This window comes from Esox lucius, chromosome 18 (genome assembly GCF_011004845.1).
Source record: "Esox lucius isolate fEsoLuc1 chromosome 18, fEsoLuc1.pri, whole genome shotgun sequence".
In the NCBI taxonomy this organism is placed as follows: Eukaryota; Metazoa; Chordata; class Actinopteri; order Esociformes; family Esocidae; genus Esox; species Esox lucius.
In genome coordinates this window covers 13,949,895-14,236,266 of record NC_047586.1, presented here as the reverse complement: position 1 = coordinate 14,236,266, position 286,372 = coordinate 13,949,895, and the positions used below count along the sequence as shown (strand labels likewise).

The 286,372-nt window shown below is 42.7% G+C and overlaps 10 protein-coding genes and 1 long non-coding RNA gene across 33 annotated transcripts; 4 read left to right on the top strand and 7 right to left on the bottom strand.

Moving 5' to 3' along the window:
- The first annotated feature begins 60,587 nt into the window (after positions 1–60,587).
- vegfab (vascular endothelial growth factor Ab) lies at positions 60,588–77,623 on the top strand. 5 transcript variants are annotated; one of them, XR_004574732.1, is made up of 8 exons: positions 60,780–60,962; positions 62,682–62,724; positions 63,614–63,810; positions 69,632–69,708; positions 71,704–71,736; positions 73,489–73,562; positions 76,635–76,778; positions 77,059–77,623. XR_004574732.1 is itself a non-coding variant. In XM_010882354.4 (7 exons), exons 1-7 carry the CDS (start codon positions 60,897–60,899, stop codon positions 77,078–77,080), a joined length of 582 nt encoding a protein of 193 aa, XP_010880656.1. In that variant the 5' UTR covers positions 60,588–60,896; the 3' UTR covers positions 77,081–77,623. The 5 variants fall into 5 exon arrangements, 4 of the variants coding, with proteins under 4 accessions (XP_010880656.1, XP_034143667.1, XP_034143670.1 ...); XM_010882354.4 differs by lacking the exon at positions 73,489–73,562 and having other exon boundaries at positions 60,588–60,962; XM_034287776.1 differs by lacking the exons at positions 60,780–60,962; positions 73,489–73,562 and adding an exon at positions 62,078–62,261.
- Positions 77,624–108,400: 30,777 nt separating this feature from the next.
- naga (N-acetylgalactosaminidase, alpha) lies at positions 108,401–115,964 on the bottom strand. Of its 2 annotated transcripts, none has more exons than XM_034287894.1 (9): positions 115,830–115,964; positions 114,395–114,551; positions 114,123–114,263; positions 111,974–112,185; positions 110,804–110,898; positions 110,506–110,667; positions 110,162–110,359; positions 109,026–109,166; positions 108,401–108,942 (listed from the first exon to the last, which is right to left on the bottom strand). In XM_034287894.1, the coding sequence occupies exons 2-9, from the start codon at positions 114,547–114,549 to the stop codon at positions 108,748–108,750; spliced, it is 1,299 nt and encodes a 432-aa protein (XP_034143785.1). In that variant the 5' UTR covers positions 114,550–114,551; positions 115,830–115,964; the 3' UTR covers positions 108,401–108,747. The 2 variants fall into 2 exon arrangements, with proteins under 2 accessions (XP_034143785.1, XP_034143784.1); XM_034287893.1 differs by having other exon boundaries at positions 115,834–115,963.
- Positions 115,965–116,650: 686 nt separating this feature from the next.
- On the top strand, positions 116,651–135,207 carry LOC105017622 (adenylate cyclase type 3-like). Of its 2 annotated transcripts, none has more exons than XM_034287891.1 (21): positions 116,651–116,727; positions 117,853–121,117; positions 121,636–121,785; positions 123,003–123,142; positions 123,282–123,393; positions 123,601–123,728; positions 123,814–123,972; positions 124,083–124,248; positions 124,348–124,449; positions 125,252–125,361; positions 125,810–125,971; positions 126,106–126,193; positions 126,282–126,398; positions 127,448–127,719; positions 127,840–127,921; positions 128,114–128,272; positions 128,383–128,529; positions 128,609–128,725; positions 128,834–128,960; positions 129,038–129,162; positions 134,581–135,207. In XM_034287891.1, the coding sequence occupies exons 2-21, from the start codon at positions 120,443–120,445 to the stop codon at positions 134,671–134,673; spliced, it is 3,231 nt and encodes a 1,076-aa protein (XP_034143782.1). In that variant the 5' UTR covers positions 116,651–116,727; positions 117,853–120,442; the 3' UTR covers positions 134,674–135,207. The 2 variants fall into 2 exon arrangements, with proteins under 2 accessions (XP_034143782.1, XP_010880642.2); XM_010882340.4 differs by lacking the exon at positions 134,581–135,207 and adding an exon at positions 129,414–130,040.
- LOC109616880 lies at positions 131,394–133,439 on the bottom strand. The gene is made up of 3 exons (XR_002198164.2): positions 133,356–133,439; positions 133,168–133,242; positions 131,394–132,916 (listed from the first exon to the last, which is right to left on the bottom strand). It is a non-coding gene; the product is annotated as an uncharacterized LOC109616880 (long non-coding RNA).
- Positions 135,208–139,017: 3,810 nt separating the features above from the next.
- Positions 139,018–149,613, top strand: wdr26b (WD repeat domain 26b). Of its 3 annotated transcripts, XM_034287892.1 has the most exons (15): positions 139,018–139,765; positions 142,014–142,113; positions 143,020–143,076; positions 144,808–144,944; positions 145,037–145,134; positions 146,021–146,177; positions 146,450–146,452; positions 147,274–147,412; positions 147,584–147,724; positions 147,886–148,005; positions 148,349–148,494; positions 148,776–148,854; positions 148,987–149,116; positions 149,260–149,454; positions 149,536–149,613. In XM_034287892.1, the coding sequence occupies exons 1-15, from the start codon at positions 139,464–139,466 to the stop codon at positions 149,559–149,561; spliced, it is 1,830 nt and encodes a 609-aa protein (XP_034143783.1). In that variant the 5' UTR covers positions 139,018–139,463; the 3' UTR covers positions 149,562–149,613. The 3 variants fall into 3 exon arrangements, with proteins under 3 accessions (XP_034143783.1, XP_010880641.1, XP_010880640.1); XM_010882339.5 differs by lacking the exon at positions 146,450–146,452; XM_010882338.5 differs by lacking the exon at positions 146,450–146,452 and having other exon boundaries at positions 146,021–146,195.
- A 4,542-nt stretch (positions 149,614–154,155) lies between these two features.
- On the top strand, positions 154,156–167,457 carry si:ch211-57i17.1 (FEZ domain-containing protein). 2 transcript variants are annotated; one of them, XM_020056385.3, is made up of 9 exons: positions 154,156–154,586; positions 160,074–160,182; positions 160,315–160,431; positions 160,556–160,697; positions 160,939–161,204; positions 161,902–161,982; positions 163,587–163,662; positions 163,783–163,848; positions 165,048–167,457. In XM_020056385.3, exons 1-9 carry the CDS (start codon positions 154,165–154,167, stop codon positions 165,062–165,064), a joined length of 1,296 nt encoding a protein of 431 aa, XP_019911944.2. In that variant the 5' UTR covers positions 154,156–154,164; the 3' UTR covers positions 165,065–167,457. The 2 variants fall into 2 exon arrangements, with proteins under 2 accessions (XP_019911944.2, XP_010880634.3); XM_010882332.5 differs by lacking the exon at positions 161,902–161,982 and having other exon boundaries at positions 154,159–154,586.
- Positions 167,458–167,558: 101 nt separating this feature from the next.
- si:ch211-57i17.5 (usherin) lies at positions 167,559–174,383 on the bottom strand. Of its 5 annotated transcripts, none has more exons than XM_010882337.5 (8): positions 174,160–174,261; positions 173,165–173,269; positions 171,628–171,924; positions 169,628–169,872; positions 168,671–168,927; positions 168,489–168,560; positions 168,191–168,409; positions 167,559–168,051 (listed from the first exon to the last, which is right to left on the bottom strand). In XM_010882337.5, the coding sequence occupies exons 5-8, from the start codon at positions 168,830–168,832 to the stop codon at positions 167,962–167,964; spliced, it is 543 nt and encodes a 180-aa protein (XP_010880639.1). In that variant the 5' UTR covers positions 168,833–168,927; positions 169,628–169,872; positions 171,628–171,924; positions 173,165–173,269; positions 174,160–174,261; the 3' UTR covers positions 167,559–167,961. The 5 variants fall into 5 exon arrangements, with proteins under 5 accessions (XP_010880639.1, XP_010880636.1, XP_010880637.1 ...); XM_010882334.5 differs by lacking the exon at positions 171,628–171,924 and adding an exon at positions 169,239–169,343; XM_010882335.5 differs by lacking the exons at positions 171,628–171,924; positions 174,160–174,261 and adding an exon at positions 174,281–174,383.
- A 634-nt stretch (positions 174,384–175,017) lies between these two features.
- On the bottom strand, positions 175,018–212,214 carry LOC105017617 (estrogen-related receptor gamma-like). 4 transcript variants are annotated; one of them, XM_020056443.3, is made up of 9 exons: positions 193,534–193,729; positions 193,370–193,423; positions 190,279–190,530; positions 189,920–190,077; positions 189,208–189,324; positions 183,858–183,968; positions 183,576–183,758; positions 176,812–177,081; positions 175,018–176,647 (listed from the first exon to the last, which is right to left on the bottom strand). In XM_020056443.3, the coding sequence occupies exons 2-9, from the start codon at positions 193,384–193,386 to the stop codon at positions 176,403–176,405; spliced, it is 1,353 nt and encodes a 450-aa protein (XP_019912002.1). In that variant the 5' UTR covers positions 193,387–193,423; positions 193,534–193,729; the 3' UTR covers positions 175,018–176,402. The 4 variants fall into 4 exon arrangements, with proteins under 4 accessions (XP_019912002.1, XP_012994126.1, XP_010880633.1 ...); XM_013138672.3 differs by lacking the exons at positions 193,370–193,423; positions 193,534–193,729 and adding an exon at positions 212,029–212,214; XM_010882331.3 differs by lacking the exons at positions 193,370–193,423; positions 193,534–193,729 and adding an exon at positions 197,748–198,079.
- A 570-nt stretch (positions 212,215–212,784) lies between these two features.
- On the bottom strand, positions 212,785–221,259 carry gpatch2 (G patch domain containing 2). 2 transcript variants are annotated; one of them, XM_010882329.5, is made up of 10 exons: positions 221,002–221,259; positions 219,512–219,755; positions 217,315–217,847; positions 217,007–217,071; positions 216,588–216,764; positions 216,266–216,353; positions 216,084–216,123; positions 215,694–215,758; positions 215,496–215,584; positions 212,785–214,486 (listed from the first exon to the last, which is right to left on the bottom strand). In XM_010882329.5, the coding sequence occupies exons 1-10, from the start codon at positions 221,049–221,051 to the stop codon at positions 214,317–214,319; spliced, it is 1,521 nt and encodes a 506-aa protein (XP_010880631.1). In that variant the 5' UTR covers positions 221,052–221,259; the 3' UTR covers positions 212,785–214,316. The 2 variants fall into 2 exon arrangements, with proteins under 2 accessions (XP_010880631.1, XP_019911548.1); XM_020055989.3 differs by having other exon boundaries at positions 217,318–217,847; positions 221,002–221,258.
- A 1,567-nt stretch (positions 221,260–222,826) lies between these two features.
- si:ch73-212j7.1 (centrosomal protein of 170 kDa protein B) lies at positions 222,827–246,034 on the bottom strand. Of its 4 annotated transcripts, XM_020055995.3 has the most exons (20): positions 245,402–246,034; positions 243,032–243,169; positions 239,782–239,871; positions 235,893–235,971; positions 235,695–235,753; positions 235,401–235,518; positions 233,847–233,954; positions 233,228–233,752; positions 231,855–233,104; positions 230,898–231,086; positions 230,537–230,660; positions 228,652–230,442; positions 226,542–226,791; positions 226,268–226,439; positions 226,009–226,047; positions 225,224–225,361; positions 224,888–224,976; positions 224,672–224,765; positions 224,534–224,585; positions 222,827–224,363 (listed from the first exon to the last, which is right to left on the bottom strand). In XM_020055995.3, exons 2-20 carry the CDS (start codon positions 243,134–243,136, stop codon positions 224,104–224,106), a joined length of 5,532 nt encoding a protein of 1,843 aa, XP_019911554.2. In that variant the 5' UTR covers positions 243,137–243,169; positions 245,402–246,034; the 3' UTR covers positions 222,827–224,103. The 4 variants fall into 4 exon arrangements, with proteins under 4 accessions (XP_019911554.2, XP_012993940.2, XP_034143854.1 ...); XM_013138486.3 differs by lacking the exon at positions 226,009–226,047 and having other exon boundaries at positions 245,402–246,033; XM_034287963.1 differs by lacking the exon at positions 230,898–231,086 and having other exon boundaries at positions 245,402–246,033.
- Positions 246,035–251,566: 5,532 nt separating this feature from the next.
- Positions 251,567–283,455, bottom strand: LOC105017614 (RAC-alpha serine/threonine-protein kinase). Of its 3 annotated transcripts, none has more exons than XM_010882326.5 (14): positions 283,299–283,455; positions 261,555–261,736; positions 256,594–256,722; positions 256,260–256,374; positions 256,036–256,162; positions 255,522–255,653; positions 255,369–255,434; positions 254,941–255,009; positions 254,423–254,548; positions 254,215–254,343; positions 253,868–254,082; positions 252,602–252,689; positions 252,420–252,522; positions 251,567–252,036 (listed from the first exon to the last, which is right to left on the bottom strand). In XM_010882326.5, exons 2-14 carry the CDS (start codon positions 261,598–261,600, stop codon positions 251,957–251,959), a joined length of 1,425 nt encoding a protein of 474 aa, XP_010880628.1. In that variant the 5' UTR covers positions 261,601–261,736; positions 283,299–283,455; the 3' UTR covers positions 251,567–251,956. The 3 variants fall into 3 exon arrangements, with proteins under 3 accessions (XP_010880628.1, XP_010880629.1, XP_019911905.1); XM_010882327.5 differs by having other exon boundaries at positions 256,260–256,371; XM_020056346.2 differs by lacking the exon at positions 283,299–283,455 and adding an exon at positions 274,212–274,295.
- Positions 283,456–286,372: the final 2,917 nt, after the last annotated feature.

The following is a 286,372-nucleotide window of genomic DNA, read 5'->3' as shown; positions in this document are numbered from 1 at the left end:
CTGTAACCCAGAAAAGTCTCCAAGAAAACAGTGATTGGCCCATGTGTTTGTCTTTCAAATCTTTGCAAGTCATCAGCGTTCATGACCCTATCTCATACGTGAAGCAGAAGAAATGTTTGGGTTTGCCATTCTCTAAATTGATGGGCACAGTCTGGTATGCAATTAAAACATAGCTGTCACTAAGAGGCTTTCCTGGGTGAGTAACTTATAAGGGCTGTTGCATCCCAGGAAGTCAACTGGACACAATTAGCCTATTTGGAGAAAAGGGGCTTTGTAGAAAAACTGAAAAAAAAGCTTCTTTCTGCAAAATGAAATGAGAAATAAGCCAAGCAGAGCCCAGATTTCACAGAGCAACAGATTCCCCTGAGACTCACTGTTGTCAGTCAGCCCCACGGCCAGACTGAAAGAGAGAGATGTGAATGAATGATGACATTCCCCATTTCCTCAGTTCATTCATCATTCTTCTTTTGATGTGATGTCAGGTGGAGCCTTGCCTTGCCAGTGATGTGAAACTTTATCCAGCCCTTCTATACCACTGCCCGCCAAATGGAAAGGCCCAGAGCGTACGTGCTAACTGGCAGCGCCACCAGGGGAAAAAATCTATGCTCTTTGGACAGGCTGTTATCCTCTCATTCCCTCTCTGCTTGGCTGTTCAAGAGCACTAGCTTCCGTCCTTGCGTACTCCGTGGGCACCTTTATCTCTGACAGGCAAGCACAAAAAAACACCACCCACAGCGTGATTAGCGTGCCACCGGGTCCATTAATGTAAATCTCATGCAGGACACTGTCTGTGACACTGACTGATATGGGTTTTTAGGACATTTCATTTTAATGTTTTGAAACATTTTAAATCTCCCTGAAAGTATTTCTCCTTTGGGGTGCATTTCTGTTTCCTCTGGAGCCTCTGCAATACCTCTGGTAGTCAGTAGTAGTCTCAGGTTGAGTTTGTTCATTTGACCTTCAGGAGACCTTCAGGAGACCTTCAGGTCCAGAAAGAAAGAAATCTTTTGAAAAGGGATTTCTTATTTTTTTGCATGTAATACAAAGATAAAATGCACCAATCTTGGCTGTACTGAAGTGTTTGTCTATACATTTTCTTTCCCAAATGTGTCTTGGTATTATTATTTATTTTTTGGTGAAGCCTCTGCTGATACTTTATTTTGTTTTACTAGGAGGTCTGGCCAGGAAGACAAAAAATAATAAAGTTTTACCAAATTACATTGACCTGGCAAAGGACTGACACTACATGGTTTCCACCATGGTTTCAGGGACCAAAGAACAGGAACAATGATTTAATTAAGTGCAATGGGGCTCTAGTGTGATGTCAGGGTATTTCATGCTGTGCAAATCTGTAAAGCACTGCCCAGTTACATTCCCACCGTTGCTTTGTTCATTTGCTATTCACTTCTTCCTTGGCGTTGCCGAGGTGTTTCAGAGCAGCATTCTCACACAGGCCAGATGATGTTCAGTCAATTGAATCTTACCACAGTTCTCCTCAGTGATGAAAGCTGCCCACAGGTGGTCATGTAACCTCTGTGCTGACCAGCGCCATTAAACACCCAGAAACTGGTACTTTAATCTCTTTTAACCCTGCGGGGCAGTGATTGGCTAAATACCCTGGTGAAGAGGGGCTCTGGGTCATAATGGATATCATGATTTTCAGATAACAAAAGCAGCATGACATCATTATTATTGAAGTTTCACATTGCCTGTTGTGTTTTTAAGTGGATTTGAAGTTATCTGTGCATTTGAATGTCAGAATAAATACCCCTCTTTCACCATTGCATGTTGAAGCTGATGTCACCACAGCTCCACATAATACTTCCATTAAACATCATCCTGTTATTAAACAGCCTAATGCGGAGTTGAAGATGGCTGTAGTAGATATTTGCCAAATAAGGGCAATTTGAGATGAAACTCAACTGAAACTGTTGACCCTAGCGCTGATAATGCGTTGTAGCTAATTATTGCGTGACATATGTTTCCAAATCCCCAATTCACTGAGTTTGATTAATCCGCGGCAACGTGGTTGTAATGTTTCACAAAAAGGCAGGAAACATGCGCAGGAAGAATGGAGGACTTCTAATAAAACCAAACACAAAACCATAACAAGACAAGAAAACAAAACAAGAAAACGTTACACTGAACCAACCAAACAAAGACTGGCAAGATTCACTAAGAAAGGAAGAACACAAATAGGGAGAGTGATCGGTGACCTGCCATGCCAGGACGTGACAATGACGGTGTTTTACAACTTGCATTTGAATGTTTCAAAAAAGAAAAATCTTGGTTTAGCTGAATTAACTCCCCAGTTTGGATCCCCGGCTGAGTCAACTAAATCAATCAATCACATTTATTTATAAAGCCCTTTTCACATCAGCAGTTGTCACAAAGGGCTTTTACAAAACACCCGGCCTGAAACGAGCAAGCAGCTACAGTGTTGAAACACAGGGGCTAGGGAAAACTCCCTAAGAGGGGCCAAAATGCAGGAAGATACCTAGAGAGGAACCAGGCTTGGCGGGGTGACCAGTCCACTTCTGGCTGTGCTGTGAGAACATTTTAATAGTTAGTTGTAATAATGAATAAATATATTTGGGCTGTGTCCAGTGTCTATAACACCTAATCCAGGTCAGAAGCATGACCAGATGGACAACCGAGAGGGGGTGGGGGTGGTCAGCAGAGTGGCAGCTGGAATCGTCAGCTATCGTCTTGATCTGCGCCACAACCAGGATGACTTTGGAGAGGGACAGCAACAAGTCTTTAGAGCCTGGTAGGGACAGTGATTTTGAGTCCCAACAAAAATCCATAAAAATTGAACCTGTAAGTGAATTTGCACCCAGCATTAAGTTGATGGATTGGTGTAAGGCAAGTGTCTGACTAGCATCATGTCCAGAGGGTGTACATGAAGTGGCCTCACAAGTACAACTACAGAGACAGGAGACAAGCTATGGATTCAGCCCTGCAGGGAGAAGTGGTTTATTTCACATCCTCTCAAAGGATACCATCAGACTACCTTTATCCCTGGTGTGATTTTCAACCATGGCTGGCAGAACTGCAGAAGGACTGTCTTTGCGATAATATAAGACATGCCTACAAGCCTGGTACTTGACAAAAACCTCCAGGGGACCTTGAAACAACATCCCATGAATATCCACAAAAAACATCCACGGGAAAATTTGAGAACAAGCTCTGGGGCACAGTTACACAGTGCACTATCAAGAATATCCCCTAAATGTTTTTAGGGATGTCGCTGAAACTAATCCAGAGCTAAAATCCACTTTAAAATCCATCCCACAGTGACCAAATAGGAACCAGACAAAATCTTTACAGGACAATGACTAAAGAATTCTATGTCTTTGGCTATGTGGGTTATTGTTCCTAGTATTTCATTTTATTTAGACATCATCTCTGAGTTCTCAGCCGGGACCATTCAAGCAACGTGATCTTTGTCCCGAACTCTATTCCTCTCCCACTCCAGACTCTTTCTACACCACCGTGTCCAATGTGTTTTCCATGAACAAGGACAAAAAAACAGACTTTGACTATTCTTTTTTCTTACCTTAGGAAGGTGTTGAGTGGGAAGCTGTACAGTGGTTTGTGTACTATTCAGTCAAGAGCTTCATGTCTTGAAGCATCTGACTAATTAGGAGACATTTATTCTGACAAAGACAGAAAAAGAGAAAGGAGCAGACCTGCCCTCCTCTACACAATCAGTGGGAAAAAAATTGACCTGGAACACCAACAAGCCAGGAATGGTCTTTCCTAAGAACTTGTCTTGTGAAAAACAACTAACCCACTTTCTCCTTCCCCACCCCACAGCCCACAGTGACCTCGGTGTTGTTAGAATCACAAATTCACCCTTTTAACCTTTTGTCATAGTTTCCCCAAAAAAGAATTATATATTGATTTAATCTGGGACAAAAGGATTTGGGGGATCATTTGTGTTATAATTATTTATTGCTAATCCTCAAACTTGGTGCTATGTTAAAACCTACAATCAATTGGATATACACTAAGTCTATCTTTGTCTTCGCCATTTTTGGCCAAACCTAACAACACATTCATTGGTAGTTTTTAGAATGAATCTCAAAGTAATCTGTGTTAAGAACCGACAATTATTGACTTCCATGTCTTCTCTTTATAGTGCTTTACAACGTGGTAGAAACTCTCCTCGCACTGGACTCGCTCAGACTATCATAGGCTCTTGATTGCTGTTAGGAAATGTTATTTCATAGTATTACTGTGTGACATGTGAGTAGACTGGAGTTTGCAAAGATAAAGGCTACACTGATCCTCCGTATAAGCTGGTCACCACTATTCAAAACATAGAGTAGGTTGGTTACCTGCGGCATACACACAGAGGAGGTTAGTTACCAGTGTTAAAACACACAGTGGAGGATGGTTACCAGTGTCAAAACACACAGATGAGGTTGTTTACCAGTGGAAAACACAGAGAGGTTGTTGGTTGCCAGTGGAAAACACAAAAAGGCGGTGGTTACCAGCAGCAAACATCAATCAATCAATCAAAAGTATTTATGAAGCCCTTTTTACATCAGCAGCTGTCACAAAGTGCTTTTACAAAACATCCGGCCTTAAATCCCAAGGAGCAAACAACAGTAGTGTTGAATTTCAGTGGCAAGGAAAAATTCCCTAAGAAGGGCCGAAATTTAGGAAGAAACCTAGAGAGGACCCAGGCTCAGAGGGGTGACCAGTCCTGGTAGTGCTGGTGAACATATAAAGAGTACAAATTGTAATAATTAATAAATGCATGTGGGCTGAGTCCAGGGTCTATTTAAACTTAGTCCAGGTAGGAAGCATGACCAGATGGACAAGGAAAGGGACAACATGGGGGAGAGGGAGGTGTCAGCACAGTGGCAGCTGAAATCGTCAGGTATCTTCTTGATCTGCAACACAACCAGGAGGACTTTGGACAGGGACAGCAACAGTCTTTCAAGCTAGGTACTCCTCAGGTGTGGGCCAGGACATGGCCTCCTAAGTTTAAAACGTCAGGAGACAGGGAAAATTATAAAATGCATTCCTTATATCTACAAGGATTTATAATGGAGAAGGAGAACTGACCATACTCCCCCAGAACAATAATATAGCAGCGTAACACCTTGGGGCTGAGACAGGGGGGTCTGGTGATATTGTGGCCCTATCTGTGGGAGGCCCCGGACAGAGGAGTTTGGTTACCAGTGTCAAAAACACAGCAGAGATTTGTTACCAGTGTCAAAGCACACAGAGGATGATGGAAACCAGTGGAAAACACACAAAGGATGTTGGTGACCTTTGGAAAACACACAGAGGAGGTTGGTTACCAGTGTCAAAACACACAGAGGAGGATAGATACCAGTGTCAAAACACAGTGGAGGTTGGTTACCAGTGGAAACATACAAAGGCAGTTGGTTACCAGTGGAAAATATACAGTGGAGGTTGGTTACCAGTGGAAAACATACAGTGGGGGTTGGCTACCAGTGGAAAACATACAGTGGAGGTTGGTTACCAGTGGAAAACATACAGTGGAGGTTGGTTACCAGTGGAAAACATACAGTGGAGGTTGGTTACCAGCGTCAAAACACAGTGGAGGTTGGTTAACAGTGTCAAAACACAGTGGGGGTTGGTTACCAGTGGAAAACATACAGTGGAGGTTGGTTACCAGTGTCAAAAACATAACAGATGTTGTTCCAACCAAGAATCATTCCAAAGGTAGTCTGTAAGTATTTTATTAGCGCTTAGAGCCATAAAGTGTTCAGCAGCATGGTGAAAAGTTTGAAGTTGCTTTGAGCCTCAGCTCATTATTGTAACGTTAACAGTATGATCACATCATCACATAATTACATTTATGAGACAGCATGCCGTGCGGTAACGGGGAATACTCACATATTCTCAAGTCTTGACAAGCCTCAGGTGGCTGAACCAAATCTTATAATGTGAACGCCATTATGTTACCCAGACCAAAGTAAAATCTACAGGAAAGACTCTCTATTGTAAGAGGCTGAGTGATGTTAAGATTTTCAGAGTTGAAAAGCAAGCATATAGGCTGAAAACACAGTGAAGGCTCCTGCAAAAAATCCAGGGACAGGCACCAGTGACAGCAGAAGGCCTATATTATAGACAATATTTGCAGTAATTCGATCATAAAACAGTTGAAAATTTTGATTGATCCAATCATTGCCATGCAGAAGCCATTTGGACAATTATTATTATTCAAAAATGACCGAGAGGATACCCTATTTAGAAATGAGATGCATGAACAGTGGGGAGGACAAGTATTTGATACACTGCCGAGTTTGCAGGTTTTCCCACTTACAAAGCATGTAGAAGTCTGTAATTTTTATCATAGATACTCTTCAACTGTGAGTGACAGAATCTAAAACAAAAATCCAGAAAATCCATTGTATGATTTTTAAGTAATTAATTTGCATTTAATTGCATGACACAAGTATTTGATACATCAGAAAAGCAGAACTTTCAAACTTTGCACACACTGCAGCAGGGATTTTGGCCCACTCCTCTATACAGACCTTCTCCAGATCCTTCAGGTTTCGGGGCTGTCGCTGGGCAATACAGACTTTCAGCTCCCTCCAAAGATTTTCTATTGGGTTCGGTTCTGGAGACTGGCTAGGCCACTCCAGGACCTTGAGATGCTTGTTACGGAGCCACTTCTTAGTTGCCCTGGCTGTGTGTTTCGGGTCGTTGTCATGTGAGAAGACCCAGCCATGACCCATCTTCAATGCTCTTACTGAGGGAAGGAGGTTGTTGGCCAAGATCTTGCAATACATGGCCCCATCCATCCTCCCCTCAATATAGTGCAGTCGTCCTGTCCCCTTTGCAGAAAAGCATCCCCAAAGAATGATGTTTCCACCTCCATGCTTCACGGTTGGGATGGTGTTCTTGGGGTTGTACTCATCCTTCTTCTTCCTCCAAACACGGCGAGTGGAGTTTAGACCAAAAAGCTCTATTTTTCCATGACGGCGTAGTGTGTTACTAATGGTTTTCTTTGAGACCGTGGTCCCAGCTCTCTTCAGGTCATTGACCAGGTCCTACCGTGAGGTTCTGGCCTGATCCCTCACCTTCCTCATGATCATTGATACCCCACGAGGTGAGATCTTGCATGGAGCCCCAGACCGAGGGAGATTGACCGTCATCTTGAACCTCTTCCATTTTCTAATAATTGCGCCAGCAGTTGTTGCCTTCTTACTAAGCTGCTTGCCTATTGTCCTGTAGCCCATCCCAGCCTTGTGCAGGTCTACAATTTTATCCCTGATGTCCTTACACAGCTCTCTGATCTCTGATCTTGGCCATTGTGGAGAGGTTTGAGTCTGTTTGATTGAGTGTGTGGACAGGTGTCTTTTATACAGGTAACGAGTTCAAACAGGTGCAGTTAATACAGGTAATGAGTGGAGAACAGGAGGGCTTCTTAAAGAAAAACAGGTCTGTGAGTGCCGGAATTCTTACTGGTTGGTAAGTGATCAAATACTTGCAATAAAATGCAAATTAATTATTTAAAAATCATACAATGTGATTTTCTGGATTTTTGTTTTAGATTCCGTCACTAACAGTTGAAGTGTACCTATGATACATGCTTTGTAAGTAGGAAAACCTGCAAAATCGGCAGTGTATCAAATACTTGTTCTCCCCACTTGTTCTCCCCACTGTATCATGTTAAACTACAAACTCGATTCCAAAAAAGTTGTGACACTGTACAAATTGTGAGTAAAAAAGGAATGGAATAATTTACAAATCTCATAAACATATATTTAATTCACAATAGAATATAGATTACATATCGAATGTTGAAAGTGAGACATTTTGTAATGTCATGCCAAATATTGGCTCATTTTGGATTTCATGAGAGCTACACATTCCAAAAAAGTTGGGACAGGTAGCAATAAGAGGCCGGAAAAGTTAAATGTACAGATAAGGAACAGCTGGATGACCAATTTGCAACTTATTATGTCAATTGTCAACAAGACTGGGTATAAAAAGAGCCTCTCAGAGTGGCAGTGTCTCTCAGAAGTCAAGATGGGCAGAGGATCACCAATTCCCCCAATGTTGAAGCAAAAAATTGTGGAGCAATATCAGAAAGGAGTTTCTCAGAGAAAAATTGCAAAGAGTTTGAAGTTATCATCATTTACAGTGCATAATATCATCCAAAGATTCAGAGAATCTGGAACAATCTCTGTGCGTAAGGGTCAAGGCCAGAAAACCATACTGGATGCCCGTGATCTTCGGGCCCTCAGACGGCGCTGCATCACATACAGGAATGATACTGTAATGGAAATCACAATAATGGAAATCACAACAATGGGCTCAGGAATACTTCCAGAAATCATTGTTGGTGAACACAATCCACCGTGCCAATCGCCGTTGCCGGCTAAAACTCTATAGGTCAAAAAAGAAGCCGTATCTAAACAGGTTCCAGAAGCGCAGGTGTTTTCTCTGGGCCAAGGATTATTTAAAATGGACTGTGGCAAATTGGAAAAGTGTTCTGTGGTCAGACAAATCAAAATTTGAAGTTCATTTTGGAAAACTGGGATGCCATGTCATCCGGACTAAAGAGGACAAGGACAACCCAACTTGTTATTAGCGCTCAGTTCAGAAGCCTGCATCTCTGATGGTATGGGGTTGCATGAGTGCATGTGGCATGGGCAGCCTACACATCTGGAAAGGCACCATCAATGCTGACAGTTATATCCAAGTTCTAGAACAACATATGCTCCCATCCAGACGTCATCTCTTTCAGGGAAGACCTTGCATTTTCCAACATGACAATGCCAGACCACATACTGCATCAATTACAATGTCATGGCTGCATAGAAGAAGGATCCGGGTACTGAAATGGCCAGCCTGCAGTCCAGATCTTTCACCCATAGAAAACATTTGGCGCATCATAAAGAGGAAGGTGCTACAAAGAAGACCAAAGACAGTTGAGCAACTAGAAGCCTGTATTAGACAAGAATGGGACAACAGTCCTATTCATAAACTTGAGCAACTTGTTTCCTCAGTCCCCAGACGTTTGCAGTCTGTTATAAAAAGAAGAGGGGATACCACACAGTGGTAAACATGGCCTTGTCCCAACTTTTTTGAGATATGTTGATGCCATGAAATTTAAAATCAACTTTTTTTCCCCTTAAAGTGATACATTTTCTTAGTTTAAACATTTGATATGTCATCTATGTTGTATTCTGAATAAAATACTGAAATTTGAAACTTCCACATAATTGAATTCTGTTTTTATTCACAATTGAACAGTGTCCCAACAGGGGGATGGTGGGGTTTGCATCCCTGTACAATGTCCCGCCAAATCATGGTAATGTGTTGCTTTTGGGTATTTTAAATTTGGTCAGTATCAGCACCAGATGACCATGTCTCCACCCATTCTCACTTTAGATGGGCTAATAGAAAATGACTTCAGAAGTGTACCCCAATATATATTTATTGTTACATTTTCTGCTCTCACTTATATGAAGCACAATTTGTTACACCAAGCCGATCTGTTGAGCTGTCCAGTGGGGCAGAACGAGAGCTTAGCAGAAAATGAGCAAGCACTTCAGCGCTTCAGTGTGCTACCACAACTATAGATTGTGACAGTGAAAAACATCACTTGGAAGAGTTTCAGACACTGTCAGAGAACTCTCAAATGCAGTTTAATTTACAGTAAGTGTAAACATTTCCCCCATTTTCACCAAGTTCCTTAGAGACACAAGTAACAAGAACAATTGAAGACTGAACCACGTTTTGTTGTTACAAGTAATTCTAAATATTGATTTTAATACATTAGACTTGGAAAAGGCTCAGTCCTTAACATCTGGCCAAATATGAACAATTACCCATTCAAGACAAACAGGAGATGCTATCCAAGATAAGTTGGAAAAGAAACAGGTCAACAATATTTTTGTTAATAAATCCCTTGTTGCTCACAAGAAGATAGATCATTTGGAGACATCACCGCTCAGCATTTAAAATGTCAGGAAACAACATTGTGCTCGAAGAGAAGTGTCACAAGGGCCTTTGACACATTAATGTCTGTGACCTCACAGCTGTTGCGGAGATGGGAGCGCCCGTGTGTTTGTGGAAGGAGGGATTACATGGACTGCACCCATAATCATCCACCCACTGAACATCAGTCCTCATATGTGAATACTCCTAACAGTTCCTACTTAACAGTGACGTCCCATCTAAACATTAGGACGGTAAATGTCAACAAGACAGGCTGCAGTGAATGCACTCTTAAATATATGAAGATTGTGTGCCTGACTTTAGGGTAAAGAACTGACGTGAGACACCAAATACATATTCAGAATGCAGTATATAGAAATATTTTTTTATATATATAAACTAGCTATTTACGCTTTAAGTATAAACCTGCTATAAGAAACACCCCATAGAGCCATGGACAGCAGGCAAGACTCATGTTCAACTCATGTTCAGGGTTTGAATAGATGTTGACTGGAAGAAAGATGCTCTTCAGCTGCATCTGGATCCAATCAGATCATGTGAATCGACTCAGAGGGAAAGGCATCCCACATATAAGGAAGACCACTGCACTGCCACAAACATCCTCTTCAATTCCCACTGTCTCCATACAGCGAAGGCCCTGAATATTCATGGGCCAGGATGTGATGTGTTTCAAATCGGATCAGGAGAAACAGGTCCGTAGCCAGTATCGCCAGCAGACCTGTGTCTTACATTCGGTTACACTCCAACAAATTAACTTTTTCCTTACTACTGTAAACTGGTCTAGCAGTATCTGGATCTCGTGCACTCTGTGACCGTGACATTCAAAACACCTACACGTCAATAACATGATCAGATTCACCTGTAAGATTCACCTGTAAGAGGTTTTAGATTCACCTTGTGTTTATACAGAGGTTTTGTCTTAGTCTCAGTTTACTGCAACTAATCTACAACTTATCGTCAGGAAATGTCAGATATATGGTCTCAAAAAGATCTCTGTGAGGACCTGTGTGCTGTGGATGTATTAATTCATGGCAACTTTGAATCTCTGCATCATGCAACCATGCTGAAATATGTTTCTGATTATGGTTCTGTATGTCCATTAAGCAGCAGGAAAAGCCTTGGGAGGTGCGCTAATTTAAAGCAGATATATATTTAGCACCATAGACATATCTCTGTCACCATCCAGAAAATCACGTTAGACTCCTTGGGCCTTATACATCACATTTCATACCCGGAAAACAGACTCCCTCCAGGGAAGTGTTCAGCAAAGAGAGGTATAGATTTTGCATGCTACCGGTAACACGATATGCCCATCCTAATATCCCTCTTCTGTCAAAATGTTAGCTTCTCCAACAATCTAATCTAAGGAAAGCACAGTTCTCAGACTCTCCTGGTAACCCCTGAGGACTGTTATTTACTACACTGTAGTGAGTGTCTTTTTTAGAATACTCTCACTCATTAGTTGTGTCAATCACCAATAAAACAATGGGTTGGCTATAAAACACTGGCGTTTAAATTATTATTACCGTACATTATAAACGATGTCAGAATAATATGGATATTGTCTTTAATACTAAGAATAGAAGTATGCATGGTAATTTGAAGACTGTCATATGTTGTTGAAACAAACTTATGTTTGTTGTTGAAAACAAAATAAAACAACCAAAAATCTGATTCCAACAGTATCATATAGTGAATTTTGTACATTCAATGTTGTCTTCCTTATATTCATTTCACCATGCTATCATTTAAGTTGTTAATGTATCAAGTAAATACTATATTATACCCTGGCAAAAACACTACAGTGATGAATGAATATATTTCATTGTAAAAACCTGACATGCAAAAACATACAGTATAGTAGAAATACTATTGCATAGAAATACAGATCCACTACACTGCTTAGAGCATAGTATAATTTAACTTTGTCATATGAACTCTATTATGTATTGAATGAATGAATGACGGGGGGGGGGGGGGGGGTCACCTCTGTGGTACTGGGAAGAACGGATGAGATGGTGTCAGGTCAGCAGCTGGCCCTTCAGTACACCCCAAGTTATACTGCTAATAGACCTCACTTTGGGAAACTGACGTTAAAGCGTTAATGCTATCGGACAAGTCAGAGTCAACCTCTAACCCAACCAGATATTAATAATCCCTGAACATTTCCCCTGGACCTCTGCCAGAATGCAATCAAACCACACCCTGAGGGTATGTCTTTCACAGTGGAGTGGTTGTACCAATGCTGTAATGAGGACATTTCCCTTCATGTTCTTATGTAGGACAACTCAACTGATGAACTGACCTGTTTACACTTTTTCTAAAGACAATACCAATACCAATACATCCAACTACTGGACAGATTAGGACTGAATGGGGTTACTTAGTCTTACACAGGTTTACAGTTATCTTACCTCAAGATGTGTCAAAATAACTGAAAGAAAACTGAAATATCCTATATTAAGTCCCTACTGACTCATTAAGGCATTATGGGAAGTTTTGCATTCCTACTTTGGGATTTGGAAGGTTGTGTGGACCCCCGGGTCGATACACAGAACAGGGCCTCTTCCTTTCCAGTGGTACCCTATCCAGTGGTTTCAGCAGAACCTCCCTCTAGGTCTGAGATCTTTACATCCTGGCAGGGGATCCTGGTGGACCTGCCCCAGCTGAGCAGACTGCTCTAGACTGGGGCACGGCTGGAAATTCAATTACTTCTACATAGTGGCCCAGTAGTCACTTGTAAAAAAAAAAAAAAAAAAGCATAATATCACTTTTCAGATGGCTGACGATAACACTTGGCATGGATATTTTGTTTAGCATTTTGTTCATTTTGTATTAATTTGTACATGCTTGACATGTAAGGGATACCATGTGCCTGTATACACCTTTTCTTTATGGATATACACTAACATATGCATGTTTCATGAAATTAATGTATACTTGGCTTTCATTTGAGTGAAAATACATTTTCTCCCCAAGACTGCATGCATTAGACATATGTTAAACCTCATGCATTAGACATATGTTATTCTGCATGCATTAGACATATGTTATCCTGCATGCATTAGACATATGTTATCCTGCATGCATTAGACATATGTTAAACCTCATGCATTAGACATGTGGATTTTTTTTGCATGCTTACATATTTTTTTTATTTTGCATGTTGTTAAATTTTTTTTTACTTTCAGTTGTTTTTACAGGGAAATTGGATTTCACATTTTACTGACTCTTCATTAACAACTAGTGCCTTATAAAAACAAAAGATCACTTCAAAGCAACTAAATGATATTACAATGTAATTCTGGATTAAATATCTGCATGTACAGTACCTGCAAATGTATGTTATTTTATACTGTTTTTGTTGTTAATTCAAACATGGATTTGTGAGACAGAGGAGACAAAGTGTGCTGAGACATTATCCACATTGGGATTTAAATGACATATAAGAGGTTTGGAATGTTTGGTAGCATCTTACTACAATGCGCAAATCTGAATAGCAACATATTTGCATTAAGCTTTTCTTTACTTTGGTTCCATTCCAGTTCATGCTAAAAAGCCAGTCTTGCATTGCCCAACGGTCTTCACGCTAACCTCGCTAACCTCAGTTCCTTTCATTAAAATAAATGGGGCTCTGTTGTCTCATCGCTCTTAATAAAAGCTGTTAAGATACATTTTCATGTGACAACCACTTTTCTCTGTAACAAAACAAAACAAAGGAAAAGGTTTTGGGGATCAACTACAAGCACAGCTAAGCTGCCTGTTAAAACAACTGAACTTTAATGTTGTAGTACAAATGTGTCTCAAATTGCAATGACGGAATTGTTTTGAGCATTTCTCAATGACCAGCATTGCCCACAACTATTTAAAAATTCTTTGTTATATCAACTGCGATCTTTGTACATATCCTGGATGGGGAATCACTTTGATAAATGTCTTCGCAAATGAATTGGCACAAGGGAGGAAACTTTGCTGATTACCTCTTAAAACACCTTCTTCCAGGAGCTAACTATGCCTCAAAACAAAATAAAGCACAAAAAAACATGTACTTGAAGGGATCAGTATTTCGAATCAAACAGACAGCTTAACGCATTCATCTCTACCTGCCAACAGGCTGCCCTTGGAGGCGGGGTCTGTTCAGGGAGAACATTGTGTAACATGGTATCTGTTGATGCTCCAGTAGTTCTGTGGCTGATCCTGGACAGCCTGTACCGTGTGGCAGAGTAACTGCAATGCCATAGTGAAGGGTAATGTCATAAGTGATTTCCCAATGTCAGGGCCAGAATACATTAGTGAACTCATTCAACTTAACTGTTATTGAGTCATTCAGGGTCATGCAAACCACATTAAGGCAAAGAAATGTCTCTGGCATGAACGATTTCTACACCCAGACAAGCAGACTACAAAAAGTGATTACGCACTTAAAGGATATGTATATATTTTCATATGTAACCAAGTTTCCATCCACACATTTTTATGTAGTCTTGTATAACATGACACATTTGAAAAATAACGGGTTGTTTATGCAAGAAATTATCTTTTAAAGAATCTTTTTGTCGAGGTGGGAAGGCCTTCACGGGCCAACATTTATTGAGTAACTTGGTCGCATTATGTAAACCTGTAAACTTGTAAACTTGGTCGCATAATGATTATTTTCTGTTGTCTTCTGACTACAGCTTTCAAAAGCCTATTCAGAAAAGCTTGACATTACATAATACATTACATCAATTGCACTCAAGATCCAACAAAAATATGGCTTCTGCTTTTGTTGCTGAACCAACCAAAATATGTAACGCATTGCTTTTTTCCCTGAAACCTGGTTCGTGTCCTAGTTCTCTAGAATGTTTCTCTATGTAAGGTTGAGTATAACCCAAGTTGCCACTGCCAGCCCTACTGTCTGTGACTGCTAAAGACAGGAAACAGCAAGGAAAGAAAAACTTGTCTAGCTGTCTCACACATTTCAAGAGGAGAACCGTTTTTCTCATGTCTCTCGCAACTTGTGCTTTCGAACTTATAAGGGACGTTTTTGTCATTTTGTTATTGATTGTTGTCAATAACTTTACTCAAGTGAAAAGGTTTAGAACCCATTTATATATCTTTGTCTTGTCCATGCCTTCCCTGTTAGAAGTCCCAGTGCAGGTATTGAAGTTGAGAGCGATTACTGTTCAATGAATGCTGCCTGCTCCATCAATGACTTTCAGAAGACACAACAGACACATTAACTACCCCCACAGAGTCAGAGGTCCAAGTATATACAACAACATCAAACAGGAACAGGGCTGATGAATGAGTAATGGTGGTGGACGGAGAGCAGACAGACAAAAGGCTGGCATTCAAGCATTGTTGCTGGAGTGTTTGTTTTGCAATACGATCTCTTCATGTTTTTTTTCTTATTCAGGTTTGTGTGTTTGTGTTGTGGGAAAACAAAGGTTTGAGGAACCGAATCTCATACATCCAACTTCTTCAAGTCCTGAATATATTTAAATCTCAGTCGTTCACTCCCAGAGTATAGCCAGATAGTCTGACATGTGACTAGAGACATTCTTCTTTTTGGCAGGTCACCGAATTCCTCAAAACACTTTTTTCCTCCAATATATTGGAATTTGAAGGCTTGTCTAGACGATTTTCCAGTGCGCTAGGATCTCTGTCTACACTGGTGTGTGTCTCTTCCTAATGCCGCTTCTACTGTAGTCCCTGTGGTTCCATCACCACCCAGAGAGAGGAGACTCCTTTCTCTCAGCTCCAGCTTTCCTGCTCCTCTCTGCAGGGAGAGACCTCCTTCCACTCGTTCACTTAGTCCTCTCTTTTCCCATCACTTTTTCCGTCTCTCTGGTGGTTTCGTCTCTCTGTTCTTTAAGGGTGTGTTCACAGCCGTTGTCCTCCCCACTCCCTCACTGACCCTCACATCTGGAGACGGTTAGGAGGGCAGGGAGGCCGTTCGACTTCCCCAACAGTTAGACGTGTCGAAAAACTAACTTTTCTTAATGAAGTGTTGGCGAAGTCCCACTCTACATCCAGTGTGAAATGTGCTGAATCCATTGACCAGCATAACGTTTTCCTCACATGCTGTCAGCATTCTTTTCACTGGGGCCCTACAGGCTGTATATCACGCATAAACCCAGAAGAAGGATTTCATTGCGTTCTCCCAAGAGCATTCATGGTCGGCGGTGGGTCAATTTGTTAAATCATTTCTGCCGTTAATCCTCTTTGGGGAAGGCTCCGGACGTCGGTTCTGCGAACCGCTCCATGAATGTCCCGGCCAGGGGGGAGAAATGTAGAGGTCACAGTAGGGTACTTGTGACACTGAGAGACGGGATGGGAATCCAGACGAGAGGCTGAGACAGAACCTACGTTGAGGGATTTGCAGACAGCTGCTCTCCCGTAATGAGCTGCAGGTGAGGAATTCGGGGGATAAGTGCCCTTCCAATTTCATTCATTGTTTGGGCTGCCAGGTGATGTCGGTTTGAGTGTGAGGATACTATTCGCAAGATACGTGATTTAGGTAAGTTTGGTAACCTGACAAGGAATGACCACCACGTCTCACCCCACATTTTCCTGTACCTTCAAGCTAAGAATTAAGAGTTACACAACGGTGACAATGGGGGTGAATATTAAGCAGCCAAGTCAGCCAAGTAGGTCAAGAATTAAGGCCTCACCCGGTGATAAAGGTCACGCCGCCCTGGCCATAATACTGTTTCCCTGAATCCTACAACTATTACACAATACAAATTCTGTATTAATTATTACCCAAGTGTCCCCAATATAACCGTAAGAAACAGGTTATGCTGAATTTGCTAGGGGCCAGAGCCTTCAGGGGAGATTGACGGGAGCGAGTGAGGATGACATGCGACGATGATGGAAACAGAATCTACAAATTAGGGCGCAGATAGAATTCCTAGGTGAGTTTCACGGTGGAGGAGAGGAGCCTGTAATCTCAGGTAAGCCGGTAAACCTTCAGTTTGTGGTAGCAGGAAGTAAAAACAAAAAGGCCACCTGAAATAATGTTAGGACTGAGATTATGAGCTCAGGTTTCTGCACACATATGCTTATTAATGGGTTAGAGAACAGAGCAAGCTATTATCTGCAGAGAGCCGTGTAAATTACAGCTTGGAAAACAGTGGCAAGAGTGATAACTTGTGGGAAAGTGCTTGTAGATATACACAGATGCATCATCTGTGGGTGTGCAAAGTGAAGGATTGGCTACCAGCCCTGATGTCAGGGGATAGTTCTGATATGCCGGGCAGAGTGTAATTGGAGCCTAATGTCACAGGAAGGGAGGGCTAAAACTAAGTGGTACATCTGCAACTGTAGTAGTTAAGAATTATCTTTATCCTGAGCTGTAAATGTCCTGAAGCGATCCATTTACAGGCAACTTGTGTTCAGTTGTTTTACAGTAACACTCATATCCTTCTCTTCGTGTTGGGGCTTTGTGAAGTCACGTAAGCCAAAACACTGAAGCCAGTTTTGCAGGGACACTCTCAGGGACTGGCACCCCTACAGAAGTCTTACCAGTATTGAGAAACACACACCCAGCTCTGAGGGCCTCTACTTAGGGTGAGGAATGCACCGATGACAGTTAGATGTTTGTGTGTAGAGAGAAAACAAAGCAAGGCATTTGCGAACACATCCCCCTGTCCACATGTCAAACCACAAGGACCTAGTAGAGCTACGGTTAGTGATCACATACACTTTAAATCAAACCAGGGTTTGCTTCTGGTAGACAAGAGATGGGAAAACTTGACATCTTTCTTCTTCAGATATGCATTGTTTTGGGTTTCAGGACCATTTGTATTTTTGGCTTGCAAATGAGTCAGGTCCAAAACTGTTGCCAACCTTTAATTGATAATGAGTAGAAAACTATACGATATAATGTAAATAAAACAAATACTGAGATTGTATATTATACGAATAAAAACAATGAAATGTATTTTAATACAATTGCTTAAAGACATTTTTGTTTAACATTAAAATCTCAAAAGAATTGTGGCACCCCTGATTTCAATCCACCCCTTCCTGGTAAGACAACGCTGACACTGTTTGTGATATGTTTTATGGGATTGGAGAGCTTTAGATTTAGACCATTTCTCCAGATGACTGATATCCTTTGACAGTGCTCATAGACTGTCCTCTTCAGTTCAAACCACCAGTTTTAAATGAGGTTCAAGTCAGGAGAATGCATAGCAAAAAAACAGTCAAGTAAACAATTCGCTTAAACAGTATAATTCTGTGAGTTAGGTGGACTTTAGAAGAACCAGAAAAGTTTTTTAAAGTGAGAACGTTCATTCGCCCCAAAAAACAACAGACAAGTGCATGTTTAAGCAACAAACTGAACCCCAGAATCAGTGGACATAAAACAACCCCATAAAGACCCACCACAAAATTGGTCAAATGTGCTCAACCCTGCAGTTTGTATCCAACTTGTTCTGGACTTGTGACAGAATTGTGTCTAAACATCCATTATCTGTGTACTTTATGCGTTTGTGTGGCGAATCAGGTGTCTGTGTGTGTCTGTGTGTGTCTGTGTGTGGGAGGGGGTGTGTTTGAAATGTTATTAAATGAGCAGACAAGGTTTGGTTGAAGGGTCTGGAAATGTCGGTGAAATGTCACAATGCCTCAACAGTGCTATTAATGTGACCTGTTATGACGAACACACTTGCACAAATCAGCTACAGTATTCCTGTTACCACAAATGCACGCACGCGCGCACACACACACACACACACACACACATTCATACAACGCCTTCCATTCCAGTGGTTGTGTCCAATGTCAGTGAGAGTGTATTGGTGACAGTCACCTGTGCAGTGTGCTGGCCAGGTGACCTCAACATGGGATAGACAGCTGCCAGGCTCTATGTTGGTTTAATATTAGACTGGCCCACCTAATATGGACATGAGACAGAGCAGGCAATTGTCGCAGCAGAAAGGCCTGTATGTTATTCCATTCTTTATCTACTGAGTGACCTGGCTGCAGTTCAGCAGAAAAGTACTTACTAAAGATTACTCCCTATGAAGCGACAGGCCCACACACACACACACACACATCGACATTTACGCAGACAAACATTTCAACAGATAGACAGCCTTTTGGCTATCCTCGGAAGGAGGTCCTGTCATTGTCATGCAATCTGACGTAAGCCAGCGACATGATTCAAGGAAATAAGGAAGGGCATTCGTTGGTATCTGTGTGTGTGCGTGTGTGTTTCGTCACGTCTGCTCAGGGTGTTTGTGACCATGTATCAGTGTGTGTAAACAGGACTCACAGCCCTGGTCTGCTTTTGGGGGGCATACACCTGTGTTTGGGTGCTTGCGAGCTGTAGGTGGGCCTATAACCCCTGACATCACCAGTCGGAATCAGTGTGTGGTGGGGGAAGATGAAGCTGTGTTTGTTGCTAATCCGTCTTCCAGGAGTGACAGCACCCATACAGATGGAGCCTGCTTTGATCCCACGCAGATGAAGACAAAAAGCACTTAAGCTTCTTAGACTGCCCGTCCTGTAGCTCTTGCCCCTTCGCTACCTTTCTTCATCTTCATGTGTTTGTTGGTCTGTCCGTCTCTGGCCTGTAACCTCCAAATGTCAGGTGTGTAGGAAGTGGTGTGCAAATTCTCAAGTTAGGTCGGCCCTTTCCTCCCGCGTGCGAATGCACTCACACACTCAATTACACACACTCAATGACTCACACTCACTCACACGCACACACACACACACGCACGCACGCACACACGCCCAACTCAAATTCAGGACCAAACTGTAACCCTAACACTTCTTGTCTATAGCGAAGCGCTCTTGGTTCTATTTGGTGTCTCCAGCAGACTAAATCGATGTTAAACCCAAATAACAAAACAGCTGTGTTAAATACAGCGTAAACACACATATCCGTGTTTACAGGCCACGTAGTGTGTGCGTCGGTGTGTGTCCGACTTCCATTACGTCACGCGCGTTGCAAGGCAGAGCGACGCCGGGTCGTACGTCAGTAGGCCGGAACAGCGCTCACGCAGTCTATTGATAGTTGTTCGATGAGCCTGATAAACTGTGTGTGAGTGCTGGCAGGGGGAGGGGAACCGTTGTGTAGGTTTGGACGTAGGTCAGCAGTTCTGGTCGAAAAACGTCTTGGCTCCCGGAGGGTTTTCTTGCGTGTGCAAACAGGGTTTGTTTACATTTTGTGTGTGTCACAGTTTACCCAAAGACAACTCTAACTAGGATGGATGTGATGTCGTGACTAGGGCAGAGGCCTCTCTCACTCTCCCTCTCAGGAGTCATGCTGGGGTGTCTGTCTGTTTCTGGCAGATGCAGAGACCTGTGCAGGTATTATCCATAAGCATAACCTAAACTGACCCTGACCTTAATTTAAATCCCCTAACTTTTATGCCTAAACGTAAACTTATTTTAATCCTAAACCTAATCGGTAATGCCAAAACTAATTCTAAAGTCCACTTGGAGCTTTTTTACCCTAAACCTAACCCCTAAGCTGGAAATAACAGCCAAAGACCTCGCAGGGACCAATTTTATCAGGTTACATTATTTTTGTGGGAACTTACGATTTTCTCATGTACACATAAGCAGAATCACAGACCCAGATACACAGTCAGTTATACACACACTCTTGCCGGAGGTCAATGAGTATAAACTGGAAGACGCCAACATCCCTCCCACCCCATCTCACACTCACACCCCCATCTTATCCTCCCACCCCCATCTTATCCTCCCACCCCATCTCATCCTCCCACCCCATCTCATCCTCCCACCCCATCTCATCCTCCCACCCCATCTCATCCTCCCACCCCCATCTCACCCCCCCTCTCCTTTATGTCTCTCTTTCACTGTATGTCTCAGATATTAATAACTCTAATTTTCTCTATCTCTCTCTCCCTCTCATGCAGTCCCTGTATCCCTCTTTCTCTCTATATATATCTATATATGTTTTGTCTCCCTCTCTCTCTTTATCTCTCTCTCATTCTCTTAATCCCGCTGTCTCTGTATCTCAGTCTCTTTTCGTAATCTGTCTAACAGCACAGAAATCCACCCATACAGTAAAGTAAGAAAGACTACTGAACTGCCTTGCTTCATCTCACATTCTTCTCCTCCTCATTTTTACCGGACTCTCTTTCTCTCAGTCATTCCCATTAAGTTAGAGGCAACCTGAAGTTGATGATAAAAAAGCTGTATAAAGCTGTAATTTTAGTGTTTTGAGTCCTGCTTAGCTGTCTAGTTTTACAATAATGGACTAAGGAGGCAGTCAGGTAACAAAGGTAGATGTCCTATCCCACAGTGCCACATTGTCATTTGGTTTTATTCCAGGCGTTTTTATTAGTTAAACCTGGAATGCCAGCAAGTGTTCACTCAGCACAAATGAGACAAAAGAAATCCCCAAAATACAGAAAATCATCAAACTCACTGTGTCATCACTGTTGTGTTAATCAACTATTAAATGGAACTCTTCAGAGGATTAGAGTTGAAAAACAATGGAAACAGGAAGTTTTATTCTATAGAAATCAACTAAGATATGCAAGCTCAGCAAGGGTGGATAGCATCTAACAGGCAGCCGATAGCACAGCAAGCATAACATTCTTGGCTTTGTTTGTGTCTTGGTTGGGGAAAACTAAAAATCCCATCACAAAAAAATTAAACATTATAGAAAGTGTGGTTCCATCTCTGGGTGATTTTATTGATAAAGAATATGACTGAGCTAAGTGCATGTGATAAATATATACTGAATACTATATAATAGAAACAACATCATGAAAAAAGGAATCTAGGTTAAGGATAATATACAGTGGGGAGAACAAGTATTTGATATACTGCAGATTTTGCAGGTTTTCCCACTTACAAAGCATGGTAGAAGTCTGTCATTTTTATCATAGGTACTCTTCAACTGTGAGTGACGGAAATTACAACAAAAAACCAGAAAATCACATTGTATGATTTCAAGTAATTAATTTGCATTTTATTGCATGACATAAGTATTTGATACATCAGAAAAGCAGAACTTAATATTTGGTACAGAAACCTTTGTTTGCAATTACAGAGATCATACATTTCCTGTAGTTCTTGGCCAGGTTTGCACACACTGCAGCAGGGATTTTGGCCCACTCCTCCATACAGACCTTCTCCAGATCCTTCAGGTTTCGGGGCTGTCGCTGGGCAATACAGACTTTCAGCTCCCTCCAAAGATTTTCTATTGGGTCCAGGTCTGGAGACTGGCTAGGCCACTCCAGGACCTTGAGATGCTTGTTACGGAGCCACTCCTTAGTTGCCCTGGCTGTGTGTTTCGGGTCGTTGTCATGCTGGAAGACCCAGCCACGACCCATCTTCAATGCTCTTACTGAGGGAAGGAAATTGTTGGCCAAGATCAAGATACATGGCCCCATCCATCCTCCCCTCAATACGGTGCAGTCGTCCTGTCCCCTTGGAGTCTTTTTGATTTAGTGTGTGGACAATTGTCTTTTATACATGTAACAAGTTCAAACAAGTGCAGTTAATACAGGTAATGAGTGGAGAACAGGAGGACTTCTTAAAGAAAAACGAACAGGTCTGTGAGAGCCGGAATTCTTGCTGATTGGTAGGTGATCAAATACTTATTTCATGCAATAAAATGCAAATAAATTATTTAAAAATCATACAATGGGATTTTCTGGATTTTTAGATTCTGTCTCTCACAGTTGAAGTGTACCTATGATAAAGATTACAGACCTCTACATGCTTTGTAAGTAGGAAAACCTGCTAAATCGGCAGTGTATGAAATACTTGTTCTCCCGACTGTATCTTTGAAAAATTTATGTTTCTAGTTATTTCCAACGCAGCCGCAGGTTGAAACTGAACAGGTTCAAGGTCATAGGGGACCAATGTTGAGCTGATTAACAAATGTGCATGGCCCAGTGTAGATAAGCTACGTAGGGTTCAGTGTTGTGTGAACACTGGAACATAGATCTTTGCCTGAGTCTATTTCACTGTAGCTACTATAAAGAAATCAGAAAGGGCACATTTTCAGCAAATTTAACCATACAACATTGGTGTTCAGACCGCAAGTACAACCCAGTCCCAGCTGGTTTGAAAAGGGACAGTTTTCAATGGTCCTGAATGGTTCCAGGTATTCCTTCAGGTATTATTTTAAAGAATGTCTGTTTGATAATGGCCACTACCGGTGTTTCCTGGGCAACGGCCACGGATTATGCAAAGTATATTTAGGAGGTAGATTTGGCTGTGATTGTTTATACAAGGCTTTGGGCCTTTCAGATTGCAAGTCAGAATCTTTCTATTTGACCTTTGTTTGTTAGTAATCCTTGCCGTACACTGGGAGTTTTGTACACACCTGTCCCGTGCCTTTGGTTTTGTTTTCCATGCCCGGCTTCAGCTATGCAGTTTTGTTGAAGCAAAGAAACAAAGGAAAGAAAATGAAAACAATCCTTGTTGACAATATATCCACCCAAAGGCAACTCCAGTCTCTGGTCTCTTCATTAAAGGCCCCTGGGATTACATGTGTACAAGAGACTCAACCCGTCACAGAGAATAGGAAGCTCCGTCTCAGAATGACGTCCGTGGGCACCTACGTGCTTGTCAATAGGTGCAGCCGGTACATAAGTGTGTGGGACATGGCCCCTCGAGAAAATTCCAGCGGGGATTTTCACAAAATGTCTACCTTTCTTTTGACTTTTTGAAGCATCCCTCTAAACCACGCTGACGCCTTTTGTGCTGTTTCCACCATAGAAAAGATCTGCTGTTGCGTTCTGTCTGCATTCAGGGCACCACGTCACTCCTCCCCTCATTCCCCTCCTCCACGCCTAACCTACGTACGTACCACTTGTTCAAACTGTCTCAGTCAGTTGCTCTCATTCTCAAATCACCCCTCCCCCACAGCTCCCCCCACTGATGAAACTGCTCGCAGGTTTTGACTTCAACCTCTTTCTCCAGCCGTTGAGCCGAATGGAATCAGTTGTTCAGGTCAGTCAATCTGTAATGGCAACACAACATTTAGAAAATCAAAGTACAATTTAGTGAAGATAGAATTCCCTTTCCGAACATGGTTTTATATGCATCTGTTTGCTGCAGTGACTCAGCTCTATGGTTTATTTGATTGATGTTGGCTTAAGAAAAGCTTAATAATATCATATAGCTGCAGATATGCATATATACTGATTAGGTGATAACCTGAACCAAATCTAATTTAACGAGGAAAAGTATTAAAAACCACTGCTGTGGTCATCACTATCCTCTTGCAATAGGACCAGCTGGATGGCAAAAACAGTGCAAGTAGTACCTCAAAGATAATTAGAATAAAAAAATAATTATTCAGCATAACAAAAGAGTTGAAAAGAAAAGCTTTGAGTGAGGAAAAGAAGGGTTCAATTCTGGCTTTACTGTCAGAGGGATACAGTGAGCATCAGGTTGCTTCCATCATGAAAATTTCAAAGACGGCGGTTCATAAGAACAAGGTCAAACAACAGACATTGGGGACAACAAAGCTACAGACTGGCAGAGGGTGAAAACGACTGTCCACTGACTGACATGACCGTCAACTCATTCGAATGTCACTCAACAACCGTAGGATGACATCAAGTGACCTACAAAAAGAATGGCAAACAGCAGCTGGGGTGAAGTGCACGGCGATGACCAGAGGCATTGCTAGGATCACAATACACAGCCCCCCCCCGCAACACCCCGGGACAGAAAGTAGCCTACAGGGTTTTTATTGTACATGATGAAAATGTCAATGTTCACGGCTTATACATCTATATTGTCATAATGCGCAATCGTAATTATAGATGATTAGATCAGGGGTTATTTTTTTATTATCCATTTTTGGTCTATTTGAGATCCAGGGCTATTCATAAAAGAATACCCCCGGCCTAACGACATCACTGGCGATGTAACAACTGTCGTGGTGTAGCGTTGGAGGAACCAGGCGCAGGCAGAGATCACGTTCGTTGGTTTATTAAAACAACAAACAACAAACCGAACACGAACGGAAAACAATAACTACTCTACTGAATGAAAATAAAGTGCGCAACAATGCGACTTAACAACTAACATACAAACAGTAGCACAAACAACACTCACCAGCATACAGACAGCAACAATGACAGTGACAGCAACAATGATCCACAATGTGGGGAGCAGAGGGGAAACATATATACACATACAAACGAGCTAGATTGGGACCTGGTGTGGAAGATTGGAAACATGTGACAGTCCGGGATGTGTTCGTGAGATATGGGAACTTGTGAAAACATGGCACGGTGGCGCTGCTGCTCACCGCACCATGACAGGCGAGGACGGTTCGAAACAGGCTCCTAGGGGCATGGCTGAAGTAATGCAAAGCTAGATAAAAGCCCTTAATCAATGAGAAGCAAAGAAAAGCCAGGCTGAAGTCTACAATAAACCATAAGGATTGGACCGTACATTTTCAGTTTTGCCCAACACCTGGTCGTCTAATGGTTAGACGGTGACCTGGAGAGGCCTACCAGCCACAGTGTCTCGCACCCACTGTGAAATTTGGTGGAGGATCGGTGATGATCTGGGGATGCTTCAGCAGGGCTGGAATCGGGCAGATTTGTCTTTGTGAAGGACGCAGGAATGTAGTCAAGTACAAGGTTATTCTGGAAGAACACCTGCTTCCTTCTGCTCTGACAATGTTCCCCAACTCTGAGAATTGGTTTCTCCAGCAAGACAATGCTCCATGCCACACAGCCAGGTCAATCAAGGTGTGGATGGAAGACCACCAGATCAAGACCCTGTCATGGCCAGCCCAATCTCCAGACCTGAACCCCATTGAATTTGATCAACAGGAAGATGGATGGTAAGAAGCCATGAAACAAAGCCGAGCTACTTGAATGTTTGTGCCAGGAGTGGCATAAAGTCACCCAACAGCAATGTGACAGACTGGTGGAGAGCATGCCAAGACGCATGAAAGCTGTGATTAAAAATCAGGGTTATTCCACCAAATATTGATTTCTGAACTCTTCCTAAGTTAAAACATTTTGTTGTTGAAAAATGAATATAATTTTTTTTCAATGCTGAAAACAATGCTTTTTTTATGGTTATATTGACCAGTTATTATTTTCTACAAATAAATACTCTAAATGACTAATGTTGCAGCAGTTTATAGAATAAAACAAAACTGTTCATTTTACTCAAACACATACCTATGAGTAGTAAAACCAGAGAAACTGATAATGTTGAATTGGTCTCTTAATTTTTTCCCGAGCTGTATATATATCATGGTGACCGAGATCCAACACAGATGATAAACGTAACGTAACTTAAAGTCTACATCAATGGCTAATGTTACCACAACTTAAAGTCTACATCAATGGCTAATGTTACCACAACTTAAAGTCTACATCAATGGCTAATGTTACCACAACTTAATGTCTACATCAATGGCTAATGTTACCACAACTTAAAGTCTACATCAATGGCTAATGTTACCACAACTTAAAGCTTACATCAATGACGAATGTTACCACAACTTAAAGTCTACATCAATGGCTAATGTTACCACAACTTAAAGTCTACATCAATGACGAATGTTACCACAACTTAAAGTCTACATCAATGACGAATGTTACCACAACTTAATGTCTACATCAATGGCTAATGTTACCACAACTTAAAGTCTACATCAATGACGAATGTTACCACAACTTAAAGTCTACATCAATGACGAATGTTACCACAACTTAATGTCTACATCAATGGCTAATGTTACCACAACTTAAAGTCTACATCAATGACGAACGTTACCACAACTTAAAGTCTACATCAATGGCTAATGTTAGGAGGCAAGAGACTCAGAAGAAACTCAGAAGAGAGTGAGGAAGAATTGACTGACAGAATCTGGTGAGGTGAGTGTGTGACGATGCTAATGTCAGGTGTACAAATTGCAGCCTTATTCAACGCAATCTCAATCTTAAAAAGCATCTCAGATTCCCTTTGATGCATGTAATTTTGACTTTGTGTTATTATGATGACTAAATAACAGAACAGTGTTAGTCAATACAAAATCTTTGTTAAAGTATAAATGAAATATTACTAGGTTATTCTTGCTAAACAATTTTTTTATCCTAAATGTCAGTTGTCACTGGCTTTGTATATATGTAACGTGTTGGGGTACAAGAGGGAAAGGAAAGTTGAGTATCAGAGCAGAGAGCAGCAGCAAGTGGATAGACAGTTCAGATTCAGGCAGGGAATAAGTACAGGTGAGTTTAACAAAACATATTAGTGTTTAAATAGTACTTAAATACTATTTTAATACTATTTAGTGAACTAAAGTACATCTTAAGGGATCGGAAAATAATACACTAACGTGTACTTTTTCACTTGAGTGTCTGTCTGCTAGACGGTCTGTGACAAAGTTTTTCTGTTGTTCAGTCTATATGTCTTTTGGTCTGTCTGATACATATGTCTGTCTGTCTGTTTGTTTGTCTGTCTGTGAGTTTAGATGGATTCATTTGCCTGTTGGTAGATGTGTGTGTTTGTCTGTATGTCTGTCTGTGAGTTTAGATGGATTTATTTGCCTGTTGGTAGATGTGTGTGTTTGTCTGTATGTCTGTCTGTGAGTTTAGATGGATTCATTTGCCTGTTGGTAGATGTGTGTGTTTGTCTGTATGTCTGTCTGTCAGCCTTTAATACGTCAATATTCTGTCTGTGGATGTGGGAGGAAGGAGAGACGGCAATAAAAAGATCTGTCCTGATGCATGGCAATGCATATGCATTTCTGTACTGTAGGCCTCAGCATGTTGACGCTAATCACCAATCCATTGAAGGCAATATACACGTCATCAAACGTGTTACTAATTGTTTGCTAATTGATAGCGGCTGGAGGGTTTTCAGTTAGATCATGCCGTGCGGACAGTTGAGTCATATATTCTGTCTTCTCTGGATTGTAAAAGGCTGGCAACAGTGTGTATTTCACAAGCATGACCCTGCGGAAAAAACACGCAGAGGAGATTCAATAAGTGACTCCCATTTACTCCCATACGCAGAGAGGAAATTCGTACCTCACATCTGGAGATGTGCACACAGACACTCATATAGTTCCCGATAATCTGATGTTGCCAGAGAAATTCATTCAGAAAGCCGGTGTCATGTCATCAGCCTGGTCAATTGTGATTTTGGAAAGCTACCATAGTTCAGAAATGAGCTAAGGCAAAGTGAACTTTTCTCATTTCACTTTTACCTTGTTAAACACAAGTCAAATACACGTTATACACATCCCATATTCTCTCAATTTCTACATTTCTCTAGGTATATTCAGTGCCTTGGAAATGATATCCTACCCCTGATTGGTGCTTTTGAAGAACCTTGGCATTTTCTTTGAATGTTCCTCTTTGTCCTCAGTTTTGTTTTTGTTATTGTACTAACCAATTGTTGGAGCTCCCAGAGATCACCACAGCTCATTCAGGTGTGTCATTGCAAAAGGGGTGTTCTATATTTGATATAATTTAGAACAATTTGCAGATTTTATGTTTCACTTAGACATTATAAACCTTTTTTGGTGTTGAACAGTTGCATAAACTCCTAATTAAATCCAATTTGATTTCATGTTGTAACACAACAAAATGTGGAAAAATCCAAGGGGGGGTGGGGGGGGGGTGAAAACTTTTAAGACCCACTGTATATTCATTCATTCAGCACACTACTGGTGCACTGAAAACATGTGACATGGTTCACTACATGGCCACTTCTCTATTGTGATGCTTTGGCAGAAGGCCCAACCACCAACTTTCTCACAGGCTACCTGTTATTTCAGGGCATCAGCCAAAGACTTGAAGTTAATTGGTACAATACGGCCCTGAACTCACTCTCTAACCTTTCTCTCTCCGCTTCTATGTGTCTGCCTCTCACTGTGTCTAACCAAGCCTCAGTTCTCCTCCATAAAAATATCATGATTTTGTTCATAATCAGTGAAAGCCTCATTAAACAATTCCAGAGTGGCATTTTCAAATTGGCACTGAAGACTGATAGGAAAGAATATTACAGAGAGGACATAGAACGATATGCCTAAACTCATAAAGTAATTTTTTGGGAGGCTAAAGAGTGAAATGGAGGTCCATTTGCATGTTAACACTTGCCTTCATCATTTGCACTGTCCCAAAGCTTAGGGAGGGAAAATCACAGAGGGTTTAGGGGCCAATTAGACACTCCAGGGGTCCCTTCCAGAGAGCCTTCAGGGGCCCCTTCCAGAGAGCCTTCAGGGGCCCCTTCCAGTGACCCCCTCCAGCAACCAAAGTGGAATCTTATTATTTACCACATGCTTTTGAAGCTTGTGTAATTTCACACAAAATAGTTCCTAATTATGCGACGCGTGCATTTTTTTATGTCTTATTTTAAGGCCTGACACGCACAGGGAAAATACACTCTTAAATGAATTGCTGAAGTTTGTTTCCTTTAAAACGTCAGGGATTTTTTTTTATTCAAATGTAATGTTTATTTTGTAATCAACAGTGAAACACGAATAACATCCTTCAATTCATAACTGTGTCCCAGCTCTGATGAGTTAATTGATCCCCTCGCCAATCTCAGGAATTTGCCCTCTGGGTTTTGTCAGCAGCACATGACAGTGGAGAGGATTCTAATCAAGTGCTTTGAATCCCTGAATCAAGTACCGGTTTGGATTCAAGGAAAATGTAAGGTATCCATTAAATATGACATCATCACTGGCCACCCCCAATACAGACCTCCACAGAGTAATCAGTGGGACAAATATAGAGTCTAATGACAAAAGGCATGCCCTTGTCAAGTTGTAAATACATTTTTAGGGCTTGTGACATTTCCCTAATGCATTTTTTGACCAGGTCTGCTGTATTCTACTGTCTGACAGGCTAGACACCATGGAAGTGTCTGGGACATCCTGTCTGACAGAGGCCACATACACAGGGCACCATAGGAAACACCGTCTCTGGGAGTTATGTGGTAATGACACATTTATTACCCATATACATATCACACAGAGTGAGAGAGGGAGGTATACATATGCCAGATCTAGATCTGTGCTGGATCTGAACAGAGTAATGAGTGGCTGTATTTATACACTCCAAACAAAATCCATTTTATTTGTATAGACACTTTGGACGTTAATACACTGGATAAATTCAACACAACACAACGCTGAAATGCAAATACAGGGTCCTGCTGGAAACGTATATAATTCTAGTGAATTCTAGTGATTATACTACAGTCGTTGTTGCTGACTGTACTATTCAGTGTAAAAGCTTCCAAAGAAACAAAGCGTTGTAGAGTAATGCAGCTAGTGTAAGAGACAGAAGGTGACTGAAGACAAAAATTCTAAATGTTGATGGTAAGTGATAGTATTCTAGCAGCTACAGCAGACTTCAAGTCGTGGCACTAGCGCTAGCAGGCAGTTTCATTCAAATGGCACGCAGACACATACAAATGGTATCCACACATACAAATGGTATAATAATAATAATAATAATAATAATAATAATACATGGGATTTATATAGTGCTTTTCAATGACCCAAAGACGCTTTACAAAAACAAGCAAAACAAAGAACACTGAGAAATAAAATATACAACAACAAAGGGGCTATGGGAAGGCTTGTTTAAACAGAAATGGCTTAAGGCGGAGTCGGAAGGTGTTAAGAGAGTCAGAGTCAAGGATGGATTGTGGCAGTGAGTTCCAGAGCCGGGGAGCAACCCTGGAGAATGCCCTATCACCAAAGCTCCGTAGCTTGGATCTGGGGATGATGAGGTGGCCTGCTGTACAAGAGCGGAGTGAGCGTGAAGGTTGATAGTGTTGAAGAAGGTCCGAGAGGTAGGGGGGAGCAAGTTTGTGGAGGGCTTTGTAAGTCAGGAGGAGTATTTTGTATTCAATGCGCTGTTTGACAGGGAGCCAGTGAAGCTCACAGAGGATGGGGGTGATGTGCTGCCAGGACTTTGAATGAGTAAGAAGCCTCGCAGCAGAGTTTTGAACCATTTGGAGCTTTTGGAGGTATGAGGAGTTGATGCCGGACAAGAGGGAGTTACAATAGTCAAGACGGGAGGAGATGAATGCATGAATCAGAGTTTCAGCTGCAGGTGGGGGGAGGGAGGATTTGAGTTATGCAATGTTACGAAGATGAAAGAAAGATGATTTGACAGTCTGTTTAATGTGTTGCTCGAAACAGAGGGTGGAGTCAAGGATGACCCCAAGGTTGCGAGCACAGGGGGAAGGAGAAACTACAGTGTTGTCAATGGTGAGAGAGAATGTGCCAGTTTTACTAAGGGTGGATTTGGTGCCAATGAGAAGAAGTTCTGTTTTTTCACTGTTGAGTTTGAGGAAGTTGTGATGCATCCATATTTTTATTTCAGAGAGACATGATTCAATATGGGCCAGAGGTGGGTTGGTGAGAGATTTGGTGCTGAGATAAATCTGTGTGTCATCAGCGTAGCAGTGGAAATTAAGGTTGAAGTGGCGGAGGATCTGACCAAGGGGGAGGATGTAAATAATGAAGAGTAAGGGACCCAGAACAGAGCCCTGGGGGACCCCCTGCGTGACTGTAGATATTTCAGATTTTTGGTGACTGAGGGAGATGTAATGGGTTCGATTTGTGAGGTAGGTTTGCAGCCAGAAGAGTGCGGTTCCCTCAACACCCAGACCCCTGAGCCTGGTGAGGAGGATCTGGTGGCTCACGGTGTCAAATGCGGCACTCAGATCCAGGAGAATCAGGATGTTGAGGGAACCAGCATCAGCAGAGATGAGGAGGTCATTGACGACTTTGAGTAGTGCAGTCTCTGTGCTGTGGAGTGGGCGGAAACCAGACTGGAGGGGTTCAAACAGGTCATTGTGAAGCAGGTGTTGTTGGAGTTGAGAGGCAACCGTCCTTTCCAGGGTTTTGGCAAGGAAGGGGAGGTTGGATATCGGGCGGAAATTGTTCAGGATGGTGGTATCTAGTCCAGGCTTCTTTAAGATGGGAGTGACAGCAGCAGTTTTATAGATGGACGGGACAATGCCATGGGTGAGGGATAGGTTAATGATGCGTGTGATGTAGGGACAGAGTGCAGGCAGGCAGGCTTTAATGAGAGAGGCTGGAATGGGATCAAGGGAACAGGAAGTTGATTTGGACGAGAGTATAATTTTGGTGATATAGTCAGAGTCAATGGGGGAAAATGTATGAAGGTGAGTGCGAAGGACAGGCGGTGGACAGAGTGAGTAATCAGCGGTTGGAGAAAGGGAACAGGGAAACTGACCTAACAGTGATGCATTGATTTTTTTGATTTTGTCTTTGAAGAATGAAAGGAAAGTGCTGGCAGGGAGAGTATGTGAGGTATGGTTGTTATGGCGAGGCTGAAGTAGCTTGTTGACTGTTGAGAATAAGGTATGTGAGTTCATATTAGAGCTACTGATAATGTTGCAGAAGTAGGAGGACCGAGCAGTACTGAGGGCATCTCTGTATGTAGAGAAGTGATGTTTGTATGCTTCGGTGTGAATAGTGAGCCCCGTTGATCTAGCCAGGTGTTCCAGGCGTCTGCCAACCTGCTTCAGAGAACGGAGCTCAGGAGTAAACCAGGGAGATGAAGTGGTGAATGAAACATGCTTAGCTCTAAGTGGTGCCAGAGTGTTAAGGGAGGAAGAGAGAGCGCTGTTGAACTGATTTGCCAGATCATCAGGGTTGTTGGGAGCATGTTCCAGGGGTAGTGCAGAGCAAATGGCAGTGGAGAGATGGAGAGGGTCAACAGCTTTGATATTACGGAAGGAGATTAGACGCTTATCAGTGTTGTGGGGTATTTTGGAGGAGAAAGAAAAATGTAAAATCTTGTGATCAGACAGGGGGAAAACAGAAGGGGAAATATCTGAGAGGTTAAGGCCGACAGAGCAGACAAGGTCGAGTGTGTGGCCCTTAATGTGAGTGGGGAAATGGACGTGCTGGGTGATATTAAAACAGTCCAATACAGCAATAAAATCAGAGGCAAGTTTGGAGTTTGGTGTGTCAACATGAATATTCAGATCACCGAGCAGGAGTAGGTGGGGTGAGGAAGGATTGCTGCATTGTGTAGGAGTAAAACATCTGACTGTTGTTACTTCATGGAGTTGGACTGTCGGAATGAAGACACCCTTTATACATATTTGGGGATGAGTATAGTTTTAGCATTTCATCAGTGCGGATGGGGTGGAGTTGGGCAAACAGGCGGATAAGGCTTTTATTCTGTGAGTTTTACACTTGAACTCTCATGACTGTTTCACCTCTTACCATATATCTTCTACCTCACTGCTACTACAGTATTTCTATCTTTCATTCCCAATCCGACCTCCTTGAACTCTTGACTGTCTGTCTCTCTCCAGCTTTCATCCTTGTCTCCTCTCTCTTTCTTGTTCTCTTTCTCTGTCTTTTCTTTGCCCATTCTCTCTCTCTTTCCGTCCCTCTTTCCCTCTTACACCTCTTTGAACTCTCTTTGATGATCATGAGGATTATTCCGTCTGTCTGTGCGGATGTGTGGGTGTTTCGTAGATGTGCCTTTTCCCCAGTATATCCAACCTCTCCAACACCACATTCTCTGCATCCTCTAGACATAACCTGAGAATGTGAAAAAGTGCACAAAACATTTGTAATTTTTTTATTTATCAAACATGCGCTTGGAGAAGAACGCCTTCACCGGCCAGCAACCACGGCTGAACTCGCCAGGTGTCGCTACGTCCTGACACGGCAAGGCATCCCTGTCAGTTATCCGCCCCACCAACCCTGGACATTCTTCAGCCAAATCGCATTGCCCCCCAAGATGACCCCAGGCACTGGTCTGTATGCAGTGACCAGGAATCAAACACCTGGCCACAGTGACGCAGCTCCACTGTAAATAGTTTTATTTTGGGGGGGGGGGCTGAATGTCTTAAAGCCTCATCTACCTCTGTGTTTTCCACGTTCCACTACACATCATCAGCCGTATCCATTTCCTATTCATAATTGGTCACTGCAAAAATCGAACTGTCATGATCATAGCAAATATCTACAGGTATTTCAACCCTTATTTTCCCACGTTAACAGAGAACACTTCAATGACCAGGGGAATAATTACAGGGAGAGGAATGAGACAGTGGGAAGCTGGGCATCACCACGAAGGCATTAGGGTCAGATGGTAAATGGAGCAATAACAAAAGGCTAACACCCCCACTTCAACTATATTTAAGCTGACCGCAGAGTAAGAACCCCCTTCAAACATTTCATTCCAAAAGTTAACAAACACAGGGCAATGTGCCTAATCATTTCCCTGGGCCATCTCCTTAGCTCGGAGGAAAGATTGCCTCCTAGTGGTCATGTGACACCACTTCCAGTAGTGTCTGGTCTCCCTTCCAGGGACCAAACAGGACCCAGCAATCAAATGCAGGATGGTATCCTGCTGTCTCTCGTCATCATAATAATCACCATCATCATCATCGTCGTCGTCATCTGGCTGACAGGTAGAGGATGAGTTCCTTTGCCTTTTCTCATCACATGTTCTCATAAAACCATATGGGAACATGTCTGACTAAAAAGATATTCTAAAAATAAGTCATATTATAAGTCCAAAAAGTACAGATTACTTCAACTCTGTGACCGACAGGAAGTCAATGAGTAAGCAGGGGTTCTGTACATGCACACGTCCAGCAGACAGTCTGGAAAGATACTATGTGTATAGGGTCAAAGCGTGGATGAGATTTCTAGCATGACAGGAAGGTTTCCTCATACTGACGAAGAGGCAGGAGAGAAATAAGGAACAAACCGCCTGCAGAGCTTCAGTGGGCTGGACCCCTCTCATTTCTCTGTCCTCAGCCTTAACTCCGCCCCTCCTCCACACAGCCCCATCTATTTCACTTGTTTCTTCCCCAAAAAGGAACAGCCGCTCTCCCGCTCATTGGCTCACGTCGCCTCCTCTCTCATCCCACAGCACGTCTGTAGGCTATAAATTACGAGATGGTCAATATTGACTCTTCTCGCAAATGCAGAAAGAAAGAGAACAAGTGAAAGAGGTCTGTGACCCCTGGGCCTGAATATTTGACAGGTCATGCTTCAGAATTAGGCCTGACCCTAGTACCAACTTTTCCTCATTAAGTATTCCTCAGACAAGAGGAGGGAGGGAGGGACTGAGGGAAAAGAAAGTTAATCAGTGGAGGATATCTGTCTCTTGAGGCCCAGTTGTTTCTCTTTCTCCACTTTTGCATGCACACACAAACATAGCATGTTTTCTCTTTAGTCTTATCTCTGTCCATTTGTGTCCTATGCATGTTTTGGCATGCAGCCTTCCTTACCCCTGTGACAACAATCACTGTCTTTTGTCTGTCGCCAAGGTTCGGTCTTCCTCTACCCTCCTCCTCATAGAGGGGCAAGAAGCATGACAGCCCCCCTCCTCACACGCCCAGACATCCCCACCATCCTCTCTCGCACCAGTAGGACATCTCAGTGGACTACTCCACATCATTCCTTTGTCCTCTCCCTCCGTCTGTAAGCAAGTGTTTGCTTTTCGTCCTTTCTTTTCTTTTCCTCTTCTCACTCTCGCTCTCTTCCCATATTCATTTTATTTGACTGCCTAAGAAGGCACTTCTCTTTGTGTTCTGTTTGAGAATTGTCATGGTAACATCAGAGAACATGAACTTTGACACCGCAGCACATGAACTTGCATTTGTGCTTTAGGGGACAGAGTTACCTATTATATATAAATATATATATTTAAAACTACAAGACAAATTGTTATCAGGCAATCATCTCAGTTTAGAATCAGCTCAGGTCATGCCTGCCTTCTGGTGAATGTCGTTTTTATTCTCTTCTGAAAAATCAAGAAATTGTTCAGGAATGCACTAGGAGTCCCTGGGATCTAATTGGTTAACTCCCAATCACATAGTCAAATGAGACAATTGCAAGGATAACTGCAGCAAAAACTGATATTTTGGATGTATTATTTGCAACATACTACAGTTATACAGCTGTCTGGCTGCATTCTTTCATGTAGTGTTAAAAGGGCTTTGTCCCCTACTGGGTGGACAAAAACATCAGCTCTTGCATGATGACTGCAAGTCTCAACACTCTAACCCTTTTGTCATTTAAAAGTGAACTAAATGTCTCCACCTATCTCCAACTTGAACAACAAGCCTAGGAGTCATTGCCTTGTGCTGTAAACACATCCATGTTTTTTTATGGTTTAACCTCAGTCCTGCTTTGGCAGAAGATGTTGATATGTTCGCCGATTCAAAAGTGTTTGCAAAATCGTCGTGTACACCTTTGAGCTTATGACATTTTTGTGTTCTTGCGCAAGTGCAATTCGCAAACGGCATGTTTTTCATTAATGACCTTGTGTCCAGCAGCTCTGGGCCAATGCGCTGACCATGACCGCAGACAACCTGTTGTGCTGTAGATTGCTGCATTGTGTAGGAGCAATATATCTGACTGATGTTACTTCATGGGGTTGGACTGTCGGAATGAAGACACCCGTTATACATATTTGGGGATAAGTATAGTTTAACATTTCATCAATGCGTTTGTCTGATTCTGTTGTCTCTATATCTGTATCTTTTTCTGAATCTCTTTCTTCTCTCTATCACCTGTTTTGTCAGGGCTTTGCGATTAGCAGTTGTGTAGTTAAGCCTACTTGTTTGTCAAGGAAACTGTGCTCGTGGTGTTTTTTGGTCTCAATTTCTAGTGTTGTATGTGTGAAATAATGCAGTCACTTCAGTGAAAGTCCCTGGCCTAACCACAGCTACTGGAAAAGTTACAAAGCGTTAAAGCCAACCAAAGTTATTGTTATAGTGAGTTAGCATTAGGCTAGTGAATATGGTTTCTGTGGACAGCAGGAGTCTGTGGTTAACTGTTTTCCATACCACTGTGGCCAGAATTGACATTTCACACACATCTGGCAGTCAAAAAAGCCACAGTGTATTGCAGTTCAGCTCAGTAGTTTACTATAGCTTCAAAGAAAGTTTGTGTGTGTGTGTGTGTGTGAATAGGTTGAAGGGTTCACATCTTAACCCTATGGTCTCCTCTCACATGCAGCTTGAGCAGCTTTCAGAAAGAAGAGCAAAAACCCAATTGGCTGTGAGTTGAAAGCACTCACTGAGATGTCTGTGTTCAGGGATCTCAGAAAACGACTTGTCGTTGATTGTGGCATGTGAGGTTGCTTTCTCCGGTTTGCCCTTTTAACCAGAGGAACACGAATAGAGACAAATTCCCAAATGGATTCATCAGTTTCTGAATGAGAAAAGTTTTATCCTGATATAAGACATTTTATTTTTCTTGTTAATTTTACATTTAAATTGATGGAAAGCGTTTGTTAGATGATATATACTTCAAGCGGGATGCCAGGTGGAAAGGTTTTGGACTGTTTATTTCCTTAACTGACTGTTAAGGAAGGAGGTTATTTGGAACTCATTGCACTGGAATCTTAACTGGGATAAGAATGTAGTCCTTCCACCAGGGTCGTTCTCATTGTCATCATCTCTGCCTCGTGTAGAATCTGGGTCATTCCTGGAGTTGAAGCTCCAATTAGCATCTATAGTACAACCTATAACCCCTGACCCCTGAACTCTAGATGTTTGTTTTCCCCAATTAGTTAGTGTCTGACGTTTCACAACTCCAAAAGATATGAGAAAGAGGAGACAGAAGAGAAAGAATGAAATGGGGTCACTGTATATAGGACAATATACTTTACAAAGGGCACTTATTATAATCCACACAGCCATTCTGGTGAATGCGTTGTTAGAGGCTTCCTCTCAGAGTTCTCTGTGGGACATTGTCTGAGTAATTAGGATGGGAAAATGAATCACAACAAATCTAACTGAGACAGTACACACAACCAAATCATGGGTATTTGTGTGCGTGTGAGCATTTGCATGCAACCGCACGTGTGTGTGTGTGGGGGGGGGGGGGGGGGGGGGTTGAGGACCAGGTGGGCTGTGGTGTTCTTGATAAGTTACAGGGGTTTGACGGCACAAACATGGCGCACTATCAACAGTGAGTTGTCCAGATGAGCGATAACAAGTGCCTGGGTTAGTACCTGAGACGCTCCCTTTGTGAGCTAAGGTTCCTTTGGGAGCTAAGGTTCCTTTGCGAGCTAAGGTTCCTTTGGGAGCTAAGGTTCCTTTGCGAGCTAAGGTTCCTTTGGGAGCTAAGGCTCCTTTGCGAGCTAAGGTTCCTTTGCGAGTGAAGGTTCCTTTGCGAGCTAAGGTTCCTTTGTGAGCTATTATTAGTTTGATTTTATCTGATTGAGCATGGGGAAAGAAGTAAACACAGACAAGTTTTGTGTGAATATCCTGTGTGAATGAGGAGGGGATTTTATCAATCGTTCTATATAAAAGGTTGACAAAGACATTGGAGTGGAGTGGGAAGACTAATGGGGAGGAGGTAAAGGATTCAGTAGGGGGCAGAAATCGCCAATGACTTTCCTGGGGTTAGAGGACAAAGCTTGACATATGGAGTGATTGAAAGTGGTTTCCGCAGCAGATAGAGTATTAGAAGATAGTATAAGTACAGAGGTATAAGTGCAGAGTTCAATCTCACTTCGCCGATAACTAAATCAACCTGCCTAACTCATTCTAATAAAGATTGAACAGCCAAATCTCCAAGCGGTCTTGTCTATCCAAGCAATTAGAATTCCTAACCAACTATCAAATCATTTCGTCACTCTATATCTTATACACCAGTCTGTTTTTTATATCTGGACATTGACCTGTTTCAGCCACTATGTGTCAGGTGGTGTTAAATTGCTTAATAAAAAAAAACATTGTTCTGGCCTATTTTTAGACCATCTGGGCACTTCAACACTCTGGACCATCTCCTATTAATTAATTTACCGCACTGGATAATTTCCTACTAATTAATACGTTGTCTGACTTGAGCCTTGATCAGGCGTCTTTCAATGTGAGCTTTTGGATGGTGTCAAGTCTAGGTTCCTCAATATCATCTAAGGTGTGACATAGGGGTAGATACTAGGGCCTGTTCATTTTACTTTTTATACATTATTGGTCGAACACATTTGAACCTATACAATGACAATGGGGGAAAGTGCAGACAATAAGCTTTCATTTGGAAATATGGAATATTTGGAATATACATTTTAGGGCTTATTTTAGGCTACCAAAGGTATTTGGACATGCTTCCCAGATGCTTATTGTTAGGCAGGTGTGTTTGTTTAGATCATTTGCTTCATTTGTCGCATTTACATTTGTCACATATGGTGTCTGACAACATGAGGACCAGTGGAGTATCTGCAGAATACGCTTGATAAGAGACAGAGCCAAACATCAGCAAGTGGAAGAAGCAGAAACACAGGTAAGGAATGGAAAGAAACACAAAAGCAGATAGCTGCTTTATGTTAGTCATCTGGAGATAGAAAGAGAGCCGGGAATAGGAAGTGAGAGGTCAGAAAGGAGGCAGAGAGAAAGATTGTTAAAGATGGACAGCAGACAATGAGAGAGGAACAACTGATGACATTTAAGGGCAGGCAGTGACATGAGAGATAGTATACATTTTCCTCAGAGATGACAACAATGGGCTCTGCCAGTAATTCTCCAATGCACAATGGCAAAACATCGGACATCGACTCACATCAGCCAATGCATCTTGAAGAGACAAGGTTAAAGATGCTACAAGCATTTCCTATCGCAGCCCTCCATCATCCAGCTGACACCACAGCTGAGAGTTTTCTGTCAACGCCAGACATCAACCTCCTCATAACCCCACTGTGACCACTCACCCTGTCCACATAAATAACCCTCCCACAGGGTCAGAGTTCAGCTGTGCTCCCAATCAGACGTCTCCGTGCTTCTTTCCTCGCCTGTTTCTTTCTTTTTTATAGTTCTTTGATTTACTTCTGTAGTATCATGCCCAGAGCTTCCCCCTCTATTTAACAAAAACACTGGCTCCCGTTATTCTCTATTTGTATAAATGTGAACAGTTAGAGTTTATTCAGGGTGTTTCGAGTCAAGTTCAGCAGACTCCCCAGTGAGAAGGCCCAACGACGCTGCACCTCATAAAGCTATACGTCAGCGTTTGGGGAAAGCCTTCCCCTGGGACAGTGTAGGGTTTCACCGCCAAGCTGTGGCCTCAGACCGCAACAAGCTATGCTAACACAGCCAGGGCAAATTAAAAGAGAATGCACACCACAAACTGACACATCACACAAAGACGTGCTAAAATACACATGCACGATTTAAAAACTATATACACACGCAACATGTGCACATATGCGAGGCAGAAAACACACAGTAAAATAATTTTAAGCTTACAAACCCACACACACAAACCTTAGATCACATAAACTAAAAGCTCTAATCCATGCTACAAAACACACACACACACACTATTATTAATTTGGAGTGGGAACACTTTTACCACAACGCACATCAACAAGACACACACACACACCCTGACAAGACACACACATTACACTATTATTAATTTGGAGTGGGAACACTTTTACCACAAAGCATATCGACAAGACACACACACACACACCCTGACAAGACACACACATTACACTATTATTAATTTGGAGTGGGAACACTTTTACCACAAAGCACATCGACAAGACACACACACTCACCCTGACAAGACACACACACACACGCACAAGTACAAATCTGACAGATGTGATGTGAATAGTCAGATTTAAGATATAAGATTAATAGCAATAATGTAAAAGACTGTCCCAACTTCGTGATAGCAATTCATTCATTTGGTTAGTCATTATATTCAAACGTATAATGTATCGATTATTATCGTTATTATAATAAGTGTGATACCACACGTTGGTCTTAATCCCAACTGAGATGCAGGCAAATTGAAATGTTCGGTGTTAGTGAAAAAAGCAAGGTCACTGTTCGGTTATCCTCAAAAGTGTGACGTTTTTTCTGGGGGAGATTAACAAGGGTAAAGGTCACTCACCCGTTCCTTATTTCCACATTTTAACAAAGGTTTTGGGTTTGGCTGAGATCAGCGGAATCAAGTCTGCAATGTCGGCAGTGGAACCACCGATGGTTGCTAGGTAGAATCCAATAAAAAAGAGTCAGTCAATCAGGGCTGGCTGTAGTTCCCTCGTTTCCCTCGTGATTGGCTGAAACATTCCATGTTCTGGTCTGAGAAAGACAAGAATACGGATGGCCGAGCACCCCCACATGACGGCTTGGGTACTGCCACCCGAGTAACTAGATCCACTGTTAGGTACCAGGACAGAGAGGAGCTTTGACTGGGCTGAACAGGAGTTCACCTCCTGCAGGGATTGGATGGCCAGGAGACCAGACGAGGCAGAATGGAGGGCTTGGGAAGCCAGTGGAGTGTACAGAGGAGTAGGGTGACACGGGACGATTTGAACAGACAGGGTGATTTCTTTCTTGAAAATTTGATTAGGGGTGGATGGAACAAGCAGGGAGTCTGGCCAACAGAAAGTTTCAGCTGGTCAGACTGGATATGATGAGTGCTTGGTTTGGACCCGCGCCTCTTTAATGTGTGTGGAATTATTATACAGTACAGATAAACATAAACGTACAGTATGGAGTCACTGCTTCTGTGTTTGCCGAGAGGGACAATTTGTTGACCTGGTTCATTAGAATGTTATTTGCACTGTATGAGGGACATACTGTACCATGGATGGTGGAGATTTTGGAGTATGCAGGACTTCCAAAGAGAAAGAGCAACTCTGTCCTGTCGAGGTTGAACTTGATGTTGTGTGACGACATCCCAGTTGAGACATCTGCCAGTCAGACAGAGACACGTCACCTCCTTGGTGTCAGAATTAGGGAATGAGAAGTGTAGTTCACTGTCATCCACATAGTTATGACAGGAGAGTTCGTGTGAGGGTATAACAGGACCGACTGACCTGGCATGTAGGAGAGGACAGGGCCTTGGCGGGATGCAATCCAGGGGTGTATAGAGCCTGGGATGCCCAAAACTGAGAGATTTGAGGAGTGGATGTGGTGGGCTGCCGTCAACAGCAGCAGATGAATTTAGGACAAATTAGAACATAGGAGACAGTCAGAGTTCCCTGACACAGAGAGCCGTCACAGTCGAGTGAGACGCCTTTGAGAACTGTCTGGTTAGTGTCAAGAAGCACTTCCTGAGAGATATAACGAGAGGGTTATATCCGAGACAGCACGCTTGAGAGTTTTGGAAGAACAGGAAGAAGGGATACCAAGAAAGGTCAGAGTGGTTGGAGGTTAGCTCCTTGAGGAGAGGAATGAGCTGCCATCTTGAAGTCAGAAGCGACAAAGACAGTGGTCAAGGGACAGCTCATTAGAGATGGGAAGAATTGGAGGAGAAAGGAGGTGAGGACGGGTTTGAGTGGGTAGGTTGTTGGGTGGCCGGTCATCAGGAGACAGAGGTGAACAGGAAGAAAGTGTGGTTCTGTAGTGTGATGAGTGGACTCAGGAAGCTGAGTGACTGAGGAGGGGATGACATCCAGCTTTTTTATTGGCAGCGTCTTATGTCAAACCTCAATGGAGTTTTCACCCCTTAGCAGTAATACATGTTCTGCTGAACTTCCCCTTGGAAATATTACCCAGTAATGAAATCTATCTTTCTCATTGTATCTCTGCTGTTTTCCCTCTCTTTCTCCATTTGTCTTTTTCCCTCTCTCACAGGACCACAGTAAACCGACTATGATATACTGATGTCACCAGGCTGAGCAAGTATTCCCCTCAGGGTCAGACTTCTAAACGAGGATAATGGATCACTCCCCTGGTGAAGGGAAATGGGGGTTTCCATGATACGGAAGTGGTTACGGTAGGAGGCGAGCATAAAGTAGAGCGAAAAGAGAAGTCCATATTGTCCAATTTGTGTTCGTCTTGTGTGTTAGCTCATTAACCATAACATGTACAATAATCTATACTGGGTGGTTTGAATTCTGAATGCTGATTGGCTGAAAGCCATGGTATAGTGTATGAAACTGTATACCGCTGCTTCTACTGTTCTAATTGCATTGGTTTATAAGCCATCTTGTTTGTGGAATAATGCCAATATACCATGGCTAAGAGCTGTATACAGGCACTCTGCCATGTGCTCTTATAGGCATGTTGGCCATATACCACACCCACACGCCTTATTTCCAAAATACAAAAGAGTATCTGTTTATACAGTAGGCCAGGGGAAGGACATGTACAAACAAGGAGTAGTTGGCAACTTTTATGTTTTGAAGTGTGTGGATGGAGACATAAAAGTTGGAGCTTCGGCTTCAGTGTGTCCAACAAGCTGCTGGCCCTCAGAGAGAGAGGTGGGGATTCTCCCCTTCGTGAAGTGTATTCATGCCCACTGCAGAGGGAAAGTCTTTTTAAAGAGAAGACGTGCCCATATTGTCCTGAGTGTGTGCCTGTGTGTTTGCACGTATGTTGTGTGTGAATGAGAGACAGAGACGGATACAAGCCTTTATCCTCCATCCATTGATCGCCTACATATCACCAATTAGCTCTTGTTTCTACTTGTCCTTGTTGGTTTGGCATCAAAGGCAACCAAAGTTGGGGAGAGTGATTCATTGTCAATGACATTCAAATAGCAGCTGAATGAGATGGCCCATATTCCAGGAGGATCTCCACAGAGCTAACATAGTCATCAAGGCATGCATTCAGTCACGTTTCACTGGAAACTTGGCTGAGTAAGTCAATGAGGACACATTCAGTCAAAAATTATAGGGCGCTCCACAGTGTCAGAGTTGGTTGCTTGTATCATTAAGGTGTTAAGGTAACATGGCCAACAAAATAGCTGCAATTTCACATTTTCTCCTTCTCATCTCTTTTTCATACACGCATGTTGTATGTGTGTCTGTATCCCAGACGTTGATTGTCTGTTTGCATTTTGTATCTTGGAAAGTGCTCTCAAGCTAAATTATGTAAATATAATCTAGGCCTTTCTTTAAGCAAGCAGTTCTGCCCTCTGACTAAAACTTGTTGTTCAGCCTACTGGTTTGGACCTTTGCCTGTGTGTGTGTGTGTGTGTGTGTCTGTCTACATATAGTACTGGCTTTGGTGAGTTTGTGCTCTATATGAAGTATTGTGGGTGTACAGTATATGTGGATTGGTGTGTGTATATATAGAGTATTAGCTTTGGTATTTGTTGGCTCTGTGCAAATTATGGTATGAGTAGCATTGATCTGTTTTGTTGTGTGTTTTCTCTAGCATGCTTGTTAAGCAAGATATTTTTGTTGTTGGTTGGAGGCCAGTGGGAGGTGCTAATTTTGGATATTTCGATTGCTACATGGAGAAAAGCTTCTTAAGTATCAGCACCTCATAGCAAAGTGGAACAGCCAGGATATCGGTACAGGGTGGTAGTGCTGATATTTGGCGGTCTTGGCCACGTATGACAGTGGAGGGGAGGCCAGGGGTTTACATGACTTGACTCTCCCTGCCTGCAGAATGTTTGCAGGAATTCCATGTTTTATAGTACAGCCGCACCTATTTTAATCAAAGCAGAATAAAGTAAAGAACAAGTAAAAAAAAGAAAAAGAGCCTTATGTGAACCCAATACAGCAATAAATACTAATTATTAATTCAACTGGATCTTCCGGTTGTTGTATGACTAAATATATATTAAAGTTTGTTATTATTTCTCCCGGGAAATGTACAAATAATGTATTTACCTAATAAAAATGCATTTCATAAATGCATTTCATTTTCCGCTGTGTAAAAGTGTCTCAAATTAAAATACAGCATCTGTACATCTAGAGTTGAGTTTTGATATCCTGACCTAGCTGATATGACAGTGTTAATTGAAAACGGTAATTGAGTTGCCATGTAACAAAGCATATATACTTTTATAGTTAATAGCAGATAGTAGAGGTTGTAGCTGAAAAGAAAACAGGTTGATGAAAATATTGATTGATTGTTTGTTTGATTAATAGGATAGCTTTACCATATCAATGTAGAGTTTGTCTTTCTATCTTGAGTAGCTTATAATTGGTAGGTAGTGCATGCTAATTTATTAATTTTAAAATATTGAAGTAAGCCTTTACATTTTCTTTCAAAATTATCAGAATTTTCCTGTTAGTAGCTGAAATAATTGAAGAGCAGCACTGGCTTTCAATCCAATGATGTTGCTGGTACAATAGTTGAAATCACAGATTTCTTTAAATCTTAAAAATGTATTGTTTCATCAATAGATAGACCTGTCAGAACTTTAAAATGCAGCTGCTCCTATTGGATTATTTTGTGATTAGAGTCCTACAGTCGTTTTGTATCAAAAACAGATATTGCAAAGTTATTGGACTTGCAGAACTTAAAATATTGTCATCATATTAACTCCAGTATCACTGCAATGAAAATGTTCATGTTTTTAGGAGCAAACCCTGAGCAAATCACACTCACACGCAAATTAAGAAAAAGGTAAAATATTTGTCAGTTAGGTCGTTCTTGTATTTAATAGGATTCTAGGAATGATATTTAAAAGAAAATATTTTTCATTGAATTTATGAAAAGAACATGGGTATATTTCCCCAATCTAAATCAGCTAATATAGTAGTTTAATAGTTTATATATATATATATATATATATATATATATATATATATATACACTCACCAAATGGATTATTAGGAACACCTGTTCAATTTCTCATTACTGCAATTATCTAATCAACCAATCATATGGTTGATTGGTTGATTAGTCCTGTGGGCATTTTGTGGGCATTTTCGCCCACAGGACTGCTGCATACTGGATGTTTTTCCCTTTTCACACCATTCTTTGTAAACCCTAGAAATGGTTGTGCGTGAAAATCCCAGTAACTGAGCAGATTGTGAAATACTCAGACCGGCCCGTCTGGCACCAACAACCATGCCACCAACAACCATGCCACGCTCAAAATTGCTTCAATCACCTTTCTTTCCCATTCTGACATTCAGTTTGGAGTTCAGGAGATTGTCTTGACCAGGACCACACCCTTAAATGCATTGAAGCAACTGCCATGTGGTCATGGTCATCTTCTTCCGCTTATCCGGGGCCGGGTCGCGGGGGCAGCAGTCTAAGCAGGGATGCCCAGACTTCCCTCTCCCCAGACACTTCCTCCAGCTCTTCCGGGGGGACACCGAGGCGTTCCCAGGCCAGCCGGGAGACATAGTCCCTCCAGCGTGTCCTAGGTCTTCCCCGGGGACTCCTCCCGGTGGGACGGGACCGGAACACCTTCCCAGGAAGGCGTTCCGGAGGCATCCGAAACAGATGCCCAAGCCACCTCAGCTGACCCCTCTCGATGTGGAGGAGCAGCGGCTCTACTCTGAGCTCCTCCCGGGTGACCGAGCTTCTCACCCTATCTCTAAGGGATCGCCCAGCCACCCTGCGGAGAAAGCTCATTTTGGCCGCCTGTATCCGGGATCTTGTCCTTTCGGTCATGACCCAAAGCTCATGACCATAGGTGAGAGTAGGAACGTAGATTGACCGGTAAATCAAGAGCTTCGCCTTGCGGCTCAGCTCTTTCTTCACCACGACAGACCGATACATCAACCGTATTACTGCAGAAGCTGCACTGATCGGTCTGTCAATCTCCCGTTCCTTCCTTCCCTCACTCGTGAACAGGACCCCTAGATACTTAAACTCCTCCACTTGAGGCAGGCACTCTCCACCAACCTGAAGTGGGCAAGCCACCCTTTTCCGACTGAGGACCATGGCCTCGGATTTGGAGGTACTGATTTTTATCCCCACCAACTGCCATGTGATTAGTTGATTAGATAATTGCATTAATGAGAAATTGAACAGGTGTTCCTAATAATCCTTTAGGTGAGTGTATATATATATATATATATATATATATATATATATATATATATATATATATATATAAAATGATACCATTGTGCCACAAGTATTAGTTGCAACATAAATGTTCACATAAATTAATTTTACACATATTATACAATTAATTAATAGTACTGACATATTGCAGAAATGGGCAGGTTAGGGTAAAAGATTTAGACTTGTCATTTGCCCATCTCACTACACCATTCTGCTTCTGACACTGCTCAGACAACAACGAAATATGCCCAGAACCCACGCACTAGCATTGGAGGGAGGTTCTTCAGCCAACAACCCAACATAAGACTTTACCACCCCATGCCTACAGAATGTGGTTTGGCAATGTCTTGCTGAATTAAGCAAGGACTTCCCTGGAAAAGACATTATCTGGATGACAACAAATGTTGCTCCAAAACCTGTGTATACTGTTCAGCATTAATGGTGCCTTCACAGATGTGCAAGTTACCCATGCCATGTGCACTAATGCACCCCCATACCATCACTGATGCTGGCTTTTGAACTGTGTGCTGATAAGTCGGATGGTCCCACTTTCCTCTTTAGTCCAGATAACACAGCATCCATGTTTTCCAAAAATTCTTAAATGTTTTTATTGTTCTGACCCCTGCACAGTTTTCCACTTCGCCTCAGTCCATCTTAAATGAGCTTGAGCCCAGAGAAGGCGGCAGTGGTTCTGGATCTTGTTTATACAGTGGGGAGAACAAGTATTTGATACACTGCCGATTTTGCAGGTTTTCCCACTTACAAAGCATGTAGAAGTCTAGAATTTTTATCATAGGTACTCTTCAACTTTGAGTGACGGAATCTAAAACAAAAATCCAGAAAATCACATTGTATGACTTTTAATAATTTGCATTTTATTGCATGACATACGTATTTGATACATCAGAATAGCATAACTTAATATTTGGTACAGAAACATTTGTTTGCAGTTACAGAGATCATACCTTTGCTGTACTTCTAGAGACTTTCAGCTCCCTCCAAAGATTTTCTATTGGGTTCAGGTCTGGAGACTGGCTAGGCCACTCCAGGACCTTGAGATGCTTGTTACAGAGCCACTCCTTAGTTGCCCTGGCTGTGTGTTTCGGGTCGTTGTCATGCTAGAAGACCCAGACCCATCTTGCATGGAGCCCCAAACCGAGGGAGATTGACCGTCATCTTGAACTTCTTCCATTTTCTAATAATTGCGCCAACAGTTGTTGCCTTCTCACCAAGCTGCTTGCCTATTGTCCTGTAGCCCACCCCAGCCTTGTGCAGGTCTACTATTTTATCCCTGATGTCCTTACACAGCTCTTTGGTATTGGCCATTGTGGAAAGGTTGGAGTCTGTTTGATTGAGTGTGTGGACAGGTGTCTTTTATACAGGTAACGAGTTCAAACAGGTGCAGTTAATACAGGTAATGAGTGGAGAACAGGAGGGCTTCTTAAAGAAAAACTAACAGGTCTGTGAGAGTGATGAGACGAAAATAGAGCTTTATGGTCACAACCATAAGCACTATGTTTGGAGAGGGGTCAACAAGGCCTATGGTGAACAGAATACCATCCACACTGTGAAGCACGGTGGTGGCTCACTGATGTTTTGGGGGGGGGTGAGCTCTAAAGGCATGGGGAATCTTGTGAAAATTGATGGCAAGATGAATGAAGCATGTTATCAGAAAATACTGGCAGACAATTTGCATTCTTCTGCATGAAAGCTGTGCATGGGACGCTCTTGGACTTTCCAGCATGACAATGACCGTAAGCACAGGGCCAAGTTGACCCTCCAGTGGTTACAGCAGAAAAAGATGAAGGTTCTGGAGGGGCCATCAGTCTCCTGATCTTAATATCATTGAGCCACTATGGGGAGATCTCAAACATGCGGTTCATACAAGACGACCTAAGACTAAATATGACCTGGAGGCATTTTGCCAAGATGTATGGGCAGCTATACAACCTGCAAAAATGTGAGGCCTCATAGGCAACTATTACAAAAGACTGCACGCTGTCATTGATGCTAAAGGGGGCAATACACAGTATTAAGAATTAAGGGTATGCAGACTTTGGAACAGGGGTCTGTTCATTTCTTTCTTTGTTGCCATGTTTTATTTTATGATTGTGCCATTCTGTTATAACCTACAGTTGAATATGAGATATAAAAGAATGTGTTTTGCCTTCTCACTAATGTTTTCTTTAATGATGGTACATAAATTGCTAATTCTCCAAGGGCATGCAAGCTTTTGAGCACAACTGTACAAATCATTCATCCTAAGCAGACAGAATTTTCTTTTAGGAAAACCTCTAGTAACATTCTAAATTAATTTATGGTTACAAGGCATTCAAGTCTGAGCTTATTTTGGAGCAGATTTCACTTCCTGGAAGGGCACAGTGGTACACAGCATCTAACTGTGTAAGTGAAGAAGCTGCATCTTCTATATAGACTGTATCACCATAGTCCAAGACAGACATAAAAGTGAACTACTGTATTTATTTTGTGCTATAAAAAATAGACACTATTTCTACAAAGGAATAAATTTTTATCAGTAATATGTATATTTTTGTGTATTCTAGTGAAATATCCCGATATTTGTGAGAGGGTACTTGTTCAATTTGTGATATGATCATGATGGTTATTTGAAGATTCATCAAATCTAAGCTATACACCCTAGAGAATAGCTTCTATTTATATTAACATTCAACACTGATATAAGATTAAAGATCATTACCTTTGTAATGCTTAGATGTCAAACTATACATGAACAAAGGATTGGTTCATAGATGGTGTATTGGTATACAGTACAGATTTTTCAACACAAAAATGTATTTGAACATTTCTCACAGTGTCACCCATGTCATTTATATAAAGCATGAATAGAAGAGGACCCAAAGCCCAGGGGTACAACTTTACAAACTTTAGTGAATTCAGATTTGACCACTTTGGTTACCATAATCTGAGTCCTATCATAAAGATAGGACTCAGAAACCCACAAATGTTTATCAGGACTTAGGCCTAAAGATATCTGTTTGTTAATGGTTTTTAAGGGAATGAAAAGGGAACTGTTTCAAAGGCCTTTGACAGGTCCATAAACATTACAACAGCAATTGCGACACAATTCATCTGATCATCAAAGACCCTGGCAATATCATTAACAACAACTTTGGTTGATCATCAAAAAATTTAGAAAATCTACATGGGACAAGATGTCCCACTGAAATTCAGACCTAAATCTGACCGAAAGATGTTTATAGGAGTCTCTAATAATCCCAGGGTAACATCAGGAATCTACAGGTGTTCCATGTTTTTTGGTTCTGTTTCTGTTATTTGATTGGTTTTGCCTGTGTCTAGTTTAGTCTTCACCTGTATCTCGTTTACCCCTCATTATGTCCCTATTTAAGTTTGTCCTGCCACAGCGTTTCTTGTCAGTTATTGTTTCGTGTGACGTTCCTGTCCGAGTCCTTGTGAATTTAAGTCTGTTTATTACAATAACCTTTTTTTGGAACGCCTCTGTGCCTCTGTCCTGCCACCTCATCCGGAAGACCATTACAACTGGCCTCTCTTGCTACAATCGGTGTTGATGTGCATGAGTCACCTGGCAGATACAGACTATACAAACTTGGCCTACACTGGAGGTAAATGAATTCAAAACACACTACAACAGAATTGCTCAAAAATAAGAAGTGGAGGGTTACAGAATGGCTGAGTCAATGCACAGATCTCAGTCCTATAGAAATGCTGTGGTGGGACTTGAACGCTAGGGCCATGAATGCTAGAAAGCCCTTGAACATGACACAGTTGAAGCAATATTGTAAAGAACAGTTGGCAAGAATAACTCTCCAAGGCAGTTCCAGACTGTGAGTCAATGTAACCAAGTACAATCTGAATTGCAGCCAGTCTCTTGCTTATGCTACTGTACTCTGTGAACCCTTTAAACTACACTGCTAAAAATACCAAGAACTCACTTACTGGAAATACACAAATGAGATGGATAGCAAGAGAGGTAGAGAGGAGGGAGAGGTGGGAGAGTATGTTACTAAGAGATAAAGTTAATATGACGTTAAAGAGAAATATGTAGCAATCTAGACAGGCACATATTTCCTATTTGCCAAGTCAGTTGAAACCTTGCTCCTCTACCTAGTTTTTTGTGGGTGGACATACAAGTGCAATTTAGGGCAACTCCCCTTAACGTTTATCGGGGGTCATGTAGACGTGCGCTGCCCCTTCGTTGCACATGCTCCACAGCTGGCCGGAGGTGGAAGGTCAAACCGATAAGAGTGGATTGGATGATGACATCTGTAAGGACCTAATTCAGCTGCTGTTGTGGTCATCCAATACACAGTTCTCTTGTAAAGCGGTCAGAGACAGAACAAAACTAAAACTGATATTGATTTCCAAAACTGTCGCCCCCTCAAAGTTCACTCCATATAGTACAGACATGGAGAGGCTCCAAAAAGTGACGGACCAGTTTATGGGAAGGAACTATAAAGACAGATGGAATCCTTTCAGGGCTAGCCAATCAGAGAGCAAGCAATCAATGTTTTTTCATAAAGCAAGTTTTTCTTGCAAATACATGTAAATATACACTATGACACATTTACTACCAGTTTGCTACAAGAGGAAACTTGGTTAAAAGGTTAGATCGCATCCTTGTAAAAGCATCATTATCATGGAAACGTCTCACAGGCTTGTCATCTTGATCTTAATGCTTGTCTTAAGTCAGCTGTTGTCTTAAGTCAGCTGTTGTACGTTTCGGGCGTTAGATTTATATTGTCTCATCTTATGTGGTCTTATGTACAGTATCTTGTTTGTTATGTTTAAGATGTGTGGTATTTCTCAAGTGAACAAATGCATATGAAAACTATAGTTTCTTATAACAAGCTTTTTGGAAAGAAACACACATTTTTATGTGTAACATGTTACTGTGTGGTCTTTTTTATTAATACATATAATGCAAAAGTATTCGGAACATTGAATAATTCTCTCATATACAGTCTATGGCCAAAAGAATTTGGACACACCTACTAATTATTGAGTTCAGATGTTTCAGCCACACCCCTTGCTCAGACACAAACTCCACCACATAGCCATGAAATCACCATAGATAAAGAGCTCAGTGACTTTCAACGTGGCACTGTCATCGCATGGCACCTTGGCCACAAGGCAGTTAGTGAAATTCCTCCTCTACTAGATCTGCCCTTGTCAACTGTAAGTGCTATAATTGTGAAGTGGAAGAGTCTAGAAGCAACAACAGCCCAGCCACAAGAATTGTGTTGGACCACGCAAATTCACAGAGCAGGCCAGTTAAGTGCTAAAGCACGTAACGCATAGGGTGATGGTAGTGTGTCCACATACTTTTGGCCATATAGAGTAAATGATTCACTCTGCCACTCTGTCGTTGTCATGCTGGAAGACCCAGCCACGACCCATCTTCAATGCTCTTACTGAGGGAAGGAGGTTGTTGGCCAAGACCTCGCGATACATGGCCCAATCCATCCTCCCCTCCATACGGTGCAGTTGTCGTGTCCCTTTTGCAGGAAAGCATCCCCAAAGAATGATGTTTCCACCTCCATGCTTCACGGTTGGGATGGTGTTCTTGGGGTTGTACTCACCCTTCTTCTTTCTCCAAACACGGCGAGTGGAGTTTAGACCAAAAAGCTTGATTTTTGTCTCATCAGACCACATGACCTTCTCCCATTCCCCCTCTGGATCATCCAGATGGTCATTGGCAAACTTCAGACGGGCCTGGACATGCGCTGGCTTGAGCAGGGTGACCTTGCGTGCGCTGCAGGATTTTAATCCATGACGGCGTAGTGTGTTACTAATGGTTTTCTTTGAGACCGTAGTCCCAGCTCTCTTCAGGTCATTGACCAGGTCCTGCCGTGTAGTTCTGGGCTGATCCCTCACCTTCCTCATGATCATTGATGCCCCACAAGGTAAGATCTTGCATGGAGCCCCAGACTGAGGGAGATTGACCGTCTTCTTGAACTTGTTCCATTTTCGAATAATTGCGCCAACAGTTGTTGCCTTCTCACCATGCTGCTCGCCTATCGTCCTGTAGCCCATCCCAGCCTTGTGCAGGTCTACAATTTTATCCCTGATGTCCTTACACAGCTCTCTGGTCATGGCCATTGTGGACAGGTTGGAGTCTGTTTGATTGAGTGTGTGGACAGGTGTCTTTTATACAGGTAACAAGTTCAAACAGATAAGTGGAGAACATGAGGGCTTCTTAAAGAAAAACGAACAGGTCTGTGAGAGCCGGTTGGTAGGTGATCAAATACTTATGTCATGCAATAAAATGCAAATTAATTACTTAAAAATCATATATTGTGATTTTCTGGATTTTTGTTCAGTTGAAGTGCACCTATGATAAAAATTACAGACCTATATATGCTTTGTAAGTAGGAAAACCTGCAGTGTATCAAATACTTGTTCTCCCCACTGCATACACAAGCACCTCATCTCTCCTGGTGTTGCTTTGTGAATGTTATCAGGGCTGAAGGTGGACTAATTTTAATTTATACAAGATTACAAGAGGGAGTGGTAGATTGAATGAATGAACAAACCGTAAGCACCCCATTACAGCAAAGCTGCATTGCATCAGAAAACTACTCTAAAACACTCCAAACTTAGACAAGTGGTGCTGTTTACCTCAAAGAACATGACCATGTTGTATTCCTCAAAATATGGTTTTAATTTTTGTTACATAATTCTCATTTCAAATAAATGGATATGTCTTGTGTTTACCGGTCAGTTATGTTCACAACTGTATCAATCCACACATTTGTTGGGGAAGAGTAAGTGTATCCACAGTAAACAAAAGTTTGTATTTTTTAGCTAGAACGCATGTTACCTATTTCGTCTTTGATATTCACCTCGGACAGTTAAACTTTATTTGTTTGAGAAAGAAAGGAAAATACAAACCCAATTCCAAAAAATTTGGGACACTGTACAATTGTGAATAAAAACAGAATGCAATGATGTGGAAGTTTCAAATTTCAATATTTTATTCAGAATACAACATAGATGACATATCAAATGTTTAAACTGAGAAAATTTATGACTTTAAGGGGAAAATAAGTTGATTTTAAATTTCATGGCATCAACACATCTCAAAAAAGTTGGGACAAGGCTATGTTTACCACTGTGTGGCATCCCCTCTTCTTTTTTATAACAGACTGCAAACGTCTGGGGACTGAGGAGACAAGTTGCTCAAGTTTATGAATAGGACTGTTGTCCCATTCTTGTCTAATACAGGCTTCTAGTTGCTCAACTGTCTTAGGTCTTCTTTGTCCCACTTTCCTCTTTATGATGCGCCAAATGTTTTCTATGGGTGAAAGATCTGGACTGCAGGCTGGCCTTCTTTTATGCAGCCATGACATTGTAATTGATGCAGTATGTGGTCTGGCATTGTCATGTTGGAAAATGCAAGGTCTTCCCTGAAAGAGACGACATCTGGATGGGAGCATGTGTTGTTCTAGAACTTGGATATAACTGTCAGCATTGATGGTGCCTTTCCAGATGTGTAGGTTGCCCATGCCACATGCACTCATGCAACCCCATACCATCAGAGATGCAGGCTTCTGAACTGAGCGCTAATAACAACTTGGGTTGTCCTTGTCCTCTTTAGTCCGGATGACATGACGTCCCAGTTTTCCAAAATTAACTTCAAAGTTTGATTAGTCTGACCAAAGGACACTTTTCCACTTTGCCACAGTCCATATTAAATGATCCTTGGCCCAGAGAAAACACCTGCGCTTCTGGATCCTGTTCAGATACGGCTTCTTTTTTGACCTATAGAGTTTTAGCCGGCAACAGCGAATGGCACGGTGGATTGTGTTCACCGACAATGTTTTCTGGAAGTATTCCTGAGCCCATGCAGTGCCGTCTGAGGGCCAGAAGATCAGGGGCATCCAGTATGGTTTTCTGGCCTAGACCCTTACACACAGAGATTGTTCCATATTCTCTGAATCTTTGGATGATATTATGCACTGTGGATGATTCAAACTCTTTGCAATTTTTCTCTGAGAAACTCCTTTCTGATATTGCTCCACTATTTTTCGCCGCAGCATTGGGGGAATTGGTGATCCTCTGCCCATCTTGACTTCTGAGAGACACTGCCACTCTGAGAGGCTCTTTTTAAACCCAATCATGTTGACAATTGACATAATAAGTTGCAAATTGGTCCTCCAGCAGTTCTTTATCTGTACATTTAACTTTTCCGGCCTCTTATTGTTACCTGTCCCAACTTTTTTGGAATGTGTAGCTCTAATTAAATCCAAAATGAGCCAATATTTGGCATGACATTACAAAATTTCAACATTCGATATGTTATCTATATTCTATTGTGAATTAAATATAAGTTTATGAGATTTCTAAATTATTCCATTCCTTTTTTACTCACAATTTGTACAGTGTCCCAACTTTTTTGGAATCGGGTTTGTACAGGCATATTAAGTCTGACTCTGAATACGACCAGGAAGAACATTTAATACACAGATGATGAATTGACCGAATAGAAGCTTGGAGAGCAGCTAAAGATGGGCGATTGTGAACAGGTTAATCCCCAACCCTTGCCCAGAAAATCTGGAGGCAGTGTACTTTGTGTATTAAACATACCAATCGGAAGTATTACTTACAATATGTCTTGTCTCCATGGAATTGCATTCGCTTCTTCTAAATGAATGTCACGATCCTCTGTATTAAAAAAAATCTCAAAAAATGGTATGTCTTGTTGGCAAAGTTGCTCCATTGATTCTCCCACAATAGGACTCGGGAGAGGCAGAGGTATTGTCCCAATTGCAGAGCAGGTAGAATTGAATTAACTCAAGATCCTCGAGCAGGCAAATGAGCAGGCAGAAATTGACACTGATTCAAACAAAGGAAATCCAGAAGTTCAATGTTTATTTACCAAATGCACCGAATAACACAGCGGCCCTGTACAATGAAATTCTTGTGACCTGGCACAGGACATCTACGTAGTAAGAATTAAGAAATATATAAAGCAAAAAAATATAGCAATAATATACGTAAGTATAAACTAGCAGCAATTTTTAAAAGCTAGGCGAAGCAAACCATCTTCACATGGCTTGTTGAGGTTAAAGTTCACACTCACCTCAATGACATCACTGCCAATGAATGGGATCTGTATAAGGTGGCTGTAGGAAATAGTTTGCTAGTGCCAGTTTGAATTCAGCCAATTCTGCTGGCTGTTTCATCAGTGTACAGCTGTCAAAAATCGATGCCAATTGCAACAGATAACAGAAAGTGGTTTGCAGTGTTTTGGACTCGTTTTACGCTTGCAATGCAGCTTTGCGATAGCGGTACGAATAACCTCATTACAGACTAGGACAGGGCTTAATAATGGAATGGTCGAAAACATTTCTCTATGTGCCTTCTGGAATATCTCTTCGTAAGTGAACTTTGAGAAAAATATGATTTTTGGACGACCTATCCCTTTAAATGTAGGCGTTAAGGCTAGGTTATTGAGCGCGCGTGTGTCATTGGAAAGGTGGGATGCAATAACAACAACAGGTGTCAGAGTATGTTTTTGATTGTGTTTATGTGGGGAGTTGTTTAGTGTGATGTAGGAGTGGATATCTCATTAAGTTGATTATGTGTTTGTGTATGTCGCACACTGATTCCCATTGTGTCAGCAGAAAACAGGCTACACACACGTCATTTACACACTTACACACACACACACAGTCAGCAGAAACAGAAGATCGGTGACAGCTAATGAACCTGTGTTATTCTTCAATTAAACTTCTGAGCCCAGGAACTCCTCTGCAACAGTTACATGATCACCAGATCCCCTTCTCTTCCTCTCTCAAGGTCTGTGTTTCTCTCTCTTTTCCATCCTTCCTGCCGTTCCTTTTCGTCAACCACTCCATCTCTGTTCCGTTATCTTCCATAGGTGTGACTAACATATCGCCAGCTTGCTAGATGGATACATTTACTTTTCACTTCCTCTACGTCAGTCTGTCAGAGCAGTAGAGGAGGACACCCCCAGTGGCTCCAACACTCACAGTCATACATAGTTGCTCCTTAAACTATTATGGAACTATTGCATAAACGTTTCCAAAACAAAAAAAAGTTCTATGTTCTATCAACGTTTTTCATTTCATTTTACAGTTCCTGTGATCGAATCCCTCAGTGGATACACCAGTGACTGTACCTAGAACAATTCATCTGTGAAACTACTGACATTTCCAGATGAAAACTCTTGTCAGTTCAATCACTCACAGCGATGAGTCCATGTATGTTGAGTGGATGACCAGCTGGTGGCATGGTGCAGTCTAAACAACATGGAACCTAACAGAGAAAACAGGAGAGGAGGCTTTCCCCTTTGAAACTAAAGGGATCTGCAGTTAGTTTGGATGGGAGCATGATTTCCCACAACTTTAGGTGGCATTGCAATACCAAGAACACACACCAGATGAAACAACATATGTGGCGGCTGAAGATAATGAAACATCTGAATCCTTCTGAATCACTCTGCAGAGGTAAACGTGCTCCTCAGCAACCAAACATTTGTTCCACAGAGACTATTAGGACTATGCTCAACCCATCATGAGACCTCAGATTGTAATCTACATACCTGCACTACACTGCACACAAACTACAGTTGTGCTCAAAAGTTTGCATACCCTTGAAGAATTGGTAATATATGTCCCATTTGTAAAGAAAACATGAGTGAGCAGGCAAAACACATGTCTTTTATTTCTTATGGGATTCACGTTCAACTGTAGGTCATAACAAAATGGCACAATCATAAAACAAATTAAAAAAATTACTGACCCCTGTTCATAAGTCTGCATGCCCTTAGTTCATGTATTGCCCCCTTTAGCATCAATGACAGCATGCAGTATTTTGTAATACTTGTCTATGAGGCCTCACATTTTTGCAGGTAGTGTAGCTGCCCATATGTCTTGGCAAAATGCCTCCAGGTCATGTTAAGTCTTTGGTCGTCTTGTATGAACCACATGTTTGAGATCTCCCCATAGTGGCTCAATGATATTAAGATCAGGAGACTGATGGCCCCTCCAGAACCTTCATCTTTTTCTGCTGTAACCACTGGAGGGTCAACTTGGCCCTGTGCTTACGGTCATTGTCATGCTGGAAAGTCCAAGAACGTCCCATGCGCAGCTTTCATGCAGAAGAATGCAAATTGTCTGCCAGTATTTTCTGAGCAGCCTGTATTTCTCCTGAGGTTACCTGTGGGTTTTTCTTTGTATCCTGAACATTTCTTCTGGCAGTTTTGGCTGAAATCTTTTTTGGTCTATCTGACCTTGGCTTGGTATCAAGAGATCCCCAAATTTTCCATTTCTTTATTAGTGATTGAACAGTACTGACTGGCATTTTCAAGGATTTGGATATCTTCTTATATCCTTTTCCATCTCTATAAAGTTCCATTGCCTTGTTACGCAGGTCTTTTGAAGTTCTGTTCTGCTCCCGGTGGCTCAATATCTAGCCTGCTCAGTGCATCCACATGAGAGCTAACAAACTCTTGACTATACACAGACACTAATTTCAATTTAAAAAGCCACAGGTTTGGGAAATTCACCTTTAACTGCCATTTCCACCTGTGTGTGTCACCTTGTGTGTCTGTAACAATGCCAAACATTTAAGGGTATGTAAACTTTTAATCAGGGCCATTTGGGTAATTTATTTTATCATTATGGTTTAAAAAGGAGCCAAACAACTATGTGATAATACATGGCTTCATATTATCACTATCCTTAAATAAAATTGTTTTTGCATGATCAGTCATATTTTCAAAATCAATGCCAAAATTTCACAATTTCTGCCAGGGTGTGCAAACTTATGAGCACAACTGTACATACAGAAATGTGTAAAAGTCTTAAGCACCTGAAATTGAAATGATAGCTATTTATTTGGGTAGTAAGTATTTATTTTGATATATATATATATATATATGGCTTATTTATGCCCCAATAAATGGCTTATGTTCAACTTCCATGTACCTACGACTTTTAATGTGAAAATGTAGAATTGTATTTCTAATAGAATATAACACCCTAAAATCAATCATTCAGAATAAATACCAAACTTTATGGGAAAAGTGTCAGGAACAAGGTATATTTGGTGGAACACGTTGAATGAGGCCCAGGTTCTCAGATCAGGCTTGCAGTACCCCACATGACAAGCAGAGGGGAGAACAGCACTTTTGGAATTTCGGAATAAATGAGCTTTCTGTGGCATCCATGTCAAATAAGGAAGAGAAAAGGAGAGAGATTAATGACAATTTAGTATCCTATATCGCCTGAAAGAGGAAGATCATTACAACGTTGTCACAATTGTCTTATCCTTATGTTGCTTATTCATGATTGTAATTGGAAAAGATAGAGATGTGCTACCCTGTGGGAAGAAATGACACCACCACAATACAATGGGAAATAACACCCCTCCCCGGTCCGCCCGCCTCTTTTTACTACAGCCGTGGTATCGCGCACGTTCGGTTCAGTGCTGAAAGATGTCGAGGGCATGTTAGTCCATTGGTCCATGGTCGATTCTCACCGGCTTGCTAATAACGAGGGCAACGTAAAATCCTTGTAGCTCGCTCTTGCACATTGGACGGGGCTAGGTGTCGTGTTGAACTTATGGAATAGGGGAAGCCAAGGTGGACTGTTCCAACTTTCCATGACACCGTCGGCTGCTGCAAGTTTGCTGGGTGAAAGCGATCACATGCCCATCGCACCGGAACGAGCCAGTACGGCGTTGTTTCCCTGAATTCACGCACACACCTGTACGTGGCAGTTAACACACGCACACTCCCGCGTCCAGAATCATTCATTCGTTCATTTAGAGGTTTGAAAACGCAAATATCATAATTTGTAATCATATTTTTTCTACATTAATCGATGTATATGATATGTTGTATGCTATTTTTAATTAGCCTAATGGTTCACTACATGTAGCCTATGTTGTTCTTATTCCGCGATTGGAAGAAATATAAGCAGTAAGGGTGAAGATATAAGCATAATACAAAAATGTGCGGTCGTCTGCACACCTTTCTAAGATTCTGGTTGAAGAAGTAAAAAGGCCATTCATTCCATTCTCCCCATACACATTAGGAGAACATTCCTGATTATGCTTCTAACATTTAATAGGTACAAACTTCGGTGTTGTCAAACATTCGAAAGATTATCATTCACTTTCTAAAAGCATGATACAATAAAACGTCTATGATTTCCACAATATAATTATAGCCTACATACATTAGGCCTTATTTTTGAATGAATTATTGACCATTTAAGTGGTCAGCCAAATCTTCACACAATAAATCCAGCAATAGCCTGCTACTGGACATTTCAAAGTTATTCTTATTGATTATTGGGGAAAAGAGAGTTTCACTGTTTATAGCCTATACTTTCTATTCTGGACACAAAGAGTGCACACACAAAACAATAAACCATGGCAAAAAAAGACACCTCTGAGTTTGACAGTAGCCTGAGGTTTTCATCCAGTCAGGTTCGATTGTCGCCCTCTTATCCGTCCTGTAGAACTTGTCAAGATTAGTTTAGCACGCCCACACTTTGGTTACCCAATGAACGTCTCCCGGAGCTTGCAATCCTCCTGCACGACCATTCGACAGTGTATTCGCCGCACCAGAGACCGAAACAGGGATAGACTTCTTAGACCTCCGGATATATTTTACGCTGATTTGTTAACAATTGAAATAGCATAGATTGAGCTGTGAACATCAAACCGAGAAACGTGCAGGAAGGAAGCGAAATTAAACGGAAGTTTATTTCATAGTAGTTTTGACGGACCAGGGTGGCATCTGTGAAGGTGTAAGCATAGTTGAAACGACTGTAAATTGCATAGGAGTGAAAGTTTCTGTAATTGCATTTTCTCTTTTCCAATGGACACGCATTTGGAGACAGCTGACACACCAAGTATGGAATTACCTCTGTAATGTGGATTGCAATTTCTTTTGATGAAAATAAAGGTCTACTTCAGAACAATGTGAGAGGATACACGTCCTGGATTCTCATGTTTCTGGATATCTTGAAAATTATTGGCAACAGTTGAAAGAAAGTCGTTATGCTCAAGGGATTTTTGCTCAGGTGTCTCGCCTGCTCCAATCGTGGGACCAAAATGATTTTGACGCTACAGCCCCCCTTCCCCTCTTTATAGAAGTTATAATATTTCTTACGCTTTGTTGTTGTAGTTTTAAACTTTACAAATGCTTAGGGGAAAATCGCCAGACGACCACCTTGGATTTTAAATCTACATCTGCATACGGAATTTCAATCATGAACTTTGTTGACAGTTTTGTAACATTATTTCTCCTGACGCTTCTATATTTGTCAGCTGTCAAGGTAAGTTATGTGTTATAACACACCCATGCTTTTTTAACGGACGTCAATATGTTGATTTGGGGTATATTTGTGAAAAGTGGTCAAGTGTAGGTTGTCCTTGTCGCTCCCTTTGCTAGGTCATTGCTCATGTTTAAACAAGATCAACATGTTTCGTGACGACGAGGATATTTAAATAGAAATAATTCCTCAAACCTGACCCTACACCGAGTTCACGTACCCTCTGACGTGGTGGGTGGCACCGTTTGCCGTTCCCAGAAGGGGTATATGTAGTGGTTTTGAACGAATGTTATGAAGTTTAGAGTCGACTGGTGATTGCGGGCCTGCTCAGAACCCCCTTGGCGATATTATGTTTAAAGGCGCAGCAGCGGCATTTTCAGTTGAGAGAGGTGGCAGCAGGTTCGCTATCCTCGCATTCGATTCTGGCTTCATTTTAGTCGCATTATTAGAACATCCTACCACTACAAATCTAAATTTTAAATTATAATTTCTGCAAACCAAAAATGCCACATCGGACAAATAACATAGGTTATTAATACGTAGAAATGTGGGCCTAGATGTGGATGTATATTGATTTGAAAATCATCTTACAAGATGTTGAAGCCTCTCCATAATCTGTGAGCAAAGGTTTAGGGGGAAACCAAAACACCAACATATAAAGACGCTGACTACTGGAATAGGTTAAACCCCTGAAATTAAATAGGTATTCTGGCCACCTTAGAAGCTGGGGCATTCCATACATTTCCGTTGACTGAATAGGCCCAAGTTACCTTAGGCAGGGTTATTTGTTATAACTTTATATTATGAACAGAATTTTTCAAGTAATATGCCACAAAGGACCATAGCTTCCAGCTTAACAGCTCCCGTCTCGTTCCCAAGCAGCCCATTTCTCCGCACGACCGTAAACACTTGAACTTCCCAAAGACTGGTCAAGCATTTGTTATTAAACGAGATCTTATAACCGAACCCGTATATTTAAAGTCTACACAGTTGGCGCAACTGGTCCTAATTAGTAATGTCATCACATTGTGCAAGGGCGAGTGTTCGCAGCTTGACACCGACCGGGTTAATAAGATCATTTGAAGTGTTCGCTGGACCCTCACACCACCCAAGAGGCGGGGACTGCAGCTGAATGAAAATAAACAGCAATTGTAGTTGTCAAGCAAGGGTGAAAATGGTCACCGGTTGTCAAGTTATACGGTTTCGTTGCTTCGACTAAAACTGTAGTCCTCAAGCCACATGGCAATGAATTTTCTGGCCTCATGCAATCCTGGGCAGCTATTGCGCGCGTGCTTACATGCGGTGAGTGCTTGTGTGAAGGGAAAGTTATGCCAACCAATGTTGAGCGGATGACACCAATCCTACCCGTAGAGAAATTCAGCAAAATGATTGGGCTAGAGGCGAGTCATTGAACAGTTCAGTTGCTGAGCCTAACTCGGATGTAATAACTTCATAGGGTTTACGTTTACGAATAGGCTCGCTAAAACGTATCTCATAGTTAAAGACAATGTACAGTAGCCCTTGGCTATGATACAAAACAAAAATACCGGTTGATCTTTCGCAGCAACCAACGTCATTTCGAATGTCTGCCACGTTGCCTTTTTGGTTAGGCTACAATTTAGTCAATGTGACCAGCACTGCACTGTAATATGACATTCATGATTATGAACGTAAGGGTACAATCTAATCTCCAAATGTGTTCTTTTTCTTTCTCCCGCGCAGAGTGCCCACATACCGAAGGAAGGAGGGAGTGCGCATGAGGGCGGTAGGTGTCTGATAAAGCATATTTGGGGCTTTCATTCGGCTTCCTCGCATGCAAACTGCGAATAAAATAGGGTTTGTGTGGTTCACCTTGAGAGCACGGGGAGCCCCACGCCACCTGGCGAGCGAAAGTGTAAATGCACTTGCTTAAATTACTGCTAACATGTTTCAATCAAAATATTGTTTATTTTCTTTTTTAATCTCAACAAATTCCATTTCATATATTGTTTGAGATTAGTATGGGGAAATGTTGTTAACAGGATTTATATAGAATGGGATTTAGTCTCTGGACCTATTGGCTAGTTTACACAAGCCTTAACATTTGCACAACATTTGAGAAGAGCTGCTCCTATATTGGATTGAAATAGGCCACATTTGTTTGAAATAGGCCACAGCAGGGGGTGTTAAGTGGTCCCATTTCTCTTTTTCTTTCCAAGAGGAAACAGAGTTGATGTCTGTTTGTAGTATTTCAGTGTCTTTCCCAACATGTGCATCCCCTAGGTTACAATGTTTTTAGTGCATCAGTGCAAAAGGTACCAAGCTTTGTGGGGCTGAGAGAGGCAGGGAAAGAGGAAGGCAGTACAGAAGCATACCAGAGCCACAATGACAGTGGAAGCGAGGGAGAACCCTCCATGGGTGAGAAAATACAACCATCTAGTTCTATCGATTACAACTTACAGGTCGTGCATGATACCTGACCATAGATGACCCCAGTGGGAGGTGCTGGTTATTGAAAGACAGTGGATGACGTTGACATCTTTTTCTAATATGCATGTGTGATCTCATCGCTGCAACGTTGTTTGTTTTCCTGTATATGTGTAGGGTATGAACATTGTGTATATGTCTTTGGAATATTAAACGTGTGTGTGTGTGTGTGTTTGTTTTGTCCTCAGTGATCTCCTTCATGGAGGTGTACAATAAGAGTATTTGTCGGCCCAGAGAGCTGCTGGTAGATATCATAAAGGAGTACCCAGCGGAGGTAGAACATCTGTACATCCCATCGTGTGTAGTGCTGATGCGCTGCGCTGGATGCTGCAACGATGAGAGTCAAGAGTGTATGCCGACCTCCACACACAACATCACCATGGAGGTGAGAGACTGTTAGCATTCAAACTCCTACCGTCACACCTTTAACCCATACAAATCCTACTGGTACATAACATGCTGACCGACCCCTGGCCATTCACTGTTTAAGACATAACCTTTTGTATTATTTTGACCGACCCCCCCCCCCATACTTAGGCAAAACTGCGCTTAACCCCATACTTCTTTCCGTCTCTCTGGTAATTCTTCTGTCCATCACTTCCCCCTTTCAACACAGTTACATCACTTTGGAGGTGAGATCCTAGTCCTTAAACCTGAACCTATTAGCCTGTAACACTCCCCATCCTCCCGCACACATAGGTGATAATCAGACCCCCACCCACCCACCCACCCTGTGTCTGGAATACGCTTGTCTCTTCCTGAAATCCATATTCCCATGTACAACACGTGTCTCTAGTTATGTGGGTCTGTGTATCTACTAAGTGAGAGTGGAAACGGTATGCAGCGCCATTTATTCTTCTTTTGGCTGTATACTCCAAAAGTTTAGATTAAAATCAAATTGTTGCAATGAGGTTAAAGTGTAGATTTTCATCACTTTTTTCACCCAGAGCTTTCGGGACAGATACTTATAATGTCAAAATTTTTCTCTAACAGTATTTACCAATTTGTTAGCATGTCTTATGCAATTATTTACCCCATTAGACATTGGCTGATGCCCTGCCAGGCCTTAACTTCAGGCATCTTTAGTTATCGTTGTTTTGTGATAGATGTGCCTTATGTCTCATGATCAGCAGAGTAAAAGCATGTTTATTGGAATATAAATCTAGAGAATGGCTCCATCAGTCAGGAACCTTTCTGGCCTGAAAAAAATCCCTAGTTGCCATGGCAGTGTGTTTTGGGTCATTGTCTTGGGTCGTTGTCTTGCGTCATTGACAAAGCGTGGTCCAATGATTTTGGAGGAATTTTCTAGTACTTTAGCAAACAATGTGTTTCTGTACACTTCAGCATTCCTTCCTTTGCTGGCGTCAGCAGTTAGATCATCAATGATGACACTTGCCTGTTCCAGTTGCAGACACTTATGGCAAATATGACATAAGCCATGTTTCACAGATGAGGTGGTATGCTGTGGATCTTGGGCAGTTAGCCTTTTCTCTTCACACTTTCCACTTGCCACCACTCTGGTACAGTGGGGAGAACAAGTATTTGATACACTGCTGAATTTGCTGCTTTTCCTACTTACAAAGCATGTAGAGGTCTGTAATTTTTATCATAGGTACAACTATGAGAGACGGAATCTAAAACAAAAATCCAGAAAATCATATTGTATGATTTTTAAATAATTAATTTGCATTTTATTGCATGACATAAGTATTTGATCACCTACCAACCAGTAAGAATTCCGGCTCTCACAGACCTGTTTGTTTTTCTTTAAGAAGCCCTCCTGTTCTCCACTCATTACCTGTATTAACTGCACCTGTTTGAACTCGTTACCTGTATAAAAGACACCTGTCCACACACTCAATCAAACAGACTACAACCTCTCCACAATGGCCAAGACCAGAGTAAGGACATCAGGGATAAAATTGTAGACCTGCACAAGGCTGGGATGGGCTACAGGACAATAGGCAAGCAGCTTGGTGAGAAGGCAACAACTGTTGGCGCAATTATTAGAAAATGAAATAAGTTCAAGTTGACAGTCAATCTCCCTCGGTCTGGGGCTCTATGCAAGTAACACACTATGCCGTCATGGATTAAAATCCTGCAGCGCACGCAAGGTCACCCTGCTCAAGCCAGAACATGTCCAGGCCCATCAGAAGTTTGCCAATGACCATCTGGATGATCCAGAGGAGGAATGGGAGAAGGTCATGTGGTCGGATGAAACAAAAATTTTGCTTTTTGGTCTAAACTCCACACGCCGTGTTTGGAGGAAGAAGAAGGATGAGTACAACCCCAAGAACACCATCCCAACCGTGAAGCATGGAGGAGCATGAAGCAAGGTGGAAACATCATTCTTTTGAGGATGTTTTTCTGCAAAGGGGACAGGACGACTGGACCGTATTGAGGGGAAGATGGATGGGGCCATGTATCGTGAGATCTTGGCCAACAACCTCTTTCCCTCAGTAAGAGCACTGAAGATGGGTCTGGGTCTTCCAGCATGACAACGACCCGAAACACACAGCCAGGGCAACTAAGGAGTGGCTCCGTAACAAGCATCTCAAGGTCCTGGAGTGGCCTAGCCAGTCTCAAGACCTGAACCCAATAGAAAATCTTTGGAGGGAGCTGAAAGTCCATATTGCCCAGCAACAGCCCCGAAACCTGAAGGATCTGGAGAATGTCTGTATGGAGGAGCGGGCCAAAATCCCTGCTGCAGTGTGTGCAAACCTGGTCAAGAACTACAGGAAACGTATGATCTCTGTAATTGCAAACAGGTTTCTGTACCAAATATTACGTTCCGCTTTTCTAATGTATCAAAGGCTTATGTTGTGCAATAAAATGCAAATTAATTACTTATTTTGGTTTTAGATTCCGTCACTCACAATTGAAGAGTACCTATGATAAAAATTACAGACTTCTACATTCTTTGTAAGTGGGAAAACCTGCAAATTCGGCAGGTTATCAAATACTTGTTCTCCCCACTGTATATGTATCATTTTGTCATTTCTTCCGTGTTGTCACATGAAAAGATATAATCAAATATTTGCTTAAATGTGATGTGTGTACTCACTTTTGTGAGATACTGTGTATATATATATATGTATGTATAAACATACACACATTTTTATTTATATATATATATATATATATATATATATATATATATATATATACACACAGTGCATATAAAGTGTACACACCCCTGTTAAAATGCCAGGTTTTTGTGATGTAAAGGAATGAGACAAAGATAAATCATGTCAGCACTTTTTCCACTTTTAATGTGACCTATAATGTGAACAATTCAATTGAAAAACTAACTGAAATCTTCGAAGGGGAAAAATGAAAAAGAAAAACCTTATAATAACCTTGTTGCATAAGGGTGCACAACCTCTTGTAACTGGGGATGAGGCTGTGTTCAGAATGAACCAATCACATTCAAACTCATGTTAAATAGAAGTCATTACACACCTGCCATCATTTAAAAAGCCATGGTCCGCAGAGAGCTTCCAAAGCATCAGAAGGGTCTCATTATTGAAAGATGTCAATCAGGAGAAGGGTACAAAAGAATTTCCAAAGCATTAGATATACCATGGAACACAGTGAAGACGGTCATCATCAAGTGGAGAAAATATGGCACAACAGAGATATTACCAAGAACTGGACGTCCCTCCAAAATTGATGAAAATACAAGAAGTAAACTGGTCAGGGAGCCTTCCAAGAGGCCCACAGCAAAGTAAAGGAACTGCAGGAATTTCTGTCAAGTACTGGCTGTATGCTACATCCATCCATCTTCTTCCACTTCATCCGGGGCCGGGTCGCGGGGGCAGCAGTCTAAGCAGAGATGCCCAGACTTCCCTCTCCCCAGATACTTCCTCCAGCTCTTCCGGGGGGACACCGAAGCGTTCCCAGGCCAGCCGGGAGACATAGATGCTACATGTATGCTACATGTGAAAACAATCTCCAGTATTATTCATATGAATGGGCTATGGGGTGGGGTGGCAAGAAGGAAGTTGTTTCTTACAAAGAAAACATCCAAACCCAGCTGAAGTTTGTAAAAACAAACCTTAAGTACCCCAAAAGCACGTGGGAAAATGTCCTCACAATCTGACAGATTTGGAGTGCTTTTGCAAAGAAGAGTGGGCAAATATTGCCACGTCAAGATGTGCCATGCTAATAGACTTCTGCTGTAATGAAATCAAAAAGTGCTTCAACAAAATATTACTAGACACTTATGCAACCAGGTTATTGTGAGTTTATTATTTTTCCCCCACAAAGATTTCAATTTGTTTTTCAATTGAATTGTTCGCGTTATAGATCACATTAAAGGTGGAAAAAGTTCTGACATGATTTATCTTTCTCATTTTTTTACATCATATGTGTATGTTTTATATACAGTATTTCACAAAAGTCAGCACACCCCTCAAATTTGTGCAAATATTTGATTTTATCTTCATGTGACAACACTGAAGAAATGACACTTTGCTACAATGTAAAGTAGTGAGTGTACAGCTTGTATAACAGTGTAAATTTGCTGTCCCCTCAAAATAACTCAACACACAGCCATTAATGTCTAAACCGCTGGCAACAAAAGTGAGTACACCCCTAAGTGTAAATGTCCAAATTGGGCCCAATTAGCCATTTTCCCTCCCCGGTGTCATGTGACTTGTTAATTTTACAAGGTCTCAGGTGTGAATGGGAAGCAGGTGTGTTAAATTTGGTGTTATCGCTCTCACACTCCCTCATACTGGTCACTGGAAGTTCAACATGGCACCTCATGGCAAATAACTCTCTGAGGATCTGAGAAAAAGAATTGTTGCTCTGCATAAAGATGGCCTAGGCTATAAGAAGATTGCCAAGACCCTGGAACTGAGCTGCAGCACGGTGGCCAAAACCATACAGTGGTTTAACAGGACAGGTTCCACTCAGAACAGGCCTTGCCATGGTCAACCAAAGCAGTTGATATCCAGAGGTTGTCTTTGGGATATAGACGTATGAGTACTGCCAGCATTGCTGCAGAGGTTGAATGGGTCAGCCTGTCAGTGCTCAGACCATATGCCGCACACTGCATCAAATTGGTCTGTAAGGCAGTCGTCCCAGAAGGAAGCCTCTTCTAAAGATGATGCACAATAAACCCTGCAAACAGTTTGCTGAAGACAAGCAGACTAAGGACATGGATTACTGGAACCATGTCCTGTGGTCTGATGAGACCAAGAAACTTATTTGGGTCAGACGGTGTCAAGCGTGTGTGGCTGGCAACCATGTGAGGAGTACAAAGTACACTGGGGAGCTACAGTTCATTGTGGGAACCATGAATGTCAACATGTACTGTGACATACTGAAGCAGAGCATGATCCCCTCCATTCGGAGACTGGGCCGCTGGGCAGTATACCAACATGATAACGACCCCAAACACACCTCCAAGACAACCACCGCCTTGCTAAAGAAGCTGAGGGTGAAGATGATGGACTGGCCAAGCATGTCTCCAGACCTAAACCCTATTGAGTATCTGTGGGGCATCCTCAGACGGAAGGTGGACAACAACTCTGTGATGTCGTCATGGAGGAGTGGAAGAGGACTCCAGTGGCAACCTGTGAATCTCTGGTAAACGCCGTGCCCAAGAGGGTTTAAGGCAGTACTGGAAAATAATGGTGGCCACACAAAATATTGACACTTTGGAAACAATTTGGACATGTTCACTTAGGGGTGTACTCACTTTTGTTTCTGGCTATGTTTGGTCCTCCTATATATGGTCCTCATGATTTTGACTGACACTTAGCAGACTCCAAAGGCAAATGCCGAGCCTAGAATCTAGACCAGACATTGGCAAAACATTTTAAACCTGCACAAATTATTTGATGAGACATGCCTGACAAAACTATATACACTTTTTATTTTTTTCCCAATACTTTCAGTGCCCTGAAATAGGGGGAATATATATTGAAATTGTTATTTGTAAATGGTGACACCAACATGTACACAAATTTAATCTGAGAATCTATGCTTTAACCTATAGGTATAGTTTGATTTAAAATTCAATTGTTTTTGGAGTATGTAGCCTAAAGAAGGAAAAAAAATCCTTCACTGTCCCAGTAGTTACAGAGTTACTATATGTTTTTGTACTATATTTTTGCATATATGTGTGAGTGAGAAAGAGACTGTATTTCTAGGCTATCTGCTTCATGGGTCTGACCTCTCTGTTTTTGTTTCCACAGATAAAAAGATATAATCCCAAAAAGATACAAAGTAATATTTTTATGAGTTTCACAGAACACAGTGCATGTGACTGCAGGTAAGAAGTGTTTACAGTTTTTCTTTACTCTAGACAGCTATATTGATTTTATGTTATACATGAGGGTTAGATCTGACTTCCTGGGGCTTCATTTATCAAAAATGCCTGGGGACAAAAATGTGTATCTCTAAATGTTTAAGTTGTTAGGAAAGTGTGAATTTCTCAATGGTAATTTCAAATCATCTGTGAGCACAAACTCCAGTGGTATTGCAAGGAAACGGTGTTGTTTGAAACAGAAGTGCTTGGTAAACGGGAAGTGTAATGTTGGCAATAAGAAATCACATCGTATTGGCCGGAAGCATTTACCGCTGGTTGGGAGATTACATCGCATTGTGTTTCGGTGTTGTTTTCTGCATACTATCATTATGTAACCGTAATCATATTACAGAAATTTCTCTTATTTTTCTGTGATGTCTGGTGTATTCCTGCTACTTTAAGCCTAAAACAAGTTCATAATCCATTGTTCAATTCAGCCAACCATGAGGAACCCGAGATCAAATCATGTATTGTCAGAATATATTCCAAGAAAGACAGTTGCTCTGTCAGTAAAAAATATTGTGAACCACCTTCGACCCTTCCGTATGATTGTATGGGCTCATTTACTGACAGTCTTCTAGAATGTGCGGCCAGCGTTTGGCATTGGAAAAGAAGGCATGTAAGTTTCATTTGAAAAGTCATAGCCGAAGACTGAACTATTCTGCTCACACCAGTACTGACAATAATTTATTTTGCTGTAGCTTCTTTTAGAAACTTGACAGAGCTAAGTTTCAACATTACTAAATCAGAAAACAAATGTGGGTGATTTCTGAAAAGTTGGATGGCATTTATAAGGTTGAAAAGCTTAATCACCTGCATATGACTATAGTCTTATCAAAAGAAAAGGTTTGTGTGTAACACTGATGAATACATTTAGTAAAATGAAATTAATTTGGTGCTCACGCATATCTTTGGATCTTCATGTGAGATTCTCTGAGAAATGTGTGCCAGATTGATATATTAGTCCCCAGTTGCCCTCAATAAACCTAGTAAGCACTGAACTTGCATGGCCCATCCAGGACACCGAACTGCAGACTCCTTTTAAAAACCTGGGTCACTGTTTCCCAGATCCCAAAATAGCCTCTAAATCGGTCAAACAAAAGTCATACTACATGAACTGCATATCACATTTTCTTTAATGCTAACTATTATTATTTAACATTTTGTATTTATAGTGGCCACATTCAGTGTAATTAAATAAAGATTCTGTTAGTTAGGAATCAGAAGATGTGGATACCATTTTATGTCTCTTCTTGCAGTTTGAAGAAAGTCAAAGAAAGTTTCACAAGCCTCTGCTAAAAAGTATTGTCCTAGCAACAGGAAGTCTACAGGAAAGTAGTTCCCAGGGACTTTTAGTAATTGTGGTAGATAGCAACTTTCTTCATACTGCAAGTAAACATTTGTTTTATCTATGAGTTCATCTGACTGTATAAGTAGAAAATGGCTTAGTGGTCCAAATCACACACTATCCCTTTAATTGGTAGTTTATATAAATCGCTGTTTTACCACTGGCACTGTTTTGTAAGTAGACAAGAGTTTTCTCAGAACCTTTGGGAACTATGAAATTAAATGTGAAGTTTCTCAATTCCTGGCTCCATCTACCCTCTGGATTGGCTGTGGGCCGAAGGATTTGTTGCTCCATAATCAGTTATACACTAAGTAGCTGTTGTGAAAGTTAAGAAACAAAATAGACTTGACAATATATTGTTATCAGATATTGTGTGGGTCTGCACCAATGTCTCTCTGTAAAGAAAAAAAAAAAGAATGAAATCAATGAGATGTCCAGAGGAGGGCAATCCATGTTAGAGGTGAGGCCAGTACGGACAATGTTCTCCAGGTCCACCCAAACCAATCCCTGCCCATGTCTTTTCACTGTTGATGATGTGAATCTGTCAACCAAGAAGAAAAATGGTGAGCTGTTTGTGAGGTAACATTATGTTTTCTCTGTCCATCATTCAGCCTAAAGAAAGAAGCAAAAGAACAAAGACAGAAGTAAGTAGAGACTTGACTCCTGCTACAGTATGTGTTGTGACTGTAGTCCCGGGAACAAGGGAGGGAATGTGTTTTGTCCTTCTCTCCATTCTCAGTTCTTTTTGTCCTTTATCTTTATTTTCTTTCTCCCTCTCTCTTGGCCCTTTGCTCCTGTGCTTTTATTCAAAGTGTTCAACAATCTTTAAAATGATCGCTCACTTAGTTTCCCCTATATGCGGTGAACCACCACAGATAATGATTTCAGCTGTTTGTACTAGTTATATATTTTTTGACCATTTCAGGCCATGCAAATGGGCAGAACGTGATCATTATGACAGCTTACAACACAACGCAAATGTTGTAACCATCACTAGGGGAAATCACAGATCTACATTCCATCACAGATCCATCGAGCTTCACATATTTTTACAGGAGTTCACAAAGTATGCAATTCCTTAATCACCACTAATTCCATGAATCTTTTAGCTCTCAGGCGAAGGGAAAAACCCTCAACTGGTTCACTCAGGTGAATAAGTGACACCTGCTGAGGTCAATGTCCTGTGCACCTATCATTTAATGTTGTCCTTTATATAGCTGCTCTTTACATTCCTCTCTGATAAACCTCCCTTTACGCTCTGCTCTGATCTTCACGTGTCTCAGGGTTCACGTCTTTACCTCTGTTTTACAGGCCCCTGTGATGTGTAGATAACGGGCTGTGTGTTTTGAAAGACCACGTTCAGCCATAGTTTAACTGTTTATGGGCCTGGCTTTTTTACTTCTGTTCCACTGAAATTCACCAAAGGAGATACTCAGGGTCATTCTTCTCCTCCCTCTGCATGGTGTCTTCTAGCTTTGCTATGGCCAAGTCCAATGGCATTACAACAGTCATGGTTTTATTTAGGTTTTATATCGGCTGTCTAGCATTATAGGGTAATTTCAGAAACCCCCCAAAGACAACCTTGTTCGAACCACTGAGTTTAAACGCAGATGGCTTTAGTGTTCTCTGCCAGCATGCGTCACAGGTGCTCCAGTGGTCATTCAACTCTTGTTTTTGATGCTACCGTGCTTTACTGTTGGTTTAACTTCAGCCTCTGACCTTGCTGTGATTGAGGGGCCTCCTGTGTAGTTGTAGTTAGTGGTAATGTTAACAAGGATACACAGCCCTCCAAACATCAGTTGGCTGGATCAGCCATCCTATGAAAGCTAACTCCTGATAAAGTTCACTCAAACATTGTTGATAAATGTACATTTCTTTTCAGATTTAAATATAAACTATATACCATGCACCTGTGAAATCTGAGGGAAGTGCATACACTACTTGGAGCTCATGGTGCTGTTATCTTGTCAATCCGCCAAGACTGGGGAAACCGATTTGCTGAGAGATTGGCTGGCCCTAATAGTCCAGTATTCAATTGGGAATGTTAAGAGTAGCTGAAGGAGTGTTTGGAAACAAGAAAACAGCTTCCGCAGCCAAACTTCTTTTTTTAACTTTTTTTAAACTCTTTCTTTCTGGTGAAACAATTTTTCTAGTGCTCTTTTGTGAATACATTTCACAAGACCACCAACGAGAAGTTTCCACCTCTAGATTTGAGATAATTTGATTCTAGTTCAATCCATTCAAGTCTGTTTACTTTAGGTTCCGTGTGAATGAACGATCAACTGATTGTTTGACTGACTGATCTCTGAATTCTACTCAGGTCATACGTGTGTCACTGTCCCTCCTCCTCTCAGATGTCTCTGCGTTGTTGTGCTTCTTTTCTTTTTTTTTTCCAGAAAACTCCGGAAAGGCAAGGGCAAAGGCCAAAAGAGAAAGCGAAAGAAAACAGTGAGAGACAGAATCATGAAGCGTATGTCAGCTCTGCCTTCTCTCCCCACCTGCACCTGAGTGTGGCACTTCTGATCGTAAAGCTTGTCTGGGAGGAGTTAATTTGCCCCTTTTAATTAACCCAGTGGCTGTGGTTCTAGATTTTCTGGAAGTCCATTTTTCTGGGACTGAATGTACAGAGCATTCTACCATGTGCAGGATAATATGCACAATCTCTGCTTCACTTGTTCGGTTATCTCCGAGAAGAGGCTACTCTGGTGAATTTCAGCGATGAATGGAAAACGGTTCATGTTTAGTCTTATTAGATGAAAGCTGAATGAATGTACGCAATGAGTGTGTGCCTCATTTCTGCTTTTTTTTACATTTCTCATAGTCAATCATGAAAGATAATTTTTGTTGATATACGGACTCTGATGAGACAATCATTGGATGTCATTCATATGAACTCCTGATCTCAATTTGTCATTCCCACAGAAGTGTTGCCTTGACAAAGACCGTAATCGTGGTGCATTGTAGGCATTTACAGCTTGAGAAGTGTAAAGCCATGTAAACGCACTGTAACATGAACTTCACTTCAACAAGAACGCTTGCTCTTTTTTGGTAATATAGATCATAGGAAGTGACACACAGGATATTGTAGCGTATATTATTATTTTTTTATCCGGTTATCATTGTTCCCTGTGGTGATTTGGTACGAATGAACCATTCTTTTAAATACTTTAACAAAATCACTTGAAAATGGTAGTATATGGAGGAAAAGTCAAGGGTACAAGACTAAATCAATTAACTAATTTCATATAATATTGTTCTGTAAAATTGATGGGTATTGTCTAAACAGAGAGCGGATAATAGATGAATATATTTTTTTATATATAATTAAAATAAATAATAAAACATCTAACTGGCACACCACATCTGTCAAATATGGTGGAGGTAGTGTTATGTTCAGGGCATGTATGGCTGCCATACACTTGTCTTCATTGATGATGGAACTGCTGACAGCAGCAGCAGGATGAATTTTGAAGTGTACAGAAACCAAATGCCTGTTAACTCCTGATGGCACTACATCGTAAAGAAACTGAGTAATGTGTCACTATCCCAATGCTTTTGGAGTTATGGAATTTACCATGTGTTGTAGAGACGTAATGCATGCTTTAGAATGCCATTCAAATCACCAAGTACTCATCAATGCCAGTGTACATGGTGTAGAATTTGATTCTGTTATGAATAATACTGTAGTCCTGTGGTCCTACAGGCAATGATTCAGTTTCCATCAGACTTGGTTAAATCAGCACCATTCTTCAATGGGCAACTTAATGATTGTAACAGATGTGACTTAAGTAAAATCCTGCACATGCTCAGAATGCTTTATTATAATTTTTTTCTTAATGTAAATATCTTCAAGCATTTATGCTTTTTTGATAGAGACTGGGGACAGAGCAGTGGGCCAGATTTGAACCCACGCTGCTGCTGTATGTGTGCTGTGGAGCCCGTGGCTTAGACCACTCTAGGCCACAGGTACGCTCCTCGTCTTAAGTCGAGAAAATCAAGGTTCCAGAAAAGAACCGCAGCCTTCAATTAATACCCCCTATTCACCGCCGCGCCACTCCACCGACGACCACCCCAACCTCATCAGTTGGCACGAGGCTGCACTAAGCCCCCGGCTTCAATGGAGCAGGTAGAAGCCGTCCCTTAGTAGCACACAGCGTGTTACTGTAGAGCTACGCTCAGGGGCGTCTTGTACCTCAGATCCCCATACCTCACGCAATCCACCCATAACCCAGCCGCCATTACCCCACCGCTTTCCTAACCCTGCCCGGCCCCGGGCCCCCCCCCCCCCCCCCCTCCCCGGAGACAAGGCCACCCCAGGGAAGCCATGGAGGGAATGGGAGACGTAACAGGACTGAGCAAACCAGCATGGCTTTCTGCAGGCAATCTCACTAATCCGATATCTGTTGTGGAAATCATCCAAGGGTTATGTCACTGTTGAGTCTGTCTCGCCTTGCTGTGTCTCGCGCGCTTGTCTTTTTTCCCTTTCTTCTTTTCTGTTTCTTTCCCTCACAACAGGTTTTGAGGTTCCGGCCACCATCGCCGGGCTATCTTTGAGATGTGAGGATACTAGAGATGGCTATCCACTTGTTGTTTCTTTCTGGGTTCTATAAACCAACAGGTTGTGTAGCCTGTTTTGTCACTGGGTTCTCTTTGTTGCATCCATGGGTCTCCATGATACAAAGAACGCAATAATATGTTTGGTGTTGAAAAGAGGTGCTCCTGTTTCTGTAATGGTCTACATGTAAAAGAATAGAGAGCTGTTCAGCTCGTTGTTCTGTGCCTTTTAGTTCTCAGTGGAATGTCTGTCTGTCATCCCTATATTCTGTGAAAATGGGTTTGACCACTATCCACCCCTCTGTGTGGAAACAGAATGGTACTGTCTCTCTGGTCTTGTTCTCTGTCATTTAAACCACATCTGTCATCTGTTGTCTACTAGTTCTACATTGGATCTGTGTCTATAAGAGAAAATAAATACTTTGAATCCTTTAATTCAATAAAATCACATTCTGTATCTCTACGCAAAAAGTTGACCTCTGAGTTTTATTTGATTGTATAAAAATAGATCTTAGGCATGAGTTGAATTGACTGTGTTTTTTGCTGGATGCCTCACGTCCCGGTCAACGCATGCTGCTGCATGTCTAACATAAACAATGCATACTGTACTTGGGAAAGCCAATCATCCTAAAAATCTGCCCCACTCCCTGAGTCAGCACGGCCCGAGTCGCTGGCTAGGCAAGAGAGAGGGCAATGGGTTTGGGCGTAATTTCGCTGCTTTTAAAGTTTGCCTGTTTATTTTGTTTCTTTTGTTTCTTTTTCCCCGCTTTGCGTACAACCCTCCGGTCATGCGCTACAGTTTCTCGTCTTTACCCGCCCACACAAACGGTACAATCGCACTAAGGTCAGTGACACCAAGTGTGAAAATGGAGCCTGTGACCTTAAGGGATACAACCACTGGAAGTATTTCTCAGCTGTCACCATTGAAATAAACGTCCTCCTTAGCACTTTGTTCTCCTCATTTCCACTCCTCTTTGTGTGTCTCTAGTCAGTGCCTACCGTGCTGCGATGGCTGTTCAGAGCGAAGAAGGCGGTTATTCATCCAGGACCCTTTGACATGCCAGTGTTCCTGTAGACACTCTGATGCAGACTGCCGGACACGCCACCTGGAGCTCAACGAGAGGACCTGCAAGTGTGTTTGTGTGTGTGTGTGTGTGTGTGTTTTGTTATTATGTGTGTCCGTGTGTGGTTGTGGATATGTGGGGGGTAGGAGAGGTTTTGTTACATCACTTTTGGCCTCATTACTGTATGCCTACCAAAATGCAAGATGGTGTCGGCATTTCATGACCACATCATTACACAAGATCCTGACCAAAGTGTTTGCTTTAAGTATCAAGACCACAAGATCATGTGTTTCATACTACCATACTTCTCTGTATTTAATGTCTGTCTTTCTTCTTTTTGTCCCTAAGATGTGACCAGCCCAGGAGATGAGAGGCCCAGATTAAAATGAACAACATGAAGGAATATTCACAATATATGTCACACAGCACAGCACTTTCAACCTTTCACTCATCTCTGTGGATAGCATTCCTGTGAACTGACTGAAACAGCAGAGACAACAGGCAGGGAAACAAAGAAAGAATGAACAAACAGAAAAAAATATCAACCCCCAATGCATACTGTATGTGTATATACCAGGACAGATGCAAAGAAAAAGGACAGAATGTGTATTGCTGCTAAAAGAAAACGAACGACAACCCATCACTAGAAAGAAGCAAACGTCTGTGTGGTTTTTCGTTTCGCTGGCGTTTGACCAGACTGTGGTTTTGTTGTTGATTCATTTATGCAAATACTTCACTGGATATAAATGTCTACTGTGGTTATATGTTGAATCAGAAACAACAAAATCTAGCTCTGCGGTACATACTGTATATCCACAGAAAAGAGGAGGAAGAGAAGAGAGAACATTCTTTCCCTGAAATAGATGGAGGGAGGTCCAGTACTGACCCATAGTTTCCCATAACAGGGACCCAATGGCAAAACAGACAATCGGGAGACGTGGAACTGTCTTATTGTGACATCACTTACCCTGAAGGAAGTTCTAGAACTGATGCACAGAACTTCTGGAAAGCTAGAACAGCGTTAGCAATGGAACTGGATTTGGAGAGTGCCATAATACTTCAAAAGGGATTCTGATCATTGATTTTGGTATACGTGGAAACCACTAGAAATAACTGAACATGTAGCTTGATTCCATTGAGAAACTCTGCTGATCGCTTTAGAGTAAAACAAATGCTGAATTTGCTTCTTAAATTATTTGAATTTCTTTTCTCTGAGGTTGTTAAAACGTTGACTATGGTTGAACTCAGTACTGTCGATGGCTAGCTGTTTTTCTGTATTTACTATACATACTTAATATCCCTCATGTTATAGTCCACTATAGATAATTTATAATGTTAGAGTATTTTCAGTATTCAGTCCTCTACCTGTATTTAATTTGATCTATTTATATATGCAGTGTTATGTTCCCTGGGTTTTAACATACAACCCCATCGTCTGCTATGTGATGTTATTGTCATCTTCTCTTTGCCTAGCTAAATACACTGCTCTTGGCTTTTAGAAGAAGAATCTCCTATGTATGTAAACATTCCTGAAATTGATCATTTTTATGGATGCCATCTATTCTTGATTTATCAAGTGTTTTTATAGAGGATGGAGGAGCTATGTGTGTGTCTGGGCTTGTAGCTCATTACTAGTGAAGACCCGAATTCCTTATAAATCCTTATTAGTAAACCAAGGAAAATACTCACAAATACCCTTTGTCTTCACTATTAGAAAAGCTATGTTTTGGCTTATGAGTTAGGTTTAGGGATAGCGATTTTCTAGATTTATGGATGGGTTTAGGGGTTACGGCAAATCTAACCCCTAAACCTAAATCTATCGTTAGTCTCTAAAAGGGCCTCACTGGTAATGTTCTACGAGGTTGCGTGTGTTTGTGTGCGCATGTGTGTGCGCGCATGTGTGTGCGCGCATGTGTGTGTGTGTGTGCGCGTGTGTGTGCGCGTGTGTGTGTGCGTGTGTGTGTGTGTGCGTGGGTGTGTGTGTGTGTGTGTGTGTGTTTGTGTGTGTAATAGAGAGGTAGTGTAGACTTTAATGCTTGTCTTGATCTCCACCACGCAAATAACAATAAACCCTTGCTCGAAGTATGCTCGGCCTACCAAGTCGACACTGACACTTTGTGTTTGTATTACAGCTAGCAGTCTACAATGTGACCGCAGTAGTTCAAGAGTATAAGAGTTCATGATTATATTACTAATTATTTGTTTGTTTTCCAATATTAATGTGTTATTGTCTGTGACATTGTAAAGTAGAAAATAATATTTATTTAAAAATTATGTGGTTTTACATCAAATTGAGGAAAATGTTCAAGTGCTTTGAAAAGGTTGTGTGAATTTTTTGTGTAGTGTAGAGACTAATAGGGAAATACTTGAGGTGACATTTATCCAATGTTTCAGTGTTTTTACCTGTCTTAGGCCATGTCCAGGTGATTTAAAGTGAACTGACTGGTGTCCCAAACTGATCACAAAGCATGAGCTCCTGTAGTTACTATAAAGATACTGCTTTGAAATCATCTCACACATAGGGGCCCTTTGAAGTCACTGCCTGGCATTAAGCTGCGTCATTGCGAGACCAGAGTTCGAATCCTGATCATGAGCTAATCCAGGACTCCTGCGAAGCGCAGTGCGATTGGCCCGTGTTTGGGGATTAAGTAGTCAAATATGGTTGCCTTGCCTCATCATGCTCTAGCAACTCTTTGTGGCAGCTTGGCCACCTGTGAGCTCAATTTAGGTAGAAGTCCTAGAGTACATTGCTCCTGGCATGTAACGTTTCTGCTCTACACTTTCTGGTTGAGCGAGCAGCATGATTAGAAAAAGAACAGCTCGGCATCAAATGTCCCACGTCCATTGGGAGTTCCTCAATAAAGCAGTACCTTAGTCAAAAATTGGATATCCCAAAATTAGAGAACATAAGAACTGGTCTCCAAATATTAGTTAGTGAAGTTTTCAAGACAACACCCAAACTCAGTCACTATACATGCCGTTTCTTGAAATAACATCCTCTGAAACAGCAATGCTACTGTGAATTGTGGAAGTTCACAGTAAGCCTTACCAAGGTTTAAGACATGCATACTATCTTCAACCAAGAGAGTAACCAGGAAGTATCCTGGAGAGCGGAGCGAAAAATCGAATCCCCTTGTAAATGTGGGTTACCGGGAGATTCTTGGGTCTTTGGCCATGTTTGTTTTGAAACAGGTGCCCTCTTAGTGCCAGTGGTAGTCATTTCCTGCTGCATTACCCATTAGCAAAGACCACTAATGCAGTTGTGTGAAAACACTTATTCACCCAGACGATTTATGGTACTCATGAAGTATACCATTAACCCAGCTTATCCCAGGGGGCCCTCACATGGCTAAACACCCCAAAGAATGCTGTAAACGATTTAATATGTGATTTACTCTATCCAGAAGAGGTGCGTGAACTAGACATCTTTTTCACTCCCTTGCTAGCAATGCAAACAGCCCAACAGAAGCTAGCTAGCAGACCCACTGGACTAATTTATTCTCTTAGTTAAACATCAGTGAGACATATTTTTATTGTTCATGTAAAATGGCACAGTTTAATCTGATATATTTTTATGTAACCTAGCTACACAGGTTTTATTCTGAATTCCTTAATGGTGGGGAAAATGTAGCCTTTTTGTTGTTATTTGCAAGTTATTTATATTTAGTAATTAACTCCAGTATTTATTTTGCTTCTATATATACAGATCTGGTTTCTTGCTTCTAGTAACTCTTCAGATAGACAAACATAGGACTTTTCCCACGGACCAACTGTTCCTCAGTGTCTTGCTTAGGGCCAATCGTGGTTATTGCTTATTGACATTTTACTGGGAGAATTCTCCTTGTACCCTAACCAATTTGTTGCTTTGTTTCTCCGTTCATTTTATTACACAGCTATATTTTACAGCAAGGCCCTCAGAGAGCAGAATTACATATTACAGGCTATCCAAGATGTTATGTTATGAGATAAAATAACAATGATCGACATCAAATTTAGATAGTCCACAGATAGTCAGAGTAATACTTTTTTAAAGAGAGTAATAACCAATTGAATTGAAGAAGAAACACATGCACACACTGCTCTGCAGTGATTGGTAAAATGGAATGGTGTTATTGATAGATCACTTTTCCAAACTGTGATAGGGAACTGACTGTCAATTCTGAATTTCTCTGAAATGTGGCCCATTTGGTCCTCTCCCAACTGGACAAGAGGAACAGCTATGTGAACATGCTGTTAATTGACTACAGCTCGGCTTTCAACACCACTAAACTCCTAGACTGCAACTGGGTCCTTGGCTTTTGGACAGGCCACCCCCAGGTCATGAAGGTGGACTAGAACACCTCAGCCATGTTGATCCCCAACACAATGGCCCCCCAGGACTATGCAATTTGTCCCCTCCTTTACTCCCTTTTCACCCACAAATGCGTTGTAATGGATGACTCATACGCTATCGTCAAGTTAGCTGACAACACAACAGTGGTAGGTCTAATGTACAATGATGAGCCAACCTACAGTGAGGTGCTCAGTGTTCTGCTTGAGCTGTGCCAGGAAAATAACATTTCTCTCAACATCAAGGAAACTAAAGAGATGAAGAAGAGGACTTCAATAGGGGCGTAGTGCCCTGCTGAGAGTAGAACAGAAAACAAGCAGCACTCCGGGTCCCTAGGCTCATAGTTCAAACCTTTGCTTTAGGACATCTGTCTCTGAAGAACTAGCCTGGTCCCTCTTTGGCACATGGCCAGATAGGGGTCTGCCTGCACCAAATGCCCTGTTGGGTGGTGGCAGTGCTTAATATGACTTTTGGCCTGTTAATTCCAGAACATATATGCCAGGATCCAGCATCTCCCTGTCAGTTAAATAAAGTTAACGGTTTTCAATGTAAAAACTTGAATAAAAGCAAACAATGTAATTTTTTTATTTGCCTTCTCGTTATTTCATACCCACATAAAAAAAAGCCACAATGTCAAGTACATGTATGGACCAAAATACACTCACCTAAAGGATTTTTAGGAACACCTGTTCAATTTCTCATTAATGCAATTATCTAATCAACCAATAACATGGCAGTTGCTTCAATGCATTTAGGGGTGTGGTCCTGGTCAAGACAATCTCCTGAACTCCAAACTGAATGTCAGAATGGGATAGAAAGGTGATTTAAGCAATTTTGAGCATGGCATGGTTGTTGGTGCCAGACGGGCCGCTCTGAGTATTTCACAATCTGCTCAGTTACTGGGATTTTCACACACAACCATTTCTAGGGTTTACAAAGAATGGTGTGAAAAGGGAAAAACATCCAGTATGCGGCAGTCCTGTGGGTGAAAATGCCTTGTTAATGCTAGAGGTCAGAGGAGAATGGGCTGACATTTGTGAAGCCACAACATGCACAACCTTGAGGCCGATGGGCTACAACAGCAGAAGACCCCACCGAGTACCACTCATCTCCACTACAAATAGGAAAAAGAGGCTGCAATTTGCACAAGCTCACCAAAATTGGACAGTTGAAGACTGGAAGAATGTTGCCTGGTCTGATGAGTCTCCATTTCTGTTGAGACATTCAGATGGTAGAGTCAGCATTTGGCGTAAACAGAATGAGAACATGGATCCATCATGCCTTGTTACCACTGTGCAGGCTGCTGGTGGTGGTGTAATGGTGTGGGGGATGTTTTCTTGGCACACTTTAGGCCCCTTACTGCCAATTGGGCATCGTTTAAATGCCACGGCCTACCTGAGCATTGTTTCTGACCATGACCATCCCTTTATGACCACCATGTACCCATCCTCTGATGGCTACTTCCAGCAGGATAATGCACCATGTCATAAAGCTCGAATCATTTCAAATTGGTTTCTTGAACATGACAACGTGTTCACTGTACTGAAATGGCCCCACAGTCACCAGATCTCAACCCAATACAGCATCTTTGGGATGTGGTGGAACGGGAGCTTCGTGCCCTGGATGTGCATCTCCATCAACTGCAAGATGCGATCCTATCAATATGGGCCAACATTTCTAAAGAATGCTTTCAGCACCTTGTTGAATCAATGCCACGTAGAATTAAGGCAGTTCTGAAGGCGAAAGGGGGTCAAACACAGTATTAGTATGGTGTTCCTAATAATCCTTTAGGTGAGTGTATATCACTTATTGTTTGCTATATACTTTAGTCTGAGATTCCTTCCAATTTCAGCCTTTTAGATGACATCAGAATCATGGGTGTTGCTCAAAACAATGCATCAGCGCTTGAATCATCTGAATATCATCCAGAGTATTAAAGCCAATGACACATTTTCCAAATGGGCTCCGGGCCCAAACCATTAGTTTTTGTGGCCAATCAGATGGAACCAATCGGTTTTTGGGATGAATGAACATTTTCATTTTTGCTGAGAAGAAACTAACATCCAAGAAATGCCTGCCAGTCTGTGGCACATCTCTCATGACTAGTCATAAAGATTGCATTGACATTTCTTCACCGAACTGGAGTCCGCTATATAAAAACAAAATAGCAAATTAAAACAATGAGTTGACAAATAGATCCTGGAAAGGCATCCATAGGAGTTTCCATCAGATATGTAGCTAGCAAACAATAAATCTTCCTAAAATGTACCCAGTGGGAATGCCCACTAAATTTGCTCCAGAAAAGGAAAAAACTAACAAACACATACCAAATTAAGATGGGGAATGAAAACACAATATATTTTACCAAATATAACAGGGGGAACAAAAGATCAGGCTTCTCCAAATGTTGGGTAAAAATTATGCTGGAAAGAGGACTGTATTATTCTCTCAGTTTTTTGATGCCCCTGAATCATACCTGCTTGGCCCGCACAGGTGAAAGTTATTCTGGCTAATAAGGCAACCAGCACAGGTAAAACCTAGTGAGGTTATTGAGTAAAACTAGTGACTATCTAGCAAATCAGTAAATATAACAAATAATGTCTTTCAGAAATGTGTCGATAACATATGCATCTGTAACTTGTCAAAATAATCAGTGTTCACTTAAAGCTCTAGTTACTGAATAGTTAGGGATAGCTCCAGTACTGGAATTGTGTTATTCATCATTGCAGCATTGACTCAGGTTAAAAATAGATCCTCAATATAACTTAGTTAACTCCTCAGATTACACTGCGTTCCTCTCTTCTAAGTGGTAAGGCGAAGACATGTTTACCGACACTTAGCAAATGCTTCAATAATGACATGTATTTCACATAGGACGATAGAGGAGTACAGCACTACAATGGAAGAACATTTGAAAGCATTTTTAAAGTAATTATATATATATAAACTGTGACCATCTATTGCTTTTATCTCACTACTGGTAATCATCTATCACGGCCAGTCTTTGACAAATAAGAATCTGTTTGACCCCAAATTGTCTTTGAAGAAACCCGGTCTCTCCATTTAGACACGAGTAGTGAGGAAGGCTAAACAGCCCTTCTTCCTTCTCAGACAGTCCCTCAGAAATGTTTCCAGGTGCACATCTGAAACCATTTCACAGGCTGCATCACCTGGTACGCTAACTGCACCGTCTGCGACCGTGTGGATGGTCAGAAGGCGATGACATCTGCCAAATAGCTGCCAGCCCTACAAGACACTCACACTGTGTGGTAAAAAAGGCCATGGAAACCATCAAGGATCCCAGCCAACCTGCAGTGGGTCAATGGAACTGGTGGGGCAGTACAGGCGGGCCAGTACAGGCGTGCCAGTACAGGCAGGGCAGTACAGGCGGGGCAGTACTGGTGGGTCAGTACAGGTGGGGCAGTACAGGTGGGGCAGTAGAGCCGGGGCAGTATAGGTGGGGAGGTACTGGTGGGGCAGTACTGGTGGGTCAGTACAGATGGGGCAGTACAGGTGGGGCAGTACAGGTGGGGCAGTACTGGTGGGTCAGTACAGATGGGGCAGTACAGGTGGGCCGTGCTCGATTTCTTGTAGGCGCCCGCCTACTAGCTGCTCAATACATTTTTGTGTAGTGCAGCTATACCATCAAAACTATGTTACCGCTGCGCCTGTTCTGGGAAACCTGGTTTTCAATCAATCTATTGTGAAACAAACACAGACGAAAGCTGAGCCCTGTCAGTACTTGCAGGTAAATCAAGACCTCTAAGTATCTGTGAACGTATTCAGGGAATCAAAGTGCTTTTGAACAAGAGGGCACAGCTCCAGCGGCAGACGGTTGCCGTCACACCGGCATTCATCATCAGGGGCCCAGGTTGTTTCAGGTGGGGGACATCCACCAGTGCCTTGCAGGTGACGTGACGGCGTGGATGTCAGGAGGGAGGGGCGGTAGTAGGATAGGTTTAATCCATTAACGAGCTCCTTCAGTGCTCATTTTGTCGACGCCCATTGTAGAAGTCCAGAAGACGTGCCTCTAGTCAGGTACATCTTTGTTTCCAGTTGATGTCATTACCCTGACCACTCCCACTCATTTCAGGTGTGAAGGTGTGGCCGTGTGTGTGTGCGTGTGTGTGCGTGTAAACTAATATGTGCTCCCACACACGTACACTGTTTAATTTCACTCCAGTGTCACGCACTGTATATTTACTCATGATTCCCTGATATTCTCGGGCCTCTGAAAGAGAACCGTAATGAGTCTTGCCAGAGAGAGAGATGGAAAGGGTGGCCAATGGCGGGGGTAAAAGAAATAATGGGTCCTGTATGACCACGTCTGTAGAGGCATAGACATCCATTTAAGGTCTCAGGGTCCTTTGGTATGTTGGAGGTTTTAGGCGGCCTAGCTGCTCTCACTCACATGGGCAGAGTTAGCCCAGCTTACTCTCATTACCAGCGTATTACCAGAGAGTGTGAGGTTGTGCAGGTGCGTGTGTTTGTGAGAGAGGGCCCTCACTTGTTGTTCACTCTCGGTGCTCAGGAATGAACTATTACCATATGACTGAGTGGGTCACCACAACAATGGACCGTTTAAAAATTAACAATGTGTACAAAAACACAAAATCTACCTCACTAATGCCAACCACCAGCCCTAAAGACTGGCAGTGACATTGGAGGTTTATACAGCAGGACAAGGAAATATGAAGAGAGAGGAAGAAGAGATAAGTAACAGTGAAAGGAGAAGGATATGTAAGGAAAAGGGGAACTCAGTCTGAGGTATCAGGATATAAATTAAATCGGTCTAGCCAATGGCGATTCCTGTTGATTCAAGTTCTACAAAGGAGTTGCAATTGCAAATCAGCAAATAGTTTTGACTGCTAGCAGGGAAATTAAGTTGAACATAATCTTAAATCAGAACTAAAAAGTAATGTAAATTATGAGCTTTTTATTAAGTTCTGGGTTCATACATGTTGAGAGAAGATAAAGAAATGCAACATTGAGGAGCAGAACCGGAAGGAGGAGTGTACCATCTCCTTCCAAAATGTGAATAACACCTGTGAAATAGTAATTTGTCCAATTTGCCAGGGATAAAATACAATCACCAGAACCACTACTGCTCTTATAATAAGCATCCCATTCAGTGCCAACAGATTCTCTTGGTTTACACACACAATCTTTCCACAAGAGATTAGGTTTTGCATAAAAATGTAGTATTTGAGTTTCTATTGTACATATTAATCTAGGTGATACAAACCCAGAATGCTTATTGGCTGAAAGCCTTGATATATTCATGACATGACATGGTGTGCCACTGGTGCTTTTTTATTTTTTTACTGTACTCCAATTGTGCTGGCATCTGGTTTATAATAGCAACAAGGCATCTCTTACCATATTTATATTACCAATATACTAGAGCTAAGTGCAGTATCCAGGCACTGATATACTACTGGCCATAAAAACACTAACAGACTATTGAGGATAATTCTGGGAAATATTAGACTTCCCTAATGGAGGATAAAAGGAAACTTTCATAATGGAAACCTGACCCTCATACTTGTAAGTCCAAAACAATGTGTGTTTGTGTGTCTTTCAGTGTGCAGCTCGGGCCAACGGTTCTGATTATGTTGTGGTTCTTTTGAATTGAATTGTAGAACGATTTAATTAGAGTTCTAAGACCAAGAGAAATATTGCTCCCAGTTCCACGAGACTTAGGGAGAGTTAAGGGACAGTGAGAGTCTTCTTTTTGTGTTGAGGGAGGCTTGAGGGAGTTAAAGGAAGGAGACATGGGAGTTAAACGGCGGGAGAAAGCGGGATATGGGAGGGAGACAAAGGGAGAGACGGGAGACAGAGGGAGACAGAGGGAGTCATCAACTTTGTCCTGGTTTTACTCACTGGTTTATCTTGTCGTAATACTCTCAGTTCAGTATCCAAAATAATCAAGCTTTTCATAGCCATAACACAATCCAACACACTTTAATCAATGACCATTACACAACATTAGTGTTTATGGCAGATTTTTTTCATGAACTAATCGTGTTGTACAATAATCTCCTTGATAGCGGTGTGACCTGCTATTAGCCAAAGGGTTAATTTAGTGTGTGTGTGTATGTGTGTCTTTCCCTTTATATCAAAGTTATATCCACCATAAAATCTGACGTGTCATGATCATTTTGATGTGTCATGTTATGTCTCTGTGGAAGGACAGTGAGTAATGAAAAAGATTGGACCAGTGAAAAATGAAAGCAGGTTAAAGTTGACGTCTCCCTTCCAAATTCCAAAATCTCTTTCTATCTCTCCCTAACTCAAAGCATTACTTATATGTGACTCAGTCCAACTGATTTCACAGTCCAACTGAAAACAACCACACCAGAGAAAAAGTATTTGGCAGAGCAGCACATTGGACAGCGTCATCTGTGACACTTCCCTCAGAGAGCCTAACCAAACCCTCTTACTGACATTCCCGTGACAATCTGTATCAGGGGTATGGTGGCCATCACTGTGTTGGCATCTACAATGACGTCCAATGAGCTGCGTTGGTGGAATCATCTAAATGGTCCAGCATACAGTTCTATTCACCTGCCGGTAATTCCTGGTGGAGGACTGAAGATATATACTTTACAATTAGCTTTGTATAACTGTAGTGTGCGTTAGATGGCTGTGTTGGTCTAGCGCCCACCCTAATTGTCCGCCGGTATGTGGTAGTTGTAGCGGCTCTAGGCAGTGGGCTTATCAGTGGCTAGGTTAATTATCCATGGTGAATTTCTGGTCGTAAAGTGGACACAGAGACGCAGTGTCCAGGAACAGGCCTTTATGGGGGATTAGGAGACTATGGGGTCGGGGTGGCAGCGGAGCAATGTAAGTTGAGATTAGGACATTCCTATTCCTGACCACTTAAATCATTTACATGTGATTACCCCTGCTTGACTGAGCACAGCCAGGGTTAAAGGTACACTTATGTCGAGGTGCAGGGTCAAGTTATGTGGGCAAGTGGGTGTTTGATTTGTGTCCCATTGGAGGGATTGTCCCCAATGCATTATGAGAACTGAGGGTCTGCTTCCCTCAGCGATGCAAAGATGTCCCATACCGACAGATGGCACAACATCTTAACGTACAACAACAATCTTCCTGAGCCTCACAGACATACACTGCACACCTGTATCGTAAAGGGTTTTTTCGACGTAGCCCACCCACAGAAGGATCTGAAACATATCAACAGATGCCACTTCACTCGGCCGCAAAGTGGGTCTTTAGGTCCTTTTCATTTGACTCGTATTAACCGTGACCCACGTCGCATTATGTTTCATGTTGATCACGCTGTATATTGCCTATACATTAGGATAATATAACGTAACACCAAAAGGATTAGCATAATCTGCTTACTGTGCCATATTTATGGGGTTAGTGTTCCTGAGTGGATAGCTATAGCCAAATCCCTTCGGGAAATCTTGCACTCCATCAGTCAGATGTGGCCTGTTAGGTTAAGATCTGTCAGGGAGCCTGCTTCTTCAGGGGGCTCATCGCAACAAGGGTCTTGCTGTGTCACAAAGCTCACGCTTAATATCTGAGAAGGGAAAGCTAATCAATAGCATCAAGTTCATCCAACTGAAACCACATTTTCATGTTCATCAAAGTATGTATATATTCCCATGTGTTCCCACCAGCTACGTATTTCCACTGACTTGTTAGAGATTAAAAGCTAAATGGCATTGTGTGCTACACGTAAAATGTAGTTTTTCACTTACATTATTAGTTAGCAAATACATTTCTAAATGTCACTTTTTTTACTTTTATTTCTCACAAAAACGGTTAATAATCAATCAACTTTGGTCTTGGCACAGGAGCATGAGCCAACAGCTCACATATAAAGTGCATAGAGCCAACCCACTTGTTGTGATGTCAATAGCTACTAGTGGCAGCAATCATCACAGACCATCATTATCTGTTGGAAAGGTCAGGTTCATCAGTATGCACTTTAACCTCCTAACTTATTAAACATCTGACCTAATAAACTGTGCTCTTCCTTAAAATAGTATGGGAGGACCACAGAAATCTTCATGTGACTCCAAGTCAACTCCAACTAGTGGTTATAATATAAATATCTGAGTTTCCAGCACCGTTCCTAACATAATGCATTTTACAGACACAAAAATGGGCCTACTGTACCTTGTTGAATACAAAATTATCTGTCTGTATTTATAATTGTTTCCCACATATCCTGTTTCAATTAGCCTGCTAGTGTCTTTCTGTACATGTCAGCTAATTAATCTGGATAAATGCTTGGATGGAAACCCATCAATGATGACTGGAGGTCACTTTAATGTCTTGGGTCAGCCTATAAATTGAATGACTCGTCTGATATTTACTGGAACTTCTGCCTGCTGTCTGAGTATAGCTCTAGTTTGTTTGACCAGCTTGAGCCCAAGGTCAGAGATAATACCTACTCACAGACACAGTCTAGACTGAACTGAATTAAATATTTATAATATTCAGAGAAGATGAAGCGTTTAATCGCACGCACATAAACTCCAGTTACTTGTCTTAAGTGTCTGGGGGATTTACATAGCACAATGGTTTTAGAAACAAAGACAATAATGAACCTGTGGGCATAATGGAAAACAGCAGTTAGTTGCTTAAGTGTGAATGGAGAAGCATGTCTATAGATTACATCAATATGTGCTTGTAGTCTGTTGCTGGTGTCTGACAACATGAAGACCAAAGAATTGTCAGTGCAAGACAAGCTGGCCATCAAGAAGCAGACAAAATTATTGGAGACATAGCCAAGACATTAGTCTTGTCAAAAATGTTTTTGGTACATTAAAAGATACATGTATTTTCGATGTGGAAGCTAGGTGAATTGCAGCAATAACAGTTTGTATTTAACCCAACACCACCATTTCTCCCACTTCCCCCTTTTGCTTGTTTTTGAAGTTCTAAAAGTTGGAAACCATATTTCATCAATTTCGATGACACATTTTCCTATACTGTTCAGTGCTTGTTTTCTCACCTGAACAGAAATAGGAAACCATGTAGAGTTTTACAAATTAGGAAATTACAGATGGATTTTGCTTGCCTCAGACAGCCATTGTTCGTCGATTTGCTTGAGGAGTGGATGATCATGTCCCTCAGTGATGCCAATGGAAATGGGGGAGGATGTAGTTTTCCCATTTGACATCAGCAGCTTCTGTTGTTGAATATAAAGTTTGCATATTACAACAGCAACTCCAGCTCTCCTGGGTCAGAAGGTGTAAAGGTATTGACTTGCCAAGTCATTTTCCAAATTTAAATCCATCTAAACATTTGCTGAAAATGACACCACAGGCAAAATTACCTCAACACAAACAAAATCTGAAGATTGCTATAGTTCAGAGTGTTACCAGAGAACTTACCTGACGCCGGGTGTGTCAATGAGTTGCAGACTTCTGGCAGTTTTCGCATGCGAAGGATATGTGGCCAATTTGAACCTTATATTTATCTGTCCCAATACTTTTGGTGCCCTGAATTTGGGAGCTGTAGATAGCATGTATTGTCCTTGGTAAATGGCAAAACCAATTTGTACATAAATAACCTAAAAAAAAACTAAGAATACATACTCCATAATAATTGTTTGATTCACATCTTGGCTCCTTAAGGACAAGTTTTATTGTCCCAATAATTACTACCCGTATGCCTTGCCTTTTGGACTGCTTTGATGATGAGCTGTTTTGTGAATTTGTTGTCTTGTGTGGTTTGGTTGTCTGTTCTTGTCAAACTTTACTTGATCTCAGCTCCAGTGAAGGCTTCCATGGGCCAAAGGGAGAGCAGTGAGTTCATGGAGGCCATGTCTTTGATAAAAAAAAAAGACAAGGATACCACCCCTTTTCATCTGGAGGAGGTTTTGTAGATTCATGAGGGGTTTGGAGCATATAATTTCTTTGTGTATGTCGTTGTTTCAGGGGCCCTTATTGAGGTGGTTTACGTTTCTGTTTGCTGGGCTCCTTCGGTGGCATAGTGATCTGTGTTGGTGGTTTGATGTGGTATTTGGTTCTGGGTGTTGGTGAGTTGATAGCTGTTACGTTACCTACCAAAGTAAATAGCAATGGAATCAATGACAACCAAACTAAAACAGTGAGGGATGAAAAATGGGTACTGAAACTCACTCATGAGGTTTCTCCGGAAAACAGAAAACTACAGAAAACATTACTTTCAAAGAAATCCACTAATATAAAATAGGGAGTCAAATCAGAAGTATCATGTTGGCATGAATCTCCCATGACAACTGAAGCACTATGTTCGCAGTTAGAAAATCTCTGGATCTGACAATGTGATAAATACACTGGCTAACAAGTTAACCAGCATAGGTAAAATCTAGTAAGTCTAACTAGCACCTCTCTTAATGACTTCAGTAGTGAATGACTAGATATATAACAAAAAACAATATTAGGTAAAAAAAAAAATTTAAATCTTAGTTCTAAAACTGAAAGATAATACATATTTACTGCATTACTATGCAGTTTAAAACTCTAAAATGCTTTTTGTCGAAAAGTAAAAGCAATCAAAAATGACTATCATTGTAAAGTAGGTGAAAATACATTCCCAATGACCCATAGAATCTGTGAATGTTTATGCAATCTTGATGAATTGCATAAACTCAGTTTTCTTTTAATGAGTAAAGCTTTTCTAAAGGGAACTCACATCCGCCCGACCACAGTGGTAACCACATTTCTAACCGTTCTCTGCTTCCTCTATTGCTTCAGCTCTTCCTCACCTTCATAAATGAGCGCCATTTCACTGTCTGACTCATTAAAAGACGACTCTATGTAAAGCAAAGTTAGGAAAACGTGGTAGCCGATTTTGGACATCTAAAGTCAGGCTCCATTAAAGCTAACTACTTAATTCTAGCTGGTAGCTAGAGCTCTTCCAAACATTACTGCCGGCAACTAAGCTAACATGATTGACATCCATTTATTTGTTGTGAACTCATTCTCCATGTCCAGTTTTGCATGTTTGGATGACGTTGTAGCATTTTAAAATTGCCATTTGCTAGCATTTTGTAATAATATTATTAGCAACATGGGGTACTTTGTTACTTAATTTCAGGTCCCACACATCAGGCAATAACACAGTACACAGAAAGGACAAAAACAAACAGGATGAAAGACTGCAAGGAGTGTTTTCAAAGTATATGATGCAGAACAGAAAGAAATCTGTTTTCAGAGCAGATGCAATCGAGTGCCTCGGCTAGAAAGGAAAACGGGAGCACAGCCTTGCCATTCCAACATAGACGCTATCAAGAAGTGAAAGAGCCTCAATTTTTCTTACTGATGACAATCTATCTGAAATGCATTCCGAAATACGCAACTACCCCACAGAATAGGAATGGTAATCCACAGAAGACGAATCCTTTACCAAAACTGACACATGCAATAGCAGAACCACCTATTCTGGTTTATTTCCATCTAGTTTGAACAACCATATCAACACTTTCTCAGTGCAATGGTTCAGAAGCTGGATTGGCATTGCAGTATTGATATAGGTCATAGATGGAGAAATGTTACCAGTTGCGATGAATGGATATATTCACTGAAAGACTAGCACTGGCTTGTGAATGGTTTATTTCGGGTTTGAACATTTACTCTCATGACATATTTTTCAGGGCTCGACCAGTCTTCTGTTGGCCACAGGAATAGTAAGACTGCCCATGAGAATCTCCATAGGGTTACATAGACTTGACCGCTATACAGAAAAGGTTGGGTTTTGGCCAGTCAAACAACGTTGCTAACACCCTTGTGCTGCAAGATGATGATACAAAGCTACTTTCAAGTGATACACTGCAAATAGTTTTCAAGAGATACGCTTCACACAAAGCACATAAAGTTACACGAACAATTAAGAAGTTCCTTTGCCGGGAAATATTAATCACAAACTAAAAAACACAAAAATACTTCGCATCTGAGAAGCAACCATCCAAAAACCAACATCATGGCCTAAAGGATGTAGAGAGAATATCCCAGTGGATTTCTTCTGTGAACGCCAAGCAGCTGTTGCTTATCAGAACTACCCAATACTTGAAAGAAGTTGTTTAATATAATTCAGCAAAGCATTTTAGGCTTTATCAACAGAGGCAATGGGGAACACAGAGGAGAGAGTATTTGCTGAAAGAGGCCAGATTCAAACCCACACTGCAGCAGGAAACTGTATGTGTACGGGAGGCAGAGGCTTAAACCACACAGGTTAATTTAGCTACAGTGAACGCAGAAGACATTGAAGGATTAAGGTAAAAAAATACTTTGAATTCAACAAACTGGTACAAATATTATATTTTTGTCCGGGAGTGTAACAGCCATTAATCTACAGTGTCCAAAGTCTGTGTCCTTCCAGTAGCACAGATGGTGACTGATTGAAAGCCATGGTGTATAAGACCGTGTAACACACGTATGATATTCAAAGTCCTGTTTACAGTTTGAATTGCACTGGTTACCGTTTGTAATAGCAGTAAGGCCTCCCTTACTCAAACTGCCCAGTTGATCGTGGTGAATATACAGTATAGACATCAATAACAAATGTCACAAATCACCAATAACTGAGACACGGTTCGTAGACACACACAATGGGATATCATTACTGCTGTGCTACAGTGTCTGATATGTAACCAAACTAAAGCGATAGCACAGCCTTTTATCCTGGTATCACGAGCACTGCATGGACTAGTTTTACTTGAGACAAAACAAGGCCAGTGTAACCCAGACACATTTTAAAGGATGGTCCCCTAAACAGCAAGTCAAGGGCTGCGAATGAATCAATGAATCAGAAAACATGTTGTGCTTCTCTAAGTCCACCGTAAGAGCCATCTTAATCCAACTAGACGGGGGGGGGCCAAGAGGGGGGATACAGGTGCATGTAATTTAGCGTATTTCCTTTATTTCACTGTTCCCTATCTGTCCGTCCTTCTCTCTCCCACTCTACAATGTTTTCCTATCGTCCCTTCCCGCTGAATACCATTTTAGCCCCCCCCCCCCCCTGCTGTATTGGTATCTTATTTTAGCAATGTGTTTCTGTAAGCTAAGAGCTTTTGGCTGCCACTGGGCCCCCTACCCCAATCCCCCCCCCCCCCACAGCCTGGTATGCATAATACTATCAAGTTCTAACACAGTGGGTCACAACAACACAGCGTGTTTTATTGAAATTACCATTATTCCGCTACACATACGCCCCCAACTGGTCAGTCTGTGCAAACGACCTGAAGATTAGCTGTAGTGCATAGTGAAAAGTAATTGCTCGTATTTGGCTTGGAAGACCATAAAGAATGCTACCAAACTGATTAGCTCTCCTCGACAACATGTGTGGAAGCTGTGCCGTGCGGATGTGGTGAATGACCAGAAAAGTTAAGGCATCCAGATGTCATACTGAAACAGGTATTGTATGGGAGATACCATATCCATGGAATGCTCTGCCTCTTACTTTCGGTGACTTTCTGTGCTGCTTTACTTGTGGCCCGGTTAAATGTTCAGAGAGGGAGAGAGACTGCCAACCAATTTCTTGGGCAACAATGTTAGCCTGAACCTTTTCAGTTACACTAGCAAATGTTCAGTTTCCGTACACGATATCTGCTCTCATGCTGTGTGTGTATTAATGCACTTTGCCACGCTATGTATAATCAGATGCATTGCCAGGAGCACGAGGAAAGTGCGTGTTTTTTTTTTAAAACATGCACTCCAACATCTGACAGTTTATAGCCCTGGTGCCCGGCTGCATATGCCAAAGAATATCACAGAGTTCTCAGAGGAACACAGTGAGCTGATGAAGGCCAAGGTGAGTGTTAAGGACAGACAGAGAAGATATCATATGCTCACCCTGGTGCACCGACGCATCACAGTTTCAGTGGCATTGGGAACATTGCAACAGGTATACCTTTTGCACTGTCCAACCATCAGGACAAAATGGCCGTGAACACACCTCAATCAGCAAAAAAAGATTGGCATTTTAAATGCGCTCTGTCTTCATCTCACAGGATCTTTCTGTCTGCCCTTAGCTGTCTCCCTCTGTCTTTATTCCCTCCCTTTCTCTCCCCTGCCTTTCTCCATCACGCCCTCATTTTTAACATTCATCATTCCACACATAATTTCACTGTCTAGTCTTACTGAAATACATCTCTTTCTCCATCTTACTCTCTCATTTGTTTCTGTGTCTCGCTGTCTCTTTCTCTCTCTCTCTCTCTATTTCACAGTATTTGTCTTTTTGCCCCTTTTACTTACTCTCCCTATTCTCTCTGTCTCTTTGTTTCTGTCTCTTCTAGTCTGTTTCTCAACAACCTGGCCCTCTATGTAATTGCAAATGTCACTGTAAAAAATTTTCACAATGTTCACCAAAAAAAAATGTTTTCTTTAGTATTACACCATTCTGCCTAGTTGGCAGGGAAAGTGACCGTTTACAAATGAGGGCAGAGAGGAAGGAGAAGCCAAATATAACTTAAGGTTGGCAGCAAAGAGCTAGAGAGGAAAGAGAAAACAGGTTCTTAGAAAGTGGCTATGCTCTGCTAGCATGGTAGTTCAGGAAATGTCCTCACCCATCTGTTCTTTATCATTCTCACATTGTTATCTTCTATTTGAATGTTTTTTCTCCTGTTTCCTTGTATTCAATTTGACGTTACTGAATGTGGAATCTGAAATACTTTACATGGATCTACAAGATACACAAGCTAAAGGTCCCACTGGCTGGCCAAGGGAAGTATCATCTGACCCATCTGCCTACACACACACATACAGTGAATAAAGTAATGTACTCCAGTCATTAGGGCTACTGTAATTGGGTCCTGTTATACAGTGGCAGGGCTGTATTGTTAAGTAATGTATGTGGATGGTGGTTCCACCATGGCCTTGTAGAGTAGCAGTCAATAATATATAATATAATAATATTTAATGGAAGGTTTTATTATATGATTTAGGGGCTAAGGAAATCTAACATGTGGATTTGTTAAACTGTGGCTGAGGAAATGACATGACAATGCTTTGACAAGGCGTCATCACCTTGACCATCACTGTGAACCATCCTCTTTCCAGCCTTCATCCATATAACATACACATTTATTTTTCACTTCATGTCATTTTTGTTTTCCTGATCAGTGAACTAAGAGTATGTTTTAACAAGACAATATACTAGATATTAGGATAGATCCTGGTACAACATAGCAGTGCAGAACAGTTACAGTTTAACCAGATGTCCTATTTTCCAGATGTTAACAATAGTTTGTTGCATTCATTGACTAACTGAAACCTCTACAAAACTATTTTTAAATGTAAAAGATATTCATAAACAGTGTTATAATTTATCCATAACTTTTTTCTGTTGAACAAGATTCATTATAAGGTGTTTTATAATTGTGGTGTTAAAACTGTTTAAATTCACATATTTAATTATACATATACCACATTTTTTATACAGTATTGGGTAAAGTTCATAAGTAGTCTACTCCATAAGCACACAAAGCATTCACTCATTCTTATTCTTTTGTATGACTTCATCGAAAGTGATGACTATAGCTTATAAAACAACCCATTATTACCCAAAGGCTGGCTGTGCTGTAAGTATCCATTACAGCATCACCTGATGCTCCACAAAGAGCTTGAAAAGACACTGACACTCAAAGACATTACAGGCATATGAGATTATGCGCGCACACACACACACACATACATACACACACACACACACACACACACAACTAGACTACACTTCGTATGAGATTATACACACACACCCATATACACACACACACACACACACAGCTCCTCATTTTAAGATTGCTTAAAATAGTTCTAAATCCCATTACAATGACATGCCATGTTATCCAGGTAGTGATGAGTGAAGCTGGCTCATGCTCATATATTTCAGTATAGAGTCAGGCGGTCATGCTATAATATATGGGCACTCTTTTAGTCATTCACTTGCTTTCACTATCCCCTGTCTATCATAAAGTGACCTAATTTACCCTATGGGCATCAAGGCCAAAACAGAAAAGCATGCACATGCTCTGATCAGCTTTCAGGAAACAGTTCAACTCAATCAACACTCATTGCAGATGATGGTGCCAAAGTTGTACTGATGAGACACAGAACGTCCAACCAAACACATACAGAACATGGCTGCCATATTCTCAGAACATGCAATATAAACCTCCAGCTAAGTGCTTCTTTAAATGTCCACTGGAATCTACTGGTTCATGTATCCAAACTTTAAATCAGAAGGTATAGTCTACTGTTATCTATGCTAAAATTGTTGCACTTACAAACAAACCCTTAAACATTTGTGAAAGTATAAAAAATTATCTGCCTGCCCTACAAGGACATGTTCAATGGGGAACCTATGGAGTTACATAAGTAGAGCATCACCGAATCTTAACTTTAACTTTTTACATCAAACTTGAATGACTCCATACCAGAAATACAAAATATCTCTAGCACTGTCCCCTGAATTATCTTTTTGTTCACAGAAAGCAGTTGACTCCTTTTTTCACATAATGTAGAATTTCGGGGTAAGAATTACACTATATTTGTCCCAAATACTAGGGTTGGATGTGCCTTACACTCCGGTTGTGTTACTGTTGAACGATGACACATCCCTATCATTGTCAGCACACAAAGATAGGTGTAGCTAGCTGGTTCAACAGCGGCTAAAATATTTTTTAATGTGAAACCTTCACACACTCTAACTTGGCTCCAATTGTTTTTAACGTGTTGATATCGTATATTTAGAACTGTTAGCTGCTTGTGTTCACAGTGCAAATCAAAGGATATGGTCTAATACAATAGAAAACAAGATATTTGCTGTAGAGAACTTGATGTTATAGATATGTACACAGTGTGTGTGTGTGTGTGTGTGTGTGTGTGTCAGAGAGCGAGAGAAAGAAATTAGATGTGTGTGTGTGTGTCCAGTATGTAAATGTAAATATGTTATATCCAATTGGTCACTCAGGAGGGAGGTGTGAGATGGCATACTTGAGCTGGTGGGATATTTCTTGGGTCCCATCATTCATTATTTAATTTTGCATTCTGTATTTATATACACTTATATACAGTGTGTATGTATACACCGTATGTATGTACAGTACATATGTATATTCATTTCTCTCTTTGGTCTAGAGTAATATTTATAGTTGAATGTAAAGAGGCTGCATATTTTAGCCTAAAGAAGTTATTTGTCCTGAGTATGCTACTGTACCACAATGTAATTATTATTTGTGCAATGACTGAGTATACAATGAAAACTATTTACCCAAAAAAACAGCATACAATAGAAATGTTCTACCCATGTTTTATTTATTTTTTTGGATGTTAATGTTTCTCATTTTGGCATCCAAACTGAAATAAAACATAGCCCAATACATAATAATAAATGTAACGTTGCAACATGTAGCCTGTTAAGCTTTTATAAGCTCAAAAATAAAATGCAAGTGCATGATGGGTATCTCTGTGCTTTTCACATTTCCTGTTGTGTAGCTGTGCTTTTTATTTATTTGAGTTAGTTCTCCTGTTTTTATGTTTTTGTCTTAAGTTACCTGGGGTGGAAAAGTGTTCCATATGGTCATGGATCTATTCAGCACGTGCACCTCCGAGCTTTTATCCCGGAATTAGGGACTGTGAAGTGACCTTGTATGACTTGCACAATACTGATGTGTGTACCAACTGCCTTAAAATACATCTCAGGCCCCTAAACACATTCACACCCCTTACAATGATCAGCAGTGATGCAGTCAATCACTTCTCCACTCTGAGCCAGGAGAGACTGGCATTCACATAATTGACATTTGATCCCTGCATACCTTTAAATGTTATATGTGAGGCTCTGTTATGGACCAACTAAACTTTCAGAGATGCTTGGTGGGTTAGAATTTCAACCTAGTGATCTTGTCAACCTTCGCCCCCCAAAATTAGAACTGTTATAAAATAAAGTCACAATCAAAATTGTATCCATAGCGACCCTTTAATGCAGTGAAGGGAACAATAGCGCCCCGTGTGGCCCCATGGGTGGGATTGTAATATATTTGAATAATTTATAAAAAATTATTAAAATAAGGGTCATACAAGTTCATACAGGGTCATGCATCACCAGCTGCTCAGTTTGTTGACTTGGGGATGCCTATGACTGTGTCTGATGAATAAAAATATCAAAAAATAGATATGTGAATGTGTGCTATAATTAGCTACATTGTTTTAGCCCAGTCAGTGTACTCTATAAAACCTCTTTTTGTAGCAAAATGTTATGGTCAGTTTAATTGAAAGCTACATTGAAGTTTATTACCCCAGTAGACTTATGATACATTTCTTTCAGCCAAAGAGGACTTTTTTGTTAAGGCTAAGCCTGTTGGGGGCTCTTTCTGTGCAGGCATGTTGAAATTCTGTGAAGTTTAAAATTAAATTTCATGGAAATGTTACAAGAACATTCTGTTTTCTGAGGGTTAAGCGAGTATTCCCTCAATGTCTAACAAGCACAAGCACAGGTCAAGATTTCACAACATGATATGCTTGATCCTAGAGCAGTTCTTAGCTAGAGAAGTAAAATCCTGATATAGTACCCAATAACAATGAACACAATGTCTCATTAGGTCTTTAATTAACTGTGTCATATAAATGGTACTGTGATGTGCAAGGACCATTTTCATGGTGGACAAAACATGGTTTACACCTCTGAATTTAAGATGCCATCGGAACGTTAATAACGTTAATAACGTTTATGTGCTAGTGGTTTTGAGGGTTAAGAGGGTTCTATCAATGTCCTGGAGACCATGTTTTCAGAACATTTGGCTAGACACTACTGTTCTGGACCGGTTAGGGATGTTATTTGATCCTCAATACTGGGTCAAGCTATGTCACATTGCCCCCTGCTGGTTAAAGGTTCTGTAACCATTAAAGACAGGTGAAGAACACCTGTGAAATAACACTGATTGGATGTGCAATTTTACTATGGTCATCTTGGTTATCAACAACAAGAAACGTAACCGTCCCTCTTATCAAAGTTGTCATCAAGGTACCTCAAAATACGGAAGAACCTTCACTAGATGTGCCGCCTGCAAGCTAATGGCAATTAATTTGATTCAAATTCAAAACACTATGATAATTAGCTGAGCATGAATCAAAGACTTGTTCCATGACTCATCTGATGCATCCTAGCCGCCCAGCTGTCGCAGACCATTATATTTTGGCTCGTCTACATGCCTGTCCTCTTGAGCTGCCAAGCTACAATGGCTGCCAACCTAAAAGGGGTCGTAGTCCCCAAGCTATGGGAGTTACACATTTCGCTCATGGTCACTTGTTGTCATAAGACTCATACATGTGAAAGCCTTCGTATGTTCTTATCCATGGTATCAACTGTCTTATCTGGGGCTGACAGTCTCTGTAACAGAGCAAGAAAAACATTTCAGTTTTGGATAAGTGTCTCTTTTGACAGAAAGTGTTGGCTCTGTTTGTCACATAATGCCCTGAGTTGACCATTACTCACATACTCGCTTTCAGGCTGAGAATACAAGTCAATAGATTGTCTCTGTGCAGTTGGGCTCCATGGTACATGTGCCAAAGTCAAGGTAGGCTTTATTATACAGGTGAGTGCCACCATCCAGGAGGGGGCAGAGGACATTTCCCAGTGGGAGGAATTCCCCAGCATGCAGTCACGTCCGAGGGACTGTTCTGATTCTGCCATTATAACAGGTGTCTCTGCCCCCCTGAACTGCGCCTTGGGCCATTTCATCAAGGAACAGATAGTGGGAGTCAAGAAACTATTGCCTCCCTCCCTATCTGTCTCTCACAGATATCAACAAATCAGCTTAATCTCAGCAGTATTTCTGAGTAATATGAAGTAGACAGGTGTCAGGTTAACTGATTCCTACATGAGAAAACATGTAAGACTAAAGTTTGGCTTCTACACAGGGTTAATGTTTAGAGGCATTACGCCCACATTGATCCACAGCAGCAAACCAGGAGACTGAAGGTCACCCCCATGTGCTGTTTGATCTTTTCCCTCTGGAACTTCCAGGGAGGAGGTGTTGGCCCAAAGACAGGACACAGTTCTTCCAGCCAGTCGCTGTGACCTACCTGGAGCAAAGTCAACAGGTTTATGTAACAAGACTTGCTCACCTTGGTACCGATAGATTAAGTGACAGAAGGAGTCAGTCGTAGCTAGAAAAAGAGTTGATAAATGTTTTGGGAGGGTGGGATTTCAAATGTGTTTTATTACAGACCACATGCTGAATAAACATTTACAGATATGTACAAAATGAATAGATGCATTTTTTTTATTTTAAGGCACCTATCAAATAGAGACTTTTAGATTGTTTATGTACATGGTCCAATCTGAAGAAGTTATTTCTAGGGAGGTCATAGTTTTCCATCTTTTGAGCAAAGGAGACAAAAGTCCCTATTAGATAGAGATCAAAAGCATTATTCAGGAAACTTGGTGACAGAGGGGTTCCTTGCTATCAGAAGCAGAAACGACATCGGTCTACGGTCTTTGTGTGCCCTAATTTGCTTCCAAATACAGATGACGAGATGATAAGTGACCATGATGATTTTCACAGTTTCATAAATGACTCCCTGACATCAGACTTGTGAATGTGTCACAGGGAATGGTCTTTGTCCACTAATAACCTTGTCTATATTTACTCACTGGACCTGACAGGAGAGCCAAATCATAGGACTCTGTCCTTCAGAATGCATTGAGCACTTTGTAATAATACATCAGCAATTGAATTACCAAGCCACACACACACAAGCTAAACTTCCCAAGTTTTTCTGTTGACGAGAGCTTAATCTGCAAGTACTGTAAGAACTTGGCCAAATATTATCAGATGTCTGTAACAGAGCAACAGAGCAAGAACATTTCAGTTTTGAAGTGTCTTTTCTGACACCGTTTTGGCTGTTTGTTAATTGATGCCCTGAGATGACCAAGACCAGTCTGGTAATAGCTGTAGGTTTTAATACAGTACCCAAGACCAGTCTGGTAGTAGCTGTAGGTTTAAATACAGTACCCAAGACCAGTTTGGTAGTAGCTGTAGGTTTTAATACAGTAACCAAGACCAGTCTGGTAGTAGCTGTAGGTTTTAATACAGTGTGCTTTAATGAGGCTATAATACAGCATGCATTACTGATGCATTACTTAGCCTTAACAACATGATGCCGTCTCTAAAGGAAAATAAATAGCTAGCATGTAATGTAAACACTTTATCATTACACCAGATTTTAGATGCAGTATTACATTAGCCTGAGGTATGCACCAAATGAGCTAGCTAACATTAGCATCGCTAGCCTGTGTAAAGATATTAGCCTTGTTCAAATTCTGACCGTCATGGCTACTCGAACAAGTGACAGAGGTGCAATCCATGAATAGCGGGAAAGCTTTCAGTTAGCACACTCCAGACAGAACTACATCAAAAACATCTTCTGAAATGTAGATGTGTATTGTAAAAGTAAATCCAACAGCCATACAGTGGGAATCTAAGCAGCGGCGCAGGCGACACATACGGGGAGGATGTAGTTTGGTTACATTTGTTGTTCACGTTTACCAATTGAGCCAAAGGTGATTGAGCCATTGATTTCTGGAAGTGTTCTTATAGGCTACGGAAGGCCAAGTCTGAGGCAGGTGTCCGAAATGTCTGGAATTTAGATTACTAGTGGACTGAACTTGAAAACGGCCCACGGCCCTTAAATTATGTGAGCATGAGGGATTCCCTGTTTGACAATGCTGGTGCCTGCTGACTGGAGATTGAAACCAGTTGGAGAGCTTAATTGCCCTCACATATACACAATCTTTGCAGCAGGAATGTTGCAAAGATCTGACTGTAGGAAGCCATCCAGGAGTTGTGGAGTGGAGGGAAAGACTGAAAGAGGGAAGAGCGATAGAGAAAGACAATAATAAAGAGGGAAAGAGACAGGGAGAGACAGAAAGAGGGAGGGGGAGACATCTTGTAAAGAAAAGAAGATGTATTGAAAGAGAGGGAAAGAAAGACAAAAAGGAAAGAAAGGGTAGAGGCATGGAGAGGGAGAGAAAGAATGAGAAAGGGAGACAGAAGGAATTTAAGGGACTGAGAAAAAGCAGAGATCCTGTATCATTGCCCTCTCTGAGTGTATGTGCATGTAGGCTATTCATGTGTGTGTGTGTGTGTGTGTGTGTGCGCGTTTGTGTGTGTGTGTTTGTGTGTCGGCTTCTGACTGGCTTTGACTTTGACCCACACACTCAGCTGACAGCCCACACAGGCAGCTGACAACCTGGCACATCGCCTTAACGCCACAGCAACGTGCAGCTCGTCTCGTACAGGGCCCTGGCAACACAGCGTCATGGAAACGGCTGCGGCTGTTCCACTGAGTCAACAGCAGCCACAGCCGAACAAACTGGAAACTCATTCATAAAAATTCCACAGCAGAAGAATATGCCCATGAGCTTTGGCTACAAGACATCTATATATGGCCATATAGGCTTACACATAGTCACGCCCAGCTACACAAATTATATATGGAAGAAAATATCAGAAGATATCACAGCTATTACAGCTACATCTGACTAAAGCTGTTTTAGATTCCTTAAAAATGCTACAATCTGACCCATTTCCTTTGTATCTGTCTGTCGGTCTGTCTGCCTCTCTCTTTCGTTCTCCCTTTTACAAACACACCCAATCAGATATAATTAGAAACACATTTGTTATGGAGCTGATATAACAATAACCTCATTATAACCAGCAGCACTTTGACTCATGCAGCATACAATCAACTCTAATCACTGGACAGTGGGCAGATTCTGTCCAACCATTAAATGACATAATGAGATCATACAGTATGCCTCTGTGCCCCGTCTCCCATCTCTCCCTCTGAGCCAATGGAATGACAGTGCCACAGAGCAGCAGAACTGTAGGGAGGGCTGATGATATCACCAGAGAGCAGCTGAACACCTCATATGGTTCTCTGTGTGCGCGTGTGCGCGTGTGCGCGTGTGCGCGTGTGCCGGCCTAATGAAATGTGAGACCTCTCGTGCGGGAGCATACCAATGTGTCACGTGGACACGAGGACACACAGACACACACATCGCTACCATATGTTAACACGGTTCTAGAACTAACATTTATTAGAATGTAAATATTTGCACAAGCGAACAGCTTGAGAAAGTCTTCTTTTGAGGATGGTTCAGTATACGTGCGTGTGTGTGTGTGTGTGTGGGGGGGGGGGGGGGGGGGGGGGGTGTGAAGATGTGTGCGTTTGAAAGCAAGAAATCCCCTTTCCTTTACACACACCCCCCCCACCCCACACACACACACACACACACACACACACACACCCCCCCCCCACAAACCCCTAAGTCTGTGGCCACGCGCCAGGTGGTCAAGCCTTCCCGTCAGGTGACTAAGGCAAGAGGCGTAAGGGTGATGGGCAGATTTGGCGGAGGGGTGGGCACAGGGGGGGCGAAAGTGGCAACTGCAGCTCTGCAGCTGTGGGCCTACGTGAGCATCGGCAGGAACACACTACCCCCCCCCTCCCTCCTTCACGCGTTGCCTTGCGCTCACATCTCTTTTTCTCATTCTCTCGTCCCCTCCCTCCCTCCCCTACTGGCTTCTCCTTATACACACTCTTTCACTCTCTTTCTCTGTCGCTCCCTAAGCACTCTGGCTCTTCTGTTCTCGCTCCCACATGGTGGAGACCTTGACAATGAGAAATGTGTCGCATTCATTCAGACGGCGGAAATCTGAGACGAGTGTAACGAGAAGACGGGGAGGAGAAGATCTCCTTCCAGCGCACATACAACGTGGCCTCAGATGACCTGCTCCTTTTGTGTGTCCTTGTGCATTAAGCACGTACCAATGCACCTTATTCTTAATCGGCCCAGTATAATCTGCAACATGCTCAGACAAAATAAGCCATATAGTGTATAACAACACATACTGTGTATTGTACGTATCCAAGGACCTAACGCATAAATAGGGGGCCTCCATCTCTCATTGTAGTTAATAGTAATCAAGTCCACTTATCTGTGTATATACACGTGTGCGTGCATGCAGATAACAGAAAAGCACCTTTCTTCCCCTGGCCTGAGTTTACTTGTGTCACACAACACACACACACACACACAGACACAGACATACACAGACACACACACACACACACACACACACAGACACACCGGCGTGTCTACCATTCGGTCATGTGACTTGACCAAGGGCTGCAATCTGGTCCTTAAGTCCAAGGTCAGACAGAATTCCCAAAGCATGGGAGGAGGAGGAGGAGGAGGAGGAGGAGGAGGAGGACTTAGAGAATGTGGAAATGACATGAGGGAGGATCAGAGGAAGAAGAGGTGTGCAGATGAAGGGCCTGTTTACCTTAATGAAAGGTTCATTTCAATGTGAATTACCTGGAGATACACCCTACAGGTTCACATCTGCAATGGGCAGCATTTGGGCCACCTGATGCAACGGTGTCGCACCAACGCCCCCAAGGGAAAATAAAGGAAGGTGCCAGAACATTCTGGAGGCAGCCAGCAGGGCCAGCCCATCCCCTAAACAGCTGCCTCCCATCAGGAGCTCGTTTGGGCGGGGATTTAAAGGATCCAGAGGAGCAGCTCGGGGCGCCAAGAAATAAAAATAAGACGGAGAAGACACACGGGACACGTCTCCGATGCCGATCCCAGCCACACTGCTCCACCAACGCCAGACACCACAGTCGCGGAAGGCAGCCTGGGGAGGAAGGCCACAAAGGTCGTCTGACCATCAACTGCCAACACCCATTCTTCCCCAACTGCCACTATGAAGCCTCCCCAGATATGACGCAACCATCCTGGGAGGGCAGGTAGCTTGTTCAATGTCATTGTTCCCTTTCCTCCTCTATTCTGGTTAATACAATGCCCTACATGGCCCTGAACACTTGCGATGTGCCCTTTTCCCTGTGTCACACCCATTCACAAGAAGTCCCAATCCTTTGACTTCTGAACGTAGACCTGTAACCTAGACCTGGTATGACGCAGTTTGTTTTCACTTGAGAAGTCAAATGACGCATTCCAGCACCATATATAAACAGACCCCTTGTAACTGGATGTGACACAGGGACCGGACACATCACAAGCCTCGACGAGGAGTATCTCTGGCGGACGGGTCACACGTTTCATTGAAATGCAGATGTCCAGACCTCTTGAGGCAGATCCTGTTCAAAGTCTTATCTCCATGAAACCGTCATAAAAGAAATACAAAGGGGCGTAAAAATAAACAGATAAAGTAAGAGGGAAAATAAGAAAATGTACTGAAAACAGGGCCAAACGGAGGAGGAACGACGTTAAAGATGGATGATGTCTTTCTCTGTGTGTGTGCGTGTGTTAATAAACAGTTGCAGTGCCTCACTCCAGCTGCATTAAAAAAAATAAAAGGTCTCAACAGCTCTGCGCTGTGGTCTACTGCTACCTCTACTGGCTGAGTCCGTCGGTTTCCCAGATTGTGGTGTGAAAGTTTAGACCAACTGGCTTGATATAAGTGTGTATGTGGGTGTAACATGAGGTGTGTTTGACGTATGTGTTCAAGTCCAGCTCAGACTAAACAACAATCTTCAGGGTAATTCTTTCTAAGTCAGGTTCACAAACTTGACAGCTCATCTTTGAAAGCACATAATTTTCTCTACTGAGGACAGTTCAATATTTACTATGGGAGGGAAGTCTAACTTTTAGACGGTCGTGCGACTTCACATTGTGAACCGTGTCATAGAACAGCTGACATCCAATGCAAAAACAAAGGTGTACTTTAGTGTGTATAGGGCTTAGATCATGGTTCACATTATGAGAACAATGCATGTTCTTATAACACAATCTCATTCCATTACTGGCTGGAAGTAGCAAGAAGAGAGCCTCTCTCTCAACAGAAATCACACTTGTTTCCTTCTGTGAAAAATCCTGCCTCTAACGTTTACAAGGCTGAATTAAACAGTAACATAGCTTGTCTCCTGCTCCTCTTCCCTTACCGAATAAGACTAGAATAAATATTAGGTTTGTCCCAGTTGGTTAAAGGTGGGGTGATAATAAGTGAGTGTCTAATGCAAGTATGAGACTACAAGTCAATGCAATCTGATAGATGGATCAGGAAATATATGTTAAAATAGGGAATATCTCAGGCATTCAGCACAATTTTGTAGAAAGAAATATTTGAAACATTAACTGCAAATGTTTTCAGGCCTTTTATACTTGTATTTAGGCAAGTTATACAGGGAGAAAAAAATTATACATATGGCCCCTTTAAAGAGGGGTAAGAATGTAGGTTTGCCATATAACCAATGTTCAGCTAGATAGCTAGATGCTAATATTAGTTGATGAGATAGCTAGCTACTGTATCAGATAGCTAATATTACCATCCATTCAAATTTCCTGACCATCCTTTAAAACATGCTAATAGTTTATTTTGTGCATGCGGAGAATGTGGCTCCGGCATACTCAGACATGCACTCGGCCTGAGTTAATCACCACGAAAATGCTTCAGAAAGTATTAATGGAATTGGAAGGAAACAAACTTTAAGAAAACACAAGCTGTCAAGAGCAAGCTCTATACATGAACTCTTCCAAGACTGATGGATTGCAGACTCCTTTATCCTGAAATTTGGATTGGTTTGATTGGCTCGGCTCTTGCCAGGATTTTTTTATCCGTTTTTTTTAAAGAAAACAAGTCTGCTCTTCACTTGAGCACATTCAGATATGGATTTAAGGAAAACCTATTTAGAAGAAATGTTACACTGAGCCATCTAAATGAGCCTGTTTGGAGTGACGTGTGCCAATGACTGCAAATTCACAGGATTGTGCTGCGTTGTTGTCATTAATCTCACTCTTCATGGGCCTACAAATACCTGAATAAGTTTGAGGTTGCTGCAGTTGTAGCTGCAGAGTAGTATACAGGTAACCTTGTGGGGACCTTATCCTAACCTAAACTTAACCATAATAACCTAACATTTATGTCTAAACTTAACCTAGACCTAACACACACACACAAAAAAAGGTTATCCAATTAGCATAATTGCTAACAGCTAAATAAGGTAGAAGGCAAATAAGCACACACAGAAAGGACATTCCTTTCTGGATTTAGGATTTTGTTGATTTTCTACTTGGTTTAATTCCATTTGTCTGGACGATTTCATAGAGAATGTTTGTCATATCTAGGCCTGAAAAATGAAAAAGCCCTAATGCAGTGTTTTCCCCCTCCAAATAAATGATAATTATGTACATTTAGGTTGTGCTGGACAGCTCTCGCACACCACTCTCTCTGTACGTGGGAGCTAAAAGCTGAAATGCACATTCAATATGACTTAAGACAACTAAAGGAACAAAGTCAAATGCTTTTAATGGTTTTTGAAATAAAAGCACTTTAGAAAATACAAAAATCGATCATTTAAAAAAAAACAGATAATCCTTGAATTACACATTCCCTGATGAGAGCCATTGAAGATCCATAATATTAAAAAGTGCAGTTCAAATAAAAGTCCCTTTCAATCAAAGTGTGTTAAAAATCCTCATTAAAAGAAACCATAGTACAGTGGAAGTGACCAGAATCACCATGGTTACTGCTGATGTGGAACAATCCTGAGCATGTCATCTTTGGGAGATACCGGTGGCACTGGCTCAGTCCATTCGGGAGAGAAGCATTTGCTTCCTTTCTTGAGGTAATCCTTCATGTGGATGTTGGATAAGTGAAATGCAGAGCCAGTATCATCAGTAGGAAACATCAGGTCAAACCCAGTCAGAGGAGGTTACAGTAAGATACCATCGGACTTGCGATGGAGGGCGGGTCCCCTGAGCTTCTCCCCCATGTGGGCAGAATTCTGGTCCGCGTCAGCAGGGGCAGAGATGTACCACATGACAACGCCTGTGGGATTGACGGACACAACAAAGTCTGTGGAGTCCTTCAGAGGGCCCAGTTCTCGCTCAGCAAACACATCGTAGATCTGGGGAGAAATAACCAGGGGAGGAAACAGAGTTAGAGATGGGAAGTCAGAAAAAGGGGATATGAAAGGGCATTTTGACATACCTGGTAGGTGCCGTGGGTGTAGTGGAGTTTGGCCAGGGATGTCAGGTAGCGATAAGGCATGTCAGTACGACGACTGAAGAACACCAGAGCACTGGCCTTGTCAGACAGGGGGCGCCAGAACACCTCAATGCCACTCTTCTCCTGAGATAGAGAAGGGAAGCAGGAACAGAGGAAACAACCTTTTAGGGATAGTTCACCCAAAAAACAAAACGGCACATTGGTGTCCGTACCCTGCATGGACAAGGTTTGGTAGAAATCCAAGGTGTGGTTTGGTTTCCCAGCACAGTTTCCACGTGATTGCATTTTTTGCATGGTGCCACAAATCCCATCAATGTCCAAAGACTTGCATTTGCATTTTTCACACCTTATATCTAAATCAATTGTGAGGCTCAACAAAGAAGATTTGATAATTTTGCCTTTCTTTGCTTCATTAAAACACTAGCTACCGGCTAGCAAACTAAATCATCTGTTGACTACAGTTAGCACATATCAGTTTTACTTACTCAAACATGTTCGGAGGGCAGAAAGTAATGTGATTGGTACAGGCAAACATCCAGTTGAAATGGTGCTCATAAACACTTCAAATTACAACAAGAAGTGTGCAACTCTGTTAACATCCGTGAAAGTGAGAGCAAATTTGCCTGTTATTTTATAATGGATTACGTGCTAAATGACATTCACTTGTCACTTGCTTTGAAATTAAAGCTTGAAATGTTCATGAGCACTGCCTCCTTTCCATTTTCAATTGGATGTTCGCCTGAACCAATCCATGAATTTTTGCCCTCAGAACAAGTTTAAGTAAGTAAAACTGGTATGTGCACACCGACAGATTTAAAGCACCATTTGTCATTACTGGCTGTGTGAAGTATGTTACTTTTAAAGCAACATAAGCAGACTATACTATTTATTGTAGCCTATTACAATTATGTGAAAGTGAAATATATATTTTCATAAATATTAAAGGTAATCCAATAATCTTTCTAAATAAGATGGTTATAGCACAATACATGAAACAATTTGTTTTTCAGTCAAAAACAACAGCTGAATACCTCTACTCTACAGGATGTTGGCATCACCATTTCGGCACAAGGAGAGCAAAGCGTTTTGACTTGGCAGATAGGTAGTGTTGGTCTTACCACGAGCAGTCGTCTACCCTGGACACCCATGGGGTCCTGGTTGATGCCGATAGCCACACGGTTCTGCAGAATGGTGCGTGCCCCGCTACTAATTGTCCTCAGGTCATTGGACATGAAAAGAGGGGCAGCCATAATGGCCCACAGAGCCATCTGAGAACGAGACTGTTCCATGCTCAGCCCAAAGTCCCCAACAACTAGCTACACACACACAGACACAAACACACAATACAAACAGTTAAACCAGAAGCTAAAAAGATACCGTGGCAACTTCTCACTCGGTAGATGAATTTCATGAATTTAATTATGTTATTCACTGTTAAATCCAGAGTTTAAGTAAGACAGACCATGTCTGGATCATTCCACCTGCCGGGTCCGGCTGCAGGCTGTAGGATATCTTGGTTGTTGAAAAACCAATCAGCAATGGTCAGGACACTGCTCCATGAATCCTGTATGTCACCATAGTTACGCCACAGGTTACAGATCTCTCCCAGCTGGGTGTAGTTCACCTGGAAAATAATTTAGATGTGAACAGAAGTTTAATTGAAAAAAATATATATATGGTATGCATGATATATTTATAGATAGATTAGATTTATTTCATGCAAATATCAACACACCTTACAATATAAAGACTGGGATTACCTTGGGAGGGAGGCCCCCCTGGTAGGCCGGCCAACTGCAAGAGTAGGCAATGGGGCGTCCAGTAGCATTCAGAGCCTTTGACATGGCAGGGTAGCCTGAAAGAGAAAACAGTATAAAGCAGCTGAGTTTCAAGTGAACAAAACGCTGTTTTCAAACATCAACATGGGAACCTCACTAGAACCTCATCTCTCTCCTAGTCAACACCTTAAACGCCCGTCCGATGAGAACACCAGAAAGACCATCAGAACCATCAGAACCTGTCTTCCAGCAGGTTCTGAGTAAACGCCAGGAGTATGAAATTGAAGGCTTATCCATCTCCCTCCCAACTGTGCAATCACTTCGTAAACGCCCCTCACTCCACCCTCTCTACCCGCCCCTCACTCCACCCTCTCCTGCCGCCCCTCACTCCACCCTCTCCTGCCGCCCCTCACTCCACCCTCTCTACCCGCCCCTCACCCCACCCTCTCTACCCGCCCCTCACTCCACCCTCTCTACCCGCCCCTCACTCCACCCTCTCTACCCGCCCCTCACCCCACCCTCTCTACCCGCCCCTCACTCCACCCTCTCTACCCTCCCCTCACTCCACCCTCTCTACCCGCCCCTCACCCCACCCTCTCTACCCGCCCCTCACTCCACCCTCTCTACCCTCCCCTCACTCCACCTTCTCTACCCGCCCCTCACTCCACCCTCTCTACCCGCCCCTCACTCCACCCTCTCCTGCCGCCCCTCACTCCACCCTCTCCTGCCGCCCCTCACTCCACCCTCTCTACCCGCCCCTCACCCCACCCTCTCTACCCGCCCCTCACTCCACCCTCTCTACCCGCCCCTCACTCCACCCTCTCTACCCGCCCCTCACCCCACCCTCTCTACCCTCCCCTCACTCCACCCTCTCTACCCGCCCCTCACCCCACCCTCTCTACCCGCCCCTCACCCCACCCTCTCTACCCGCCCCTCACTCCACCCTCTCTACCCGCCCCTCACCCCACCCTCTCTACCCGCCCCTCACTCCACCCTCTCTACCCGCCCCTCACCCCACCCTCTCTACCCGCCCCTCACTCCACCCTCTCTACCCGCCCCTCACTCCACCCTCTCTACCCGCCCCTCACTCCACCCTCTCTACCCGCCCCTCACCCCACCCTCTCCTGCCGCCCCTCACTCCTCCCATCTCACCCTTCTCCTGCTCCTTAGCATTAGAGTAGCAGCCATCGAACTTAAGCATGTCCACCTCCCAGTCAGCAAAGGTCTGAGCGTCTGTGGTGATGTCGTCCAGGGTGGTCCCAGGATAGCCCCCACACGTGTGTGTGCCCATGTCCCCATAGATTCCCAGCTTGAGCCCCCGGTCGTGGATATACTGCGCCAGGTGGGGGATGCCACTTGGGAACCTGAGAGAGGAAGTTAGAGCTCTTACACTGACTGAAAGGTAAAAACACCAAGCCACAATGAAGCCAAAACAACCCGTGTTCAAAATGAACAACAGGCTGTGAATATCAAATGCCTTACAAAGAACTAAATATATCAGTAGAATGTGTTTACAGGTGCTGGTCATAAAATTCGAATATCATCAAAAAGTTGATTTATTTCAGTAATTCCATTCAAAAAGTGAAACTTGTATAATGTATACATTCATTCCACACAGACTGATATATTTCAAGTGTTTATTTCTTTTAATTTTGATGATTATAACCGACAACTAATGAAAAACCCAAATTCAGTATCTCAGAAAATTTGAATATTGTGAAAAGGTTCAATATTGAAGACACCTGGTGCCACACTCTAATCAGCTAATTAACCCAAAGAACCTGCAAAGGCCTTTAAATGGTCTCTCAGTCTAGTACAATAGGCAACACAATCATGGGGAAGACTGCTGACTTGATAGCTGTCCAAAAGACGACCATTGACACCTTGCACAAGGAGGGCAAGACACAAAGGGTCATAGCTAAAGAGGCTGGCTGTTCACAGAGCTCTGTGTCCAGGCACATTAATAGAGAGGCGAAGGGAAGGAAAATAATCCAGTGAAGTCCAGTGTAAAGTTTCCACAGTCAGTGATGGTTTGGGGTGCCATGTCATCTGCTGGTGTTGGTCCAATGTGTTTTCTGAGGTCCAAGGTCAACACAGCCGTCTACCAGGAAGTTTTAGAGCACTTCATGCTTCCTGCTGCTGACCAACTTTATGGAGATGCAGATTTCATTTTCCAACAGAACTTGGCACCTGCACACAATGCCAAAGCTACCAGTACCTGGTTTAAGGACCATAGTATCCCTGTTCTTAATTGGCCAGCAAACTCACCTGAACTTAACCCTATAGAAAATCTATGGGGTATTGTGGCGAGGAAGATGCGATATGCCAGACCCAACAATGCAGAAGAGCTGAAGGCCACTATCAGAGCAACCTGGGCTCTCATAACACCTGAGCAGTGCCACAGACTGATCGACTCCATGCCACGCCACATTGCTGCAGTAATTCAGGCAAAAGGAGCCCCAACTAAGTATTGAGTGCTGTACATGCTCATACTTTTCATGTTCATACTTTTCAGTTGGCCAACATTTCTAAAAATATTTTTTTTGTATTGGTCTTAATTAATATTCAAATTTTCTGAGATACTGAATTTGGGATTTTCATTCATTGTCAGTTATAATCATCACAATTAAAATAAATAAACATTTGAAATATATCAGTCTGTGTGTAATGAATTAATATAATATACAAGTTCCACTTTTTGAATGGAATTACTGAAATAAATCAACTTTTTGATGATATTCTAATTTTATGACCAGCACCTGTATATGACAACCCCAAAATAAGCCACCTGTCAATAAGCAGTATGTCAGCTCAAAGATTAAATAAATGTGACAGATAAGATGGACAGACAAGACAAGGCTGACAAGGACAATCTGATTAAGGAGGCAGCAACAATCAAGTTGTAAAGTAAACCGTTAGTAAAATAAATTATACCTTGTAAACATTAATAGTTAACAGCATGAAGACCATTTTGAATAAGCTTATCTCTTGAATTACAGAGTTATTAGGTCATGGTAAGTGTTTTGGAGACACTGAGATCTGTTCTTCCTTATATTATACACATTTTCAAACATATTAGCTGCATGTGGCTCGCTTGGAGGAAGTGAAAAAGACACCAGGAAAATAATGCCTTCTCATAACAAATGTTGAATGTGTGGTAGAATAGAAATCTGAGGACAGAGGGGGGCATTACTTTCTAAACGGCAGAAATATTTCCATTCAGTGAGTCAAAAGGACAAACCAAATGGACCACAAGGACTCCATGCCAACAACGTGTGCATGTTTGGTTCCAGTGTCCTACCGTTTAGGGTCAGCCTGCAGGCGTCCGTTAGCATCTCTATCCATGGAGGCCCAGCAATCATCTATGTTAATGTAGACATATCCCAGCTCCCTCCAACCGTCCTCCGACAGTCTGTCTGCCATGTCCCGAAACAGAGCCTCACTGTGGACAAGAGAAACAAAACCGCAGTTACTACAGACTACACCGTTAACCAGAACTAAAACAACAGTCTCTTCCTCACAATATTTCCCCTGTTATGCTATGAATTGGAAGAGTGCAGAATGTTGTCACACCTGATGCAATTTTTGGGGTCGTTCTGACAGTCAATGTCACAGCGATAGCGTTCCCATGCCAACCAGCCCATCGGAGGGGTCCTCATGAGACCATTGTCCAGGGTAAAGATGGGCACAGTGATCGCCAGCACACAAAATGCTACAGCAAATCCCATTCCTGAAAAACAGCAATACGTTTCCTGTAGGTCACTAAAACTGGGAAGTAACAATCAGCAAGGGATACACATAGATGGACTGGAAAGTACCGGCTCCTGTAGAGGCATCATGAACATGACCTTGCCGTTATAGCGAGTTCTCATCTGCCAGAATGGAGGTGACATTTTATTTCACATGACAGTGCAGGCAGTCCTATTCATTACTCCTCCAGAATTGTGAACATTCTCCGTAATTAAATAAACACAATTAGCTGTGTAAAAGGACCCCTCCAGAGTCCCACATGACCCAGTGGGTGTGCCAAGGTAAGGAAGAGAAATGGGATGGTCACGAGTGGGCAGTCTAATGTTTAATCCAGAATGTGTTTCTTGATCCACAGGAAGGCACCCTTCTGCTGAGTGCACACGTGTAAACATAACCAGCCTGCTAATCCTCAAGTAAGGCGACGTAATATTTAGGTTGGCTAATAAAAAGCTCCTCCATAATGGATGAAATTAACCACTCCGCCATCCACTTTGTAACCTTCGCGCCCATCAACACTCCTCACTGTGACCTTTACACACTGGTTATTTGGCCTTCCCTTCACACTCGACTCCAGGCTCACCGGTACCAACTCATTTATTAGTCATTTTTAGGTAAATGCCCTCTCTACCTTAGCTCACTTCTTAACTTCTGCTACTCTAATAGTAACCTGTGCTGTGGAAGATATCTCACTCTGGTTCCTCCAAAAGTCTTTCTAGCCTTTGGTGGACTCATTTTAGCCTGTTACAGCCAATGACTGGAATGAGTTCCAAAAGACCCTTCAGCTCAACATGCTCATCTCGTAAAAATGAATCCTACAAACATAATTAATGTTGATATCTGACAACTGTGCCTGTTGATTCCCCAATTCCTATAGGTTCTCAAGTTACATACCTGGTTAAATAACAGCAAGATTAAAAAAAACACCAAATAAATAGAGTAACTTGTCAGGTGACTTTTTATGGTCATAACACATTACCTATGAGCTGTACAAGTCACCTGACCATAACTGAAGCCAATGAACGGTTAGGTTGTGCAAATGCACATTAAAGTACACGCAAAATGGTAAATCAGGATGAACCAGATTACAACATTGGCAAAATAAAAAGAAAACACAGCTAACCAGGTACTATACTGTAGTTTGGAGAGTTAGGAGTTGGTACTATGGAACAAGTTGGTACAAGATAGCCTGCATTTAAGTCTTTTCAATTTTCAATAAACACCAGTTTTGTATCTAAAAAAATAAGAATTAATGAAATACCTACTGGTAATGGAAGTGTAAAACACTGTTCCTTGCGGCGATTCCTAAATGTAAAAATTCAAATTGTCTTCAACTCGGTATCTACACTGCGATCTTAAAACAAACCACTTTCCTTACACTGACTTTTCAGGAAGTTGTCACATGACCCAGCGAATTGTTGTCAGCTGACACAAAAAGGGGTGGCCGGTTGCTTCGTCTCTGTACATCTACCTCATATAGTGAAACGCACTATTGCAGATAATTTGAAACTCTTGGTTTCGACGTAGTCGTATGAGCGTTGTCACTTGATACTTGTTGAACTATAGGCGGTGGTCTGTGTAACGATGTACTTTCTCCCCCCAAAATACGATAGTTCAACCATAAAAACGTGTAATCAAGTGGTAACAAACCGGGCTATGCACATGCGTGGCTCCACACTGGAGACCAGATTTTTTTTTTTATTTCATCAAAATGTTATGTAGCCTATCTTACATGTCTAAAATACTCTGTAATTAAGGTGTCTTACGTGGAAATGTCCACGAAAGAGGGAATTAGTTCAATGTGTTTACCGTTCAGACAAATAATGATATATTAATTTAAATCCAATTTAAGTGACGTACAGAACAGCCTGTATTTTCTTTCGTTTGCATTTCGCATTTATGACCAGGAAGTATCAGCCCTGTTAGAATCAGTTTCAAATGAATGCATCATTCCGTCTTGAATGCAGACAAATGTGGCTCAGATGACATTAGTCAATGGTTGAAACAACACTTTGATTACAAGAAAAACAGGACATTATACTAGTAAGTATTAGTTACAGGGGTTGAAAATGCGGTGTACGTCACGTAATGAGATTCCTAGAGGTGGAGCTAAAGACAGGAAGTCTATAGCATAGCTGTTATGGCAAGGACAGACCAGGGTAAGAAAGTCAGGCGAAAACCTATGTAGTTGAACACTAACTTTGATTTGTACTTTTCTCTGCCTTGTTTGCCGTCTCTGTATATGTATTAGCACATATTTCCTTCTATCCAATAGTTGAGTATGTTGCTTATTTTATTCTAACAACAAACGATGGAGCTAACAGACCTGAATGACAATTCAGATGAGAGCTATTTACTTTCAGTAGAATAGAATATCAATGGCCTGTAAATGGGCTGTTTGTTGACTTTTCTCTTAATTCAGCCACTCTTCGTTTTGAATTTCTGAAAGCGGTAGGTGCGTTGCAGTGTCAGTTTCTGTTTCGCGTGACTGTGTTGTCTTCACTAGGAAGAGATATGCTATATTTCTACTCCACATACGTGTTACTGCATTCCACAGAGGTAGATAAAGTGCCCTGAGAAAGTATTCAACTGCCTTTTTAACATATTTTTAAATAAAGATATTGTCACCAATCAACACAATGTAAACATTTGGTTAATTAATCAAATTAAACTTTTGATGATTGGCCTGAATAAGTATTCAACCTCTTATGCCAAACCTAACATTTACATTTTAGTCATTTAACAGATGCTCTTACGTTGCAGGCTCATGGATCGCAATGTTTTGCTTACTGGTTAAATGCTTAATGATCAGGAGTACACGTTTGCTTCAAGGAATAGTTCACCCATGTTAACCATTGGACTTATTTTTAATCATCCTGTGCATGCAGTTGACTCCATCAAAAACATGTTTTTTGTTATGTTGCATAAAAATTGGTCATCTTGTAATTCAGGTCTGATGGGTTGCAACCCCATGGTTATACAGCCGATGACGCTGTTCTGCAAGCAATTATTTAATTTGTTCATCTCACACATTAAATCAAATAACTTAGCAAACAGCTGTAATTTAAATCAAAACCCAAAGATTATAACGTGTGTGTGGCTCAAGACACATTTCTGCCACTGCACATTTTACTGAGCCACCATTCCTACTGACTACAATGTAATTGTGAACTGGGTGTTAAACACTGTCTGTAGGAAATGTATCTATTCACCTTATAGCTTTTTCAGATAATGTTGACCTTTACACACACCTGGTGGTCAATGTTCTGTCACTCTCTTTCTAGGTATGGTCAGGGGGTTGGCGGTTGTGCTGAGGAGCGCCGTGGCTGGGTTTGCCCTCGGAGTGACGGCCAGGGCTGCAGCTGAACCCGTTCTGCCCCAAAATGGGACACTTATGATAACGGCAGTACGGGCGGCAGGACGGGTTGGCGTGGCTGGGGTGGCAGCTGTGGCCGCGTGCCTGGTGTTCACCACAGCGTTGGTGTCCTTGGGAGTCGGACTTCTTCTGGCCTCCAATGCGATGCAACTGATGAGGAGGGAAGGTGAAGCAAGAGCAAGATGGCCAGAGATTGCCGTAGGGATCACCATGGCGGTAGGAGCCATGGCAACTGGAACACTAGCAAGTGCCCTTCCTGTGCCAGCCCACTTCCTGGTCCAGTGTGTCATGGTCCTGTTGGTGTACCCATACACCCATGTGAATGAGATGACGGCGGTTCTCTCTGTTATCTTCTCGGCTCTTCACCTCAGTGTGGTGTTGGGCTGCATGGGTGTCCTCACAGGACTGTTCACTATGGGCATTGCTGCCTCATCTGCCTGCGCACTACTGAAGGCCCTATCGGAGAGAACCCGCCGGAGAGACAACGGACACAGAAAATGGTCCCAGCGGTTACTGCTGTACATTGTTGTCGTGGCAATAGTGGGGTTCCCTATGGGAGTTGTTACAGGGAGGGCCAGCAGTTCGGGTTCAGAGGTTATGGTTATGCTGGAGTCAGTCCTATGGGTTGGGACGCTGGCTGCAGGGCTGCTGGGAGCTGCCTTGGGAACAGTGGTGGTGGTGAGTTTGGGACCAGAGGGGGCAGCAAGGGTGTCTGTGGCAGCGGCAGTGACGTCATCGGCCCTAAGACTCAGTGTCCCAGCATGCTCTTTGCTGGGGTCGGAGGGCAGCATTGGCGGGTTATTAGGGGGGGCCACAGCTGCAGGAGTGTCACTGGGCGCAGCGAGTGTTGCTTCAGAGTTCAGAACCATTAAGTCTACACTAGTAGTTCTAGGCTCTGTGGCAGTAGGTACCGTGCTGGGCTTGCAGGGTCTAGCACTGGTAAATGACATTCGAGGACCAGCTGAAGTAATAACAGTGGCCCTTGTTGCAGTGGGGGCCTTCCTACTGGGTGCACCACGGAGTCCGTTCCACACGCACATAAAGCTCAGGGGTGAGGTCCTCATAGGGACCAGTCTGATGAGAGGGATTGGCATGGAAACGGTAACCGCGGCAGCTGCCCCTCTCGGAGCGGGGGCCCTGGGAGCTGCAGCACTGGGGACAGCTGCCCTGGGGACACTGGGGACCGTGGGGGTACTGGGAGCTGCACTAGTGGTACTGGGAAAAACTACATGTGGATTATGACACTAAGACAGTGATTTACGGCACACACACACTGTGTGTGTGTGTGTGCGCGCGTGTGTGTGTGTGTGTGTGTGTGTGTGTGCGCGTAGAAGCTAGCCCTATAGCTATCTGTTTTCTCTCCATTCCCCAGCTGCCTACCTGAACCTCCATTCCTTCCTTAAGACACAATAACAACCCAGTATCTAATTTGGTTTCAACTGTGTTAGCAACACTGAATGAAGAATTGTCTGTTGGGGAGAGAGGAAAGCGGGCAGAGATTAGGAAGAACAATGAACATTTGTCTATTTGAGCTTGAAAGAGTTCAATTTAAAGGATCATTTTGACATCAAGAGGAAGGAAATGTATGATGCGTTTGATATTTTTTTGACAGTCTTGATCTAAAGTTAATTGTAAGTATTTATGGAATATGTTGGATATTTGACTTAATCTTGATCTGTTACATTTTAGGAAATTACAGTTCTTACAGCTAAATAAAACTGTTTTAAATTTTTACTTTGATTTGCACTAAGATTGAAATGTTAATAGGTACATTGGTAATATTGCTTATTTAAAATGGATTTGTGCTTTATGATCATGTCAGTATTTTATGATCATGTGAATTTTACAAATCTTTACAAAGTTTTCGCCAATTAGAACACGTTTTAGGTTTTCCATCGAAGCCAAAGGGATGAACAAAATACGTATGATCTTTATAAAAGTAAAACCGAGGATTATTGAATTTTATGACGCTCTACACTGTGAGATTGTGATGTTTCGCCATGGCAACCGTGGAGGACCGTAGCGCACTGATAATGACTCTGTGGTCTGGTACCGGGAAAGAGACATCGTGAAGTATCACATTATCCTTTTACAGAGATTACATAACAATGGACATTTTTTCTTTAAGCGGGGCCGTGTCAAATTTGATGAAGCCCCTGATAGACCTTTAATCATGCTTTACGAAATACAATCCAACAGAATTATGTTTAATTCAAGTAAAACATGTGCTTTTCATTATCTTGCGTTTTATGAATTGCGATTGTCTGGTCTTTGAATGACGAGGGACAGGGTGTGACGTGATTGCGAATCACGGAGACTTATAGCCGACTGTGGGGATGTCATTATTACATTTAATAACAGGCCTTGCCAATAGTGACACCTCAATGGATCACTGAAACAAAATAATCCCTGCCTGCCAGTAAACTCCAGGAAGATCAAGCGCCAATTGGAGAAAAGGATTACGGATTCATTTCACAGTGACAAACTCCGGAGCCAATATGTCTCAAAATCGGGTTTGCACTAACACCACGTATGTAGAAGATCCTGGGGAATGTTCGGCCGACATCCCATCGGAACAAGGCCACGGGGCAGGTCGTACGCACGAGGTGACCGTGCGCAACTCCGGCTGCTGTGTGTGCCTGCCGCGCGTCATGCGTATTACTTTTGCTCCAGAGTCCCTTGAGCGGCTCTACCAGGTATACTTCCGACGGCAGCGACAGGAGACGCTTCGTGTGCTGGTGGCTTTTGCCGCGCTTTTTAACTGTTACGTTATCATCATGTGTGCGGTGGTGTACACGACGGACAAACTTGCAATGCTCGTGGTGGCTGGAGTTGGCCTAGCCGCGGACATTGTACTCTACACACTGTGCTGGCTGCGCAAGCTCCCCGCTGCGCCTCTTGCGCTTAGTTCAGTACCATACATACTCTGGGTGATGATAGCCATTCACGTGCTGTGCTATCTGGGGCTGAACTACCAGCGTTTCCCTGAGGCTAGTGATGCAACGGGATGGCAGGTCTTTTTCAGCTTCTCTTGCTTCCTGACACTGCCAGTGACTCTGGTCCCTCTACTGCTACTCACAGCCCTGTCCTGTGGGATGCATACTCTGGTTCTTGGGGTCACCATCGCACAGACCCAACAGGAAAGCCTGCAGGGAGGTTTACTCCTCAGACAGGTAAGGTCACAGTGGACATGGGCAGAGGTTGGGAGTGAAGTGTACAGGCAAAATGTGTATGTGTGAGCACCAGATGAGCTGTTTCAACTATAGCCCAGAGATTTTAGCGTGGTGGGGGGCATGAGGGGAAATATTTGCGTTAGGAACGCCAAGTCTATTGTCTTGCCTCAGACTGAGTGAGAGGGAGGACAGGGTTGCCCCTGTTCAGGCAGTTTAAAGTCCATGATACATGTGACCTCAAGCATCATACAACACAGTGAACACACACCAAACTCAACTAGTCGTCTTTCATTTGCCACAGTGTGCCAGTTTAGGGCAGGTGGGTGTGCACGGATGTATGGGACACCTGAGGGTAGGCAGCTGAGGGTAGACACCTTTTAAGAAAACCATTGCTCAACTTTCCCACTGTCCTTACTTAAGGTTAGCAACACAATGGACCCTTCACATCCTCAGTTCGTCAGGACTCACATGGTAATATGTTCAACCCCCCCCCAACCCGATCTGTCCCACCCCTCCAGCTCCTGGCTAACTGGGTGCTGTACCTGTGTGCAGTGACCTTGGGCGTGATGTCATATTACATGGCCGACAGGAAGTACCGAACAGCGTTCCTGGAGGCCCGCCAATCACTTGAAGTGAAACTGACCCTGGAGGAACAGAGTACCCAGCAGGTAGGTAGGTGTGTGTGTGTGTTTTAGGTCTTACTAAACTCATGGGGACCAAATGTCCGAATGAGTATAGTAAAACCCGAAAAAATTTGACTTATTGGGACCTTTTGCCGGTCCCCGTGAGGCAAAAGTACATTTCCGGCTCAAGGTTTAGGTTTAGGGTCAAACCTACAATTTATCTTATAGTTAGAATTGGGTTTCTTTCAGGTGTTTTTGGTTAAGTTTAGGGTTAAGGTTAGGCATTACATCTAGGTAAAGCATAAATGTTACTTTATTGAGGTTACGGTTTGGGTTAGGTTAGGTTTAGGCTAAGGGTTAGGTTTAGGGTTAAGATTAGGGCAAGGGAGCATGCAATTTCTATTTTCTGGACCCCATGAGGGTAGCTGTACAAACTTGTGTGTGTGTGTGTGTGTGCGTGCGTACACCCCCACGCGCCCTGATGCCCCATCCTTAACCCAGTGCCCTTTTAGCGCTGGCCTGTCACCTCTAGCTGTCAGCAGAACAGAGTGCTGGAACACCCAGTTGTCCTTTAATTATAGTCTGTTGTCTCTGGACTAATGGGGTCTGATTAGACAGCGGATATGTCGTTGAGGTTGTGTGACTGTTGGGTGCCTCTAATTGGCCATACATTCTGAACTAGGCACAGGTCTGGAACCAGGGTAATGACTCTCTCCATCTCTTGAACCTCTTTTTCTTCTCTGTCTTTGTCATTATTTTTCATATTCCTTGCCTATTTCTATTAGTTCTTTGTCTTTACTGTAACTTTATTATTTTGTAATTTACCTTTATTTTAGCAGGCAAGTCAATGAATTAAGGAATACTCATTTATTTACATGAACGGCCAGGCAGAAGGCAAAAGACTTCCTGAAGGGAATGGTTGTTGGCAGTAAATAAAAGGCAACAGAACACAACATGAACTAGCTTGACTCATTCACACACCTGATGAGCCAGATATCGTTCCCTGCATCCTCTGTTCCCTGTTATGCTTGTCTCTTAATGCCACTGTTTCTAGAGCATAGAGAGAGGGGAGACAATTCCCACCGTGCCAGAGTGTGAAGGCTTCTGGGAGACGGCGCAGCCAGCCAATCAGAACACATCTGGTTGCTTCACATTGCCATGGCAACACATCCCAGCGAGGATTCTCACAGACAGTAGTCTTTCACACAGCACCCACAGTGGACAAACCCACACATACACGCCGTCTGTCTCTGTGTGTGCAGGAAGAGTTGTTGCTGTCCATTCTGCCCAAACACATAGCAGTAGAGATGCTGGCGGGCCTGAAGAAACAAGCCAACCAGAACGGAGTACAGCAGCAGCAGCAGTTTAACACTATGTACATGTATCGCCATGAGAACGTGAGGTCAGACGGTGTTGATGGAAACCAATACGTTCACAAAATACTCCCAGTACCTCATGGCAAAAATCAGTATTCTCAACATGGATATTGAGCTAACCGTTAAAGCTATTATCTCCTCTGTTCTTTTCTCTGTCTCTGACAGTATCCTGTTTGCTGATATTGTGGGCTTTACCCAGCTCTCTTCAGCGTGTAGCGCGCAGGAGCTGGTCAAGCTTCTCAACGAACTGTTTGCCCGTTTCGACAAGTTAGCTGACGTGAGTGTCTCTCTCTGCCTTGCTTTGTCCCTCCTCCTGTTGTTCTCTCTCTCTTTTGCTATTCGACCTAATCATCTGACCACCAAGCTTTCCCCCCTCACGGACACTCCCTTCTCATTTCTTTCACAAAAACACAGTGGCATAACACACAAGGCGCCTCACACATTTCCATCCGTATCGTGCCTAACCCGCCCTCCGTCCATACAGAGACACCACCAGTTACGCATCAAGATCCTGGGAGACTGTTACTACTGCATCTGCGGCTTGCCGGATTACCGCGCGGACCACGCTGCCTGCTCCATCAGGATGGGCTTGGCCATGGTGGACGCCATCTCGTAAGTGAGGGCGAGCTTGAGGGGTAATGAGGAAGTGTGGAACTATAGGAAGCCAAAATGGAAACTGAGCTCCGCCCCTCCTCAGGTATGTGCGGGAAAAGACCAAGACGGAGGTGGACATGCGTGTGGGGGTTCACACGGGCACCGTGCTGGGAGGGGTTCTGGGGCAGAGGAGGTGGCAGTTTGATGTCTGGTCCACTGATGTCACCGTGGCCAACAAGATGGAGTCAGGAGGGATACCTGGGTAAGAGAAATACAGCAACAGAGCTCTTTTCACGAGTGTCACAGTGCCAAGAGGGTAGACTGCGTGTGTGCGTGCGTGCGTGCGTGCGTGCGTGTGTGTTCGTTCCACAGCCGTGTCCACATCTCCCAGAGCACCAAGGAGTGTCTGCACGGAGAGTTTGACCTGGAGCCTGGCAATGGAGGGGAGAGGTGTGAGTACCTCCTGGAGAAAGGCATTGACACCTATCTGGTGCTGGTCAACAAGGAAACCACCCAGGTCAACGTCCTAAACGGGCTGGTGAGTAACAGCCTCTTTTTTTTTTTTTGTCTGGCCTGGTTCTGTGCATTTCATTTTTCATGTTACAGCCTCTGTCTCTCCACTGTCCTTTATTTTCAGAAGGGCGACTCTCCCCAGTTGATTTACACCACAGAGACCAATGGAAGTGTTGGCTCAGTCCGGGCCAAGCCTACAGAGTCCCGACAAGGTGTTAACACGCAGGTGTGTATTCACTCAGAGGCCATGCTCACCACCCAGGTCACGAAAACGGATCTCTCCTAGAGCCAGCGAGCCTTGTGGCCTTGGTTTGCTATATGAGGCAGACAGGCACTGAGGCATTTCATTACTGTGGATGAACTGTGGAGTGCTCAGAATCTCAGAAAGCGGCTGCCGTCCTGGGCTTTTCAGGCGCAACAGTGTTACGAGTTAACAGAGGACGGTGCAGCAAACTATGACAGTCAGCAGCGGCCCTTTGGGAAAACAGGATTGTTGAGAAGAGGCAGTAGCGGGAGAATGGGAACTATTGTGCAAGCTACCAGCTGGGCCACAACCGACCCAATAATGATCGTAGCACCACAGTATAACAGTGGTGTGGAGGAACATCAGAACCCACGACTTACGACTCCTGGTCATGGGTTGGCTTTTGCAAGTGGACTGGCCCACCACTTCCGCTCGTGTCTGATGAAAACCAAACCAAGCCATTCACAGTTCCTGAGGACCCTGATGGTTTGGTCGGGCATGAATGTACCCCCGGCCAATCTGCTGCAACTTTGTGATACTATTGCAGCAGCATGGACTACAGTCCCTGGGAAATGTTTCTGTTGGAAGTCTCCTGGACCCAAAGAATTCAGGCTGTTCTGCTGGAAACCCAGTCTAACCTGGCACTAGATGGACTTAATACACTGGTCACGGCGTGCATATAACGTCTGTCTTCCATTATTTGCTCTCTAAGTTCTACTACCCTTTGCTAATTGTGTGGATTTCACTGTGAGCCTATCCATGACCTCTGACCTGTGTTGCCTAGGTGACAAGCCCTCAGCATCATATAGACGTGAAGGTGGACGCCAGAGAGAGTGAACAGGAGCTGAACAGACTGCTGCACTTGGAGTTGCTGGACAGAGAGAATGAAGAGATGTGAGAGGGGAGACGAGGGGGAGGGAAACGGCACACCTGGGGGGCAAAGCAAACCAGAGGGAAAAGCATATGGCTCATTCCACTTGGTCAATAACATCTTTCATTTCACTTCATTTTAACATGAAGAGCTAAAACATTTGTGTAGAACATGTAATGCCGCAAATGTTTCAGCCACCAGACATCTGAAAATGCCTCATATTTAGCACTGATTTGATTATTAGATGTTCATAGGAATATTGTCAGCGTATTAAAACAAGAGTTCCTCGAGATTGGAGACAGACATTTGAAATGAATCACTGATGACATGATCATCTTCCGAAATTACTTTTCAAAGGCTTTTGAAAATTCACCATTGGTGCGCCATTTCCAGTTGAAATTTGAAAGGCGTGCCAAAGGCAGAACGACCCATGTGATCATCCTGGTACTCTCTCCTGCGTCTCCCCATCAGCGTGGAGGAGCGTCGCACCAACCCCCTGTCCCTGCAGTTTGTGGACAGTGAGTTGGAGGGCCGTTATTCTGCCGAGAAGGAGAGGCAGAGTGGTGTAGCTTTCTGCTGTAGCTGCCTGGTCCTCGTTTTTACTGCAGTCATGGAGATTTTCATAGACCCCATGTAAGTTCACACATACTAACACTATATTCAACACGCTCAGAACTGCACTTTTACATACATATTGTAACATGCCAAATAAAGAATTCCACATACTAAGGACATGACACTAATGGGATGGGTTCCCTGTCTGACAGGCTGGTGGTGAACTATGTGACCCTGGCCATTGGAGAGGTGCTGCTGCTCATTCTCACTGTCTGCTCCATGGCTGCCACCTTCCCTCTGGTGAGTCCTGTCTGATGGGGATGTTGATGAAATCGTTATGGGGATGATGGTGATAATGACAATGGGTGTACATGTGTCTGTCTAAAAGGTGTTCTCTAAGAGGCTTGTATCATTCTCGATGTGGATCGATCGAACCCGCTGGGCACGGAACACCTGGGCGATGGCAGCCATCTTTGTTTTAACCATGGCCGAGATTGCCGATATGGTGAGACTCTTCGAGTGTGTGTGTTTTTGTTGCCATCACACTGCTCAGTGCCTTCTGAGCTGGATGCGTCTGAGTACCTATCCCATAGGGGTCCATTACAGAGACTTGCTGCCTGTCTCACTGCCTAATGCTTCATGCGTAGGGCCCCTCAGGGACTGCCTGTTACACACTTCACCGCCTTTTCCGTCATGCTGGAGACAGAGCCTGTTAGAACTTCTATTTAGGTTTCTGACACGGTGGCACCACTAGATGTCAGGAGACATAAGGAACACTGGGAATTATCACTGTTACAGAGATGGTTAGTCAGTTCGGAGCCACTGGTATTACAATGGTACCCAGGTGATGCTTTAAATGGCTTTAGTTTCCGACACGTTCTGGAAATGATATGTTGTGTGTTTATGGGTTGTACCGTAAGATTCTTATGCATCCTCAGAAACGTTGGGGTTGTAATCTGATTTGTGAGACGAGGGTGGATCCCAAAGGTTCTGGGGTAGGATCTAGATTTTACAAAAAAAAAAAAAAAGTACAATATGGTTGAAATCTCTCAATTAAAAGCCAGTACTCTCAAAAAACCCTACACAAACTGTTTTTCAGGAGTATTTAGAAGGTAAGGTGATCCCAGGAAATCCCAGGAAAGTGTCTATAATGCTGTTTCAAGCTCACGTACAGTAGTTGCTGTCCCAAACTCCAAACAATTGTCACAGCTTAGTTGGATATTCATTTCGGTCAGAGACAGCGTTTCTGTGTTGACAGAGTTTTGTAAACATTTATTTATAAGTTTATTGTTTGGTGGACCTCATTTTCTCTGTAAAAACTCAAAAATTCTATTATTTATGAGATTGCTTTGTGGTTTACTGACAGGCCTGGTTTTCTTGAAAAGAAAATGGTGAAACATTTCAGTTTGAGGCAAAATGTGAGTCAGAGCAAGGAGATCCATTACATTCTTTTTTATGGGGTTTCTGGCAGGGGAGTTAAAGCACGCCATTATGGTAATGTTGCCCGCATTCATCAATGTAACATTTCTTTGACACCAACCCCTCTTGACTTAGCTGAGCTGTGTCCAGTCTCCGGTTCTGCTCCTCAACACCAGCATGGGCCTCACCCTGCAGTCGCTAGGCGATAGGGGCTGTGCCGACAACCCCAAACACTACAGCTACATGGCGGTGCTGTCACTCGTGGCCACCGTCATGCTAGTGCAGATCAGCCACCTGGTCAAGCTGGGTCTCATGCTGCTGGTGGTCGTGACAACGGGCATCGTCAACATCTACTGCTGGAGGGACATCTACGACGTGTATGACATCATACGATTCACCAGCTACAGGTGAAGGACCGTGACGCCTTCTGTTATGGCCGGAATGGGTTTCTGTTGTCTGTATGTCAGTTACAGTGGAAAGTGAACTGTGAAAGCTGTAGATTGGCATTATGTTCTCCTCTGTCTCAGGATTTCTATTGTCCCGTCCAAGTACCTGATGACCGTGATGGTCATTGTTATGATGTTATGCTTCTACTACTTTGCCAGACATGTGAGTCACCTCCTACTGAACCTCCTTGAGGAACATCAGCCCCTAATTAGTGAAGAATAACAAATGATCTCGTGATTAATCCAAACTGAGTCAGCCTCTAATTTCTAAACAATACAAAGTGAGAAATACTTGATGTTGTTACCGAGTCTCTTTTTCACTTCCTTCTCCTCCCGCCTCCTTTCTCTGGCCCAGGTGGAGAGGCAGTCACGGAAGCTCTTCCTGTGGAAGATTGAGGTACATGACCAGAAGGAGCGGGTGTTTGAGATGAGGCGATGGAATGAAGCGCTGGTCACCAACATGCTGCCCGAACACGTTGCCAAACACTTCCTGGGCACTAAGAAGAGAGACGATGTGAGAGTAGAGTAAAAATACAAAGAAAGGACTGCGACTAAAAGAGAAGGTGTGGAAATAAATACAGTGAGTTGTTTCCCTTAACAGTCAGGTTTTTTTGCCCTCTGCAGGAGCTGTACAGCCAGTCGTATGACGAGATAGGAGTGATGTTTGCCTCTATCCCCAACTTCTCAGACTTCTACACTGAGGAGGGTATCAACAATGGAGGAATTGAGTGTCTGAGGATCCTCAATGAGATCATCTCAGACTTCGACAGTGTGAGTAATTTGAACCCAGGGTGTATGCGCGCGTGTGTGTGTTAGTACAGTAACTTCATAACTCCATATCATTGCTCAGTTGTTAGACAGGGATGAGTTCCGCTCCATCACTAAGATCAAGACTATAGGCAGTACCTACATGGCTGCGTCCGGAGTCACGCCTGAGAGCAACACCAACGGATACCGCAACCGCCCGGTAACTAACATTAGACCTTTGCTCCGTTAAACTTAATACTACGATGGTGACTGATGATGATGATGATCACCATGGTGATTACTTTATGGCTATATTCCTCCTCAACAGATAGAGGACCAGTCTTTGTTGGAGTGCTGGCAGCATTTAGCCGACCTGGCAGACTTTGCCATGGCCATGAAGGTCACTCTCACCAAGCTCAACGACCAGTCCTTCAACAACTTCATGCTACGAATCGGTATGTGCGTGCGTCTGTCAGTGTCCTTTTACGACCGCGTGTCTTTCTGCCTGCCCTGACATGTCTCTTCCCCTTAGGCCTGAACAAGGGCTCGGTGTTGGCCGGAGTGATCGGTGCCCGTAAACCTCACTATGACATCTGGGGCAACACAGTCAACGTAGCCAGCAGAATGGAGTCGACGGGGGTGATGGGCAACATCCAGGTAGCATGGATGTTTTACGGTTTTAATTACATTGCTCAAGGTCTCAACAGGGATTAGAACCAGTAACCATTCGTTTAAAGGCCCAGTGCTCTTGACCACCAAGTTATATTCCACACATCTCTTTCTTTACTCTTCTTTTTCCATACCTGTCTTTTCCCGTCTTCAATCTTGATGGACTGTGCTTTTGCCCTGTGTCCTTTAATGTCAAATGTTTACCAGTCATTTGTTACCCTATAATGTGCTGCCCTCAGGTGGTGGAGGAATGCTATGACATCCTGAAGGAGTATGGATTTCGTTTTGTTCGGCGAGGCCCCATCTTTGTGAAAGGAAAGGGGGAACTACTAACCTTTTTCATGAAAGGCAAAGACAAACCCAGTAGCAACGGCATTGGTCCCTCCATAAATACCACCCTGCCTCACCAAGTAGTGGACCATTCCTGACCCCCACCTGCCTAAACACCAGACAGAGCACTGATTTCACATGGATTAATCATTCTTATGTAGATGAATATACTGTCAGCATCCTATGACAGCTTAAACTTGGATATAATAGACAATTAATGCTAACCTTTTCACTCCAATAGCCACTTCTGTATTCTCTGGAAACTGCCTTTTTAGTGAAAAAAGCAGAGAAAGTGGGTCTAAACACATTTGTAATGAACAGCACAGCTTGCTTTTTAAATGAGGAAATCATACCTTTTACATTGATGGATAAATGCTAAAAACAGACCAATTGTATGCATATTCAAATATAGTCAACTTCATAGAACATTTTACTACATGGGGTGTAAGCCTATATTATGGTTATAAGCCAGTGTGTCATGACTGGTTTGTAAAATAAATATAAAATTCATTATATGTTGATTAAAAAAGCATAATTTTTTGTGTTCTGTGTATTTCAAATTACTACAAAAGTAAAGTACATTATTTTCTGAATTCTTGCACAGTGAAATCACAAATGGTCCCAGTAGTTGGCCCAGTAAAGCAATGAGTAACTGGGATAACATCCTGCAGATGTTCTTATTAGTCAAGCAGAGTGGATTTTTTTTTTTCTTCACCCTTTATAATTGCATAACGTGTGCTTAATCCAGCCCAACTACTTTCTTTGTTGCTGCCCAAAGCTTCTCTAGTCGCCAATTGGACACGTCAGTGAGCTGTCTTGGTTGAAATATATTTCTTGTTAAATTACTGCGGGTTGCAGTATTATTTCTACCCTCTAGATGTCAATATCAAAATATTATAAAAGGTATAGATTTTTTTTGCATAAAGATTTACTTTATCTACTTGTTGCAAGTTTTGAGTCAGAAATATAAATATGTAGTGTAAAAGGGTGAAAATGTAAAGTGTCACCCATCCCTTCAGAGATGGCATGGTACACATTCCACAAAGATACTACCTGGGCTGCGGAGTTCTAAACATCAATGTGTGAGTTGTTTTCAAATGCGGTATGAGACCGTACACCACGGTCATGACAACACATCACTGAACTGCTCTAATTGTGTCTGTAACTGGGTTATACGAGCGAAAAGGCATTTCAGGGGTTTGTGATATGTTGCCAATATATCATGCTAAGACTGTGTCCAGGAACTCCATATACCACATGCTCCTGTACCTTATTGCATACATTTACCTCAGCTATCAGTCAATCACCATTCAGGATTCAAACCACCCAATTAATAGGAGACCCATTTATAGCACGGGTATTACAACCAATTATGTTACTGTTCTAATTGCATTAGTAACCAGTTTAGAATAGCAATACAGAACCTCATGGTTTCAGGATAAGGAAGACTAAAACGGATGTACCAAAGCATTTGATGAATTTACTGACTATGCAATGCTTCCAGCCTGCTTTAGGAACATCTGTGTTTGAAAATACCACATCCTGTCTGTGCATTTATTTTGGTTGTGAAAGCACTACAGCGTTTTACGTCTTGTGATTCTGTGTGACCTCCACCCCAGCTCTGACCCAAAGGGATTTACGAAGAAGGCCGAGCCCAGCCATATGTTTGTACGGCCTCGGCAGCAAGCCCACCGTAACCTAGACCCTCGTGCATACTGTTCAGCCTGTAACAAAACCACATTGCAAATACAATATGCAACTTTTTTTGGTAATTTGGACTCACATTCAACAGCAATCACCAAAACAGCATTCAATCATCTTAAAGATATCGCCAGAATCAAGTGCTTGGTGTCCCAAAAAGACCAAGAGAAACTCATGCATGCTTTTATCTCTAGTTGGGTTGATTACTGTAACGGCTTCCCTCTGAGCCCTAAGGCATTTTTGGCCATTTGTCACTACCTTGACATTTCGACTTCTACAGGCATTTCTGTAAGAGGACCATCAAGTGCTGGGGCTCTATGGATTCAGCACAATCTCTCCTACAAGTGTGTGATGTGCTTGCTGACTTACTGACACCAACATGAGTAGTAATGTAACATGAAGAGAAAAATGAAAAATGCATGTTGAAATTCTTGTTTTCTTTATTATATAAAGAAATGCAAACAATTATGAATTAGCTTTTTAACACCAGATATTAAGTTTATAAAGAACTTTACTGTAAACACCAATCTCCCTGGGGGACACGCATTAAGGAAAATATTTATTAGTATAAAAAAATATTTGTGCATGTAGCGTAGTGTTGTAGTGGAGTGACATTTTCAATTGGCACACTAGAGGCTAACCACTATTTGTGCCACAAGTGGAAACAGTTCCTGTCCAGAATTAGACAGATCGGCACATCACATTCAAAGCACTTCCAAGGAGTGAGATTTATTTTTCCATCCTGGGTGCATTTGACACATCTTAGGCATCCAGTTGTTGCCTTGGATCAAGGGTTGCTGAGGGGTATGCCCAGTGTGTCTCGCTGGTGCAGGAACCTGCAACGACAACCCGCACAAAGTTCCTGTGCGACTTGGCGGGAGTCTGTCTGAGTGCAAAGCTCCTTGTACAGGATGTAACTGTGGTACATCCATTGTGGGAGTCTGCTAAAACAAAATGAAGACCCATTTTGTTGGTTTGGCCTTCATGTATTGCTTCATACTTATTTTGGCCCTTGATGCCACCATCCTCTCATCTGCAGAAATGTTTTTGCGTGGATGGTAGAAGGCTTTGCGAGCCGTTGTGATTGATTCCATGAGTGGCTTCAGTCTAGATAAAGTGTCATAGTCTGCTGTCCCCCTTTTCCTGTCATTTAGGAAATCTTGCAATGGGTCGCTCATATGAAGGTTCCAGGATATAACACTGAACCGGCCCCTTGACATTGCTGTTGCAGGAAATGGCACTGTAAAAAAGATTTTTTTGTCTCCAATAGTCTTTCACAGCTGGAACCTTTACAATTGCCATGTAGAGCAGCATTCCCAAAAACTCAAGGGGGTTGATTGGAGACAATCTTTGAAAAAATGTTTAGTCTGCAGCAACATTCCTGGTTGCCATATTATAAGTGTTGTCACACAGTGTCTTTGCTACCTTTTCATCAAAGTACAGCTTGAATACGTTTATGGGACTAGGATCTTCAGTTGAATCCAATTGCACCCCAGGGGTCCTGCTGGGGCAGAATTCTGGTGGTACATGTCCATATCACTGTCTTTCCCTGTTTTCCACCACCTGGCAAGCTCAGTTGTAGGCTCTGGAGCATGGAGTGGTGTTCTTGACCGTGCTGTTGAGTGTGGTCTGTCTCATGCCAACCCGTGTCTCTGGTTGGCATGAGACGGACTGCCTGGGGTGGACAGCCTTCTACACACAGTTAATTTAGCTGGGGGAGGAGAGTTCGCTTCAGTAGTCAGAACTGTTCTAATGTATTTTAGCTGTGTTTATTTCATAAATATATTCTTATTTGAAATAAATACAGCAGAGTAAATGTATACTTTCACTTACAAATTAATTAAACAATCAATACATAATAAGGAAACGCGCTAACTACGTAGCCTTCCTTTTTTCCCTTATCTGACTAATAAAATAAATACCACACTTTACGGATAGCCCATTAATACAACATATAATTACCCCAATACTGAATAGGTACATTTGTTTAAATGTCCTCAGCTGGATCTCTTCCATCTTCGTATAGATCTTCGTCACCTGAGAAAAGACAATCAAATTCGAGTACTTCATTAGTATTATAAAAACGTGCCATTTTGCAAAACTATTAAAATATTTTATCAAAAGTATTGTGTATCAAAAAAGTATCGTACGTTGTGATCTATGATGTATTTGCTGTATTCGAGTAGAGTAAGCTAGCTAGTCGTGAATTTCCCGGGAAAGCCTATTAGCTGTCAGGCATCAGATGACCAATAACTTTGACCGCATGGGGAGGAGGCTGTGAAAGAGAAATAAACATTAGTGATGGGCATTTCGGATCTTTTCAGTGAGCCGGCTCGTTAAGCTCAGCTCACTTGGCTCCCAATTGGCTCTTTAAAAAAATGTTTTGTGTTTTTTCAAGTCAAACAGTTTGCGATAGTTTGACTTTGATTGGTGTTAAAACAATTCTAATTAAATTATTTAATGAAATCATACACTACCTTAACCACAATGTATGTAAAATGCATTGGTTTGTTATGAAAAAGAATGCTATTAAACATTATGCACAAATGGCATATAAATCTAACCATTCAAAATGAATACATTCTGAACAGCATTATTCGAATGATTTTGGACCTGTGAACTGTGCGACCGGGTGTCCCGTAGAAAGGATAGACATTTTTGAGAGGCAACTTGGACATTAGGGAGCACTTATTGAAATTGAAGGTTTTGCACTGTATGGTCTGTATGGTCACTGTATTGTTCTTTCCTCCATGATTTTCGACGGTGTGTAATTGGTTATGGAAGCATTTTGCCCAGCTGCTTGAGGTAAGTGTCCAACAGCCTGGACAAATTATATCCATGATTGTAGGTGTTATGTACGGTAACGAATGAATTCAAACATGTTATTGAAAACTGATACCAGCCTGCATGGTTGGGCCTTAGTACTTTTAAAATACAGCAACTTTGACTATTTTGTGCCAAATTTCTGTTTTCAACACCCCTTGATTACCTACTAGAAATGAACATGTAATTCAATGCATTTGTTTATTTTCTGTGAAGTTTAAACAAATGACTAATGACCTCTGATCTCGGCGTTCCATGACTACAAGATGTCACAGACATCAAAGAGCCCTGGTCAAAAGTAGTGTACTCTAAAGGGAAGCAGTATTTTATAACTTAAATAATTTAAAGACACTTTAACAATGTACCTGTCACACTACTTTAAATTACTTCTCTTCATAAGTTGCATTACATTTCATAAAATAGTGGACTATCTCCATTATCTGAGCCAGTTTGGACCCCTCCACCTCATTCCTCTAGACTAGTTCGCCTGTAATGTGTTAAGCAGCATTCTTTTAGAAGGGGATTATAATGTATTTATTTATTTACTTACAGGGACAATGGCAACATTTAGTTTGGCATATACCAGCCCAACACAGCTCCAGCCACCATCCAGTCAAACTCCTGCAATGGAGGAGATCAGGATGACTTCATGGACTGGACAGAGGACCCCCAGAAAGATAATAACAACATTGGTCTATGTCAGAATAAATACCCCTGTAATCAAGATGATCAACCTATGGATATTGATGTTGTGGACAACAACCAATCAACATTAACTAGCAAGAACACAGTCCGGCCAAGCCAATCATCAGGTACGACCAAGACAACGGTCTGGCTCTTCCCATCAAAACCTGCTACTTGATGGTCATTCTCCCATCAGAACAAAGTGAAATTTTGGCCATCCAACCAGACAGCTGGTATCCAGGCAACCACGAACCAGACACCAATGTCCAACAGCCAAACAGCAACATCCACTAACACAAGTGTTGGAAAAGAAGACTTCACCAGCCCTACATCCCAAAGAGAAGGAGGATGTAGATTTCCTTCCTCTGATACTGTCAAAATACCTAGTTCAACATGGACATTGTTATGTAGATCAGAGCGAAAGAAGCTGTGCAAGTAAATGTATTACTTTTTCTAAAAATTAAATAAACAGTCAACATTTTGGCATGTATCTTTGATTGCAGTTCAGTATTCTTTTGTATTGTCCATATGGTTACACTGCACCCTAAAAAACTGAGATTATCTTTTGTAATGAGAAAAGAGAACATTTGAATACATTTAAATTATTTATAATTTTACACACACATGTTAAAATACCTAATTTATTTTATAATAAAGATACACTAACAGTAGTGGTTAACTCAATACAGGTAGCAGAAAAGACAGGCTGGAGAACATTCACTGACAAAATATTTCTCCTCTGGGGCATGTGTATCGTTCTGTTCCACATAAAGTTAACTATCTTGTGCTCCTGAAAATACTTCTAGCAGTTATGTCTGGATCTGCCTGGGAGTATAGTTGAGTTAAACTTTTGAATTTATAAAGATTAAATATTTGTATTAGTACTCAATCCCTGAGCTGGGTTCCAGAATTATTAGAACTCTTAGTAAGTTCCTTGTTTTCCCAGAAATCCTGGTTGGAGTATTTCACATTTCCTGCTTTTTCCCCACTCCTGACCCCCCCCCCCCCCCCTTGACCTTACATCTACCATCACAAATGCTCAGTGCCTTCTGGATTCATCTTATCACAGAAACTACATATCTTTTCAATATTTCTAGTCTGTTATGCATTATATGGATGGTAGGTGTCACAATCAATTCCCCTTGATTAATGCCTAATGTTTTCAATTCAACCCCAAGCCTGTAATAAAGTACACTTCATATTGTAGATCCTTCAAAGTAGCCACCCTACAACTACAATAGGTACATAATGATTCTGTCTTCTGTATACACTACCTACCTTGTCACCCTCTGCTGAGTAGACAGTCGGAACGAACGTGGGCTTGAGCATTTAGGCCTATATTATTTTATTTCTTTTTTCGTGCTTTGAATTAGTTAACTCTATTTATTTAAATCGTTTGATTATTCGTATCTTAATTGTAAAAATATTTTTATAAATAGATTTGTCTCTTCTTATATGCGAGCCGGCTCCCAACGTTCACCGACAAAAGGCGGCTCTTAGAGCCGACTCGTTTGCGAACTACCATCACAAACAAACCTGTCTTACAGCGTTTTCTTCAGCGGTATGCGTGCTTTATCATGAAAAAAAAACTAAGTTCCTATCATTTACCAATCAACAGCGTGTGTGCAGTCAACTGCAGCTGTTTTAGTCTTTTTGGGGAGTTAAACCTAAGGTCAGAATGCTGCTGCAAGAATGTTAACTAGGACCAAAAGAGCAGAGCACATTACTCCGAAATCTTTGCACTGGCTTCCAGTCAGTTACAGAATAGATAAAAGTGGTGCTTTTAGTCTATAAATCACTGAATGGTTTAGTCCCCGAATACATTTCTGATATGTTTGAAGACTATAAATTGAGCAGGGCTCTTAGATCCATGAACCAAGGTCAGCTAGTAGACCCCAGAGTCCAAACTAAGCATGGTGAAGCTGCATTTAGCAGTTATGCTGCACACAACTGGAATAAACTACCAGAAGATCTTGGACATGCCCCAAATGTATAAATTGTATCAAAACATTTTCCCACGCCTATGACAGAATCACTCTGTTAGCCTTATAGGTTTTATAGCTTCCACTTGGAATCTACTACGATATCTACCACTTATGTTTTTCTTTTGTTTTTATTCTATTTCTATTTTTCTATGTTTTACCAATCGTTAAATGTTTTTCTGTCATTCAAAATCTGATGCTATCAGAGGAATAACCTCTGTGTAAATGTAACAATCTGCTGATTACGTATAATGCAAGTTCTTGTGATGCTGCTGTAATTTAGACATTGGTGCAGGGTATCATCTCACAAAAGGACTGACGAGTTTATCCAAGCGCTGGAGTTCGAGAATTTAGATATTGGGGTGGGGCAATAAACAGTTCTGGGTACTGTAATTCAACGAGGATGAATATAAAATGCATGTTCAGACATGGCATAAATGTCCCCCTGGAGACTGTCGGGTAAGACATTGATGCAGAGATTATCTCACAAAGGGACTGACGGGTTCATCCAAGCGCTGGAGTGCCAGGATTGAGATACCGGGGTGGAGAGTCCCCCTGGAGGGTGGTTAGAGAATTGTAACAAAGTGACAGTTTTTTTTATTCTATTGCATTTTTCTATTTTTCTTTTCATTGTAAAGCACATTGAATTGCTTCTATGTATGAATTGTGCGATATTAATATACATGGTTGCTCCTCTTTCTGTCCCTTCTTGCATTGCAGCCTGCCTCAATGCCTTTGTGTTCCTCATCCCCATTCGTCTCACTACTCACTGTTAAACCTAGTTTAAAAAGTATTTGGTCTATTGTTGTAATAAAATAGGTATGAAATTCTACTTTAGCGGTCTGTCAGAAAAACAACTTGAGCAATCTGTCAGTTGATGACTTGGCACACAACATTAACTTTGAAGAAAATATAATTTAAAAATTCATAGATCTTTCTTCTTATAAATACTATCATTTATTTGTACAGTAAGAAAATGTATCATGGGAAAAAAAATCTTTGTCTTTTTTTACAGAATGTCATATATATTTTGCTGTACTTCCCAAAAAGGCTATAAAACAGCTGCAGCTCATTCAGAATGCTGCTGCAAGAATGTTAATCAGGATTAAGAGAACAGAGCACATCACTCCAGTTCTTAAATCCTTACACTGGCTTCCAGTCAGTTACAGAATAGATTTTAAAGTGTTGCTTTAAGTATATAAATCACTGAATGGTTTAGTCCCCGAAAACATTTCTGAAATGTTTTAAGGTTATAAACCGCGCAAGGCTCTTACCTATGAACTCAAGTCAGCTAGTAGAGCCCAGAGTCCAAACTAAACATGGTGAAGCTGCATTTAGCAGCTTTTACAGCAGAAGATCTTAGACGTGGCCCAAACGTATCAATTCTAAATCCAGGTTAAAAACATATCTTTTCACATGATTGAGCGCTTAAACTTAACCACACTGTTAGCCATACAGCTTTTACAGCATCGTCATAGAATCTTCTATGGAATCTACCAGTTATGTTTTTATTTAGTTTTTATTCTATTTCTATTTTCTTATTCAATATTTTATTATTCCCCCTTCTTTTATTGTTTTTATTCTAGTACTTATTTTTATTCTATTGTATTTTTATATTTTTCTTTTTCTTTGTATAGCACATTGAATTGCTTCTATGTATGAATTGTGCTATATAAATAAACTTGCTTGCTGGGCCAATGCCCTGCAGATTACGTCTGCCTTCAGAGCCCCGGGAGCACATGAGGAGAATTCCCAGAGACTTGGCAGTGCCCAACGAGATGCCCTGCTCCCCAGTCCTGACACTGCCTCCGGGGAAGTAGGGTTTGACTTTTGGTTTTGCCTTCACCTCCACCCTATACACTTCTCTGTCAGTTAATAAATCGCCCTCCAAGGCCGTAAACATACCCTCTGAGTACGTTTCCAGTGTCTCTCCCTGTCACAACGTTTAAGAGGATATGACATAGGCAAGTGACTTGGTGTGTAGAGAGAAGAGGGCCTAGAACTAAGCCCTGGGTGACACCAGTAGCAAAGGCCTGTTGAGTACACACATCCTCTCCAGGATACTCATACCAGCTGGGTTGTGTCATTTAGTGTTTAGCTGTTCAGTAGAGAGACATCTATTATGACTACTCCAGCATAAAAACACTGACATATTTGAACATATCACCACAGTTATTCAATTAATGTCTTCTTTAGCAATTTGTCCCTGGAATGTTATTATACATTGTATGTTGTTTCCATAAAACTATCATTAATATGCAAAATTGGTTCTCGTGCGCCACCTATGGATTTTATATAATTCTACCCGGAAGGAGGGTAGTATAGGAATTTCCGGTTACGTCAGCGTGTCAGGACTCCATTAGGGGGTTGCAGCTGTTTTGAGGGAAACAACAACAAAAACGGAGAGACTGACGGGAGTACGACAGAGTCAGTGCTTTCTCAGCCAGGTAGCGAGGTCTTAATCCTGGGAGCTAGAACCTCCTTTCCCACCCGGGGCTTCGCCGGCTTCTAACCACGGCCGCTCTCGGTGAGGAAACTCTGGCCTCCGCTTCCTCCTCCTCCGACTCGGACACCGGCGGAGCGTCGCCGCCCCCGCGGAAGAAACACCGAGCCTCGGCGGCGGAGGGAGCAGGAGAGCCCGGGGCTTTAGCAGTTGCGACAGGCCTTTCTGGAGTTGCTTTTGGACTTGATACTACTTCTCCACATCACCAAACCACCTCTGCTATTCACTTTAACCGAACTCTTGTTCACAATCTCAGCGGCAATAACATGCAGTCAAACGGGGCAGGACAGGGACAGGATTCGGAGCTTTCTTGCCTGAACAGCGCACAAAACGGGGAGTCATCCTCGGCTGGGGGAACGCACTCCAACGGGCTTCTGGCCAGCACAAACATTGGGAATAGTGTCGGTACCAATAATGGAGCCGGACCGGGCTCCGGGACCTCCGCTGCCTCCACAGCCTCAGGTTCGGGCTTGGAGGTCGGCTCCATGAAAAAGAAGAAACGTCTTTCGCAGGCCGATGAAGATGTCATCCGATTAATAGGGCAACATCTCCACGGGTTAGGGCTAAAGTAAGTTTATCCGAAATGTCATTCGAAGGAAAACTCTTTAAATAACCAAGCATATGAAATATAATGTATTAGTGCTTGTTTTCACGGAACTGTTGGGTGACAGTTGATGAAAACAGAATTCTGCGTTTGACATACAAACATGGGGGAGGGGGTAGTTACTGTAGCGAGCTTGCAGCTAGTTGAAGAAGAAGGGGTCCATCTTGCACAATAGTCAGAGGGGTAGTTAAATAGCACAACTAGCCTTCGTTATGAAGGTTCTTTTAATATTTGTACAGAATTTAATCAAAAGAAAGTTTCCAATGTGGTTGGCTACCATTACCTCACATCAATAACTTTTTTTCAGGGAGTAGCAAGGCTTGTGGAACTGTGTGCATGTTGTGGGTTGTATATATTTTTTTACACGGATGAAAATCGCATTACATCACCTTGTAATCCATCGAAAGATGCTGCAAAATCCATAAGTGACTTGTGGCTATAAATGACCACTGCCTAGCATTTGAGATGCTAATAGATTTGGCTTAACAATATGATTATACTAACTCTGGCATCGTGTAGAATAGTTTTCTGAAATGAAATGCCTCAGAGGGTTGCGCAAAACTGCGTAGGGGAGAACAATAATACCGTCTTTGACAGCGTCAATTGGTTTTCGTTCTCCAGTGTTTCCAATATATTTATATTTCGATGGCTAAGGTGTTGCTGTCACGTTGACATTAGATCATTTTTTGTATTTTTAAAGAGAATGACAAAAAGGAGTTAGTTTGACACAAGCAAAAAAACGGTCGGGGTCATTTTCTTTCCACTCTTTGGAACCTTTGATCGGTGGTCGTCTTCAACATAAACAACCCTTATCTATCATTCAGCCCCTTATCACTTTTATGTTTATCTTTCGAACTGCTTGTTATTCTGATTGTATTGTCCTCTATTTGTCTGCAAATGGCACTCTTTGTACTTCATGTAAGAAATGCAGTTACTGAAATTAAGGACGCATTAAATCGCCATCGTTTGTGCTACCTAAAGTCACAGCTGTAGTTAACTCGTTTTATCATTTTTGGTCGTAATGGTGGCTGGTGAACCAGTCTGAACGGCTTCCCCATTATGGTTACGTTTTAGTGGTGGCTCTTGAATGCATGTCTAACCAGCTGTTTTAGATTAGAAACGTTGGTTGAATCTAATAATAGCGCTTGCTGAACCCGTCGGGACTCCGCAGGAATACTGTGTTTTGAGCTCTAGGTGGTTAAATCGTCCCTTGTCACCGTAATGGACTGTTAATGGGGTGTTCGATAGACCCAGACTGCTACTGCTCGCCGTTGACTGTGCCAGTGGAACAGCCATTAGACGGAGCTACTAAGGCAGCCTGTTTAGGTACAGTATGTTTATATGGGGATATATACATGCGTTGTCTGCTATGCAACTGACGCCCCTACATTTCAAATGTGGAATGGCAAGTGAGAACGTGTCGAACTCAGCAGGGTGACTCTGGAAACACTGCTGCGCCACTCTTCTTTGATACCTGATGATGATGTCATCATGCCGTGGTGTCAGTAAAGCCCCCCTCCCGCTTCCACTCCATTTGATCACAGATACCTTTTCTGCACACATTAGAGGTATACACAACCACTCCCAGTTGACAGGTGTAGTCTAGAATAACTACTGCCAGGTGTGGCTGGGCATTGCCAGAGCACATACAATGTTATAATTATTATTATTATTATTGATTGGTGTTTCATACATTGCTAATTATGTCTGCTGCATGGGTACAGAAGGGAACCATGAGACCAAGTTTTGGATTGTAATTGAAATAAGTGCCCAGAACAAACCGTTTCCCCAACATGGCGATAAAGATGCTGAACGAGCCATGAAGGAAAATAAATTGGCGTTTTTGTATCGTTACAGCCAATTGGATAAAGCGTTACTGTGATACTGTCTAACAATATATCATCGTCATCAAAGTAATATCTCCATATGTAACTCTACACCCCCTATCACTGTGGCTAGATAAGGTTCTGTTATGTCAGTCTCTTTCCCTCCCTCCTTTGTCTGTTTGCTGTATAACTGTATAACATCACATCCATTGCATGTCTTGCTTAAGTTTACTGTAAAAATTGAAGCAAATTGTTAAATCCGCCACTGTTGTCAGTCTGAGTTTAGATTGACATTTGATTACCATTCATGTCTGTCTTTCTGCTCAGCTAATATGTTTGTTGTAAACACTGATGTAATGTTCCCCAAATCTTTCTCTTCTCTGCAGTCAAACAGTGGACCTGCTGATGCAGGAGTCAGGCTGCAGACTGGAACATACTTCAGCTACTAAGTTCCGCAACCACGTAATGGAGGGAGAATGGGACAAGGTCGGTCCCACATCACCATAGTTGGCCAAATGTTTTTCAATGCATGACACAGCCTTGTTAAAAAAATATTGACTGATTTATAGTCATATTTATATGGTACGGGAACATCGTTGAATTGCATCTGGAGGATATAGAGAACTTCAGGTGAAAATGAACAAAGATCATCAGGCAATCATTTTGTACAATGTTTTGCAAAGAAAATAAAATTCTTTGCTGTTCCTTTCCACCCAGTCAGATTGACTGCCTGGCCCAGTCTGCTCTGTTCTAAAGGGTTCTGAAGGAAACCAAACACACATTCTCCTGAGAGTGTTGTCTTTCAGGAATTGGGTCATAATATTTTGGAACATACCATTAGAAGGTTAGAGCCATATTTGTTGGAAGAAAACAAAATCCGCCCTGTTTACAACGACCGTATTTAGTGGCTACCAAAGTACTTTCACCTAACCCCAGTTCTATCAACCAAGCTCACATTTTCTACAGAGTTTCTCTTGTGACCCCATTTTCTGAAATTTGGCCATAGATACACCTGCACCTTTTAATATTAGAAATTATATTAAAAATTGCTATTTAAAAGAAATACATGAAAGATTGGACCATATGAAAGATTCACATACTATTTTTTTAATAATAAAATTTGCTCATTACTGCCATTCCAAGAGCTGTGGTCTACTGCTGGTAAAAATGATTAATCATATTGTTGGAATCCTCTTACAGTACATTACAGAGCACTTCCTGAACCATAACAAAATGAATGGCTTCACCCACCATGATAATGTCAGTTATTGACTTCCTCCACTGAGAAATTGTGGTGTTGCCTTATATTGGTCAACTGTTTTGATTTGTCATTTTTGTGGAGCCAAAGTGCTGAGCCAACTTTATGTCCCCACCCTCTCTCTCTTTGTCCAGGCTGAGAATGATCTCAACGAGCTGAGAGCACTGATGCATTCTCCCAACGCTATTGTGGTAAGCCTGAACCTGACCTGAATGACAGTCGTCCACGTGGTGAAAGGGGACCACAGGTTCTAGAACCGTTCTGTCCCCAACCTGGCTTTTCAGTCAGCTTTAGAAAGCACCGCCGCCCCCCGTGAGGCGGGTCTGTTCTGTGGAATTTCAGAATTTTCCGTAATTACTTGGACAGCCTGAATGGAATGTTTCTAAGAGATGTCTTCATACACGGGTTATATCCTGCATGTAATAATTTGCTTTTCAGATTGCAATTGTATGGAATGTTTATTGTTAGATTAACTCATAGTGTTATCCATTAACTAGTGTTTGACAAATGTTGAATTAATATTGAACATAGATTTTTCTGTTGACTGTTTAATATGACTGTTTAATAATATTTTATATTAGAGAGCTATTAAACTCTGGTCCTGGACAGCCTTTTTTTTAAATTGACAGTACATGCTAGAAATGCCACCCAGGGCCAGAGTTGAATAGCCCTGACATATAATATCTATACACATTTTGGTGGAGCCTTGATATCAACCTCCCTAAGCTCATATTTGTCATTCAGCTGTTTTTTTGAGATAATGAGGGAGTTGCCTCTCTGACGAGTACAGCACATTGAGATGACATCTGAAGAACACAGAGGACTGTAGCCAGTCTTAATAATGCTAGTAGTTATGAACATTTCCATTTAACTAAAGCCCGGTACACAGCAAACGTAAACAGTCTGTTGCATTGTGCCATTCGTTTCAGTGGGGAGTGGGATGCCCTGCGTACTAGCGGTTTAAAACTAACATTTACGTTTTCCTGACTTCATCTTCAGCGCTGCTAGAGTCCAATTAGGACGCCCCAAACATTACATTTTCCCCAAAATGTGGGTTGTGACCATGGCTTTAAGGGATAGAAACTTATTTGTTTTAAAGTCCCATTCTTTTGAATAAGGGCTTGTTAAATAGTAATATTAAACTATACACTTTGGAAGTTAAGCCAACCATATATCACTTTTGTTTTATAAATGTTAATTATTAGGTAGAGAGAATTTGGCAGTATAAATAAATGAAAACATTTCTCCCTAGTTCCCACTCCTACTTGCAACTATGCTTTTGCGCAATCACGATGTCGGATAAGCAAGCGTCAATAAAACATTTAATGACAACATTTTGTTGAAACAAATGCACAAACCGGTTTGCATGGGAAGCTTAAGAACAGCTATCATCAAAAGACTGGCGTTTCATGTTGTTCTACCTACAAACTCTGAGCCATGGGCTTGTTATTGCAAAATCCATTTGAACTTGCGGTGTGCGTAGGCAGTTAATAATCTTGTTGATAAATGTCCAAAAACCAATTGCCATTTTATGCTTGGTGATGTAGCGGGACTGAATGCATGATGTGGTAACCTGGAATGGCTGGCACTTGACCATGGTAATTTATATGCTGTAGTCGGGGTTATTGGAAAAGTTCACGCTGTCGGTCCTACTGGCACACGTCTGTGTTACGGTGTGTTAACCTGTGTCTCGGGTTTCAGCAGAAACACTGCAGGCCCAATATAAGGAAAGACACCCTTCTATTATACAGAATGACTGCACTGCTTAGTACACCTAGACCGCTGAACAGTCTTGTTAACACCCCTCTGTCTTTACCTCCCAAACCCTTTCCCTCTCCACGCACTCCTCCCACCTCGCTTTTCCCCTCGTCTCTCTCCATCTACTCCTCCCGCCTCCCTCCCTCCACTTGCCCTCCCTCCAGCGTATGAAGTTTCTGCTTCTGCAGCAGAAGTACTTGGAGTACCTGGAGGACGGTAAGGTTCTGGAGGCGCTGCAGGTGCTGAGGGGGGAGCTGACGCCGCTCAAGTACAACACGGACCGCATCCACGTGCTCAGCGGGTACGCCCCCCTCGCCTGTCAATCACTTCTCCTGAGGTTGTTCCAGGTCCTCCGCAGCTGTGCAGTAGTCTGACCCGTGTGGTGTTGTGCAGGTATCTGATGTGTAGCCATGCAGAGGACCTCCGGGCCAAGGCAGAGTGGGAGGGCAAAGGCACAAACTCCCGCTGCCGACTCCTGGACAAGTTACAGAGTGAGAACCCCCCCGACCCCAGACAGTGTCAGCCACAGGGGGGTGTTGAGAGGCAGAGGAAACGCGTGTCTGAAACCCAATGTCCTGTAATAGTCTGCCCGTCTTGCTGGGGCTCAGGCCATTTTCTTACGTTGACTTATTCAGACGTGACAGAGTCAGTACCCCCCACCAAGCCATGACATTTTAGGAATTATAGGTTCTTCCTGAAAGTCTGCTTTTTGTTTGGGTAGTTAGTTCTCAAAGATAAGCAGTAGTTCCATTGTCTTTTTTAAATACTTTGTCTCTGGCTTTAGTAACACTGGCATACTATTGCATATACTTTATTCATTACACACACACACACACACACACACAGACATACACACACACACACACACACAGACAGACAATGCCATACATTTAGACGTGACAAATGAAAGGAAAAGCCGTTGTAATGAGGGGTTTATGCACTGCAGCCCCACTATCTAAAACACCAGCCAGTTGAGCAGTCTGTCACTGAATCACCTGCCATCTGTGCCCCAATAATGAACCCTCTTTCAAAGCCACTTAGATCCATTCCTCTTCCCATCTTGATCCAAAATGGAGGTCAACTGGGCCCGCTCAGCATTTTAATACATGGCATGGGGCATGATTGGATGATGATTGCTTAGTTTTATCATGCTGTGCACCTGTATGGAATCTGCATTTTGAACGTTCCTCCACTCATTTATTCCGGGTTTTGCCTTTAATTTGTCACCCATCTGTACATTGGCCAACACAGAGTAGTTAATGTATACAGAGAAACACACGCTGTCGCCAGCCTCATGACCCCTCGTACACACGATAGTAACAGGCCTTGTTTGACTCCTGTCTCCGGCCCCCTCTCTCCAACCCAATCCCCCTCCAGCGTACCTGCCCCCGTCGGTGATGCTGCCCCCCCGCCGGCTGCAGACCCTGCTGAGACAGGCTGTGGAGCTCCAGAGGGACCGCTGCCTCTACCACAACACCAAACTGGACAGCAGCCTGGACTCGGTGTCCCTGCTCCTGGACCACGTCTGCAGCCGGTCAGCAACGCACTCAGGGTGACATTTTCTGCCAAACACAGCTGAAATCCTCTGCTTTACTGTACATCGGTAAAGATGGTGGCAATGACGTGTGCGAACATGTTTAATAGTGAGGGTTTTGTGTCTTGACGTGACTTGGAACACCTAGGTGCAATAATCTGAACTCGTACGGAGGTGTCCTTTTTGTTTATAATGCTTGGTTGTTGTTGTTTTTTTATTGAGGAAGGGGCTGCGGATATGCCTACATACTTCATGGCCTGTATGTTTGACAGATTGTGAGTGAATTATTATTTGTTGTTATTTACAAAATGATACTGGTTGGCCTGATGTTGGAGCAATACCAGGAAGATATTAGACGATACTGTCTCAGAGCTTTTTTTTTTTTTACATCAAGCTACATTTTCAATGTTTTGGAGACTTGGTGCTGACCAAGATGTTGCCAAATTCTGCAGTTATCCCACTGCGATCCTTGGAGATTTGTCCTTTGACACTTGAGCCCCCCTCCTCACTGTGCGTGGGTGAAACTGCTCATGCCCAAGCAGGTGTATCACAGCTCCAGTTGTTTTACATTTTTCAATTGTTTCACTAATAGTTGTGATGGCATGTAGCTATATTTTTAGAGCCATGTCCGGATTTGTGGAAGTCAACAACCTTTGGTCTCATTTTATTTGTGTGTTCTGTGGCATTAGCTGCTGACATTTCCAAGTGAAAGTGAGAGATGCTCATGAACAGGAGAAGAGCAGCGCGCACGTGTTCACTAGCCTGAATGAGCAGAAGGCAGATATACAGAGGGCAGAAAGATGGGACTGGGACTTGGCTTTTTTTACTTCTTAATCACAGATACCGTCTCCTGATTAATTCAGCCACTTTGTTAGCTAATTTGATCAAATGATTCAAACAGTATCGATGGTATTTAAAGCCTTCCATGACTATTTGAAAATATCCTTTGAAACAATATATACCGTCCAAGCCTCCTCATCTTTCTCTTCTGCCGTCTGCTATTTTATTCTCATTCTTCCCTTTCTTATTTTCTTTTCACCTGTTACTGGAACCGTTGACCGTGGCTGCCCTCTTCCCTGGTTGGTGTCCACCACAGGAAGCAGTTTCCGTGCTACACGCAGCAGATCCTCACAGAGCACTGTAACGAGGTGTGGTTCTGTAAGTTCTCCAACGACGGCACCAAGCTGGCCACCGGCTCCAAAGACACTACGGTCATCATCTGGCAGGTGGATCCTGTGAGTACCACAGTGAGACTTTACCCCCCCCCACAACCACCACCATCTGCTGAGTTCATCCTCACCACATTGTAGGCCTTGAATGATAAACAGGAAGCAAAGCCCCCCGTCTGCTGTCTTCCTGTTAGTCCTTGGTGCTCACTCAGACCCTGGTCTGTGTGTGGTGTCTAGGAGAGCCACCAGCTGAAGCTGCTCCGGACCCTGGAGGGCCACGCCTACGGGGTTTCCTACCTGGCCTGGAGCCCCGACGATGCCTACCTGATCGCCTGTGGACCCGACGACTGCTCCGAGCTCTGGCTCTGGAATATCCAGGTATGGCAACCCGGGGTGTTGGCGCTGGCGTTCAGTGCAGACAGACACTTAGAATATAGAAGTGGGACCGTTTCTGGAACACATTGCATGAATAGGAAAACGCAAAGCACCCAGAATGGGCCGTGTTCGGCGTGTGTACTGAGTGCTGTGCCCCCTGTCAGACAGGAGAGCTGCGGACCAAGATGAGCCAGTCCCACGAGGACAGCCTGACCAGCGTGGCCTGGAACCCCGATGGGAAACGCTTTGTCACCGGGGGACAGAGGGGGCAGTTCTACCAGTGTGTAAGTGTTGGCGCCTTGTCCGTCAGTATTCCCACTGTGGAGCTGCTGTGCCGGGATGTCCTGTGAGGATTGGGGTGGGGGCACTTACACTGTACAGCAAGTTAGGTGGACTACTTTTAGATATGCAGCTTCACTTCCTCTTATTGATTAGCTGAGTGTATGGAACCTGCTGACTTGTTACAGAACGGATAGACTTCCTGGATATAAACTGCCTGTGGTTCCGTCAGGGTTTCTTCTTGTTTCTGGTGCCGACACCTTAGACTGGTCAGTCATGGTTTTATTGATTCCCACAGCCTGTGAACCAGTCTTTGGCAGCTATGTGTTTGACTGTGGTTTGCGACAGGACCTGGACGGGAACCTGTTGGACTCGTGGGAAGGGGTGCGTGTGCAATGCCTCTGGTGTCTGGGGGACGGCAGGACAGTGCTGGCATCAGACACACACCAGCGGATCCGGGGTTACAACTTTGAAGACTTAACAGACAGAAACATGTAAGTGCAGTTTTAACTAAAGCACAAAGACAATATCCCTATTAAAATAAATAGGGATTTTTTTCTCAACCTTTTTCAATTTGCTGCATCCATCAGGTCTAACTTATCTGGAATTGAATTTGTCATTATTTCATTATCATAGTTATTGGACAGATGCTCCAACCAATAGGCTGTTAACTAACGCTTTTATTCATTTTTATTAATGAATTAAACACTACTGGATGTGCTCAAGTGTACAGAACACAAATCAGCGACCGATCGTGTGGATATGTCTTTCACAGAGTTCAGGAGGACCATCCTATCATGTCGTTCACTGTATCCAAGAATGGAAGATTAGCTTTGTTAAATGTAGCAACTCAGGTGAGTGTGCATTGGTGGGGGGCGGGGCACGGGGTGGGCTGGGCGGGGCGGGGGGGGGGCGTGAAATCGTGTCTGTCGGTCAGGGAGTAGTTTGGTTGTCTAACTGCTCTCCCTGTTCTCGTCTCCCCACAGGGAGTTCATCTTTGGGACCTGCAGGACCGAGTCTTGGTGAGGAAGTACCAGGGTGTGACCCAGGGCTTCTACACCATCCACTCCTGCTTCGGAGGCCACAATGAAGACTTCATCGCTAGCGGCAGCGAAGGTACGGCCTCAGACCCAACTGCAGCCAATGATTGCCTTTGTCACTACCCAGAGTCCCGGCTGCTGCCAATGAATGCACTCGCTACTTTTTAATTTTTTTTTATATTAACACCATTAACACATCTTTCGCCCTCTTTCCCCCAGACCACAAGGTATATATCTGGCACCGGCGCAGCGAGCTGCCAATCGCCGAGCTCACAGGGCACACTCGCACAGTCAACTGTGTCAGCTGGAACCCTGCCATCCCCGGCCTCATGGCCTCCGCTTCAGACGATGGCACTGTGCGTGTCTGGGGCCCCGCCCCCTTCCTCGACACACAGGAGGCGGACGGAGTCAACGGTAATGACCGTTAGCCTTCTGTTGGTTCAGTGGCTGTGAAAAGGTTTGCATAGGTGCCTCATGTCTCTTATCTCTCCCCAGAGAACTGCAGTAACATGGACAGTTGATGGTGACTTGGGAATGGAAGACTTATTTTTTACAACAACAAAAAAAAAAAAATACAACCAACCGACGACAAATAAACAGGAAAAACGAGAGAACGAAATTCAAGACCTGACAAAACAAAATATAAAGAGGAAAGAAATGTTAAATCAGTTGCGTTTATGACCCCGCAAAACTGTAAAGGTGGGGATGGACACACTTCCAAAACCAGACCCAGTGACCGTGGAAACAGATGTGATCCATGGGTACTCCTGGCCGGCTTCCTCCTCCAGCCCAACTCCCTTTCCAGGGCCCACAGCCACCACGGGATGTTTTCAACCCTCCCACGGACACCCACCTCCATGTTCCCTGGCCCTGTGTCACAACCTGACAGCTGTTACAGACCTGCTATGCTGATTGGACCGTGTCTGTCATCTGTGTCACGTACCAGTGTGTGTCTGTGGTGGGGGGGGGGGGGTGAGGGCGAGTTGAAAGGGGTATAGCAACTCTTCCTTTTTTTTTTTTTTTTTCTCCTCTTCCTCCTTTTGCTCCTTTCTTTGCACTTGAGTTGTTGGACGAAGGCTGAAAATCCAGACAACTAACTGACTGACAAAACCCCCCCGCTACGGCTCTGCTTATTTTTTCAAAAAAACCTTTTTTTTAACAATAGTCTTAGCATTGTTATTATCATTTAACAGGTGAATCCTAGGGTTGAACTAGGAGTAGTGGCTGTGGAGTGATTTAGTGTGAAGAATACTCTCATTTAGAAAAATGCTCCTTTTATCGCTGGTTGAATGTCTAACACGGGCAAACTCGCTCAAATGTCCCCCCTAGTCTCACACTGACTCCACTTATCTTCCACTTGTGAGTTGTAGCTGTCAGTCACACAGCTTGTGGGTAGGGATGGTGGGGCGGTGTCATGTTGACTGTCAGAGGTGAGCGGTCAGTGGTAGCTGGTGTAGTCTGGTGGGGTGTCTGCTGTGTGAAGCCACCCTTGTTGAGGACATACTCTTGGATGAGGAGGTCTGTTTGAGGACTTTGTGCACACTTCTGTCAGTTTGTGTAAGAATTTGCTTTGCTGTGTCTGTGTGTGTGTCTGTCTGTGTGTGTGTGTGTGTGTGTGTGTGTGTGTGTGTGTCTGTCACAAGCAGAAGTTCCTGCACCCCCTTCTCTCCAAGTGAAATTGTTAGTGAGATTTTAAACAGTAGTTATTCGAAAGCCCCATAGCGACCTCCATCTGTGGAACAAAAAATACTTAAGAGCCATTTTCTAAAACTTTTTTTTAACTGGGGCTTTTCTTTTTACATTTTATGTTTTTTTTTTATAATTCTCCTTACCACCACCTAACATTGGAAAAGCACTGAGGTAATGGCATTGGATCCGTTTTGTGTGAAAATAAAAAATAAATTAAACACAGAAGTTAATGACATTTCAAAAGAGATGTGAACTGTTTCGTTGAGACCAGGATCATTTCATATGAAGAGTTAACGATTGTACCATTGGAAACAGGTTTAACGTTCCTGCGTTTAGGAAAAGGACGAGCCACACGTTCACAGCTTTAATGACTTCTACCCCAAACTCAAACCCCCTCTGACTCTCCCCCATACACACATTCATATGTATACCCAAAACACTTCTGCACATTCAGGTTTACCCCACGTTCCACCTACAAATGCTCAGTTTCAATATCATCACCACTTCTCTTAGCCCCCCAGTCTAGTAGCACTGGTTAGGTATAGGCGATGACGTGATCATATTAGAATCTGGCCACCACCCCACTTCTATGTACTCTACCCAGTATCAAGGATACAGAACCAAATGCAATCTATTCACACACCACACAGGCATAGCACCATCTTACAGCCAAACACAGAACCAAACACAAACTCCCTCTTATACATATATGTGCGCACGCACGCACGGACACACACACACACACACAGGTAGGCATCTCCATCTTACAGTCTTTCGGAGTGAGACTGATTTCTGCACAAACACTTTTTTTCTTCAGCCAAGTTCTCCTTATCAGTCGTAACAGCACCATGCAGAGCTTTCTTCCCGATTTAGGGTATATAATAACTGTTTGCCATGGACTGATATAAAGTGTTTAAAATTAAGGCTTTTCTGTCCGTTTTTATGGAATATTTTGTTACTTTCATTTTTTGTTCTCATATCATTTCATTATTTTTTTTTGGGTTGACCTTTCCCTGTATTATCATATTAAAATATAACCAGACAACTGGTGTCCTCATTCTTTTTTTGTTCCTCTGTGTCTTTTGGGTTCCTCTTTTACTACTAGTGAATATGCACAGTAACACCCATGCCAATTTGAGTTGGGGTGAGTTATGCTTTGGGAGTGTTCTCTTGGAAGAATCAGGTTTAAACCATCCACCCCTAGCCTTTAAAAAGACATCTTGTGCAGTGATTGAATACTTGCATGTCTGTGGAATTTAGAAATAATATTTTTTTTGTGCCACTGGTGGTTTTGTTCGCCATTTCTACCCTTAACCAAACCCAAAGACTTGAGCCTCGGTAGGAGCTTTGTTGGTGTCTCTGTGATTTTATGTTCTGAGTTTTAATATTCTGGAACAGCGGTTTTCCCATTCCAGAACCTCTCCTGGACCGCTGATGGACTTACCCCGCATTCCCACCTTATGCCGTGTCTGAAGATTTTAGGCAAATCAAAAGTGAAGAACCCAAAGGCTTTTCTTAAAGTGATAGCCTCCTGGTGACATGCTTTGTATGCAACTTGGTGTCTGCTCTGTTGTTGTGTCTTATAGTTTCTAGGGTTGGTTATGATTTCCTGATGCTGTCTTTCTGGTGGTGTAGGTGCTGGTTTGGGAAAGTAAGGGTTTACTGTAGCAGATTAAAGGAGATTTGGGGGATGGGGATCCATTTGCGTTCAATGTTTTACTTACAAAAGTGATTGTACTGTTTTGTATCGTTGTGTAGGAGAAGTGTCATGTATGCATATTTTCAATAAAGCATTCAGGGTTTTTAAAAAGCTGTGGCCCTCCATGTAAGTATCTCGGGCTGGAGCATCGATCTGGGGTCAGTTTACTCATTATCCAATTCTATCCACAGGCACCCATTATCATGAAGTATTGAGCTACATTTATTTTAGATCACTGAAAACAGTAACAAAACTTAATGGACATTAGAGGAATGTTTGAATATACAAACAAAAATATTTCTATTTAATGTGTTCAAACATGAATATGTGATGAAAATTTGATCAGCATTGCATCAAAGGCATATTATAGTCTATGCGTCAGAGGGTTTTAAATGTTGAATTTAGGGTTAAAAAAACGTGCCAATAAAATGTTACAGTTTTAAATAATACATTTTTATTTGAGATTAATTTGTGTTGATGTCATTTTCGTCATAGTTCATAATAAGAAATATGTAGACCAAGTGTCCATTTTTTGTTCCATATAATGTATCACCGCAGTGGCACTTGGAGGGAATTTAAATTCTTACAATGACATTTGGTATAGTTTTATTTAGTTTATTTATGAAATATAGCCGTTTGCGAACGCATGGCTCTTTTTGGTTGGGAAAGGAATCTCATTGGTTAAAGGAGACATCCTTATGTTTAACCTCTAAGAACGATTATTTGCCAATAAGATGAGAACGTTTTCACTTCAGATGTATATCCGCACTGCAGAATCAAAAGAGGGCATTTTTCCATTAGAGTAAAAATCTAAACATTAGGACAGATACGATGTAACCTTTTTGAACGTGGATTTCATGCTGTAAGTTACATAAATCGAGTTCATGATTTTTGTATTTTCATTGCAGAATTGCAATTTTTTTCATTGTTTTTGTATTATTTTTAAGCGTTTTAAACCAAGAGCCGTTCGTGAGCCAAATGAGCCGGGTCTTTCAGGTGAACGGAGCCAAAAGAGCCGGCTCATGAAAAAATGACTCGGAATACCCATCACTAGCCGGGTGAACCGGGGTGTACCTGTGCTATATTAATCGAATCCGCCTTAAGCGCTCAGCACGCGTGACGTCCACAGTGGCACGGACGTCAGACACATTATGCAGCGTTTTTGATTACTCGAGATTGGGAACTTGGTATTCTCCGTCCTCCGACTTCAGTGGACTTCTACCGAACCAGCTGAGGTTACAGCTGCAAAAGATGTTGCAAGGGTTCCAGCAGGTAGGATGAGCTGGGCAGAACGGGTATATCAAGAGGTTGAAGGCTGTGGTTCCAACCCATTACTAACACAACAAATCTAAAAAGATTAAAACAAATGTGTGTGCAGTCTCTGAGCAGTAAATGCAAAAGTCAGGAAACGAACATACTCTACTGTTCAAGAGGATACAATGTTGCGCCCCATCCAAATAAAAACGTTTTCGCAATTGCATTAAATGCCTGGTTTTGGTATATTCTGAGTCCATATTCTGAATCCATGTCTGTGCGATCTTTGAAGGTTTATGTGTGAAATGGTCGTCGTCACATACATCGTCAAAAACGTAATAAAGAAAAAAACTACTATGCATTACGAATAACGACTCATTTTTATTTACAGATATTTGATACATGGTTTTTCTACTTTCCAACCTTAGGACATCTGACGTCATCATTTGACCAAATTGTTTCCGACTTCCCAGTTGTTTTGAATGCACCACCCTTACCACCTCCATCGGTCTCTGGGTTCTTCATCATTCATTGAAGTATCGCAGAGGATACGGCACCCTCCAGGGTTATTGCAATCGAACCGAGACCCTGCCTCGGTCATGGCTGCGCCGTTAGCCCACTTCGACGAAGACTGGCAGGATTTCAACGAATTCAAGGCGGATTCTGGGTCGCCGAACCGATTGGACCAACTGAACTCGAACGTGGCTGACACAGGCCTGGTGGAGGATTTCTCGGACCTCGACAACAGCTTCTCAGGGGAAATATGCAGCTTCAAGTCAATGGAGGACCTTGTCCACGATTTCGATGAGAAACTGACAGTATGCTTCCGAAATTACAACACCCAAACTGAAAACATAGCCCCTATTAAACCTATAACAGAAGATAATTTCCTCAAGAACGACGAGTGAGTGCATTTTATTTACTACAAGCGATATAACTTTCAGTTTAGCCATGTTAGCTACCTATCAGAGTTAGCTAGTTGACTAATGTTAGCATCTGTAATTTGTGCTTGCAAAGCTAGTCACTGTATTCGTCACGTCAAACTTAAAGTTTATTTGACATGTCTAATGCCTGGGCAATGATCCAAATGAAACTCGTTCTATACAGTGTTTTTGTGGACCAGCCAACTGGCAAGTCTTACTGTCATGCAGGACGCTCTGTACTAGTGTACAATAAAATGCTAACAATTTATCTGAGCTAGCCAGTGCAACTTGTCTTTACATTAAACGAAAATGGAACTGCGTGGGGGATATCCAGTGCAGCACACAATGTTGAATATATGTTCCAGTGCAGCGCAAGACGTTGAATGTTACTCCTAATAACTACCTGGTAATGTAGCTACATACCTGAGTTTTCACGTATTCTACCACCAGCTGCCGCAACAAGATAAGCAGCAGATGAAAAGGAGATATTGGTTCGAAAAACTGATATATCCACGTACTGATATACATTAATATAGGGGAGTATGATTACAACTTTGTTAAATAGTTTTCTGTCACAGAGAGAGAGCCTGCCCTTACTAAATATTGCTTGGAATATCTGTTGGGAAAGTGTCTGACACTACAGGGGAGGGCAAACCTTTTGGCATCCGGATTCTGAAATTAAGTGAAGGGCCACGCTTACTTTTGTAATTTAATCATAAATGAGTTCTGGGTCAGAACATTGCAGTAATTAAAACATTTATGCAGTAAGTCCATTTTAATGTCAAAATAATTTCTACCCAGATTCAGATGTTAAGAGTTATAAGAGTTATGTATAAGTTATTTTTTACTTACCCATCAAAACTGTTTTATTACAAACCGCGGGCTGGATGGAATTTCCTCGTGGGCTGGATTTGTCCAGTGGGCCTTAATTTGCCCGCCCCTGCACTACTAGTTGGGAAAGTGACGGGCCACTGTTACATTTTCATTAGTATACACTATTAAAAATGTATATCCGATGCAAATCTCGCAACAAGTTTTATCTAAATAGCATTATTTTAGCGTAAACAACATATTGTTGCTATGATAGCTATCTGAGTTGTTTGAACTAATGTGGTTAGGATTTGCCAGCTAGTTCCTACCCAATTTCAATTTATAACTTGATATTTGCGACTGAAAATCAGGTTTTCAGTCGCCTGAGTGCGCTGTCACATTCATACAGCTGTGGAAACTCCTTGTTGGAAGAGCAGTATGGAGTGAAAAAAAACTTGGTGCTGCTTGGCCTGTGATGCGGGCTTATTGTGATAGCCAACTCTCCTGAATCCATTTGGGGTTGTTGAGATTTGACAGGATTGTTATTTTTTTTTTTTAAGTAACAGAAATTGACAATATGCTCTGATATAATTCAAAAACACGATTATTCATCAAAAAACCCAAAAGTGAAATATGTGATATCAAAAGTTAACCATGGTTTTGACATTGTAAAGGCCTAAGGGACTATGCATGCTATCAAACACTATTGCAGTGACATTTCAATCTAAACAACACTTACATAATATATAAGTACTCTTTTCTATATACTTTTAAAACAGGAACATATCTTGCTGAGAAAGCTTGCCAATAGTTGGAAAACATGCATGTGTACCTCATGTACATTAGACCTGCACAAAAATGTACTTATTAATTCCAGCATCGTTTGCACTCTGCTCCATTACACTAGATAGATATATATAGATATAGATTACATCAACCGTCATTATGTAAATAATAATACCTGTACAACAATATTTATTTCCAGCACCCTTTATACCCTGCTCATTGCACTATTGTCCCATCAGTCTTACTATGTTATTGTTTTGGTTTGTGTATTTATGTGTACTGTATATTGCAGTCAGTGACTCATGTTGAGTGTCCTTTGTTTAAGTCTTTTTGAGTGAGCACATCCTGAGCCTGTATAATCCAGAGTAAAATTCATTGTATGTGTACACATACCTGGTGAATAAAGCTGATTCTGATGTTTAGTCCCTTGCCCTGTAAAGATTTTAGAAGTTGTTTTGGGTAGCAGGGTTAGATAGTTGGCTTACTTGCATGTGTAGTTAATTCATAATGTAGTTATGTTTATGAACTGAAGTTTGATTTCAATAGAACAACGTGATTATAGTCAACTGCAAAAAGCACTGTGGTTTTAGGTCAAATGTTATTTTAAATGATATGTTGTCCTGTTAACTGTTGCTAGTGTAAATAAGCCCTGAGCTCAAACTCTGACTCATAGGGGTCTTACTTGCCTAATGCTCTTGGAGACTAATGTCTTTGGCTCATTCTGAATCAAATGTTATTGCTGCTTTAATACAAAGGAGTCATTTTACCTCAAAAAGCATATTGACCCCAACCATCAGAGATTGTTCTAATATAATATATAAGTAAACATGTTTTTTTTAATTAGTTCTTGCATCCAAATTGTCCATTTCAGTTTATATGATTCATATAGCCCAATATTCAAAAATGTGACCTAATTGGGACCATACCCCCTCAAAAATCACTTGAAATGAGTAATCCAAACAGGTGATAAAATGCAGCTGACCTCCTTGGCCAGTATTCTGTCAGTTTTCAGATGTACTATGGAGCTATGATTTTGACCATCCTATTTATGAATGCATTCCCTGCGTGTTGTTAGGTTTATGGCCCATTGTACAACCTGTTATTACCAGGTTCTGGTATATGATGCTGTTTGTCAACAAAACATTTTATTTTATCCAGTTAAGAGGTTGCCAGATAGACATCAATCCACTTTTAAGATTTAGGTCCTGAATGAGGAAGGGATGGTCACCTTTTCAGAAGTGACGAATCAAGAGACTAGTTGGCCACTGCGGAAGTTAGGGTATTACCCAGAGGAATAGGGTTGGGTGTTTTCAGCTTCATGAGTCATGAGTTATGAGTTTCTATTGAGCAGATGCACTGAATGAATTGGTAATAACCTTCAAAGAAGTATTGAGCAATTTGACCCCCCCTGCCTTGTTGCTAAATGAACCCCCTTGCCAAAGCATATAGCACTGATGATGTGTTCTAGCATTCAGGGGTGGGATGGGGATGTTTGTGGAAGGCATTTGACAATTTAATTGGATTATTCGTGTTTTACGTAGTAAAAAGACGTTTTAGGAAGATGTTCGGTCCAAACTGGATGTTGGGGACTATATTTATTGAACGTTGTGTCCAGTAGTATAAAAAGGCCAACTTTATTTAAAAGGGTGTATTTTCATTTTCACATAAATGCAGAGCGATAAGTTTACCCTGAATGTGCAACCCCCATTTCTTTTTAATAACCCTTCCACTTGCTACTTCTGGTATTGTTGCAGTGTTATCGACCACATCATCAAACTCGATTTCTCTAGTGTAGGCTGTCATGCTTTTCAGTGTATTGTCCCAGCTCTGGCTATCCCACTCCTTAAAGACGAGCAGTGACATTGGCAGCTCCGTTTAGTCATAATAGCCATTTCCAGAGACACACACACACACACACAGAAAGCACTCATGTATACACAGTACACAGTGATCTAGCCTCTCAGTGACGCTCTCCGGAACAGAGTGACTGGGTGTGTGGGGGAGGGAACCGGAGAACGGGGGGACGTGGGGGGACAGGGAGCTGGAGGGGCTGGTTTGAATTGTAGTCTAAACTGGGCTGGAAATGCAGTTCACCGAGGGCAGCAGCCCTTTCATGAGTGACTGCCCCTGTGGAGGACGTGCCCTGCCTCCTAACAGGCCACACTGTAGTTGGATAATGACCTGGCTCCAGGCAGAGATGCACAGCCAGGATGAGATGGAGACCCCAAGGAAGGACCGTCGTTTTTGTCTTTTATATTCCACATCGTCCTTCCTTGGCATAGGAGGAATCCAGGCACTGTAGTTCTGTCTCCCCACCAGCCACAGAGAGGCTCCACACAGGGCGTTTGTGTATGGGTGTGTGTTGTTGACTGCATGGGAATAACAGTGCCACAACTACAGGGTGACAGTCACAGGTATAGAGAACCTCCTGACTACAGGGTGACAGTCACAGGTATAGAGAACCTCCTGACTACAGGGTGACAGTCACAGGTATAGAGAACCTCCTGACTACAGGGTGACAGTCACAGGTATAGAGCACCTCCTGACTACAGGGTGACAGTCACAGGTATAGAGCACCTCCTGACTACAGGGTGACAGTCACAGGTATAGAGAACCTCCTGACTACAGGGTGACAGTCACAGGTATAGAGCACCTCCTGACTACAGGGTGACAGTCACAGGTATAGAGAACCTCCTGACTACAGGGTGACAGTCACAGGTATAGAGCACCTCCTGACTACAGGGTGACAGTCACAGGTATAGAGCACCTCCTGACTACAGGGTGACAGTCACAGGTATAGAGAACCTCCTGACTACAGGGTGACAGTCACAGGTATAGAGAACCTCCTGACTACAGGGTGACAGTCACAGGTATAGAGAACCTCCTGACTACAGGGTGACAGTCACAGGTATAGAGAACCTCCTGACTACAGGGTGACAGTCACAGGTATAGAGAACCTCATGACTACAAGGTGACAGTCACAGGTATAGAGAACCTCCTGACTACAGGGTGACAGTCACAGGTATAGAGAACCTCCTGACTACAGGGTGACAGTCACAGGTATAGAGAACCTCCTGACTACAGGGTGACAGTCACAGGTATAGAGAACCTCCTGACTACAGGGTGACAGTCACAGGTATAGAGAACCTCCTGACTACAGGGTGACAGTCACAGGTATAGAGAACCTCCTGACTACAGGGTGACAGTCACAGGTATAGAGAACCTCCTGACTACAGGGTGACAGTCACAGGTATAGAGAACCTCCTGACGTCAGTGGCCCATTTACAGAACCTTTTGTTGATGATGATAATAACACTGTTTTGAAGTGCGTGGGTGCGTGGGTGCGTGCGTGCACGTGTCATCTCTCTGATACTGAGCCTTTCTGACACACGGGTTCACACAGTGCCCGCTCTCACATCGCTTGCAGCAGTCCGGGTCAGACACAATCATTGTCCCATGTACTCTATCTGACACACACACTCCCTCCTGTTGTGCCTCCATGATACTGTCCCAAATGGAACAAAGATGTCCAGTAGTCTTCTGTATTTCCTGTACTTTTTGTCATGAAAGGTCTTTGACAGTACATCTGTCGTTGAAAAGGGATTTAGGCTATTGCCATGAGTCCTGCGTTGTTAGCAGGCTGATGGGTGAGATAGGGCAGATACACAAGCGGTGGGTGGGTGGCTGGCGAAGAAGAGACTGAAAACCTACTGCCAACTAATGCTGTGTCACTGGGGAGAAGTTGAACGTGCTCTGAGTGAATTAACATTTTCTGTTTCCTCTCCCTGTTTGTCTGTCCTTTTTGTTTCTGTTGGTTCTTTCTGTTACCTTATTTCTACCTTTGTTGCTCTCCTTTAATTTGTCCCCCACAGGGTGTGGAATGCTCTGACGGATAACTATGGCAACGTGATGCCAGTGGACTGGAAGACATCTCACATTCGCTCCCTTCATCTCCCCACACTGAATCTGCGCGAGCATGGGGTACCACACACACACACACACACACACACACACCTTCTGCCCGGCTTCCCCTCCACAGCCTCTAAGAACACCTGTTGGTTAGCTGAGCCGAGGTGACTCTGTTCTCTGTCTCCCCCTCTCTGTGGCGGACAGAAGCTGGACAACATGCCCCTGGACATGTCCGATGATGAGGAGCTGAGGGAACAGATGGACATGCACTCCATCATCGTGTCCTGTATAAACGACGAGCCGCTCTTCACCGCTGACCAGGTACACACGCACACGCGCCGTGTCTTCCTGTCATGTTTAAAATGCACCGTGCACTCTTGGTCGCAATCGTATCTCACACGCACACACACACACACACACACGCACGCGCGTCTGTGTGTTGCAGGTGATCGAGGAGATTGAGGAGATGATGCAAGACTCTCCGGATCCAGAGGATGACGAGAGCCCGTCCCAGTCAGACCTGTCCATGCTGTCCCAGGACTTCAGTAACCTCAAACGCTCCGGTTCCAACAGCAGCTATGAGGACCGTGAGTTACTGCTGTCATCTGGACACAGCCAGTTGAAGCTACATTACGCTGATCTTGACATTCATACGACAGGACAGCGGAAACGGACGTTCTTACATAATTACCCCGTATCTGTTACGCAACTCAAAGTTCACAGCAAACCGAGATTGAATACGAGCGTTTGGGACTGAGGGCGTGAAGGGCCCCACCACGTGGATGTGCTGTTTTGTTAAGCCCCCGTTTGTTTGTTCCAACCCCTCAGGCCTGCGCCGTCTGTCCGTCTCGGAGCTGAGCGAGGCCCTGGAGGAGGTGGAGACGGCCATCAGGCGCTTCAGCGAGGAGCTGATCCAGGCCCTGGCCCTGAGGGATGAGCTGGACTTTGAAAAGGAGGTGAAGAACAGCTTCATCTCGCTGCTCATCGATGTGCAGAACCGGCAGAAGGAGCACCGCGAGCTGCTCCGCAAGAAGAAGAAGATCCGTCCCACAGGCAGCGCCCAGAGATCCGACAGGACCCACGTCCCTGGGACGGTGAGACACCCAGGAGTTGTTCTCTCCATGTCTTCCCTCAGTCACACAAACTCCCCAGGAGACATGCATGAGCCACGCCCACCTCATCGGTGCTGTATTAACTCTAACATACCCATCTGGCAGGGCCTCTCTCCTCGCGCTTTGTTCTGCCCCGCTGGTCACCATGTGGGGAAACGATATTTCCCTCTTAAATACAGGACGGTTTTGCTACCCAGAGTGCTGTTAAATACCCACTGAGAACAGGGATGTAGGAGGAAACACCGTTTCAGTAAGAATTCACCCTTCTGTTGTTTTTGAGCATTCTGAATGCTTGGACACTCTGCCCTTTTCTCATGTTTCATCTTGTATTTTTTTTTACCAGATTCAATGGAGGGTTGAATTTGGCCCTATGTCCTCTAGAGCTTGTGTATTTCTCTGCTAGTTTTATCTTTTCTTCTTTCTTGAATTCTCTCCCCCTTATTCCCTCTGTCTCTCCCCCTTATTCCCTCTGTCTCTCCCCGTTATTCCCTCTGTCTCCCCGTTATTCCCTCTGTCTCTCCCCGTTATTCCCTCTGTCTGTCCCCGTTATTCCCCCTGTCTGTCCCCGTTATTCCCCCTGTCTGTCCCCGTTATTCCCCCTGTCTGTCCCCGTTATTCCCCCTGTCTCTCCCCGTTATTCCCCCTGTCTCTCCCCGTTATTCCCTCTTCCTCCCTCCAGCTCTTCACTATGGAGGGACTCTCCACTGTCATTCAGAACGGCTTCCGTCAAACTTTTGGCAGCCCAGGAGGGGACAAACAGGTGCCCCTTTCTCTCTGGCTTTTTTTGGGTATTTTTCCTTTTAAGGTTTTTTTTCTCAACAGTGGTTGCCACTGCTGTGTTCCCCACATTTTTCATTATTTGTTTTTATTTATTCATATTTCTTTTTTACTAATACTCCTGTCTGCTTGCTTTTTCTTTACCCATTCCTCTGTCCATCAGATACAATTGAGAAGGGAACAATGATACATTGAAACAATGTCTACATACCCAGCCCTCCTGGCACCTAGAGTAGCAGTCCCAAACTTATACCCCCCCCCCCCCGCTCACTGCAGTGCTACATGCCACTCTGTTAAATATAGAAAGTAAATCATCCTCATCACAGCAAACACTACATTTTGAGATTTGACATACATTTTTGAGATTTGACATACAACAGTGTTTGGTGCTCTATTACCCTGTGTTACAGAATGCTCTGTTGCTCTACCTCGCTCTCTGATAGAAAGTAGCACACTTGGTAACTCATAGGGGGGTTTAAGCACAAAGAGTTTTAGAAAATGTTCTGCTGTTCCCTTTTAAGCAGCTATCCTTCCGTTATCATTTGTTCTTAAGTCTTTTGTTCTGTATGCTTTTCTTGTCTTTTTCAACTAAACATTTTCCCCTAAATCAGCTGTAATTTGACCCACAATCATCCCATATTTACTTTAAAACAAGCATGCTCAACTTATGTCCAAATGTCTCCTGCCAAGCTAAAACTAACCAATGTCCTAACCCCCTCACAGTCACACCAAGTTACTCTCACTCATTAGAAAACAAGAACCACGCAATAATGCAGAGGAAACTCTACCTTTTAACCTCTAAAAGGAATACTTTGGGGTTCCAAAGCTCACTAAAAATGCCTAGCTCCTTCAGTTGTCTATTGTGTCAATGGTATTGTCATACCATTGACCCAATATTTATTATAAATAATAATTTGAAAAGTTTTCAATATAAATAACAAACCCTACTTAACTTCTGAGAATTTTGTATGATGAGGTCGGGCATTAGTAAAAAAAGAAATCTTATAAAAAGATTGGCACCAAAAAATTGGTAACCCTGTTTTCTGTCTGCAGTGTCCATATGTTTGGCAAAATGTTACCTAGTAGCCCAGTCAAGAATCCATCAGTCCAGCATGGGCACCATAACCTTTACAGACTTAAGTACTTTGAATTTGTAGGTTTACACTATTCCTGTAGTTGCCAGGGTTGACCCGTTCAGGTTGATTTTAAGTTTGGTACCTTTCATTGGCTAATCAAGAATTTGTTCCAAGATGTAATCACTACCACCTGGTGAGATTAGCCTAGGTCTTACATGGGAGAGGTATTCTGATTGGAAGACTTTACATAGCTAATGCAACACTTAGCCTACAGCCATTTTTATAATCATTATTTTATCTCATCATTAGCATGCATGTCAACATACCCAGTTCCCCAAATAATAAATGTTGATGGTAAGTTTTCAAATTTTGCAATGGTATGGAAGATGTTTGGCATTGTCCTTTTTCTAGTTTGTCTTGCAAGGTAAAAATGCAGTTCTTCTCGTTCCCCTACATCCTCCGCCATCCCGGTCTTACTCTGTGTGACGCTGATAGGTTTTTCTCTCCTCAGTATCTGACCACAGTTATCCCCTATGAGAAAAGTGCTGGTTCCCCCTCTGTGGAAGATCTTCAGATCCTCACCAAGAGTGAGTACTGCCTACAAACCATCCTTGCCTGTCAATTAGCAATTCATCGTAGTAGTTGGATTGGTCATGCACGAAAAGTCAGGTTATAACCCTAATATTCCGCCGTTCTCCTCTTACCAGTTCTGCAGGCCATGAGGGAAGACAGTGACAAGGTTCCCAGCCTTCTAACGGACTACATCCTCAAAGGTATTCCTTTCACTTTTGCTCCCAACAGACCAAATGTTAGCACTGTGGTTCTCCAACCCCTGCTGGGGACACCCAACTCTTCAATATGTTAGATGTATAGCACACTCGAATCAACTTTTCAACTAATCATCAAGCCCTTAACGGCTGGTTCAAGGCTACAACAAAATAGTGAGACATCTGGGGTCCCCAGGAGAAGTTTGAGAACCACTGTTTACCACACCCTGCTGAAGCCTTATCAAAGGTACTCTATTATTTTGAGGAACAATTACTTCCTGTTTTCCACTATTGCAGATTGACCGTTTCGCTACCCCCTAGTGTCTAAGAGAGATATTGCAGGACGTGGGTGTTAGGTTAAAGACCCAGGCTGTTAGGAAGCACTACTGCAAGGGGTTCTTGAAACAAATGTTCTCACATCTCCTCTGTGGCTTTCATTTAAAAAGTTCAAAGTATAATTGAGGAGAGAGAATGTGCACAAAAATGCCCTTGTATTCCATTTGGCACCCACCTCTCTGCTTAAGTAAACTATGTTTACAGGGAAGCATCCCAAAGTAACTGTGACTGAAACAATATAAGTTAGTCCTCCAATGAATTTTATTGATTAAAAACAAATGTGTGCATGGTTTTCTTTGACCAGTACGAAAGCTAATTCAACGGTGTGTGGATATCAACACTCTTCCAGGGTCGAATACACACACGTGTCTGTGATGAAGGTCGCTGATCAGAAGTGTAGGGCACCATTGCACTAACCTCTTAATAAATCGACATCTCCGCCGTCATCTCTGTATTTCTTGGGGTCACAGAGGAGACAGGATTTCGGATGAAGCTCTTATTCCGTAGAGGCTCTGAATGTGTTCTCTGGTGCTGAAGTCAGACTAGACCTGCAGGTTTGTCTGGGCCTCAGAGAGCACCGTTCACGGACAGTACAGCGCGCGCACACCCCTTCCTGCACACACACTCCTCCTTCCTGCACACACACACACTTCCTCGCTCCACCTTCTCACCTGCTTCTAGCACCGTAGTGCTTTTGACGCGGGAGCGCTGTCCGGTCTGAAAGGGATTCCTTTGCCTTTCTCATGCAACCCTCATCCCGTTTCGGTTGCCGCGCCGCGCCGCGCCGTGCCTACTCCTGCACGCACGCACGCACGCGCTTTAACTTAGTGGATCATGTTTGGTTGACGGATGTGTGCCTGTCTTTTCAGTGCTGTGTCCTACATAGATGCCGGAGGAGCCACCTGTTCTGGAACGTTCTGACAACACTCAGGAACCAACGAGGTCTGGAACATATCAGTGGAAGCAAAGGCACTGTCCTAAAAAGGTGGACTCTTCTCTGGAGTATTTACTCCACTACATATTTTCCCTCAAACTATGAGATGCACATTGTAATGCCTGGTGTTTTACCTTACTTTTTACTTGTAATATGAATTGTTTTAATGTTCTAATGCTATAATCTCGTGTTTTAATATCTTCTGCATGTTAGAATCTTGATTAGCTTATCAGTATTACTCTCCCTTGTCTAAAGTCTCTTCTTGTACTCCTCTCCTCTGTTTGTGATGAGGTGAAAGAGCTGGACAAAAAACACATTCCCTGTCTTATCAGTAAAGATTAGGGTGTGGAGACGAGGATAAGCCCCAGTATACCTGGAAGTAACCAGGGGATGTATTAGAAAGGACCCTACATGAACTGTTGTTGGCCAAATCAGATTTCCGATGTCCAGTTTGTCAGAGCGGGTTAGAGCAGTGAATGATTAGCAGAACATGGTCTTAGTGCAGTTCAGAAGCCTTGTTTTGCCCCTTTTCTTAGAATAAGTTTTTCTGGCTGTTTACCTTTGCATGTGGCTACGTAGGTTTAGGTAGCTACATATGTCATAAGTCATTGTGTTGTGTACTACAATGTGAAATTGCACAGATCAAAAATGGTTTTAAGTGATTTAACTTCTTGAAAAAGGGAAATGATGACAGAAGTTAGTTAGAAAGTTACAGAAAAGAACAAACTTGTACAGCTTTTTTTTTTGGTATGTCCTTTTTAGAGAGATTAGGGACTTATTTGCTACATGTAGAGTGTGGTAACTTATGACATCACCACTGATGTAAACACTAGCTGTCAACCTCTGACACTTCCCTAGTGACATGTATTGACATCACCATGTATACTTGGCTAATATTTGGTCTTTTAGGATGTACAGTAAAGATGCGTAGTTCTCAAAGTTGTGCTCCTGAGCTGAAAAGGATCCCTGTTTTTGTGTACTAATGCACGCATTTTGTATACAGATGTTGACAGGCAAGTTAAACACCAAAATCTACAAAATAACCACAATTTGTGGTTTATGACAATTCATGACATCCAATTGTTGTTGTGCTGATGATCCCGGAGGGCATCTTTAAGTTTTGGGTTATTAGGGTAATGCTCTAACGGATACCGCATTAAAAAAGGACATGTACGGTGATTGTTCAATAGCTGTGAGTTGATCCTGCCGCTTTTGTAAAGGTTGGTGACCCAGTGAGGACATTTAGTCAGTACTAGAACACTACTGCTTCATGAACAATATAGAGGATTAAGGAAGGTTACAGTACAAAGGCAGCCGTTGTCTACATCTACATCCACTAACCTTCAGCCCTGTGGATCAGATTACCTCCTCACTCGGTGCAGCACAATGCTGTCAGCTGATGAGCAGTAACTCCGTTCAGTGCACTGGAACCCCAGTCACACGCTAACGGCTCCAGCCTGTCACTACTCTCAGGTTGAGCGTTGCTTCCACAGCAGTGGTGTCCTAAACCGTGTTAAAATGCAGTCGATGTGCGGTTGGCGGGGATTACGTTGTAGCATTAGCAAGCCTATTACCTTACAGCTTGTGTAGCCTTGTAATAGTTTTTGTCAGTCATTAATCTGATTAGTAGTGTAGTGACATTAGTGATAAGACAGCTGACAAGCGTAGGCTAGTACCTGAAGACTTAGTGGTTGTTGTAGCATTGACTTGTAGTAGCTCTGTAGTAAAGCTGCTGTTTAACTGTTTTAGTAACTGCTCATAGCAGCCTTGCACCTACAGAAAGTAACTAGATATCCCAGGTAGCCTGCCGGACGACCTCTGGACAGACCAATATGTGCTTCAACGGCATCCAGGACCCCCTAGCACAATGCACCCACTATCTACTTCAAGTCAATAAAAAAACTGATAAATGTCACACTAAAGAAATTGTTAGTGTTGGGAAAAATATTGGGATTAGAAAGTTAACTCAAATTAAAATGAATCCCAGTTCAGCCTCCTTAAAAGGTGCAGGGACTGTCCTGGTTGAGTGCCATGATATTGTCACAGAGATTGACTCCAGCTAAAGCCCTCTATTTTAGCAGACATGTCAGCACACATCCACACTTTATCTAGAGATTTATATTTATATAAAACAAGCATTGAAAAAGGCTGCCTTTGTAAATTCCTGAAATTTTGTACATAGAATTTACTCTTTTTAATGGTATATTTTTCCCCCATTTGGGGTTTTTGTTTACTTGGCCTCACGCGGTACATTAATTTATTCAGTAAATGTTTGTTTGGTAACCATATTATCAACTGTAGTGGTACAAACCTTTGTGCTCATTTCAAATAAAATGTTTACACTATTGCTGTGTAGTCTGTGCATATGTAATAAAATCCACGTTTGAAGTAACTATCAAAATAAATTGGTCCACACATTGTCTGTACACATTGTGCATAATCTTAAAATCTGTCTTGCATTTAGTGCAAGTAAAAATACAAGTTTATATAAAATAGAAAACGCTGTACATTAGACCGATGTAGATGAACGCAAACCAAGGAACATTTTCAACATACATGGATGCCTGAACATTTCTACTTAAAACAAGGAAATGTTATTCTCTAAATGAAACCACTCTGCTCCATCAGCTTTCTACCTCCTTAGAAGTATGTTTTTTGTTGACAATCTTCATTTGAGGCATATTTGCCAGGCTTTCTTTTTACTATATAACTCCAGCAATACAGTCTGATGGCTAAGTCTTGATTGGTTTACTCGTCTGACCACCCTCAGTCAGGGTTACCCTCTTTAGTTGACCACTGAGCTCACACAAGCAGAGGCTTGAGTGGGGAAGTTCGAAGGTCGCCGCACGTCACAGGTTAGTGTCGGTAAACATGGTGTGTTCCTTTCGTACCGTGCTGAAGCCTTTGATGGTGTCAACAAACTCCTCGTCGTCCATAAACTGAAATAAATGCAGTGGAGGAAAGGAGGATTTAACAGGCCTGTTTGATAACGCAGATGACTGTACAGGTGATGTGAGACTGGAAGATCTAGAGAACTAATCTGTAGGTCAGTCAGCGATAATGTTTTCGGTATCTCACCATCCCACTGTCGTGGCCTCTAACATGAGACTCCCACACGTCGTCGTCCTCTCTCACCGACTTCCTGTCCATCATCTGGCTCACGCTGCGCCGCAGGGCATTTTGGGAATGGGCAGATCCATGGATAGCGGAGACGTGGAGGCTGGACACGTTAAGGATTCCCGGCTCTCCCTCCAGAGGAGCGTCGGCGCCGGGCCCAAACTTACGGTCCGTGACTCCCTGAGGGCACAGACGGGAGACGTGTTACCCTGGCCCAGCGTGTTCGGGGACATTACTGTAGATGTGCCTGGTCCCCTACCTCCAGGTGCATGGTGAACCCTTTGAGAGTGACGCTGTTGGAGGAGCTTGCCGTGTCAGGCACCGTGTCAAACTGAGAAGGGAGACACATTTGCATCGGAGATACAATTTCGCACAAAGTTGTCCGAGTTAAGTGAATTTGTATGATTTAAATGACTGATTACAGTGAATTGCCCCTCTCACCAGGTAAGGGTCACTGGTCGGGTACACAGCCATCGGGCTCCTCTTCTGCAGGGGGAGGGCCACCAGAGGGGGGCGCTCTCTGGTAAAGGGGGGTCTGTTCAGGGCCTTGTGCAGGATGACCCCCAGGGCAATAGCTAAAAGGACTAGGGCTACCCCAGTCATCAACACGACGAACCACAACTCCCTATAGAAGAGAGACCCGTCCCCCTCGCCACCCTCCGCCCGCTCCCCGGCTGGAGGAGTGGGCTCCAACTGATCTGCATGGGCAGAGGGAGAGGAAAGACAGACGGGGAACAAGTTTACAACAGCCGAGCATGTAGATCTGAGCATAATATCCAACTATGTCTGATTCTTAAGTCCTAATAGATGTCATACTCTGATCTCTATACACCTGGATAAAACCCATCGTCCTTATCTAGCGGATTGTCTGTGTTAATGGTTCCTATCAGTAATGCCTTTGTGTCCTGGGCTTTACGCTGGAGTTCTATGGGGCCAAGTCAACACTTTCTTAGAAAGGTGATCACGCTCAGAGGCAGGAGATAACCAGGTAACTGGAGACGTGGCCTACTTTTCAATCCCACTCTGATGGCACTCCTTAAGCAGCCTGGCCTATCCAACCGTTCACCTCCCACTGACCCACTGAGGTGGTCTTTCTGCGCCGTCTGTTGCTCCCCTGAACCAGAGGTATTTGTGTTACAATCACCGTCTGACATGGCAGGCTGGCAAAACAGGCTCCTGACTTTTTTTTTTTTTTTTTTATGGACCGTGACTAGAGAGGGTTCTTCACTTAGCAAAACACAGCCCGTACAACTCCATTTAACCTGACATGTAAATTAAGACTGCAAAGCAGGAAGAGGGACAAGGAAGTATGGAGTTGACATTTCACTCGGGGAGACCTGTGGTTAAGAGAGGGAAAGAGAATAAAAAGCAGGTTGACTGGCCAGTCCAGAGCCTCACCAGTGCTGGTGTCCGTTGTGTGGTGTGTGGCGGAGGCATGGACCCCCCCCTCTCTGTACAATGCATGTGATCAGGCGGCCACGTACTGACCGACGGTTGGGGACCCCACCTGCTGCCCCATTAATATTATGCCCCGGCAGATGCACGCTCCACAAACACGACGGCGACGGGAGGAAACCTTCGGTCGACGGCTTAGGACGTTCGGTATAAACGGCTGGTCCGCCCTGCTTCTTGCAGGAGGTGTTCTGTGAGGAAGATGGGAGGAAAAGGCAAAAGACGGGACTTCTGAACGCTGTAAAGGTGTCCTCGTCACCCTAGAGATCTCCCATCAACCCCTGCTTTCTCCCGGCAGTGTCATGGCAACAGCCAGGTGTCAGGTATCAGCTTGCATTGGGAGTTACGTTGGCAGCCAGTCAGAGTACCATGCCTCTTACATACATCTAACTACAATGGACCTCGTCCCACCTCACTGGAGTAACAGTTGTAGGACAAAGAGTCTCATTATTATAATTATTATTATTCCAGGTTGGCAGGTGTTGAATTTCAGTATTTGTTTAAGTCACTTTTAAAATGTCTTCCCTGATGTGTGTTGTCTGAGAGAAGGCATAACAACAGTTCCTAGTGAAAAACACATGAATGCCATGGTGCTTTTACTGAACCGTTTCTACCACATGGTGGCGCTAAGGCACAACCTAATGGACTTTCACTAAGTTGCCTGATGAGAAAACTCCTTCCCCCAGATCAGGGCTGCTCAATCCTGGTCCTGGAGATCTTGCATCCGGGACGTTCTCTCTCCAACCACAGTTGTGACAAACCTGACTTAGCTTTTCATCCAGCTCATTATTAGAATCAGGTGTGCAAATTTGGGTTTGGAGAGAAAACCTACAGGATAGTAGCTCTCCATGAACAGGATTGAGGAGCAGTGCTCTAGATAAACACCATGCCCCTAGAAGTTAGTTTCAAGAGATTTCCATTAGTATCTTGTTATGTACAGTATTTTTGTGATGCATTAAAAATAACGTTTGAGTCATCAGGCTCATCAGCTATGTGCTCAGAGTCTGTTTGATAGGTTTCATTATAAACTGTCTGGTTCAAGCCCTGAATGCACATTGGCTGTAAAATACCATGGGTATGAGAAAACATTTGTTTACTTACATTAGTTACCGGTTAATAAAAGCAATAAGACGATTGGGGTTTGTGTTATATGGCGATGAACGGCCCTTAGCTGTGGCATATTGGCTATACTCCACACCAACCACCTTGTACATTAATGCTTAATTATATTTTATCTTGTGTCAACATCAGATTGTTACCGTGGTTACTCTATAGATAATCAGACTGAAAATTCATATTTGAATGTACTTGACTGGTTATCCGTCCTGTTTGTCCCTTGACAGATAGGAAATGGATATTATTATTAAAAGTCCACAGCAAATAGTAGTAACCCAACTTTTCCAATTAATTCTACATGCAGAGAAGCCTAATAAATTCACAATTAATGCTAAAGTAATTGGGGAGACTGGATCCCCTATTACGATCAGGTTGGAACCATACCTTTCTACAATAGTGGTTATATGCTGAAAAAGAATTCCCTTGAGTATCAGAATTGCAACAGTTCTCGCTCTGGGAGAAAAGGTAGAGTAAAAAAATCTTAGCCAACCATTTACATCCACCCCTGATATGGCAGTCATTTTAAAATATGTTTCTTGGAAGATTCTAATATCAGAGGACAGACTTCAAATGGACGAGGAGTCTTAATTGGCTGGTTCAAATCCTTTGTGTTCCAAGATGTAAATGTTAGTCACTCCCTCCTTTCATCTGTAGTTGTTAGGGAGTCTTTCATAGCATGTTTCCAATATAAATGCTTGGTTACCGAAAGATAGAGTACTGGGAAGTAAATGTAAAAAAAAACATCAAGTGGAGATAAAAAATAAAAAAAGTGAGTATATTTGAACCAATAAGGCTGGAGGGAGGGGGATAAGCCCTGCATGTTTACAGACCTGTGTGTTTCTTCAATGGCTCCAACTCCTTTATGGAAGAGATCTTCTGTGGATCTGGCTTTTTCCAATCCAATGTGAAATGTCCAAAGCTGACCACAATTGGAACTGACTCTGCTCTTCCTGGTGTTGAGCTGTCAGGACCTTCTCAGCATTGCACTGGTTTCTGTCATGTTCCTCTTTGGTTCCTGTCATGTTCCTCTTTGGTTCGACCTTAAACAAGTATGTATTTTACAGCTGCCATGACTCTGTTAAGGCCTTCCTGCATCTTGTTGGTCTTTCACTGAAATGCATCTTGGGCTGTGAATCCAAAAAGGGAAGCAACAAAAGCTGTAGCATTTAAACTGTTTAGTGTACTATGAGTTTTGATTTAGCTTCTGTAAGCTATATAGCCCAGTAGCTGGATCTGGAACTGAAATAGCATGCCCCCACTAGAGTGTAGTGGGGGGCATCTTGGTAAGGGTTGTGTGGATGTTTTGAAGGCCATGTTTGTTTTGATACTCTGAGCTTGCTCTCGCATGGATTTCACCTCCACTACCGCTTTGACCCAATATGTTGGTTGTGTAACATTGGTGACAATGTAAGATTGCTCCATGCACTAAATATTTCTTCACTAGGAGGAAGTGAAATATTTCTTGGTAGTTATACCACAGGTGTTGCATCTGGGTCAATGTAAACAGTGCATTCTCCTGGGAACAGCCCTATTCTTGTAAAAACATCAGCAAAGTCCCACATGGCATTCTTTGTCTGCTGGTGTGGTCACTGGTACCTCCGCTTCATGTGTCCAAACATGCTTTCTGACCTAGCACTCGAAGGTTCTTGAGTGTCAGCAATGTCAAATGTTGTGTCACTGTCCTATTTGCAGGTCGGTCCGCATGTTCTTTGCCGTAGCTTGAACTCAGTTGTCAAGCTGTGAAGGAATAACATTTTCTTGTGCACCAGTATACAGGCACAAAATCAGTTCTACGCCTTGTCAATGTCAGTAAAGGCCTGCTCTGTCTCTGATACCTGACACTTCTGTAACTGAATCAATAAAAAGATCCTCAGCATGTGTCTGAGTGACTCCATTTTCCACGGTCTACATTCCATTAAAGAGATTAGTATTTGTTCCAAACCAACTTTTACAGCAGAAAAATGTTGGCTGGGAATTTGTACATTGATGCCCACAAGTGTCAGCGGTCATTTGAAGGTAAGCATGTCCTATCATGTTTCAATATAGGTGATACCAAACAGTACTGTGAATGCAAAGAGGATTCAGTAAAATGTGCAGAGCTCATTCCTGACTCAAATACAAGGGCACTGTGGATAACAAGCAAACGTTCTTCAGCTTTTTGTTTCACCCCAGAAACCTTATGTAGGATTCTTTATGAGCTTCACAACTCATCACGTTTGTGACCTTGTTGGAACTCATCTGCGTGGATTGCCAGAGATAAAATACATAATTTGTGGTGTACTAATAGTCTAAAAGTTATGAAGCATGTACAGTGCTTGAGATGGGAAAGAGCAAAACTCCCAATAATACCCTAATTAGCATTCATACCTCATTGGGATGATTCAGGACAATGTTATTTTGCAAGTGATCTCATTGCAGAGTGGCAGAATCTACCATTTAAATCTTCTCCAGGCACCATCCATCACTGGGTGTCTGAAAGAAAAAGGCAGACACTAACTCACTTAGAGAGAGTGACATGTAGGGATGTCACTCATTCGCTAACTCACTTAGGGAAGGTGACGTATTTGAACCTCCCTTGCCTTTACTAAATTAGAGGCTGCCGATGTGGCAAATTATGTGTTGGCTGTCTGGCTCCCATGTTTTCCGATATCAGCTCGAATGACTGGCAAATGAACTGATGGGTGCTTTTTGTGGAGATGTTAGCTATATTTGGTTTATTCATCCATCCATCTCGAGTATGCTCTGTGCAATTACTCTCAACGCTGACATTCGCGACACTGCCCTTCCTCTATTCCCTCTCACCTATTGAAAGTAGGTTTTATTTTTTTAATAAGATAGTACTCGAAATAGACACTGCGATGACAACTGTCCGTTGTATGAATCGTAGATTTAATGAGTGTTCACTGCATTTGTAATAACCGTAATGATATTATTACAGCCATAGCTAATGTTCCCGAATAGAGTCTGCGCACAATCATAGACACAATCATTGAGCGTGTAATGCAACAGAAAGGTTCTTTTCAAATCAGCTGTAGTTTGAAAGTGAAAACATACACCGGTTAATCACGATTGTAATTGCCCAATTACTTTTTGTAATGAACATCTACAATCATCGAGTGTAGATTTAATTTAGTAAATTGTATTAAGGCATACCGACTGTGATTTCATTTGGAATATAAATTAAGTTATTAGATGAAATTTCGTGTCTGTTTTAAAATACAGGTGTATAGGGGGAAAAAGTAGTGTTTAAAAATCTAATATATATGGCCTTTTAAACCCATGGCTTGGTGTGACAAACTCCACATTCCGTAAAAGTCAAACCATAAAAAAAAAAGGAATTGCAACGCGTTTTGTGTACTCACGGTTTCTTGATTGTAGGTTGAGTTCATTGTAAATGTTCCAGCGGACTGCTTTAAATATATTTAAGCTGTCAAAAAGTGTTTCTCTGGAGCGTATTCAAACCAGCTCCTATACAGTACACACCTGTGCAATCAATGCGGGCCTTTCACCAAGACTGAACTGGGTCCTGTTCCAGGTAGACACGGGTAACGAGCAGGGGCAGTCGTAATTGTTTACATACCATGGTTATTGCTCACAATGCCGTTCATTCAATCTCTTCATTTGGGACCGAATCTATTCTAAATTAGGTTTATATTTCTAGAATAATTTCCTAAATTCTGTCATTTCTTTCCTGGTACAATATTATACACCGTCTGTGATTCATTGTGATGCAAAGGCAATCATCTCGCGGGTCTCCTTTTGTCTCCCCTGTCCAATACACCCTCACACAAATCAGATCCTAAATCTGGCTTTTAATCATCTACACTCTGAAAACGCAGCCACATTAAGAATGTGGACAAGATCAGGACCAAGAAAGCATGTTAGAACAAGGTGTAGATGAGGCTATAGACAATGATTCAATGTGACAGAAGTCAGTTGCTTGACACAAATCACTACTATGGTAGCATGTAGGTATCCATCATTTAGACTAACATCCAACAGAGGGCTTTATCTCTCCCTGTGCCACCTCTCATGTTCGCCTCACTGATCGTCACTTGATTCAATTCTAGCCCTCTTCATTCCTTCGCTGTATCTCTTATCTTCCCTCCTTTCATTTCCCCCGTCTTCATCAGGGATGATGTCCCCTTTCCCCTCACTACAGTGTGAATGGGACGTATGACTCCGTCGTGAAACTGGACCAGGTAGAAAATTTAAGACACTTTAAACTGGAAGCATCTTTATTGCCCTAGAATCCTCCTGAGAACGGTAATAGTGTACATCTCATCTGAACTGGTTACATATCTGTGGGACTTTATTCAGAATGCATACATTTACACTCCCTCCACACAGTATTGCTGGATCACACCTCATGATATACTTTGTCACAAAAATATACAGATTGTTCCAATACAGTGCACAGAGAGCAAATAAAGGACTTCTGAGATAATTGCATGAAAGTTGTCAGCAATGTACAGTAAGTTCAATGCTTTATTTCCACATTCCTAGTTAAGTTTTCCCTTCATTTTAACATTTATGATTTTCAGACATTTCTACTTTCTGAGACAGAAACACACAGACATTTTAAATACCACCACCAGATTTTATAATAGGATTGAAAAGCAGTGCTTTGCACAATTTATAATCTACAACTCAGTGCAGTTTTCCCCAAAGTCTTCCCGTACTGTACATGAAGTTATTATTTTACCCAGATGCTATAGTGTAGTACAGGTATCAGTACAATGAGTGACCTAATGAAGCAAGTACAAAATGGTTTATTTACTCGTTAAAACAAAAATTACTTAAAAATCTTTAGAAAACAGTCTATATTTGATCCTTTATTATTCTCTGTAATGCCACACTGGTAAATAAAAAACAAAATAACAAAACAATCAAGCCAACAATAAATAAATATTGTTCTTATCAATTTCTCCCCAAACCTTCATAATCCGCTAGTTAAATTTACTTCATGTATTTCCCTGAAAACATTTAAATGAAACCAAGCTCACTAACTCCTGCTAGGTTAGGGCCTTTACTGGGCACTGTGCAGTTTTGCGACCGTTTGCTGCATACTTTGACTGCGCATGTCCCACCATTCAAGGTCGACGCAGTCCACATTTCTTTTTAAGTATAAAAAAGAAAAGTTATTAAAGCACTACAATGCAAGATGAACAGGCTTAGAGCTGGTTTCACACACAATCATCCTAGAGGATCTTCAAGTTTTAGGTGTCTTCATTCTGCTAGCACTGTTTAAGTGTATATCAATGACTGCAATCCAAATCCCTCAGGCAGTTACTCCTGTCACTAATGTGATGTCAGTCCTTTCTTGTCTCTCCTCCTCTTCCTTCCTATCCTCCTGAGTTATTAATAGTAAGCAGGGCTGTGATCGTCACGTCAAACTCACAGCCGCCCCAGAATGACATACAGAAGGACAACAATTACTTAATAGAAGAGCTACTGGAACTTAGCGGTAGAGTCGTCTTGGCTCGGTTCAGGTCCAAGAACTGTTCATTCTGTTCTTTCCGGTGTCACTTCCTGCATTAATCCTGACCTTGATGACATCACTACCCGATCCTTCCTCTACACGATCCCAGTCCCACGAGGCCGGTCAGGCCCTGGCCTCCAACAGTTCCAGGAACAGTTTATGCATGGGCACACGGCCGTCCTGCTTGATGCTGCAGAAGTGCTGCACGGCCCTGGCGGCCGTCTGCCGGAGGAGGGGCAGGGTCATGATGAGCTTGCCCGTCCGCCGGGGGTCCTCCGCGTGCTGGGCACTTTCGTAGTCCTGCAGGGCCCCGTGGAGCACGTCCTGGAGCCTCTGGACTGCCTCCACGTCCTCTATCTGCATTGAGTCTTTAGGGAGAGGGGGGAGACAAATGGAATGGGAGCAACATGGATGGGACAGAGGTACAGAGAAGAGAGATGTTGGCACATGTGCAGAGACTGAATGCAAGCAAAGCTGAACGGTCACTGAAAACACATAGTGGAACCTTAACTGCCATTGTGAGGCTCCATACCTGAGTTTGCCAGCGCAATGGCTTTAAGGACAACGAACTCCTCCTTTTCCATCCTCATGGCTTTGTATTTCTTCACCAGCTGCATAATGGCATTGTTCAGGTCCAGAACACCTGCCAGTTTGGATTGCTCCTCATCCATGACATAGTCCTCAGCATAAACCAGCCTGTCCTCTAACGCCAGCGAGCGAAAGACAACGCGTAGGATCAGAATCTCCATCCATCCGCTTTGCAGTAAACTCATCTGGTCTGCCAGTGAAAGTGAGGGGAAACCTGTAGGTAGAGGAACGCAGGAGAAAGGACAGATGTTAGAGCTAGCTGGGTGTTATTAGGCATATAGAAAGAATGGACAATTGTGGAGCCTACATTAAGACTCGGTTTTTAGAGAAAACGTTTAACACAGGAATGCTCTGAACCTGGTTATTCACTAAGCGGTCTTTGCTATAGTCACAGAAATCCGATCACATCGTTGTATGTAGGCACCCCAGATTTGACTTATAGCATAGTTTCACATTACCTTAAGTCAAAAGGCACAGCTTCATTTAATGCGTTCCCGAAAACCAAAATACACGACGGTTTCAAAAACGCTGGCACCCTCAAAATGCTGGACCCTTTGGAGATACGAGACGCCGGTCAACCAATGACTCATTGGAAGAAGAGTCAGTTGGGATATCAGGAAATGGGTAAGGAGCCGTTTGTAAGTGAAAAGCCCATAGATTTTGTATCTATTAAAGGCTCCCTCTTTGACAGACAGACACAGCCCTCTGTGAGCATGATTAGATCCACACACTTTGTAGTCTGCTCACACCCACGCGGGCATAATTAAAAAAACAGATCTTTCCTTTTACAGAATGAGAAGCGGTGAGGAGGGGACGTTGTTTTCCTGGAGACACCATCAGCGATTCTTATAAGGTTAAAGGCACTTTTACAACAGCCACAAGGACGCCTGTGGCTCCTCCTCCTCCGTTATCTCTCTCCGATTGATTGGATCGCCGTCTGTGGACTCTTTCATTTGTCGATAGGGATCAGCATTCCGGTATGGAACGATCGATCAGTAGACGAGTGGGAGGAACATTGTCTGGGTCTGTGTGGATGCTGTTGTCTTTGAGGACTCTGCGCACAGGGGGACACACAAACGTGATCCGAGATGTCCTCCGTTCCCGCAGAGACGAGACACACTTCTACACCACAGTGGTTTTATTATATGAACGGGACTCAATGCCAGATTTGTGAGGGAGATGCATCTTTCGATAGAGAAAACGGGTGACATTTGCGATCGTCCCGTCACCATACGAGGGAATATGGGGACACTCTGTTCCCTCGTAAGGTGACGTGATACTCCCTGCCTCTACTGAGGTCAACAGACAATGTTTCGCGACATTCACAGAGGGTGCCATATTAGTTACGCTTTCCAGGTCAGCGGTCTGGCCAAAACACTGTGGGCGCATGTGTTTCGCCTAACGACGCGGTGAGAGTTTCTCATTACTAGTATAAATCAAAAATCTAAATTTACATATTATGTTAAAGCTATCTAAATTATACTGTGTTCACGATAATTCATATAGCCTGAACAGGCTAAGCCAGCAGAGATAAAAAGGTCAGAGCCTGTCTAGACTACATCAATTGACACAATTTCATCTGGCAACAGATCTTGTTCATCTGAATAAAACTATTGTAGTGTTAAAACAACATTACTTCAAGAAATGCAGCTATTCCGCGGGATGTCATTCTGAAAGCTCTATTGAGGATGTGGGAGTGCTTGGGACAGTGATATGTTAACAGGCTTCAGTTTGAGAGGATTATCTGGGCTTGAAGGTTTCAGCTGAGCCCCCCCCCCCCCCCCAAACACACAGGGACGACTGGGATAAAGTGTGCCGTGTTTTACATTTAACATCACCACATCTAGGGAAATGCTGTACGTATTTGTTATGACACTTTTCCACAGTCGATGGCACAGTGACCCAGTACACAAAACCAGGACGACCATTTAACCCAACCCATAAGCAGTATTCACATGCTGTCACACAAATCTGTTTCACTCCTTTCACTCCTATGCATTTTGCAATTTGCATGATATTATAGACTGTAAATTATTTCTAGAGATATTGATAAAGTGCAGAGAAAATGAACAAACATCAAAAATATTTTAGTAATCCATTCTCCTAAAACACATTTGAGCTTGCCTGTGGTCCTTTTCATTCATGCCAACATCTTGATTGCTTGTTGACTAATTATACTACAAAACTGTTTGTTGAGGGTGTTAGTTTTGATCATGTGCGTATGTTTCCTACATGACACCGTATTGACAACTGCGCTTTATAAAGACAGTTGTGTGGGTTTCAGGTTTCAAGTTCAAGTTTGGGGTAAATGGTCTTTCTTCTGGAATTCAGCAAAATGCTTTTGTTTATAATGTTCATTTAATCAATTTTAGTGTGTTAGCAAATGTGAAAAATTAATAAATGCAATTTTCTGTCCTGCAAACAAATCATACATACAACAAAATGTGTCGTCTTCCAAGGGATTTCTGATGTGGTCATTGAGCAGAAAGGTGTGGCCTCGCAGTCAAGATTTTAGCATCATGAAACCTAACTTTGACAAAATCATTTATTTGAACCAATGTGTTTCATTCCTTTACAGACCTCATCAAATTTAAACCTCTTCCAAAATACTTGGTCACATCTTATGTATGATTTCCTTAAAACCAGGGGTGTCTCAACTTACTATTTGGCTCAACCTACCCCACTCTCCCTAACTTCACAGCCAACTTCCAGCAGCCAATAAAAAGGCCCAGCGTGCGGTGCAGAGGGTCTTAAGCCCGCTCATCTTCTTCCAGCCTAGCCCTCAGACAAAATCAACATCAGTCTCCATGACAGGACCAGACAGCGGAGAGAGCAGAGGGGGGCAGGCTGCCGAATGGCCCAGCCGAACTCACCTCCCCCTGGGCAGTAGCGGAGACAGCCTGGGCCCCTCTGCGAGGACACTGGTTCCGCGGGCCACGGGCCGTAGCCTGCCAGTCACACAGAGCTGATGTGACAACACCATTACGGTGCTACCAGGGGTCTAGAGCTGAGGCTACGTCCTCTCTCGCCGTCTCTGTCCCTGGTCATTTCACCATGATTTCCGCGATCTTTCGTCTCTCACAACATCTCACTGACTCTTGGTCCAATCTCTCATGCATTCCTCTCTCATTCCCTAACGCCTTCCCACTCTCTCATTCTCGGTTTCTGTCATCGCCTCAGGTGGGTCTCTGGTGCCTCACCCAGACAGACAAATGCTCCACTGGCAAAGGGCTACAAATACACACCCCCATCTGACTGACTGTGTTTGACTCTCCCTCTGACAGTAAACACTGGTGACAAGCAGAGAGGAGAGTTCTGAGGGAGCCAGGAGGAGAACGCTTTGTTGCTCTTCCTCCTTTATTTGAGAACAATGAAAAGCGCTGAACACGAAAGTCTCAGACACACACACAAACACGTTTTCCTAACCTCATGTAAATCCATATTTCTGAAACATTAACCTAACCTCAACCTCAATAATCTAACCTTTAAGTCTGAGTGTAACCTAGACCTAGCTCTAATCCGAAACCTAGGCTCAATTGCACATTTTCCCCTAAACCTAAACCCTAAGCCGGAAATCACCTCTTCCTTAGTGGGGACCTGTCAAAAAAAACACTGCGATTTTTCAGGTTTTACCATCTTTGAGGGGACTTCAGGTCCCCACACGTCCCCACATCACACACACACACCTGCTTATGCAGCTTGTTGTGTAAGCATTACTGTACAAGCGTCAACATAAACACAGGTGTTTCCCTAGAGATGTTTTGGGTGCGAACAAGACATTAACTGCTGATGGAGCCAAGAAACGGTAATCTCAGTGAGAGAAAAGAAAAAGCTTGCGCTGAAAAAAAAACCAAGTTGATTCAAACAGCTGCATTCGGGTTTTGAGCTCAAAAACAGAATATTACCATATTTCCGGGTGGAAATGTTATTTAACAACCTTAGTACAGCTGTTTGCCATACAGTTGCGCTACAGTGTTTTTAGTTCACAAAAAAGAAAGAGGTGGAAATAGACGGTATATATGGTAATCCTGGAATTTGGGGATATGGTGATTTGATTTCTGAAAGATTTGGCATGCCCCAACTAATGATATAACTTTTGATGGAAGGCAATTCAAGAGGAAATACAAATATAACATCCAATTAAAAGGGATCTGCTGTTAACAGAGGCAGGAAAGCATCCAGTTAGATACCAGAGCCTGTCGGTAATCGAGGGTAGAATCGTGAGAGGGGCCTGTTTGCCCGGGCTAACACAGATGGCTCACCCCGACGGCCTCTCCAAAGCCGAGACAGAGAGTGCGCAAGACGATACAGTGTTGATACTTTTCTTGGCATGAGTTAACTGTATTGACATACGTTACCACTTCACTCGGATCAGTTGTATCCATGACATGGTTTTGTCTGCTCATGTGCACATACGGAGAACAATGGGATTGTTTGAAACTACAGGTGAATCCACAAGATGACATGATAAGTGTTCCAGAAACAAATTCTTATTTGAATTAACGTGAAATACTGTGTTTTTCGTGTGAGGAGATGTCACAAGGTCAAGCATAATATCCACAGAGTAGTATGCCATCTGAATGCATGGGGAGAGATGGCCTCTTCCTGTGATTCCTACACTAACTAAACCATGGCTTGATCTTGATAGGTGTTACAATCTCTAATACAAAAAAAGAGAAATGCTTGGTCAACCCAACCTTAACCTTCTTTAAAGTCACATACCGGAATGTTGTCAAACAACAGGAAAGGTTGGTTCTAGAATACACCCATCATGAGAGGCACCCAGAAATGGTGAACTGAAAATAAATACCAAAGCTGATTTAGGATAGGGAGTGAAATTGTGGCAAAATCAAACCAGGCAGAACAAACATTTTAGGCTTGTAATTGTCTCAATAATAGGTAGAAACAACAACTGAAGGTGTTGCTATTTTATCTCCTCTCATTCCACTGAAGCACTTAAACTCTCATTGCACACAGCTCTTAAACATCAGATGTTCCCAGCAGATTTGACAGACATAATGACTACTGATGTGAACAGCAAGGTATACATTCAGTACAACACTATGACCTAAACCAGTGTATCCAATCTGCTGTGCTAACATGCAAACGTTTCTCCTAGCTCCAATGCTTCCATCAAGAAGAACACTACTCTAAACACTACATTCATCTGCCCTAAAGTTGAAAATCTATTTGATTGGTTAACTAGGAGGCAAACCAAACCTCAACCCTTTCCTAACCTTAAACTCAACCCTTAGCCTAACTGTTTTAAATGTTTTCAACTGAGTGAGAGTTGGAATATAAACTCTCTCCATTGTGTCAACCGATAACATTTATTTCCGCAGATCTGCATGTTGAGTAAGTAAAACTCCCAAATCCGACACACACATACGCACGCACACACACACACACACACAAGTAAACTGTTTTTGCTGTCTGGACCTGAGACTTAATCCAACACAGGGGTCAACAGTTTTACTCTGAGCTGATAAGAGTCTTATTGACGTATGTGTGATCATACCCCTGTCAGTGTCGCTGTGTGTTTATGATCCGGGTCTAGAAGTTCTCACAAAGATAATCAAACCTGACAAATCAGTCTCCACAAGTGTTTTTTCATCCAGTCCCCGGTAGGAAAAAATGCATTCTTAACTTAAACATACAATTAGGATTAGAATGCAGGTTACATTAATGGTTTAGGCATTACGGCTTCTGATTAATGGTAGGGCTAGGTTAGGTTTAGGCATTATGGGTTATGATTAATGGTAGGGCTAGGTTAGGTTTAGGCATTATGGGTTATTATTAATGGTAGGGCTAGGTTAGGTTTAGGCATTATGGGTTATTATTAATGGTAGGGCTAGGTTAGGTTAAGGCATTATGGGTTATGATTAATGGTAGGGCTAGGTTAGGTTTAGGCATTATGGGTTATGATTAATGGTAGGGCTAGGTTAGGTTTAGGCATTATGGGTTATTATTAATGGTAGGGCTAGGTTAGGTTAAGGCATTATGGGTTATTATTAATGGTAGGGCTAGGTTAGGTTTAGGCATTACGGCTTCTGATTAATGGTAGGGCTAGGTTAGGTTTAGGCATTATGGGTTATTATTAATGGTAGGGCTAGGTTAGGTTAAGGCATTATGGGTTATGATTAATGGTAGGGCTAGGTTAGGTTTAGGCATTATGGGTTATGATTAATGGTAGGGCTAGGTTAGGTTTAGGCATTATGGGTTATGATTAATGGTAGGGCTAGGTCAGGTTTAGGCATTATGGGTTATGATTAATGGTAGGGCTAGGTTATGTTTAGGCATTATGGGTTATGATTAATGGTAGGGCTAGGTTAGGTTTAGGCATTATGGGTTATGATTAATGGTAGGGCTAGGTTAGGTTTAGGCATTATGGGTTATGATTAATGGTAGGGCTAGGTCAGGTTTAGGCATTATGGGTTATGATTAATGGTAGGGCTAGGTTAGGTTTAGGCATTATGGGTTATGATTAATGGTAGGGCTAGGTTAGGTTTAGGCATTATGGGTAATGATTAATGGTAGGGCTAGGTTAGGTTTAGGCATAACAGTTAGGTTATTGAGGTTTAAGATAGTGACCGATTTTAGGTTAGGTTTTTTTGGTCCCCACAATAACAAACAGAAAAACAAATCTGTGTGCACGTGTATAGCCATGTATCTGAGTAAGTATTTGTGTGTCCGAGCGTGTTCTTCTACCTGGGATGTGTTTGGCCCAGCCAATGTTCACCACCAGCTCACGGTCGGCGAGGTCACAGAGTGTGGTCAGGGCTTTGATGTCGCTGTCAGGAACCGTGGGGTCCGGCATGGCAAAGATACTCTCCGGTTCGGCCACCAACAGGAGAGACACCACCTTATTCTCCACCAAACCACCCAGGGGATCTGACAGGAAAGAGAGACAGTACGTTTGGTATCCTCAGTCCGCTAATGAGCATGTCATGACCGAGATGAAGACAAAAAAAGGGTGGTCTGTCGTCTCACATGGTCTCTTGTGCGGCAGGCCGTGTTGAGGGTTGAGGTAGGAGCTGTTCTCAGCGTCTATCCTTCGCTTGTACTTCTGTCTCCCTCCACGAACCCGGTCCAGACGCACACCTGACACACACACATTTAAGTACTTCTAGTTTCACTTGAAAACCTCCAACTCACATGGGAACACAGAATGGCAGTATGCGCGTATAGCACACTAGTCCGTATCTAAATGCGGAGGGTAAAGCACTCCAGTTTTATTTGATTGACCTGTCACCCCTGTGACGTCTTGACATAGGGAGCCCTAGCGCTCTGTTCCATCGGTGTCGTGGGTGTTCAGCATCACAGCATGATTGAAAATGAAAGTGTTGACGCGCTAGTGGAGACCGCATTCCTGATAAATATGTCGGCCAAACGGGACATTACCTTTAAGTTTCTACTGCGTCTTCGGGCAGCAGTATAAATTGAATAGAGGCCTCAGACAGAGGACACATTGCTGGCATAGCAACATCACTGCTGTAACTTAATACGCGACAACGCTCACGCACACAGTGACAACTGTTCATCCTAACAAGCCCAGTGGAAACCTTCTCAGACAGGAGGAGCTACCAGCAAGAGTAGTGGGGCAAGGAGTGACATGTGACGTGGCTGGATTTGGGCTGATGAATCACTGCCGGAGGGGCCCCTTTCACTCACACACACTCACTCACACTCACTCACTCACACTCACACACACTCACACACACTCACTTACTCACTCACACTCACTCACACTCACTCACACTCACTCACTCACTCGCTCACACTCACATCACACTCATATCACACACAGGTACACTGGTTTTACTATATCACTCCTCACAACTATAATAGAACCGTTTTTTGGATTTTAGGCTTGGTGTTATGGTCATGGCTGCAGCTAGGATCTAGAACCCCCACCTCAAGACACACGGAAAAGTAAGATAAGAGGAAGTAAGAACCACAGCCTTGTTTACGGGTGAGGAAGGGTTTTAAGGCTTATGGGTGAGGAAGGATATAAAGGTTAATGGGTGAGGAAGGATATAAAGGTTAATGGGTGAGGAAGGATATAAAGGTTAAGGGGTGAGGAAGGATATAAAGGTTAATGGGTGAGGAAGGATATAAAGGTTAATGGGTGAGGAAGGATATAAAGGTTAATGGGTGAGGAAGGATATAAAGGTTAATGGGTGAGGAAGGATATAAAGGTTAATGGGTGAGGAAGGATATAAAGGTTAATGGGTGAGGAAGAATATAAAGGTTAATGGGTGAGGAAGGATATAAAGGTTAAGGGGTGAGGAAGGATATAAAGGTTAATGGGTGAGGAAGAATATAAAGGTTAATGGGTGAGGAAGGATATAAAGGTTAAGGGGTGAGGAAGGATATAAAGGTTAATGGGTGAGGAAGGATATAAAGGTTAATGGGTGAGGAAGGATATAAAGGTTAAGGGGTGAGGAAGGATATAAAGGTTAATGGGTGAGGAAGGATATAAAGGTTAATGGGTGAGGAAGGATATAAAGGTTAATGGGTGAGGAAGGATATAAAGGTTAATGGGTGAGGAAGGATATAAAGGTTAAGGGGTGAGGAAGGATATAAAGGTTAAGGGGTGAGGAAGGATATAAAGGTTAATGGGTGAGGAAGGATATAAAGGTTAATGGGTGAGGAAGGATATAAAGGTTAATGGGTGAGGAAGGATATAAAGGTTAAGGGGTGAGGAAGGATATAAAGGTTAATGGGTGAGGAAGGATATAAAGGTTAATGGGTGAGGAAGGATATAAAGGCAGAGGAAGCCTGAGAAGAGGTGGTGTTATTAGGGGGTGAACGGGAGGTTAAGCCTGGCCCCCATGACCTTCAGTGATGTCAGTCCTTCCACTGCAGTCTGGATTTGTCCAGCCGTTGGCCGTTGCAGTTTGAGGTCTGGATGCGTGATGAGGGACATGTCTGGGGAGGGATTTCACTGTGTTGACACACACAATGGATTATGTGAAGACAAGAGGGCAATGGAGGTGGTGAGATTTGCTGTGTGTGTGTGTGTGTGTTGGTCTGTGCGTGCATGCGTGTTCGTGTTTGAAAGGATATTTGGAGAGTTACTCATATGCATCTGAGCTAAGTGTAACTCTTCAGAGAGGAATGTGCTGACAACCACGGACAAGAATAGCCCTAGAGGATAACAGTACACACACACACACACACACGTTCTACGCTCTTCATCCCTCCATGTCGGCCTGATCTGAGGGTTCTGATAAGGAGGTGGGCTTTGGATCACTGCCCCACCAACACTGCCCCCCCCCCCATCTGAAGTCCCCCTGAACCTCTTAAAGAGGAATTCCAACAATCCCAAAAAAACACCCAGTGGGACGAACAGCATGCATATCCAATGGAAACTAAGAAAACAGACCCTCCACATATAGTAAAAGTCTAGTAAAAGTCTACCCACCTCTAAAACAGTTTTTACATTTGGCAACCTTGAAATTCAATCTGACAAGGGATCCTACTGATCAACACCGACTCCACACAATGTGTGTCGCAGCAAAGGCACTGACAGAGGAACCATGTAAGGCTGCCCAGGATAATGACCTAATGTCTGAATGCCCTTCCTTATTAGCGCTCCAGCAAGCTTGTTAGTAAGGCACTGGGTCATGACAGGCAGTCAAAATATCTCACTCTTCAAAGAGATAACCTAGGAAATGGTGCTATTATTGTGAATTTAATAAGGCCAAGCCGCACTCACTTAATTCAACGTATTCTATTTCGGCGGTGTACCCCGACGTCTTCTGTGGGATTAGCGCTCAGGTGAGAGCTTCCTGTGGTTTCCGGGTTTAACTACATGCATTGATGTGTTAAAGAACAAAGCTACAGTCAGGATACTTTGGTTGCATTTACATGGACGACCCAATTCAGCACTAGAATTTTATTGGTCTCATGACCAATTGGATCTGCACTAAAAAATATCTGTTGTGATTGTTTAACAACTAATCAGAAGGAGAATATGGGCATCGGGCTGCTGTCTAGGTGAAGGTAGAATTTCTATTTTTTACATACTGCAGTATTCACTATAGTTTTTGGAGCAAAGGTGTTTTACCTTACAAATCACTTGGAGATGAAACACAAAGTGTGCAACTTTCTTTCTTAGTGTCTACATTATACTATCTTATATTTAGCAGCTCTACCAACCTTTTGGGGTGTATCCCAGTATATACATTAGAGTAATAACAATAAAATAATAGGACAGTGGACTAACAAAAACATTGTAATGGTAATTACTGTAGTATTTACTGTAGTACACTGCATTATGTATATACTGTGATAATTACTGTAGTGTTTTGTAAACATTTGCAATCGGAGAGGTAGGTGTCTTCACCTAAAGGAAACTAACAACACAAACACTAAAACAGCAAATTGTCAATAAACTCTGTGTACCGTATCTATTTATGTAGGTAGGTTGGAAACACGGAAGGAAGGCAGGTTCTATGGCATGCTGCTATTGTGAATTACCTAAGGGAAACCCAGTACATCAGCTATCCTTGGCATGAAGGCTTTCAGTCATAGGTGCCACAATGGAGGATATGAAGCAGGGGAATGGGTTTTCCAAACACACATTTATATCACAACATCAACCCAGTGTGTGTTAGCATTTTCTTTTGAAATACTATGAAATCTTCAGTGTCGAGGGATACTGTACTAACATTTGTAGTATTGTACTCTACCGTTCACTACAAAATGCTACAGTAAGCACTACACAATCATGGCTTCTACAGTTTCTAGTATAGTGTTCTACAGTACTTAAAACCTTTCCACAGTTATCTACAGAATCCTATAGAACTATAGTGTGTGGTCTTTTTTCTAATGTGGGGGGGGGGGGCACTGATTCTGTGTTCAGTGATGTTTCACATTCACATCTCTGTTCTAGAAGGAGGGTCCCTAGCTGGGTGTTGTGTTGACATGGACCTCTGTGTCCCTGTTAAAAGTCACACCAGCCTGTCTCTAGCTTTACTGCAGCTTCCAAGACGAAAAGGGGCGTTACGAGACATGATGAGGCGCGTTACGAGAATCGCTAGCAAGGGGTTATGATGTGAGTTACGAGGGGCGGTTCACATTTCATGGAGGTCCAGGAATCCCACAAGGCATCTGGAGGAATTTACGAGAGGGGACGTGTAGTGAAGGGAAGCAGGGCTGGAGGGGCCTTGGCTGGGCCTTGGAGATGCCCTCTCCTATTAAAAGGAGCTAATTAGAAAAGGAGACACACTCTCAAACACACACATGACCAGGTACAACACAACCAGGTAGACACATGACCAGGTAGACACATGACCAGGTAGACACATGACCAGGTACACACATGACCAGGTACACACATGACCAGGTACACACATGACCAGGTACACACATGCTAACACGGGGGGATGATAAACAGCTGCAGGATCCTTGTCACTGCGGTTGACGGGTTATTAAATCTGATGAGCTGAAAAGGGAGGGAGCCGCCGGCAGTTAACTCCATTTACACCCCCCCCCCCCCCCCACCCACTTGATGAACAGCTGTCGATTGCTCTCACGCACCCTTCAATAAGCGGTTCATGTAGCGAAACTTTATTCGCCTTTTTGGGTCACTTCTATATGCGGCCAACAACATGTCACCAGCCACCAGCTCCAGTCCTGACCACAATGGGGCTCGGCCCCAGACACTGGCAAACTCTCAGTGTTTAGGTGCCACACATCTATAATGTAAGATATGTCTGGAAAATCTATTTCCATTGTGTGCGTGTGACTAATGAGTCAGGACACTGTGAAGGAGGAGCACAGTAACCAGTAGGGTCTTATAAGAGAATGACTGACACATACAGACTCTGGCAGGAAGACATTGTCTATCTCCAAGGTAAAGTAAGCACTAGTACCTAATATAGATATTGGGCTTGGTTTGTACTAATAGAACACATGAAAGGAAGAACAGTAGGAGTAAGTAAGGCTTCACTTATACAACAAGGCCATTTGTGATAGTTTTTTCAGTGATTGGTCTTTAAACTTATCAGCTCTCAAGAGCTGATTTGATTCATCAGAAGCTGAGCAATTAGTGGAAACAAAAACAGAACAGAACACACAGTCTAAGGATCTGGAATTGTTTAACAGGATGATATGATACATCTCACAGCAGTCAGTAATACCAGACACAATACTTACAATGGTACACATATTTTTGCTGCACTTTCTCAGACAGACTCTGATTCTGATCATTGTTCTAATTAGTCTTTTGCGCAAAGAACAAAATCCCTTCACGTCAGGTCTCATTCAAAGCTAATCTGATTGGTCAGAAGACCAATATCCGGAGCGTTCAGTAGAGAAGCTCCTTCCTCACCTTCTCTCATCATGCCCACGTTGAGACACTTTGTGAAGCGACAGGCTTGGCAGGACTTCCTCCTCCGCTTGGTGATCTCACACTCACTGGAGGCCGGGCAGCTGTACTCAATGTTCCCTGTGTGGGGAATGGAATGAGAGAATTAGATTGAAAGATGGAAAGAGACAGAGAAAATGCAAGAAGGGAGGAGTGACGAGAGAAATACAGAAAGACAGTCAACAAAAGGTGAATATATTCTGTCTATCACATCCAAACTTTTCATTCCACCACTTGAAAACCAACAAGAGGCTGAACAGATATAAGATCATCAGACCTACTATAATTGTTTGATCTTAAAGCCGTCTAGGTATGAACTTTGACCCTGGGCTTGCCCATGCGTGCGAAACCCACTTAAAGTAGCTTAAAGCTGTTCTTTCCCTAAGTGGACCATGATCCCATAGCTGGCCTAGTCACAGAGAATCACATTAGAACACCTACAACATGCTACAAAAATATCGATCACACACACACACACACGTACGCACACATGCACGCATGCACGCATGCAGCCTTTGAGGGACTCTGTAAGCCTTCATTCTTAAGTTTGAACAATTGTTGATAGCATAACAGGAGCTTTAACGTTACCAGTCAACTACAGGTTTGTCTGCACAAAGCCCTATCAGTTAAGTGTGTGGTGTACTGAAAGCCGAGGGAACGTGAGCGGGGACTTTACCCTGGATGGTCCTCTTGAAGAAGGCCTTGCAGGCCTCACAGGAGGCCACGCCATAGTGGTACCCAGACGCCACGTCTCCACACACCAGACACAGCCTCTTGGCCACCGAGTCCAACATGAATTCACACTTCACCTGGCCATCTTCACTGCCGAACCGCCTGGAGGAAGAGGGTGACGACAGAAAGAAGGGGTTAAACACACACAGTACACAGACACGCTCACACATACGCTCACACACACGCTCACAGACACGCTCACACACACGCTCACACACACGCTCACACACATGCACACAATCAAGCATAAACCCCTGCGTTCTCATAGAGTACCCAGATAGAAAGAAACACCAGGACGCTCACCTGTTGGCTGTGGCACTGTTCCCCATTACTTCTGCTGTGTGCGTATAGAGTCCTGGTGAGTCCAGGCCATTGTTTCGGTTGTGGCTCTTTCCCAGGGGACCAAAGCTGGAGTTGGTGTCCGAGGAAGAGCCCTCAGGGCTGGGTTGGGCTGGGCTGTCACCCTGCGAGCTAGGGCTGGGACTGGAAGGTTCCCGCTTTATGGAGGAAGGGCAGGGGGTGTCCAAGCCCCTCACCGACATCCTGCCCAGGAATCTGACAGAAGGAAAGATTAAGACAGGTGAATTCATCTAAGATGAACGGGGCAGCACAGTGGCTTGGATTTTGTCAGTCAAGACATTTTGCCTTTATGCCGGCCCAAATCTGGCCCGCACAGACTAAGAGCCAAGAATTGTCCAGCCCCTTCATTTCCTTCAACCTTCATGTCTTCTCTATGTCTCTCTATCACAGGAAGAAAATAGCTGGCAACAGACAAGGATCCACTAGGGGCATTTTATCCCAAAGGGGGACAGTAATTTTATTCTGATTAAATATTAAAAGAATGAATAATTAACAGCGTTATTTCAAAATTATGCAGTTTTCTCCCCTTTCAAATCCATATTTTCGCTAATGGTTTTGCTGGCATGAAGAGCCCCTACAACCCATTTTTGATTAAAAGAATTCTGTGCCAAAGTCCCACAATACTAATATGCACAACTATTATCCTGGTGATGTAGTCTAGGTAGGATCACTGATGATAACTATTATCCTGGGGTTGTAGTCTAGGTAGGATCACTAATGATAACTATTATCCTGGTGTTGTAGTCTAGGTAGGATCACTGATGATAACTATTATCCTGGTGTTGTAGTCTAGGTAGGATCACTGATGATAACTATTATCCTGGTGATGTGGTCTAGGTAGGATCACTAATGATAACTATTATCCTGGTGTTATAGTCTAGGTAGGATCACTGATGATAACTATTATCCTAGTCTAGGTTGTCACCCACCAATCTAATCACCCCCAATTGTGCCGTTTCATTTCAAATTCCTGCTGTTATTTAGATGGATGGTATAGACTTTTTTATGGGCTGTACATTCAGCAAAGAAAAAAGCAAGCTTGCATCTCTCCTTTAGGTTCTCGGTAAAGAAAACACTTTAAATAACTACCCAACAAGCTTTTAGTCTAGCTTGTCCTGAGGGTTCCACAGGTCTGAAAGAAACAGCTGAGAGGCAGGAACACAGAGGCTACCCCAGGCAGGCATATTGCGCAAGGGAACACTTTAGACTATAAAAGGTAATTAAGATTACCAACATTATCTACCAATATTATCTAAACATTTTAAATCATTCTGCAGTTATATAAAGTGAACTACATTTAAGCCACTAAAGCTGTGCTACAGACCACAGAAGTGGAAAGGCTCCCCTATTGATTATGTTTTTCTAGGGACAGAAAACCTCACCTCTCTATCTGTCCCTCTCCACGCTCTAACCCACACAGCCGTTTGCTGTTTCCCACATATGTAAAGATGAGGTCTATTACACCAACTTGTTATGACAACAGGAGATTGCGTAGGCAAACATATGGAAATGAAAACAAAGATCCTGGACCAGAAGTGTATTCTTCCAGACCTCTCAGGGAAGGTAAGCTGTAGTAGATATTACCCGTGGCGCTCTGTTATACAAAGTCAAGCAAACATACTAGCTCTGTCAGGCTCAGCTGTAGAGATAATCATTCTGGGAAACGTAGCGTGTTGTTTTGCTAGTATTGTACATATTCAAACTGCGAGGCATGTGTTCATTGTGAACATTCCTGTACAAATGAAACTGCCCATGAGAGAAATAAGAGCAAAGTAGGCATTAGTGTAAGAGCTGGGTAGACTTATGGGAAAATATCTACAGTGTACAATTGAAAAGCACCCCTTGAAATTAGGGTAGTGAGATTTTGATTAGGTCATACTGTATATCTGAACAAACATGTCATGTTGAATTGCATGCTCACTTAACCATGAGTTTTAGATTGAGGGAATTCCCAGTGTAAAACTACACTCTTTATGGCAATACATTACATAAACTTGGCACACGACCCTATTTGTGAAAAAGGCTTGCTCTCAAAGACAGTGAGTACCATGGCCAAGTCTTGCTAAATAAAGCAGGCAGAGGGGCAATGTGGCAATCAGTTACTATACGATGGTATCTCCAGTATCTCCGGATGTTTTTCTTGCACTAATGTCTGGGGTTAATCAGAGAAAAGTGGGGTGAGACAAACAATAACCATCCAGTCAGCGGCCGTTGTCTGGGCTAGAACTGCTTTTAAGAGGTGGAAGGAGAACGGTAAGAATCACGGCAGCTAAGGCCACAAAAAGGCCACAAACAAGCTTCAAATGGTGCGGTACAACAGTGGTGTAGAAGACCAAATCTCAAAGCGTCTCAACTGACCACCTGTCGGACCTTGTCGCAGATGGGCTTCCGCAGCAGACAACCACACCGGGTTTCACCAGATAAGATGGGCAAACATCACCCTGTCTGACCAATCCTGGTTTAGTCTACTTAAGTGGGCCGCAGCTCTCAGACCTCAACCAAATACAGCATCGTTGAGATGAGATGGAACGGGTTATTTGTAGCAAGAATGTACTGCCGTCCAATCTGCAGCGACTGTGTGAAGTCATCGCTTCAGCAAGGACTAGCATCCCTGGGGAACGTTTCCGACACCCTGAAGAATCTGTGTTCTGGAGGCTAAGACCCAATACTAGATGAGGGTGCCTTGTGAACTGGCCACTGAATGTATGTCATAAAGCCTTTTCTCCTTGTTAAAATACAGTGTGGTTGAAGCTGGTATAGAAACGACTGCCTGGGTAAGGACAATTGAAGACTTCCTCACACGAACTGAAACTGACATCTCAGCAGTGGCTTTAAATGAGTGCAAATGTATGCACTCACAAATGTATGTCACTTCTGATAACAGGCATCTGCTAAATTACTATTATTACGTTAATGTTCCTCAACAAGCTCGTTGAAATTCAGCTCAGTTCAAACCAGCTTTGTCGATTAAACGTACAACTATAAAGCAACCCTCCATGGTGATTTTGCTCGACATTCAAGCATGTGGTCTTACCTTCCAACAGCAAACATGGATTTATCGTCTCTATCAACACGTTTCACGATGTGTCTGTTGAGTAAACAAACGTTAACACATTTGTTTAAATTCCATTTTTGGGCCACTCCTCAGCAAACAGAGGTGACCAGGAAAGCATGGGACTGACTCTTGACGTAACTTACACGTCCCATCAACCAAGCTTTGTTTGATTATTCGATTGTTTAAGGTGGCCTTTTTCTTTCAGCGTGAGCTACGTATTTTCAGCCACATGGCTCCTACACGCACCCAGACACACTTAAATGCGGGGCCATGTGGTGCACATACTGTACACGGCAGCCCCCGTCACACACTGGTCAAACACTCTGACACTTTTTCAAAACGTGGCCGTGCGTCATCGTAAAACATTCACTCACACGCTCCCAACCTCACTCCCCCGCCCCCCCCACTTGTGCAGTGGAACCCAAGCTCTTTTCCTGCCATGTAAATCCACACAGTCATGACCACCACTCATTTGGTAGGGAAACTATCTGGCCGACCTAAAGATCGCCAGAAACAATCATGACCACGCTCTGTCGCCCTTTTCAGTTCAACAATGAGACAGATATTGAAAGAGAAAAATACTTATGCTGTGAATTGAAGGAAAGATCGGGAGATATGCCTTTGTCATTCAAATCTTATTCTATTTTAGCTTATTCTATTTTAGTATTGAAAAAGAGAGATATATTGTCCATTCCCGAGTGGTCCAGCAGCTGGTAGAGGACACGGGAGTGTGAAGAGACCAGTTTGTTCTCTCATAAGCTATCCATCACACAGGCAGAGATTGCTGTGTCAGCTCCCCATAGACCTGAATGGAGGCAGATTCTCCAATTACGTAGAGGCAGTAGATCCTTCTCTCATCATGCAAAAGCATTAGAGTGGAATGGTAAGACATGGTGTGGCACCTATCCTGACAGATCTATAAACCACAGTTCCTCTTCACAGCTTGTCAAAACCCTGCCACTGCAGTAGCCACTCTGGGGCTAAATAGGATGAAACAAGAGTCTGGCGTGTGTGTGGTCCCCACAAGTTTAATAAACTAAGTATAATCATGGAGAAGTGAGGACATTTGGTTGGTTTTCAAATGCTAAATTAACTTTTTTAGGCTTGAATGAGGGTTAAGGTACATTTAGATGAAGAGTTAGAATTTGGGTTTTGAGGTGAATTTTTGGGTTGGGTAAAGGTTAGGATTAGTTTTAGAGGAAAATAGTTTTTCATGATACTCGATTCTGGGTCCTAAAAAAGAAGCGTGTGTGTGTGTGTGTGTGTGTGTGTGTGTGTGTGTGTGTTCATCGGGCCCTCTCGTCTGCTCAGACATTGTCTGCCTTGTGATTCTCATTTGAGGGTGAGTGTTGCCTCCCCTCCTTTCTTTCTTCACAGCCTATTTTAATGGCCCAGCAATAGATCTCCTTCTTTCTCTTCCTCTGTGTTTTCCACATTCTCTCAGTCTGCTTCCATGTTTGTCCCCCTCTTTCTCTCTGTCTGACCACCAGTCGTTTCACGCTGAATTTTCCCCTTTGTTTTCAAGGTACAATTACAGTTGTTTTGGATACGAGCAGACAGTGTTGTGTACACATATATTTACACACTTACACTTATATACACACAGACAAAGGAAAAGAAACAGAGAGTTAGAGAACTTCCTAATGTGACTAAAATTAGTTTGGGCCTATTGATTTCAAAGTCCATACTGAGAATAAAAAGTATGTATAAAATATTTTTCTCCATACACATATATATAGGGTGGGTTAGAATGAATGGCTGAGTAGGGATATACTGGGCAGGGTTAGAGATCTAGCTCCCTGTTCAGCATTTGCTAACACTAACCATCTGGGTTAAGAGAGCTTACGAAAACAGAATGGTAGGTAAACCTCACAGATAACAACGTCATAGCTAGCACAGAATTTAAATAGATAAAATGATGTGTATCTTGAAAAACACAAACAAATAATGTGCACCTGGAAAGTACATTACGTATAATCAAAATGTAGCCCTCCTTTTGAAACGCTTCCAAAAATGCAATTCAATTGGTATCTTACAGTGTAAGAGATATGTAACAATAACTTGTTGTTAAAACTGTGGCATTTCAACATACCATATTTCAGCCAGCACAAACCAAGTAATGAGTGTCAGCCAAATGAAAACTGGACACTTTTTGACCCAGATATAAAGCGGTCTGGAATGAGATGTGCAAGCTCAAAACAACCTTTCATTTCAAATTCATAGGAGCTCATGGGCACAAAAGGTTCCCATGAAACAATAGTTAAATAATTTCACATTGTATTGGAGCATCCAACATTTTGTGGTTAAAACTGTAAGATGACATTTGGGCTAATCAAATTATATGCCTAACATGGTTCAATAATGTTTTAGAAACACACTTTCAATGACATGAAACTATCATTACATTGCGTAACCTGCAAAAGTTACCCGTTTGAGGAATATCCTCCCTTTTGGATGGGATATATTGTTGCAATTATTTATTCTTCCTAGGAAATACGTTTTCATGTTGCATCGTGGAAACAAGGACGACCTTGAACGTGTCCATAATTTGTTGATATTGACGTCATGTGACAGGGCTCAGGCTGCTACGAAAAGAAAAGAGAGTAGAACCGAAAAACGAGGGCCAGGTAATCCGGATGGGTCCTCAAGATAACACTTCATTTTAACAAGCTAAATCCTGTTTAGCAATTACTAATGACATTATAAGGAAGCAAATGTTACATGACCTAAGCTTTAAATTCCTCATCTGAAATGGCACTTGTATTAGACCCAATCAGTGAGTTTGACCGACCGATACAATTTTGTGAGGTTCTCCAAGTTAACCCAGACGGTCCACTTAATTTTGGGGACCAGTGCTAACAACAACATTGACTGGAGATGTATTCTGAACAGTGCAAGTTTCCGGGTAAGTAATTTGAGCCTACAGGGCATAGGGCATAATCTCTCAGACCCCCAACTACCCACAAGGGACCACAGCTTTTGTCACGGTGGTGGGTTTATCGACTGTAATTTAAAAACAAAGACAACTAAGTTGGTGAATACTGTAGAAACCGACCAATTCGTAACAAGCACGGTAACAACATTTATTTACTGCAAGTCTGTAACTACAGACCACAATCACCACTAATAAGATGTAGTTATTATTGTGTAACTGTAGTTTTTACAGTTAAATACTTGTTACCAGGCTATAAAAGAATAACAATGACCCTTGAAATAACACGTTACCCTTGTGTTACACTTGCTCTAATTACACTATTAACAACATAGTTACACAAAATATAACAATATGCCACCCTCCCACAAAATCTGCAGCCTCCACTGTCCCTCTGTCAGTCAGTCAGTCACACTCCTTCTGTGAACCACCCTGAAACCCTCCACACTGGCTTTCATCATAACAACTGTAATAATATACTGTAACAGGAGGTTGTTTTCAATTGGCGTAACAAGATACTAAAGTCAGACAAAAATAACAAAGTGTAAAGTCATACAAAAACAACAGAGTGTGAAGTCATACCAAAACGACACTGGTAAATTCCCTTCAGAATGTTGAACAGTTCATTCAATACGACGTTAATACAATATTCCATTTGGACAGTTGCATTACATTCCACATGTAAAGGCATATGTTGAATTATTCAGACTGAGTAGGTCATTTGAAATATAAAGCAGCCAGACGACTCAAAGTAAAAGTCTATACTGGCCTACTACTGGAATTAATATGTCTGGAAATCTACTGTCCTGAAGGCTTTCACTCAATCCTAATCTAGCACACCTGATTCTAATAGCTAGCTGGCTGATAAGATCAGTTCAGTTGTAACTAGGTTTGAAGCCAAACGGAGGATAACGCTCTAGATACTGGGAGAGCCCGGCTGAAGAGGGTTCTGTTCAAGGACTCTGACTGGTCCTCGGTTCTCACTGCCGAGCACACATGAATCTGTGCCTTTGTCACCGCGACTCTCTACATCATAATCGTATTTTTCACTTTCTCTACCTGTCCACCTGGCCTCTTATTTCCCCTCTCAGTCCACCTCCCTCCACTCAGCCAGCGGGTGGGCATGATCCTGCTTTCATTCTCCCATTCAGAAACGCTCCCTTTATCGGTTTGAAGATTGAAGAGGCACACTTCTTCCCTAAACAACTATAGTTTGACACAGATGTGCTTGTGGTTGACATGAACGGCATCACACCAAGTTACATATTAAATCACAAACTAAGGTTTTTGGAGAATGAAACGGCAAGTAACGGTTCATACACATAATTGTCTGAGGCTTACCAAGAACGTAACTGCACTATTTTGTTATCTTAATGCTCCACAGACAGTTTACAGAACAGAGGTCAGAAAAGCCAAAGTACTTACTCTGCGTGAGAGTGATAGGTGAAACACTCAGGGAGATACAGCTCTACTAAATCCATGTGCTCTTTGCCACCATACTCTGAGGAAAAAACCTGCTCAGTAGAAAAATACCCCTATCAGTTTCCCCTCCCTCTGTAGTTTGTCTACGTCTCCCTATAACTGTCTCTCTCTCTGTCTCTGCCAATCAGTTAATCTCTTCAACAGACTCTTTAACTACAGAAACAGTCTTCCTCTCTCTATGTCCCACTGTCAGTCTATGTCTGGGTTCCTGCACGTCTCTCTCTGTCTCCTGCTCATGCACTAAGTGACTTTCCTTCTAGCAGCACGTTGACACTCCAGACAGTGAGGTTGTGGCTAGCTCTATGATAGGGAACTCAACTATTTTGCATGCCCCACCCCTGAACCAAAATGCCAGCACTGCATTGGCCACTGTCTACTCCAATGATAGGCAGCCAATGGCTGTGTGTATATGGAGACAGGACAGGTGGCAGTGATGAGAAAAAGTAAAGAGTGAGATGGGTTGATGTTATGGGATTAATGAAGGAAATGCAGTTGAGGGCAAGGAGCGACACTGAAAATAGTTACTTTTTCTCTTTTGCCACCCCGTTTACAAAGAAGTTTGGACGTTGCATAGAATGCAAATAAAAACAGGATGCAATGATGTGATACTCATTTATCCCTACATAGTACAAAGACAACATATCAAATGTTGAAACTTTTTTGTTTTTGGAAAAATACATGATGCCAGCTACACAGGCCATAAAAGTTGGGACAGGGGCCTGTTTACATCACATCTTCTTTTAATAACACTCAGTAAGCGTTTGGGATGACCAATTGCTGTAGTTTTGAAAGGGAAAATGTTTTCATTTCTTGCTTGACATAGGATTTCAACTGTATTTGTCATTTCATAAAGCACCCAAATGTTTTCAATAGGGGACAAGTCTGATTGCAGGCAGGCCAGTTTAGCACCCAGACTCTTTTACTATAGAGCCATGCTGTTGCAATACATGCAGAATGTGGTTTGGCATTGTCCTGCTGAAATAAGCAAGGCCTTCCCTGAAAAATATGTTGTCTGGATGGCAGCATATGTTGCTCCAAAACCTGTATATATTGTTCAGCATTAATGGTGCCTTCACAGAAGTCACCCATGCCATGTGCACTAATGCACCCCCATACTATCACCGATGCTAGCTTTTGCACTGCGCGCTGATAAGCCGCATGGTCCCTCTCCTCTTTAGTCCAGAGGGCAAATTTTGATTAGTTAGGACAATTTTCCACTTTGCCACAGTCCATCTAAAATGAGCTTGGGACCAGAGAAGGCACTGGCATTTCTGGACATTGTTTATGTATGTCACAATTCATAACTTGCATTTCTGGAAACAGCAATGTACTGTGGCCATGCGGTTATGTCCACTACAGAATCGTGTCTGCTTTTAATGCAGTGCTGTCTGAGGGCCTGAAGGTCACAGCCATCCAATACTGGTTTTCGCCCTTGTCCCTTTGGATTCTCTGAATCTTTAAATGGTATTATGTACCGTAGATGATGAGATCCCCAAACACTTAGCAATATTATGTTGTGATACATTATTCTTGAATTGTGGCACTATTTGCCTGTGCGGTCCTTCACAGAGTGCTGAACCCTTACCCATTCTCTCATCTGACCGGCCCATCCTCTCAGTAATGATCTTTTAATACCCAATCATTTTACTGACCTGTTGCTAATAGATCTAAATTAGTTGTATGATATTCTACCAGCTTTGGTTGTTTAGCATCACACAACATTTCCAGTCTTTTCGTGCCTCTGTCCCAGCTTTTATGAAATGTGTTGCTGGCACCAAATTTAAAGTGGGCATACATTTTCCAAGAAACAATAACATTTCTCAATTTCAACATCTGATATGGAACTATGGAAATATTGTCTATTGAATATAGGGTTGAAATAATTTGCACATCATTGCATTCAGTTTTTCTTTACATTTTACACAGCTTCCTAACTTTTTGGAAACAAGGTTGTAAAAATATGTATGTATATATAGATATATGTATATTTACAGTATCTCACAAAAGTGAGTACACCCCTCACATTTTTGCAGGTGACAACACTGAAGAAATGACACTTTGCTACAATGTAATGTAGTGAGTGTACAGCTTGTATAACAGTGTAAATTTGCTGTCCCCTCAAAATAACTCAACACACACATTCATGTCTAAACCGCTAGCAAAAAAAGAGAGTACACCCCTAAGTGAAATTGTCCAAATTGGTCCCAATTAGCCATTTTCCCTCCCCGGTGTCATGTGACTCGTTAGTGTTACAAGGTCTTAGGTGTGAATGGGGAGCAGATGTGTTTCATTTGGTGTTATTGCTCTCACACTCCCTCATACTGGTCATTGGAAGTTCAACATGGCACCTCATGGCAAAGAACTCTCTGAGGATCTGAAAAAATAATTGTTGCTCTACATAAAGATGGCCCAGGCTATAAGAAGATTGCCAAGACCCTGAAACTGAGCTGTAGCTCAGTGGCCAATACCATACAGCGGTTTAACAGGACAGGACTCAGAACAGGCCTTGCCATGGTTGACCAAAGAAGTTGAGTGCACGTGCTCAGCGTCATATCAATCAATCAATCAATCATCAAATTTATTTATAAAGCCCTTTTTACAACAGCAGTTGTCACAAAGTGCTTTACAGAGACACCCGGCCTATATCCAGAGGTCGTCTTTGGGAAATTGATGTATGAGTGCTGCCAGCATTGCTGCAGAGGTTGAAGGGGTGGGGGGTCAGCCTGTCAGTGCTCAGACCATACGCCGCACACTGCATCAAATTGGTCTGCAGGGCTGTCGTCCCAGACCTAAACCCTATTGAGCATCTGTGGGGCATCCTCAAACGGAAGGTGGAGGAGCGCAAGGTCTCTAACATCCACCAGCTCCGTGATGTTGTCATGGAGGAGTGGAAGAGGACTCCAGTGGCAACCTGTGAAGCTCTGGTGAACTCCATGCCCAAGAGGGTTAAGGCAGTGCTGGAAAATAATGGTGGCCACACAAAATATTGACACTTTGGGCCCAATTTGGACATTCACACTTAAGGGTGTACTCACTTTTTTTTGCCAGCGGTTTAGATATTAATGGCTGTGTGTCGAGTTATTTTGAGGGGACAGCAAATGTACACTGTTATACAAGGTGTAAACTCACATTGCAGCAAAGTGTCATTTCTTCAGTGTTGTCACATGAAAAGATTTAATCAAATATTTGCAAAAATGTGAGGGGTGTACTCACGTTTGTGAGACACTGTTCTGTATATTAGACATTTGATGCATTATTTGACCAGAAAGTGTTGAAATATAGAGGTAAGAGCTTTGCTGTAAGAGCAGTGAGCCATATAAAAACCCATGATGCAGCAGTTCAAGTTAACTAGAAGCAGGAGCCCAGCCCACCTACCACCCCAGGCAGAACAGTCCCGTTTCTAATTCACAGCATATTAAGCACAGGTAACTCAAGTCTTTGTCTTAATATAAAGTTCTCCTCTAATAAGTTACAATCAGATAGCCTGCCCATTTAAACTACTTGTTCCATTTGTGTGTGTGTGGCGAGGGAAGCAGGTTCTGAATGCTGGGATGACACCTGATCCTAAAGGACATTCTATACATACATCTAGGAGGTATTTCTTTGTGTGTGAGTGTGGAGTGTGTCCTACGGCACAACCGGTTCACAGCCCTCCCCGTAACACCTCACACCTCAAAACAAACATATATGCACAAACATACACAACCAAGTTTAGCATCACAGTGATGCAAATCATCTCAGGCGGTTTCATTTAGCCCTGCACTAAACCTGGGCTCTGATCTGCCATGCCTATCGCAACGCTCTGACCTCTCCCCGACTGACACAAGCACACACATACTGAAGTGTGACTCCGGGCAACTTGCCACCACTGGCACACGAGCCGGAAACAAACGTGTTGGAGCCACTCGTTTTCAACTATATAATGTAGCTAATGGCTGAGGAATGTTTCTCAAAGGGGGAAAACACTGAGAGACCGCTATGAAAAAAAGGATGTTAGAATAAAACTGTCGTCAACATGTCTACATGCTTAAAGCACAAATGAATAAACCACACTCTTGTCATTATTTTTATTTTAGTTTCCTAAAGTACTCAGAACATTCCGGAGGGACAGGTCCAGCTGTAGATAATCTTTGATCACTGGGAGGTGATCCACTTAATATAGAGGTTTTGCCTGCCATCAGCCAGGGAACAAATCACCACACAAAACCACTCAACGGAATGACTGCCAGACAGGCCTAGAACATCAAACTCAAAGAAAACAGATGCGCACACAAACAAAGATGTGCATGACCAGAGAGGCCCCGACAAAATCACCAAACCAGGGAAAAGATGAGCAAGAGAATGAAGTACATTGTATGCGTTCAATTGTCTTTTCTAATGTCATTTCCTGGTCGTCCAGCACAATGGAAGGTCACGCAGGGGTCAACAGCAGCAGTGTTTGTATCAGTGAGTTTGATATCAAAGTTGAGGAAATGGATACTTCAAATGGATATCCAAGCAGTTTGAGTAGTGTTCAGGGTTGAAGAAAGCCCTCACACCTGACAAACTCTCTTTCAGGCGTAAGCCGTAGAACACACAATATCGTGCTCTGAACCAACGCCTGCCAAACTAAACTGTGACAATGCAAAATCGCTTTGCTAATCTGCTTTCTGATAAGTGCCAGACACCAGACTCCATGGAGTGGTTCTTATCACACAGGTAGGCCTAATGTGCGTAAAGACCTCTCTGACATACACACACACACACGACACCAAACAAGTCAAACACACACAACAGTAAACACCTGACAAACACACACAACAGTAAACCCCTCTCTCACACACACACGCACAGGTTGTCTTGAAAAAGACACAAATTGGCTTTTTTATTCATGTAGAAGACAGGATTGTATACAGGTGTTGGAACAAATGTATGTCACTATATTTCAATGAGTTACAAGTCTGAGCTTGCATTGCGAATAGGGTAGAAAAATCATAATACCCAGTTCTTACTTTAAATCCTAGCCTTAAACCTTATTCCTTAAACCTTACCTTATACCTTATCCAAGTTTTATTCTCTGAAAAACATGCACATTTGTTTTGTCGATCTTTAAAGAACTACACTAAGAAAAAACAGATGCAATTATGCAAAAAAAGATCTTGATAGAAAGTTAATATTAAAGAAAATCTGTCAACTGAAATTCAAGTCATTAGGCTTTGAATAATATCTGGATATCACATAACTGGAAAAATAGATATCAATCTGTTGGTCACAGAAAGCAGTTTCACCAGCTGTCCAGGTGGCTGGTCTTAGACGAAGCCAGATGTGGAGATCCTGGGCTGGCGTGGTTACACATGGTCTGTGGTAGTTGTACGGCCGGTTGGTTGTACTGCCAAATACTCTAAAACAATGTTTGAGGTAGGCTACGGAAGAGGAATTAACATGCAAGTCATTGAAGATAATTTCCTTTAGTCAGCATGTCAATTTCAAACTCAATCTAGGGCATTGCATTGTGTGATTGACCTACACATATAATAGAGATATTTTATTTTTGCCAGCACAAAGTGCACCTGTTTGATGTTCATGCTGTTATGCTTCTTGATATGCCACATCTGTCAAACAGATGGAATAACTGGTCAAGGGAGAAATGTTCACGAAAGGGAAGAAGACAAGTTTGTGGAAGAGATTTGAGAGAAATGTTTGTGCATACGGAACATTTCCGGGGACCAACAATGTATTTGTTGCGTTTATATTTTTGTTCAGTTTAAGGAAACAAACAATATGAATGTTTTAGTCATTTATCAGATAAATGGAATAAAGAGAATTTAGCATACGAAGAACAGACATTTCAAATATATGAAGAAACACCTAACATTTATATAGCGCTGGTATTATATACACATACTTACAAAAACACACACACACATACTGTAAATACATACATAGACCCCCCATTTAAGGGTACCAAAAGCATTTGGATATTTGGCTTTACAGCTGTTTTTTGTTAGTTTACATCATTAGTCCACAAGACAGTGGTAAATGTGTAGCCTTGTATCTAAGCTTTGCATGAGTGCTGGTGTCTGACAACTCCAGGACCAATTCAATGCCAGAAGGGCTGGACATCATGATGCAGAAAAATCTGAATAAATTGATCAAAATATTAGGCATGCCAAAATTAACTGTTTAGTACAACAAGAAGAAAGACAAAAAACAATGGTTAGGTCAGTTTATGGAGCTGGAAGAACATACAGAAGCAGACTTCCTACATCACTGCTCATTCCAGTCCAATACTCACTGAGTGAGACATCGGTAACCATGGGAAGTATCTGTCTGATAATGTTTCCACGTTCCCTAGCAAGGTGGCATGCAACAAATGACAATTTAACTTGTTTACATAATAAAATATGTATCTCTATGTCTCGTTCATCTAAACAAAACGACTCTAGTGTAAACACGCTCTAAGGAGAACCCCTACAGTGTGTGTAAGGAACGCTCACGCACCATACTGAAGCTAAAACAGTCTTCAAGAGGTAGACATGAATGTGTCAGCCTCTACCACTTCCAGAAGAATTCACAAGCCAAATTAAAGAAGCTGGACTGCAAGGTGCAAAACACTAGTTAGCCACAAAAAATGGATGACCTAAAAAAACAGTTTGCCAAGTTCGGGGGGAAAAAAGTTTTTTCTTCAGACATATATTTACATGTGACAGAGTAATGGCATGAGTCCAGTGCAGAGATTAAAAAAAAGAAACTGGCATACCAATTTATATGTGAAATATGGTGGATGGAGTGAAATGTTTTCATCATGTATGCCACTGGAACTAGCTCACTTGTCTTCATTGATGGTGTAACTGACAGCAGCAGTAGTGTACAGAAACCTTGTCTATTCATATACAGCCAAGCACCTCAAAATGTATTGGATGGCACTTCACCTTGCAGGAGGTCAATGATTCCAAACATACTGCTAAAGAAACCAGGTCCAAAAAGTGGAATGTTCTCAAATTGCTATGTAAATCACCCAACCTTCAACCAAATGAGCATGCACTAAAGTCAAGACTGAAGGCAACATGCCTTGAAAAAAATATGAACTGAAAATTGTTGCATTACAATATACACTCACCTAAAGGATTATTAGGAACACCTGTTCAATTTCTCATTAATGCAATTATCTAATCAACCAATCACATGGCAGTTGCTTCAATGCATTTAGGGGTGTGGTCCTGGTCAAGACAATCTCCTGAACTCCAAACTGAATGTCAGAATGGGAAAGAAAGGTGATTTAAGCAATTTTGAGCGTGGCATGATTGTTGGTGCCAGACGGGCCGGTCTGAGTATTTCACAATCTGCTCAGTTACTGGGATTTTCACGCACAACCATTTCTAGGGTTTACAAATAATGGTGTGAAAAGGGAAAAACATCCAGTATGCGGCAGTCCTGTGGGCAAAAATGCCTTGTTGATGCTAGAGGTCAGAGGAGAATGGGCCGACTGATTCAAGCTGATAGAAGAGCAACTTTGACTGAAATAACCACTCGTTACAACCGAGGTATGCAGCAAAGCATTTGTGAAGCCACAACACGCACAACCTTGAGGCGGATGGGCTACAACAGCAGAAGACCCCACCAGGTACCACTCATCTCCACTACAAATAGGAAAAAGAGGCTACAATTTGCACAAGCTCACCAAAATTGGACAGTTGAAGACTGGAAGAATGTTGCCTGGTCTGATGAGTCTCCATTTCTGTTGAGACATTCAGATGGTAGAGTCAGAATTTGGCATAAACAGAATGAGAACATGGATCCATCATGCCTTGTTACCAATGTGCAGGCTGCTGGTGGTGGTGTAATGGTGTGGGGGATATTTTCTTGGCACACTTTAGGCCCCTTAGTGCCAATTGGGCATTGTTTAAATGCCACAGCCTACCTGAGCATAGTTTCTGACCATGTCCATCCCTTTATGACCACCATGTACCCATCCTCTGATGGCTACTTCCAGCAGGATAATGCACCATGTCACAAAGCTCGAATCATTTCAAATTGGTTTCTTGAACATGACAATGAGTTCACTGTACTGAAATGGCCCCCACAGTCACCAGATCTCAGCCCAATAGAGCATCTTTGGGATGTGGTGGAATGGGAGCTTCGTGCCCTGGATGTGCATCCCACAAATCTCCATCAACTGCAAGATGCTATCCTATCAATATGGGCCAACATTTCTAAAGAATGCTTTCAGCACCTTGTTAAATCAATGCCAAGTAGAATTAAGGCAGTTCTAAAGGCGAAAGGGGGTCAAACACAGTATTAGTATGGTGTTCCTAATAATCCTTTAGGTGAGTGTATCTGCGATTTATGTTGTAATATGAATAAACACAGGATGTCTTCAGAAAGAGCTTTGGCTATCAACCTGACAGTAAGTATCCTTAATTCTTCCCCAGCCCCATCCTCTACAATTAAAATCTATGAAACTCATGAAAATTGTTATAATTCAGAAGTGGCTAGGTAATAAATATGTAACCGTAATTATATAGCAATAGCAACAGTAGTAAAATTGAATGCGCAATTGGGCATAACTTACCAACTGCAAAGATGCAGGCTGTGGCCAAAGCACTGCAATCTGGTCCACTTGTTCAGGTGCAGCCTTCACCATGTTCGCGGCATTGTCTGTTGTAATACTGACTAGACGACTCTCATTTAGGCCCCAATCAGCTAAAGCTTCTCTCGCCCCTGTTGCGATGTTCTCACTTGTATGATCCTCTGGGAAAATGCAGTTTGCAAACAGGGACTTTTCTGGTGGAAGTCCTCATTAATAAAGTGTACGGTCAGACTTATGTAGGGCTCCGTTGTCCGGCTGGACCACAAGTCCGTTGTTGCTGTATAAAATTACACTTGTGAAAGCTCTTTTTCAACTTGTGCCTTGCATTTCTCGTACAGCTCTGGGATGTCAACTTGATAAAAATAGTTGCGTGATGGCATTACATACCGCCTGTCAAGGGACCGGATGTTTTTAAAACCTTCTTCGGTAACCGTGTTAATTGGTACCATGTCTTTGGCGATGTGAAATGGACGGCATTGAGATGCTTTGCACTCATCATACGTATTTGTGGTGCCGCCTTAAATGATCGAACAAATTGGCCGTGTTGTGGCAACAATTGCAAGGCACTCTTGACAGATGTACCTGTTTTCGGTCAACATCATCCTGTATGTAGACGAAATATTTCCATGTAATTGACGATGCATTACTTTTTGCAACCCAATTCTCAATTTCGGTCTTTTTTTTTTTTTGCCTGTTCGTTGCTCATAATTTCACGCGCAAACAGAGCCTGCATGTCAACTAAGTGCATCAACAAACCGTGTTTAAAATAATAATTAACTGTGTATCCAGTATCCCATAAATCAGAGTAAATTACCTTATATAAGATATAATGTTGGTTTTCCATTTTAAATAAAATATATATATATATATATATATATATATAGTTGACTGATGTTAACCTTACTAAATCGCTATTGCGGATGTATACATCGCAAAGTCGATGCTGAAACGATATATCGTGCAGCCCTACAGCAAACGCACGCAGGCAGGCAGGCAGGCAGGCATAGACAGTGTCACTACCACCATTTAAAAAGTATTATATACTTCCAGGAGTGATCAAGAGCAATTGTAATATCAGATAAATCTAAACTTAATCACAAACCTAGGAAAAACATGAAGATAATCTGTACAGAAATTATCTTCAATAAACCATTTAGGAAGAATGATGTTTACGCTGGAAGAAGGGTTTGTCCCTACAGCTTTTAGTAGCCGTTACTATCAATGGATTCTTTATACCCTGAGCCAAGTTATTGTGTACGATTGAACAAAACAGCACATTGGCGAACTCAAGTACAAAGCCATAACAAAATGTAATAAGGGGAGAGCTAAGATTATTTATTTTATCAGTTGAGTCGTTGTTTGAGCAAGACCGATGTTTTCTTTGGCACAAAGCAGACGTCTTGCAATGGAATACAATAGTTAGACACACAAGAGCCGGGCCGCGGCGGCGTCTAACTAGCCACTTGAGTTTAAACTCAGGAAATTCATTTTTTTCCCCTTGCTCTAATGATAATGCCTGCGGTACCACCCAATTGTTCCTTTTTACTTATTGACATCACGCTACTAATGCTTTTTTACATGTAATGTCTGTAATGTCTGTGTCCTAAGCTTCATATAGTTATTTGATCCTTTTCAAGGAAGATTGACAAGACCTAAAATAAAGATCACATTTCCTCATGATCAATAAGCTGTCTTCTCAGAGGTCGATGCTATGAAGTCTACATTCCAAAAGCTCTAAGAAGAAATCTCAACTGATACTGAACACTAGAATTCTGTATATCTTCACAAAGGAGAGACCTGTAACACAAAACCGAGCAGTCAGTATTGACCATAGTATGGATTACTTCGATTTCTCTCAAATCTGAGTGAGGGGAAAGTAACCCCAGACCCCACCCTTCCCAAAGCCCAATCCCATCAACCCCCTAAACCCCCACCCTCCATTAGGACATCTGTCAGATTGAGTTCCAAAACAACAGCGTCACTCTCTGATGCACCCAGCCCCCTTCTGTTTTAGCCCACCATCCGACCACTGTGGTCCTCCTGACATCATCACTGTGAGACGCACCGAGCATAATCAGCTTAGTTATCGTCTAACTTGGTGCAATCCATCAATTACTGAGACATATTGCTGGCAAACGCTTTTTTTCTCACTGCACATATATAGTATACATACCTCCTGACACTTAAGTGATTTAAAGATGTCCAGAGATGATGGGACAGAGGGAGAGATATGGAAAAGGGGAAAAGAAAGAGAAAGAGAGAGGGGCAAAGAGAAAGAGAGATGTAGAGAGTGAAAAGGGGGGGAGCAAGAAAGAGGAAGAGAGAGAGGGATATTGGAGAGGTTAAGGAAGGCAGAACAGTAGGAGAAGTGAAAGGTAGGGAGAGACTGTATGGATGGGGCCTTTGGATAGATAGTCTGATTGATAAATGGGTGCCTGGATGAGCAGATTGGCCAGAATATTGATCAGTCACACATTGAATATTGATCAGGAAACAGGATGTATCTGTTATCAGCGGCTAGCTGCCGTGGCTCATCGCTCCTGTGTTGGAAACCGGAGAACCTCTGGGAGCACCTGATCACACAACTAACCATAGAACCAGAACTTATACTGGGATAACTATTGTGGTTTGAAATGGGCAGCCATCCCAAAATAGGTTTTGTCTGGATTGCCCCCTAGTGGAGCCCTAAAAAGCAATCATAAATACTTCAATGGAGTAATCACTGAACTGACGCTATTAGCAAATGCTTTTTTGTCATCTGTGGTCGGTTAAACTGTTGTAATAAGAAATACCTGAGAGTTGCTCCCACAACCAGGGGAGTCAGGTTAAAGACACTGCATTCCCAACCAGGGGAGTCAGGTTAAAGACACTGCATTCCCAACCAGGGGAGTCAGGTTAAAGACACTGCATTCCCAACCAGGGGAGTCAGGTTAAAGACACTGCATTCCCAACCAGGGGAGTCAGGTTAAAGACACTGCATTCCCAACCAGGGGAGTCAGGTTAAAGACACTGCATTCCCAACCAGGGGAGTCAGGTTAAAGACACTGCATTCCCAACCAGGGGAGTCAGGTTAAAGACACTGCATTCCCAACCAGGGGAGTCAGATTAAAGACACTGCATTCCCAACCAGGGGAGTCAGGTTAAAGATACTGCATTCGCAACCCGGGGAGTCAGGTTAAAGACACTGCATTCCCAACCATGGGAGTCAGTGCATTCCCGAGACCTAAAATGTCAGGTTACAGCCGATGTCACTGAGGGTTATACATTTCCCCTCCCTCACCTCTTGCGCCATCCCGTCCTTTGTCTCTGTCCTTCCCTCAGTGTGTTTGACAGGTGATCCTCCCACCTGTATTTTAAGGTGTTAATGTCAACCATTGTACTGTTTAGGATTACCGAAAGAATATCCTCTCAGTAGGAATTAAGAGGATTAACAAATTCACTTATTTCTCTTTATTTGTGTCAGTCCTTTCAGACGCTCCTCTCTCTTAGTGTAAAGAGCAGTGCGTTGGTGAAAGTCTACACACTTTGGGCAGTCTTTATTTTTGCAGCCTTATATAATTGTGGTTAATGTGGGTTTGATTCCCTCAAGACGGCAATATGAAAATGTATACAAAAATGTAAGAACACCTGCTAACTCACATAACGTTAGTGTAATCTCGATTGTGTATGCCTTCACATCCTAGAGCAAACATTTAGTGGAAACACCTTAGGAAGCAATTACTGTTTTGAATAACTATTTAACTATTATTAATAGCTTTACAACTTTAACTATTATTCAGTTCATCAAAATAGTTTTAACGGCCACTGTGTAGTATCCTGCCTCTAAACAATAACACAACTTATCTCCTCGTCTTCCGTTACTGAACCAGACCGGTATAGTGCCATCTAGTCTGGGGTTGTTTACGACTTGAAGGACAGTGCTGCATGTGTCTAAAGAGAGTATAAGGAGATTACAAGTCAATGCAAACTGATAGACAGACCGGCAAGAAAGTTCAAATGGGGAATGTTAGGCACTGATTAATCTTCTAAAAGATTATTTGAAACTCTTGTTTTACTTAAAACATTATCTGCCGATGTCTACTGCTACTTTTTGCTTGTTTTGCTAGTAGTACAATAACAATCTTAAATATTGCCCCTTTAAGCTCGGATTCTTTCATTCAACATGACTCTGTCTTTTTATATTTGTTTGGTTCTGCTTGTGTCACTCCATAAACTAAGCTTTAGTGAAAAACGATATGTTTCACATTTGAAACAGCCAGAGGGAGTTAGGCTGCACGTGACAGTCTTGGCATGATGTCTTGGATATAGACAACTGCTGACAATGGCAGGAATCTTTCTACCAACTTAAATACTCAAGCAGACAGCCACACAGACACGCAAGTTTGGATTACCTGACCTATTGCCTTCACAGGTGGTATGAGCTAAATCAGCATGTCAGTCTGTCTTTCTATCTGTCTGATACATCGGAGGCATTGATGCCAATTTCCACCCACCACTTCATCCCTCCCTCATTCTCAATCTTCTGCCCTTCTCTCTCTAATACCTCGGTCACTTTTCTCTCCCCTATCCTGTCCCTCTCTTTCCTCCCCCCTCCAACATACCAGTCCCTCCTCTTTCTCCTCCCTCCAACATACCAGTCCCTCCTCATTCTCCTCCCACCAACATACCGGTCCCTCCCCTTTCTCCTCCCTCCAACATACCAGTGCCTCCTCTTTCTCCTCCCTCCAACATACCTGTCCCTCCCCTTTCTCCTCCCTCCGACATACCTGTCCCTCCCCTTTCTCCTCCCTCCAAAATACCTGTCCCTCCCCTTTCTCCTCCCTCCAACATACCAGTCCCTCCCCTTTCTCCTCCCTCCAACATACCAGTCCCTCCCCTTTCTCCTCCCTCCAACATACCAGTCCCTCCTCTTTCTCCTCCCTCCAACATACCTGTCCCTCCCCTTTCTCCTCCCTCCAAAATACCTGTCCCTCCCCTTTCTCCTCCCTCCAACATACCTGTCCCTCTTTGCCCTCTACCTTTCTCCCCCTTCCCTCCATGTCCACTATAAAGGTGGATAGGTTGAGCTGCAGCCGGTCAGCCCAGCAAACACAGACCAGTGTTTCAGCCACGCCCGAAACACCATTCCAAATGTCATTTTCTGCAAGATTACACACGATAATGACTGGCTTTGGAGAACCGCCATAACTGATGGCTTCCAATTATAGATGTATAACTATCGATCTGTCAACACTGTGGGCAGGGTGGTGGGGGGGAGTGAAGCTCTGTTAAGAAATGTTTAACCCCTGCAAGATGACAAAAAGGACGTATTGGAAAAGTGACACAGAACAATGTCAGTGAGGATTGAGGAACGTAGTAAGATAGTTATTCAGAAAACTAAATGTAGGTAGTGGTAGGAACGGTTTTCCGAAAGCAGAAAGTTGACAGAAACCTGAGTGGAGTGGGAATACCTGAGTACAGTACCACATGGACCAAGGAAATAAACACCAACACATTTTTTTGATTCCAACCCAAATGTCCTCTAGCTAACTGCCCTGGTCAAAACACCCCATTCTAGCCACATACTTCCCAATAACCTCTAAATGTCCCCAGTCAAAATACCCCAAAACTAACCCTGTGTTTCAACACCCCTGCCCTGTCCAGCTCAGTACTCACTCTCCTGGTTCCTCCAGAGTCCCACAGCCAGCAGCAGCCTGTCAGTCAGTCTCAAGGACAAACGCCTCAGCTCTACCCAGCTCTCCTCCTCTCCTCCTCGGTCCGGCGATGCAGCAGCAGTACAGACCTTTCTCTCCTCTACTCCAGATCAGGCAGCGCTGAGTTCACTTACTCACAGGGGAGTCCTGTGTGTGTGTGTGTGTGTGTGTCTGATAGGGGGAGAGGATAGAGGAAGCAGAGGACACAGCTCTACTGCATTCCCGTGGATACAGGGATTGCTACACCAGCCTTGCAGATAGGGGAGAGAGAGAGCGAGAGAGAGAGCGAGAGAGAGAGAGAGAAGAGAAGGGAAACAGAGCTGTAATGGCATCACATTTCCATCAGGTTCTGTGTCAGCATGTAAGTTTGATGCAGGAGTAGATAAGAGTTTGCAAGTACAATTTATGAAGTGTGGTTTTGAAAAACTGGGGTTATAATATTTTCGGAGGCTGTGTTTTTTTCCCCCCTGTTGCTTTTGCTTCAGTGGAAATGAGAAAGGAGACAGAGCATTAGGGACTATTTGTGAGTAAACCACAGGTGTGAGAGGCAATCTGGCTGGTCTGAGTCTGTTTAGCAAAAATAATCTGTATCAGTTTTACATGGGGGGGGGGGGTAATATGGCCTTGATGTGTTAGTAACGCCTGAGACAATTTCTAGAGCCAGTCCACTGCTGTTCAACCAGACAACAAATGCAAATATTGCAAACACCGTTTGCCGTTTCCATTAGTATAAACAGCATCACTTATTTATTGAATGAATGGACATTTAAAACAGTTTGGCTAATTCCTGTAATAACATCCTGTTAACAGTGTGCTGTAAGACAAACTGATCCAATATTTGGAATCGTTTTGCAGTTATTGGCAAGCCTATTTTTACCACCATATTTCAGTTATTTACCAGCCAAACAGAAGGGAGGGTAAATGAATTACAGGATTGCTGTCATGTCAGACAAAAGTTAACATTTTCACGTGATGATTGATACTTACACCCAGCAACTAGTCTGGTAAAATTGAAACCATTCAAGAGCGTTCACGGTAAACCATTCCACCATACAACCATAGAAGGATTCCTTTCCTGAATCATTCATGACACTCTTCCCTACACCAGCTATATAAGGGCTTCCCAACCCTGTTCCTGGAAAGCCTGTAGGTTCTCTCCTTACATTCATTCTAACACACCTGATTGTAATAGTTAAATGGATGAAAAGCTAAATCAGGATAATCCTATCCGGGGTTAGAGAGTAAACTGCAGGACACTAGCTCTCCAGGAACAGATTTGGGAAGTGATTATCTACTCACCTGAACATAACCGATCAATATCCGAAATATAATGTAAAGCCCATAATGCAGTCTCTGATATTTTTCTAAATCATCAATAACTGTGTTCAATCCTGTGCGCTTATTAAAAAAAAAAAAAAAAAATGCCAAAATGATGTTTTATTCATTAATTTATTTACCAGAGCTTCAGAATTAACCCTTTAAATTTGTTACTAAACGAATGGGTGTTACTAAACGAATTAAGATATTTACATACATGGACCTGATTGGCAGATTTGGAATCAATGTCAAACTATCAGCCAGAAAACAGGGAAATCACTTCTGACTGCACTGGGCCTTTAAAGGCATAAAAAAAACATTTGGCAGTTACATTTCATTAACCTTATTCCAGACTAACTACAACCGAAACATTTCACTACCTTCACCTCAGGCAGCACTTACTGCAGTCACCTTTTTATACTAACCAAGCAAATAATTAGCTCCATGTAATACCATTGTAGTTACTCGGGAGTAATGCTAATATAATGTAGTGTTGCAACAGCAATTTAAAAGCAAGAACTTCTACCACATGGACACAAAATAGCAATTTTGATGTTTCCAATGATATTTACCTAAAACATATTTCGTCAACCAGTTCAATGAAAGACAATTTGGTTCCGCTTTACAGAAAATGAATCACTGATTGAAGAGAATGTGTATTTGCAGAGCCTTTATCATACAAATCAACCCAATTACAATGCCTGGTGTCTTTTAATTCCTTCTCTTTTCCCTGATAGAAATGTTGGAAACCTGAAGTACACTTCCAGTCTTTATTTATGTTGTCCTCCTTTAGTTAAAAGCGGTCTTGGTGACATGCACAAGTTCCTCCGTCCAGCTCAGCTGCTTCTTTACTCTGTTTTCCAGGGAGTGCTGACCAGTCCTCCCCGCTCCCAGTATGTTCCGTCTACATTCAAGTCTACTAGCCTGACCTGTTCAGTTAAAACCCAGGCCCGCTCCCTTGGGTCTCTGTGTGGCCCGGACTGGCTCAGTGATGCCCCTGCCCTCCGGACCCAGGCCCATACCGGGGCTCCAGCCCATACTCTGTAGCATCCGGTTCCCCATGTTGGTCTCTGGGATAGGCCCTGCACTTTCACCTACCACCCCTAGAGGAGACACAAAAGAACACGGAAGCAGTTACAACAGGCTAAGACATAAGGGAGAGTATCTGAAAGGAATGGAGGGAGATAGATACAAGTAAGAGCAGATCAGATTATCTCGGTAAAGGCTTAATTTATTATTATATTCAACAGGCTGACCCTATCAGTCAGCTTCATGGCTCTATTTAACCACACAAAGGTAAATATTCGGGACCGTAACGTATCACCAGGGCTATTCAAAGCCAGTTCCACCCCATTTCATCATTGCAACCCTCTAATCGGGGTCTTATTCAGACCTGGGAATAAGGACCCGGCCCATGTGTCTGAGTGTGTCCAACATAAATGGGTGAGAGGCACGGTTGTGTAAGTCATTGAGTTCCAGAGTAGTTATAGCCAGGTATAACGACTACAGCCAGGTATAAACCCTTCTGCAGCGGGCAGCGCAAATTGGCTTCGCATCGCCCGGGTGGACAAGTGGAGGTCGGACAGGGCTGCCATGTCTTGACCTGCGGTAGGTCAGGCACTCTCTTCCGACACTTGTGCCTGCTGCGGATTCGGGCGAGGCCATAACTGGACCTCACAGAATTTTTAGGGGGAAAATACTGATAAAAAAAATGCATATGGCTCTAGAAAAAAACAGAAACTGATTTCGACCTGGGACACCGGGGGAACGTAATGACATAAATATCAGGGAGAAAACAAGCAGTATTGCGCGTGCCCAGGCTCCACAGTGACTGTCACTGAGGGGGGGTAAAGCAGTGTCCTGTCGCATCACTTCCTGTTTCGGCCATATACCCCCAGAGTCATGTTCCAGTCCTCAAAAACACAACGCTAACAGAGACAGAGGAGAACACTGGGAGGGGACGGACACAGCAATTGTCTTAATCTGGTATCTTTCTGTGAAAGCAGAGCCTGCCAGTGGCCTACAGTCCAAGCCAGCTTAGGGAGGAGCGTTGAAGGGGATTAAAGGACCAGGATAGAGGGCTAAGAGGGGTGGGGGGGAGGAAGTATTTACCCGTAGGCGGAGGTAAGCCGATGGGTGCTGCTTTACGTCTCCTCTTGACGTCCCCTGTACAGAGAGACCCCAGGTGTCCGCTCGTTTGCCTGCACGACCGGAAAATAAGCCTCCATAGTTAACATTCACGGCAACATACTAGAAACATTGTGCGGTTATCTCTTAGATGACACGGTGACCGGATGATTCCTGCTGTACCTGCTGGCGGTCTTCACTGAGCAGCTTCTCCGGTGGCCTCGGTCAGGCCGGGAGTCCCAGTGCATCTAGAGAGAAAGACAGAGCTGTCACAAAACACTCTTGTACCATGAATTTATTCATGTGCCTTGCTGACAAACTCCCTCTCTAACAGGAAGAAAGTCAAGCCAGCTAAACAGGGGCTTCAGTACACAGAGCTGAAGGCGTTTCATTTGGAATACACTTTCACTCCAATATTTACTGCGGTAGCAGTGCATCTAGCATTTAAACAAGGAGAACGATTAAATAACTTAAATATCAGAGTCCCCACAGAGTTTGACATGTTTGCATTCGGTGAGTCTCACACACATTCCGTTGCCATATGCAGCTAGCAGCAGAACCAACATGTCTTACCTGGCCATGTTCTCGTCTCGACCCGGAACTAAACCAAGGGCTGTGGAAGACATATAGGTATAAGTCGAACACAAAAAAAGAAACCACAGAGAGAGAGGCACGGAATTCTCCCCGGGCAGATATACTGTCTCCCACAGCGTGTCAGTGATCGCCCGGGCTGTGGTTTAGGAGAGCGGACTGACCCGTGTGAGTGGGGGTCCTGGTGGTGTCTTCCAGAGCCTCCCTGGCTGTGAGGCCCACCGTGCAGTCGGCTCAGCCGGGCCTGGAACCCTGTCACCGGGGAGACAGAGACCACTTTGAAAGGCAGGAAGAAGGTGAGCACCGTGGCAGCTCTATTAGAGCTCTGTGCAGTCACCGCCACCTACTGGCCACATGGCGGATCACACACGGACGAAACAAACGCCCGTACCGTCGCGTAAAGAAAAACAGAGTCGAGGGAAACAGTCCACGCAAATGGTACCGAGCTCGGATAGCAGGCGGGTTTGTGGGAGCGGGCCGGCGTACCTCTCTGTGCCCCGGGGCTCATGATGGGGAAGGATCCGGTGAGGATGCTGTTGAAGACCGGGTCAACCAGGTCCAGTTCCTCCTCTGCCTCCCTCTCCCACCAGGGAATCACTCCTGCCACACCGCACGCTCCCCCGGGCTCCCCCTCATAGAACCAGTCGCTCTGCTCATCATCCCCTGGGAAGACAGGACGGACCGGGCGTCACTTGTGGGCCAACAGCACCAGCTAAACTGGCCCGGACAGGGACACATGTCACAAACTGAGGAGGGAATACTGAAACCCGCTGATTGGGCAAAGGGGTCCCGTCCATTAATGCTTCGGTGGGGGAGCCCTGGGAGAAAAGCTCAAAGGACACCGGCGACTGAATGAACCCGCAGGCGTCCTGTACGGCCCATTAATGACCCGGTTCGGCGGTTACCTTGCCTCCCCTCATCATTGGTGTACAGTCCTCCGTCGCTGCTGTTGCTCACGCTGCTGGTCTCACTGGAAGACAGACAGAGGAGAACACACGGAGTGGGAGGGAAGACAGTGATCAAAAAACAGAACAGAAAATAACAAGGCCTGAATATCTGTCCCTTTCTAGTCTTCTAGGGAAGGACACTCGCTGCAGGGAGAAGAATCTTAGACCACCTCCTGAACAATGCTTCTCTAAGAGCTGAGCATACCTGGGAACGAATAAGCCTAGGCAGAGGACCAGGGAATAGAGCAGACAAAAGAAACACTAACCACCTGTCACTCATGTCCTCATCCGAGCCCTTCTGCTCCTCAAACTCCATCTTGTCCTTGGGCCCTGCCTGCTCCATAATGGCGTCCTCACTCTCCACCACCACCCCTTCATCGGTGGCATCCAGCCCCAGCCTGTGGGCCGCCAGTTTCCTCTTCTTCACTCGGCTCTTTCCCCCGCCGACCCCCGGCTCCATCCCCCCCCTGCCCTCAGCGGGACTGGCACCAGGCATCCGGCACTCCGCATGTGGCTTGGGGACAGGCGGTGGCCCCAGCATGGTCGTGGCGCCACTGGAGGTCACGGGCTCCGGGGGGGGGTCAACGGCCATGCGTTTGACCTTCCGGCGGCGTCTTAAACTCCGTGACCCCTCAGAGCTTCCCACTCCTAGGTCCTCCTGCCAGAGGGGGCGCTTGCCACGTCCCGCGTCGGGGTTAAGGGGGGTGCGGCGTTTGGGCCCTAGCTGCTCGTCAGAGTCACTATTGTCCCGGGCATGGCTGTTGCTGCTTGCAACGCCGCCTGCCGTGGCACGGTAGTCCTGAAAGAGGAGTAGAGAAAGAAGAGAGACCAAGACATTGGCAGAATGTCAAAAATGCACAAGCGCAACGCATTCTACCCTGGACAGTATTCGTTTTCTTAAGGACCCTGTCCAAAAACAAAAAGCACCAACCAAGGCACCCTTTCTTAACAATATCCAAAAGACAAGTGTTGTTCCAACTCAAATAGCACAAGACAGAGGACTGACAACCAGCATTTCAATGCTGAAATTGTTTCTGAAGTCAGAAGCAAATACAATAGATTGCCTTCCAAATGACACTGCTGATCGCCTTCCAAATGACACTGCTGAAGTGTCATTTTCTAAAAATTGTATCTGATAAATGTAGCAAATTGATTTATAAAACTCATGATCTTAAAGACGCATCATTGTACCTAACAGCCCTGCTACACAGCAGCCCTTGGCGTCAGGCACTGCTATCAGCCAGAGGGAACGCTTCCTTTGAAATCAATACAAGCTGCTAGACTGCCCGTGTTGTGTCCAATGGCCCAAGAATGGCCACGGTTTGATTTGGGATGGCTGCAGAGCACGTTCACTCTGTCTTGTACAAGGAATGAGGAAAACGCTTAACAGGGAGAACTTCACAGTAACATGATGCTGATGGCAATGGGACTCCTGGAGTAGAACATCTAATTTGGACCATCATTCATACAAACAACGGGAAAAACAAGATTAATTCAGGTTCAATAACTTAACTTAAAAATCAACATCAAAGGAATGCACTTCTGTGTCCAAATGCAAACTGGTTGGGGGACCAATCCAAATCAAGACATTTCTGAATAAGTGCCTTCTTATTTGCAGCATGGTGGTGGTTGCATTATTGTATGGGCGTGCTTGACATCAGCAAAGATAAAGATAAAGAAACTGGATGCACATCAGTACAGGCAAAAGCCCAGAAGAAAAACAGCTTCAGTCTGCTTTGGATCAGACACTTTATTTAATTGAGGTAAATGGAAAACTCCAATGAACTTGAGGTTTTCAGGATACAACTTAATCTGTGTTTGCGACACCAGCCCTAAATGTTTGGTTTAATGCTTTAAAAAGGTGTAGGCCTAAAATAGTTAGCTAGAACATTCCTGGTGAACAAGCAAACAACTAGGTTACACAAGTTCAATGTTAAAAGTCCCAAGTACACACAGCATGGTGTTTATATAGGTAATGGTATCAGACTGGGTTAACAGTAAATATCACTAACCCCGCTACAAATAAATGTTTCCTAATAACTCTGAAAAATCATGAACACAGTCATCTAGTGGGTAAAACATGGTACTTTTATACTTACTAAGTAAATAATGCAAGCTACTCTACTCCAGTTACTCAACTTGCTGTGGGATGTGGCTTTTAACCGTTTTATCAGATTCCTCATGTCTAACTACATAGTAAGAAAAATGTTGGCCCAAATTTGATGCTAGGTACTAAATGTATCGAACACTGTGTAAACTGTAGCGCAATCAGTTACCTTAACTTCACAGAGACCAAAGGAAATGCCAACAAAATAATGATGCAGGAATGCTACTGTGGTTTGTTCTGTGTACACCAGGCCAGTGGTTTCCGAGGTGTATGACGTATGATTACGAGCCACAGATTTAATCAGCAGGGATCGACTCCAAAGGTTCCTTAAGGACTGTCTGAAAGCCCCTTCCCACCTTGTGTTCGTCCAGGCTGGACTCCGAGCCCTCACTGAGGTGGCCAGTGTCCCAGGGTGGGTGGGGGTTGTCCGAGCGTCTCTTCCTCCCGCGACGTTTCCGAGCCTGTCTCTTCAGCAGGCAGCCCACAGCCAGTGCATGGTCCCCCCCGTCGCCGAAGCCTCCCCGTGCGGCCTGCTCCGAGCTCTCCTCCAGCGCCGAAACCAGGTCGTGGACCAGCTCGTCCATCGTCTGGCTGAAGTGCCTGGGAAGAAAGAGAGTAAGGACGAGATGGTGTACTCTGTCAGAAAACAATCAACACCCATGTTTGATTTGTGTTTGGAGGGGATGATGTGATCAAACAACCAGTGGTAATACCTCATTGGCACTGCACGCTTGGTAATGTTCATCACTGTCATCTGTCTGATGCTATCAGAGCTAAACTATGTATCATGGCATCTACAGTTGTCGCTAGCAAAAACGATTAAACAGTCATTCCATTAATCCATTAAGAAGTGAATGAGGATGGTCAGTTCTTGCATTCAATTCATCTATGAATTCAAATGTTTACTTTTCCATCAACCCAATCCCTCAGCCTAATTTATAGTTTAAACTCATTATTGCTCATTTTATTCTATGTTGGCTGCATGCATAGCTTGGGCTAACAGTGTTTCCCAACTCCAATCCTCAAGTAACCCCAAAAGAACACATTTTATTTGTTGCCTTAAACTCAACAGATTCACCTCTGACAGCTTGATAGTTGACAGGTTTAATAAAGTGTGTTTGTCAAGGGCTTGTGTACTGTTGGAGGTCCTGTAGGGCTGGAGTTGGTAACCATGGCTACCAAAGTATGTCAACCACATAGAAACACGAACCAATCCTACTTGTTTCGAGGGAAGACTGGAGCTCCGACGTCGCAAAATTTACGTATATAATAGATTTTACGTCAAGTTAATAAAATATTTTTTACCTACTAAAACCTGAGGGTGGAGCTACTAAATGCCCGCACTAGTCACAACACATCTGCAACTTAGAAGTGTTTCTAACCCTTTCCCCGGTGACCCCCTCTGCTATTTCACCATTTTGTTGTACCCCTGAATAGGCACATCTGATTCACTACAAGGGAGAGGTGATTAGCTGACAAGCAGTCCTGGAATAGATCAAATACACAGAATGGCTGGGTGGTCACTGTGAGAAAGGGCTTGAACCTCTGCCCGGGGTTAAACGGCCCAGACAAGACAGCCTATCCAATCCAATGCAATGTGTTGTCAAACGTGACCTAGCTAACATTAAAGTTACAACGACAAACTGTTAGCCAGGGTCAGAGACATGTAATTTGAACAGTCAGACGTTTTATAACCGTAAGTGGGTCATTTACTGGAACAATGTCAAAATTGCATAGATAGCGGCTACCATTGTCATGTCATCAAGGGCTACGTTAGCAATGCTTGGCTTTTCAGCTAATTTGCTAGCTCGAGTCCTAGTTAGCAATGTTCCGAGACATCACTTACCAGCTGGTTCCCGCTTTACTGATGGTCTTTAAATTAGCTGCACGGAACATTAAAGCCCCCCCCCCCCCCAAGCCTCTTACTTTTAACCAAAATCAAACGGGCCACGTCTAAATAATGGAGTAACCATTATTACAAAAAACTAGCTAGCAAATCCGTGAACAGTCAACACACTTTTTCTTCTGTGTTGTGGTTGGCTACTAGCGTTATGGTGGCATTACTGCCACCTACAGGACTAAAGTGTCTCCCCACCAAGTCCATGCTTTGGACAGATGAGACAATTGGAAGTTCTTCACAAAATGTATGGAGGAGGACATGTTTGTAATAATTATGAGTTAGTAAGTTTTTCCAGTTGCTATCTAATCAACCCAGTATTGACATTGCTTTTACCATTTAGTTTGACCTGGAATACCTGGGAATAAAATGCTAATCCTTTCTGTCTGTGCGGTGTCCATGTTTGATCACTTCATGCTTAGCCAGTTGATAATGATAACTAAGCTGCAGGCTACAGATTCATCCATGATTACAAATTCCCCGGCCTGTAGCAAGATGCAATTACACAGCTGAGGGGCTAGATATGCTATTAAATGGAAATTATACCAAAAAAAACATTGTTTTCTTCCCAACCTCAAAAAATGATGTTTTAGATCAGATTTCATGTGATATCACATCTCTTTTATCTCTATAATTGTAATTTTAAGAACAAGAACATCTAGGCTTATCCATGTGACATCATGTAGTCTCTGAAATCCCAGATCTACGGCAGTGACAGAACGATTCAAGCAAACCAATCTAATGGTACTTGTTCTGTAGGGAGTAATACCTTTTTAGTTTTTTTAATATAATACCATCAGGCATTTTTGACAGAAATCAGTTTATTACAAATTATATGATGGTACAAATCATTGTTCATGATGATGCTGAAACTAATATGTGAAGTCAATTGTGTAACATCTGAAAACATACCGAGTGCAACAGAAAATATTCAAGAAATAATTTGGAAGAACATAACCATTTGATTTAAAAACAACATTGCAGCTTTCAGTAAGACCATAAACTTTAAGTCATAAAAAAAAAATTGGACTTACACCCAACATTCACATATAGTTTGGTTTGCACTTTGCAGTTCATTTTTTCCTCAATAGTAAACAGATTATACTTGAGTTACATGCATTGTAACTGAAACAAAATGTATACTGAGAAGCAGGTAGCCCAATGCTGATGCCACCCTTAGCAGCAGAAATGACAAAAGCAATAGCCAATCATAATCCACAACTTCCTTCTCAGTGGCGTCAAGGTCAATGAACACCATGGCACCATTTATGACTGTAAAAAAAGCTTTGCATTTAGCATAGAGTTGGTCTGTTGTCGGCGTATGTACCTAACCAAAATCAAAGCGCTATTCTAAAACAGTCTGCCCTTAAACATAAACACATTTTAAACCTGCATTTTAGCAACATGTTTATGTATTCATTGATCATAATGCTTTATTTTAGTTCCACCCACGGGTTATGAGGTCTATCTCAAAAAGAAAAAGTGCACATTTGGTGAACTAGCCTGAACTCTCACCCAACTAAACTAGATAATTATGTTACACATGCACTTTCACAAAATAGTTTTAAAATAGGTTTTTGTCTGTTTTAATTCTTTAACTTACATGTATACAGCATTCCTCACACAATGCCAACTGTCCCAACTACCTCCACAGATGAAGGAGCTAAACTTTCCCATTGGAAAACAACACCTACAATGAAGGTGACCCCCCCACACACACACACAATCATGACTTTTCAGGACTAACTTATTTTTTTCATTCAAAAACCTATTTTCATAAACATTTCTGATTTTAGTCATTTAGCAGAGAAACTAACAGTGCATACATTTTAAAATTACCTAGGTGGAACAACCACACAACTCAGTAGCAGTAAGGTCCTCACTGATCTGTATGCCTAAAACTATTGTTTCTAAACCTAATCTATAAGCTGACCAAACCATTTTGAAAATGTCAGAACATTTTAGTCCTGAAAAGGAAATGTGCACGCACACACGCGCGCACACACACCCACACACACACAACAAAGAACAGATCATAGCTAACTTCATAGCTAGCACAGTACAATAGTCAGATTAGGAGACTGCATGTCAATTTTGGGCCAATTTTACTAATTTGAAGCATATAGTCCCTCAAACACTCTCATTCAGACACACCAGAACAACAAGCTACATCAGTACCATATACACTACCCTGATGGAAATATAGTGCCAGTGCCAAGAACATGAAACCATAACTACGAAGCTTCATTACTGATAGACTTTCACCCAAAGATCGTTATCACAGAACAACATTGAATACCTCATCGATGATTAACAACTTAACTTAAATCATTATAAAAGTCATCATATTAAATTGTTATGCCAAGTATGCTTTCCCCTTTCTCCAATGCTCTATGGTGTAGTGTATAAATAATGCATTGATTTTGGATCAGAACATTTCATGACACACTCTATCCTAACATTGTGTATACACAACATTCATATAGAACATAATTCTAGGTATTTTCACAAAAGCAGACAATCAATTTGAGAAAAAAAGGGAGAGTGATGGTGGTCATTCAGTAGCTTTCTGCTAAGCAATGAAATAATCCAGTCATTCAGCAACATTCAGTTAATATTATTTTATAAGACAAGCACAGAATCCCTCAAAACAGCCTCTGTAATGGAGCTGTTTTGCCATATCACACATTCACAATATGGAAACAAATGTGCAACACTGTAGCCTGTCTCATCTGAGCTACATGGGCAACCAGTACTGGCCTACTACACATTGCACATAGTAGAGGACAAGTAGGCAAGGCATATGGATATTATTTTGTACACAATCCACATATTAAAGCAAGTTACAACTTATTTTACTCAGCTTTACCTACTTTTAGTTGAGCTTGTGCAATGTGGAGGAAGCAATTCTAGACAGCGGTACTCAGCTATCTTTACCAGTCAAAACGCATGTACAGTATACTGTGTCATTGGTTTTTACATTACAAATGACAGCACGGTGAATGGGGTCAGTCACCACCAGGAGTTGCTACAGAAGCCTGGGATCACTGATCAGGACATAAGGTTCGCCCCTTTGGGGCCTCTGGTGGTCCTCTTGGTGTTTTCGTTGCTGTTGGGTTTGGAGGTGGTCGGGCTGGTTGAGGGGCCAGCGCCACGCTGTCTATCCCCAGTCCCAGAAGGCTTACTGGGGGATTTCTTCTGCCGTGAGGGGGACCTGGTGCCCTGTCCTCCTGAAACAGCAGCAGCCGCCACCGCTGCCACCTTGGGGTTCCCACTGGCAGCTCCACTGGGTTCCACAATGCTGTTGATCACTAGAGAAGCAACAGAAAAGTCAGTGGATCCAGTGGACCTACTGATTGATGTTTTTAGATCTATTCAAATGTTCTGAATAGGTCAAACAGGAAAAGCAATTCAGTATTTCAACTCTCTGTACACATTACAAAGAAATGAACACTACAAGAATGGCCTAGGTGTAACTTACTTTCTAGTTGTTTCTGCACTCTTCTCAGCTCATTTAGGATGGAGGATATTTCCTGTGACATAATCATTTAAAAGGTTACAATAAAAATATTTCCCTGGCCACCAACATCAGATGTATGGCTGGTTATCACTGTTGTACCTTATTTGATGTCTTGAGGATGGGAACTTCGTTCTCAGCATTGATCTTTGCTTCAATCTCCTCCCAGGCCTCAGTCTTGTTGTGAAATAGAACTCTGAATGATAAAAACACAAAGTATTTTGTAACAGAGTCAACCAGAAATAAAACCAAGTGTTTGTTGAATACAGTAAGACGAGTAAGGTGAAAACCAAGGTACATGACAGTAGGTTATCATACTTCATTTTCTCAGCCAGCTGTTCCGTGTTCTCCCGAATGGCCTGAGAGAGCTGAGAAACAGGATTCAACATCAGATTGTCTAAAATCACCTAGAGGGAGAAAATGGCAAACATTAAGGCCTAGCGTTGACAAAGTAATTTCACTTCCATTAATATACTTTGGTCTAATTCCCACCAGACCAAAACTAACTGCAACAGCTCTTTTATGTAGACTAAAGTGCCCATTTGTTTCTGCATGAGTCAGCTCTGTCACTGCGATATAGCTAGGTCTCCAATTATTTGGCAGCAAAAGTACTATTCTAAAATGGAGGAGAAATAAGTGTGACAGGAAAGTGACCTCTTCACGGTTCCACCGTGGCTTAAAGCTTGTGTCTTGGCCGTTCATGTTAGGATCCAGGTCCATGACAGCAGTAGAACCTGGCGATAGTAGAACCTTCTGGTAGTTTAAGCTGGCCTCAGGGATATGTTGGACCAGCTGGAAAGAAAGTAGAATCAGCGCATGGTCCGCACGTTCTGAACAACTGGCATGACCATGATGACCACCGAGGGAGGCCTTCTACTGAATTTCAACGGCGCAGTGACAGTAAGAAGTTAGAATATCTTTGTTATAGTAGTGGAGACAAATCAAAGCGTGGATAGTGCTTTGTGATTACATGCACCAAGTCAACATGCAGGTGGTGAGAGCAGTTGAACTGTGAGCAGTGAATTTTAGTTTGGCTGGGATATAAGCCCGGGAACAAAGCGGCACTAGCGGAACGTGAAAACCTGTCTAATGCAGTGACGTTTGGCGTAATAATCTGTAGCAGGCCAGGCATGCAGATGAGGTCCTGAAAATCTGTCACTCTAACCATTCACTGAGAACACAAAGAACACCGCAGTGTCAAAAGAAAATGATTTCCTAGCATGATGATCCAACAACGTACAGGTGTTTGGATTTGTGATGGTAGCGTGAAGAGTATGGGAGGTGGAAGGTGAGGGGCAAAAAAAAAAGAAACACGTTGCAAGACAGAAACAGAGATGGAGTGAGAGACAGAAAAAACAGAGAAAAAGAGAGACAGAAAAAACAGAGAGAGAAAAAGGGAGACAGATAAATTGACTGTTTGATGTGTCTGTGCTATCCACCTGAGATGGGAAGACCCCTCGCAAAGATGTATATGGACTCTGTACAGTAAAGAACAGAGAAATGCTCATGATCCTTTGCACGTGTCACTGAGGATGTACAGAGTTTTGGTGTAATATATTTTGTTGGTTAAAATAACTGAGAGCGGGATAAATATTCCCACAGGCTGCTTTGCGGTTGTACTATGAATTGAAACATTCCAAAAGGATGCTGGTCAGAGGGGCCTGTTGGAAGTGTGCTGTGGTTAGTGGGAGAGCACACCTCTTCCCGGCTTGAGATGGGTACGGTGCAGGCGGGCCCAGGCGTGTTGGGCGCCGAGCTGGGGGAAGGGTTGGTGCCCATTCCAGAAGAACTCTGGGAGTCCCCATCCCCCGCCACATCATGGATCTCGCGGGCCAGAATGGCAAGGTCCTTGGCCAAGTCCTGACTGAGCCTGCATAGAACAACATGAGAAGAAATGTTGGGCACATGCCAATCACAAGGATTAGTAAGTGGTTTCAGTTGACACACGGTCGAGGGTCATATGTCACCCTACTTTGCTATCTCGGCGCTGTGTGTGGTCCAGTTCTGGTAGTGGTCAGCCTCATTCTGGATGTCGTCCTCCACGGCCTCCGGGGAGCAGGACTTGGGCTGGGCTGTTGTGGGTCTCTCTTTCTGGGCCCTGGGGGTCTGTGTGGCAGCAGACGTATGGGAGGAGCGTTTGTGTTTTGGGGTTCCCGAGCTGGCCTCGTATTCCTCCTCTGATGTGGAGGTGTAGTCCGAACCCTTCTGCTTTCGACGATAACCTTCCAGAAAAAAGTAACAGGATAATACCAGGAAGAGCACGGGACAGGACTTGAACCCACGCTGCAGCAGTGAATGTGCACAGGAGGCAGTGGCCAAGTCCACTGCACCACCCCAGGCCGCTTGAGCCAAAAACATAATTCACTCTAAATAATTTCTCAGACAGGAACAGATTCACATTATTAGTATCAACAGTCATATTTGGGATGAGCTGGACCACACAGTGAAGGATTTGATGTCTTCACTATTATTTATACAATGTGGAGAAGAGTAAAAATGAAGAAATACCCTTGAATGAGTAGGTGTAGTTCTATATCAATTTCTAAATTAAAAATTGCTTATAGAGATGTCGAGCCAGGAGTTGTGTTTCTACGGAAATGGCAGCAGGCAGCAAAGGACATCAGTGCACGGTGACTACCTTAGCATTTTAGTCACATAGCAACCAGAGTGACTTACAGTTAATGCACTCATCTCATATACACTCACCTCTGAATGCACTCACTCACATAGAAAAGGACAACCACACAAACCATTCTACTATATTAATTAGAGATCAGCAACATCAGTGTAGTGCTAGAAGGAACTACACCGAGTTCCTATAGGACAAGCCACAATTCAGCCTGAAGTACCAGAAGCCACCTCACCAGAGATTCAGATTCCCTACAAAGGGTGAAAAAGGTAAATTCACCTTAATGTCAGACCGTGCTTCAATACCCTTTGGCTGTGTGTTTCTGTGCACTCAAATCTTATATATGATCACACATCTGACTTTTAAATAATGAATAAGAATTCTGTATAAAACAAGAAAAGTAACCAGGCAAGCCTAGTTTGGCCAGCCCAAAAAATAATGAATGTTGTTGCCCTGGCTGGATTCAAACCGGGGTCTCCTATGTGACAGGCTGGGTCTTTAACCACTAGGCCACTAAACAAAAATGTGCTAACATCCAAACAAACAACATGTATAACAGGGTGTATACACTACATTCAACACGTTAAATTAGAAAGATTACTGTAAGGACCGATTGGGACATAGCCTACTACCTGGTCATAAAATTTTGTCTAGACATTAGATCATTTTGTCACACATTAACATAACGCTAGACTGCATTAAGCTTTATGTTAAACTGACTAACTTTCTTATTAAGTTTACCTACAACCACAAATATCTATGAACCTTTGTGAATGTTGCCACTGGCCATTTTAACAACGTATTAGCCAGTAATAGGCCTACTAGTATCTACTAACTACTTTGAATAGTCATAAGAATTGAGCAATTGCTAATGAGACATTAACTTTACACTTCCAAAGCAATTTCAACATGTTCGTTTTTCTTTCATTCGTGAATGACTCTGAAACAATAACTATCAATATAGGTGACAATAACTGATGTTTTCGTCAAGTGAAAAGACAAGAGAATCGTGGAGACACCTACTCTTTTACTGTTGTGATCTATATCACCCCAAAAAGCATGCATGGATGCATACTTCAAAAATCCACCAGAAATTGTCGCAACATAACCGTAAACAGTTTTATTTTCAGCTTACTATATAACGTAGCTACTGAAGCTTGTAGCCAGCGAAGTTTTTGTCTATCCTGAACAAATCCTAAAGCATACTTTGATCTGTTGGAGGTGAGGATCGAACACTGGTCGCACAAAAGGCAATCCACGTCTCTAACCACTACTCTATGTAACAATGGGGAGTCAGTCAGTCAGTCATGCACTCAGTAAGAAACATTTGCTGTTCTTGGCTGTGGTCCGCTTACGTGCTCCGGCAAAAAATATTATGCATTTTGTTGTGCTATATAATAGAATGGCTATCCAGATTGAGGAGTTACTTCGCTGTCATTTCAAAGATACTCACTGGTTGCGCTGGAGTATTTACCACTGCTGGAGCGTGTGCGGGTTGTTGGCTGCTTTCCAGGGGCACTGGCCCCTTTTGTGGACCCCTGCTTCGACCCTGCTTCACCCACTGATGTCTTCCTGACTGGCCCAGTGGATTCTGCGCCACGGTTAGAAAAGCCAGGCCTGGTTGAAGGGGTGGTGGTGGAGGACTCGTTATCACTAGGCATAGTGAAGGAGCCTGTTCGCTTCCTGGGCATTGCCAAGATGTCCAGTCTGGAAAGGAGCTTCTTCCCGTCGGCGGACACCTTGGAGGGGGCACCGATGTGGTCTGAGTTCTGGGACCCCCGGTCCGTCTCAGCACCCTCATTGTCCGAGGTCTCCCCCAAGCGGGCTCGGCGAAGCATTGATGCTCTGGTGGGCCTTGGTGCTGACAGGCTGTTGGAGCGGATCAGAGCCTGCTGTGCGGCGCTCCGGGGGGTCTTCCCATTGTCCTCTTTCTGCAGGGGAGCTGTGTGCTTCTTACTGCGGCTGGATGTTCGAGGCCCGCTCTCGTGGTCGGACGCCATGTCGGGCCAGTGCTGACCCTCTGCTAAGTCCAGAGACCCGCGGTTGCCCGTGCTGCGGCGCATCTGGAAACGCTTAGACTGCTCTGCCTTACTGCCGGAGCCGTCGCCGGTGGCCGCATGGCTACGCCGTTTTTCGGACAGGCGCTCCCGGGCCGTGGGCTGGCGGTGACCCTTCGTCTGGACGGACGAACCGGATGAGGACCTCTCCTTCTGGGGGCCGCCGACGGTCGTGCTCTTCCTAGGACCAGTGGTGACCGGGGCGTTCTGGTTGCTGACCAGGCTGACGGTGCTGGCCGTATCCACGTCGGATTCTCCGGACAGAGAGTCGTCCATATGACTGGAGGACCCTCCTCGTTTAGAGCTTCGTCCGGAGCCTGAGGAGGGGAACTTGGCCTCCAGGGAGGAGAGGGTGGCGTCGGCTGCTTCCCTGAGAAAGGGCTGTGGGTCCTGGGGTGTCTCTCGACCCTGTTCCATGTCTCTCAGGGTGGGATGACTGGAGATGTGGGGGAGCCTCTTGATCTGGACGTCATCGCTGGGCCGCTCTTTGGTGAAGCTCTCTTGCCTGACAAATGAGGAGGTCCCTAGGGCGTCTTTATTGAGATCTTTTGAGTCCTTGTCCTGCTGGGAGTAGAGGTTGGGGGCTGAGTTGTTGGGCTTGACGCCAGGCCTTCGGGGCTCATGGCTGCTCAGGTGCCTTATGATGACCGTAGTGGGGGAGGTTTTGGCGGGAGTGTCTCGACCCCTCTCGGACCGCTGAGAGAGAACAGAGCTTGGGGCCAGGTCCAGCTTGCCTATGCCGCTGTCCTCAGACCCAATGTAGAAGGAGGTGGACTTGGTGGACTGCGTAGGCGATAGCTTATCCTGACCTCTATACTGAGGTCCAGTGTCGCCGGGGTAGGTAGTGCTACTCCTCCCCTGGCTCCTCCTGGTCCTCTCCAGTAAAGGGCCATCGTCAGAGCGGCTGGCGTCACTCAGGCTGTCTGGGTCCACATCATCTCGAACGCACAGCCTTTCCGCGTTGTCTTGACGCTGGGGCACAACACCACTCCTGTCAAGGTGGCACTCAGGTTCCGGGTAATGGGGTTCGTGGCGGATTAGGATGCTTGGGGTGGGGCTTTCTGGCTTTTCTCTGTCCCCAGGAGGAACCTGGGGAAGCAGCCTCCTGATCCGACAACCCTGGCTCCCCTCTGACTCAGAGTTTTCCACACTGTGGCTAGGCATCGACCGACTCATCAATCGCAAATCTAGGACAGAGAAACACGTTCATCGAGTTATTTTCAGTTGGCTCACATGCGTGCCAAGCCAGAGACGTCCACGGGAGGACTGCATATAACTCACCTCCCTCCGCAAACTCCCCTTGAAGCGGAGTAGATCCTGGTTCTGCATAGCTGTCTGCCAGACTGGCCCAGCGAGAAACCCACTTTGGCCCCTCCTCCAGTGACACAATGGTAGAAGACTGCAACTGAAAGAGTGGAGGAAACTATTAGGGGTTCCAGGCTGTTACAGAGAAAACAACACTGGAGGAGATCCAACGTTCTAACGTCACCCCAAGGACAATCCTCACACGGTAGTGAGAGGCCCTGTAGGAGCCCAGGGGGGTATCAAGGATGGACAAATGACCAACATGCGCGGTTTGGGATGGAACGTGCAAACGTCTTAGGTCCCTTATTTCTCCCGTAGCGTAGGACAGTGAGGTTACCTGGATGGGGCCTGAGGGGCCCCCACCGAGGCCGGCTGGTTTATAGCCATGCATAGATACTTCTGCTATTTGATCCACAGTGCTACCGTCGCTAGGTCGGAGCATTGCCAGCTCGTCCTTGCCATCATTTATGATGGGCCTATACACTCCGGCACCACTGTACTCCGGTGAGTCGAGGACACCGAACACCTGTCAGGGAGGGACAGAGCATGCATGAGGTAGGTAGGAGAATAGCAGGGACAATGGCACTTTGGCGAGGGCAAGAAGGAAAGGGGTGGGATGGGAAACTTGGAAGGGGAAGTCGTAAGCATGCATCCCTTGGCGTGTTTATTGTGTGTTATATGTATTTACTGGTTACAATCAGAGAATGTACAGACCCAGTGCTGTGCAGTGCAAAACACGACTGTCCTGTATTCTGGATATTGTCACATTGTGAGGTGAAAATAACATGGAAATTATGATAATGCCCTGACTGTAACAGACTGTAACAGAGTCTCTTTAGATAAGAGCACCTGCTGAATTGCTAAATGTAAATGTTAATTTGGGTAAGGGACTGGGCCATCCAATCAGTTAATCAGAGTGTAAGTAAATATTGTCAGCTATATGATCACACTAAGCATTTCAAGGGCCCTTACAGGTTTTTTGGACATCATGCTTGGAAATGCCAATATTGGTATAATGGCTTAAATGAGACCAATATAATAATCAAAAAGCTATCATTTGGAGAAGACAAAATGCCAGGGAAACTAAACCAAAGTAAGGATTATTGTCATACTTTTTCCACAGACTGCTTGCAGGGTATAGACACCATGTTGTAATATCGACTTTAACAACAGAATCCAAAGTCTTCAAAAGTAAAAAGTTCAACAGTTACACAAAACAGTAACGTGGTCGTCGCAAAATACTTCTAAAATGGTGACTAAGATTGCAGTTAACCTCCGGCTGCTATGATCTCACCTGATCAATCATGTTGCGTGCCTCCTCCACCTCTTTGTCCTGGGATTCTGTTTCTATGGTGTATGTGCCAGCATCACTCAGACTGTCTTCCTCATCGTTCCTCACCACCCTGGAGGCTTTAGGGTCCACGCCACGTATCCCCAGAACCGGGGGCATCAGAGGGGGTTGGGAGGGGACGGTTGAGTGGACTGGGGAACCAGTCTGGACGGGGCTGCGAGAGGGAGGGTGAGATAGGGCTAGGACCGGAGAAAGAGGGGCCGGAGTTGGAGAGTAGGAACGCGGTACAGGAGGTGGCATGGGGGTGGAGGGATACGAGACGGACGAAGGGGGATCTAAGGGAGATGGAATGCGGGTGCGAGAGGGTGACACCATCATCACCGGGGGAGCTGACATGGGAGGAGGAGACGTCTTATCCCTGCTGGGAGACGAGGCTCTGTGTCCTGCGTCCTTAATCAGGAGCTCCGCTGCAAATTCCTGGGCCAGTTTGGACTTCTTCCCCACACTGCCAAAAGGCTTGATGGTGATGCCAGAGGAGGCGCGAGAGGAAGGCCCGGAACCAGAGGCAGAGGAAGAGGAGGCACTGCCTCCGCTCAGGGGCTCCTCTGTCTTCTCCCTCTTCAAGGAGCTAGACCTCTGGGGGCCTCCGTGACTCTGGCCCTTCAGAGGAAGCGTCACCTGCTGGGTGGGTGGGATGTGACCGTGCATGGAGCTGGGTCTCTCCCCTCCCTTCCGCCTCTCAAGCTTGGCCTTAAGGGCGGAGTAAGAGTCCGCGTGGGCGGGATTGGCTGTGAAGGACTGTGAGCGTTTCTTGCGTGGGTTGTCGTCGAAGAACTCTATGATGAAGGCTTGTTGGCACAGGGGCTCCTGGGGGCCGGGCTTAGAGAGGCCCGTAGGAGGGGAACGAGCCTCAGGCGGGCTTTCGGACAGGGGCCTCTCAGGGGCCACAGGAGAGACTGGGGACAATTTGGGCGGAGAGAACTGAGTCTGGAGTAACCTTTGTGAGGGAACGGACTGCTCTGACGGAACTGCCTGGACTGTCTGTTGCGACGGAACTGCCTGGTGTGGCTGTTCTGACTGTACTAACTTATATGACAGCACTGTCTGTTGTGATGGTTCTGAAAGCTCAGACTGTGAATGCTCTGACTGAACAGACTGTTGCGATTGGACCCGATGGTGTGACATGGTTCGCTTCCCTTTCCCTAAGACCGGGTCCTCAGAATCACTCTGTGTCCCATCGTCGTGGTGGTGCCCTGGAAAACAGAAGAATTCAAACCCCAAATGAGGGACAGGAAACACAAAAACAGCCCCTTTCGCATACCTCACAACTTCAAAATGTCTAGAAATCTACAGCCCTGAAAGAACCACCCACTGACCTTTGAGGCTCTTGATATTGACGGCCTGGTCACTCTTGACACTGTAAACATCCTCACACGTCGGGCGCCTCCTCATCATGCTGACGTCACTGTGCACCAGCCAGTCAACCACCTTGCACTCCGCTGACATCACCTCCGTGGGGGTGGAGGCCAGGGGTTTCCCGGACGCCTGCTGCTGCTTCCGCTGGCGCGAGGAGAACTTGGTCACGTGGTCCTTGATCTTGATCTTGCCCGGCGTGCAGTCGTCAAACTCTATGGTGAAGGAGGCATGGCTCTGCACCACAGGGGGAGTGTGGGAGGGGGGACCAGGAGGGGCGTGGGCAGGGGGCGTGTCTGTGTCCTTGGTGGGAATCTCATGGAGCTCCGCCCCCGGGGACTTGGGATGCAGCTGGAACTCCTTTGTAGGGATCTCAAAGTAGCTGGGCTCCCGGTGGTAGGGAAAGATGGACTTGCCCTGGTGATCCCTGTACTCCAACAAAGAGCCATTCACCTCCGGATCTAAGGCTGATGTTTCCTTCTGAATCTCTACAAATGAATAGCAAGACCAACCGTGTATTACCTCCTTTCTGCAAAATGGACCAGCAAACATTTTGACATCACCCACAATGCTGGGACTAACCCGAGTGACCATCCTCTGGTCTGTGTCCGTCAGCCTTGCTGGCGGCATCTTCCTCCCCCCACCACGAAGGCTGGCCATACAATGGGGTGGGCCGGGAGGTTGGAACCTCTGAACACACACACCACACACACCAAAAAAGGCATGAGTCATTTCTGTCACTGATTGGATACATCAAATCACCAGACTGCAGCAATATACAATCTGATTCTTGTGAATCAATCTATTCAGTAAATTGTTGTTTTACTGAAGAAAAAGTCACAAAATTCTACAACAAGCTACAAACAAGTACATTAAATACTTTGAAAGGAAAAGGTTAAAAAGGGGAGTTACATATTCATTTGTTCAGAGTCTGCATATGTTCTCTAAACCGTAATTTGATGGTAGTCAATGTGAACAAAGTAAAAAACATTGAGTATAATGAAAAATTATATCACTATATTGAAATTACATTTGAAAATGTGTGCTAAAATGCACATATGGCATGATATTTATAAAACTGTACTTCCTTCAGTGAGTCCAATACATTCACAGTAGGTCAAGGCTTAATCTCAGCACAGATGTTGCAGTAAGCCAAAAATAGCGATAATATTCTTTTTAAAGTGCAGATTCTGTTGTATTCCACTGGATTATACTTGTGTCAGCATAGCCATCCACAGGAGAAAGGCGGTTAAAGCCCAGGAAGCCTATCCCCACTAAGCTTTTGAATCAGCCGTCGTTAGTTTGTTAGTCAATAGTTGATCATGACCCGTTTATGGTGGGAGGATTATATGAACCCTCTGGCAGAAAGCTTGGCAGGGCAGAGGGTGGGTGAATGACACAGAGCGAGAACCAAGCAGGCCGTCATTGCAGAGCTCCACAGTAACCATGGGTGCGCCAGCCATCACTATGGATACGGGATGTGACCAAATACAGCCACCACAGTGGGAGATAACAGGATGGAGGAGAGAGAGAGAGCCAAGGGGAGGCAGAAAGAGGAGAGGGATGGAGGGAGAGAGAGGGGGAGGGAGAGAGGGGGAATTAGAGACAGGGATCGTGAAGTGGCAGATGGAGGGAAAGAGAGCGTTGACAAAGAGGGTGGAGGAACATGTTCTGACTGAAATAGGATGAGGCTGACAACATCAAGTGACATAGCGGAGCAAAGCTAAGTACTCTTCATCCTCACACACAATACCAATACAAGTAGTGGCGAGTCGCAGCTGATAATAAAAATGATTAAACCTATTCAATTTAGGATATTCTGCCTTGTTAAACAGCTGTGTAGCGCCGGCCTCTTTAAGCAGTGAAATAAACAGACAGTAAGCACGCAATCCATGAGTTGTCATGAGCTCATATCAAATTATGTACACAAAGAAATATTTATGCCACAGGCGTTGGTCCCAGTGTCACAAGCATGACATAAAAGATCCCAGAAATGTCCAATAAGCAGAAATAGCTTGATTCTGTGCACATATTTGTTAACATCCCTGATAGTGACGATGTCTCCTTTGACGAGATAATCCTGTCACACCTCTCAAGTCGGACAGAAATTGTCTGAAGCCTTTTGCTAGAACTCACCTTGAGACAGAGACTTCCTGTCTGCCTTCTCCAGCTTAGTCTTTTCGCCCACGTGTTCAGGCCTCTTCCCCTCTGAGGCCTTCAGACCCATCTGAAGCTGACTGGTGTACTTCTCGTGCTAAAACAGCAGAGAAACATTATCCATTAGCAAAATGGACTCAGGCTGTCCAAGAGAGATCCAGCTAAATGAACTGACGGGAGACCAGAATGGTCTGAAAAGTGAGCCCTTGTTAAGGTTGAGGGCTGCAGCTGTGCTTGATATTGTTAAAGTTAGCTTTAGCATAGAAAGCTGACCTTGAGCGCCTCCTCTGGGACCTTGTGTTGGCTCCTCTCCAGGACGTATACATGGGAATGTGAATATTAAGTTAAGAAAACAGCCCAAACATCAATAGAAGAATCTCGATCAAACTTCAAAGCCATTGTCGATTTATTTTGCGTTTTTATACAGTACCGAATACGGCAGAAGGATCATGCATTTAAGTACAAGGATATCATATCCAAAGCGAATGACATCCGACAGCTTCAGGGTGATGTAGGTCTGGTCTGGAATCCTCAAGTCATTCACAAATGTCTAGAGGGGCACACAACACAGTTGGTTACTGTAAAACAACAGTCTTCACGAGGTAATCGTACACTGTTTCCATTTACATGTTAGTCATTAAAAAGACGTCTTATCCAGAGTAACATGCTAGAAAAAGAAGAGCTTCAACTGGGATGTAGCCGCCCTGCCATAGTGCACTGAAGACCAACAGACCAGAGACACCACACTGCAGTACTCACGTTTGGGTATATGGTTTAAACATAGCTTGAAGGTAGGAAGGGGCAGTTCGCTTCGCTGTTACACATGTAAACAACATGGTCTTGTATTGGCAAAATGTAACTGTCCACCACTCACACACAATGTGCACCACTCATCCATGTGTACCACTCACCCACAATGTGCACCACTCATCCATGTGTACCACTCACCCACAATGTGCACCACTCATCCATGTGTACCACTCATCCACAATGTGCACCAATCATCCACAATGTGCACCATTCATTCAGAATGTGCACCACTCATTCACAATGTGCACCACTCATTCACAATGTGCACCACTCATTCAGAATGTGCACCACTCATTCACAATGTGCACCACTCATTCACAATGTGCACCACTCATTCACAATGTGCACCACACATCCACAATGTGCACCACTCATTCACAATGTGCACCCCTCATCCACAATATGCACCACTCATTCACAATGTTCATCCCTCATCCCCAATGTGCACCACTCATTCACAATGTTCATCCCTCATCCCCAATGTGCACCACTCTTCCCCAATGGGCACTACTCATCCTCAATGTGCACTTATCATCCTCAATGTGCACCATTCATCCACAATGTGCACCACTCATCCCTGATACACACCAAACATACACAATGTGCATCAATCATCCAATTTATACTAGCAATGTTTGCTAGAAATCTAACGCTTCAGACATTAGATACAGGCCTTTAGCCTAAGAGTAGCGCAGTGTTAATTTGAAATGATCAATTCAGTCCAGTGAAAGATACTTGGCATGTTTCCATGTTGCCTGCCCACTACTGAGGGAAGTCGAAATCAGCAGCCCAACAAACAGCTCTGTGAAATATTTAACAGATAGCATCCTGCTCCAATCTTACGATTTTCCATGTCAGTTTTTCTCAATCACTTTGACTCATTTTTTAAAACTTTCTCTAAACTATAAGCACAATCGTCACAACTGTTTATGGGACATCAGAACTCTATGGCATGTCTGCAAAATGTAGTAACTCACCCAAAACATTTAATTAATGCTTCAAAACCTACAGTATCTCACAAACATGAGTACAACCCTCACATTTTTGTAAATATTTGATTAAATCTTTTCATGTGACAACACTGAAGAAATGACACGTTGCTAAAATGTAAAGTAGTGAGTTTACAGCTTTTATAACAGTGTAAATTTGCTATCCCCTAAAAATAACACAACACATAGCCATTAATGTCTAAACTGCTGGCAACAAAAGTGAGTACACCCCTAAGTGAAAATGTCCAAATTGGGCCCAAAGTGTCAATATTTTGTGTGGCCACCATTATTTTCCAGCGCTGCCTTAACCCTCTTGGGCATGGAGTTCACCAGAGCTTCACAGGTTGCCACTGGAGTCCTCTTCCACTCCTCCATATGTTAGAGACCTTGCGCTCCTCCACCTTCCGTTTGAGGATGCCCCACAGATGCTCAATAGGGTTTAGGTCTGGAGACATGCTTGGCCAGTCCATCACCTTTACCCTCAGCTTCTTTAGCAAGGCAGTGGTCGTCTTGGAGGTGTGTTTGGGGTCGTTATCAAGTTGGAATACTGTCCTGCAGCTCAGTCTCCGAAGGGAGGGGATCATGCTCTGCTTCAGTATGTCACAGTACATGTTGGCATTCATGGCTCCCTCAATGAACTGTAGCTCCCCAGTGCCAGCAGCACTCATGCAGCCCCAGACCATGACACTCCCACCACCATGCTTACCTGGTTGCCGCCACACACGCTTGACACCATCCAAACCAAATAACTTTATCTTGGTCTCATCAGACCACAGGACATGGTTCCAGTAATCCATGTCCTTAGTCTGCTTGTCTTCAGCAAACTGTTTGCAGGCTTTCTTTTGCATCATCTTTAGAAGACGCTTGCTTCTGGGACGACAGCCATGCAGAGAGTTCTTTGCCATGAGGTACCATGTTGAAATTCCAGTGACTTCCAGCAAATGTACACTGTTATACAAGCTGTACACTCAATACTTTACATTTCAAAGTGTAATTTCTTCACTGTTGTCACATGAAAAGATTTAACCAAATATTTGCAAAAATGTGAGGGGTGTACTCACTTTTGTGAGATACTGTATTTATTGTGTCAGAAAATTGGTCAGTGCTACCAAAATATTTTTTATTTGACACTGCTGCTTACTGTAATATACAGGAATGTCAGTTGTCTAGCTGAATACCATTGTGTATCAGTTTCAACAATAAGTAAAACTTTAATGGGAAAAGTCAATACTGTACCATACTGTAGTACACAGAAAAAGGATATGTACATTTGTATGTATACAGTACATTTTGCAATGTGTTACATGTAAAGAGAAAATTCACATTTGCATGTCAATTTTTACATATTTCTTACATACACAGTCATAGGCAGTGAGCAGAAAATTTGCCACAAAATGACAACAATGAAAAAAACTATGGTAGCTCTGTAAAAAACAATGATTTGTACCTTCTCATGGTACGTAACACTACAAGTTCCCATCTTCTTGGTGGACATCCTGTCGCTCATCCTGGCAAGAGATTTGTCAACATCACATCTGATGTGATGCACAGTGGAAAAAAATCTCCTGGCAATTCCTATTTTATTACTATGTCACCTGGCAGGTAATTTGCCAATTTAGCAGACATTACAAACATTCCATATCATAGATATTTATGGAATATACATGTATGTCTGACAGATTTTGATAATTGAATGGATCATTTTGCATGTGATGGCTCACACGATGAAAGAATGTTTAGAAGTTGAAGAGTATGACAATTTCATTGAGAATTAACTCATCACTTCAGCAAGCCATGTGCATATGCAGTAGGTATTATGCAAATTGTAGACAATTGCATGTACTCATTTGCACACATGCCAATTTGCTTAAATTAATAAGAAATTCAAATCTGTTGTGAATGAGAAATTAATTGTTCAGAGATTTAGACTTCATTTGAAAATTGAGCCAAAGCGACTGAGGAAAAACTGTACATTTAATTTGTGTGGTTCAAACTCTGAATGCTGATTGGCTGATATGTATGTAATAATAAACCCTATCAGAACTGCCCACTACCTTCAGGCAATGTTACACACCTGACCTACAGTAGCTCTTCAGTCAGCCACCTACCCCTATGGGAAGTCAACTCCCACAAAACCAAGTCAAAGCTTATCTTCATCCTGGCATGCAAAGGACCACAGTCTCGTCCCAGATCCCAAAACCATCTGAAACACTACTTTTTATTGACTATCTGAAATAACTAACAGCAGTTAAAACAACTGAAGACACAGCATTTACACAGTCACAGTACAGTGGCCTTTTATTTATTGTATAAACATAGCCAACTGTCTTCATTGGACATCATTTGCCGCTTCTTTAAGCAAACATAAACACACCCATGTTAAATAGACAAATGCCATTAAGTGTTAAGTTACTATGACAGGCATAGGACCACTTACTAGAACACCAAAATATCTCAGGTCTTTTATCTCATTCTGTCTGTGTAGCAAGTGATGTCCTTGTACTAAAGACAGTTTATCCAAAGTGCATGTATTTTTGCCCCTCCCTTTGCTGGGTACTTACTCCATTCAGACTGCCCAAGTCTTTGACCAGATGCTCATCGGTGACAGGGTTGTAATTGATGACGGCATGCTGTTTGTCCACACTTCGAGACTGGAAAGAGAAAAACAGAGACCCAGTTACATTTTTATCTCTTTTCCTGACCAAACCACAGCAGCAATTATAAACCAACTTTTTTGTCGGCTGAGGGATTAGATCGCTAGGCTACATGCTGGCTTTAACTGTGCTCTACAGTAAAAACTTTTAAAATTATAATATATTCCATTAAGAAGTATCTATTGAACATTCCTACGTATAATGTACCTTCTTCAGCTCTGCAAATTGCAAGATTATTTTCCATGAAGGCCCAAGGCTATACTGCATGCTGCAGGACACTGTACCAGGGGAACTCAACTCTGCAACAGTGAAAACTGGTGCAAAGAAGCTACATAGCTAGATGAAGCTACACATCTCCTGTTGATCCACTCCATCTGAGAACTGGACTAGCTACTTTTAAAAAAGTTCACAGTGACATCCCCATCAAACTGAGACACATGGCACGCCTGCTACTTTTTTGTGCGACATGGCTATGCAGAATACCTTCATTACCATATCACCATCTAAATAATATTACATTTTTTTAGTTATTAATATCTAAAAGTGTTGTCATGTTCTAAAAAGCCATTTTGGGTTCTGTGTATTGTCTCATGAATCTGAGAGTTGCATGCCCAACAGGCCTCTTCAAGTGAAGTGGAGGAAGACTCCTGAATATCTAGTTGACTTTGGGCAGTTGCAATCAATGATGAGTAAAATCTACTTTACAGTCACATCCTACTTCTAACTATTATGCAAAACGGATTGGCCTTAAATAACAAAAGGGGACACCACTTTTTTTAACCACTGGCAAAATCTATGCCCTACAATTCATCTAAAATTATTTTTACTAAAGTAACCAAACTTATTCTCACTGATACTGACCCCTGTGGGATTCAAACCCACCTCTGGCATTAGAAGCACACTGCTCTACAAACTGAGTTACAGTGAAACTGCGGGCATGGTTTCTGCCAGCCAGCCGGCAAAATATGTGCCCCCTGTCAATCAACAGTGATTTTTCTAACTTATAACTGTTTTGTGTCTCTCCCTCAACAACACATTCAACAGTTTCAGCAGAGTTTAATTTAATTGAAAAAAAGGGGCCACAGGCTAAATCTTTGCCCTACAATTAATCAAAAATAGATTTTTAAACAGAACATCCTCATAATGAAAACCGGTGATTACCGGTGACTAAGCTCTCTCTCTCTCCTATTACCTACTCCAAACACTTCAAACAGGTTCAGGCATACAGTGCTCTCTTTAATCAAAGGACCTGCTTAGGACATTCATGTCTTTATTCATCCCTCCTTTAGCAGAAAATGTCAGACCTTTTGGAGGTACACAAGTGACATTTTCTAATTCAGACAGCTTTGATTCTTAAAATAGGACAATATATTTGTTTGGTCTAAAAACAAGAATATCAGGCTTGTTCAAATACTGACGTTGTGTCAGAATGAGAATATGCGGCTGCTTTTTAGAATGGCTGTTTTGTTACCCGACTGGCAGATTTTTATGCTTTGTAAGCATCATTTTTGCATGAAGGTAGGGCAATCTGGAAACTGGCCAAACCCGGAGCCCTGAGGCATTCTTCCTTGCCAAGTTATTGGGACAGTCACAGAAATCACAATCAAACAATGTCAAAAGGCTTTCACTGAAGCCTGGTGCAGAAGACAGGGTGGTGTTCCAACCCAGTCATGACTATGACCAAGTTCTTAGGTGGAAATCATTTATTTTTAAATGAACAAAACCCTGGCCTAGGTCATTACCTAGAAAAGGTGGGGTCACCATAACACTGAAAAAAAAACTATTTTGCGATATATAACATGAAAATGACTATGGGCTACAGCGTACTATTAAATAGTAACTTCGTAAAGGCACTGTAACGGTATTCAATGGATTGTAACATCAACGCAACTGATTGCGTTAAAAAAATAAACAACAGCACGTCATACATTTCTAACCGAGTTTTGACCTTCACAATACCAACATTGTTGCTGTATGTACAAGGCAGCTTTCACCTGTTAGCATAAAGGGGATGAACAGCGCTGCGCAGTGTCACAGACACGGCCGTGGGTTGGCAGGTAGGACAAAGGCCTGGTAATACATGTGGCCAACATTATGGAGGGGCGTAAATTAGACACAAAAGGAGGCTTTTCTCTCATACAGAGGGGTACCATGGGATGAGGAGGCATACTTAAAAGTGCAGGCATTGAGAAAGACATGGCTGGCAATTATTTTTCAAAAAAAATAACACTATATACATGAAGTGGAAAGGAAAGCGTCAATCTTATAATATTGTTCCTGGATGGCAACATGCCCACTACTCGCTGTGTGAGGGAAAAAGTGAATCTCAGCCATTGCTATTGGCAACGGCAAGCCACATCAGAGGAAGCTGCGGGGCTGACAACTCTGCATCGTCAGGATATCTAAGCCGGCGCCACGGCAACTGCCAGGGACTATATATACTGTACAAACAATCAGGGGGAGGTCAGATCATGTCATGGCTGACAACTCACTGCGCTCAAGGTTCATCATTGCAGTTCAAGTTTAAGACTTTTGTTGACAACTGGGCCGGATGACAGGTTATTCATAGTAACTGTCATACTTTAGCATAAAATCAGATTGTATCTCTTGAATTGACATCTCAAGTTGCTATTTCAGTTATCCAGGGCAGAGGTCGACCGAAAAAAGGCTGAAACAAGTAAGTTAAGCAAGCCATCAATAAAAGCATATATTTCACGTCTTTCCAGGCACATTCATCAGAACTTTTTTTTTTACATTGTTGCCGCTCCACCCGCACGTCAACAAGTTATTTAGCGCTAGCCGTAATCGGGCAATGTCCTTATCAACATCCACTTGGTAAAACATCTGGGATTTCTAGGATGTTTCACTGAGCCCTTGATTCATTGATTAACGTAGGATAATGCTATTGCACTGTACAATCGCTTGACCAGGCCAATTCTGTTTTCTTCTCTCCAGACAGCATACACCGATGGCCCAACTAACTCAGCACGTCTTGACAAGGAGGACAGATAAATGCACTGTCTGCGGTTTGAGCAATTTGAGGAGGCATGAAGATGACCACATCGTGTGCCACACCAACAGACAGCACTAGCCTAAGTTCCTTAATCTGCACCTGAGAAGAAATGTGTTCATTCGATAAGAGGACAGAGTCACCTACCTGCAGCATGAGCTCACAGTCCTCCCGGCCCACAAATATCATCTCCCGTGGGAGACGGTGGCGGGTGCCCAAACTGCTGACAAGGAACCATGATGTCACGCTCATTTTCACAGACACCCCAGGAAACCCCTTTTCATCCTGGAACACACCCGAGACAAACACAGTATGTCACATTGGGTCACGTGCAATCTACAAAACGGCTTACTGTGCTGTGGCCATCAAACTATGGAATGTTGTTGGGGTCAATGCATGTCAGGTTAAATAAAGTGCAGGAAACTATCAGAGCAGCAGGTTTTAAGAAGTGATCTAATGGTTGTATTTGCGTAAGAGGGACTGGTAAAATAATTTGTAGCAATTCATCTGGTGTCCAGCTTTTAGGAAGGGCAAGTTAACTAGAGTGCAAAGAGCACAGTGATGGCTTTGAAGGGGAGCAGGTTACCAAGCGGATAAAGTGGAGTGAATGACATAGTTGTGGTATTAGTTGAAAGGTTAATTGAACAATAAAATGTGATTAACATGACTTTGGTAAATGTTTTGTTATATTGATTGTTTTTGCATTAATTTGGGAAATTCACTGGGATATGGGTGTTTGTCTGTGTCACCCAGCTTTAGTCAATACGTCTTGGCTGGTACATTTGGATGACAAACAGGTTGGCGGTTGTGGAAGAAAAAGGATTGCTGGAAGAGACTAATTTGATAAATACCGTCTAAGTATTAATGACCCAAATTACAACAGACTGCCATGGCAAGGCACAGCCATACAGTGAAATGGAGAACGGCTTTGATAGAAGCCAACAACATCAGAAGCCTTTTGTCTGTATTCTAAATGCTTGTCTTTCAACAGTGAGATGCAATTTGGTCCCACGTTCCGCAATGGACAAATGTGGTATTGCTCAGACACAAAAACTAAGGAAATAACGTTAACTTTAGAAAAATTTGAAAGATGGGGAGGCGGTCTTTGTAATAGCTATACAGTAGATTTACAGACTTGTTTTCAGTCAATCTTCACAGGACCTTTTAATTTGTAAATTTCTTTAAGATTTTTTCTGCTAAAGTTCTATGCGTTTATGTTCTTGTGTGGACCAGAGGAAGAATAGCTGCTGCTTTTGCCAATAAAATTCTGAATACATATTTTGAAGACCATAGTTTTGTATAATATGTAATTCCACTGTAATATCCCAAGTTAAACTGTTTGTCCATAACTAGAATCCACACCACAAAGCTGGTTTACAGTAAAAACAGCAGAGCCTGCAATTTTGTCCTGCATGGTGATCGCAATAGCGCTTATCAACATGGGACTACCTTAAATTGAAACAACGAAAACAAAATCGATGTTTATAATAAGACCAATCACAGCATCCATTTCCACATTCCAGTATAGGCCTCAGTAGCCAATAGGGCATTCAAAACCTTCCAGACGTCACTCCTGCCACAAATTGAGATTCTGCATATACAGTAGACGGTCAGATAAAAAAATATTTATCTTAATTTAAGGTCAATCTTTTAGGCATGAGGATAACATATTGGTTATGATTAAGCTTAATGTTTAGTTTAAAATAAATGTATAATAAGAAAAATGGACATAATACGGGGTTCAGCCCAACCTATAGGAACTAGCGATGACCGCTTCTCACTGATCTGAGCATTTGGCACCAGCTCCAGCTAAGCAGTTACCAATATAAGGGCATTTGAATATGATAACTGCCGGTTTTATGGAAACACCTGCCGGATTGCTTAAATGAAACACATATTGGATAGCGCTTGAATGTAACGTGCATGGCAATTAAAATGCTGCTTTACATTGAAGCTCCACCTAAATATGAAAGCATATACATTAATTTCGATCTCCATGCGGTCTACATTCAAGCTCAACCTAAATCTGTCCTTGAGGCGACCCGGCCCGTATCTCCAATAGGCTACAACTGACAGTGACAATCAAATGCCTTCAATTTGATAACCCCACAGCGCAGCTGGTGCGGAATGCTCGCATCATGAGAAGTCTAGCCGACTCTAACGATAATGACCCACAGCCAGCCCAGCCTTAATGCTGTTACATAGGCCAACAACGTGATAGCATTCTAAGGCAAAAAATACTATTAGCTATTGGCAAAGGATTCAACCGTTGGAAATGCCATGCACGGAATGCTGGGATACGAATGTATGCTAACATTAAATAGGCGTGATATAGCTTCAATAGGATGTGGCACGCTAGCCTACTGGATGAACTTGATCTTTATCGTTTTGTTACCAAATATATTACCAACCTCACAAAACAAGATAGGTCTAGACCATTTTCATGATAAACAGGCCTAGGCTACATGTAATATTCTTATAGGCCTATTGAAGCCATTGCACAGTCATGCAACCTACCTACAATATTCCAGATGCTGCTCCCCACCAAAAAGCAAACGATGCCACCATCAAATAGACAGCAATAGCCGTGGCTCAATTCCTTGCCAATTACGTCTGTGTTCAAATGTGGCTACACATCCTTCCCGTGTCTTGGGTCCAAAAAAATAACATGCTCTTCGGGTGTGGATATCGATGCTGCTGTTACCGCATTTCTGTCGGTGAGTGAGTCGCGGACTCCGCCGGATCAGCGTCGCCTCCAAGCGCTCGGCAGGTTGTTGACGCAACACCACCAGCCGCGAAATCACGCTCATTTGTCGGGTGGTTCACCTGCTCTATGCTGAATGCAGGACAGTTATGTGAAATCAGTATGATAGTAAACTATGTCTAATTAAGATTTTGAGGATAATTGTAAAAATATTTTGGCATAGTTAAACTGTGTTTTGCAAATTATTATTCTTAAATTGTAGAGGGGCACATTGGGCGCCGTTATGTGATGACGTCACATCTTTTGTTTACCTTATAATGAATACATTTTAAAGTGTGAGTTAACTGCGAATGTATAAATGCTTATATGATTTTTAGTCAACATTGTGTTATTATTATGCATATTGACTCTTCTCATCCCGTACAGACTGTAGCCTTGTTAGGCAATGTACACCGTACCACGCCCTTGTGGATAGCCTGTCTATCCACGTACTTGGTTAGGCAGAAGCCTCCTGGTGGCTATTACAATAGGTGTAATTCTTTAGCTGTGCTTGCCAAAGGAAAAGCAGGACGCTTCTAATTATGATTAAAATTCATTTAGCCCGTTCTGACCTCTCTGCCTAAAATAAAGAGCTAACAGGATGCTGACTGCTAAAGCGGAGGACCGTTTCAGTAGCAATTATCTAAAAAGAGTGAGATTCATGGAGATCATGGGAACAGTGTTTTGTTGCTTCTACACTCCACAGGGATCACCTACAGACTGCTGCCTATCTGAGTGCTCAACCCAGCTCAGATCCGTCACCCAATCATGGTCATTGCTTTCATGATCACCATGATGCACGTTTCTAGAGGCCCATTACCCAATAGTTTCTATCTTCAAGGATTTCTCTCCTGAGGTGGCCAGAGTATGCCAGGTTTCATCAGAAAATGGCCTAAAACTACAAACTACAACTCAAAATAACACTTTCCCAAGCTACATGTTATGTTGAAAGTCAGCAGACATTTTTCTATTCCCTCCACAAGGCAGAGGAAAACATGCAAAGGTTGCCTGTTAGCAATTATTCCGAGGACCACCCGACAGCTTGACAACACACTGATTTGTTTATTCACTTGAATTTGCTTGAGAGGTTTGCTGGCTACCAATCGTTGTAGTGTTCTGTAAAGATAAAAGATTACATCAACCATAATCATGGATTCAGCACTGGACTTTTTTGTCTCTGAAAACAGATGGACATTATCTGAATAAGGACAGAGAAGATGATGTGATCCCTATCCAGGAATCATCCTTGAGATACCACATTTTCCTATAATTTCATAAAATTCAGTTTGGGTGAATATATTTACAACCAAAATAATCCTACTTAGACTTTTGCACAGAATGTTTTCTGAGTCATAATTAAATTTTTTAGCAATTTTGTGCAGGGTGAAGGGTGCAGGGTGAAGCTAAGAAGTCATTTTACACACTCTTTACACATTTTACACAGTCTTTAAAAAGATTTAGGTTTTGAAGGCTGGGATTCTGCTGTCCTGGATTACTGGTTCAACCATCAGTGATAAACTGGTTCCACCATCAGTGGTATACTGGTAGTAACTGTCAACACTGCCCTTGCCAGAATATTGCCATATTCATACTTAAATCCTTTTCTGAACTACTGGACTCATCAAATTATTTATCTGGGATTATGAATCATACAAGAGAAGAAAAATTAATCTCTGTTTATCTAAGATGGTGGGAGGACTCTCTCCTCAATGTCATACTACTAATGTCAAATCTTCACGTCTCCTGTAAGCTTGAAATCAATGTAATACACAGCACAGTCTGTATCCCTAATTTTTATTTGCTTTGTCATGTTATTTGTATTGGTTGTAATGGTATGGTCTTTAAATAAATACATAAAAAACACCCAGTACCAGATTCTGTTGCTTTTGTCTCCAATAAAAAAAATATTTGAAACAAAAATAAAACATGTAGGCAATCAACTACAAACACAAAATTAATGACTTCTTATGCAGACATTTACTTTATCTAAAATAGGTTTACGTGGATCAGCAATGATCGAATATAATGGAACCGTCCCCATGTACTGAATGCAATAATACTCCCAGCGTCTTTTGAGCCAGGAGATGGCGCACTATACATGCCAAATAAGGCACTTCTAACAGTTTCCTTGAGGATCTAGCTGAACAATCAACATCCCAAATGGAATGCAAAATGCATATTAAAAAATAACATATTAATAAAGGACCATTTCTAAAGATAGGGGCTACAGGTAACTTGAGAACTCTACCACTATCTGTGATTACTCCACACCAAGCTCCAGTGGCCAGCTTGGCTCACAGCTCAATCCCCAGGACACCTGGGACTGTCTATAGCTAAAGAACTCTTTTCTGCTTCACATCTACAGGACTGTCTACAGCTACAGAACCCTTATCTGCTTCACATCTACAGGACTGTCTATAGCTAAAGAACCCTTTTCTGCTTCACATCTACAGGACTGTCTACAGCTACAGAACCCTTATCTGCTTCACATCTACAGGACTGTCTATAGCTAAAGAACCCTTTTCTGCTTCACATCTAAAGGACTGTCTACAGCTACAGAACCCTTATCTGCTTCACATCCACAAGACTGTCTATAGGTACAGAACCTGTAATCGTTTAATATCTACGGGACTGTCTATAGCTAAAGAACCTGTAATCGTTTAATATCTACGGGACTGTCTATAGCTACAGAACCTGTAATCGTTTAATATCTACGGGACTGTCTATAGCTAAAGAACCTGTAATCATTTAATATCTACGGGACTGTCTATAGCTACAGAACCTGTAATCGTTTAATATCTACGGGACTGTCTATAGCTACAGAACCTGTAATCGTTTAATATCTACGGGACTGTCTATAGCTAAAGAACCTGTAATCATTTAATATCTATGGGACTGTCTATAGGTACAGAACCTGTAATCGTTTAATATCTATGGGACGGTCTATAGCTAAAGAACCTGTAATCATTTAATATCTACGGGACTGTCTATAGCTAAAGAACCTGTAATCATTTAATATCTACGGGACTGTCTATAGCTAAAGAACCTGTAATCGTTTAATATCTATGGGACGGTCTATAGCAATGGAACCGTTGGCTGCTTCATGTCTATGCTTCACCCTGGCCATTTGCATCCACTCCTGGTCAGGTCGGTACCTCTGCACTTGGGTCCGGACCTCGTCGGTCTAATGCAAAGATCAAGCAGGCAAACTATGCACTGGACAATATTGAAATTGTATTATTAGATATTGAAAGCTACTTCATATAATCAAGTGGGGAATGTTTAGATAACTGAATAAAAAAAGAATCATGACATTTTGTCCAAAAATCTTTATTTCTGAATCCCAATGAAAAATAATGCCACATGTATGCCCACAAAGCGAAGGAAATGTTCTTTGTTCACATAAGATGGAGCATTCAATTATTCAGTTCCTCATGTACTAAGAGGGCATCAAAGGGACTGAAATAACTTAAATATAAATTGTTAAGATTTTCTTACCCCAACTTACATGGTGCATCACCAGGGGAGTAACAGTTAGGTCAATGATTTTAAAATAACATGTAAATATACAAAACATACAAAACTGAAATGGGACAACAAAATTAAATATGTTTTACATTCACAATTTCTTTACCATTAATAATCAATTGTATTGTTCAGTGAAAATTCAGAACCTTTTGCTTAATAAATAATTTATATTCAGAGGGGGGGTTCAACTAAATCTAAACTAAATAAGGCCTTAACACTTGACAAACCTAGAATTTAGTTCTAGAGGATCTTAATTCTCCAGTAAAATATTAAAGCAAAATGTGGATATCCTCATTTGGACTCAATTAAGACCATTGAGGTATTTAGGTCTAACATATTTAGGAATTTATGTAAAAATGGTTATGTTTTCCTTGACTAAAATATAACCCACCATAGCCGTGAGTGTGACAAATCATTGATATAAATGCATTGAAATGCTGCCCTCACAGACCACTCCGCACAATTGACTGTGCTCACACATACACATACACACATACACACACACACACGCACACACGCACACACAAGCACGCGCACAAACAAGCACGCACAAATTCATAGTCATCCTTCCTTGATGGCAGCCAGTCACATGCAACTTGTTTGATGTGTTTTCCTGCAGCAGTAACTGTCTGTACACAAGAGAGGTCCATCTAAAAGGGTCGAGCTCTGTAACAGTGACCTCACTAAGGTGTTGCTAAAGCATTAAGAAAACAGCCAATAACAGGAAAGGATCAGAAAACAATAGAAAAAGAAAACATACACTTCAATTCAAGGTCAATTTGCTGGCGGAACATTCAAACCATTCATTTTGTACTCTCAATCACGAGGTTTGTATCAGTAAATTAGCATGCCTTTGACATTATGATATTCTCCAGGCGTCGCTCTGTGATCCTCTAGTCAAGTTAAGGTCCAGGGCAAAACAAAACACCGGGTGTGGTTGTACATTTCATACAAACTAAACACGACTTTGGTCACAGTTCTAGCTAAAAGAAAGACATTCATTTCAAACTATTTATTTTGCTTCAGCATGATCAACCCCGCCTATATCACAAGGATGCAATTCCACTACTTTCCTCCTACCATGGCACTGTTATTGCACAATTACCTTCACTTAGTCAAGGTAGTCTTCCCACAATATACTCAAACCTCCACCAAGCTACAGTCTTCCAAATATGTTCAGTAACTGGGTCAGGGCCAGAGATGTGTTATACATTGTTCAGACTGATTGACCTTTGCTCTCAATTGTTGACACTATTTGTGGAGCAACTGCTTGACTGGAAAATAGTCAACATAATAATGTACAGCAGGGTGAGCTTCAAACTCTTCCTTTGTTTTAAGCCATGCATGTGTCAGCATCCAATGGCATGCTGGGAGAAAAAGGCATCACTGTCTTTTTAAGGTCTTCTAGCAAGGTTCTCTGCTAGTTACAAAGAGTGAGTTCAATACTGTATGTGAGTTCAATGCTTTGATAGAGATGTAGAGAACTCAAGTACAAACTCAAAGGGTCTCTTATACGCATTTCCAACCGAGACCAGTTTTTAGATGACTACATGAATATATAGTGGCCTTTCTAGCAAAACCAGTTTGTACATCCAGTAATTTCAATATACAACCTACCATATGAAGGAGAACTATCGGTCTTCCCTAATGTAGTTGCAGTTGCAACTTTTACCATAGGAATTATACCAGAATCCCCATATTGCTATTCACACTAATTCTTATATCATAGTTACCAAGTCAGCCAGATTTAATCGTTATCAAAACTGTCCCTTATAATCCACACACCATACTGAAAATTCCCCAAAGTGCCACAGCAATTCACAGATGGTGTGGTCCAGTATAACTAACTAACTCAATACATTGTACTGTAGTCACTAACAAAGGAAAGCATAGGCAAAAAGGTGACTGAGGCCAGTGACACTGATAGACTCCATTTTATAACTATAGCCCTCACTCCTACTAGAAGGTGTGTGTGTTGGGGAGGAGGGCCAACATTTGAGACAGGAGGGTCATGTTCAGAAGGGCCAAAACGTGAGAAATAAACAGGAGGTGCTAGGGGAGCTTGTTCAATAAGAACGCATTTTAATGTTCTGGTTCAAAACCTCTCTGTGTGGTTCCCTACTGAACACAACCCAGATGTGGAGATTTAGTGTTACCTCTAGCAAGCATGTACATTCCGGGAGTCTTCGTGAGCACAATGGCAGTGGTGGCTAGTAAGTGGAGATGGGAAGAAAGAGCACTACCTCTGAAGATCACGCAATGATGTTTCATTGGTGCTCCGTCAAAATTGAAAGTGAATCATTTGTAGAAATAGATAGTGTACCGTTTAAAAAGCTAGTTTTCAGAGCATGCAACACCTGTGCTTCTCTTTTGAGGCTATATGCATATGCATCAATGACAAGAACATCGTGTTACCAAAAAGATTTAGGCCCACCGGCCACCAGTTTATTGGTGACTTTTGACCTGTAGTCCATGTGTGTTGGCATGGTATTCAAAACACCGGTGAACCCAAGGGTGACTCTTAATAGTCTAAACTGGCCTTATTCCTTTTGTATCTTCCCCTTCCCCTGTACATATCTGAATAGGAGACCAGGATAAGAAGCCATGCCAGACAATTGAGATGTGCCCCAACAATTACAGCATGAGAACAAATTGACAAAACACAAACGTGAATGAGGTCATAGATGGCCTATAAGAATGTATTGTGGTCAGAGAATGGGGTTTTGGGTGGGGGCAGAGGAGAGGGGCAGGGTCCATGAGGGGGCTGAGAGTACAGGGGTACAGGCAGCCCAGGTTTAGGTTCAGGCTGTCCCACTTGCAGAATAGGAGAACTGGGGGAAATGGGGTCTCCTGTCGCTGTCGAAAGACTCCATGTTGTCATCTGGAACGGAAATTGAGGTGAAAAGGAGAGAGCTTAATAATTCAAAAGGGACATTCATGTTCTGAAGCAAAAAACAAAAACTTACAAATCAAACCAATTTCATATAAAAGTAATATTGTGGTTTATACAGCCCCCCCCTCCCCCCCTACAACCACCAGTGGGAGTGATTGTTCTGCATATCACACCATGCAAGTCCACTCAGAACATATTCTCATTTCTGACAACAACACAGGAGCAATTAGGGTTAACTGGCTTTCTCAAGGACAGAACGGATTGTTTTTCCTTATGACATCCACAGGATTAAATTTAGCATCCTTAGGCTTATTGGAAAGAGGACCAGGCTACTCTTTAAGCAGTGTTTTGTGACAGTGGGACGAGTGTACCTTGTCCTGGAGGGGTGATGGTGATAGTCTGCCCTGTGAACTCCACGTCAAAATAGCGGGTGTCGGTTTCTGAGGTGACCTGGGGCTTAAAGGGCGGGACCAGCTAAGAGGAAAAGGGGAGGAGTTAGGAGACTGGAGCGCCCGCCTGACCTAATGACGAGGACAAGATAAAAGGATGATACCTTCTTCTCATACACGTCCTTCCACTCGATCCCTGCGAAGAACTTGTGCTGCATTATCTCCTTGGCATCATCAGGTCCTCCACCTAACCTAAAGAGAGGAGAGGAACAAACACATTCACTGGATTAGGACCAGGTCTGATGTCACCATAACTGTTCACCACCAAACTGGCAAACACGCCCACAGTCAAATTTCATTTGACCAATGAGTGGCGGGATCTGATCTCATTTCGCAGTCTGTGTGGTTAGCCCACAACTCACTAATAATGGAGGGGTGCTAATAGCCTGGTATCTGTGCTCCACTTTCCCTTTAATCCCTCTGAACTGCAGATGCAATTGATTATTCAATCTGAATAATTTTTAAAATTTTTGCGATGGCAATATGCAATATCTTCATGGGGGTCTAATCATGCTGCATCAATTTGGGGGGGGGGGGGGGGGGGGGGCATTTGAAATAGAGTGGATAACTAGTCCTTCGTCTTGTTTCAGAATGAACCAGACAGTTATGTTTACGGTGCTGAGTAATTCAAAGCATTTAGATGTTGCATGCATAAAACCCATACACAATAGCATAGCTCTACACATACAAGACCACAATCGGGAAACATGCAGACTTTGAATAATGACTGCTGTTATACAACAGTCTAGCCTGTTGCATATTACTTATGACAAAACTGTAAAAAAATAAACAGATTGAAAATGTATTTGGCATATAAATTATCTACCTCATAATGCTTTTTATTCACTTTATACTATAAATACATTTTCTTTCTATTAGGAAGAGAAAGGATGTAGACCGAGACATGTGCTGTTTCACAGACTGTGCAGAGCAACTTACAATTTTATATTTACCTAATTAAAACACCTTAACTTAAGACACAGAATGTCTCACTAGTGAGTGTTTCTATCTGCTTTAACTTCCGGGAGTGTCCAGAGAGAGGTGATGTCAATGAAAAATGGCACCATTTAATGTTCCCCAAGATATTAGACTTTTCTTTTTTCCATTCCCAAGTTCAGCACGGGCAATCTTGGACGAGCAGGGTTACAAAGTTTGAACAGAATGTCAGCCGTCAAATTACAGACAGGGTCCTAAATGCTGGCTCTCCCAGATATTTACAGACAAGTCCTGAATACTGGGCTCCCTAGATACAGCCTATGCAGACCACATCCTGCATGCTGTTTTAAACCAGCCCTGTCAACAGTTGAAATGAAACACATTAGCCTTTCTTAGACACTTTCTTCATTTTGGCAGACACCAGTAACCCACACCTTTGCTTGGGGTCCTTCTTCAGCAAGCCAGAAAGCAGAGACTTCCCCTCCGGGCCCAGAGTTCGGGGGAAGCGGATCTCCTCCATCAGGATCAGCTCAAACAGCTTCTCGTGGTCCTGGTTGTAGAAGGGCAGCCGGCCACACATCATCTCGTACATGACCACGCCCAGACCCCACCAGTCCACCGCCCGGCCGTAGTCGTTGTCCTCCAGGACCTGTGTGTTGGGAAGGGCCGTGGCATTCAGGGGGGTAGTGAAAGGCCTCGCTCAGTTCTATTTTAGTGCTTCCCATTCAATGCTGATAGCTTTCTATCAGTCAAAGGTCATGGTTGACGGGCAGATGTTTACCTCAGGGGCCAGGTACTCCGGCGTCCCGCAGAAGGTCTTCATGGTAGCTCCGTCCTTGATGCCCTCCTTGCACAGGCCAAAGTCTGTGATCTTGATGTGGCCGTCCTTGTCCAGCATCAGGTTTTCCAGCTATAGCGGCGAGAGGTGGCCAATGTGAGTTAGTGAATGGGGCGGTTCCAATAAGAACGCCCGTGTCCCGCTTACTCACCTTCAGGTCCCGATAAACCACGTTTTTCTCAGAGTGGAGGTAGTCCAGCGCAGACACAATCTCTGCACCGTAAAACCGGGCCCTCTCCTCGGAGAAGACGCGGTCTCGTGATAGGTGGAAGAACAGCTGGATTGACGGAGAGGGTGATCATATTAAACCCTGGAAACGCTCCCCCAGCCTTACCAGTATAACATTCACTACCTTACCAGTATAACATTCACTACCTTACGATGACTTGTCTACCATGTAGAGTAAGGCTTTGTTTGTTCTTACCGTTACCGCCTATCAGCAACATTCTGAGTCAGGCCCACATTACAAAACCAGTGGGTCAAATCCTTAACGCTGATTGGCTGAAGTCACATAACATTTTGCTGTTCTAAATCGAATGTAGTAATAGCAATGTGGCATCTCAGAGATTTGTGACAATATACCACAGTGCTGTTTCTGGGCAATATACCACACCCCCTTGTGCCTAATTGGTTGCGTATACCCCAGGTAAAAAGCAATATACCACTGACCTCTCCTCCATTTGCATACTCCATGACAAAACACAAGCGGTCGTGAGTCTGGAAGGAATACTTAAGACCCTTTAGAAAAAAAAAAACAGAAGCAATATGTTTAAAAGGTGCTATTATGTTGAATTTTTGCAGTGTAATTTAGGAAAAGGCTAATATATACTTATGTTCAAGTGAGAAAGCAAGCACTATATAGTGTAGGGAATCATTATGCCATTGCCATCTGAATCTACATTTTGAATATAGTTTATACAGTTCTTGTAAGCTGGTCGACCAAAAGTAAAAAACAGGACAGTTCATTTGAATGTTAAAAGTTGTTTCTGTAATTCTGAAAATTTTCACAGTATGGGAGCAAACCAGGGATATACCCTTAAGCCTTAAATTAATTTATTATGGCATAACAGTAAACAACTGATGAAATTGTCTCTCACCGTTAAGAAGGGGTGTTTGGAGTTCTGCAGTACTCTGTTTTCAGTGAGTGTGTGTGCTACTTCATCCTAGTGTAGACAAAGGACATGGAAACAGAAAGTATTATACACCGATGCAGACTGAGACAAAGACACAATGCACACTCGACTACTCACCTTTGCTACAATCACTTCTTTCTTGAGGATTTTCATAGCGTAGTATTTTCCTGTGGCTTTTTCCTTCACCAGGATAACCTTTCCAAAAGTGCCTTTACCCAAGAGTTTGAGGTATTCAAAGTCATGCATAGTCTAGGATACAGAGTTAAAAACAAAGACTTAGATGAGCTTCTAAGCAAACATTAAATTTTTCACCATCCCCCTTGTTTTTTCGCTGTTCCCCTATGACCCCATCTTGCGTTGGCCTGGGAGAGTTCACTGTGTGTCTTCCTCAAGGCAGAAGGAAACCAATCAAATAGGCGGGTCTGATGACATTCAATTGACCGAAAACTTCAGTTAGCCTATGCAGGGTGTCAGTGCCCCCCCCCCCCCAGCAAATTCAGTGAGTGTGTGGGGCAACTTGGTACAAACTAGCTTTCGCTTTTCGTTTTTTTCTCTTTTTTTAAACCATGTCAGAAACCTTGGCACAGGTGTGGCAGTAGAAGTGCTGAGCACGGTGTCGGGTTTTACACACCACTTTAAGTTTGGGTTTGGTGAGGTACATCTCCATATCCATGGGATCTGGGGAGGAATCCATCCTCTCCTCCTCCTGTTTCTGCAGCCCATCAGCCACCTCCTGGATGGCCTTCGTCCACTGCTCCCTAAGGAAGACCCAGAAGGGGACGACTCTGCGTTATGCGTTGCGCGCACAACATGGGGCGGTGCGGTGAGAGTGCGCCGACGCGCGTGTGAACCTACCTCTCCTCCGGGCTCTCCACGTGGAAGGTGCGCTCGATGACGGTGGTCCACTGTAGGCACCGGATGATGAACGTGTTGGGCTTGGGGCGCTCGGTTTTCATCAGCTGACATTCTGCTGGTCATAAGGAAAAAGACAGGGAACGAGAGAGAGAGAAAGAGAGAGAGACAGACAGACAAGAGAGAGACACTTCCTGTCAAGGAAACTCTCTGCTGGTATGGCAGTGTTAAGTGCAACCTTTAATGCGTTTTTTTTTTTTTTTTGGACCCGAGAGAAACGCAGCCCACTTGTTTTGTTAAGTGCGGTGGAAGGGAAAGTGTCTGAGGTTCGCCTTACGTGCTACTGAGAAGTTATTGAGTGGCGTCTCCAGTTGGTCTACGTCTTGTGGTCGCTCCTTGTACCCAATAAATGTACCATCACTCTTTAGCAAAAAATACCTGGGTCTCCAAGTCTTTATGTATTCTCCTGAGACAGGAAGAGAAATAGGGAGAGGGAGTTAGCGGAGTGTGCCAGAGAGAGAGGAGGGGGGGTAGAGAGAGAGGAGGGGGGGGGGGGTAGAGAGAGAGGATGGGAGGGTAGAGAGAGAGGCGTTTAATTAAGCAGTAAGCCCCTCTTGGGTTTATGGTACTTATGGCCAATATACCACAGCTAAGGGGTGCTCGTCAGCATGAAACGATGTGAGTGGATACAGCCCCTTACCATGGCATATTGGCCCAGGGGTGCCTTATTGCTATTATAAAACTGGTGTCCAACATAAATAGAACAGTAAACAAGGAATGTGTCCTACTCATGGTATATTTAATCAATAAGGTATGAAGGGGTATGGTATACAGCCAAGATCCCGTTGTTCAGGGATGTGTTGAGGCAAGGAGCAAGACGGAGAGCCACAGAAATATGGAAGACGGAGCACCACTTGATCCTTTTTATCCCAGTTACCCTTCAGTGCAGATCATATCAGAAAGAAGCCTCCTCTGACAACCTTCGTCAGGGCAATCCTAACTGTAACACAGTCTGGAGAGCAATAACAGCACCAAGCTGTCGCTAACCCTAGAGGGAGCTAGTAAGAGTAATTATAGCACACTGGACAAGTGTGTGTGAGACAGATTCTCTCACAGGACTGGTTGGACCGCAAGCTTCTGAGGCCTTTCTCTTGGTGGTTTTGGCAAAAAGAAACTTCCCCTGACAAGCCTTCTCCTCTGAAAAAAATAGATTGTTCTTGTTATTCTGCTCTTTACACTGCATGATGTGCTCATGTGTTTGTGTGCGCGCGAGTGCGCAGAATTGAAGTGCACCACCAGTGAGGACAAGAATTCCTCAAAAGCCCTCACAAGTTCTGTCAACCAGGTATATAGTTACAAGTGGCTTAGGGGATAGGACTACAGAATTCTAAAGCTACGGTTACAAAACATGGAATTTCAATGTAAATCAGTTGTTACTTACCTAAAGGTCCTTACTACTATTGCAAGTGTGTGTGTGTGGGTGTGTGTGTGTGGGTGTGTGAGCGCGCGTGAGCGTGCAGGCTCACATTAAATGGCTGCCTGTACCTTTAAGACAGGCAGCTAGTAAACACAGGGTCTCACCCAGTTTTTTTTTTCTCCTTTTTTAAATAACTGTGGCAAGAGGTACTTCTTGTAATCAACAACCAAATTCTAGAAAACAGGAAGTGACACGCTAACAGCATGGGTAAACACCACAGCTAGAAGAGACGGAAACAAAAAAGCCAATCAGGTCTGGTGTCAGAGCTGCTGCTGACTCATCCGTTAACTGCTGAATGAGGGATGAGATCAGATCAGAATACTTGAAAAACTGTCTGATTTTCACACTCACACACTCGCACACATCATGCCTGACAAACATTGCGGCAAGAGTGTTGACGGGGGTTGGCGTCTAAAGGACTGTGAGCTTGTGTGCACGTGGCCGTGCGTGGCAAGGATATGGACCGGATGGTGTTTTTAGCACAGCCGACAGCTGCAGGTGCATATGATGCTCCGCTGGGAAGAGAGGGAGCCTTTGAACAAGCTGCTGCCTTCTAAAACAAACCAGTCGGTCTATTAATGGGTGAACTGTGCCAATCTAGACTGCACCTCAAACTGATATTTTTCTAAGGCGGCCTGGAAATACAGTGAAGGCACAGGATTTGCTAGGCGTTTTCCCGCAAGCATGTTCTACCAGCCAGTTCATAGTGGGCATCTAAAGAGAGACTGTCCGAGGACACATTTCAAGTGAATGGACTGGGCAGGTGTGAGCAATGGCGCCCCCCGAAGGCCGGGTCCAGAGCGGTCGGAAAGGTAAAGGAGACAAGGCAAGGATGACTTGGGAGGGTACTTAGAATACTGAGATGCACATGCTAATAATGGCTCCGTCTGTATGAGCTACATAGGTGAGGCAGGAAGTCAGAGGCTGATGGTACGGTGACACGGCAGATAAGAGATGCCAGTGCAGACTGGCTGAAGAGAAGGATGTGGTTTCAAGCTTATAATAAGAATCCACTTCCTCCTGTTGCTCCCCCGCACACACTCGGATACCCAGTTAAACACGGACACACGGGGGTCATCCACACATTGAAATGGGATGCTTACGCTTATATTATCAGTTGTGTTCTTACAACTTCTGTAAGCATTAAATGTGAACAGAATATTGCACGCAAATAGAGAGCGGGTACAACAAATAGGACAGACCGCACAGTTCCTGTCTAGACTTTGAGCAGCAATGGGTCAAAACAACAGTCAGATGTCACAGGCGTCTCTTGCCCATTCAAACAAAAGCACAGACAACAAAAGCGCTCCAGACGGCGTTTGGTTTTAAATGTATCTGGTATACATGTTTTTTACTTGTGTGATTTCTCCTGCTCTTTCCCCACTCTTTTTTTCTCCATTTTTTCATATCGAACGTGAGCTCCCAGCCACGTCAGCCAACGACACAGTCAAGGCCCCATCACAACGTAGACAGCTCGGCACCAGGAAGGAGAGCCTTTCGACGGCGGAGCCACCCGAGTACCTCTAGTACTCTCCAATCGGCGGTCCCATTTTCCGCACTGTGACCCTTTTGCTTAGCGGACATGACAAAGTCGTGTTAGGAGGAACCACGACTATTCCTCAGAAACGCCTTCGTCCGACCCCGTGTCATGTCCCACCGCGCTGGGTCGTAAGGAGGCTTTCGGTGAGTTAGGTACTGATTGGTCCGGCTCACACAATGGACCCCCGTGGGCCGCTGCACCAAAATGGAAACCGCCGATTCCCAGACAGACCCCCGGTGTACTCGTCTCCTCGGCAGCGTTGGCAAACGCAAAGCTCAGATGAAGCGGTGGCGGTGCTCCATCACAAGAACGCACACCCACAGTCGTCCGACGCCTGCCTGAAACATGGGTGTGGCTACTTCGACCAGCCACAAGGCTAGCCTCATCATGTCAGGAGCCAACATCCAGGACACTAAACAGCATTTAGCTGGGATTTAAGAATATACCTTTTAGTGGCACTCTCGGAGTCCAAGAGTCATATCCAAACCAGCTTGTTCTCCGACATCTTGTATGAGTCATTTGATTGGAATCATAGGACTTCTAGCCATGTTGAGAGATTGGCTAAAAAAGGAAAAGGCGGAATGCGTTCCAGGGAATCCAGATGTTTTCCTCAGAGCATGCTTTCCAGTGGGTGACTAACGCCTTGGCTCGGGGCCCTGCCGTGTTTCACTATGAAGACAGTCCCAAGGAGCCGAGTCCCCAGCATCCTATCCCTAGGAATAGCAGGGAACTCCACACTCATTGACACGCAGTGAACCAATCTCATGGGACACCTCTGAATGCCTTAGTGATCACCTCAACCCAAGCAGATGTCTTAACCTCAAGCTAAAATACAGCCACTATAAGAATCAGGACACCTGACATTATAATGTCTTTTTTCCAGTACATAAAAAATACAAAAAAGCAGTTCTGCATATTACGAAAAACACAGAAAAGATTTTTTAATGATGCTTCTTCCAGTTAGGTGGCCGGCACACAACAGTTGAATGAGCATAACACTGCTAAACAAAAAGTAGTAGCATTTTGCTAGATTGACAGGTGGGCAAAGCATGTGGCTTTTTTTAAACCCCATCCTGCTGAGCTGAAAGTGCCTGACGGCACCACCCTGCAGCCGTTATGGTTTCCCATGAATGATGTCACCATGGCCATATTGAGAGAGAGAGAGAGAGAGAGAGAGAGAGAAAAAAAAAAAACATCTCCCCAAATCCCTTGTGGGCAAAACAGGCTCGCCGCCACACTAAGCGGTGCAAATCCAGCGTCGGCTGTCTTCCTTTTGATCAGCGCCCAGAGCCATTCCGGGTGGTGTCTGTCTGCATAGCTGAACTGGGATGACCCCCTAACTCCTAGCCACGGCGCTACACTGTCTGACTGTCTTACTGTCCAAGGCTGGCGGGAGAGAGGGGGAGGACTCTCCCGTAAAAACCCAGTGGCCTTGCAAACTCCTTGACAGTCCAGCTTCCACAGTGTGTGTGAGCGGGAGTTCTGTTGCTGCTGTCCACCACCACACCCTCAATCCCTGCTCAATCACTCTCCTCGGCATCCCCCAACAGTTCAGTTGGGTCTCGGTGGTTGAGAGGGGAAACGCACACAACCCAGTAACTGAATAACTAGGAAAGAAAAGAAAAAAAAAACTGAACGGAAAGTCTGGAAATTGTATTCTATCCGGTATTGGCAATCATAGAGGATTTCTTATGAGAAAATGAACACAAGTGGCTAAAACCATTGTTTGTGATTTGCCATCTTTTGTCTGAAGGCCTTCATTTTGTAACGTTCCCCTCCCTGTGGCTACAGCTGTGTTGAGGTGAGGGAGACGTGCGCTGGTGACAGTTAGGTCATACAGTCGAGGGTGTCACAGGTTTGTTTATAGAACACAGAAAGGGTCAATGGTGAAGCAGGTGTGAATGGAAAACAAACTCTGAGTCCAGATGGGATGGGAAAACATGCACAGGGCATCACTTGGGTCACAGAAGAGACCCACAGTTCATCCTACACACAGTCTAATCCAAAATAATAGAAAGTTGAAAAACAACACTGAAGTTATTTGAGAATATTTTTTTTCCAGCAATCGGCAAACATCGGAGCCATGTTTTTATTCTTACACAGCCTCTACTGGTGTGCGCAACATCAGGTTTATTATGAGGATGTATTCACGGGCCTTAGGTGTCTGGAAACACATTTTTATGAACAGTGAACTTTTTAAAATACTTTTAACATCAATGGAAGACTGTGCAATAACCGCATAAGTTTTAGGCCTGCCTGAAATGGAGAGGATAGGTATTACCTCGTTTGTGTAACCATCCCTCCTTTACAATGACTACTTCGCCCATGGTGGCCAGTATAGGAATGGGGGAGGGGGAGGTCCTGTGCACTGAGGGGGTCCCACAGAAGAAGCCACTCTGGTCCCCTTCACACAAAATCAGTAGCAGTCTAACGTTGGAGAAAGTTGTAGGCAGCACTGGTTACCTGTTGGAGGACAGAGTTACAGGTCAAATTCAGCTAGACATACAGTACATTTTGCAATGTTGCAAATAGTAAACACACCAACAGCAACATTGAGACAATAAACGGCAGGTCCCTGCCTTGATGTATAGCTGGGAGTGAGCAGCCCAAATATGAATTCTGCAATGATAGGCCACTGACCAGCCAAAAAGGGTCTCGGAAAATGGTGATGCACGTCATCAGACCATGTGCTTTTAAACTTGAAATGTCACGGCTAACGGAGGTATGATAGTGATTCTACTTATAGATAATGCACATATTAACAACATATTACATCTTTGGCCAAAAATTGTAGGAATTAACAATTATTTTGTCAATTGCAAATGTCCAAGACTGCATTTTTAAGTTCCTTGTGTCCATAATAACCAAGGACTATTCATGATCCATCGAAAACCAAATGCCGTGTCAAGAGGGTGAAAGAGTGACTTTACCCACCAAGGCGACTGAAGAACTTGGCCATGTCACCTTAGGTCTTGCACAGATACTATCAGTAAAACATCAACTGCATACCGACCAGCTACGTTACTGTTACGCATTACCTCAGGGCCGTCCGGCGGGCGGTGAGGACGGCCCAGTGCATTACTTGGATTACGAAAGCACACAATATAATAAAAGGACCTCTCTCATTCCAGCCACACACTGGTCACTTGCCAGAATAAACTATTATCTGACTGGTGGTAGGCAACTACTGACTACCTACAAGACTTGCTTGAATGGGCACACAAACTCACCCATGATAATACAAGTATGACCAAATGCATTGCACATAATCCATTCTCAATTACCACCATCACTTGGCTACCAAACATTAACCCACAAACAGTGCCGGTGCAATTGCTGTTCCATAGCAACATGTATTATTTACATTCTTTGAGTGAGGCTTGTGCACGGTTCATCTGATTAAATATTTTTGGAGGTAGCGAATGTGATAAAAAAAAAAATATTTTAAATCACATGGCAGGATAGCAGCCTTAATGGGAAATTACTTGCAATATTGACACGGATTGTTTTGGAGCATCGTTGCACAGCAACTTCATGGATAGAAAAGTTTCGCCAACATTCTTTATTACCGAAGTAAATACCATAAATCCACACATACTGGAAGACACCTTTTCAAATAAAATAAAATAATAGTCACTTGAAATACATGAATTTGGACTAAATGTATGGATTTGAAATGACTGGGAACAGCACACATGCATTTTCTGGTAACAGATACCTTATCAAAGCCCCTGCCTTTTTTTCAGATAACCAGTCAGTCTCAGACCAAAATCAGCCCCATGCAGCCCGAACTTCTTTGCATAGATTTGAACAGGCTGATGATTGTGGCTCTTGGAATGTTGTCCCACTCCAAATCAATGGCTGTGCAAACTGAAACATGCTGTTGCATTATATTTGTTTGTGTGTGAGATATACTGTACAGTGGGGAGAACAAGTATTTGATACACTGACGATTTTGCAGGATTTCCTACTTACAAAGCATGTAGACGTCTGTAATTATTATCATAGGTACACTTCAACTGTGAGAGACCGAATCTAAAACTAAAATCCAGAAAATCACATTGTATGATTTTTAAATAATCTATTTGCATTTTAGTGCGTGACATAAGTATTTGATCACCTACCAACCAGTAAAAATTCCGGCTCTCACAGACCTGTTCGTTTTTCCTTAAGAAGCCCTCCTGTCCTCCACTCATTACCTGTATTAACTGCACCTATTTGAACTCGTTACCTGCATAAAAGACACCTGTCCACACACTCAATCAAACAGACTCCAACCTCTCCACAATGGCCAAGACCAGAGAGCTGTGTAAGGACATCAGGGATAGAATTCTAGACCTGCACAAGGCTGGGATGGGCTACAGGACAATAGATCAGCAGCTTGACGAGAAGGCAACAACTGTTGGTGCAATTATTAAAAAAAATTGAAGAAGTTCAAGGTTATGATCAATCTCCCTCAGTCTGGGGCTCCATGCCAGATCTCACCTTGTGGGGCATCAATGATCATGAGGAAGGTGAGGGATCAGCCCAGAACTACATGGCAGGACCTGATCAATGACCTGAAGAGAGCTGGGACCACAGTCTCAAAGATAACCATTAGTAACACACTACACCGTCATGGATTAAAATCCTGCAGCGCACGCAAGGTCCCCCTGCTCAAGCCAGTGCATGTCCAGGCCTGTCTGAAGTTTGCCAATGACCATCTGGATGATCCAGAGGAGGAATGGTAGAAGGTCATGTGGTCTGATGAGACAAAAATAGAGCTTTTTGGTCTAAACTCCACTCGCCGTGTTTGGAGGAAGAAGAAGGATGAGTACAACCCCAAAAACACCATCCCAACCGTGATGCATAGAGGAGCATGAAGCAAGGTGGAAACATCATTCATTGGGGATTTTTTTCTGCCAAGGGGACAGGACGACTGCACCGTATTGAGGGGAGGATAGATGGGGCCATGTATGGGTCTTCCAGCATGACAACGACCCAAAACACACAGCCAGGGCAACTAAGGAGTGGCTCCGTAAAAAGCATCTCAAGGTCCTGGAGTGGCCTAGCCAGTATCCAGACCTGAACCCAATAGAAAATCTTTTGAGGGAGCTGAAAGTCTGTATTGCCCAGCGACAGCCCCGAAACCTGAAAGATCTGGAGAGGGTCTGTATGGAGGAGTTGGCCAAAATCCCTGCTGCAGTGTGTGCAAACCTGGTCAAGAACTACAGGAAACGATCTCTGTAATTGCAAACAAAGTTTTCTGTACCAAATATTAGGTTCTGCTTTTCTGATGTATCAAATACTTATGTCATGCAATAAAATGCAAATTAATTACTTAAAAATCATACAATGTGATTTTCAAAATTTTTGTTTTAGATGCCATCACTCACAGCTGAAGAGTACCTATGATAAAAATTACAGACTTCTACATGCTTTGTAAGTGGGAAAACCTGCAAAATCTGCAGTGTATCAAATTCTTGTTCTCCCCATTGTATATATACACATATTATGCCTGCCCGGATCATTTCTCAAATGCCATCATGGGACACCCCTGTTCACAATGGTTACATCAGCAAACCACTTGCCCAAACAATGCCGTAAAGCGGTCTTGCCTTAAGGTGAACAGGAGAGTCCCATTTGTCTGCTGACATGCTACATGTGGAGTTTATGGGCTGGCGTGTTTACACGCAGTCTTTGATTGTGAGGCCAAATTCTCTAAAAACAATGTTACATGCTGAGTATGGCCATTTTATTGTTCCTAGAACAAGGGGCACCTGTTTAATGATCATGCTGTTTAATACATTTTTGATGTGCTACACCACACCTGTCAGGTGAAAGGATTAACTTGTCAAAGGAGAAATGCTCTCTATTTGGGACGTACACAAATGTGTACTAAATATAAGAGAGTAAGGTATTTGCACATTTGAAGGGATTAATTATAAATTATGGGCCAGTTTCACAAACACAGATTAAGCGTAGTCTTGAACTAACAGATCAAACTCAGTGGGGATTCTCCATTGAGTTGGACTTTTTAATCCATGTCCACGAAACTGGCCCAATATTAACTACCATTGATATGTACAGTCCTGTATATTATAAAGCCCTATTCACATTAGTTTTTGTCACAAAGAGCTTAAATTCAGAGAGCCAACCTAAAACCACAGAGTTCATAGTCAGTTAGCTTCTTGGCAGCGAGTGTAAAGAGGGCAAGACAAAAACAGCAAAACAATCAGGTGGGCTGCGGGCAGATACGGCAAGTGTCGTCCGGCAGTATCTAGATCAGCAATATGACCAGGTGGGATCTGGATGGGGCAGCTACATCCGTCATTGGACCAGGCACTCAACCCCTGTAGGGTCGGTGGCGGAGTACCCCAGTGGAGAGTGCACCAGCCAGGCAAACATCAATGGTGGGTGGTCCACCTAGGCTTTGCCATTCATCTTCACAACCCAATCCACCGAACTGAAGAGATGAGTCTTCAGTAAAGACAAACATTGAGATGATGTGTCTCAAATGGATTGGCAGATCATTTAAAAAGTTTACTTTCATTGTTAACTGAGTCAATAAGGTGTCATAAAAGGTTTTCTGTGATTCTATTGACTAGATCCTGTGCTCAGCAAGGGGAATTTCCAATGGTATAGGCTAACTTAAAAGATGTCTATCTTTTGTGCTGTGTCTTATGCCTAGAATTTGGTTGTATGGTTCATTTTGTACCTTTTCTGAAAGTTTGATTAACTGTGCATAATGACATGTATATTTAATTTTGCAACAAATGCATGTGTCAGACTTGCCACTGCTAACACTAACAATTGTGGGCATGTTGGTATGTACAGCATGAACAATTTAGTGTATTCAAAAAAAGAAAAAAAAGGAGGAGCAAGTCCAGATATTATTAATATTACTATATGAGTAACAAAAATGTTATATTGTTAAATTACTTTGCATATAACTTTCCAGTACTTTAATGAAGAAAAATCTCTCAACTGCCTTGGAGGGCATTACTTGGGCCATGTACTTTCAACTAAAGACAGACAAATCTAGTGGCAATTTTTACATGAAAACATTGGTGGGGAACTTAAGTCAACGAAGCGTATTTTCCTTAATACTACTACACTTCGACAGTATATCATACTGATATTTACAAATAACCATGGGGTGGTTTTCAAAACCCTCAATAATGTTGATATTTTTTTCCTTTTTATATACAATACATTTGGAAAGTATTCAGACCCCCGACCCCACATTTTGTTGTGTTAAATTCAAAAACTAAAATAACTCATGTACATAAATATTCAAATCCTTTATTCCGTACTTTGTATAAGCACCTTTGGCATCATTCACAACTTCAAGACTTCTTGAGTATGGGGTATTGTTTGGAGATGTTTTGGGGTTTGAATACTTTGTGAAGGTACTAATAATAGAAGGGACTCACCAAAAAACCTACAGCATTATACTTTAAAATGTCCCTTCTAAGAGAGTCTTTGTCCAGTTGATCTTTGTCAATATCAAAACAAATAGTTACAATTACAAGCATAACAGTGTATAATTTGAACTATATGTACTTGTTTTGGACAGTGAGTTATATATAGTTAGTTTATACATAGACATATACTATAGTGAAAATAGCCATGCGTTTTGATATTGACATGCATATCTAGCCCACAAAGACTTGAGATGGCATGACTTCGTTGTGTGGAATGCTAAGGAATGGAACCCTGGCCCAAAACAAACGTAATGCTTATATGTGTATATATATAAATAAATCCCTTTAATTTGACACAACATTCCAGTGGACTTGTGGTAAGGATGCTATAGTGAGAATATGTTGGATGGCTGCTAAGGATTTAGTTACCAGATATAATTATCTACTCAGCTAGGTTGGCTCCTAGCAAGGGGTTTGTCGTTTCAGACCAATATTTAGTTTAAACCATTGATTTTAGCAGAAGTTCTGTAGTATGGCCCCACTGGGGTGTATATCAAGTCTTTTTCTGTATGATAACCATAGAGGGTATCACATTCTAATATGGATTCAACAACACACAGTAGGTGCCCTTTTGTACAACAGTATGACAAGTGTTTCTACTGCCACAGTCAAGTTCTACGTTATTTGGCACTTCTTTAGAGATCACAAGATATTAATAAGATGTTGATGTTTTGGCTGAAATGTTCCACCTACTGACTTCAACGCACATTGCTAGGGAAAAATATAGTGCAGACAGTATCAAGCAGCTAGTTACATAAAGCAACCTGAAATGTTCTTTACTTTTCACTAAATAATTTGGATTTACCTACAGTATTTACGCCCGGGAACAAAACAGCTGCTGAAAGAAAACTGTTAATAGCCCAAGCCTTTCCTAAGGTCTTTACTATAAACACTAATTTACCAAAATTTCTGAAAACAGATAATTACAAAATGCTTTCTCTCATACCAAATAATACATCCATTTGCATCCCATCGACAACCATTAAAAGGTGTTACAGATACATATTCAATTTCAGAAATAGGATACTTACAATTAAATAAATTATAGACCAGATGAAATTTTACAGAAAAAGTTTGGGCAACACCAGTTATTCTAATATTTAACTAATGATCTTCAGTTTGGAATATAATTCATTTTGGAACACGATTTCTCACAAAATAAATATCCATAAAAACATCATGGATGTTACATTGCCTGTCCCAGTCACTCCATATTTTTAAGAGGCTGTAGTTCACACAAACAAAAGTGAAGACGCAAACATGAGTAATAAATACAGGCCATAAATACAGCTCAGACATCCTCCTCCTCCCAACTTATCAGCAGTAGTAGCTCCAGAGTGCGGTTCTCTACCTTGAGCAAGCTCCTTTCAACCAGTGAACAATGATTACCTTAATTTAACAAAATCAATAACACAGTTCTCTCCACCTCCTGCAGTTGAGCTACTCTGTTATACACTCCCAGACCAAAGTTTCTCTACCTTCTCCCATTCCTCACTTCCCTCATGAACTCATCTCTTACTCCTTCCATTCTACTCCACTCCTCAAGAAACCAACACTTGAACCCATATGACATATAAAAAAACCCGAAAACATTCCTGCATTTCATGTCACAAACAAGTGCCTAATCTTTTTTGGAACAATCTCCCTTACTATAACCAGTTAGTAGGTAACGTGAAGAGGATTCTTGTCTGCTCCACCCACTCTACTTCATGAACTACTGGTGTCGAACTACTGGTGTCCCACAAGGCTTGGTTAAAAGGCCTCTCTTTGTTTTATACACCATGTCACTTAGCTTGATACAGTTTCTTATTCAGATGACACCCATTTTCTCCATGTCCAATACGTCCCTGCTTGTGGCAACACATTTCTGTGTTCCTTGTAGACATCCCTACTTGGATGTCAACCCACTGTGTCAACCTCAACCACACCAAGAGAGGCCCCTCCTCCAGAGTAAGGCCTGTTCACTCCAAGACCAATCCATCAAGGTTGACAAGTCCACGGTGTCCCACTTCTAGAATGCTATGAAACTTGGTGTGACCCTGACAAAACCCTGTCATTCTTTAAAAACATTGAGGAAATAACATGCTCCTGCAGGTTCATGCTATACAACAGTTACAGAATACAACCAAACCACACACGTAAAACTGCAGGTTCAGATCCAGGCACTTGTCAGCTCACATTTGGGCTACTGCAACTCACGATTGGTTGGGCTCCCATCAAATCAAAATGCCTCAGAAGGTTGCAATAATGTATATTCAGAAAAGTGCTGCACTTGTTTTCACCCACACCTTCTTCGGGAGCACATCAGTTCTGTGCTTTTCCCATCTCCACTGGTTCCCCCATATTTCCTGGAAATCCTGATTCACACCTAACAAGCCAATCCCAACTCTGAACACAATCTGTCCGACCTCAACCTTAAGCCACACACACACACTTCACTCCTTCTTTTGTTCACCAGCCCTGCAGCAGATACAAATCTTTTTGTGATAGGGCTTTCAGTTGTGGGGCTAGGGTAGGGTCAGTTCTCCCTCTCCATCGTAAATCCTTGTTAGTCTAAGGAATGCGCTCTGTACATTTTCCTTGCCTCCTGTTCCATTTAAACTTAAGAGGACATGAGGTCTTGGACCACACCTCAGGAGTACCAGGCTTAAAAGACTTGTTGCTGTCCCTATCCAAAGTCATCCTGGTTGTGTTGCCTATCAAGACTATACCTGATGATTCCAGCTGCCACTCAGCTGAACATTACCCCTGGGTTGTCCCTGTCCTACTGGTCACCCCTCCTAAGATTCGGCCCTTTTAAGGGAGTTTTTCCTGGCCACTTTGCATCAACACTGTTGTTTGCTCCTTGGGGTTTCAGGCTGGGTGTTTTGTAAAAGCACTTTGTGACAACTGCTGATGTAAAAAGGGCTTTACAAATACATTTGATTGATTCAGTAGAATTGATCAATGTTGATGTGTATGTATTGAGGTCAATGAGTTTGCACACACTTGACCTCAATGGGAGTTCAAAAAGGATGAAGCATTTGCTCTCTGAATCAAACTTGGAGCCTGCAAGAGAACAATGACCCAAAATACACAAGCATAACAGAATGCCTCAAAAAGAAGAATTGGAGGTTTATGGAATGATAGGATTAATGTCTGGGCTTTGACTCTATCTAAATGCTGTGGGGCAACTTGAAGTGGGCCATGCACGCAAGAAAGCCCCTTGAACATGACACAGTTCCGGCAATATTTTAAAGAACAGTGGGCAGGAATTCCTCTCAGTCAATGTAAGAGACTGAAAACAGTTACAAGAAACACCTACAAAGTTGACAAAAAGTTATTCAGGCTAGGGACATCCTTTTTTTGCATTTCTGTTGATTTATGATGAATAACTGATTGCATAGATTAATCTTTTGTTAAATTAGGTTATCTTTATCGTTCAGTGGTGTTGAAGTGAAGATTAGAGATCAACATTTCCAGATATAAAAAGAGACAACTCTACAGCGGGTGTACTTTTTCACATGACTATAGTGTACGGATTACTCCTCAATCTGGACGCAATTAGGCGACCATACAGATGGTAACATCAACACCATCACGCCCACAAAAGTCCAGAAAACATGTGTTTTGAAAGCAAGGAACCTTTCTATTATGAAGTTAGAAGAAATACATTATCATGTGAAGAGAATGTTTGTTGGCCACTTAAAATGCAAAAAAAAATGCAAGCTTCTACAATGAATGTACCTTTAACATCATCGTTGTAATCATAATTTTTTCCCCTTTAGCAACGTTTGACAAACAGTGGCATTTAAGCTAAATACAGCACCAAGAAAAAACTAATCTGGACACAATGAGAGCTCACATTTAAATCCCGGACAAGACGCATGATGCATTCAGAGATTCATGACCAGAACTCCCTGATCAGAAAACAGAAAGTAATAACTTTCAAGTCTAGACACAGCCCCATAGAGGTGGCATGTTTTGTCTGCTCTGAGGAGAGCAGGAAGACACTTGCTGTGACCTCGCAATGGCCTTTGTTGCCTTGTAGTACAAGGAGCCTCACTATCAAAAAACCAGCACAGGAAGAATGCTGACATGAATAACCAGAGGTTTAGCTGTGGGTAGGGAGCCAGGCAGGGGGAGACCATTGCTTTGCGTTGGTTGGGCTTAGTGGGAAGCTGTCCATCATCATAAAGGCATATTTCCATTGGATGTCCCTACTACTCAGCCAGTCACACTGCAGACCAGATGATTTCAAACTTAGGGTCTTTATAAGATGCTAATTCTGGCCAAAGTATTTGTGAAACAACTTTAATGTGTAATATAATGTCATATTAGTAGTCTACAATTGTCTACCCTTATCCATAGTGCTTGACAGCCTCACAGTATTCCCTACATTTATTTATTTTTTAACAGAAATGAACAGTCATTTTATCTATCAAATTTCAATATGTAAAATTGCAGTACACTTGACTAAAACCTTCAAATTTGTCTCTGCCCCATTATGGCAAAATGCATGAAGTGCCGGAAACGACCTTGAAAACGGAAGCACAGCGCAGTACCTTAAAAACTTAACAAAATGGACAGACCCCAAACTACTCTAACTAGACTGTGATGTACAGTGCAATAAATCTCAGACCGTAGTCAAGCAGGAGGAAAAGCTATGAAATTGTCTGGTCATAAGGAACTAGGGGGGTGAAGCAACAGCCTCATTGGCTGAGATTAGCCAATGAGAATAGAGGCGGTAAAAGGTAGACAAAGTCCAGAGAAAAACCCTGCATACACCCCTCTTTCCCCCTCCTCAGAACACACCCCCCACCACCCTTCTATGTCTGGCTCCTTGGAATGCACTGAAAGAGAACAGAGTGTTCCTGTGAACGAGAGAAATCTTTAACAACAGCTCGACATAAGAGGCCCCTCTCGCCACGCGGTTAACTCCGCAGACCTGCAGACCCCCCTCCCTTCCCCCAGGACACAAACACACTCGACGTGAAACCCCTTCCTGATTAATAATGGCAGAAACACTGGAATCTTCTTTGGAATCTTCAAGAAATTGAAGAAACAATAGTAACAAATGAACAATGGTATTTTACAAATATCACTGATTCCATTGGTTCCAAAACAACTGTAGACACGGTGTGACTTAATACTGTGATAGTCATTTTGGCGGGTCATCATAGGGTGGGCAGAGTCGTCCTTCATTATTCACCTTTTGTCATGAGGATGACATACATTTCTTTGTAGTTTTAAAAAAGGTATTTAGTGCTATTGTACACAACACATTCTTGCCACAAGTCTGAGAATGTTTTTTGCTGCTGGTGAAACTGACATCAACACGCTGCTGCACCACTGAAGTGTGAGCCTACGTCACACTAGCATAAACGTGACTATGTGCCACACATGCATAAGGATTTTTAGATACCCAATAAAAGATCCAATGCAAAGTTACACCTCACTTAATTTTTTTGCATTAAATAAAACCGTCAAGTGGAAAACAATGTTAAGAGGGGTGTGATATCCAAATATTGGCCCAGGGAATTAGCCAATTTCCTAAAACCTAATCCAACTGAAATATTGAAATGTACAACTAACTAGAAAAACAACACATTTTGTGGGCTTGCCAGTTTGTTTACAGTCATGTACAATAGACAATCAAGTTGGTTTTGTGTAAACAGGTGAAATAAACGTAATTTGGTCTCCAGCTTATACAGTTAAAGAGATACTGTTTAAGGGTTAATTAAAACTGTGCAATATTAAAATAGTCTATTGTTTATAAACATTCAGTAGAATTTCAAGTAAGTATAGCTTCAAAGCTTTAATGTTGGTATTTATTGCTGATTGGCCAAGACGCATGACAACATTTGAATTTATACCTCGGTATCTCTGTGGCTGTCGTTCAAACCCATGTTAACTTATGCACATTACACTTATCCTTACACAAGTAAACATTATGAAAAATCGGAACACAAGCACCTCAAATTGGACCAGTGTGAACCTATCAATGTTGGTTCAGTGTTGATTGCTTCAACCATGTAGTAGATTGAAGCTTCAACCTTTCTGTACTTTCCCCATGTTAGTTTATGGACCTAAATTTCCTGCTGAAAACAATTTGGAGCTCATTTAAATATGGTTAGAATTTAAATAACATAAATTCTATCAAAATGATCTTCTCAAGCACACTACACTAGTGTGGACAATCTGAGTTGGTTCTGGGTCAATTGTGTAAATATTTAGTCTTCCACTGTGTCTGCAGCATTGGATAATCACTATGGCAACAACTGCATCAACTTTCATTTTTGGTTGTTTCATTAGAAGCTTCAAATACGATAATTAACTATAAATTCTGTGCAGGGTAAATGCACGTGCGACGTCACTGGTCTAGCTTCGGTGTAAGATACTATCAAAGGGAGGCACCAGGAGTGCAAATAACCCACTCTGTGAGTCTGTGACAAAAAAAAAAACTACACAAGAGTCTTTCAAGGCCCTGTAATTAGAAGGTGTACACTTTAAACAAGTTACATGATCATTCATCTGAAATTCCACATTGGAAACAGATCATTGGTTTAGAACTGAGGGTTTCAAGCCTCTCCTGGGGACCCCCCAAATGTCACACAACCTATTGTGAGACATTACCTAAGTCTATTTAGGTGTGCTAGCTTTGGAATACACCGAGTACATGGATAGTCCAGGGATCCCGAGGAGTGGTTGAAGAACCATTGGTTAAGACAAAATAAAGACAGAAAACCAATTCTAACTCACTGAAAAAGATGCATTGCATCGGACTCCCTTAACATCCTTCTATACACCTCAACTTCATTACAACTAAGATTTGTAGTGATGGGAAGTACAGGGTGAAGTCATTTTTAGAACAGTGTGAGATTACATTTTAAAGGAAAGGTTCACTTTTTTGATACTGGCCTTAATTCAGATTATCTAGACTAATCCTGGACTGTTGAGACATAATTCCAAAAAAGTAAAACAGTTTTGAGAGTTTACAATTTTTTAAAGGAAGCATCTCCCGGCTTAAATGAAAGTGAACCGGACAACAGATAGAGGGTTCGAAATTATATGATATACTGGAAGGCCAGGGTATATTACTATAAGTCTCCATATGTTCTCCGAAAACAATGTGTCAAAACGAGCATTGTATCAATGGTTATCGCTGTTTATACTTTCCGGAAAATGTATAAGCTGCTGTAGCTCACGTTAGCTAGTATAGACTACTATCTCAAACAAAAATGCTAGGAAGTTGTATTAGCTGCTAGTAAACCAAAGCGAATCTGTCGGCGAGGAGGATTTATCCTAAACCGGCTTTGTTTACACAACTAGCTCACATTAGCTAGTATAGACAACTAACTCAAACAAAAATGCCAACAGGTTCTATTAGCTGTTGGTAAACAGACTCGAATCCGTCTGCAAGGAGAATTTATCCGCCAACTGGGTTTGTTTACTAAACTGTAGTTAATGTTAGGAGTGGAATGTATAGCTACCTAATGCCATCGAGAACCTTCATGTGTCCGTGGATGGGGCTGAATCGGCTCCAGCGAATGCAACAGATGGCATTGACTTTCAAGCTCTAATCAACCCTGCAGTTTTGGAAACCGTCCACGTCCCCAAAGAAACTGGAAGAGGCAGAGGCTGGATAGACCAAACAGACAACTCTCAATTCTGTAAGTATGCATGTAATAGCCATAAGGATATTTCTGTCATAATTCCCGTTCTGCGTGAATAGTATAGGGAGGTACTGAAATTATTACTACTACAGCGCATTATTAGCACGATTTTCATACTGCTGGGAATGGCCATGTCCGTTATTTTCCCTGACTGATAACATTCCGGAATGGCGGCCTGTCTTTTAGACAAACAGCTATATTTAATTTTATTAACACAATAAGGGACTGCACATTCTCAAACATTTAGATAAAGGTCTTTAAATTGTGCGTGTTGCTAGCTAGTATCTCCAATGAGGTCAGCGCACCGTAGTTCAGCTGGTTTGAAACAGCACCACGCTGTTAGCTCGAGTGCGCAAGTTTACAGATGTTGAGAAGTAGTGCATCATTTATGATAAAAAAAACTGTTTGATTTCACGTAGAACATAACCATAGATAAAAAGCTCATTTTGGCGCAATTCTTTTATGAGAACATATGGAGACATATCAATACACCGTGGCCTTCCCATTTTTTAAAACGGAATGTATCATACTTTCGAACGCTACATTGGTTGCCCCGTTTATTTCCATTTTAGCCTAGAGAGAGACTACAGGAAAAATCGTAAACTCTCAAAACTGTATTAATTCCCCACAGTCCAGGTTTAGGCTAGACAATCCGAAAAAAGGCACCAGGATCAAAAATAGCAAACATTTCCTTTTAGAACGGCTGTTTAAGGAGAAGCTTGGCAATTTCAATAGGGTGAACATTTGACCATCGCTCCTCTTTAACAAAAATCCATTCATTATGTTTCTACATCTTTGATCATGTTATAACCAGAACTGACTTGTGATTTACTTTACATCAGTGTAATTTTCTACACACAAGGCAAGGATAAACATGTTGCACTAGAAAAAGAATGCATCAACTCCTCTGAGCCAATTGAACTATTGTGTGAGTCACATTTTAAGGTACCAAAAATATCTAGACAGTTCTGTCTGTCGTGTTTGTTTGTACATGCACTAGCGATGCAATCTGTTTCTGAAGACCAAAGATGTGTCAAAAATTGTGGGAGAAAGTATGCCTACAAAATATATTGTACTTTTATAGCAGTTCATCCAATATTGATCCCTCCAATACCCTCAAATTAAAATGGATAATCTGCATTTCAATACCACAGTGTCATTTCGAATCCAAATTGCAGAAATAAAATGCCAACAAAATGTGAGGCTTTCAAATACTTGTTGAGTTTGTATATGAACAATAATATTAATGTCCCACCAGAGGACAAATTCAAGGCACTAATGCATTCAATGGTCATTAAATTGGATGTAAAAAATAATGGCAAACCTCATGCAAACATATGAAACAGGAACCTCCATTCACATTAGTGGACAACAAGCAAGTTGCAAACTAAGGCATGCAGTACAACACAGGGGAGGCCAACATGCACCATAAACCAATGTTCTCACAAACACACCTGGAAGGGGATTGCAACACATGTGGGATCTATTATCTGCAGGTTACTGCTGGATCTCTCAACGTGCTACCAATGGAAGACTACACAGAACATAGTGCTAAAATAACCTTGGGTGCACTGAAAAAAACCAACAACACTGGAATAAAATGTGCAAGCCAGCCACCACACCCTAGCTTTGTCCAACTGGCTTAGAATGAAGTGTGAGGATTGCCACCCCATTTCTGTTGGTGCAGTGTTTATGTCTCCTGTACACTTTGAGAAGGCACTTGATAAATCACAATCCTATCAGATATAGAACAATCCGTATTCAGAAGAAAATGATGGTGCCCTTTGACCTTAGACCACTGTCACGGTCATGCTCCTAGTAGTGAGGAACTGTTCCCTCACCCCTCCTACACCCTAGAAACAAAAGGTTATTGGAGGACAGGTTCTTTAGATTGAAACTGTGGGGGAACCCCTTTACATTCTTTAAATAACTCTTTGTAATGGATATACATACAGATGATAACATATATAGGGCTCAAAGAAACTTTTAAAGAATCATTTTGGTATATATTTTTGATGGGGAAGGTATTCAGTTCATTAACATACCCATTAACAAGGCCCTACAGTGTAACCTACACAGTGCCTTTGCAGAAATAGAAAACTAGTCAATCGACACAACACAGGGAAAAAAGTTCAAACGATATTAATAGTAAGCAAATTTGGTACAGTCATGTGGTCCAACATTAGACAGACCATTCAGATTGGATCAAGAACTTGTTTTACTGGGGTGGGTCAGGCAATTTTTATTATTATGCGCTCAAGCACAAATCACATCTGTAATTATTATCTTTCCATATCTTCAATGTTGACTATTTCTGTTTAGCGGGGGAGTAGGGTCTGAATGGATTGTCTTCTGTCTTGAAATGTATGTCAGATATGACAGGTGATGATTTCTGCTTCAGAAAGAAAGCATTCATGGATAAGGACATTGCTGTCTTACTAAATACATTAACAAAATGCATCATTAAAATAGATTGAGCACAGTGAAATCCTTACAAGAATTGGTTTCTATTTACTAATTAGCTCTGTTGGAAATAAGTTCGCATTGTCATCTACAGCTTAAAACCAATACATTTGTTGAAATAATTAAGATATAAAAAGAGGTAGAAAAGATGAAATAAAAACATTTCACCTAAGAGGCTCAAAATGCTTTGATTCCAGCCCACAATTCAAGGCATTCTGTAGCTCATAGGACATGACAGTACACTGTTAACATATTACCTCCCACTGCTCCGATGTGGCAAGTATGTAGTGACTGCTTATTCAAAGGTATTTCTTTAGTTTGACTATTTCCAATACTGTAGATTAATAGAGAAGACTCAACACTATGAAAAAACACATGGAATCGTGAAGCAAACAAAAATGCGTTAAACATATTTCATATTGTAGATTCTTCAAAACAGGCACCCGTTGCTGTGATGACAGCTTTGCACACTTGGCTTTCTCACAACCAGCTTCATGAGGATGTCACATGGAATGCATTTCAATGAACGGTTGTGCTTTGTTAAATGGTCATTTGTGAAATCTTTCCTTCTTAATGCATTGGAGTCACCCGTTGTGTTGTGAGAAAATCTCATCAGTACCATCAAAGGAAAGGAAGACCCAGAGTTACTGCTGAAGAGGATAGGTTCATTAGAGTTACCAGCATCAGAAATCGACAATTAACTGCACCTAAGACTGCAACCCAAATACAGTAAATAAAGCAACAAACATCTCAACATCAATTGTTCAAAGAAGAGTGAATCAAGCCTTCATGGTAAAATTGCTGCAAAGAAACCACTACTGAAGGACACCAATAAGGAACTTGCTTGGGCCAAGACACACTAGATCAGTCCAAATTTCAGATTGTTGTTTACAACCGCCGTGTCTTTGTGAGACACAGAGTGGGTGAACGGATGATCTCCATTGGATATTGTTAAAAGAAAATGAAATCTGACTTAAGACTCAAAAACTGGTGTCAGTATTGACACCCCTAGGAATTCCCATGAAACAACTCTAGTAGAAGTATCTTACCGTCAATATATTTTTTTTTACATTCAACTGAGTCATTAGGAACTCTGACTTCCTCTTTCACTGAGGTATAAATATGAGGTGACACAAATACAGAGCTACCTTTGTTTGTTTATCACCATGAGGAAGGTCAGAGAACTCACAAATTAAATGAGACAGAAAGGTGGCTGACTGTCATAAAAAAAAATAAAAAAGCCAATTGCTATGAATAAAACATACCTACACGCCTGAAAATTATTGCCCTAGTCAAGAAGATTGCCTTGGTCAAGTATATGTTCCATAGTAAAATGCTCCAGTGATAACACCCACCAGAGGGCAAAATGTTCTTGAGATTTTGGTAGTAGTGAGAACTAATTTTAGGGAGTGGATAAAGGCCAGCCAATGTTGGTTGCAATTGAGATGAGCAGCACAGTAAACTGCTGCAAAGTAGCCTCATCAAGAAGTAGCCCTCCTACCCACAGTAGTTACACAGCCTTTGAAATAACCTACCCTAACATAGTGATTTTTACTTAAAAGTAATAGCATGGTCAATCAAGCAGTTGGGGCTGTTATAAACAATAACATGATGAAATAATAAAACAAACCCAAAAAAGTTTTTGGCCTTTAGGCTACTCCCATAATGCTTACATTTTTAAATCAGCAGTTGTCACAAAGTGCTTATACAGATACCCAGGCATAAACCCCAGAGAGCAAGCAACAACAAGATATTAACGCAGAGTGGCTAGGAAAAAACTCTGTAGTAGGGTCAGAAGTTTATAATATATACAACTAAATTGCACACTTTATGTAATGGCAAGTTGATATCTGAAGGATGGTACTGGGAAGTTCATAAAAACGTTAAGGAAACGAAATGAGTAAATGTTGAGTTGTGAAAAGAAGACGTTCTTTGCTTTCAACTGCAAATTTGCCACCACCTGTTCATGTGGTCCACGAAGATTGTGAGAGGGAAACAACTGCTTACAGTTAAAAACATTCAAAAGCTAGTCAAATTCATAGGAGTGAAATGGAAAACACAACATACGCACAGTTTACGCGCAACTCCAGTTCTACGAAGAAAGCATCAATGGAATCAATGGGACAATTTAATCCAATGATCTTTTTCAATGAGATGGTCCAATAAATATAATAACTAATACTTTCATATTCTGTAATAATAAATATATATAGCTCTCCCAACCCTGAGGTTGAATACCTCTTCCCTATTGTATGTTAATTCCAAGTACTACCACAACAAAATCATGAGACTCATACATTGCCCATGTCCTTTAGGACCTCACACTGATATTTACTGCTGTTTCAGGTACACTGCCACAGCTCAGAGACCTCCTCCCGCCCTGAAGCACTTTGCTCCTCCCTCCCGCCCCAAAGCTGTCTGCTCGTCCACCCGCTCCACCCACTCCGCCACTACTGCTGGCTGGCTGCAGAGGGAGAAGAGACTGGGCCCATGGCCAAAACACTCGCTCCCGCGCTCAAACACACACACACACACACACACACTAACTCACTCACTCACTGCAGCACCAAAATGAACCCAACGCCCTCACAGCTGGTCACGTGGCCAAGCCAGAGAGGGAGGGAAGAAAGAAAGGAAGGAGAAAGAGAGTCGGAGCCAGAGAAAGGCAGATACAGAGGGAGGGAGAGAGGGGGAATTGGAAAGGAGGGCGAAAGAGAGGAAAGAGAGGGGCCTCCTTGGGCTACCACTACCTCCCTCCTACCACCTAGCTGGACCTTTGTGCCCTGGCTCATGGCTGAGTGTGCACCACGTGCCCCAGTGTCAGACACCCGGGGAAGCCGGGTGGGCGGGTGGGGAGGGGGGGGGTTTAGAGGAAGGACTTCTACATGCCACGCAGCTGCACAGATGCCAGTGGACATGCCTTAGCGGTAATTAACATGTGGAGTGGCAGGGTTTTATGATGAATAGAGTTCAATGGGTTCATCACAGCAGCAGCAGCACAGCGCCACCTCTCCAAAGCGCAGGGGGTGTTGGCCATTTCAGAAGGGTAGCAGGCATTGTGGTGATCCTGTTCAGAAACCTGCAGTTCAACCAGTCGCTTGGTTTAGCAGGAGAAAGTGTCTCAGCGCCGTGTTCATTTTCACAGCATCTGTTCATTTCTAAAAAGGCACGCACACCACAATCTGCAGACGCTGCATCTGATAGTGTACAGTAACAAGGCTGAGGGAGGACTTTAGGTGGAATCAGCCTTCGACATTTCTGCCAGGTACGCTTCCTAGCAGCTACCGTTCCCCAGTTATATTCTGCAAAATGTTGCCGGTTACAGTTCTGGTTGGTTACCAGACAGGTGACCCTTATCTTCTACTACATAGGATTTTAAATCCAACCCAGTGTAGTGCAACTTTTTTCAGATTGCATTGTTTACACTCATTTCTGGTACATGCGCAACTGGGAACCCTTTGTCAGTGGAGACAAAAACACAACAAAAGTTACTAATTAACCTGCTGGGTAATTTACCATACGTTTTGTTCAAAGGAAGGGTACACCCGTTTATGTAAACAGCTGACCTTCAGCAGGTTGTCAATAATCTGTGTTGATCACTAATGTTCAGAACAGGCTGAGCAAAAGGGAACAATGAGTGGGTGAGCGGGATGGAGCATTTTGAAGACCCAAATATGAAACTAATTTCCAGATTCATCCCTTGAATTCTAATGACTCCGGACAGGGTGGCTCGACTCTGAATTACAGCTTTTAGAGTGTTGTTTGTTTTTATGTCAGGTAACTAAGCAACCACCATCCCCCTTGGTTTGGAATGGACCACCTTGAGTGAGCCGCCACATGGTACTGACCAGCGTGGAAATGAGGATGAGGGCTTTTTTTTTTTTTTTATGAAATGAGTGTACAGCATCATTTCCTTCTTTATAAGATGAATACCCTGTAAAACATAAGGGGTACACTCAGCTCAGTTAAGGGATGACTAACTCACAGAAATCCACATGGGATACTGGGTCAGGCCTTGGGGTGTCTGTGCATGACAAATCGACTGAGAATGGTTTGCTAGCAGGCCTGTTCTAAGGAGGTTGTGGCTAGTTCATTCACAAGCCCTTGAGGAGCAGCCACGATCAGACATTCAGCCTCAACTGGTGTTTCCCCAATCCTGGTTCTGGTGCACAGTTTCAAGCATTGTATGCGTTACTGGAAAGAGACGGGTTAGATTTAAACCCATGCTACAGTAGAACATGTGCACAGAAGGCAGTGGTTAAGACCGTGGGTCCAGCCTAGGCCACCCAAGCCTTTAATTTGAATCAGTTGTATGAGTCAAAAGCAAAAACAAAAGTGGGCCCCAGGACTGGGAGAGTGAAACAGCGGTCTAGACTACACAACAAGTCGCATTTTAACACAAATGCTGACAAGTTGTTTGACCCATATCCTTCCTGCAGTCCCACTCCTTGTCCTCTGATGGTCTTCCAAGGATATGGACATACCAGTCTTATCTTCCCACACACACACAAAGACAGTAAAATACTTTGATGGTTGTGAGAGGTGGGGGTGGACCGTTGTTAGAACATCAGGAGATCTAGAGGGTGTGTGCGTGTGTGTGTTTAACATAAGGACTCATCTCACAAATTGCCTGATAGTACATCTGAACTTCTTGTCTCCTCTGACCTGCACAACATGTCTGCGCAATAGCAGCAGCTTCCAGGGACATTACTCGTATTCAGGCAATTACCACTGGCAATTGTATTTACATCCACAGGGCACAGAACATCCCTACAACGGCTTCTTACACCCTCCATCCTCTGGTGACTTCTATTTTTCAACTCTCCCTCAAAACAACTGAAGGCACACACAGTGTGTGACATCTTCCAGACCACCAAAGGGACATGGACAGTACTGACCAAATGACCAAACAGTACAGGCATTTTGCAGAAAACTGTTCCCAACTGCAATTTATTTATTGAACTGCATACCCAATATGTTGCACCTTCCTCTTCCAAAAAAACAGTTAATGGTACCCTGGCATCACCACAAATCTGCCTTGAATCCTGTCTGACCTTCTTATTAGTGAGTGATCTCTCTCACTCCTCAAAGTAATCCACACACAGACCAGATGAGGAGTATGACTGAGGAGAGACAATGAGACATGTTTGTGGTGTGTGATTTAATAACAGTTTGTGTGTTCATCAAAAACAGTTCATGTTATTTATTTTGCTCACAGACCTGCCCTTGGCTTTGACTTTGGTATCAAAAGATGAAGAGTTGGGTGCCAGGAGGAAAGCCCCACTACATATTCACTTAGTCACATCAGTGTAACAATTTCACAGTCTTAATGGGAGTATTTTCCTGTGATATATTTGTTGATCACCAATAACATACTGTTTTAAATGCAAAACAATAACACTGTTTGTCTCACCAGTTCCTAAAAACTGTGGAGTTTTGTAAGATGTGGTCAAAGTAAAATAAATCAAATTCAATATTTTTTATACAAACTTGTCTCCTGTGTCCAAATCTATGTTTGAAATAAGAAAATGCACTGTAAACAGGATAATTTAACTTCACATGTATTTTGTAAACGGCATGTTATGACAATAATCCAGCACTGAAGGTGTGATGTCAAGCTTAACATAAAAAAACTATGTAATGCAGTCAGATAAGCCGGTAATTTACAACTTCACATAATGGTTGCTTCACATTCAACGATTTAATGAAATGATCCTATTGAAATACAACATATGTTTCCACTCCATAATGCAGTAAGTGTGGGCCATTGTTACAGTAAGCTTACAGTATCACACGTGTTCGCCTGCCGCAAAAAGCAGGTTCGCTTCTTCTCTATATGGTTAGGCTAGCTACAATGTAGAAAATATATCAATGGAACAACGATCTAGCAGTTAATCCAGGTTTGTGGCATCAATAAAAATAATGTATCAAACAGCAGTTTTAGTAAAGAATAAAAGATCACTGGTGAATAGGCTGAGAAGAAAAGGGTGGTTGTAAACTTAAGGATCAGTAAGACCGTTCGGCGGATTTACACTACTGTGACCAAAGGGATGCCAAGCGGCATATAGCCATAAGGCCTATTACACAACAATTCATGACAGAATGTATCGCCTAGAGCTACACTTACGCATTTCGCGACACAAACAAAATAAGATTGTACAGTAATTATTTATGAACACTTCTTTGATAATAATGTTAGAAATCATACGCCAGTCTACGTTACTGTGTATGCGCCACAAAACTATATATTACACACAGTACACGAATGTAACAATATTCCAAATGTAAATGTTTTGTCATATTTTCGCTCGTTTTTGACAGTTCTAGGCCTAGCAAAGCAGATTGGGTGAAGAAGATATCCGCATCCCACTGACTACAATGGGAACTACCCTGACTGAAAGACTGAAACAACAAAAGAAGAATTTAAACAAAGAACTTTACCTCAAACAATTCCTACGTAATTCCGGGTCATTGTTTGTACTCTTTGACAACTTATCAGCAGATTTTTGTATTCTTGTATCCGCGTGTACTCGAAGTCTAGTCGTTCTCCTATCAAACCATTACCAACTGAGCCTTATGTCTGAATGACATCCGAATCCCTCCTGGGTCCTAAAGCCTACCAATTAACGGTACCGTAACCTCATTTGCCTTTTCCCCCCTTTCAGAGTTCAGAGTACGCATGGCTGTTTATTGTATATAGCTGTGGCAGTTTGGCTATAGCAGTTTTTACATATATATATAAACTGCTATAGAAGAAATATAGAAGTATATATATCTTGTAAAATAAAAGTATAGATATGTATTTATTATACATACATATACTATATACAATATATAGACGGCGTGTATGCTAAAACGGGTATTACTCAAAATTCGAAATCTAACGTTTTCTACAACAATATTTATAGACTTAATAAGAAATGATAAATCTTAAATGAAAAATAGTATATATTTTTTTCACATTAAGCTGAAATTTGAAGCTGGATCTCTGCAATTTTGTTTTTTGGTACCTACCAAATGCACATTCTAGTAATTTGTGAATAACCTCTGATCATTATTGCTTAAAGGATCAATATCCACAATTAGTCTATGAAGATACCCATGAACAGTCTTGAGACAGAAGGAAAGCAAACCAATAAGTTGAGCTCTTCTTTCTTGACAGGCTACATGAATGCCATATTTCATTATTGGGAGTGCATTACAATTGCGGAGGTGTGTGTGTTTGTTTTATGAAAACCTCCATCATGGTGTAGGTTTAAGGGTTCTTTTTCCCCCACACAGAGGAAATCCCCTGTCACAGCCACAGCCAGTAAACAAGAAGTCAGCGCAGAGTGGGTCTGCCAGCAGGACAAAAGGCCTCCATTCAGCTGGCTCAACTACGAGAAACACACACACACACACTTAGAGACATATTTTTCATTGGAAAACTACTCTAATTTTGTGTAACATGCTTTATCTGTGACACCACATTGCAAGGATTCACTTGCAATAATAATGGTAACATGAATTTTTAAATACTGTACCCCAGATTCAAGCACAAAAGCCAGGCTTTTCCAATGCCTCACAAGCAAAGGCACTGATTGGTAGAGGGGGGAAAACACGATGTCATATGTTTTAGTCATAGCTATAGTGAAATATATAAATGAAGGTCTCATTTTGACACTTTATAACAAAAGTGATATACTTGGGGGTTTTAGTTTTACATCAAACTCTTTTTGCCCATAATGATTCAACTCTGCTATTAACAATTATTATGTAGAAGCGCCATGTAAACATTTTCCATTCTTAAGGGGACTGGTTAAGGTTTTGTTTTCAAAATTTTGAAGGAGGGAACAAATGCTGAGAAGTTAATGATCGCGGCAAACTTTTCTCATAGGCAACTGCACCAAGTCATTTTGCTTTTTCAAAACGATCAACTTGTTCAATGCATATTAGGTCATGCTCACTAACCCAACAATTTGGGATTACTGTCATCAGAGTTATGCTCCAAAAACATAACTGCTCCATTACTTGGAATGTGATTAAGCTTCCAACATTCTAAAGGCAAATTTAGTGGTGTGTGAACCTGGATCAAGACTCTAGCCAGTCTTGTCGATGAAACTCTCAAAATGTGCTGGAATGTATGTGCTTGGAGGAGAATGCTTCTCTAGTTAACACCACAATGGGGATTGCAGGTGCCCAAATCAGCACCCTGAGTAGCCAGAGCTGTCCGTCATCCTACCCACCAACAGGAGCGGTGCTGAACCCATTTGTAAAGCCCATTTTCTAGGACTCCAGGACATTATTGGAAAGTCACGACTAGGATAAGAACCTGGGTCACAATGACATAGATAGACTGCAATGCGGTGCCTAAGACTGCTGCCCCATTCAGAAGCTCCTAGACAATTTGAAATAATAATTTTAGCTTGTGCTTTCGAAGTGCATCATATTTTGTTATAAATTCAGAGACATTTTAGAACCAGAAACAATTTTAAGGTTTCTAAACCCATTCATACTGTTCATTCCAATACATATACTACATGTCAAAAGGTCTGTTGACCTGAACATCCTGAATATTCTTAATGTGTCTGATGAATATTGGTGCTGTGAATCTAAGCTTTCTATTACTAAATAAATAAAGAATAAATCAGTGGTTATCAGTCTTTTAAAAATATGTATATGATTAATTATAAATCCCTGTGACTTAGACAATTATCAATGGAGTCCTCAAATGGATGGCTTACTAAAAGGGATTCATTGGCTGTTATATATTTCCTTGAGTCATCTTTGGTTCTGGAAATGTTAATTCTGGTCACTAGGAAATCAATATATATATATATATATATATATATATATATATATATATATATATTAATGGGTTCTTTCCTTATATAAACAGTTCTGACACAGAAATTGCTTCATCATCATGTTTGCAATATCAGTTATATTTCAGCTTTGTAGGGAAGGAAAAAATATCGCAATAAATCGATACCTTTAATTAGTCATTTTCATGATGGTATTGGCTATGACATAACTGAGAGACACATATTATACTGGTTATTCCAATAGCTTTTGTTTTTATTGATCTCTATATCTATGTTACTTAACTTGGTTTACTTTCTAGAATTCAAAATAATAGATTAATATCTATACATCCTAAAAAAGAGGTCACTATATCTCCACACACAACTACAGAGACAAGGAAATGCACTTAAAATTTACTTTAAAACTAAAAACACTTTTTGCATAAATATTACATTTTCGGCATTTGTCAGGCACACAATGGATTTGTGGTATAAGGCAAAACCTTTTTGTAGCATCTTGTTTAAGGACAACCCTTTTCACCGGATTATTGGCCATATACCACACCCACTCAACCCATATACCACACCCACTCAACCCATATACCACACCCACTCATCCCTTATTGCTTAAATATACCATGGGTAGGACACAAACTCCTTGTTTACTGTTCTATTTATGCTGGTAACCAGTTTTATAACAGCAATAAGACAACTCTGTCAATATGCCAAAGC

Excerpts from the sequence above, each read along its gene's own strand:
- vegfab (XM_010882354.4), top strand. The coding sequence starts at position 60,897 with ATGAACTTTGTTGACAGTTTTGTAACATTATTTCTCCTGACGCTTCTA. Across the intron at positions 71,737-76,634 it reads GCAAAAGAACAAAGACAGAA|TCAGTGCCTACCGTGCTGCG; the intron begins GTAAGTAGAGAC and ends GTGTGTCTCTAG. Across the intron at positions 76,779-77,058 it reads CTCAACGAGAGGACCTGCAA|ATGTGACCAGCCCAGGAGAT; the intron begins GTGTGTTTGTGT and ends TTTGTCCCTAAG.
- naga (XM_034287894.1), bottom strand. The coding sequence starts at position 114,549 with ATGGGATTTGCTGTAGCATTTTGTGTGCTGGCGATCACTGTGCCCATC. Across the intron at positions 110,899-111,973 it reads TGCTAAGGAGCAGGAGAAGG|GCTACCCTGCCATGTCAAAG; the intron begins GTGAGATGGGAG and ends TTTCTCTTTCAG. Across the intron at positions 109,167-110,161 it reads AGGGTAGACGACTGCTCGTG|GAGAAGAGTGGCATTGAGGT; the intron begins GTAAGACCAACA and ends TCTCTATCTCAG.
- LOC105017622 (XM_010882340.4), top strand. The coding sequence starts at position 120,443 with ATGTCTCAAAATCGGGTTTGCACTAACACCACGTATGTAGAAGATCCT. Across the intron at positions 123,394-123,600 it reads GTTTCGACAAGTTAGCTGAC|AGACACCACCAGTTACGCAT; the intron begins GTGAGTGTCTCT and ends CCGTCCATACAG. Across the intron at positions 128,726-128,833 it reads ACGGATACCGCAACCGCCCG|ATAGAGGACCAGTCTTTGTT; the intron begins GTAACTAACATT and ends CCTCCTCAACAG.
- wdr26b (XM_010882338.5), top strand. The coding sequence starts at position 139,464 with ATGCAGTCAAACGGGGCAGGACAGGGACAGGATTCGGAGCTTTCTTGC. Across the intron at positions 145,135-146,020 it reads ACTCCTGGACAAGTTACAGA|CGTACCTGCCCCCGTCGGTG; the intron begins GTGAGAACCCCC and ends ATCCCCCTCCAG. Across the intron at positions 148,495-148,775 it reads GACTTAACAGACAGAAACAT|AGTTCAGGAGGACCATCCTA; the intron begins GTAAGTGCAGTT and ends TGTCTTTCACAG.
- si:ch211-57i17.1 (XM_020056385.3), top strand. The coding sequence starts at position 154,165 with ATGCACCACCCTTACCACCTCCATCGGTCTCTGGGTTCTTCATCATTC. Across the intron at positions 160,183-160,314 it reads TGAATCTGCGCGAGCATGGG|AAGCTGGACAACATGCCCCT; the intron begins GTACCACACACA and ends TGTGGCGGACAG. Across the intron at positions 160,698-160,938 it reads CAACAGCAGCTATGAGGACC|GCCTGCGCCGTCTGTCCGTC; the intron begins GTGAGTTACTGC and ends CCAACCCCTCAG.
- si:ch211-57i17.5 (XM_010882335.5), bottom strand. The coding sequence starts at position 168,832 with ATGACTGGGGTAGCCCTAGTCCTTTTAGCTATTGCCCTGGGGGTCATC. Across the intron at positions 168,410-168,488 it reads GGTTCACCATGCACCTGGAG|GGAGTCACGGACCGTAAGTT; the intron begins GTAGGGGACCAG and ends CTGTGCCCTCAG. Across the intron at positions 168,052-168,190 it reads GAGGCCACGACAGTGGGATG|TTTATGGACGACGAGGAGTT; the intron begins GTGAGATACCGA and ends CATTTATTTCAG.
- LOC105017617 (XM_010882331.3), bottom strand. The coding sequence starts at position 197,803 with ATGGATTTAGTAGAGCTGTATCTCCCTGAGTGTTTCACCTATCACTCT. Across the intron at positions 190,531-197,747 it reads ACCTATCACTCTCACGCAGA|ATTCCTGGGCAGGATGTCGG; the intron begins GTAAGTACTTTG and ends TCCTTCTGTCAG. Across the intron at positions 183,969-189,207 it reads CGTGGGCATGATGAGAGAAG|GTGTGCGTCTGGACCGGGTT; the intron begins GTGAGGAAGGAG and ends TGTGTGTGTCAG.
- gpatch2 (XM_010882329.5), bottom strand. The coding sequence starts at position 221,051 with ATGTTCCGTGCAGCTAATTTAAAGACCATCAGTAAAGCGGGAACCAGC. Across the intron at positions 216,354-216,587 it reads GAGCCCCGGGGCACAGAGAG|GGTTCCAGGCCCGGCTGAGC; the intron begins GTACGCCGGCCC and ends CCCCGGTGACAG. Across the intron at positions 214,487-215,495 it reads CGGCTTACCTCCGCCTACGG|GGGTGGTAGGTGAAAGTGCA; the intron begins GTAAATACTTCC and ends TGTCTCCTCTAG.
- si:ch73-212j7.1 (XM_020055995.3), bottom strand. The coding sequence starts at position 243,136 with ATGAGCGTGACATCATGGTTCCTTGTCAGCAGTTTGGGCACCCGCCAC. Across the intron at positions 235,519-235,694 it reads TCCCAGAGGAGGCGCTCAAG|CACGAGAAGTACACCAGTCA; the intron begins GTCAGCTTTCTA and ends CTGCTGTTTTAG. Across the intron at positions 224,977-225,223 it reads CACGGTGGAACCGTGAAGAG|GTGATTTTAGACAATCTGAT; the intron begins GTCACTTTCCTG and ends TTCTCCCTCTAG.
- LOC105017614 (XM_010882326.5), bottom strand. The coding sequence starts at position 261,600 with ATGGGCGAAGTAGTCATTGTAAAGGAGGGATGGTTACACAAACGAG. Across the intron at positions 256,723-261,554 it reads GGGATGGTTACACAAACGAG|GAGAATACATAAAGACTTGG; the intron begins GTAATACCTATC and ends TTCCTGTCTCAG. Across the intron at positions 254,344-254,422 it reads TGGTTTATCGGGACCTGAAG|CTGGAAAACCTGATGCTGGA; the intron begins GTGAGTAAGCGG and ends TCGCCGCTATAG.